The 237500-nt window shown below is 41.4% G+C and overlaps 6 protein-coding genes and 1 long non-coding RNA gene across 9 annotated transcripts; 2 read left to right on the top strand and 5 right to left on the bottom strand.

Moving 5' to 3' along the window:
- Positions 1-613: 613 nt before the first annotated feature.
- On the bottom strand, positions 614-3418 carry rpl15 (ribosomal protein L15). Its single transcript, XM_031279123.2, has 3 exons — positions 3207-3418; positions 2977-3113; positions 614-967 (listed from the first exon to the last, which is right to left on the bottom strand). Exons 1-3 carry the CDS (start codon positions 3376-3378, stop codon positions 662-664), a joined length of 615 nt encoding a protein of 204 aa, XP_031134983.1. The 5' UTR covers positions 3379-3418; the 3' UTR covers positions 614-661.
- A 1952-nt stretch (positions 3419-5370) lies between these two features.
- nkiras1 (NFKB inhibitor interacting Ras-like 1) lies at positions 5371-18015 on the top strand. Of its 2 annotated transcripts, none has more exons than XM_035993256.1 (5): positions 5371-5493; positions 5789-5889; positions 12965-13206; positions 14816-15077; positions 15315-18015. In XM_035993256.1, the coding sequence occupies exons 2-4, from the start codon at positions 5796-5798 to the stop codon at positions 15056-15058; spliced, it is 579 nt and encodes a 192-aa protein (XP_035849149.1). In that variant the 5' UTR covers positions 5371-5493; positions 5789-5795; the 3' UTR covers positions 15059-15077; positions 15315-18015. The 2 variants fall into 2 exon arrangements, with proteins under 2 accessions (XP_035849149.1, XP_035849150.1); XM_035993257.1 differs by having other exon boundaries at positions 5389-5565.
- Positions 18016-20618: 2603 nt separating this feature from the next.
- ube2e1 (ubiquitin-conjugating enzyme E2E 1) lies at positions 20619-54085 on the bottom strand. 2 transcript variants are annotated; one of them, XM_031279217.2, is made up of 6 exons: positions 53985-54085; positions 52547-52720; positions 50864-50914; positions 28672-28804; positions 25032-25179; positions 20619-21241 (listed from the first exon to the last, which is right to left on the bottom strand). In XM_031279217.2, exons 2-6 carry the CDS (start codon positions 52711-52713, stop codon positions 21144-21146), a joined length of 597 nt encoding a protein of 198 aa, XP_031135077.1. In that variant the 5' UTR covers positions 52714-52720; positions 53985-54085; the 3' UTR covers positions 20619-21143. The 2 variants fall into 2 exon arrangements, with proteins under 2 accessions (XP_031135077.1, XP_031135078.1); XM_031279218.2 differs by lacking the exon at positions 53985-54085 and adding an exon at positions 53688-53831.
- Positions 54086-63389: 9304 nt separating this feature from the next.
- On the bottom strand, positions 63390-179751 carry LOC116035864 (ubiquitin-conjugating enzyme E2 E2-like). The gene is made up of 6 exons (XM_031279215.2): positions 179611-179751; positions 176317-176514; positions 162111-162161; positions 85529-85661; positions 74796-74943; positions 63390-64144 (listed from the first exon to the last, which is right to left on the bottom strand). Exons 2-6 carry the CDS (start codon positions 176505-176507, stop codon positions 64047-64049), a joined length of 621 nt encoding a protein of 206 aa, XP_031135075.1. The 5' UTR covers positions 176508-176514; positions 179611-179751; the 3' UTR covers positions 63390-64046.
- On the bottom strand, positions 130888-132960 carry LOC118493304. The gene is made up of 3 exons (XR_004895294.1): positions 132485-132960; positions 131208-131420; positions 130888-131115 (listed from the first exon to the last, which is right to left on the bottom strand). It is a non-coding gene; the product is annotated as an uncharacterized LOC118493304 (long non-coding RNA).
- Positions 179752-181241: 1490 nt separating the features above from the next.
- sf3a3 (splicing factor 3a, subunit 3) lies at positions 181242-197311 on the top strand. The gene is made up of 17 exons (XM_031278851.2): positions 181242-181508; positions 181625-181672; positions 184725-184777; positions 185146-185251; positions 185345-185417; positions 186997-187088; positions 187522-187604; positions 188823-188961; positions 189048-189116; positions 190393-190460; positions 191661-191768; positions 191871-191940; positions 192095-192259; positions 195389-195499; positions 195638-195728; positions 195823-195878; positions 197030-197311. The coding sequence occupies exons 1-17, from the start codon at positions 181413-181415 to the stop codon at positions 197105-197107; spliced, it is 1506 nt and encodes a 501-aa protein (XP_031134711.1). The 5' UTR covers positions 181242-181412; the 3' UTR covers positions 197108-197311.
- A 6771-nt stretch (positions 197312-204082) lies between these two features.
- Positions 204083-234263, bottom strand: si:ch211-30b16.2 (glycoprotein endo-alpha-1,2-mannosidase-like protein). Its single transcript, XM_031278852.2, has 5 exons — positions 234252-234263; positions 225159-226067; positions 224499-224608; positions 209094-209170; positions 204083-205119 (listed from the first exon to the last, which is right to left on the bottom strand). The coding sequence occupies exons 2-5, from the start codon at positions 225679-225681 to the stop codon at positions 204483-204485; spliced, it is 1347 nt and encodes a 448-aa protein (XP_031134712.1). The 5' UTR covers positions 225682-226067; positions 234252-234263; the 3' UTR covers positions 204083-204482.
- Positions 234264-237500: the final 3237 nt, after the last annotated feature.

Raw genomic sequence — 237500 nt, 5'->3', positions numbered from 1 at the left:
TGTAAAAAAAACCTGTTACAAGTCCTGCATTTAAAATCCTACTCAAGTGCAAAAGTATTAGCATCAAAATATACAAAAAATATATACAAGTACCAGAGACTCCGTGGAGTAAAAGTATAAAGTTACAAAGGCGCACAGTCGACGTTATTTACATCGAAATAACTGGTACACAATTCTGTATTCTTCAAACTGTGGAACAGCACCTTGTCATTCATTCAATACTTCATAGTACTTACAGGCCATGCACAGTGCACACCCACACAGGTGGTTCCACTTAAGGGTGATTAGATCTCTAGTCAGGTGGAGCTTTAATAGGAATTCCGAGGTCATTTATCTATATACTAGAACATAATAAATGTGTAATTTGTCCTGCCCTGGCAAATACAAGCAGGACAGTGAGGGAGGGTACTCAGTCAAAGTCCTAGAGCTCCAGTCAGTGAAATCACCTGAAGGGATGTATAGGTGAGCATTATAGCATCCATTACTACAGTCCTTTACCAAAGCTTATTAAAGATAAGATTTATTCACACTGATCTGATGGTATGATCAGTCAAACCCCAGTGGAGCTTTGTTTAATATTCTAACAGCTGAATGAACCAGACCGCAGACAGGATTGTCACCATAAAAAGGACTTTTATTCGTTTAAATGTACAGACGGGCTCTAACGATAGCGGTGCAGCTGCATGGTGTTGCGCCTCTTCCAGGCAGCACGGCGGGAGCCTCCGATGGTCAGGTGGAACTTGTGGCCCTTGCCCAGGCCACGGCTCTTCTTTCCTGCAGATGTCAGGCCACGCATCTCTCTGTGCTTGTGCACAGCCTTTGTGATCCATTGGGTGTCTGGGTTGCGTCTGATGGCCTTGTGGAAGGTGTCGATCAGAATCACCTCAAAGAACTTGTAGGTGGAGTCCTCACCCACCCAGTAGGAGCTAAGCACTCGCAGGCCTCCACAGTGACGGCCAGCACGCTCCTAGGAAGAAAAAATAAATACATATTAAATCAATGTTTCTAACTGGACAATCAAGTCTAATAATTAAACAAAACAATCTAACAGGGTAATATACGGCACCGACTTAAAGCTGCAAAAGCAACTCTGCTTTGGCAGCTCCCAGTGACAGCAAGAAATGCGATTTGAACCCCCCAAAACCCTATAAAAAGATGCCAATAAACTGGAGACAACATGCGCACATTTACCAACCCTGCTGGTATGGGATTACACAAAAAAAGGGCAAACTGACAACAGTAAATCCCTGTTTACCAGAGGAGACCTTCAAGTCCATCTTAATATTTCATGAAAATTCTCTACAATATGTATACATTACAATTCACACCAGCAAGTTCCATTTATGACAACTTTCCATCAGTAGTGACAGTCTGGTTTACCAGATGCAGTGCTGGGATAAAGCCTGACTCTCCCCTTTTGCCATCTATTTACAAGGACACCGCTGCATCCAGGGCTTAGTGCCACCCAAGAAGATAGGGATTGTAGATACATACAACCCAGATCGCCCCCCCCCCCCCCCCCTCCATTAATACTAATCAGTTAAAAACAATATTAAAACTAAATTTAAAGGGTGCGCCTAGTGCAAACTTTCCACTAGCAAGTTGCGTTTTAAGCCCTTTTTCCTGCTATGTTTGTGGACCTCAGCCAAAATCAGCCATCCTACAGAGTAAGAACCTGTCAGAAAACTACATCTAAACTAGCATCTGTTCAGCTTCAATAACTGCCTGCATTGTTCCATCCTGGTACTGTGGGGTTATTGCTAAGCATTAGACTGCAGTGTTCATAAACAATGTGGCTATGAGACAGTAGACCCCAAACCAGTGTAATATTAACAAAAGGCCTATTTCTAATTAAGTGTCCCAGTAATTCTGGTCAGTGCGCCATCGTGCACAGTACCAGGACCCTTACACTGATACATGGATTTCAGCCACCTGTGCTTTTCCTACAGTGACAAGTCAAAATGTTTCTTTGAAAAACACCTGTCAACACCATTCCTTTTGTGTATGAACTGTGGTGAAAATGTCATCAGATCCATATGCAAGTTGTGAGTTTGTCAGGCAGTCACATTATATATTAAAGGCCCTGAACACCATGAAGAGTGTTTTCATTTAACCTGGCTGATTAGACCTCTTCTTACAACTGTGCGGGTGTGTTTAGACTGATTAATTGACATCTTCTTGAGTCTCTTGTTAGCTTGTTGTACCTTTAAGGGCAGGGAAAATTACACTTCTATCATTCTTATTGGTAGGAAAGATTTGTGACTGAATAAATTCCCATCTAAGCTCCGGCCCACCTTCACCCTGAGCAGAAGTCTAATCAGCCAGAACAACTGAAATCACCTGTGTGTGGGTTCAGAGGCATTACAACTTTGTTTTGGTGTCAGCAACCCATTACTAAATCAAATCAGGAATTACATTTCCCAACTCGTTTCCACTAACATTTTTGAAAACGTCACTTGTGAATTGTGAGGCGAGACTTGGACAGCACTCTCCACACATAGGGATTATTTCAAATAATATTCCAATGATTATTTAATAAGTGTGCTGCACTTCCTATATGCAAAATCACAAAGCATTGCCTGCTACAAAATTGAGTGCACCATACTTATCAGTTCTGACCCACAGAGGAGCAGATCCTCTAACTTCAGCCACCCAATGTATTTTTGTGAGTTTGACAGGGCACATGGGAACATGTTGCTACCCATTCATTGTGTTAGCATTTGCAGTCAGAATGGGTAACACATGAATAAATCTATTTCAGGTGCAGTACACACTGTCATCTAAAGCTCATCTGAAGAATCGGCAAACCAGCAAAAAGATAAGTAAAATTTATTTTTATAGCACATTTAAAAACAGCTTGCACTGACCAAAGTGCTGTACATGGGGCATTAACCACAGAATAAAACAAATACACTTACAGTGTACACTAACATGTCTGATTGTTGGCCTTAGAGCCAAAGTCTATCATGAACATACCTCAGCAGTTGACTGCAAACTGCGGGCAAACTTGATCTGGTTGACGCCATGGTGCACTGGCTTGCCATAGGTAGCACCCTTGGGCACAGGGCGTTTACGGCCTCCACGGCGCACGCGGACGCGGTACACAACGTAGCCTGTTTGAATAAAACAAAAAGGCCTGATTAGCAAGGAAAGGCGATGACCGATCACACGTGTGCAGAAGCACAAACTCTGGGCTCAGCACTCACCCTGCTTGGCCTTGTAGCCCAGTCTACGAGCCTTGTCAGGTCTGGTGGGTCTAGGAGCGCGGTGGAGGTTGGACAGCTGACGGTACTGCCAGCAGCGGACACGGAGCAGGAAGCGCATCACATCGGACTGCTTCTTGCGCCACAACTCCTGCATATACTTATATGCTCCCATGTTGACTTATCTGAAGAAAAAAAAACACCAGTGTGCAAGTTAAACATTTGGTATCAACTCATAGCTTGTTTTAAAACATGATGCATATAAGGATTCCACAATACAGGATTCATATTGGATAACATGCAGCCAGCATCTGCAGTTCAATCTATAATAGGCTTACATTCAGTTTAGTGTCCCAAATTATTTTCCAAAAACTGATGGTCTTATTTGAGACAGGTTAAAGGTAGCACAGGTGGTTCAGCAGGTTCATAATTAAGGACATTGTATGGGGAATTTGGGACACTAAACTGCACGTATATCCTAAAACAACCTGAGACAGTCAAGCTGAGCAACATTTATAGAAAACAAATTACAGTTGCAATCGTCTACCATGTGAGCGCCGGTAAGCCAATAATTTGGCTAGCTGCTACCTATTCAGGTTATAAAGTGATGAGCTGTCTTTTAGATAAGTCAATTTCAAACCTGTAACTCTTAAGTCTTAATAGAACATGGTTCAAGACCACTGAGACTCCATACATTCATATACAGTGAGGCCATTCTAACGTTAACCGTTTCCAGACAGCCATGATTTCCCCATTGTCTCCATAACCTCTAAAGCGACGTTAATACACATTAAGACGACCCAGGTGTCTACATGTTAAAGCATACGGTAAAAATGTACAAGTGGTAATAGTACAGAATCTCCATGCTTGTTAGAAAGCTGGCTAGAAATACAGCTAACGTTAGCATGCTAATGTTGGCCGTGTAGCATCTCACTCTGGCTTCACCAGAATGTTGCTAGCATTAACGTTACCCCAGAAATAACAAATTGCATATGTCGTTTTTAAATGGGTTAAAAAGCGAAGACTCTAGCAACTTTATTACACAAATAACAAGACAGCATGGTACCAACACATTAGCTTTACTACTGCGGCCGGCTGTGGCAATGGCTACTAGATCCGACTGCATCTCAGCACCATTAAAACAGGGCAATAATAAGTGTTTCTAACAATGTTTCTCAAAAACTAATCAAGGCGCATGGGATCGTTGTTAATTCGCTAAACTACGTCCTAAGCCAAACAGACCGATGAAAGCATATTCATAATGATTTTAATGGATTACGTTGTGTAGAAATGCATAGAAAAACTCGCTTACATGATGGCGTACCAGCCGGAAAGAGAGAGGGTACGTACCCAGCATGCCTTATGAAAACGACTGTGACGCATTTCCTCTGTTGTGCACATGGGTAATGTAGTCTTCGTTTGTTTCTTAATTTTTTTTTTTCTACACGTAATGATACTTTTGCGGTAATTACGAGAATCAAACACGTGCTCTATTTTAAAATTTCAATTCAAAAGTAATTATACAATATAATGTAATCACCCAGTTTTATATACAGTCTACGAGGTAATCACAGTAGAGTCTAGCCAAAAAACAGACATTTTGTGTATATTGATCTATTAATCCAAACTCTATATATATATATATATATATATATATATATATATATATATATATATATATATATATATATTAATAATAATATTAATAATCATTTTTAATAATCAGACGATTTTTGAGTTAATAATCTTATGCTATATAATTTATTGTGTAATAATATTACATTTACAACATAATATTTACATGCACTATGCATATTTCTAATTATGTTGACACTTACTATTATTGTTGATTTCTGTCATTTTAATTGTGATAGTATAGTTTACACAATATAACAACAGTGGATCAGTGTAAGCACGTGAACAACTATTCAGCCAATACATTATTATAATACACAACTTATGCAGTTACATTATTATTATTATTATTATTATTATTATTATTATTATTATTAGTAGTAGTAGTAGTAGTAGTAGTAGTAGTAGTGGTGGTATTGTTATGAGACCATTATTATAATTATCATTATTATCAATAATAATAATTATTACTTATTTTATTTTTTTGTGGTGTGAACATAGTTTGACTCTGGTTTGAATCATAGGGGTGTGAATTAACTCAGTCACGCATGCGCAGTGACAAAATAAATCTTATCGCTAGCAGAGCAGAATGGATACACTGGCTGTGATGCTACGTTTAAAGACTTGATAGAGGCTAGTTATCGTCCTGATTTAAGTAAGAAGCTTTAGCAGAATGTACCAGTAACGTTAATGAACAGAGTGGGGCTCGTAGCTGGGTCGTTTACTGGTGTATTTACATGGCGCAGTATGAGTTGCTCCGTCTAGCCTGTTAGCTAGCAAGGCTAAACAACAAAACGCTGTCATAGCGAGCCAACGCTCAGGATAGAATCACAGTTGTTTTGCGCGGTTCTAGAGAAGCTCTTGTAGATGATAATGTTATTTTAGCACGTCTAAGATATGCCATATGAGACAATACAATTAATATGGTGTTTTGTGTTCATACATTTTAGGCTCGAAATGGGAAAAGGCTGTAAAGTTGTGGTGTGTGGCCAGGCAGCTGTTGGAAAAACTGCCATACTGGAACAGTTGCTGTACGGAAATCACTCTGTAGGTAAGTACTGCACTGAGAACGACACGAGTCATGAGAAAAATAACATAGCTGCACTATTTTTATTTATATAGTTGTTTACACTGTTTTATATATTATAGTAGTATTCGTACTTTTTTAACATGTTATATTTTTTTACCTAATACATCTTATGTTGATGCTATACATTTTTCGTATAATGCACATATTTTAATTTTCATTCATTCATTTTCTAATTGAATGTCAAGTACTTGAGAGATTGTTTCAAATATTTTTTACTATGAAGCTCAATTTCAAAAATCAAGTTACAAAATTGTTATTACAGTGCTTATTTTTTACAGTATACAAACAAAAATAAGGAATGGAAATAAGGATAAATTAAAAAAAGAAAAAAAAAAAAACAACCAACAAATGAGAGGCCCTAATCCCGCAATAACCCACCCTGGACTGCGATCAGGAAACTGCTTGTCTTGTAAGATAAGATTCCAAAGGTCGCAAATGTTCTCTTTTAAAGTCTTTTAGTTTGTCCTTAAGGAGGAACCGGATCCTGTCAAGGTAGAGTGTGTCCATCATCTCCGTGAGCCATATCTTCAGTGTTGGTCCCTCTTTCTTTTTCCATTATAAGAGGATACAATTCTTTGCAGTGAGAATTCCATATGCCAGGAAGCGCTGTTGCGCCAGTGTCAGTCTCTTTGCTTCATTGGATATCCCTTTAACACTTTTGACATGAAACTAAAGATATCACTCCAGTAACCTTGTATTTTGCAACAGAGAACATAACTATGAAGTAAATCACCAACACGAGTGTCACATTTTTCACACAGAGGAGAGAGCTCAGGGAAGATCCTATAAAGTCTTTCTTTGGAATAATGTAGCCTATATAGGATTTTAAACTGTATTAGACAGTGACGTGCGTTTATGGAGCACTTGTGGATATATGCTAAACACTCGTCCCATAGGTCATTTTGTATGTTCGTACCCAACTCCTTTTCCCAATCTGCTTTAACAGTAGCAGTAGTTGGGCGGCTCATCTCCTGCAACTTATCATATAAACAGGATATATTGTGATCTGACCTCTCTAACTCACCTAGGCAATCATCCAACTTATCTGGCCCTGCTTTCTCAAACTGAGGAAGATGTGTTCTTACTTGAAAGAATCTGAATAAATGGTGTTTGGGTAAACCATTTTTTTGTTGTAGCTGATGAAAAGATGCAAATTATCCTTGTATATATAAATCCCCTACGTTACGAACCGTTGTGTGCTGAGTTTGAGGTACTTTGTGGTGAGACCTACCTGGGAGACTGGGCCAGGCTTTAGTTGTAAAAACCAGGGCCGGAGTGGGGCCACTTTTCAGCCTGGGAGTTTCAGGCCCAAGACTGACCCACTTTTTCCATGGTGGTGGAAATTGGATAAATGAAGCAACAGTTCAGCTCTTACTACCCTGTAGTTTTTATTAATACCATGGTTCAACAAATAATGTAAAGGTTGAATAATAATTCACTTAAGCTGAGAAGTTAACAAAAATATTCCACTATTTCACAAGGATAGGTTGATAAATTAACAAAAGAAGAAAGAAAGAAAGAAATAAAGCATTTGAAATGTATCCCACTCTTTCACAAAGAGGCATATTGAACTAATGTTTAGGCTACAGTTCAATTCACGGTACAGTTACAGTTACATTGCGAATAGCATCTACAGCATCAGTAGCCGCCTAAGCAGTGCACTGGTTTCATGTACTGTCATATACTGCTCTTTCTTACATGAAATAACTTTAATTCATATTGTCTACTCTGGTATCCTCTCTACCTGTCCCTGTAGTCATGGCCTCCTCATTGCAAATTTCGGGCTCATCATTTTCAGCGGGGGACTGGCTTATCTGCTGCTCAGAAGCTACAAAAAAAAGAATTAAGAGGTCATTTTACTGCCTTCACAGATCAAGCTTGAGTTTTGTTATCAATATTTGCAAAGTCTATGAGAACTCCCTCACATGGTACAACCATGCAGAGGCTGCGGTATCAGAATGCGGAACGTGTGTAGCCTACTTTAAGAGAAGATAGACTAATGTGACGAAAGTCAACAACAAAAAAAATCCTCGACTGGCCCAAAAGTGAAGCAGCCCACCTGGAATTCTCCCGATTACCCACCCGGGGCCTGGTAAAAACTGTAGGTATTTTGTGTTAGTTGCACTAGGTTCAGGGCTGCTGTTTTACTTATATTGGTTTTAACGTTGGTCTGATTACAAGATTTCCCCCAGAAAAGTAGTCCGGTGGCGAGTGTCTTTTTTTTGACGAGGGCCTGGCTAACTGATGGCAGCATTAATGTAGAGCCCAATAGTTTTCTGTCTGTGATAACAGAATCATGGACGGAATCGTGAAATTGAGAATTTCAAAAAAGCTATCAGACAGATTTCATAGGGCCCTAAATGAAGTCAGTGCTAAAAGCTAACTGGAGATTTGGAAATATGACTATGTCTTAAGTTTCCAACCGAGCCGCCCAGCTCTAACTAGTTTAAAAAATGTCTTCCCCGCCTGGTCGGGGGAATCTTAGGCCTGGTGGGCTACCAGACTTGCAATACACTGGGGGAAACACTGGATTAGGGAGGTTTTGTTTCTATGTTTGTTTGTAGTTTAGTCATTTTGCTCTTAATTCAAAGAGTCCTCTTTCAGTTATATATGTTTCTTTGTTTTAGGCAGCACCCACAGGCCCTTTTTCCTTTTTGTAGTTTGTGTACCCGATTTTAGTTAAATCACCAAAACTCTCTCACCAATAAAGAACTTCACCGAAAACGCCTTCCCTTTCCCCTTACGAGCTGGGTTGTAACAACATATATATTTCTAACTCCTATGTTGTTTTTCTCATGATTTCTCATTCTAATTTAATTCTTATTTCTATTTGTCCTTATAATTTCTCATAGAGCATATGTAATGAACTGAAATTTCCCCTCGGGAATCAATATGAATGTTTTGATTGATTGATTATACAGACAGGTCAAGCGTGGATTCATATGGGTTCAATGTATGGGGCATTTTGTGGCTCTAATTTAGATCACCTTGATGTGGTTGACGACAGTTTTTCTCAATGTCTCATTGAAATTTATAACGGTTTCTAGGGGTGGGAAAAATAAAATCAAAAATCGTATGTATCCTGATTTTTTTGCGAGGATTTTTAAAATCAATTTTTTCCCTAGAATCAAAATATATATATATATATATATATATATATATATATATATATATATATATATATATATATGATTTACCTTAATATGTTCAGTTTATACGGTACTGCTGATGGCAACTACATCATAACCATTTCCAGCAAAACAGACTGAAAGCAGAAAATGCAGAAGATCCATGTTATGTTCTTCTTTACAAAGTAAATAAATGTCAGACTGACTTCTAAGGAAACTTAGTTTTTAGAAATGTCTCATGATATATTGTCTCTACAAGTGTATAATTCAACTTTGTTTTTTGTTAAAGAAGGAAAAGTAAATCACTATACTCAATACTATGAAAACGCAATACTTCGAGAATCACAACAGGGTTTCCCCCAGCACTTTACAGCTCGTGCGGCCGCCTAAGCTGGGGAACCCTACCGCCTTAACTAGGTCGTCCAAAAAAAAAAAAAAAAAAAGTCCGCTGCACAAAAGGCCGTCAAGTGCATCTCGGACAATAGCGCGGACGCGCTTACACCGCGAGCGGGCACGCGCGCCACACGGCCGAAATGAGAGAAAGAAAAAGAGACGTGGTCCGTCGCTGTCTGGAGGATAACTAGCCAGTTGATATCGCGCATGTGTCTGTGAGAACAATCGCCATTTCACCGTCGCGTGTGCGTCGGAGTTTGTCAACAAATGTGCGGCAGCCGGGGCATGCCCGGGCAGAGACGGGGTGAGTGGACTTACCCGAGTGTTGGCATACGGTGGGCAGAGAACATTTCTATATGTTTCTCTGTCCTGTTTTTCACATCAGTGAGGCTTTCTTCTCTTGTTTCAACGAAGTGAATACATGACGAAGTGACTGGAACTATCCATCACCTCTCGCGCGTGGATTCTCAACATCCCGGCTGTTGCCCGGTGTTTCGGTTTAACGAGAGACCATGTTAACTGGCGACCGTCAGCCAAATGCGTCTGCTGTTGTCGTAGTGACGAGAGCTGTTCAAAACGGGAAGAGAATACGTAGCTGTCCGCGTGAATGCCGTTTTGTTAAGCTGTCATTAAAATGTTAAAACATAACGACGTTTACGTTACCTCTCTGATTTGTCTTGGGAGTCTTGTCTGAGGAAACTTGTCAGTCGCGTTTTGAATGTGGCTTGCTGTTAAGGAAAACAGGAAGACAGCGTTGCTCTTCCTGTTACAATGTTTATAATCTAATACGTTTTATTGAATAGACCTATTAGTCTTCAGAGCTTGTGTTAAGTAAACACATGTCACGTAGAAAACTATTTAGCCCTTTTAAAAGTAGAAAATAAATTAATAAACAACTTGGATTCGAACTCGTGCCATTGTGGGAAAATATAAACGACTTAGCAGTCTAACGCACTGCACCATCACATCGCATTGTTAACTTGTGGGCATGGCATGATATGAACTCAAACGTCACACAGAGTCGCTGAAAATCAGGAGGCTAGATCAAGTTGTGACCATACCCCACTGCATGCAAATAACTGACAAGCTGCTCTTGCTCAGAAATTGTCTTTAGTTTGTTTGATTCCCACAACATGCACATGTCTTGTCTGTTTGTCCATGCACTGTACTATTCTTATGTTACACACTGTACATATCTGTCTATATGGTTCACTCAGTATATCCATATTTATTCTGGTTTTAAATGGCTGTTATTTGTGTTGGAAACCAGTAAAATAACAAAATGGTCTTATGTACATGGATGGTGTGGTCACAACTTGATCTGGCTGCCTCCTGTTTTCAAGATACGATATATGAGGTATTTTAATGCTATACTTACCTGGATTTGTTGTAGAGCCTGTGGCGCACTAAGTTGGTCTGTTGTCTCTTGTTTTTTCCTCCACAATGGCACGAGGTCGAATCCCGTGAAATTTGTTTATTTATTGATTTATTATTTGGTTTATCAGAGATGGACATTTGAGTTTCAATTTTATTTCAATGTGCTTACCATGGACAAACAGACAAGACATGTGCATGTTGGGGGAATCAAACAAACTAAAGACAATTTCTGAGCAAGAGCAGCTTGTCAGTTATTTGCATGCAGTGGGGTATGGTCACAACTTGATCTAGCCTCCTGATTTTCAGCGACTCTGTGTGACGTTTGAGTTCATATCATGCCATTCCCACAAGTTAACAATGCGATGTGATGGTGCAGTGTGTTATACTGCTAAGTCGTTTATATTTTCCCACAATGGCACAAGTTCGAATCCAAGTTGTTTATTAATTTATTTTCTACTTTTAAAAGGGCTAAATAGTTTTCTACGTGACATGTGTTTACTTAACACAAGCTCTGAAGACTAATAGGTCTATTCAATAAAACGTATTAGATTATAAACATTGTAACAGGAAGAGCAACGCTGTCTTCCTGTTTTCCTTAACAGCAAGCTAAACGCTGCTAACAACGCGACTGACAAGTTTCCTCAGACAAGACTCCCAAGACAAATCAGAGAGGTAACGTAAACGTCGTTATGTTTTAACATTTTAATGACAGCTTAACAAAACGGCATTCACGCTGACAGCTACGTATTCTCTTCCCGTTTTGAACAGCTGTCGTCACTACGACAACAGCAGACGCATTTGGCTGACGGTCGCCAGTTAACATGGTCTCTCGTTAAACCGAAACACCGGTCTTTGAGACACAGCTGTTGTCCGTTTGTTTTAATCACTACACGCGGTTCACAACACACAGTTAGCGTAGTTACACACAGTGAAATGACGTGTCATACTTTCATTTCTTTCATTCACACGCATGTGAAGCTATGGGCTGAGCTCTGTTATCTCAGAGCTGTTGGTTTTGGAGAAGAGTTGTCGGGCAAAGTGGACGAGTGCGTGTCATGGAGGATAATGGGAGCAATGCCAGTAAAATTGTTATAGCACTTTTTTTGAAAATAGTTTCATGAGCTTAAAGTGCCCATATTATGAAAAAATCACTTTTTCTGGGATTTGGGGTGTTATGTTGTGTCTCTGGTGCTTCCACACACATACAAACTTTGAAAAAAATCCATCCATGCTGTTTAGAGTGAGATACGGTTTCTGAATGTGTCCTGCCTTCAGTCTCTGGGTGAGCTGTTCAAAATCGGCACGGCTTGTGACCTCACAAGCCGAAATGAGCAGGCTAACCGCAACCATTAGCTCGTAGTTAGCATTAGCGTTAGCATGCTAATGCTAACGCTAGCATGCTAACGCTAGCATGCTACCTCGTTCTCAATAGCAAAGCACTGCTACAACACACACAAGTTCACCATAATCTACAAAAGAACTACTTACATGTGCGCCCTCATTTAGAAGTCTCCCAGCTAATCCTGCCTTGTAACTGACCGAAGTTGTAGAAACAGCCTTTCTTTTACTGTCTATGGAGCTAGCTAGCTGACATGATCTACATCTGAGCTACTGCACATGTGCAAGTGCAATCAAAGATAGTACAGAAGAAGAAGAAGAAAAGAGGTCTCAGTCTGTAGCTAAAACAGAGACCAGCTGAAAAGAGGATCTGCAGCAGTGAGAGAGAGCACTGCAGTACAACAAAAATGTTATGTTTTTTTGTAAACCTATTCTGGTACAACCTTAAAATACAATTATGAACCTGAAAATGAGCATAATATGGCTGCTTTAAAATTGCACATTGCAGCTGTTATTTTGAAAAGCTGGTTATTTATGAATTATTTATTATTATTTAAATGTAATATGTAGTGTAGTGTAGTGTGTAGTACAGAGTCTGCACTACACACTACAGTGTGTAGTGCGTGTGTACTGCACTACAGAGATGTATTAATTATATATTAAAATTTGATATTTAGTGTAATGTGTACTACACTAACACTGATTTGAGCCAGTAGAATTTTGAACCTTTGAACGTTGAACCCTGCCGATGGAAGTGTACCGTCCTTGGTTTTCTGAAGGTGGTGTTGTGTATTTTCCAGGCTCTGAGTCCAGTGAGACCCAGGAGGATGTGTATGTGGCCTCCGTGGAAACAGACCGCGGTGTGAAGGAACAGCTGAGGCTTTATGACACCAAAGGCCTCCACGATGGACAGGACCTCCCCAAACACTACTACTCGGTGGCGGACGGCTTCGTGCTCGTCTACAGCGTCGACAGCTTGGAGTCTTTCAAGAAGGTGGACGTCCTGAAGAAGGAAATAGACAAGTCCAGAGATAAGAAAGAGGTGTGGCTGGGACAAAGTATGCTTTAACCACCATTCATATACAGTAATTAGGCATGGGCTGGTATGGTATTCTGATGGTATGATAACTTTCAGCAACAATCTCACGGTTTCACGGTATTGCGGTGTTGCCATTACAGCTTTGAATGTATTATTTTGAAATGTCTGGGACATTGAACACACTGTATTTTATTTTGAAGCACACTGGCAGGGAGAGGTAGCCTGGATGCCAGCCGAACTTAGCCCCGCCCACAACGTTTGAGGTCGGGAAGTTCGGTCTGGACTTGATCAGTTGTGGAGCAACTATGCTCCAACCAGAGCTGTTCGGACCAATCAAATTGTCAGGGTGGGCTTTATACGATGATGGACAGATGATCAACAGTAACATAATCAACCACGTCACCAAAGAGCGCTTGGGTTGAATTTGTTCACAACAAAGATGGCTGCCGCTGGAGAATTGAGATGTGTAGATTCCGCCATCACGTCTGTTATAGAAGATATCGACAGCGCATTCATTTCAAAAGAGGAACGGAGAACCGCGATCAAGACATTTGTCGATCGGAAAGATGTTTTTGCCGTCCTTCCTACGACACACGTCACATACTCTGTTGCTCTGATTGGTTGTAGGTCTATCGAATGAGTGCAGAGGGATTTTCTTTCCTGGTTCGGTTGAAACATGCCCCATAATCCCAGCCCAATTGAGCAGTGTCAGACTCAGATTCTCACTAGAATCTGAGTATGACCACATCAGGCTAAGGAAGAGGGGTTTCTAAACTGCACTGTCTGTCTCATAAAAAAAATGCAGGAACGGTATGACGAAAATTTTTAGTGGTTTTGAAACTGACTTTTTCAAAACCGCGGTATACCTTGAATCCAGCATCCGGCCCATGCCTACATATAATATGTGCTGTTCTCTGTCGCCTCTGTGCAGAGAATATCAGCTCCGTCCCAAAATGCATTACTGCCTTTTTTTTTTACATATTGGCAAACATCCACACCGTGTAGAACATAATTTATGATATTTGAAATATTCATTGTTACCAACAACTCTTTCTGTAGTTTCAGTTTCAGGCGGTGTCCGTGTTGTGCAGCTGTACGTTGTTCTGTTACCTGAACACATCACAGTGTAGGTAGTGAAAGGTAGTGAACAAGTAGAATTTGCACATAAAGGGGCACGGAAACACTAAATAAAGATATGAGAAGGCTAAGGTTCCCTTTTTGAGAAAATAAAATTAGCTTTAATTCATATGGGTCAACTGCCTTTGCATGTAGCCCCCCCCACCTTATTTATCTTTTTGCGATTAACAATTCAAATTAAAATTTGTAAACATACAGCTCGCAACATGAACACCCCCCCCCACACTTTCCGTCATCACCACCCACCCTGAAAAAAATCAAGATGACACAGTAACTACAATATTGCCGATCATTCAACAACACAGTGACAAATTAGACAATAAACCATAAACCAAATAACCATATGTATAAATGACAACACCATAAACACATATAATATACGTCTCTCCCCAGCACAAAGCTTCTTAGGAGCGTATCTTTTATTTGTTTAGTTTTTTAACATGTTCAAAGTAAACTAAAGGGACCTGTCTGTCAGGTGACGGTGATCGTGCTGGGGAATAAGACGGACCTGCGGGAGCGTCGCCAGGTGGACCAGGAGGCGGCGCAGCAGTGGGCGCGGGGCGAGAAGGTGAAGCTGTGGGAGGTGAGCGTCGCCGAGCGCAACTCGCTCATCGAGCCCTTCACCCAGCTGACCAGCCGCCTCACGCAGCCCCAGAGCAAGTCGGCCTTCCCTCTGCCCGGACGCAAGAGCAAAGGCACGCCGTCCAACGACATCTGAAGCTCTGACCATTCCGGGCTCGACTCGGGTCCGACTTGGGAACAACGAGTCGGACACAACACGGACCGGCTTTTGGGTTAGCAACAAGACTTTGGGTTGCTTCTGTGTAGATCTGACCATTTTACACACATTCATTCAGTTATATATGCAGTGTTAACATCAATCAATCAATCAATCAACATTTATTTATTTCTAGCACCTTACAGCATTCAACAGGTATGCAAAGTGCTTTACAACAAGTAATAAAACAACATAACATACAATAAAAAGAATAAGATTACATAATAAATAACATCATTTCAGTTAGACAAGTTCAAACTTTTGAGAAAATATGCTTATTTTCTTTCTCAGAGTTGTTGATATCTAACTCGTGTGTAGGGATAGTTTGGATCTTTTAAAGTGGGGTTGTATGAGCTGCTTCTCCATAGTCAGTGTATGAGCTACAGTAGAGGACAGTCTGGAGAAACAAGCAGGAGTACCGACACAGAAACTAAGCAATGTGCTGCTGTGGCCCACCTAAAAACAAAAAATCAATATCAGTTTAAGTGGACGCTATATTAAGAATATTTTTAAGGCTTTACCCTTGCCATCTGACAAGTGAAGCCGTTATATTCAGCTCTCTACAAAGCAACCAGACTCCTCTAACAGAATTGGTCGTTTTACCTCGCAGAACACTGGAGTTGCTGGTCTACCGCTGCCTCCATCCGTTTGCTTGTTAATTCTGTTAGTTCCTTAATCATTTTTTAAACACCAAAGTCCACACTTTAAGAAAAATACAACTAACGAGGCAGCGGTAGAGCAGCAACTCCTGTGTCCTGCGAGGTAAAATGACAAAGGAGTGTGGTGGCTTTGAAGAGAGCAAAGTTAACAACTTCACTTCCCCGTCGTAAAGGGCTGTCTGACAGCAAGGTAAAGCAGTGAGAATATTCTAAATGTAGCGTCCACTTAAACTGATAGTGATTTTTTTAGGTGGTCCTTTTTTTTTTTTTTTCAAATACATTTAGCTGCTGCCTCCCCCCGTCCACAGCAGCACATTGCTTAGTTTCCGTGTCAGGAATCCGGTCTGCTTCTCCAAACTGTCCTCTACTGTAGCTAATGCACTGACTATGGAGAAGTTCAAAAGATCCAAACTATCCCTACAAGATCATAGCTGGGGTCAGAACGTGGAAAACCTAGCTTAGCATAAAGATTGAAAGCATTGGGGAAACAGCTAGCCTGGTACTATCAAAGTTCTAAAACTATGCCTGTCAACACCTCTCATTAATTAGTATTTTATATCTCGTTTGCTTAATCTGTACACAAACAGAAATGTAAAATCGTTTTTTTATTCGAGGGGGTAGTGACGTGCTGGAACTACTTCTTGACAAACAGGTTATCCATCCGCTCAGCACCTCAGTACAGTGTGTCCAGCTCTTGCCAGTTATGGTCATTGAGCCCAGGTTTTGGTGTTTGGTTTCTTGTCAGCCAGACTTTTTTTTGCTGAGAAATAAAGATGAGTGGTGGTGGTGGGGTAAGTGAGTAACGTGGTGTAACTATTTCCTAGCGCAGGTGTCGGTACGCGATCTGTGCTGCCCGCACGATCCGATATGCGCATGTTGGATCGTGCGGGCAGCACAGATCGCGTACCCACAGCACGGACTGTTTGCACCTCCCCAGAGTCTTGTCCTTTGGTACCATGGTGCCTTTACGGAACATAAACCTGTGACACCAACTGTTATCTTTGGCAACCTGTGCTATAGCCGCACAGAAGTGCTGGGAAGATGGATAAACTGTTGTTAATCAAGAAATAGTTCCGTGGCCGGTTGGCTCGGTTGGTAGAGCGGGGCGCACATATGCAGGTTTACTCCTCGACGCAGAAGATCCAGGGTTCGAGTCCAACCTGTGCCACTTCCCCCCTCTCTCTCCCCTTTCATATCTCAGCTTTCCTATTGAATAAAGGCAGAAATGCCCCAAAAAGAAAAAAAAAAATCAAGAAATTGTTCAAACATGTAACTTCCCCATATATCACAAATTGTCGTTTTTACATTTCTGTTCATGTTTGGTTCAAAAAATTAGACACAGTGTGTTAATCAGTGAGCTTTAGACTTGTGGTTATGTTATTATGTATTTTTTTGGACAGAGCCAGGCCAGCTGTTTCTCTGCTTTCAGTCTTTATGCTAAGCTAGGCTAACCCCATTCTGACTGCAGCACTTTAACACACAGACATGATCTTGATCTTCTCCATCTCCCTTACAGAAAGAAAGCAACCGAGCATATGTCCCAATGTGTTTACTAATCCAACGAGGATGCATGACGCATTTCATTACTTTCCACGCAAACCAAACATAGGTGTCAACCACAAACCAAATCCACATCTGGAACACCTCTTTTCTGTACAGTGTGGAGTCAATCTGTTTTTTTTTTTTTTGTTTTTTTTTAAACTTAGCACTTTAGTACCAAAGATTTGACACAACCCATCATAGATCTTGTGGTTTTACACTTTTGATGGATACATTTAGATTTTGTTCAAGTCCATCTTACGTTAAAACGTTATGCCCACATGTACATTGAGTCATCGGTCGCTGTAATCATTCCTCTCTTTCCCAAGAGATCCCAATCTAGAGCTAATACAATGAAAGTGAACAAAATCCACAGTCCACTTTTGTCGAATGCAGACTGCTGAAGCCTTATATTTGCTTTGAATGCAATTTTGCTTCAAATAACTGGGTTTTGACCCCTATTTAGGGCTGGGCAATATATTGATATTAAAACCTGATATGAGACTGGATATCTTGTTAGATTTTAGATATCCTAAAATGTCATAGATGGTGTCTTTTCCTGGTTTTAAAGGCTGCATTACAGTAAAGTGATGTCATTTTCTGAACTTAGCAGACTGTTCCAGCTGTAGGGCTGAGTATCGTTCAAAAGTTTACCGATACCTGGAATTCGATAACGGTTTCTGAACGCTACTTTTTTTTTTAAATAAATAAAATAAATTACATTTTACATTACGCTCCTTTACAAAGATGTGACACCCACTGTAGTCAAGCCTCTCAGAATACAAGAACACTCAGGTGAGCTTATTTTCCTGCCTGCCTCCTCGAAGTGTAATTAAACAGCCAATCAGCAGCACTATTAATACCCCGTTTACACGTACATGGTTATTTTGAAAAACAGAGACATTTACCTTCGTTAAACGGAGAATTCGCCTCTGAAAACGAGTCTTTCTAAAACCTCCGGCCAGAGTGGAGATTTTGGAAAACTTCGTTTGCATGTAAACTGAGACAAACGGAGGTTTAGGCAGCCGAGAAGGTGAGGAAGAGAAGAGAAAGGAAGTGATTCGTTGCTGTTGTTGCTATTTTCGGGATTCTGATTGGCTAACGTGGGCTTGAGCTTCTCATTACACTGCCACCTACAGGTTTGGCATGCTCTCGACGGCATTGACGGCATATATACACGGGTACATGTAAACACTTTTCTGAAAACTGACAGCTGTGCACGATGTTATTTTTGAAAACGGAGAGGTTGAAATGTCCGTTTATTAAAATAGCCAGCCACGTGTAAACGTAGCATAGATCTTGGTACGAAGCCCTATCTGTTGTAATATTTGTCTTTATCCACTTCATCAATATATCCACATTATTTATCTAAAATATCTGTCGCAGTATATATATCGATAAAAATATCGTGATGTTTGATTTTCTCCACATCTTACATTGGATTTGCCCTAGGAAGGATGTCCTCATGACCAGTATGGATGATTCCAGCAACCTGTCCCTCTTTCACCATACATGTGGGCTTGTTGTACATAGTCATAGACTTGAGAAATCAGAAACTGTCCTCAAAGCTGTGGCACCACACTCTTCTCAAGTAGCTCATAAATGCTGCAGTCACAGTATTTCCACACAAGAATCTTATGTTATTTGCCACCATTCTCGCATGGCCAGACCCTCCTCCACAGTGCTGTGGAGGAGGGTCTGACTAGTGCACACAGCATTCCGGGATGGGAGAAAAACGTGCTCTGGTTTATTGGCGTTCCTTTAAACCAATCACAATCGTCATGGGCGCCAGACGGAGCCACGGTGCCTCTGCTAAATAGCCTCGGGAAGGAACTTGTTTTGGTGGAACATGAACGTTCAAAAGTAGTTTTGGTCATGTAACAGAAAACTCAGATTGAACAGATAGTCTAGCTAGCTGCAGGTAACCAGTCCTCATAAATCCACCGGAGTTTAGAACGCCAACACAAAGAAAGAGGAAGGTAACAGACATCCGGCCTAAAAGTTTGACATCTGGCGGAATTTCCGGCGACACCTGAACAATCGCGGAAGTGGAACATAGTGGATATAGACTATTTCCCACCTGATGTGAATGCATCATGAATACTTGTCCATTGGCAGGACTCGGCTAGTCTTCATCCAGTCCATCTCATATATTACGTATGGCCTGGCAGCAAAAATAGTCTTGGCCACGCGCAGGGTTCAAAACAAGCACCATTTACCAGCCAAATGCTGGGAAAATGTAGCCTGACAAGCCAGACCCACATCCAGATGTTGGGTCTGGGAACTCACCATTGACAGGGCTCAATCCGAGGGGCGGGATAAACGGTTGTCTTTCAAATTCCCTCTGCACGTAATAGGATAGCGCTACAACCAACCAGAGCAACGAAGAAGGTAGAGGAGCTAGTTGATAGATTAAACTTTTGCCGTATCTGGTCGACAAAACTCCGAACACATCTTCCTTTTTAAGAATGACTTCAGTGCCGTTCTTTGTTCTTTTCTCAAAGAAAAGCTTAACTCCAAGTCTTCCAGAAGGCCGCTGTTCCCAGCAGCAGCAGCCATAAGCCCCGCCCATCGACTCTATACACGATATGGTTGGCCTGACCAGAGTTTGGTTTTTCCAGCTCGCAAGCCAACGGAGAGTTCCTAGACCCCCCTGGCTGCAAATTACATTTGCTGTCGCTAGGGTGCGTCTAGATTTCTAAGCTAGGGAAAATATGCAATTGGTCGGTAGATTTGCTTCACTCACCAGCCAAAAAAAAACAATGGTAGTCCATTGAACGGCTGGTTAAATTTTAACATTTACTAGCCATTTGGCTGGTGGATGAAAAAGTTGATTTTGAACCCTGGCGCTGCCTTTATTTAAGTTGTAAGAGTTCATAATGACTGTCTGGTGTTAGTTGCACTCCTGTCGTCCAGCCTGTATAATCCAGTAGGGCTACTAGTTAAAGCGTAAGTAGGTCTAACAGTAGAAATGTCAGTGCTGAGAGGAAATATTTATTTTTTAACTAATTTATTTTTTCACTTTAATGAGCCACATTCCTTGTCTATTGAAAATCTAAAGGATGGCCTCCTGGCGCTGTTTTCTGTGTCCTTAATGTCTCAAAGTAATAACATTTAATGTGCTGCTAGTGGAACAGTTAGTGAGACTCTGAAATCCTGCAAACTGTAAATTATTCTCTGCTCTATAACTGTCTTAAGATGCACTGAATAAAGTGTAGCTTCATATTTTATCCTCTGTTTTTATTTTGAGTGGTATTTCCTGAAGTTCATACAAATGTTAATGATCAAACACAGTCAGATGCTCAGTTGGTCATGTTTTAATTCTTAAGGGAGAAACAGAACAGCTTTTTATCATGAAAGAACACAAGTCACAACCAATATCCACCCATATCTAAACATGTCTACATGTGCGAAACACCTCTGCAAAGACCAGGAGATTGGAGGGGCAAGCAAACACCAACTGGAACTTAATACATGTGAGAGAATTTACACTGACGTAATTGACGGGGAATCATGCTGTGACACATTTCATCTAGCAGATTAGTATTAATGTCCATCTTCAAGCACAAGCTAAAAATTCAAAAAAGAAAACACTGAATGCATTATTGCCAGATTCGGGTTATAGTTATTGGGCCAGAGATAACTTAAAAAAATACAATAAACAACAAAAACGTTCAGGAGTTAAGACTTCAATTCTGAGATAAAAATCCACACGCCCCTCTGTCTAATCCCGCCTCCCTCCTCTGCTGGGAGCCGAGCGGCCCCATAAAGTCGACACCCCCGCATCCCCCCCCCCCAAGTCGTCCAATCAGCAGCTCCTCTGCCGATTATGTGGCGTAGCGTTTGGTCCACTGTTTGGCTATCCTGTCGTGTTCGGGTCTGTTTGTTGTGTACTGTGTGGCGATGCTTCCAACCAGAGGGTCAGCTGTGAACACAAACAAAGCATGGCGTCATGTTCCACTCTCACATCGGTTCCTGGATTATTGGAGTTGCAGTAGAGATTTCAATACATTTCTTTTGTTCAGGGAAATGAATCGCTCAAAATATTTTAAATGACTTAACACACAGGGCCTCCAATCAGAGGTTCTTTGTTATGGCTGACAATACTTTCTCATAGATATGAAATAGTTTTCCACGTTATTTAGTTTATATTCTGGGTCCATATTCCTAAATAATAGGATAGGTTCACTGTTTTATGGTCTCTGGGCAGATCAAGAGGCTGCCATGTATAGTTTGTGTAGTGTCTGGGGACGTTGGGGGTGGCAATGTGGGTTTTTTCCCCCCCTCTAATTATGATGGGTTAAAATGCAGAAATAGAATTTCACTACATTGTACTGTGTGTATGTGACGAGTAAGCATGACGTTTTGTTTTTTTTTTACATGAAAAATGAAGGTAATTTATCGCATTGTCACAAGCCGACTACAACATACAGTACTCACACCCCCAACCAAGAGAGCCTGGGTCTGTCCCAGGTTTCTCCCTAAAAAGGAGTTTTTCCTTGCCACTAAATGTCACACTAAATGCTTGCTCTTGGGGGAATTACTGGAATTGTTGGGTCTCTGTAAATTATAGTGTGGTCTAGACCTACTCTATCTGTAAAGTGTCTTATATAACTCTTGTTATGATTTGATACTATAAATAAAATTGAATTGAAGGGATAGCTACCACTGGATTAAAACTATGGCAAAGTCCCTGACGATTGACAAAAGTAGATAATCGTTGCCCAGCCATACATACACCACAGGGGTCATTATGGTTTCATCGATCACATAACAACAGGAACTGTGTACTTATACAGCATTTGTGTTGAAGTTACAAACTCATATATACTGCAAAATGAGAGGATGGCTTCTGCTGTTACCTCACAAACCTCAATCTACAGCTTACATGTCAAAAGTGGCTGGAAAGGCTGCCTGTCTTAAAGGTATAGTGTGTAGTTTCTGTCTCCCCCATAGGGAATTCTAAGTAATGACAACAACACTGTCGGCGCGTCCACATGATACAAGCCTTCACCCCCACCCCTCCTCCACGCAGTTTATCCCGTCAAATCAAGGAGCAGACAGGATTTTTTAAAAACCACGATGGACTCTTCAGAAGAGGTCATTATCTTGTCATTTTTATGTCCTCCTCGTCTCCAAAGCTGAACGCTGCTGTTGTTCTTTCGCGACCCCTATTTTCCACCGTGCGCGCAGCGGACCCCGCAAGCAATCACGGCCTTTCAAGTCAATGTTTGATATTCCACCAGCGTCCCAGAAGTGTGCATGAAGCAACTCTCCGCTAAAGATACGCGCCAGGTCTATTTTCACGCGAGCCGCAGGCGTTCAGACCATAGACTGTATATAAGAATGGACCAACCGATCCCGTTGCTCTGGACGGAGACCAGTGAAAGCTGTTAGAAGCACTTTTCCGGTGAGCGCTGAGCGTTACTGTGCAGCCTCCAACTGAGCTTGAAGACGTAAATGTGCCGTGAGCAACGTGTCTGAAAGTTGGAAGTCTTCTGGTAGCTGTGCCAAGAGAAATCTCAATCATTCCCAATCTAGCAGAGACGGAGAGCGTAGGTATATGTAAGGAGATAACATAGGCACAGGCTTATTATTGATTACTAAAATGATAGTTAACATTAGTAATTACGCTTAAACAGCTAATGTGAGACGAAACTGCCTGCGCGTTTCTCCTGTACTATATGGTAATTCCTCTACTATGAGACAGTAAGTCGCGTGGTTATGACACAATCGTTAGCCTATTTTTATAAAAACGTCTGCTACGGAGCCATAACGTGAGGTACAAGGTAATGGAGCCTTTTATACATTGTCGTGTTTCTTTAGAAATAAACAATGGACAAATAGAGTATTTAAACGCTTCAGATGTTAAGTTATTCTCTGTCAAAGTGACGTCAAAATGAATGGCAGTCAATAGGATGCTAACGGGGGGTGATCGCTTTGTAGCATCAAAATGGCGCCATAGGAGGTTCGCAGTCCGAGGAGAGGCTTACCCCCTTGGTTCAGACAGACGGGCACGAAGTTGAACAGCGAGGGCATCCAGTCAATCTACCAACCCCCCCTCAAATATCGTATACGTCTCCTCTACAACACCACGGACGACGAGAGATTCATCTTGGAGGTGGAAAAACATAATAAGAGGCGCTGGATATGGTAAAAATTGTTCGATACCAATACCGAGACCTCGATATCGGGTCCTGAACGCTACTTGTTTTCCATACCAATTTTATAAAATCCATTTTAACATAAATAAATTACAACATCATGGCACAAATCCTTTTTTGGATCTTTTGAATTTTTCAGCTCCTACTGCGTGAGCCGTCTCTGTGTAACGTAGAGTTTTTCCTGTGTGTCTCTACGACGTGTAACGTTAGACAGCCAATCAGCAGCATTATTGGATCTTGGTAGAAGCATGCTGCATGCTTATTGGCTCACTGATGCTGATGAGATTTACGCCTTAGGTATTGGAATTTGATTTTGAATGACGAGACATTTTTCGATACTGCCTAAAAAAAGTATCAAATTCGGTACCCAACCCTAATTACAAGACATCACAGATCCTTTTATCAGGACAACACCAGAAAAGAGAAGGCATGGAGTTTCACTGCTGGAGTGCTTGGAGTGGAAGGTAGATACTAGTTTAATATACACGGGATTGTTCTGTAAAGTACTTGTAGAGACAATAAAATCTGCGAGTCTGGCAGCAAGACGCTCTGCTTCTGAGACGCTCCCGATGTGGTATGGTGGCGTGACGGAGGACGGAAGACGAAAGTCGCCAGACTACACCATTTTGTAAACACAGCCATACTGAGAAATACAGAGAGAGTTGTGTGGAGCTGATGGGCTTCATTAGCTTTGTATCAACTCATTTAGCAATGGCTTGAATGTCACGGACGTTCATTAATATAAAATAGTCACGCACTATAGCTTTAAAAGAATGAAAACATATTCACTAAAGGCTTTTTTTCAGGCAGTCTGAGCACAAATACCACACCACCTTCTGTCTTCAATCTGGATTTAGAAAGAGTGAGAGGAGTTAATCTGCAGATAGAAGACTTTAATGCTCTGTAACATCAGCTGGAGTCAGAGATTTCATGACCTGAATCTTAAAATCCTTAGAGTGAAGTCCTGTAAACCATGCACAGCTGCCTATGTAAGAGTTTTATGGTTTCTAACATCATGATTCCTGGATGGAGACTACTTCCTGCTGATACTACCTTTAAGGAAGAATACTGCACAGTTAACGAGATCAGCTAAAACAAACACTGCAACCAAAAGTTGTTCTGACTCCATATTATGCATTCATTGTTTTATTACTTTGAGTATAGTGCCTGTATTTAAATGGATGCTTTTTCAGACCTTATGTGGCCTTATAAGCAGGGCCACACAAAAATGTAAATATATAAAAGATAAAACCCACAACAGCTAGTCTAAACAAAGCTTTTGTGTGTAAGTGCGTGTGTGCATGCGCGCATGTGTGTGTGCGTGTGGAAGTGATTGCCTTTTTCTTCTTTTTAAATCAACTGTGCCACAAAACTCACAAGTGTCGTGCCACCTTTATATGGCACTTTATGCTACACTGAAATGCGTGCATGTGCACGCGTGTGTGTGTGTGTGTGTGTGTGCGCGTGTGCGTGTGCATGTGTGTAAATGTGTGTGCGTGTGTGTGCGTATGTGTGCGCGTGTGTGTGTTATGTGTGCGTTGCAGCTCTCACCAGGGTTGCAGTCAGTGAGCAGGGAGCAGATGGACAGCAGCACCTTGGAGATGGTGAGGGCAGGACTCCAGTTGTCCTTCAGGATGTCCAGACAGATCACCCCCTGGCTGTTGATGTTGCAGTGGTAGATCCTCGTACGGAACGTCACCTGGACACGGACAGGAGAAAAGATGAGTCTGTGTTCCACACCTTTATACACATTTGTCTTTTCTCACGTACCCTAAACCTCCATAGAAAAAAAAAATACTCTTTAAAATGAAATGACTCTTCTCAGACGAACTTTGTCATCACTCCAGACTAGGGATGTTAATGATGAACCGTTTAACTGTTAACCAACAATTAGAATTTTGACCGATTACTATTACAGATGGAGCCATCTATAATTTCCCATTCCTCCGTGGTGGGGGGCAGGCAGGTCCACGACTGGCCCGTGACTGATAGGCCACAGGTTGTTTTATGCAAAAGTCGCGTCTCGTCTCCAGTTAATGGTATACCGACCTATTCTGTCCATGAAAACTGTTATTCAATAGAAATGCATTTAAAAAAAAAGCAGTACAAAGGGAATGAGTGAAAAATGACTGCGTGTACCTTGGCATCTGAGCAGTGGACTTTATCTGCCTCGGTACACACACAATGTTTTTTACACAAATAACTGAATGTAGCCATAACTTATTTTGTCATAAGGAGTGCAGGGAGTATTAGAAGTAGGGGTGCACGATATTGAAAAAATGTGATATTGCGATATCGATAATGAATATTGCGATATCGATATTAATTTCGATATTTTTAAACATATGTAAAATTACCAATGTTATGGGAAAACGCATGAAAATAGATTTATAACAAATAAAACAAGTTTTCTTACAACACAAGGTTTATTTCAACTGAGTCATATTGGACTGGTCCTAGGGCTGGACGATTTGGCTAAAATCATAATCACGATTAATCGAACAAGTTACCTCAATAACGATTATTTTACATTTGTTTTCTTTTCTTATACTGTAAATATGTTCACGGTTATTTTTTCACATTTTCAATGGGAGTGGCCGTTTGGCCACGAGCGACTGCCAATCAGAGTGAAGGCAGCGTGAGGGCAGCGTGACGTATGTCAGTGGCTCAAGTCGAAGAAAATAATTCAAGATGGCGGACAACGCTTCAGGACTATGGAGGAAATATTTATTCATAATTCAAATTGAAAGTCCAAAGAGAAAACGAAGCAAGATCAAATTAAAAATATTATTATTTTTTTAAATTTTCCATTGATCAAATTAAAATTATTTTTTTTAAATTTTCCATTTGGCTTTTCCATTTGGATTTAATATTTGGCTTTTGAATTTCAATTTAACATTGGCTTTTAATTTGGATTTAATATTTGGCTTTAGATTTCAATTTAACATTGGATTTTCATTTGGATTTAATATTTGGCTTTTGAATTTACATTTAACATTGGCTTTTCATTTGGACTTGACACATGTCAATGTAAATGAGGAGGCGTGGCCCAAAGGCTGGTGGGAGGGTCTGAAACGAAAGGGGTGCAGAGGCCCCTTCTGACCAGCAGGGGGAGCTGACTGCTGGGGAGCTCACTGTTGAGGAGCATCTGTCTGCAGCTTGGCCACCAGGCTGGCTTATCCTCTTATTTCACATGATAGAAACTGATGATGTAGGCTAAACACAAACCACATTTCATGCAACAACAGTGAAGTTTTCATGTAGTTACTATAATTGGGCCCGTGTTAGTGAGGACTAGATTAGGACTGGATTTAAAGCTGATTCTGGTTTCCAACTTTGCCCCAGGTGTGACTGTTTAAAACACGGACGGAGACAACTTCTCTCTTTTGATGTTTTATTTAATTAAGCAACAGTACAAACATGGGTGTGGGTAGCTCTGCTACGTGTGTTTGTGTGTTGTCAGATCTCGAGGACACACACACACACACAATCTCAACCGGGTAGTCATCGTCCGAACTGCGACCTCTCCTTTTTCTTTCTCTCACTTTTTTCTCTGGGTGGTGCGCACAGTGTGAGGTGCATGTCCGCGCTATTCTCCGACACGTACTCACAACAATCACTCCTGATTGACGGCCTTTTGTACAGCCTGTGTACTTTTTTGTTCATTTGATTTCCGATTTTGAAACGATATCCAAATTTGAAAAATGGGCCATTTTAAACCTTGTTAATATTGATGACAATGTGTTCAAATGGAAAACGAGCCATATTTCAGGAAATAAACATGATTCTATTGAGAGACTTCCAGCTGACAGCGGTGTCTGTGAGCATCACCGGCCGGCCGGCAGGGAGGCGATCCCGGCCGCCACCAGCTGGCTGTCCCGTCAGACTGAAGCTTCTGACAACATCGGAGAAAATGTGCAGTTGCCCATCAATGTTTGTGAAACTGCCCATATTCAAACTCTACACAGTTAATTGCTCGCATAAAAAAGTCTCAATAGTGAATTTAGTGGTGAAATTGCAGACAAAAATTTTAAGAAGTTTCCAGTTGTTGGCTGCTGCGGCAAACTCCCGATCTAGATTATAGAATTGATTTCTTTTTTATAATTTCCATCTGCTGTTTCACACACGTTTTCCGTTCCGTATCAGTCAGAAAAAGAAAAAAAATTCTAAATTAGCATCCCTAAACTATAACTCCAAACCCACTGAGCAGCAGTTTATCTATCAGAAACTGGTTTGCTTTTCGTTCACCATCTCAAATACAGTGGAGAACGTGGACATGTAGTGGCAATCACCTTTAAAAGATTACATTTATGCTGAAATGAAGAGAAGTGGCTGAGGATTTAGAAGAGTTATCAGGTCTGTTGTCATTTATACTAGGGCTGCACCATACATCGTTTTGTTTTTTTTTGGTTTTTTTAAATCGTTATCGTGATATCAACAGGCGCGATAAACACATTGCGAAATACACTCAGGGATTTTTTTGTTAGTTGAAAGAAAATATCAGTAGAAAATTCCACTTTAAAATGTAATTTATTCTTTTTTCAGTGCTGCCTTTTATATTTAATGTTCAAAATGTTGGAAATGATTTCCTTTCATTTGTTTTAAATTCAACAAGCAGTTTGTTGTATTTTAACAGAATACTGAAAGCAGCAGAAAGGCACACCTAATAATGTCTTCTATCGTTATCGAGATATTCAACTACGTTACCGAATATGGCACATTTTCCTCATATCGTGCAGCCCTAATTCATTTGGTTTATAGTTTGTCTATTTTTTTGTATGGTTTTGAATATTGTGGCTACTGTGTCATCTTTTCTTGATTTGTGTGTTGTGTTTAAAATAAAAATGATTAATCATAAAAAAGAAAAAGGAAAAAAAGCTATCAGGTCACATTTTATGGAGGTGTCTAGGTTTGGAAACATGCGAGGTCAGAGTCCATTCCTACATTTTTTAAATGCAGTTTGGTTGGGACCGATCCTCCCTAAAAAAGGAGAAAATGATCCCATATATTAGAGAAGCCTGGGGAATTCAGATTGGAAGTAGGAGCTGCAAGTGCAAGGGGGCCCTCTAGTGGAACATTATGAGAACGACACCTCTTTGAAATAGAGCCATCTGTGCCATCGTTGACAGAAAAAATAAAAAAATAAAAAGAAAGAGGCTTTGCTGGTTGCCAACAACCATTCACAGTTCACCTTGGGTGGTTTGAAGGGGTAGTCTGGTGTGAAGGCAATGTCCAGGAAAAACACTCCCCCCTCGTACACGGAGCCTGGGGGGCCCAGGATGGTCGACCTCCACTCATAGATGTTGTCTCCTTTGGGACCGGCACTGTCGGTACACAGACAAGGGAACAGTACATTTTTAAACATTTGGAGGTTACAAAACCAGACAGATCTTGTCACAGATGAAAACATCTTTAGTCGCCCGACTTAACCACAACATTTTAATTACACTGGTTATGTGACTAGGATTCTAATTTTCTAAAAACTCTTTCAGCGGCAACTCCACTGAGCTCTGTTTCTTTTGGATCGAGTCCAAGTCAACTCTCAAATCTTTGAGACATGACTTGCAAGTCAAAAAGCTCAATGCTTAGTATGAAAATAACACAATGGCCAAAAACACACCAAATACTGCACTTCTTTTTTAATGCAGAAGTGGCCATTTTACATACAGTTGCAAGTAATGAATCCAACAGAATCCAATCTGTCTGTGTCAAAAAGTTCAATTAAAACACTCAAAACAAATAATTGTGCAAAAAACTCACGAGTTTCTGTCCGTTTGAAACAACGTAGTGTTTCTAGGGCTGGCTACCCAATACTTTTTAGGCACGGACCGAATTGCCTCCTTAGTATCGAGTATTGAAAAATGTCTCGTCATTCAATGCCTAATTTCAATACCTAAGGAGTAAATCTCAACAGCGTCAGTGAGCCAATCAGCATGCAGCATGCTTCTACCAAGATCTATCTCTAAGGCCCCCCCCCTCCAGAAATATCATTAAAAACCATGCTGTGTATTGTAAATAACATAATGATGTATACTTAAAATATCTGTGTAAGTAGTAAAACAATACAAACCCCAAAAAATGCTTTTTAAGTTTAGAAACATTTTTGAGTCCCCCCTCCCTTGTCTCACAGTGGTTTGGTCCACTGCCTGCTTTACCCACACACAAGTCCGGCGGACCGCGGGAGAGAATGAGAGAACATACTGCTAGTTAGATTGGCTACAGTGACGTTAGGCAGGGAGAGCTGCAAGGTTAGGGTTAGTAAGTTAGTAAGTAGGCAGTTCAAGGCTATTTTATTCACATTAACCTCGGATGAAGTTCTTTTCTCAAATAGAAATTATGCTGAGTAATTAATAAATTAGTCATGACAAAAAAATGTGCTATGTTATGGCGCTGACACACAGAGCCGATAATCGGCCGTTGGACAGTCTGGCAGAGTCAGTGACTCGAGTCTATTCGGTGTGTTCCGTGCCGTCGTCCGTCCGAGGGGCCGTCGTCCTTCATTTTGGCCGATTTGACATGTATAATCGGCGGGGCGGGCACTGCCGGCAGTCGGACTCAAATGACCCATCTGATTGGTGGAGTGGTAACCCGGAAACGGGGAGTGGGATGAGCGTGACTAGAGTCTCTCAAAATCTGATGAAAATCTTTTAAACTGACCTTTGTCGATCTGAAATGAAGACAGATTCAGCAACTGCACGGCCTATTTCTTGCTTAAAATGTTTTGCGGTGAACTATTTTAGTACAATATGAGATTGTATTCTGAACGAAGCCATGACAGTCTGGCTGTGAATTTCCGGAGATACAAGACCCACGTGACGGGTTCGTCCAATGGACTGTAAATGGACTGTTTTTATATAGCGCTTTTCTAGTCTTAACGACTACTTACTTTTACATAGTACAGGAACCATTCACACACATTCATACGCTGTGGCTGCCGTACAAGGTGCCATCTGCTCATCAGATAAACATTCACACACATTTACACTCCGATGCACAGCATCGGGGGCAACTCGGGGTTCAGTGTCTTGCCCAAGGACACTTCGACTTCGACTGGCAGGGCCAGGGATCGAACCACCAACCTTCCGATTGGCAGGCGACCGCTCTACCACTAAGCCACAGCCGCCCATCAGCTGCCAGTTTTCATTTTTGGGCAACAATACAGATTAGAGCCGCCTGCTGTTATGGAGGCGTATTACGTCTCGTTTCTTCGGTGTGTTCCGAGGCACTTTTTCGACCAACTCGGGGAGACTGATCAGTCCAACTGCCTTTTCTGCCAACGGTCGGCCATCTGGTCAGTGTGTATGCAGCTTAAGTGTAATATAATGTAACGTTACCTAGCTTGTTTAATAGCTTGTTGGACAGAAATGCACCCACTACAACTAACATTAACACGGCAATAAGCCTAACGTTATGTGTGAACTGATATTAGGGTTAATATTGAAGATCTACAGTTGTGTTTTGCTCAATATGATGTTAAGTGGCAGATCAGTGGGTTTGCTGCAGTTAAATATAGCTACTGTATATCCTCTGTCCCAGACGAAACCTAATATTTATGTGGGGGACGCAAGATAATTTTATAATTATAATATGACTGTGTGGTGAACCTATGAACCTAACTCATATTTAGACATCTGACGTTGTTGTTGCCCAGATAAAATGACAGAGAAAAGAAAAACAGACATAAGATCCTTTTTCAGTACACCAAAACGCCAAGTAAGTACAATAAGTCCTCATGTCAAGACAATTTGGTAACATCTTTATAAGAATGGGTGCTTATGGAAATACTAACGTCACTATGTCACAGGCAAAGGAGACAGAAAGAACTGAGGAACAGGGAGACCATGGACAGTCAGGTGGAGAGTCTCAGGGAGACCAGGGACAGTCAGGTGGAGAGTCTCAGGTAAGTGTGCTTAGTTCATATTTTTGGAGGTGTGTGCTGTCAGGGTTAGCAGATGAGCTTTACCAGTAGCTCACTAATTTACATTATGATCAGCTAATTTAACAAGTGTACAAAAGCAATGTATTTCTTTTATATGGGGACACTTTTTCAAAATAAGTCATTATGTGTTAAGGTATTTTTGTGGCTTGATTGTAAACTTAAAAATAAATAAATGGTTTTAAAGAAGAATATATTTTGGTCAATTTAGTCAGCTTATTCACTGAATCAAGAGAAACACTGAAAAGAAGGATAATGGGACAGTCTCCGTGCTACACTAATGATAGTATTAAGGCTTTCCTCTGTGTACACATGTCCTCTACCAGTATAATTGTGACTGTATTATTTGTGTCCCCTTCAAAAATTGCTCTTCAGAAATTTTGTTTATTGTCACATGTAACAGTTGGGGGAACTGTTAGATGAGATTTACGCCCATGCTTTCATTCCTTTGACCATCTTCTTGAAAATGTCGGCATTGCGATGTTTGTGCATATCCAAAAACCTGTTGATATCCAAATCTTTCATACCGTTTGAAAGTAGCGGTGTTTCTCCTTTTCTTTTGGGCATGCATCTTTACCGCAGCCCTGCAAACTGTTGGCTGGTTGGTTTGTGTACAGTAACCATAGCAACACACGGAGCTGACTGTAAGCCGTAAACAGGCATGAGGCCGTAAACTGTCCCAAACTGCAGTAAAAAACCCGATTGAGACGCATATTCCGAATGCTCTGTATACATGTCAAAATAATGCGTGTAAAACCTGAATAATACCGTCGGATCCCACATCAGAAAATGCAATATTCGGAGAGCGTAGGTATATGTAAGGAGATAACATAGGCACAGGCTAATTATTGCCAACTAAAATGCTAGTTAACATTAGTAATTAAACTTAAAACAGCTAATGGAAGTCCAAACTGCCTGCGAGCTTCTCCTGTACTATACGGTAATTCCTCTACTATGCGACAGAAAGTCACGTGGTTATGACACAATCGTTAGCCTATTTTTACAAAAACGTCTGCTATGGAGCCGTAACGTGAGGTACAAGGTAATGGAGCCTTTTATACATTGTTGTGTTTCTTTAGAAATAAACAATGGACAAATAGAGTCTTTAAACGCTTCAGTTAGTTAAAGTTATTCGCTGTCAAAGTGGTGCCAAAATGAATGGCAGTCAATGGGATGCTAACGGCGGGTGATGGCTTGTTAGCATCAAAATGGCGCCATAGGAGGTTCGCAGTCCGAGGAGAGGCTTACCCCCTTGGTTCAGACAGACGGGCACGAAGTTGAACAGCGAGGGCATCCAGTCAATCTACCAACCCCCCCTCAAATATCGTATACGTCTCCTCTACAACACCACGGACGACGAGAGATTCATCTTGGAGGTGGAAAAACAGGCTGGCTTCCCCCTTGGTTAGGCAAGGGTTAGGGTTAAGTGCCTTGCAGTCGACAGTGGGGGCTTAAAACACCATTGAGCCTAGTGTATGGTAGGCATTAGTTTAACATCTAGTCTGTTTTCTGACTTTCTTTTACAGTTTATCTTCAATGTACTGAGGCTTTTTTCTGCTGTTGCACTCAACATCTGCTAAACGACTAAAATTACTAAACAAGTACCATCTTTCTAATCGTTTGCAGTCAGAACTCTATTCCATGTCATCTTATTGGTAATTCATTACAACAATAAAGTGCAATCAGCCGTGCGAGTCATTACGCCAACACAAGTGGAAAGTGATAAAAAGAAAAAAACATTTGCCTGTGCAGATAAAGCTGGGGCTGACGACTACAGCCGCTTCACAGGAGCCTTGATTCAACAGCAGCAACACAGTGAGTCAACAGCAGCTTCTGCTAGCGTTTTTAATGCCGTAGATGTTCTCACGCAATTGAGTGCTCGATGAAGCGCTCCAAACTACACTTTTCCTGTTTGCCATTTCATTTTGAAATGACACGTAGGGCTCTTAAAGCATGTTTGTTGGATAAAAAATAAAACACATGCAAAACACCATGTACAGCAATATACTGTATTATAGACATAAGATGAAGAACACACTTTGAATAAACAAACGCTACATTTCTATGTATCTATTATTTAGACGCAGCACTTCCAAGGATAATTCAGTGCACAAATCCAGGTACTCTGCACACTGCTGTGTGATAATCAGCAGCCTCTGCATGCTGTCTGTTCGGACTAACAACAGAAGAGGTAAATGTCAGGCAATAATCTCACTTTCTGAGGCAGACGCCCCACTCTGCCCGCTCTTTATCACGCCAGAGAGGGAGAGCAGAGACAAATCACACACAAAAAGAGGCAAACATGCAGACACACGGTCAGGAATCTAAACCTATGTACGTTAGCCCAGGTGGCTGACTGCTCTCATAGCCTAGCAGCACTGCTAAATGTAAACCATTTATTGTTACTGCCATAAGAACTTCAGCAGTAAAAAAGTGGCAGAGGGCCAAGAGATTACAGTCCTAGTCTCGCATTGCCAGACCTATCTCCACAGCGTCTGGCTACACCGCAGACACATTATGGGATAGGAGAAGAAAACGCTCTGGGTTGTTGGCATTTCTTTTAACCAATCACAATCGTCTTGGGCGGCGCTAAGCTCCGGACCCAGCGACGGTGGCTCTGCTAAATAGTCTCGGGAAGGAACTTGTTTTGGTTTGCAACCCGCAAAAGAAAATGCCACGTACAATATTAAATGAAGTTAACTGTTCACACAATACAGTAACGTGAGCTATTTAAATTGGATACATGGCCTGAATAACCAACTCCGGGCCCTACAGACAAATCATAATTCAAAAACAAAACGCCATCAATTTGGGGTTTCCAGCTTCTCAAATGTGAGGATTCTCTGCTTCATATTACAGTAGATGAGTCTCAGTATCCAACCCTAGAAATATATCGTCGTCAATATAGACTCCTCATTTAATAGGTCCTGGTTCGTGAAAGCCGTGTCAAAGCTCTTATTCCTGCCCTGAGGAGCGAGGATGGAGGAGGGATCTCTGAGGAGCTATGAGCTATACACGAGAGCAGCTGGAGGCCATTGCTAACTCCACCCCTACAGCTGACTGATTCATGTGACGCTTCAGAGGAAAGGACGTCTCATCCCTCTAAAACACATTTCCTCGTTTCCTCTCTCCTCTAATGATTTCCTCTCCCATACTTCCTCGGAGGGACCGACTAAGACGCGAGGAAGGGAAGCAAATGGAGGAAACCTGGATGCAATTTAACAACCTGAGATGTAGCCTATATATTTCTTTTTAAAGAGTGCCCAGAACAAGCTCATAACATTCAGATTTAATGTAATAGCCGCAGTGTGCTATCCAGATGTGAGGAGAAACAACCCCCCCGTATAAAACATACCACATGTTCATTTACACTGGGTTCCCAGCCTTCCTGCAGGGAAGCCCTGACCTGGGATGGGACTGCTGATACACTGCAAACACCACACAACCGAAGAGAGCTCAACAGTGTGGTTCCAGAAGTAAAAATCCCATTCATTTACTCCATGAGGATTGTGATTATCAGCCATGATGTCTAAACCATCCGAGGTAGACTGACCACGAGCTACGAGGCTGTGAACCAGCAGTTTCTGCTCCTGTAGAAGCCACATGTCGGTATGAAATCAACCTTGTTTTATTCGCGATCTTATGGATAAATACTACACTACCCATTATCCTAAGTGTAACAGCCACGTCTCTGATTGGTCCAACTCACTGTTACTCTAAAAATGTTTACCGTACCCGCGAAACCGCCAACAGCTAGAGCGAGCTGCTTCCATTGTAGTCTATGATTGTTTCTGTACACAGTCTTGTACTTTTGCATTTTTTGCCGTTTTCAATTTGTTGTTTTTTTTTGCGCCAAATCAAATGTTTTATGGTCATGATTAGGGATGTCCCGATCAGGTTTTTTTGCCCTCGAGTCCGAGTCATTTGATTTTGAGTATCTACCGATACCGAGTACCGATCCGATACTTCTATAATAATTCAACTTTATAATACCTCCAGACTGCAGACATACTCGCACTTTCCGCTTCAAGCTGCTTCCGTGTTCTACTTTGCCGACATTTAACCAATAGCGTCTCTGCAGTGATGTCATGCCGCACGTGTTGCTGTTTCTGTGTGGAGTCAAAAGGGTCTAACTCTGTGCCACCGCATAACTATAGATGGGTTAAAAAATAATGAGAATATATATACATATATATCCGAGTCCTGATCGGGAGGTAACGTCTGATTCCGATCGAGTCTGAAACCATGTGATCGGGCCCGATTTCCGATCACGTGATCGGATCTGGACATCCCTAGTCATGATTGTTGGTTGGCTTGGTCCCAGACTTAAAAATGCTTTGTATAAGCAATTTTTTGAAACGTCAATAGAACAATTGAACGGGGAAAATCACTTCCAGAACCAGAGCCGTTAAAAAGGTTTGCGGTCACTGTTGAGCTCCATAGATTTTGTATCGTTTCCCAGAGAACCAACCAGACTGAGGATTCTTTCGCCCAACAACAGAGGCGTCTCACATTTACAGACGAGTTGCCGAGAGAGCCAGGGACTTCCTCCCCGCCTGCCTCCGTCGCACACAGAGGCTACCCAGTGCTTTGTGTGTTTGAGGCAGTAATATGCCATGCTATCACTGTTGTCATTTATTTCTATATCGGGGGGGGGGGGGGCTTCTTCTGCCCCCTCTGTGTACACGCGCACTGCAAGAAGAGGGCTGACATTTCAGCCGTTTCATTCTTTCTAACCCTTTAACCTGGAACACAGCGCTTTAGCCAAAAACTGACTCCTGCAGCACAGCAGAGGGGACGAATACATTCAGTTAGCCGACACAGTTCAGCTGCAGCGGCCACAGCGAGTACCAGCATGAGGATCCTAAAAGTAGGGCTGCAACTAACCATTATCTTCATTGTCAATTATTTTCCCAATTAACTGATTAGCTGTTTGGTCTATAAAATTCTGTGCATGTAATTCCAACACCTGTGGACTGTCAAAATTAAAAACTCACAGCAACGGGTAGTTCTGTGACTGGAATCACGACATTACTGAGTCACGTATGAAGTCACAGTGGCTGGTAAAATGCCTCGTCATCGTTCAGACCGTAATTACGGGCAGTTGAATGGGAAACCCGTTCGCGTCAGCCTTGTAATTCTGAGTTGGAGATAAAAGGGGGCTTTTGATAGCCATGATATCTCCCACTAATCAAAAAGAACTACACAATTGTCCACAAACCACTGGCTGAATTTTGTCTTTTTGGTAATCCAGTTTTGACCAAATAAGTACATAAATCCAAACACTAAGGAAATCTACTGTATATTGCTTTCTTGGCAAACATTTGATTTTCAGTTTGACTTTCAGTGTAAAAGCTTCACAAATGATCATGAAGGATTACAATGCATCTCTTCTGTCTCTCAATGTTCTTCCCCCTGTATTCATCACTCCTCATGTTTAAATTCATCTCTCTTTGTGTTGCTTCACGATGCCTTTCTGCTTCCAAACCACAGCTCTGACAGTCTCATGTCTCCTGTGTAAACCTTACTATACACACTGGGCTTCATTTTCAATCACCGTTATCTGCTTTCAATGGTATAGAGATGACAGGGAGAAACACTGTAATAAGCTGCCTGACTGAGACAATATGATGACTCTACTTCACTTGAGTGCCGCGGATAGGAGACTCCACGCTCCCACCCCGCCAATTTACAATTATACAACAGCATTCAGGCTGCAAATCTTCTCTCAGAGCTCTATGAGGACAGTGCAGGATGAACGTCGTAGGGTAGCGTTTGGATTTCAGATTGATGCATTATGTCTTAAAAAAGACTGGATTTATTATCAGGGCTGAGTGAAAAGGATGAAATCATTATGATGACGTTAGACTTCTAATAATAATAGTAGCTGCCAGCGTCTGTTTTACATTATAATCCCATGGAGTAAACAGTGTTTTTTTTTATTTCAAAACGGCACCGCCGACATTTTTTTCTGCAGTACAGAGCGTCTTTTTTGAAGTTAAACTTTTCTGGAAACCCCCCTCCCCCACGTCAAGCGCTTTCATTACAGCTGACCAGTGACAAACAGAGTAGTGAGACCTGTCAAGACGACAAGAAAAAAAAAAATGGAGAAATTGCAGATGGATAGACCTGTGCTGTGTGTCAGAGCACAGCAAGTTATATTGACTCGCTTTGTTTTATCTAACGTTAGCAGCACCGCTCCCTCTCTCTGTTCCTTCTCTAGCTCGCTCAACCGCTTTGTCTTCTCTCGCACCGCTCCACATAGCACTCTTGGATACTGTAGCAGTGGCTGTTGTTATAGCAACAAAAGACGCCCTCGGCTGCTTCTTGGAACTAAAACGCTGCCAGCTTTTTTTTTTTCTTTTTAACTACAAAAGCGCCCTAGTCCACTTTTTCTTGTCAAAAAAGATGCCAAGTGTCATCATGGCCTAAATGCCATATAAACGGTTATATATACGGTTTTGAATTACATCAGGGAAATCTTTACACATGTGAAACAAAACCTGCAACTTTATTTAAAGGCACATTATGCAAGATTAGTACCTTAATATAACAGCTTCGAAGTCATTTTGATGGTAAACAAACTCATAGTAGGGCAAATCATCCTGATAGCAAAGCAGGGGAGGGATGCCGCTGAGAAAACCAGCAATGCAAGTTTGGGAGGTGGCGCCCCATTAAATCGCGCGAGAATCACGAATTGCTTTACTACTATCGGTTCTACGAACATCCGCTACACCCGCTAGAACCTTTTGGACATCGGTGAGCAGCACCAGATATCTATTTCCATTGTCTTTCATTATACGCACAACATCCCAGACGACATACCGCCGGGCTCTCCGTGGATTGTTGTCGGGTCCAGGAGGCGGCGCAGACGGAGGAGGGAGAGGAAGCATATCCGCAGGTCCGGTGTTATGCTAAGGCTAGCATAGCACGCAAGCCACCTTTACCGAGCCTGTATCTCTCCAATGCCAGATCCCTGGTGCATAAAACGGACGACTTGGAATTACAACTCGCTGGAAATAGCTATGTTTGTGACTGCTGTGTTTTGATTATCACTGAAACCTGGCTTCACCCGGGGATACTGGATGCTAGCATGCAGCTAGCAGGTCGCACTCTGCTCCGCTGGGACAGGACTGAGGACTGTAAAGGGTCTTATAGACTAGACGCAGCCCAACTGGCACGTGCAAATGTGATGTCATGGGATCGCCGTGACTATTTATACCCACACTGGTGCTCACGACTTCTCCTGTCTTCTCCTGAACAGAGGTGGCGCTAATGAGCAAAGGCTACAGACGTTGCTCTTTCTACGGACTAGAAGAAGAAGAAAAAGATAAACAACGGCAGAACTGGCTGCAGCATTGCCGTCAATGCTTTGATTTGATTTGATGACCTACTTCGTCGGATCAAGCCTTTCATTCACCATAAAAGAACTCATCTTAACCCAGTAAGTTTACAAGAGAGACTTGCAGTCACTGTGAGAGTCCTGGCATCCGGTTGTTGGCGAACCCGTTCAGGCCTCCCGTTTCCGCTTTGTCGCGCGCTGCTGGAAAAAAAAAAAAGAGCCATGCGCCACCTCTGCTCGCGCGCGCAGGTAGGATATTACGTCATTTTGACGTCACGATGGCGCGCGCCACCTTGGATGCGTCTAGTGTAAAAGACCCTTAAGAGCAGAGGAGGGGCACTCTGTATGTATGTGCATGAGAACTGGTGTAATAACAGGACAATTATAAACACTGTTCCCCTGACCTCAAGTACATGTCTGTAAGATGCCGGCCTTTTTTTCTACCGAGAGAGCTAACAGTAGTGATTGTCACGGCTGTGTATATTCCACCAGACGCCAACGTAAACACGGCGCTCTCTCTCCTGCTGAACACCATAAAGGAACAGCAGCGGACCCACCCCGACGGTGTTCACATAATCACAGGAGACTTTAATAAGAAGACTGTACTCCCGACATTTTATCAACGTGTCAAGTAAACTTGTTTGCGTTCTATTCTGTATGTTGTTGCGCTTGCTTGTTGTTTGTCAGTTTTTACAAAGGATTCATCCATTGTTGATAAGACCAGTCCTACAGGGGGGAGGGGATCAGGCCGTGAGTGCAGAGACGGCTCTGTGTGAGTGGTATTTACGACAGTTATGTTATATACAAGTACTCCTTTAATGTTGAAAGTCCCATCAGCAACACCCAGGCTGTAGTGTTCATTGTAACGTGCTGTAAGAAAGAGAGAATACACTCCATACTGATTTGCTATTCTTAGTCCTGTCCTGAGGGTGGCACTGGAGGATGAGTCATGGGGTCACCAGACTATAAATCAGAAAAAAACAACCTTAATTTCACTGGAAAATAAGCATCATATCAAGTAGTTTATTGACATGTCAAATATTTTTGACTGTATTATTGCATGTCTCATATAGTCTTCTCACTTACAGTTTGGTCGACATAAAGCCCCCAAAAAGTTCCTTAGCCATCATAGAGTTTTGCAAATCATTTAAAACAAAGATTACATTTTTAAAAACTACCACACGGCCGACTCACATCATCCTGTTTCAGGCCTGAATATGCAAACTCTCTGCTTCTGTGGGAATTTCTGAGTCTCAAAGACGGTTAATCTACCAAATTCTGCTTCAGTGTTGCGTAATTGCAGTTTGAAAAACAGTTTCCGGTCTTTTTCGTTTGGCGCACAACTAGGCGGGCCAAAATGTAACTTTAGATGATGCGGGCAGGATCCAAATTTGCGAGGGGCCGGGTTCGGCCCGCGGGCTTTGAGTTTGACACGTGCTCTAAATGATTTATCCCCTTGCCAGCATGAATGTGCACAGCACGTTTCACAGCCATGTCCTAATTTTGAGTTGAACATTTCTTGTGTGAAACTGGAAGTTTTGGCCTGATGGAGGCGCTGCAGGATGTAACGGAAAAGACCACAGCACTATCGGCCTGACTACAGCTGGTTACCGTTTGATGTTAGTTTACTAGTACTATTTAATTAAAATTAAATATAAAAAATGTCTTCAAAAACCTGGCAATGTTCTGTGACTGTTGTTTAAGAGTTTAAAAAGTAAGAAATCTCATTGAAAGACCTGCTTTAGACATGTTAGGCATAAAAATCACAAAAAAGGTTAATTTGGACTAAAATGGCATCTATTCTTTCCCCTGTAAACTATACATGTATTTTCATTTAGCAAAAAAAGCCTCTCAAGTTGTGAAATATAACAAATCATAAAAACAAACCAAAGCAGCCATACAAGAAATTTCCAATATAAAATGATCAAATCTAGCTTCATTTGTATTAAAATCAGGAACTATATGTTCAGAGTATAAAGTAAACAAGATTATGAATCTGACCAGACTTTTGATGCCAACTTTCAGGACAGTCTCGAGACAAACAGATCACCAGTTCTACGCACACATTTCGGTCGGTACCACACAAGTATTGTGGTTTGACACTCAGGCCTATCTGAAGCTGACGGGAGATAAAATGAAAAATCTACTTCCCCTTTCTGTCCAACTAAAGCCTGGCATGCAGAGGGGAAACGTCTTCATTTGTCCTCAGTGCAGCAGTTTAGAGCACATCTTTCAGGGCTTTGTGAAGTAACAACAGTGTACAGGCCAGCCACTTCCTCTCCAGAGAGGAGGCTGTTTATAGCGATGTACCAGCTGCTGAGAAAACCTCAGCACACACAATTGCTAAAGCTACAACAATACAAACAAATCTCCTATCTGACACACATATGTCACACCTAAACACACACACACACACACTCTCCAGGCTAAAGATATCAGTAACTCTCTATAAACACCATATCTGTCCAACCCTACTTAGCACTAATCACCCTGCTGTAGACAGCGTCTAACTTAGCTTGGCTGTCATGAGCCCCCGACCCTGGGAATGTCAGGAATTCGTCTGACACCCAGGGACTACATCTTTAGAGGAGACATGGTGAACGACAAGGCGGAGTAAAAGATAGAGCGTGTGAGTGCGAGTGTCAGGAAGGGAGCCATAAATAAAGTAGCTAAAGGAATAAAACATGGTGAATGAAAGCTACATAGGGGGAGGGGGGTGAGGGGGCGAGGCAGGCCTGTTATGTCTGCAGTTCACACTTCAGTGGAAACAAGGAAGCAGAAAAATAAAAAGAGGGCCTGCAACGGCATTCCCTGTGTGGAGTGTAATTAGATTTTGTGAAATGACAGATTAGAGCCTCATAGTGCACATAAAACAAAAATTTGCTACGAGGGAGGCGCTGGTGATAATGGAAACAGGTCAGGATAAGTCTTTTCTTCATCCGTCAGCGTCCGTTTAAAAGAGCGAGGAGGCCTGAAACAACCTCGAGAGAAGTGAGACAACAACCGACTGACTCATTGATGTGTAATCCATTAAACAGCATCTGCGAGGCGTAGCTGGCCGGCTCCCTTCGTAGCCTAATGAGCAGATTCTGTGCTAAGGGAAGCAGAAAGAAGCTAAATCCACTAAAAAAAATCCCCTTTTTGAACGTGGTGCTGAATAAAGGGATTTTCACCAAGTGGAACAGGACTAAATGAAGAGATGGGGCCTTTCGCCACGCTGCTGGGAAGACGGAGAGATAAATCGTTCATCACACGCGTTTGGAGCCGTTTATCTCAAAACAGAGGCATTTCCTCCTTTTGGTTCATTTGGCCAGGTGAGGACAATGTCTCTTAAACCTAGGCGTGAGCGAATAAACAAAGAGAGATGCCTGAAAACACAGATCTCTGTCAGTGTCCGAGAGAACTACAGCACAACTCACTAAGAACGAACGTGACTTTGTGCCAAATAGAAAAATGATCTGAAAATGCAAGGTACAGAATGCGACACCAACTGTTCCACCATCGACTGTGAATTTATTAAACAAAAGACAACATACTCACTAGAGCTGAAGACTTGGGGCTTGACTGAGATTTGAATTATAAATTAAGACGGGGTGCCATTCTTCTGTATTTTTTTTTTTTTATTATTGTCAACACATTTGACCAAAACCATCCTGTTAATTTTTCTCCATTCTGTCTGTGGCACTCAGCCACAAGCCCACGCTTCCTACAAATATGTAGTTTCACTTTTGAAAAAACTAAAAAAAAAAAAGTCTCGTAATTTCCTATAACAGCTAGGCATTGTAATTTTTTTACATACATTACTTAAAAAAGAATGAGTGTATTTGATGGGAACTATTTTTGGCTACAGATTAATCAAAAATATGTTTTGGCCTGGCAAAATCCCAGGACAATAACAGTGACAGACAAGCCTTGCATAGCCACACACAACAATTAAATACTCAAGGTGTGAGGCTATGCAATGCTTGTCTGTTGCATTGAAAAGACTTGATCTCATCAGGCTATGTTAAGAGAACACCGTTAACAGCTTTAAAAGAAAATGTTCAAATGCAGAGTCCTTTTTAATTGGAGAAAAGGTTGGGGCTATCTTTCTACTGACTTTAATGCCACGGCTCGACTCACTCTATTTGCTTTTAGCAAAAGTTAGTACCTGGTGATAGGACCTGGTACTTTTTTGGTACCAGGTGGAGTTAAAACACTGCAGACCATTGATTTGTCAGAGAGAATCATCACTTGGGACAACCCACCATTTTTAAATAGCCAAGCTACCGTCAATAGCAACCGCTATTCTTTTACTCACTGCACAGAGATTGTTTAAAAATGGCTGCCTGCAAAACCACGCCACGGTCGGCAGTTTCACGATCAGCTAACAAAACGGAATAGAGAAAAATAATGGAAAGCGAGTCGAGCCAAGCCGAGCCGTACCATGCAATGGAAATGCGTTAAAGGGGTGATAGAATGCAAAACCGATTTTACCTTGTCATAGTTGAAAAATGACAGTTTGGTGGGTAAATACATACATAGAACCTCAAAATCCCATTGACACCTCTTTCCTCTGCAAATCTCACAATTTGAAATTGCCTCTGAAAACGGGCAAATCTCAACGAGCCACCGAGGTGACGTCAACTTGGTGGCTCCTCCTCATTTGGCTCTAGTCTATCTTTGTCACGCCCAAACATTTACATAGGCTACACCACTGACCTGAGGTCAGCTAGTCTTCTGAATCTAGGTCGCGCAGATCTCTGATATTCCATTACTAAATTCACTTCTGAGACATTTTTTATGCGAGAAGTCAACTATGTAAAGCTCAAATATGGGCCATTTTACCAAAATTGATGGCTAATTGCAAATTTGGTAAGACAGTGTCGGACTTCACAAGCTCCACAATCTGCCAGGAAAGGTGGCGGCTGTTGGCCGGGTTTGCTGCCTTCCCTGTCGGCCTCTCCCCCTTCACAGACCCGCTGAGCTGGAGGATCTCACACACAAGCTGCACTGTGTACTTTAGAAAGAAAAAAGTTTGGAAGTTTTTTAAGGATATTGAAAATGAACCACGGTTGTAAATGCAGTGTTTCATACTGTACAACGGAATAGCCTACTGGCCCAGAGAAAAGTGTTTAGAACGAGTATATCGGACGAGAGGGAGGACATGTTTGCAGGGGTTGACTCTCCGCGCTTACTAGCTACGAGGTGTGCTGTGATTCTTTGGTGGAGGTTTTGTATGTCCTAAGGGTAACGTTACAACAACACTAGTTGTAATGAAAGTGTCGAAACTGCATTTTGTATCGGCAGTTTTAGCCGCCGCGGCTTGCGCCCAGGCATGTCTGGGCATGTAACAGACAGTGTGTCTGTTTGTGCGTGCGCGCAGCTCTGTGTGTGTGTGTATGTGTGTGTGTGACCTGCTATATCGTCTCCAATGTTTGTGTATGTGGTTCCTCAACCCAGTCAGCGCGCAGCTCATCTAAATATTCATGAGCATACCATATTTGGAAGAAAAGCTGTCATTCCAAATAGAGCCATTATACAGGGATGCATAAGGGCCAAAAAACAAATAGCACCTGGGACATTTTCAGCCCAACCAATGTTACATAATCTATTAGGATACCTTAAGGAACAGTGTGAAATACCCTATATAATTATTCTATCACCCCTTTAAGTCACATGCCTCAAGTTTCAAGTCACAAGTCAGTTGAGATTAGTCCAAGTCAAAGTTCAAGGCATTTTGACCATCGACTGATTTGAAATTTGACTTTTTTGCACTTGCCCAGAAAGACCTAGTCTATATCCACGACGTTCCACTTCCGGGATTGCTCTGGTGCCGCCGGAAATTCCATCGGATGTCCCTCTTTTCGGCCGGATGTCCGTCCCCTTCCTCTTTCTTTATGTTGGCGTTCTAACCTCCGGTGGATTTCTGAGGACTATGGTTAACTGCTCCTCAGATCTCTGCAGGGTAAATCCAGACAGCTAGCTAGACTATCTGTCCAATCTGAGTTTTCTGTTGCACGACTACAACAACTTGTGAACGTACACGTTCCACCAAAACAAGTTCCTTTCCGAGACTATTTTGCCGCGGCACAGAGGCTCTGTCCGGCGCCTAGCGCCGCCCAAGACGATTGTGATTGGTTTAAAGAAATGCCAATAAACCAGAGCACGTTTTTCTCCCATCCCAGAATGCTGTGTGGATTAGCCAGACCCTCCTCCGCAGCGCAGTGGAGGAAGGTCTGGCCATGCGAGACTAAGAAAGACCTAAACACAGCTCTGACCGCCACTGTCTTGTATTGGGACTGTCCCTTAGAGAGAAGACACACCAGCCCGATAATCGGGCGTCGGGCCGTCTGGCGAGGTCCGTGACTCGAGTCTGTTCAGTGTGTCCTGTGCCGTCGGCCGTCCGAGGAGCTGTCGGCCTTCATTTGGGCCGACTCGACATGTTCAGTCGGGGACGGGGCAGTCGGGACTCACCCGGAAATGGGGAGCGGATGAGCCTCTCAAAATCTGACGAAAATCTTTTAAACTAACCTTTGTCAATCTGAAATGAAGACAGATTCAGCAACTGCATGGCCTATTTCTCACTTAAAATGTTTTCAGAAACACGTTTCGGTGAACTATTTTAGTACAATATGAGATTGTATTCTGAACAAGCCGCCATGACAGTCTGGCAGTGAATTTCCGGAGAAAAAAGAACCACGTGACGCGTTCGTCCAATCAGCTGCCGGTCTTCATTTTCTGGTAAATAATCAGACTGTTAATGTAAACAATACAGAGCAGCGCCGCCTGCTGCTATGGAGACGTATTTCGTTTCGCGCACGCTCAAGTTGGCGTCGCCTCAGTTTGTTCCGAGGCATTTTTTGGACCTCGGGACCCGACTGATCAGTCCGACTGGCTGTTCTGCCGACGGTCGGCCCGTCTGGTTGGTGTGTCAGGGCCCTTATGCCCATAAATTAAAATGAGGGACAACAAGTTAATGATAGAATTCTATTCTTCATTCGATTAAAAAATACAGTTAGAGGCGCCCTGGTAGCTCAGCTGGTTGAGCATGCGCCCCATGAACAAAGGCTCAGTCCTTCTGCGGGTTTGATTCTGACCCGCGGCGCCTCTCTCTCTCTCTCTCTCTCTCTCTCTCTCTCTCTCTCTCTCTCTCTCTCTCTCTCTCTCTCTCTCTCTCTCTCTCTCTCTCTCTCTCTCTCTCTCTCTCTCTCTCTCTCTCTCTCTCTCTCTCTCTCTCTCTCTCTCTCTCTCTCATAATTTTATCAGATTAAACTGTTTCGCTTGTAAAATAAGAACTTCAAAATAAACTCTCACGTCAACAATCCTGCATTCTACAAAAAATTTCTCACTGAGCAATCAGAGCTTTCAGCCAGCCTCAGTGTAAGGAGTTAATCCATGATGCCACAGGGGGGTTGGAGGGTATACAGCTACAGTGCACATTGTTGAGATTTATGACTCACACAACATACAGACTGAGGCGTGTTGAACGCAACAGCTCCCGGTGAAGCCTAATGCTCCTCTGTGGTCAGCGTTCATCCTCTAAATACTTGTTTTGGGTCTCGGCTGCGCAACTTGTGGTTTTAAGCTCGCCGTTATGCAATCAGCTCGCATTCGAGGTCTCAACATAATGACATGCAGTTCAGACACACACCTCACTTCAGGATTTTTTCCTGCATAGAGGAATTTTTGGCACCCCCCCAACAAGGTTTTAGCCAGCCCCAAAGGAAAATCACCAGCACCAAAATGACAAGAATTGAAAATAAAAATAGCAATTCAAATCCTCTCTGAATGTGTTTAAGAGCAATTTACCAAACAACCGCTGAACAAGCAGAACATAAACTTGAAATATGAGAGCTAATCTCACTTTTATCTCCAGAGTCAGGCTGTACCAGACTCTCTCTGTGATTTATTCAAATATTTATATTTAGGGCCCGAGCACCGACAGCGGCGAAGGCCCTATTGAAACTGAAGGAATTATTTTCCCGGCAAATGAATTGCCTTTTTGAGGGGCTTAACATATTCAAAAACTCACCAAAATTGGCGGTCGCATCAAGTCTGGTGAAAATTTACGTATTTTAAGGGTTTCGGTAATAGGCGCACAAAAATGGCTCGCTAGCGCCCCTACAAAGTTAAAAAAAATTGAGCCCCTGCATTGCCTTTAACGTAGACTCACAAAAGTTGGTACACATATGTAACATGTCAAGACGTACAGAAAACATCATTGGAGCCATACCCTAAACCCAACAGGAAGTCCACCATTTTGATTTCAAAGTTCGAAATTAGTGCGATTTTAGCCATTTCCACATGTCGTATTTTAACGAACTCCTCCTAGAGATTTAATCCGATCAACTTCAAATTCGGTCTGTGCCATCTTAAGACATTAAAGATGAAAAGTTGTTAAAAGAAAAACTTTTCGTCATAGGGCGTGGCGGCCATTTTGTGCGTTTCGCCATCAAAACAGGAAGTGGGTGTAACTTGAGCGTACACTGTCCAATTGGCTCGAAACGTTTCAGGATTAATAAGAGTCCAACCCTGAGGACATCTAAAGGCGGATATTTACTTAAAGTCATAGCGCCCCCTAGTGGCAACAGGAAGTAGGCTTAAAAGTCAAGGTGCTATACTTTAACAAACTCCTCCTAGAGATTCATCCGACGGACTTCAAATTTGGTCTGTACCATCTCAACACCTTAAAGATGAAAAGTTATTAAAAGAAAAACTTTTCGTCAAACGGTGTGGGCGTGGCATGGCAGCCATTTTGAGTGTTTAGCGATGAACGAGAAAGTGGCTGTAACTACAGTGTACATTGTCATATCTGCTTGAAATTTCACAGAATCAACAAGGGTCCAGGCCTGAGGACATATACAGGCCAATATTGACTTCTGGTCATAGCGCCCCCCGCTGGCAACAGGAAATGCGCCTTATATGACAAACTTCATCTGATTTACATGAAACTTAGAATTTGTGGTCTACATGTGATACTGAGCCGGCCCCATTAATATAACCACGCCCACTTACTCAGGCCATGCCCCCTTTTATAACATTTGAACCGTTTAAGGTAGAGTCTTGTGTGAAGTGTCACTGAACTCAGCAGAGACTTCTTTCTTCATTGGTGATGGTGTGGCCCACCCCCATGATTAAGCCACGCCCCCTTTCATAGCATTTCAACCGTTTAAGGTATACCCTTGTGTGAGGTATCAATGAACTCATGCTGATCCATCTAAGGTAGAGTCTTGTTTGAGGTATCACTGAACTCAGCAGAGAGTTCCTTTTTAATTGGTGATGGCTTGACCCGCCCCCTATGCTTTAGCCACGCCCCCTTTCACAGCTAATGAACTGTATGATGTAGTCTTGTGTGAGGGATCGTTGAATTCAGAAGGGAGTTCCCTTTTCATTGGTGAAGATTTGCGGTGTCTGAGTGCCGCGCAAATGCACAGTCGCAAGGAGCGGCGTCCGCCAGTAACCCCGACGTGCGCAGAGGCGCGAGGGCCCGTCCATCGCTGCTTGCAGCTTTAATGTTTTTTATAACCAGTTATGTTAATTGGGGTTTTATTTTCTCAAGCACAATATACATTTTTGTTAATCAAATTGTCAGAAATGCCAGGTAAATGCATAGATTTCTGCCAAATAAGGTAACACAGACTCATTGCCTTTACTGTACACGGACTGATCATTCTTACTGCCGTGTGCAGTCCAAAGGCCTAGCCTCGTGAGACCGTCCTGATCTCGCGAGCTCCAGTTTTCCACTCGCAGATCAGTCTGGCATCTTGAGATAGAGAAAATTTGGAGCCGTTCGCCAAACGACCGACCAATCAGCGTTGGTTTTGAGGCAGGTTTAGGTGTGACGCAACGAAAAGCCACTGTTCAGTCTAAACAACATGGCGGCTTCCACGGATGAGATGAGCGTAGCTATCGCGCACGTTTTATCCGAATTAGAAAGTATTCCTTCATTGAAAGAAGAGCAAAAAAACGGCACTGGAGGCTTTTCTCGGAGGAAAAGATGTTTTTGCTCTTCTCCCGACTGGTTTCGGCAAGAGTTTGATATATTGTTGATCTGATTGGTTGATTTGGCCCGTCTATCACCAACATAGCTGGTGATAGACAGATGGTTTATCCAATCAGCTAACCAGTATTTTCGCCCCTTCCCAAAAGTTCTCCAACAGAAAGTTCCCAGATGGATATGCCGAGCAAATGCGAAGCAATCCATCTGGCGGAGTCAGGTTACCAAAGGCCCTCTCTGAGCCAGGAAAAACCCTGCACTAGCTTTATTTTACTGCCAACAATCCCAACAGACCTGTTGTCACTTATCACTTCAAGATACCTGAACTGTTAGAAAAAGGCTTCATAAAGTGACATCAAGTCTTCCTGAGCGTTTTTATTTCCTTCCTCTGAACACCTTACACCTGCACAAGGCCACAGTATCCTTATTGTAGCAAGGGTGTGTCAACACAAGACTGCAACAGCTTCACTTCAATGACACAATACAATTCATCCAACCCTGATATGCATACCAAACCAGAATCCAGTATGTGCATCAGACGTGTCATGCAAAACAACTGTGTGGCATTCAGCATGTTAAGTTATGGCACGAGCCTAGTAGTAGCTCTAACACGGGTAGCACATGGTGATAATTAATTTGCATGACACGTGTCCAAACCTGCCAAGCTTGTTTGAAAGACTTGAAAAAATGCTGTTTGGTTAGGTAGATCTGTTTGCTAGGCACGCTAATCGGGACCAGAATGTGTCACGGATCCCTTTGGGCACAGGTTGAGTTGCAGAAACTTAGCAACAAACAACTAGGTCTGAACTATTTCAGGTTAAAATCTAATTGCCTTTTTTTTGGGCTAATATTGTGTTTACTCCAGGCCTGCTTTTGAGGTCTACATTGTTTTTCTGTACCAAGTACATGACTAGAATCAGATAAGGGAGGCAGCTGCTTGTTGTTGAGGTCCTTAGAGTTTACGCCAGTCAGCCAGAGATAAGTCAGCTTTTAAGTAAACGTGACTCATATTTATTATTAGATATTACATTTGTGTAATACTTAACATTACTTAAAACTGTTCAAATATAATCATGACATTTAAAAGTGCCATTATCTTTATTCATAACAGAACAGCTAAATCATTTGATATCAGGCTGATGACCCCTAATGATGAGTTAGCATTTTAAGCAAACGTGCAGAGCTAAAGCTAAGTTAACAGTTAGCTTGACAGACGTAACAGGACACAATGCTTCACAGCTCTGAAACCTGGAGGTCGACATTCAGAGTTTTTAGGGAGATAAGCTTCATACAAAGATAGAAAGATTGACCCGAGGAGATCACCCTGATTGTCAGTTTGGTTTTGAACAGCAAAAACACATGGCCCTTTGTCTATTTTTTTCAAACATCAACGTTATACAGGGTGGTCTGTCTTCTTCGACATTTAGGGACTATGATGATACACAATCCAGGAAATAATTAAGTTGATCATAATGATAAATTCTGCCAGAAAGAAAAGTACTAAACTATGTATAAGAAAAAGTTTACTTAGATTCTTACTGTCTTTGTTTATTATAGGGATGATCGCCAAGACTTGCGAGAATCATTTTATAGAGTCAAAAATGTTAACAATTTGAAAGTGTGTGTGTGTGTGTTTGTGTGTGTGTGTGTGTGTGTGTGTGTGTGTGTGTGTGTGTGTGGGGGGGGGATTTTAACACAGGAATTTTCCACGCGTGTAATGTTTTTTTGTGGAAATATATCAAACACTGAATGACATCTTCCTTTACATTAAATATCTAAATGATCTCAATGCCATTCTTCATTAAGCGCATCAATTTCAAAAGTGGCAGATAACATTTTGAGTGGCAGACAAAATAAATACTTGCCTGTCACAGAGGCAGGCAGTGAAAAAAACATGCATGCGAGGCAGTGAAGCAAAAATATATTTTCCCATTCTGGCATACAGACGGAGACGGGCTTTTCCACCTTTGCATTCAAGACGGCCACATGAAGGACTACTTGCATTCATTTCTCATAATAGACTTAATGTTCCCTTTAAAGGAATATTACCACACTTGCACTGAAACACACACCATCAATGACCCAAGTTTCTAATTACACAATAATCGTTCTCATAATTCACTCACCTGCAGTTTGGTGGTGGATCCAATGTTATGTCTGCCAATTCCTTCTGAATTCTGCAAAAGCAAAGAAAATGTATGCATCAGACGCTAAGCTCTCATCAAATACTGTAAATTAAAACTCACAAGCCTGGATGGAAGGCAGAGGAGGCCTGGTGGATATGGGGAAATATTTCTTTTTTTGGCAGAAATTTCACAAAAGACAACCCACGTCAATTGTGGAAATGGCATACTTTGAACATGCCACTCAACAATAGGGCTGCACGATATGAGGGTCATGTGCGATAACGTTGAACATCACAATAACGATATTACTTGCGATACATACTGTAAACAGATATTAAAGTGTACTCAGTTCTGCTGCTTTCAGTATTCCGTTAAAATACAGCAACTTGCTTGTTGAATTATAGGAGAAATCCGGCGCAAAATGAACCTAGGGGTTAATAACACATGTGTACCGAGTCGATCGTTCTCTGGGATATGTTTTCATGCTAATCGCAAACCGCTTATTATCTTATAACGCTAGTCGTCGGGGCACGGGTAAAGTCAAAACAAATCTCTATTTCTATACCATTAACAAGGTTCAAAATAGCACCACACTTCCACGGTAGCATAATGAGGGTTCACAGACAGTTTATTAAAAAGATAGTTTATAAAGACAGTACCGTTCATGTATACATGCGGGCACCATCTTGGGAAACAGTCACGACCAGTCGAACGACGAATGGCGTACTACCAGTAACATAGCTCAAGGACGGCGCTCGTCGTTCGACTGGTCATGACTGTTATGCTACCGTGGAAGTGTGGTGTTATTTTAAAAAATATTTATTTTATATTTTAAAAAATTCCTTCCTTAGTCATCAAAGAATTTAGCAAAACAATGCATTCTGATTACATTTTCAAAAGTAGGCCTGAATATGCAAACTCGGTTGTGCGGGAAGTTGGCAAATCTGCCAAATTCGGCTTTGAGTAGGATTAGACATCGAGAACCAGTTCCAACTTGGAATAGTTAAAAAAATTACCAATCCAATAGAATCGTGTGTTTTTTTTTGTTTTTTTTGTTTTTTTTTTAAAAATTGGAATAGTTTGGAAAATTGGGCTCAAATCTAATCATCGGTTCCAAATTTACCTTGCGCAAGTTTTGGTTTCCGTAGCGGCCACTACGTACTTTCAGGCGCTTGTTGTGTGGCTTTATTTTACGTTGAAAAGCCCCGTAAAACTGTAAATCACCACTGAATCAAAATAAAGGTTCCTCTTCTCTGTGAAATAAGCATGTGACCCATTTCAACTCCATCTATAAAGAATCGTAATCAAAAGGAAGAATCGGAAATGGAATCAGAATGGTTAATATCACAACAATGCCCACCCTAGCTTTGAGTGGCGCATAATTGCAGTTTGCAAACATTTTCCCGTCTTTTTGGTTTGGCGCACACCTAGGCAAGCCAAAGTTTATTCTGAACCTAAATTGATTTGCGGGCCGGATTAAAATTTGCAAGGGGCTGGATTTGGCCCGCCGGCCTTGAGTTTGACACACGTGCCCTAAAGAGACTGAACATCAGTCCTGGGAATGAGCGGCAGAACATCCAGGGGAAACTGTGGCTGCCGGTAAACTGCTCACGGTAGCCAGTGTAAAATACAGGTGGGCTCCTCCTGCACCACACTCCTGACTGCAGCCATAAGCAAGCCCACCTTTTAGCACTAGTAGAGAGGAGTTTGGAAGTCTTGCTCATGCTGGCTTTGCTTTCTCGTTTCTTCGGGGTGTTTGTGTCCTGCTGCTGCTGCTGCTGCTGCTGATGATGAGTTGACGACGAAGAGGAGGAAGAACTGGTGCTGGCACGGGAATCTTCATCCGACATACCGAGCCTGGGGGAACAAGCAAAAAACACAAGATTTAGAAAAGTTACACAAGCCAAACCACATTTGTCCTCAATCTTTACTACACATCTAACCCCATTTAAAAAAAATTGACATCTAACTGCAGAGATTTAAGGCTTACGGATAAACAATTCCAGCTTGTGCAAGACTTAGAAATCCAGAATCCAGTTTAATACAAAAATATTTCAATAACGTTTCAGTTACTGTCTTTTCTACTTCAAATGCCCGTGGGCAGAAGTGGGTTGTGTGAACTAAATTAGGATTTGATTGAAATGTACAGCCATCTGGTGGTACACCTGTATTCCCAATTAAAAAGAGGATGCTTACAATTCCTCTCCAACCCTCACCATGTTTTAGGAAGTGTCAACTGTCACCAATAAGCGTGGAAACTTTAGATTTTTTTTTTTTTTTTTTTTTTTTTTTTTTTTTTTTTAAATGGGATCTTGCAGACCGTTTTCTACTATGCGTAAACGGTACATATCGTGGCTATAGACTGCAACTATGAATCCCACGGTGCAGTCACTGACTCCATAAACGCTTCCGTCGTTTTTAAACTACCAGGCCTGGACGGACGAGACGTTGACTCGAGTTTAACTGGACCCATCAGTTTAAACCGCCACTGTGTGGATGTTATTGAGGAACTTATTCGCGCTTATCGGCGGAGCATTTTCTTCTTTCACAACGCTGAATTCTGGCCTCAGCTAATGTTTGCAGTCGGCTGTTATTTTTAGCCTTGTCGGGGATGCGACAAAGGAAATCATTTGATTAAATAGTTGGGCTAAAGGCCTACTTGTGCCTGACACCACAGAGCGAGCACACACGAGACCTCTGCTCTCGGTTGAGTCGAAAAGGTCGGGGATGGAAAAGCAGAAATGCACCCGACGGGGCGATGTCGCAGTCGGCAGGGAACCCCAACACTACACCTCAACAATTTCCAGGCGAATCAAACTTTCACCCCAAGAAGTCAGCGAGGTGCTACAGCGCTGTCAAGCCGTTTCTAACGCGTTTAACCCAAAAATACGACATTCAAAACAAAGACACCACGCCGTTCACTTAAAGGCTTTCCTCGCATTTTTAAAGCTATATCCGTCGACATGCAGCTGATCTCAGTGCAGCCAGTCACAGGATGCATCCGACTCCTACATTCTCCTTTAACGGTAACACGGATACATTTACAGTGCTAACACCCTCTAAATGACACTAAGCTGCTACAATATTATGAGCTGTGATACAAATATTTAGTATTTGATACCTTTCTTTGTGTGTGTGCACAGCCTATGTGTGTGTGCCTCCGCCGCCTGGACGCACCAATGTCAACTCACCTACAATGAAGAAAAATTAAACTTCCGGTCATCATTTTAAAAATAAAAGCACGGAGAAGGCAGGCGGCAATAATATATTATTAAGATAAGCTAAACTGTATTGGTTGCATGCAGGAACACTTACGCGTAAGAGTAGCAAAAGTAAGTGCAAGACCAGCTTAGGATATGTAACCGTAAAAAACAGCATCTAATGTAGGCTACACAATTATTGAAAAACATGAATAAAAGGTACTAAATAGGCTACTTCACCAATAGTACAACACCATATCACAATCTGTAGGATCGATCTTGACTTTAAAATTAAAACTAAAAGATTATAAAAAGATTATTTGTGTCCACTTCTCAGATGGTCGATGGGTTTCTTATTTCTTTTTTTATCATTAAATATTTGTATTATTATCTTTAGCTAATATCAGTGATGGAGTACACTGTTCTATACGTTGAAATATTGCTTGAAACTTGTAGACAATTTTGTAATTTTTGAAAATAGCCTAGGCCTACTTTAAAATAAAAATTATTATATTTATCAAGTCTAAAATGATTGTCATGTTCCTTGAAACGCCCATGTTCAATAAAATATCCATGTTGTTACATGATAGTTGTAAATAGATTGAGTAGTGAGCGCGAGTTAAGGTTTGGCGCTTTTATTTTGCAAGGCTCAATCGTCTACTTTCCGGGATTATCGTGAACAATTAACAAGAACTTGACGCTGCCCGCTGGACGCGTACCTCTTCTCGCCGGAAGTGTTGGTCCAGCAGCAGACAGACGGTCATCTACTCTACATTCATTATCATTGCCTAGCAGTATCACCCAGCGTCAGTGTCAAAGGGAAATTGAGATGTAATAGGAAATTAAACAAAAGAGCTCGATAACATTCAGTGGAAACATGGCAGGAGCAGTTGTTCAAGACCAATTATTAGAAAAGAAAGCCATTAACTTACCCGGTCCTCGGACTTTTCTCAAGAATGGCGAATACTTCATTTACATCCCATAACTACCTGCTACTTAACGCTCTGCCTCTTACAACCCTGCGGCAGGTGTCAACGGTTAGCCTCTCCATTCTCTCATATGTTTGGCAAGGACTGCTAATAGAAGCAATGTTTCATCTTTTTGCTCAAAGTAAATAACATTTACAACGCCATTTATCAGCCAGCTAAGTAAGGGAAAAAAGTAGATATAAAATCCATTTGTAGGTCTACAATCATTTCTGTAAGATATTTAGGGTGTGACGTGACAACAAAAACAACGCATAACCTTGTGTAATTGACTAAGCCTACTCACTGCTGGGAAGTAGCCTAATAAAACCGGTTACTGTTAGCCATTAGCCTGAGTTACTACCCAACACTAAAACAGAGCGACCAAGAGTTGCGTGACAGTTTTAAAAGGCCATTTAAAAGGCCATTATACCGCCTGATACAGTGTGTGACATGCGAAATGTGTTGCAGGTTAAATACACATTAAACAAAGTGGTTGCCATGAAAGGTTTAGGCTACACAGCTATAAAGTGGCACTTTTCATAGCATATAGCTAACTATAGCTATAACTCTCTTGGGGTCAAGTGCAGCTTTCTGTACTCTGAACTTTACAGGATATTGTATTAGCTGAGTTCCCTATTTACATACTCAATATATAAAAAAGTTTATTTGCAAAAATAGATAAAAAAAAACAAACATTCTTAAACTGAATAAATCAACAACAGTTTATTTGATTTGATCGAACGAGCAGTTGGGGATTCGGTTCCTTGAACTGACACCTCTGTCCCCCACCATACTTTGGTCCACACGGGGACTTGAACCGGCAACCCTCTAGTTCCTAACTCAACTCCCTACAGACCTACAGACTACAATATACACTCACCTAAAGGATCATTAGAAACACCTGTAAGATTTCTCGTTAATGCAATAATCTAATCAACCAATCACATGGAAGCTGCTTCAATGCATTTAGGGGTGTGGTCCAGGTCTAGACAATCTCCTGAACTCCAAACTGAATGTCAGAATGGGAACGAAAGGTGATCTAAGCAACTTTGAGCGTGGCATGGTTGTTGGTGCCAGACGGGCTGGTTTGAGTATTTCACAATCTGCTCAGTTACTGGGATTTTCACGCACAACCATTTCTAGGGTTTATAAAGAATGTTCTGAAAAAGGAAAAACATCCAGTATGCTGCAGTCCTGTGGGCAAAAATGCCTTGTTGATGCTAGAGGTCAGAGGAGAATGGGCCGACTGATTCCAGCTGATAGAAGATCAACTTTGACTCAAATAACCACTCGTTACAACCGAGATATGCAGCCAAGCATTTGTGAAGCCACAACACACACAACCTTGAGGCGGATGGGCTACACCAGCAGAAGACCTCACCGGGTACCACTCATCTCCACTAAAAGTAGGAAAATGAGGCTACAATTTGCATAAGCGCACCAAAATTGGAAAGTTGAAGACTGTAAAAAGGTTGCCTGGTATGATGAGTTTGCGATTTCTGTTGAGACATTCAGATGGTAGAGTCAGAATTTGGCGTAAACAGAATGAGAACATGGAACAATCATGCCTTGTTACCACTGGGCAGGCTGGTGGTGGTGGTGTAATGGTGTGGGAAATGTTTTCTTGGCACACTTTAGGGCCCTTAGTACCAATTGGGCATCGTTTAATTGCCACAGCCTACCTGAGCATTGTTTCTGACCAGGTCCATCCCTTTATGACCACCATGTACCATCCTCTGATGGCTACTTCCAGCAGGATAATGCACCATGTCACAAAGCTCAAATCATTTCAAATTGGTTTCTTGAACATGACAATGAGTACACTGTACTAAAATGGCCCCCACAGTCACCAGATCTCAACTCAATAGAACATCTTTGGGATGTGGTGGAACGGGAGCTTCGTGTCCTGGATGTGCATCCCACAAATCTCCATCAACTGCAAGATGCTATCCTATCAATATGGGCCAACATTTCTAAAGAATGCTTCCAGCACCTTGTTGAATCAATGCCACAAAGAATTAAGGCAGTTCTGAAGGCGAAAGGGGGTCAAACACGGTATTAGTATGGTGTTCCTAATAATCCTTTAGGTGAGTGAATGTATTGTGCATTGCCCCTGCTAAATGAAGAAATTAATAAATCGATATTTCCTTGAGTGCACAAAAACATGATTTATGAAAATGTGAAACAGTTGAGATATCTAACACCAGTTTGATATTCCTTGGATTGTATACACACACAAAAAAAAATACATAATTTAAGGAAATACATAAAAACAGATATGTAATTTTGCAAATGAACCCTTCATATTTAAATTTGACTACTTATAAACCAACAACATAATAAGTAAGGTAATTGTCCAGGGCTGGATTTATCCTAAGGGATAAAAATGAGCTATGGAGCCCTACTGTCCCATTATTTCCTCCACTCTGTGCATTCTGTATGCATTAGTTAGTAATTAGTTTATGGTAGATTGATTAAGCACACACATTTATTTAGGAATATGCAACATAATGCCTGTAATTTCCATTTATATTGTGTTTTCTGTGGTGCATACAGTGTTAACTCAAAACAGAAATTGATCAAATGATGACAAACACCACAGTTACCCGATTTTCCCAGTTGGAAATCCAGCTTTGCTATTTACCCACCAGAATTTAACTCTGGTCTTTGAAACAGCACTTAGACCTTCATGTTGGAAAATTGAACTCACTGTAACAGTTGAATACATGAAATATCGTCGCTGTCGGGTGAAGACCAAAGGACAAAAACATATATCTCTATATCTGTATATCTGTCTGTGTGTACCAACCGGCAGAGGCAGATGGCTGCCCACAAAGAGCCAGGGTCTGTCCGAGGTTTCTGCCTGTTTAAAAGACGTTTTTCCTTGCCACTGTTGCACCAAATGCTTGCTCTTTGGGGGTAAATTGTGGTAAATTGTTGGGTCTTTGTAAATTATAGACTAGACCTACTCTAACTGTAAAATGTCCTGAAATAACTCCTGTTGTGAATTGAGACTAAAACTAACTAACTAAACTAAAATTGAATTGAAATTGAATTGAAACGTATGTGTATTGTCATTACTGTATACCTGGGGTCTGTCACATGAAAACATATGTGCAAAACTAAATATAAAAAGCATGATAGATTAAAAAAAAAGAAGAAAAAAAAAGAGTCATCAGCCACATGCTGCTTGACAAACTGTTGTGTGACATAATAACCTGGCATTCTGGCAGCAGTAATGACAGCATGTACTGCAAACATAGACCGTCTCCACGCCAATACATTATACCTGCATATACATTCTTTACTTTGGTTTCACAGATCAACGTTGGCCTTTTTCACTCCTATTGATCACGTACCTCTCTCATTGCAACTGTTTCACTATTATCCATGCATCAGTGACTTCTCCTTTTCTGTCAGACTCTTCCTCCTGCAGTGTGTGAAGGAGGAAGGGAGGGAGGGTGGGTGAGGATGAGGACTCCCCCTCCCCCTCACGACGTGTCAGCCATAATTAACCCTGCCACTGTTGCTCCACTTTGCTGGTTTTGCAACGCAGCCAGAGACTGAAAAACCACAGCAGAGCATTGTCTCGTGCACAGAACGGGGCAGACACAGTCGCTGCAAAGAGGGCCATCAACAAGTGTTAGTTAGTTCGGCGGTGCATTCTGTTTTCAGCACACAAAAATGCTGCAATCGCTGACACACCCTGGGTCCACCTACCAGTTAGCCAGTTCATTCTTCTTCTCTGTGTGCTGTCAAAGGGCATTGTGGGAAATTTAGGAATCACTGATTAAAGGTCCCGTATTATTCTCAATTCCAGGTTCATACTCGTATTTTGGGTTTCTACTACAACATATTGACATGCTTTAATGTTCAGAAAACACATTATTTTTTCATACCATCTGTCTGAACATACCTGTATTCCCCCTCTGTGTGAAACCCTCCATTTTAGCGCCTGTCTCTTTAAGCCCCCCCTCCCTAAAAAGCACAGTCTGCTCTGATTGGTTTGCATTTCTTGGTCTTCCACATATGCGCTCTCAGAGTCTCTACACTGTCATTGCAGCCGGGGAATGACTGTAACAGCACTTCCTACCTATATATTTTTAGAGTTTGTTTTTTGTTACCTTTTTTAAGTAAAGTTTTGGACGCTTTTCCCGAATTTGTTGTTGCTTTTTCCGACATCTGTTACCTCTTGACCTTTATGTTGCTTTTTTCCGAGTTTATTTTAGACAATTGTTCTCGATGTTTTTGTCGCTTTTTAAGTTAACACTTTTTCAAGGCATTGTATCCGTGTCACATTCTCATTAGGGGCTGAGACGAGGCATTAGATAATGCCTCGTTTGCATATTTAAACATCACATTTTTAGGAAACTTGTAATACAAAAAATTATTGTCTTAACATAAGTAATCAACTGGGGAAGTTTCATGGTGATATCTATTAGTAAAAATGTTACCCTATTCACCTGTTATGTCTTGCAAAATGTATGGAATCTGAAAATGAGTTTTTCTCAGACTGAGCCAGAAATCTCCACTTCAGCAGCACTTTCAGATAGGTTTGTTCATTTACCATTCATAGTCTGATTCATGTAACATTTTATATCTAAAAACGTTGCAAAAATAGAATTTTGTTTTTATGGCCGTTGACAGTATTTTCTGATTTATGCAGTGATAAAAAGTGATATCCAAAATCCCTTCCGTAAAAACCTTTGATTTTAATATGTCAACAAAATGAAACAAGAATTTTGAACCTGGAGTTATTCAATGTTCACATTTCTGTTCTGGAATTATATGCAAATTAGTGCATATTTAGCAAGAAAATGCCCCATTTGCATATTTAAACATAACATTTCAGAAAACTTGTAATATAAAACGTGATGTCTTAATGTAAGTAATGAACTGTGGAAGATTTGTGGGGATATCTGCTAGTTAACCTTGTGTTGTTTTTTAGACACTGCTTACTGTTTAAATTATGTTTTTGTTGCTTTTTACAACGATTTTGTCGTTGTAAAAAGAGACTTCAGATACAGTATTAGGGGACCACTAAGGTCTATATAAAAGAGACTTCAGATACAGTATTAGGGGACCACTAAGGTCTATACAAAAGAGACTTCAGATACAGTATTAGGGGACCACTAAGGTCTATATAAAAGAGACTTCAGATACAGTATTAGGGGACCACTAAGGTCTATATAAAAGAGACTTCAGATACAGTATTAGGGGACCACTAAGGTCTATACAAAAGAGACTTCAGATACAGTATTAGGGGACCACTAAGGTCTATATAAAAGAGACTTCAGATACAGTATTAGGGGACCACTAAGGTCTATATAAAAGAGACTTCAGATACAGTATTAGGGGACCACTAAGGTCTATATAAAAGAGACTTCAGATACAGTATTAGGGGACCACTAAGGCCTATATAAAAGCATCCAAAAAGCAGCATGTAATAGGACCTTTAATAAACTTTGAATAAAGCAGAGGGTGCGCTCTGTGCAGCAGCGGGGGCGGGACTTCAGGGCTCCGTGGACTGTCTTTGATCACGTCTCCATCTGTCTGCCTTCTGCGGTTTGAACTTTGCTGCGTGGGAGCGGGCTGTCGAAAAGAAGATTAAAGCGGGGCGTGAACCGCTCGCCGGCTGCATGGTCCTGCTCACCTGTAGCAGCAGAACTTTAATGCTAAAAAATCCAGAAGAAATAACCACGCAGCTCTAACCGTGCAATCCACCTGGCCGTGCGACATTTCTGTCGCGCCGCGCTCCACTTTATTCCTATGGGTGACGTCAAGCGACTTTAACGGTACAGATCCATATGTCCGACACGACTGAAGCGTAGTGTCGCGACGTCATACATCCATGGTTGATGCTCCACGCCCTTGACCGGCAGCTGATTGGACGAACGCCTGACGTGGGTTTGGCTTCTCGAGAATTTCAACAGAGTGTCATGGCGGCTCGTTGAGAATACGATCTAGTATTTTACGAAAATAGTTCACTGAAACGTGTTTCTGAAAACATTTTAAATGAGAAATAGGCCATACAGTTACTGAATCTGTCTTCATTTCAGATCAACAAAGGTCAGTTTAAAAGATTTTCGTCTACTTCTACTGGATAGTTGCGTCGCGTTCAACGGATTCATTTGCATAAAGATGGGCATCGGCCAGCTTTTGGACGCGCAGCATTTTTTCAAATGCAGTGCCGCCTTCCCGGAATGCTTTGCGTGCACGTTGAAGTCGCTTGACGTCACCCATAGGAATAGAGGAATCCCAGGAAGGCGGCGCTGCATTTGAAAAAATAGGCTAACGATTGTGTCATAACCACGAGACTTACTGTCTCATAGTAGAGGAATTACCGTATAGTACAGGAGAAGCTCTCAGGCAGTTTGGACTTACATTAGCTGTTTAAGTTTAATTACTAATGTTAACTAGCATTTTAGTTAGCAATAATTAGCCTGTGTCTATGTTATCTCCTTACATATACCTACGCTCTCCGTCTCTGCAAGATTGGGAATGATTGAGATTTCTCTTGGCACAGCTACCAGAAGACTTCCAACTTTCAGACAGGTTGCTCACGTCACATTTACGTCGTCTCTCTCAGTTGGAGGCTGCTCAGTAACGCTCAGCGCTCACCGGAAAAGTGCTTCTAACGGCCTTCACTGGTCTCCGTCCAGAGCAATGGGAGCTGTTGGTCCACTCTTATATACAGTCTATGGGTAGAGCAGGCGCACGTATACTGAGAGGCAGAGGTCCAGGGTTCGAATCCGACCTATGACAATTTCCTGCATGTCTTCCCTCTCTCTCTCTCCCTTTTCTCACCTAGCTGTCCTATCAAATAAAGGCGGAAAAGCCCAAAAAATAATATTTAAAAGTGGATCCGCAGCGTTAATTCGTTGAACGTGACTATCCAATAGAAGTAGAGCACAGGGGAGACTAGGGGAAGTCTCTCGCGGGTCCTTTGTTCTAGACGTCCTACTACAAAAATGCTCAGGGGAGGCGTCGCGACACCACGCTTCAGTCGTGTCGCAAAAGTGGATCTGCAGCGTAAGTAGAACGTTGTGGATATAGACTAGAGCGAGTGAGAGATGTGACCCATGGTCAGATAACCATAGTTCATAAAAATGCAGCCCAGTGATGATACAGACATTTCATACACGGAGGCGTATGTAACAGCAATGACCTGGAGCCGTTTCTCTGAGTCAGCCGTCCCTCTGTGTCTGAGGTGTAGTTCATACACAGAATTGTACAGTAACAATCGGCTTCATGGTCCAAGGTTTTTGTGTCATACGCTTCACTCCATCTCTCTTTCTCTCTCTTAATCAGTCTGTTATTGTTGTTGAAAACAGCTGAAGAAGCATTCTTAGAGATAGGCCTGTTTTTAATATTATAGACTATTTATTTAATGTGTTGCAGCTGTCTTTGCATTTTATTTATTTCGATCACAGTCTGTTTCAATTAAAGTGCTTGTAACATCTCACATGCGGCCTTGACTTTTACAACTTAACATTTATTCCACTTTTAAGAAAATACCGAGATATATATCGTATAGATATGATTTTTGGCCCTAGCTTGGTCCAAAAACTGCTGCTGTGGTGTGGGCTTCGACAGAAACTAATGCAAGTTCTTAGCTCTACTGTATTGCACTAATTCAAGTTACCAAAAAATGTATACGAAAAAAATCACAATAACATCATTTTTAATGTTTTTTTTTAAGTGAGAAGATACAAGTAACCTTTCACAATCTAATCACTACTCTCTGTGGTGAGCCCCGTGACGATTCATTTCTAACAGGAAGTGGTCAGAGAGATGAGCCTGCGCGCGCGCGCGCGCACACACACACACACACACACACACACACACACACACACACACACACACACACACACACACACACACACAGTGTGTTTCACTATCTTTGTGGGGACCCGTCATTGATATAATGCATTCCCTAGCCCCTTACCCTAACCTTAACCATCACAACTAAATGCCTAACCTTAACCCTAACCCCTTACCTTAAACCTAACCCTGCAAGTGCCTTGGGGACCGTCTCACTGTTTTAATTTTTAAATTTTTAGATTTTAACCATTTTACGTTTTAACCCAAACCTAACCATAACCTAATTCTAACCCTAATCCTAAAACCAAGTCTTAACCCTCAAACAGACCTTTAACCTTGTGGGGTCCAGCATTTTGGCCCCACAAAGCTGTCTGGACCCCACAAGTATACTGGACTCCCAGTTTTTGGACCCTACGAATATAGTTAAACAAGAACACACACACACACACACACACACACACACACACACACACACACACACACTAATCACAAGCACACAAGTCGTATTAAAGCAAGAGACTGAGACAGGCTCTGTCACATTACAGCCAGTGTTTAATTGAATATTCAATGAGTATGTATTCTCACAAGGCATCAAATGTACAGCAAACTACCACTATCGTCATACATGGTGATGGGCTCACTCCATGCCAGAACAGAAATAATAACACTACATGACTACATGTCCACTGCATGAACACATATACTGATGCCATGCACTAATATTGACCATGAGCTGTAAAAACCACAGAAAGAAAAAAAACAAAACTAAATGCACTCACTCAGTATGATCATTTTACATGAAGCCATCACATGAAACGGGAATAGTACACGCACGCTTTTTAGATAAGAAGATGACGAGGGGGTGGCCACAATGTTATAAACAATGCAATAACAATAAGAAGAACAACAACGACGAGAACAATAACAGTATTAAAGCTTTTCATGACCATATCAACATTCAGTGTATTGGAAAATACAATCCCAATAGACTCTTTGTATAAAAAAGAAGCTTTTCAAGTCAGCATGGAACAAATAACAGTTCATTTATCTGGGGTGGGGTGGGGAGCAGGGTGGATGACAGGAGCGGGTGTGCTTCCATAGATTTGGGAGGAGGGGAGGTGTCAGCAGTGTTTGTGTGTGTGAGTGTGTGTGTGTGTGTGTTGGTTAGGTCCTGCAGGATTTGGTGCCGGTCTATGTGGCGTAGCGTTTGGTCCACTGTTTGGCTATCCTGTCGTGCTCGGCTCTGTTGGTCAGGTACTGTGTGGCGATGCTTCCAACCAGAGGGTCGGCTGTAACACAAGAACAATGAACTCAGTCAGACTTCATACAAGTATGGATTGATTATTTCCCTTTGCTTAAACATCACATCTGGACCAATTAGTCAGGGGGATGGGACTAGAAGGGGGGCACAGGGTGGCACTGGTAACCCCTGAAATATGATTTGGGCCCCCCCCAATCCATTGGGCTAGACTGTTGTCAATCTGACAATTGTGATTTCCATTGGATCAGAGTACTGTCACTTGGCTGCCTGTTCTGCCAATCTTCCCAGCCCTTGTCACATGACCAATTAATGTTTCAATGGAGACTATCCAAAATTCTGATATAATGGAACCAGCACTGGGATTGTTGGCAAGTGCCTATAGAAGCCTATAGGAAATGTGTATTATATTCGGATATACGGATATACAATTGGTTTAAAATGAAAACAAGTGAAAGTAAGAATGAATGTGATGTTTTATTTAGCAGAATTACATGATGTTGTTTTATCATATCCAATATTTCTTATATTTCTAACCAGACTCCCCTGGCCCTTGAATCACCCCTTCAATTAGTGTCTACAGTATCTCCATATGGATAGGATACAGTTTCTTTTCTTCATATTTTCTAGATTAATCTTCTGTCCTCATCTTAACATAACTTTTATTTGTGTATCAGCTTCATTTCAATCAATTGTTTCGTTAATAAAAATGGGTATCGTTTTTGTTTTTTTCCCGATACCGGTACTCAAACGCTACCTTTAAAACGGTGCCGGTGCCTAAATGGTGCCTAAACCGACACTTAAAAAAAAAGCACAAAACGTCAGTCGGTGACATTAAAGAAGGGCTTGTTTATTAAGGCCATATCAAATTTAAATGATTTATTTAAAATGTAATAACAATAACTTATTTCGCCAGTCAATTGCTGTTAAACGACAAAAAGAACAACCACTAGATGGAAGAAGGGTACTTTACAACAACATTGAATGGACCATGAGCTTACGAGGTGCAATTGAACGCATCATTAAGTCTGTGTCTTTAGCTGCAGACTGTTGTACGTCCTGGTGTTGGAATCCTTTCAAGTAAAATACAGTCACATGCTAGACCATGTTTTTTTAGCCAGCTACTAGCTAACGGTAGGCTAACGTGACCTGCTGCCAAGTGTATTGTTAACTAAGTGTCACATGCAGTGACCTGACGCAGTGTATCAAAGTCTAAAATGGTGTCGAAACCTGCAGCCGACCACCTTGGCTCATCATCATGCATGGGGAATTTTATTACAACCAGTGAAAAACCACAGAGGAGCCATAAGTCAAACAAACGGAGCCCTATCATTCCTGTGGTCTGAAGTGGAGCCTGACGTACAGCGAGGCTGACGTTTATCAACAGCACAGTAAAAAAAAAAATGCGCACGCTGCTGTAAATCAGAGGTGATCATGGTTGGGCTCCTGCAGCAGCTGTGCCGTCCCGTCTGTTGATACACCGCACACGTCCGGTCAGCCAACAGCCACCATTATGAATTCCCACTAAGCTCTTCTATTGATCGTGATGCTGCTCAATCCGTTGTGCCGCTGATCAATTTCTCAGTGAGGTGACATACAGTAGAGGGAAACAAATTCCTGGAGCCTCACACACACTCCGCTCAGCTTCAGATTGTCTCCTGCGGGGCTCGGCCTGCTGACAGTGTGATGAGCTTGGCTGAGCAAGCAGCACAAACGCCCCTCAGCACTAATCCCTGCTAGGGTTTCAATGATGTTTTTTTTTTTTACAGGCTTATACCCATATTTATGGATGAATGGATCCTTACATATCATGGCCTTGTAGCTTCAACCTGGAAGCATCTGATTTCTTTGGCGACAGCTTGAGCCTGGGACAGAAATCCTGTTGGGATTGCTGGTTGGTGAAAGCTTGTGCCCTGAATCATCAAGTCAATGACTGCATTATGTTGTGCTTTCCTTGTTTGACCAATTTGTGTTTCAAAGGTCCAAACTAAGATTGGCCTTTTCAGATCAGGGCCAATTAGAATTGGCATTCCGGGGTGAAGCAGCAGCTACGCTCTGTTCACACATATGAGCTTAAACGGTAACTTTTTTTTTTTCCAACCTGGAAAAAAACCTGGACCTATTTTCCTATGTTTTTGTATCTAAGTGACTGATGGGAACAACAATCTTTGATATTGGTCCAGCATTAAGCAAGATCGCTGCAGTCGGCAGTCAGGGAAACAAGCTACAATGTAAGTTAATAGGGCAATTGTGCAGCTTGTATTTACCTTCACAAAAGTGCTCGTTTTGCCACTGACAGACTCAGATTATTATTCTAAGTGTCTGACAACATTATGGAAAGGATTTCTGAGGAGGTCGACCTTTCTGTTACAGAGTAGGATCCTTTTTTTAAACATAAAAACATCTGTGAAATCGCGTTCGCTAAAGCAACCAGACTCCATATAAATAAACAGTTATTTTAGCATTGTAAAATACACTTCATTCAAAGTTGACACAAACAAAATAAAACTATGAAAAGCCTTTTTTGGTCGTCTTTTGACTTTTCCAACCATCACAACTCTTTTGGTTGAAATAAACACATAGTTTACCGATTTACATGTGAAAATATGTTGGCTCTATACATGCTAAAAGTATTGCTTTTTTAAATGGAGTCTGGTGGGTTTAGCGCTAGCGACCTCAGAGCTGCTTTTTTTTTTAAGATTTGTTTTGGGCATTTCAGCCTTTAATGGAAAGGACAGCTAGATGTGAAAGGGGAGAGAGAGGGGGAAGACATGCAGGAAATCGTCGAGGTCAGACTTGAACCCTGGACCTTCTGCGTCGAATCATACACCTCTCTATATGTGCGCCTGCTCTACCAACTGAGCTAACCCGGCCACCTCGGAGCTGTTTCTGGTTAAACAGAAAGGTCTTAAAGAGATTTTAAAGGTCTGTCTCTGAAGGGATCCTTTCCATAATGTTGTCAGACACTTAGAATAATAATCTGAACCTTTCAGTGGCAAAACGAGCACTTTTGGTGAACCAAACTGACGATGTACATTTGCCCCACAGGGTTACATTGCAGGTCTGTGGCTGCCGGTTACAGCGTTCTCGCTTAATACTGGACCAATTTCAAAGATTGTTGTTCCCATCAGTCACTTACACACAAAAACATAGCATGTTCTCCTTGGCTACTAGCAACTGTGTGGAGGAGGGGTGGGGGTGGTACGCAATCACGGAAGGCTTGTATCGTGTGAACGCGCCAACAGTGTTGTTGTCATTACTTAGAATTCCTCATGGGGGAGACAGAAACTACACACAATAGCTTTAAATAAATCACGGAGAGAGTCCGGTACAGCCTGACAGTAAAACTGAGATTAGCTCTCATATTCAAGTTTATGTTTTGCTTGTTTGGTAAATTGCGCTTAAATACATTCAGAGAGGATTTTAATTGCTATTTTTATTCTCAATTCTTATCATTTTGGTGCTAGTGATTTTCCTTTGGGGCTGGCTAAAACCTCTTTGGGGGAGCCAACAATTCCTCTATGCAGGAAAAACCCTGGGTGCGATCTAGCATCTGACAGAAATTAGCTACTTTTTCATGTGCCAAAAGAGTGGTAAAAGAGTATGCAAAGGCTTAAGCCAGACACTTTATGTGAACGAGGTGTCAGACCATCGAAAACCCTTTTTTTGATCTCAGCCTGATGAAATAGTTTTAGGCCAGTTGGCAACTCCTCAAAGAAAAACAGTTGATCTAAAATGAAAGATGACTTCTTCTACTTGCCCTCGAGTCAGTCAAAAAACCCACTTTGTGAATAGAAAACAAACCATGGTAAGTAAGTTAGCTGGTGCAGCTCATGTGAGCCGAATCCCAACTCTTTCTAGAACCAGTATCGGAATCAGAAAGCAGTTTATTGCCACAGTGGAACTACATGGAATTGGATTTGGTAATTGGGTGCATACAAAAACAAACATTAATACAAATAAACAATAAATATTGAAACAGAGACGAATATATAAGAGAGCGATCCAAAGAGCACCAAAAACAGCCATAAAATGAACACTTCTTACAGAGTAATGTTCTGAAGCCTAATACATGCATTGTGAGGGTAAAGCTTTCACTCTATACTTGCTAATGTCCTCAATTTCTCCACACTTGTTGTCCATCAATGGTAAAGTGACCCAAATATTCTGCTGTTGCAACACAAAGTACCTGTGTACTACTAAAACATCCATAGAAAAAGATAAGATTTTGACAACTTGTACATGCAACTAGTTGTATTAATGAGCTGCAAACGCAAAGACTTCAGTAGGCTTCAAACTAAAATGCTTGCCGGATCATCCAAAAGCATCTGAAACACTTTTCCATTGGCAGATCCATCTTGCAGCCAGCTTTCCAAACATCTGAAGCTCTCTTTTTTCCATTTTTTTTTTTTAACACACTACTTCCATCACTTTTAATGTGTACAATCAAGTGCAACACCATGAATGCCTGTGAGGAGAGACTAACGGTGAGCATTGTTACCCCCATTTGTACAATTCAGCGTGTCAAGTTCACAAAGACACGCCGAAGAGAGAATAGGAAAAGAGAGATCATTGAGGCAGAGGGATGGCTCTGCCAAAGTTTGTTTGAAGCATATTGGGGCCTTTACCAAAGATTGTACAAAAGCAGCAAGGCACCAGTTCCAGGTGGCTTCGGAATGACCAGAGTTTTGTAAACAAAATTACAGAAAACGATGAGGCAAATATTGAGACTGTTGGACCAACAGTGCAATCATAAGAACAGATTATGCTGTGTGAGATGTTCAGAGTAATGTTATGGTAATTTCGGCCCTTTTTATAACACCCTAAGTACATGTTTTTAGCCACTTCAGTTGTACAGAAGGCACACAGGAGCTGCACTAGCTGAGGACAAACTGTTTCTATCTCACATATTCTGATATCAATCCAGATGGTAAAGCCTCGCTTTAAGGCAGGGTGAGGCATCTGTTATTACAGATTTGACAAACTGACACCCCTGAAGCTACTGAGGGTAAAAAAGCAGAAATCTTCATTTATAGAAGAATGGCCAAATATCAGCACATATCAGCCTGAAATATACGATCCAGCCCAGACAGCAGCAGAAATCACAGAGGAGGAATCCCTCTGGCTTTGTTCAAAAATGTAAGATTACTTTTTGGACGTTGCTCGGGGGTTGCGACCGGAAAAGACGGGGAGAAAAAAGGATGACATTGGACAGAGGCCCTGGGCTTGATTTCAGCCCTAGATACACTCTGACATGGCATGTGGCTTAACCTCCCACAAGCCCTCAGGATGCCCCAGGTAGAGATCTGCTTGTGGGATGTGATTATGGGTTAAATGTGGCGTGACGGCAGGGACGGCAGCCCTGGGAGGGTTGATTAACTGTCATTCCATCCTCTCCCCCCCGCTTTAATGAGCTACATGCCAATGATCTCCGCCCGCACGGGAAAGAAAATCTTCAGACGGAAGGCGGTGGAGAGAGGGAAGGAGAGATATTTTTAGGGTATTTCAGATCCAGGGCCCACATTCGGCACTTGAGGCTCGGGTTTAAAAAACTTAAGCAAGCGATGAGAAGTGTAGCGTGAGGACTGATTTTGATGAGGCAAGAGGCGGTAATAGGGAGAGAAAGTATGTGGGTGACAGGTTTTTTTATTTTACTTTTGGTGGGGAAAGGGTGTCAATTAAGTCCCTCTTGTATCATACTTTAAAGGAATGGGCTCATTTCATCTTGCCAACATCTGAAAACATTGTGGAGGAAGAGGAGGAGGAGGAGGAGAGGAAAAGCTATTCTCATTTTCGCCCAAGGAGGGAGATATCTCCGCCGCTACGTTATCAAAAGAGCAATCCTCGCAGAGAGGACACAAGCTATCATCAGAGGGCTTCGCAATCAGCACTATCAGCACACCCCCCCTCCCTCTCTCTTTTCTGTTGCCATCTCATTCCCCACTATTCACATGTGAAATCACTTGTCATTCTTCTGCCAATTTTTCCTACCTTTTTTCTTTTGCTCTGGCACATTTTTCTCCCAGTTCTTTCACTCTGAACCTCATCATTGTGATATTGGACAGAGCTGCTTTTACCACCTCCGCTTGTTCAATTTAATCCTTCAGACCAAGAGACATTAATCGTATTGGCAGCGGAGGACCAGTAGAAGTCGGAAATGACTGGTTTTAACTGGTCCATAAAAGACCCTGTTCCTCCAGTGGTGGTCTTTGCTCTGCTGGTAAACTGGACCATAATGGATCTAATTAGCTTTAAAAAGGTCGATGTCTTCTCCTTGAATGGTGTCAGCTGTTTACAGCGTTGTGTTTAGCCAGCCAGTGCTAGTTTAATATTGATTAAACAGCAATGAAGGGAGGATGAATGCCCAGGCTCACTGTTTACGAGACAATATTGTAAGAGGGTGAATGCTATGAAAATGCTACAAGAAATGTTTCTGATTCTCACGCTCACGAGTGCCATACTGTCATCCTGAGATAGTAATGGTTATTGGAGAGAAGATAATCATCTTTTGCTTTAAAAAAAAGGCCTCATTATGCTTCAAACAAAGTGCTAACAGCATTTGAAACCCTCTTACCACTAGGGGAATCGGGCAGGGCTATGTACAACAATATTCGTAACTTTCAAAAACCAGTGGTGGAGGAAGTACTGAATCTCAGTACTTAAGTAAAAGTACAAATAACCAGAGATATATTTACTTTAGTAAAAGTAAAAGTACAACAATGAAAACCCTACTTAAGTAAAAGTAAAAAGTACCTTGTTTTAAATGTACTTTAAGTATTAAAAGTAAAGGTCCTTGCATAACGATTTCTATTAATTTAAAAAAACAGTATGGGCTGTGGCATTTTAATTAAGTTAGTTTTAGGTTAATTTAATTGTGCTTACCATCTGTGGCCCAGTTTACATTCTGACTTACAATTCTGGTTATCTATCAGGGTGATCTGCATGAAGCTCGACTTTGCCATATTTCCCACGGGACAGTGAATGCTGCACACATTTATTTAGCGAGAACACACAGGCTTGGACAACAAGTACGTGACTTCACAGCTGAGGAGGACCGGGAGTGTTTTTAAGATAAATATACAGGTTGTATATTAACCTTATGTGAACGGATGCTTCACATATGACCAAGCAGAGTATCGGGAGCAGCAGCAGTAACAGGAGCAGTGGTAGTACCGGGAGCGGTACGCGCCTGGCCAATAAATGCTATTGAAGGGCGGGTCTTGGCGTGGCCATAGTGGGATTCGTAATATCGGGAGCTGGACAGCCGCTGCTGAAGGCTTCCCTGCAGACTGCAAACGTGTGACGGTCAGGAAGACGTTTCGGCAGGGGGAAAAACTGATCAGAAAATGTAACGAAAATGTAACGGAACGTTGTAGAAATGTAGTGGAGTAGAAAGTATAGGTAATTGCTGCAAAATGTAACGAAGTAAAAGTCAAAAGTATGCACTATTGATTGTACTTAAGTAAAGTACAAATATGTGAAAAATGTACTTAAGTAATGAAGTATTTGTACTTCTTACATTCCACCACTGTCAAAAACAGACTAACCGTCAATCACGTCCACTTTGTGCAGTGATTGGCCAAGTGTGCAGAGATTTGAAATAATTCAGGATTTGAACTTCTTTCTCCAGCTTTTTTTTTTTCTTTACTCTTCACAAAACTACTGCTTTCACTTGTTATACAGTATGTGCAACTAGGGCTTACTAGGTATTGTTAAAAAATAACGATATTAGTACCAATACCATTACCTTTGAAGTGATACCAATACCAATAGATCATTAATTAATTTGATACCTTTCAGGCCAATCACTTGTCACATTAAATCAAAGAATGCTTGTGTGATTTTTTTTCTAGATCTGGGCACAAACAGGCTCAAATGCAGGTATCATTAGACTGTACTTACACTAGACAGTACTACTGGGTCCTGGGTTATTTCGGTCGATACCTTGAAGGTATTGAGTAGCTGTCCGAAAGTGTGAGCCGTTATCCCCATTTGTACAATTAATTGCGTCAAGAACACAAAGGCACACAAAGCTCTTGGACACACGTTTCCCTTTAGACTGTCAGATGACACATTGTACGACCTAGTTCATTCGAAGCAGACTGAGACCTTAACTCAGGTGTTTTTGAACAAGGTCCTGGCAATGATCTGTGTGGGACTCCATGAATTAAGCCCTGTTGAGACATTACCGAATTTTTTCACGTCCGTCTCATGTCTAAATAAGCCCTCTTATCCGTAAAGCTAGGTTTACGGTAGCTGCTGTGTTCCCGGCGTGAGGCACGCACCCCATAAATTAACATCACAACAGCTGCCGTTTCCGGCGCGTGGTTGTGCTCCTCTGGATTTTTGTAACTACGTGCCCACTGCGTGTGCTGCGCTTTCAGTTCAACATGGTCGGCTGGGAAGAGCAGCTTTGCATGTACAAATAGTGCATTCCATTTACCTCGGAACTCAGAAGCCGGAGCTGGGAATGAGGTCACACCCGAGTTGAATGCGTTCCATTTACGAGTCAGATTTCCATTGTTTTCATTAGCTCTAGCCAGGTTAGCCATTGTTAGCAATGCCAGTTGATAACAACGCATTACGCTGGTTTTTGTGTATACAAACAGTAACGATCGAACGATATCTATTTTTTAGTGCCAATGCCGATACCGATTTTTTTGTTGACTTTCATCAACATCTACAACACAGCCTGGATGATGCATTGCTTGCTGACATATTATAAGACAGATATAATCAGGTCATCACAAAAAAGTCCTTTGTCAACACATTTCAATAATTTAAGAAAACAATAAACCTGAAAAGTAGTCATTGAAATAAAGTGCTTGATTTGTAATTTAAGACTGCCATGGTGCTGGAAACCTGGCAGGCTTTCAGCACCATGGCAGTCTGCTACCATAGAACTCTGCTAGTGGGGGAGGGGCAGTGGATGGTCTGCACGTGAACTGCAGCATCTCCTGCAACACAGAGCTGCCTGTGGACGCCTTTCTGTAAATAATGCGAGAAAAAACTATCGGCGAACGCAGCAGCGGCATTGCTGGCATTGCTAACAATAACCTGGCTAGAGCTACTGAAAACAATGGAAATCTGACTCGTAAATGGAACGCATTCAACTCGGGTGTGACCTCATTCCCAGCTCCGGCTTCTGAGTTCCGAGGTAAATGGAATGCACTATTTGTACATGCAAAGCTGCTCTTCCCAGCCGACCATGTTGAACTGAAAGCGCAGCACACGCAGTGGGCACGTAGTTACAAAAATCCAGAGGAGCACAACCACGCGCCGGAAACGGCAGCTGTTGTGATGTTAATTTATGGGGTAAAAATGCAAATATCGGCCAGATATATCGGCCGGGAGATAAAATCGGTCTATCACTAACAAACAGCATAACAACATGTCCACAGATAGAAGTTGGACAGCGCTGTGTGTTCGACTAATTTAGTGAGACACAAATAAGACAGAAGTGCTAATAAACTGTATATTACTACAGCTTTCACAACTGTTGATGCACAGAGCAGCCATGTTGGATTTTTAGCTCAGGGTACTCGGTGCTTGTCCGAGTTCCGAGCTCAGAAATCCGAGGTTAGGGGGCGTGTTTCGGACTTTGACCATAAATGTCTCCATGCATGCTCGCAGCGTGCGCCATCTACAGAGGCGACACGGTGTCTACAAAAGTGGACCAGGTAACATCTCTGTAATACTTCCAACACAGTCTGAAATGAATGTTGTCACTATAGCCCATATGAGAAGAATTTTAGAGGCTCATACCGATGCCAATAATTGAGTTTAAATATATAAGTGAATGCATACTTTTTTTTACATTTTTTTTAAAGTTTTTAAACATAGACATTTACCTTATATTTTAAATTTTAAATAAATAATTAAAATACATTTTCTGACCAAGACATGTACCCAACAGGACATTTTAAAGCCCTCAAACATATCTTTGGCTTCTGATACATCTGCTATTAAGCTAACATTGCAAATATTTTGTTGACTTAGTCATCCCATTAAAGGCTACAGAAGCAGAAGGTTAATGAGCATAGATAATACGTTATAGTATATTACAGCATAAAGTCTTACATTTGTTATTTTTCAAGTTTGAATAAAGTCGTTATGGAACATTTACGTAATGAAATATCTTCTGAAATCTCAGAAGCCGTTACTTTAACAGATAGATGAAGAGATGAATGTAACACAAAGCAGCAGTGTTTCCATTTATTCTCTCCGATTACTGCTGCTGTTGTGCTGGAAATAGTACGAATTAGGGCTGGGCGATATGGAGAAAATCAAATATCCTGATATTATGACCGAATACCTCGATACGATATTGTCTGATATTGGTGCTTTCACAAAATATTTACACAATGAGATTTGAGATAAATAATCATCAGTAATGTGGATATAATGACTATGTGGGTGAAGGCAAATAATAGAACAGATAGAACAGTCTGGGAAGTTCAGAAAATTACACTTTACTGCAGGGACGTACACAGACATTTCGGGCGGCAGGGGCTCAAGGAAAAAAAAAGGCCTAATAGTTAATAAATAATTATTTATTTGAAATTTAAACCAAACATTAAATGTGTGTGTGTGCACGCGTATATACGTGTGTGTGTGTGTGTGTGTGTGCAAATATATATGTATGTGTGCACGTATGTGTGTGTGTGCGTTGCAGCTCTCACCAGGGTTGCAGTCAGTGAGCAGGGAGCAGATGGACAGCAGCACCTTGGAGATGGTGAGGGCAGGACTCCAGTTGTCCTTCAGGATGTCCAGACAGATCACCCCCTGGCTGTTGATGTTGCAGTGGTAGATCCTCGTACGGAACGTCACCTGGACACGGACAGCCAGAGTAACGGTCAGATCAACATTGGTTTCTAGAGAGAAAACCACGATCACTTTGGTTTCAAGTTGCATATAGCCGCTGTTTTGTGTGGACTATTGATAGTGGGCGGGCATCTTAAAATAGAATTATTATAACAGATTAAAAGTCCAAAACATAGGCGCATCAGTTGGTAGAGATGGCGCCCGTATATAGAGGTTTACTCCTCGATGCAGCGGGCCTGGGTTCGACTCTAACCTCTGGCCCTTTGCTACATGTCATTCCCCCCTCTCTCTCCCCTTTCATGTCTTCAAGCTGAAAATGCACCCCAAAAAAATAAAAGTCCTAAACATTTAGGGTCCTATTTTGTTTAGAATAAACAAACACTCCCCATGTAGCAAATCCAGTTTCAAAAATAAAAATAAAATCTTCCAGCTATACACTATGTTTACGTGCATGCACAAGAATATAGAGTAATCAGATTGAGACTAGAATAGTTTGATTTAACTACACTGGGGTATTCCCATTAGCAGGATTCCTGGGTGAAGGCACACAGAGTGGAACAATAAAGCTGAATGAATGAATGAAAGAAAGAACGGACAAATGAGTCCTGCAAAATCCTGCAAACTGCTGTAGGAAAACACTACTCACTATCTATTTTAAACAACATTTGGGTTCCAAGTGGACCTTTCCACATTAATATGCAGACAGAACCCACTTCTGAGCTATATGTACTATTGTGTTCTGGGGGGTAATGGAGCTTAATGGTTGGAGAAGCTTGGGACTAGAAGGATTGCCAGTTGGAGTCCGGTTTCTTAATTGCATCAAACTGAGTGGTAATGTAAAGTGTGATGTTAAAACAAAACTAGCAATCTTCAAATGATATTCCCTCAAAATATTTCACTTCAGATTTTCTGAGAAATGTTGAGTTAGTTATTAGTATGTGCTTGTTATTCTTAATTTAGACCCCGTAGTTGTGTATCACAATATCTTGATATATGGTTTCATCACGATACGATTCCATTGAAAGACGATAAACTATCATATTGAATTGTCGCCCAGCCCTAATGGCAGTCCACTGTGTTTACCTTCATTTAATTACATGTAAACAACAGCAGGCTCCACTAGGTTTACCAGCTAGTCACCCAGCTGTGTCTGCAGCTTGGTGCTGAACAGAGGCCTGTACTACGAAGCAAGATCAACATGTCCTGGATTTATTTCATTTGGCTTCACCAAACCTAACAACCGCGGTCCTGCACAAGGTGTTACATGACCGTGTTATCAACTTGTACAATCAACCCAGGATTTCCCAATCTAGCGACGAGCGCGTTCACATAAAAGTGGCGCTGTTTGCACCATATGACCAATCGCAAACATGGACAAGTTTACCAGAGCCGCATATTTTACACAAGAAGAGCAAACGGTAATCCTACAGAAATATGAAGAACACAGACATGTGATACAGGCAAAAATACAGACGCTGCTGCTAAACCCAGTAAGGAAAGCTGGCAAAAAATTGCCGACGCTGTAGGTTAAATGCGTAAGTTACAAGGCTTATCAATATCACTCCCCCGATCAGTCAGGCACAACAAGATCTGACCATAATTACACTTGTGCATTCCATACATTTTCGTTGCTGTAGCCTATTCTTTCAGTTGCAACCTTGGCAGCGGTAAGCGATCGTGGAAGCAATTACAAATATAAAAACATAAATCAAACCAATGCGCGCATTGGCAACACACGGCTCAAGAAGCTGAGAAAGATACGCAATTCCCTCCGCTGAAAATCTATATCTTTCATAAAGATACCCATCAGGGAATGTCAACGGGTTTTGTAAGTCTCTAAATGTTCTAGATTTTCTGAGCGCACCTCTCACTATGGCGTTATTATGGAACCCACGCAACTTTGAGGCAAGGCCCGCCCTTCAATAGCATTCACACACTACTATTGGCCAGGCGTCCATGCTAACTCAAGGTAACGTAACGATTTGTTCAGGTGCTATCCCCTGACCAATCGGCTATCCTAACCTTAACTACTCGAGGTCAATGCCTTACCCCAACCAACTGAGATGCTTCGTAGGGCGGGACTTGCCTAGAAGTTACGTGGGATCCATAATAAGCCTCACCTTCCGCGCACCGAGTTCCACCGGATCTTCTGAGAACGGTGACGCCATTATCACTCGAGAATTGATTGGTCAGTAGGCGATGCTTTTATACCAGTTGATCTCTAAACTCGAACATAACCTGCTCCCGAGCAGGTTAGGTGTTCAGCATAAGTAACCATGGCGATGTAACCTGAAGTTACCTCGGTAACCCCAAATCTTGCTTCGTAGTATAGGCCTCAGGTGTCAGTGTCTAGTAGGTTAATCAGAGCTTTTTCACTGAAAACAGCTGACTGCTGCTGAAAACCAGGCTGAGCGTGAACCAAGTATTAAAGTTGCGGGCTATAAAACCAAAACAATGAGCTGAAATACGCTAAAAGGCAACGTAGAGCATATAAACAACTAAATGGCTTTTCTCAGATCTAATGGTTGCAGGTGGTCCACAGTATTGTATTTAAGCTTTTTGAGTGATATTTATTTATTATCTGCCCTAGCTTTTCCAATGTTTCAGACACAGATGTGGTAAAAAAAATAACGGTTCGAAATTATATGGAATTGCATATTTTGTTTTATTGAAAAACAACATTTTCTTGAGGGAGGACCACTAAGCCCCCCGCCAAATATGTGCACCTAAGTCTTCCACAAACCTAGGGGAAACACTTTTTAGACAGACTTCACATTAAAGTGAAGACAGTCCTGTAGAACTCAGCAGAGCCTAAACATCAGCACACGGAGCACAGCATCATTAAGGAGTGACCTTTGACCTCTCTGCTTCCTTAAACAAAGGCTGCTGACCAGGACAGGCAGCCCAGCCGTGCTCACGCTCCATCCCTCTTTCTGCTTGCTTTGTGACGGCAGCCTCTCCTCCCCTTCCTCCCTTTTGTATCTCTTTTATTACTACTCATTAACTTGCCATTCCTCCCTTCACATCTCACATATGAGAAACAAACAACCCTCGCATGCAAGCCCGGCTCTCTCTTGCTCACATTCCACGCTGGTATTACTGCCTGACTCCTGATAGACAGACAGAGCTATAAAGAGCCTGCTTTTCATGACATGAAAGGCTTTCCGGAGATGTGACAAGAAAAGGCAGACGGGAGACGAGGTGATTGATGGCGACTGATGGGGGCAGGTCTCGTGTCTGAGTCGCACCATTTCCTGTTCTTACACCTCCGCTGAGACGGGTTAGCGGTGGCATGCTAATGTTGGCAGCCCAGCAGCGATGAAACAGATCCTTGGCCAGCCTGTGTGGTCTCATTAACAGCCTGTAATCCCATCATGGCGGATGCTAATAGATTATGATGATGCCTCCGCGTAACAAAAGCTGCAGGTCTAATCCTGCATTCCCTCAGTATTATGGATTCATCCCTCAGCCTCTAAACACAACCTGTTTATCCTCATTTTGTATCCCAACAGCTCTTATTCTGAGTAACAACAGCTTTCACAGAAACACTAAATACCTCAATATGAATATCTCAAGCAAATGTCACGGCAATTCAGACAGTAGGGGTGTCACGATTCTCAAAATCCATGATTTCATTAGACTTTCGGTGTTAAGGTCACAATTAGATTTTGGATTGAAACATTTCTGATTTCAGCAGTGACGGCAATGCCACAAAAAGAGCCCCTAGATGTCAGAAGGGTACTTTACAACAAGAGTTTGAGTTTTTTCTAAATGAATCAAGTGCAATTGAAAGCACCATTGGTTTACTGAGATGCACATGAACGCACCATGGAGTCCCGTTGGAGCCTACATGCTTTACCTACACACGACAAACATGTTTACATCCGTTACGTTCACCATCCAATTCATTCAGCTGGAAGGAACATACAGTCTAGTTCACAAAATTGTTACAGGTGATTATTATTACCTAATAACTAATAATTGTATTGTTGTGCCAGATGGTTTGTTAACAGAGAACCATCTCAGAAGCCGTCTTTGGAAACTGTTTGGAAAAGGGCAGGCACTTTCAAAAAAAATACCTGGCAGGTGATTGGATGAACCATCTGTCTATCACATCTGCCATTGTTGTTTTGAACAAACTGTCACAGCCGTCACACACCCACCTAAACCACGCCACAGCTGCCAGTAGCTACTCACCGGACGCTGATTGGTTTGGTTTGCTGCTGTTCAGACACAAACACATTACTTGAAGCCTAGTATCGCATTGCCAGACCTTCCTCCCCAGCGCTGTGGAGGAAGGTCTAGTCCACACAGCAGGCGGAATTTCAGACGGCACCGGAGCAATCCTGGAAGTGGAACGTCGTGGATCTAGACTACTTGAAGCCTGACGAGATTGTGTGATATGTGATCTGCAATTCTCCTGTGATCTTATGATATCGCCTGTCTTTGAGCTATTTCTGTGAATTAAGTATCTTAAAAATCAAGGTACTATTTCATCACATTGATTAAATATTGCCATTATCACTAATTTGCAGAATTGCCCACAATGGTTCAACACAACCAGAGATATTAAAAAGGTATTAAACAATCTCTGACAGTTGACAAATGTGTGTCATCTCACAATGTATGTCATCATATCACCAAGCCCTAGGGTCATACAAGTAAATATTAGAGCTTTTTTATGGTTTGCAGGGTGCAAAGGGTGTAAAAGGGGCACATTTGGCTTAGCTATAATAAAGGATGTTCTTCTTTTGAGATATTTTTTTTGGACATTTTAGGCCTTTATTCTGACAGGACAGCTGAAGACATGAGAGGGAAGAGAGAGGAGGGAATGACATGCAGCAAAGGGCCGCAGGTCAGAGTCAAACCTGGGCCTGCTGCGTCGAGGAGTAAACCTCTATATGTTGGCACCTGCTCTACCAACTGAGCTATCCGGGGGCCCAAAGGATGTTCTTCTATCGTTACCTCAGTTCTGTTAATTTACAATGTCCACATTTAATAGTCATTTTGGGCAAACAGAATGAAAAGCAAATGAACTGATTGTTAGTTTTATGACAAGGCAATCATCCAACATATCTTAATCGAGACAGAATAGAAAGGTTTGGTTTAAAGGAGGGAATGTATTGAGTGGCTGATCATCCACACGTCTAAGCTTGACTTTATGGCTCTTCATGGCACGTTAAGCCGTTTGAAAATGAGAACGATATCATGCAGAGAAAGATAAAGTGTGCAGCGGAATTTAGTTCAAAGCCATGAGGAAATTAGAGTCGCTAGAGCGGGATAATGTTAGTTAGAGAAGTCTAATCTCTCAGCCTGTCACTGGGTGGTTCTGCTGAACCTTAAAGGAACATGCCGACTTATTGGGACTTTAGCTTATTCACCGTATCCCCCAGAGTTAGATAAGTCCATACATACCCTTCTGTGCGTGTCGTAACTCTGTCTGATGCACCCACCGCTAGCCTCACTTAGCCCAGATCCTGGAGGTAACCGGCTCCATCTAGCCTACTACTATTACTCCAACTCTGAGCGAACTCCAGGTGAACTCTGCTCCTCACAACGGGGCTTCTCGTGCTGCGAGCAAATCACTCCGCCCAAGTAGCAGTGCTTCGCCTTCTGAGAATATAGTTCCCAGTTTATATACGGTTAGAAGATGGCTGTGTCTCATGTGACCTTGTTATTTGTTCATGCTGTGACTATACAAATCACAACATATAAATAGGAACATGTTGCCGTTATTTTGTCAATTATTGGGAGCAGTAGGCTAGATGGAGCCGGTTACCTAGCTAGGCTAGGGTTGGGTGAGTCAGACAGACAGAGTTACGACACGCACGGAAATGAGAAGGGTATGTATGGACTTATCTAATTCTGGGGGATACGGTGAATAAGACAAAGTCCCAATAAGTCGCCGTGTTCCTTTAAAATGGACTCATGTCGGAGCAAAATACAAATATACTGAAGCAATGTCCTTGCTTCAGAATATTTGCATTCAACCTCTATCTAAGAGTATCAATGTCAGCCTTAAATGGCCTTATCATCCTAACATTATGTGTGAGCCAGTGTAGTGAGCAGCTGCAGCTGTCGAATTGGTGGCTGTGAGCCGGTGAGCTGCTGGATGGCACAGCTCACAGCCAGACTGGAAAAACAAGGCAGCAGGATGCCAAGAGTTTAGACGGGCTCCGGTTCCCCCTTAATGTGGCCTTGCCAGGAAGAAGGCAGTTTGAGCTGGTCAGGAGGGAATGAGGAGAAAGTTACTCATTGGGAATCATGTTTCGCACCATACTGCAAATTAAAATACCCAAGGCTGTGTCAAAATTCACAATACATTTGGTTTGTTGTAACATTTGATTTTTTAGCATGAAATGGCGAATCAAACCATACATCAAGTTTTATTCCGTATATAGGTGGAGTAAGTTGCGTCTTTTGTTTTTCTCTGTGTAATTGTAATTCCCATTTGCAGAGTCTCTGGTTTACATTCAGGGTTTTTCCTGCATAGAGGAATGTTTGGCTCCCCCAAGGAGGTCTTAGCCAGCCCCAAAGGAAAATCACCAGTGCCAAAATGACAAGAATTGAGAATAAAAATAGCACTTCAAATCCTCTCCGACTGTGTTTAATAGCAATCTACCAAACAACTGTTGAAAAAGCAGAACGAGTAGGAGCACTTATCTCAGTTTACCGTCCAGAGTATGGCTGTGCCGGACTCTCCCGGTGTTTTTAATGGTGGTATTTTAATATGAATATAATTTTTTTAAGCAGTTTTGTTGATTGGGGTTTCATTTACTCAAGCATAATATACATTTTTGTTAATCAAATTGTCAGAAATGACATGCAACTGCATATAGATTTCTGTCAAATAAGGTAAGGCATACTTATTGCCTTTACTGTACACGGACTGATCATGCTTACTGCCGTGCGTAACTTTGAGGAATTTAAATGTTGCAAACCCGTTTTCCTGTTCCACAAAATAAACCCAACTTCTTAAATGTGTCAGTGTTATCATAAACACATTTACCTCCCTTTAGTGGCTGAATGTGTGAGAAGATGAGGGAGAAATGACTCACACCCGACATTATCGTTTACCTAAATTATCACTGTGGAAGCAGCATAACTGGCTGCATATGAGACATACTGTATACCAACCAGTTATTGAGAAAGCATCAGGAAGTCATCCACACAAGTCAACAGCGTCTTTCTTTAAAGCAGAACTGTGGAAAAGGTATGAAGTGTATTTTTTGGTTTGCTTCACACACCTCTTCAGATCCATCCAATCACCACAGTTTCAAGATTAGTGTCACCAATTTAGTATCAAACCCCTTCTGTTTCTGAGTTATGGCGCTGAATAGAAAATGGGATGGACGGACGGACGTACGTACAAATGGACAGATTGACAACCTGGAACCATAATGCCTCTGGCCATGGCTGTTGCCGGCGCAGAGGCATAACAACAAACAGGCATGACGTAATGTTTAGCAGTCTGTGCAATATGCAGTGCTTATATTGTTATAAGAGATGTTGAACATAGATGTGACAGAAAAAAAAAATTGTTTCTGTCTCTGTGTTGCCATTTAAGTATCAGATTTCTGCACTTTTAATCACTTCCTGGAACTGAAGCAGAAAAACACATACAAATGCATTTCTGGTCCACAGCTAAATATCTCCACAGCTATTGGATAGATTACCCTGAAATGTCATGCATTCGGCCAAAAGTATCTTATTGCTTATTGATTGCTGGATTTCCATTACTTAATGAAATGTAATAGTCAATACCAACGGCAGTGAAATTCCACGATTCTCCATAGCCAAATTGATACCGAATCCAAGTCCTACCTACATCAAATATGCCAACATGTTTGCGCTTGTTTTTAAAATGTGATTTTCTATTTTTTATTTCTTATTTCTTATTGTTGTCCATCCCTGTCTGTCTGTTATTTGTTGTATGTTAAAGTGTATTTTTATGTGCTGCCTTCTTGGCCAGGGCTCACTTGTAAAAGAGATTTTAATCTCAATGTGATTTTTTCCCTGGTAAAATAAAGGTTAAAAAAAAAAATTCCACGGTAAAAAAAAAAAACCAACACAATAAATCCCATATACTTCCTTATAAAAAGTATTTCAGGAGTTGAGTTTAGCCAGAAAAAGTGAGCGTCATGCAGCGATGTTAAGTTTAGGAAAGAGATCGTGGTTTGAATTAAAATGCTCACGAGGAACAAACACACCTTTCCTGGGTGAAAGTATTTTGTTATTGCACTTCGTCCAAGTGGTGTAGCCGTAGCTAGCTGTCAGAGATGGTTGCCGTTGTGCACATGCGCAACTCACATCGTGTAAAGACTCACATCGTGTAAGGACTCACATCGTGTAAGGACTCACATCGTGTAAAGACTCACATCGTGTAAGGACACATTGTGTAAGGACTCACATTGTGTAAGGACTCACATTGTGTAAGGACTCACATCGTGTAAAGACTCACATCGGGTCAAGACTCACATCGTGTAAGGACTCACATTGTGTAAAGACTCACATCGTGTAAGGACTCACATCGTGTAAAGACTCATGTTGTGTAAGGACTCACATCGTGTAAAGACTCACATCGTGTAAAGACTCACATCGTGTAAGGACACATTGTGTAAGGACTCACATTGTGTAAAGACTCACATCGTGTAAGGACACATTGTGTAAGGACTCACATTGTGTAAGGACTCACATTGTGTAAGGACTCACATTGTGTATGGCCTCACATCGTGTAAGGACTCACATCATGTAAAGACTCACATCGTGTAAAGACTCACATCGTGTAAGGATTCACATTGTGTAAGGACTCACATCGTGTAAGGACTCACATCGTGTAAAGACTCACATCGTGTAAGGACTCACATCGTGTAAAGACTCACAGCGTGTAAGGAAACATTGTGTAAGGACTCACAGCGTGTAAAGACTCACATCGTGCCTTGACAGGCGCTATTGTTAGTTCTTCTTTGCATTTAGCGGCAGACACTTGTAGGTGTATTTGCTGCCCCAGTCAACTCTCTTTCACTACTCAACCATAATCCAAAGCAAGCCAAGTGCCTCTGCGTACCAAATAGTCCATATTAAAACAGGATAAATATGGCAGATATCCTAAAATATTTTCCTGTTTACTTTTACTACAGGTCTGTAATTAGCTGATGGAGAGGGAGTATTTTAAGACTCGAAACCAACACCCAGGGCAAAATCAGAAGCACGACTCAAACCGAGAGAGGTGGCAACCGCTGTCAGCCAGTCTACTGTGTAAATACTGACACACACTTGCATCCGCAGAACACATACACACACACACACACACACACACACACACACACACACACACACACACACACACAAACACACACAAACACACAAAACCCACAGCCTCGCTGGAGGGAAGCCAAATGTCGCTGAATGCTAACATGTCAGAAGGGGACACAATAACAAGAAACAGTTAAAGGTTTTCTTATTGTCAGCAAATCCCATGTGCAGAGCCGAACCAACAATGAATGCATCTACTATAAAGTATTGTGTGTGTATCAAAGCCTGATTTATCTTCTTCCTCTGTGCCATAGAGCTCCATTGTTGTCTAAAAAACTATTAAAAACATATCAGTGAGTCACACTGTTGCACTGGCTGACATGTTCCTTCATTACCGTGAACACACATACACACACACTGTAGTTTATTTTCACTCAATCCCACGTATACTCCGTCCTGCTGCCACAGATACTCACTGGAGCACCAAATGTGGATTAATCCACTGATGAAAATAGTGCACTATTTGCGGCATTGACCAGCGGTTTCAGGAGCTTACTAAACCTTCTTTGTCTAATATTTATGTCATCTGTAGCAGTACTAAGGTTTGCTCCTGATTTTGATGGACTTTTCCTCTTTTGACCAAAATGTACTAGTTGTAGTCACATTCTAGTGAACTGAACTAAAACTGACGTTTTATTCAAGTTTTCGTTTTATTTAAAATTTTATTTTCATGTCCTCTAAGCCATCTTTGATTTGTGTAGTTACCATGGTTACAGGTGTTGTTCCTAATGACAGGGTTAGTGTAAAAGGCTCAATTTATACCAATCTATATAGAATACAAAAGCCTTACTTGCTGTCATTCATGCTCACTTGACATTATTAAAAGAATTCACAGATTCTGTAGGAACCAATGTGCTTTCATTGTTTTTTTTAGGGTTTATTGACGATAAGAAAATGATAGATTACCACCGGCCTTTTCCCTTTAACATTACACTGTAGGAATATCCCCAAAATAGAAGTATAGGACCATCATTTGTCTTCCGACCAGTTCAGCTCTCTGTGCTGCTGTCACTTGTTACTTTGTCAACATGCTGTAGGTGGACAAGGCTAAAACAAGTCATTCAGTGTGTTTGCATGCACAGCAGTAATCAGGGGCATAACTGGATAGTGATTGGTTTAAAGAAATGGCAATAAACCAGAGCACGTTTTTCTCCCATCCCGGAATGCTGTGTGGACTAGCCATACCTTCCTCGACAGCGCTGTGGAGGAAGGTCTGGCAATGCGAAACTAGCGGGGTGGCATGGTGCTGCATAGCTGCAGGGCAGGCACCACTCACCTTGGGTGGTTTGAAGGGGTAGTCTGGGGTGAAGGCGATGTCCAGGAAAAACACTCCCCCCTCGTACACGGAGCCTGGGGGGCCCAGAATGGTCGACCTCCACTCATAGATGTTGTCTCCTTTGGGACCGGCACTGCAATCATGAAAATGAAAAAAGGAGAAGGAAGAAAATGGGAAATATTTAATCTACCAGCAGGCGTTTAGAGAGGAGGAAAAGACTAAGAGACTCTTATCTTGTAACTACATTTTCTCTGTAGCAGCAAGGAAGTGAGTAAATAAAGGGTGTGATTATCAGTTGTTAAATCAGCCGCACAACGTTCTTATCCATTAGAAGATTATGCAACATTACTACAGTGTATATAACAAAGACTGCATCTGAAAGCCAGGAGAAACGATTAGTATGATCAATGTCATGTGGATGACTGATCTGTCTGGGATCGCACACGCACGCACGCCCACACACGCGCACACGCGCACACACACACACACACACACACACACACACACACACACACACACACACACACACACACACACACACACACACACACACACCTGCAACAAAAGAGGCACTAATCCAATTCCATTTTCTATTGGAATTAGGCCAGATGCCTCTGTCGGTGCCTTGTATTACTTTTACTTTCATCATTTGCACACAGAGAGGAAGAAAGAAAGACAGAGAGAGAGAGAGAGAGAGAGAGAGAGAGAGAGAGAGAGAGAGAGCGCATGTGTGAGGCACATAAATGTAAGATGAGAGTGTGAGTGGAGTTGTTCATGTGAAACAGCGGCCCGTTGTAAAGCACCGGGCTACTGCAGACCTATTTCTTGTCAGCGTGTGTTTGGACACAGAGAGGAATTATGGGATCTGTCCGGGGGAAAGGATGCCGACATGTTCTCCTGGATGGATAAAAATAGTCTGGAGAGCCATAGTGCACTGGGGCCGACGGGGGACAAGAGGGACAATAAATTGCTCTGCTCGGCATGAGGCGGTGGCCTGATGTGACATGGAGGAATCTATGTTTGTGTGTCAAATATCTTTTTAAATGCCAATGTTTGTAGAGCAGCACTCCCAGATTTGGTTATACCACAGTATGGTCGATCTGGATCTTTTATTATCATAACAGCTCTATTTACTCTGACATCTAACCTGTATTACTGCAAACATGCACATGCTCATCCACTTTCAAAGAAACCAAACTTTGAGCCACAACTTCAAAGCATCTATAGACCCATCTCTGAACTGCCTTTTGTGCCCAAAGTCTTGTAAACCTGTTTTAGAAAAGCGCTACATGATTAAGGAGTATTATTAGGGGTGGGAATCACCAGAGCCCCCACGATACGATATCATCGCGATACTTGTGTCACGATACGATATTATTGCGATTTTGAGCATATTGCAATACTCTGCGATATATTGCAATTTATGACCTTTTTTTCAACTTCTAATTTTTCCCAATGTCAAATGATGTCCCCAAAGGGAAACTCTGTCAACATCTGTTTTATCTAAAAAGATAAATGTCTGTTTGTTCTTCTCACTTCAATTTTATTGCTGCAAAATAGAACCAACACATATATAATAATAGATCGATACTTGGCGTCTGTGTATCGATACATATTGCCACGAAAACATATAAGAAGAATAAAACTCTGCGTGAAACACACAGCTTTTATTACAATAACTGTGCTGTTTTTATTTCCTCTATTACGCTTAATATACCCTATGCGACAAACCACCGAATCAAGTTTGTTACAAAAGTCTGGTTTATTTGACTGAATAGCAGCACATAAAAGCAACTGTTGGTAATCCACAAACTACCAGTGTCGGTCATGAAAACCCCCGCTATCAGTCAAATCTAGGGATGCACCGAAATTTCGGCCGCCGAAAACTTTCGGCCGAAAATGGCATTTTCGGTTTTTGGCCGAAAGAGAAATACGGCCGAAAATGAGCTGAAAATATCTCTCTCTGCCCCGCCCCTCAGTGCTCAGATTTCCCTCTCAGCTGATCTAGCCGTTATGATGCTACCCAGCAAAGCCCGATCATGTCAGCGGTGTGGAATTACTTCAAAGTTTCTGATAAGGACATCAAATTTGCGACCTGCAGTGTTGGTTCAGCAGACATTTCAAGAGGGGGTACGGTGCCAAAGAACTCTTCCACGTCAGGTTTGATACACCACCTGACAACACGACATCCAATTCAATATGCAGAGTACTGCATCAAAAATCTGTTACATTTGATTGTTACAGTACTGAATGAAAACTAATAATATATTTAATATTGTGTTTTATATACTGTATATTGTCAAATTTTGGTGTGTTACTTTCAATAAAAGTGTGATCATTTTTATTAGTTTGTAGTTTTTCCAATTCAGATTCATTAAACTCATGAAATCAATTAAAAAGTATAATATTAATACAACATTTTCGGTTTTGGCCCAGAATTTTCATTTTGGTGCATCACTAGTCAAATCCTATTTCAAGGTAGACATTTAAAATCTCTAGGCCTCTTAAGGTTGGCCAGCCGCGGATTTCTTCTCTCCACTGAGTTCCCACAGTTCAGTCTGCAGCATCTGGAAATGTTTAGAGGCTCTGCCAGCACCGCCTCCTTTATTTCTGTTCCTGCAGCCTGGTACAAACCGCTCCGACAGCAGGACAGATTCGGGATCCAGTAGAGAAGGATCTAGATTTTCTACCACCTGCCTAGGCCTGTCAGAATGATGGAGGACACAGACCTCCAACATTCACCTCAGGTTATGCCTTCTTTCCAACTTGCAACTTCACAGAGCCCTATCTTGCGCAGTGTCTTTGCTAGTTTAAGACCGACACAGTTGTCAATTTCCCGTCCAGCGCCCACGTTATTTAAATAGCAAATGCACCTGCGCCCATCTGTGCGCCCATGGGCATGCTGGTCTTACAGGGAGGTGTGTTCAGGTGGAAAGTGATCGCACCATTGACCAACAAAAACCTGGTCTAAAGTCCGTAACGCAGCATTTCATTTCATCCGTTTTTTTAACGGCTGTTTCACCTCGTGGAGTTTAGGTGGCATTGTGCTCGTGCCATATATGATCAGATCAGTTTCTTCTCCTGAACATCTCTCCTTCTTGCTTAGCAAATCCTCCATTATAATAGCAATGCGCCAAGGTCCAAACGTGCCTGGCTTTTAAAGGGAATGGGAGATGACACTGTGATTGGTTTATTGCATGTTACGCCCAAAACACACCTATGAATAATTAAGACACTAAGTACAACTCTTTTGAACCATGCGCCTGGCACACAGACCCTTTTTTTCCACCGTCAAACTGGCAAAAGTGGATTTGTACACGCCCCTAAACGCACCTGCGCCAGGTGCTTCACGCCGTGCGCTTAGATCGGACACGTCTCTGCTGCGAAGAGAAGACACACACCCACCAAACGAGAGGAAACATAACTCAAAACAGTTGCACACCGTTTCACACCATTCCGCGGGGAACATGTTGTTCAACCAGGAAACCATAGCAACACGGTGCACACCGTTTTGAGATTGAACGCGCCCCAGAAAATATATGAACAAAGACAGGAATTGACATCATACTTAAAACCATAGTAAAATAGAGAATGAATCAGAATAAAGTCCCAAAGTGCTAAATAATAGTGGAAAGATAATTAAAAAACAGACAACTTAGTAGAAATATCAATTGTATACATACACAATATCAATTAACTGGAGCTGTCAATCGATTAAAAAATGTAATCTAATTAATTACATACTCTGTGATTAATTAATCGAAATTAATCGCATAGATAATTAACGGTGCCTAAACTGATACTTTTTAAGAAAGTAAAAAAAGAAAAGACAAAAAAAGGGTACTAAACAACAGTCGGTGACATTAAAGAAGGCTTGTTTATTGCTATGGCCATATGGTCAAAATTAAATGATTTAATAATAATGTATAACAATAACTTATTTCACTAGTAAATTGCTGTTGAACGACAAAAACAACCACCAGGTGGGAAAAGGACATTTACAATAACTTCAAATGCACCACGAGGCTGTAGTTTACCAGTTTCATTGAACACACCGTCTGTGTTGTTTTTCCGGGCAGCTGCAGATTGTTACATACCGGTGTTGAATCCTCTACAGTAAAACACAGTCAAACTTTATACCGTTTAGCGTTAGCTGTCAGCATTTTAACCGTGTTTAATCCAGCTACTAGCTAGCGGTAGGCTAACGTTAGTTGCTGTCGAGTATAGTGTTAACTAGCTAGCGGTAGGCTAACGTTAGCTGCTGTCGAGTATAGTGTTAACTAGCGTCACGTGCAGCGGTGTTTGTGTTGCCTATTTCAGAGTATCAGAGAGAAGTGCAGACATATCAGTGGCACCAGATTTCGGTAGCCAGGGTTGGCAGGAAGAAGATTTTTACAAGTAAATGTTCCAATCAATGATCCAGGCAGCACATTCTTGTCTCCCTCCTTCATTTTACAGTCCAATGGTGGCTAGAACGGCTCCGGGTCAAACGTCAATATGGAATGGATTAATCTGCGTTATTTTTTTTAATGCGTTATTTTTTCTAATGCGTTATTTTTTCTCAGATTAATTAATCGAAATTAACATGTTGTTTTGACAGCCCTACAATTAACACAAACAAAAAAACAACAGAACACATGACAAGAAAGGAGAGTAATCAATGTCCTCATTTAGTCCTGGACACACCGTGGCTTTCAATTAGTCACCCTGAAGAAGGCCTGTGTGCCGCAGCGCATTGGTGCGTATTTTTTTTACCTTTTGCTATGCAGTAGCTGCATCAATAAAGGCTTTTTAAAATATTTTCTTTAACAAAAGTGCCTTGGTTTGCACGCTGCTATTTGATCTTCCCTGCACCAAAGAGCACCGTGTTAGACTTTTTTTATATGGCACCACCAAAAAGAAGCGATCCTTTTCTCTTCATACCAAAATTAATTTCGGAGGAAAAAGAGAGCCGTTCTTGATGAAGGCTTAATGGCGATGATGGCTATTTCCCACGGTGTCAATTTCCACACTAAGCCATTAATAATAAACCCGGAGCACTAAGTGAACCATGCCAGAGGAGCTCTATAATTAAGACAAGGCTGCTTCTGTATCCTTTAGCTTCCCTGCAACTGTGATTAGAGCTGGAACAATTCCAAAATGTTGCTGTGCAATTAACTGTCTCAGAAATAATTGCAATTGATTATATAATTGTCTCTTTCAGTCAAGTTTAAAAATATTTATTTATTTAACACTTTTTCAAAACAAATAAAAATTGTGAATGAATCATAGGATGCGTCTTTTGGTTATATATGACTGTCATGTGACCCAGATAATGTAATAGTACAAATACACAGCCAATGAAGTAAACCATGCCTCTTTATTATCATAAAACATTTTTTCTAACTGTATCCCCCCTTGTTATTTTTGTTGTTATGAACATGTATAGAGTCAAGTGCCAAAAACTAACAATTGAAATAATAATAAAAATATATAGTCCAATAATCACTTATATAATTACAATTTGGCATATCTAAACAAAATCGACAACTACCAGTCATACTCCTTAAGACCTTAGCTAATGTTAGCAGGTCATTGCAGTTAAACAAAGAATCCGTGAAAAAATTGACAATTAGACAATTATGTATTAACTTTTACAGGCCTAACTGTGACTTCTTCATACGGCCGGGAACTGACCGCTGAATAATAAAATGTTGAGGCCACAACTGACCACATCAGCTGCAAAAAGTAGATCCGGAACCGGTTTCTTTAATTTCACTGAGGAAGATTGTTTTGCGGAAACAAAAATGAAAAATCTGAATCTGAACTGAACACTTCTTAAATAACCAGAAGCATGCTGTGCTCCACCCAATCCCACAAAAGAAGACATTTATATCATGCTTACAGTTAGTAGTCAGATGCAGCTCTGATTGGCCGAAAGTGTGGAAACTCCAACCATCTGCACATTTTCATCTGTAAAATGGCTCACTCAGTACATAGGGGCTGTCAAACGATTACATTTTCTTAATCGCGATTAATCGTTGAATTTCTATAGTTAATCGCGATTAATCGCACGTTTTATCACATGACTAAAATTGTATTATTTTGCATTTCAGAACTGTTTTTAAGTACATATTAACAATGGAAAGCCATTCTCACCAGTGTATCTTGATTGGGAATCAAATGAATGCAAAGAAAGTGACTGAACTTAATTTTAAGATTTGTATTTGTTTATTATACATTTATCTAGTCACACATTTGAATTTAACAACAACTTAGAATGCACCACGAGGCTGTAAATTACCAGTAATATATAAATTACCATATATATATATATATATATATATATATATGGTATATTATGGTATATATTGGTCAGAATTATTTAATACCAATTTAAGGGTTCCAATGAAAATGTTTGTTTTATGTTGAAAACAAATAGTGGCAAAGCGCCACCTGTTGGCAGCAGAAAAACGTTTGGTTTTAGTAGTTAAATGTGTAAATGAGTAACTTAGAAATGAATATAATTCTGGATTAATGCATGACATAAAAGAGATCCATGGTCGCTACTGTTATGCTACTGTTTAAATAATATTTAAGGTCAGTGAATGGATTAAATAGTCTTTAAATTGTGTTTTGAATGCGCTTGGCCCACGTTTACAATGTCAAGTGCCCCGAATGTGGGAAAAGAACGATACGCATGCCCAGAGCCTTTGGCAATAAAAGTGGATGGCATAAATGTGATGCCAAGTGGGCTTGATTGCCTGTTGCCGCTCTGCAATTCGATTGGTTATTTGCCAAGCACTGTTGTCGTCATTTGGCAAGTACTGTTGTCGTCATTTGGTCGTAGTTGGCAGAAGTTAGTCTTTAAATTGCATGTAAAGAAGTCAAATCAGGTCATTGTATTAGAATGATTTGTTGAGGGGCATAGTAAATCTGCACAAATCATTGCGACAGGTCTTAGTTTTGACAGAGCACAGTCACAGAGTCCAAAACAGAAGAAGCTAGCTTAGCTTAGTTTATTAGCTGCACTGCACCATCAATTTTTATTTAAGCTACTCTGCCAGAGTTTAGACAGGGTTATGGTTTGCTGACAGCTATGGCAATGGTAAAAACACATCTATGAATACATTGTGAGAAACTATTATCCAGTTATTGACCAAGCTACTAACTAACTGGAAAGCCATTGTGATTGACTAGCTCTTGTGTGTTCCCAGTTGGCTATTGGCAAAGATGTGCAGAGGAACTTTGCTTTGCTTCTTTCTAGCGTGCCTGGGGCTTTAGACCACATCAAGCAGATTAGGCAATCAGATTTGAATCTATTTGTAACTAAGGTTAATTCAGACAAATGGGAACCACAGACTTTATTTCTGCATTTAAACTGAAAAAGGTCTTCAGTTGATTTTTTAGGGAAACTATATCAGAAACCTGGAAAATGAACCCATGAATATAATGGATTAAACACCGCTTTGAGTTTGAGGACTACAAACTGTCACTCTCTATGGTGCCTTACTCTGTTGGCATTTGTGTAGTGATGGAATCCTGTAATCCGTCTTTGCTGTGCGGTTTCATTCAAAATATCGTCAGTCTTATTAAAGATGTAATGCAACAGAAAAATACAACAATACTCAAACTCCCAGGAAACTGCCGGCCCTCTGCAACTCTCGGTTCGTTTGAATCAAGGCTGAAGCCTTTTCTTTTTGATTCTGCCTTTTTTAAAATCAAGTATTGGCTCATGTCTTACACTGTAACTTTTATTCTTGTAATTTATATCTGTCTTATTCCATTTTAGCTGCTTTTATTATCTGGGTAATGGTTGTGTTTAACTGCTCTTGAATGTTTTATGTAAAGCACTGTGAATTGCGATGTTGCTGAAATGTGCTATAGAAATAAAGCTGCCTTGCCTTGCCTTGGTAAACTGATTAATCAGGTTTTGTTTACGGTATTAAAACCATAGTTAAAATATGATGTAATCATTGCTAAGGAACAACTTATGGACTGTATCGTTTCATATATCAGACTGCAGGGATGTTTCAGTCCTTTTAAAGGATTTGTATTCACTTAATACTTAGAGGAATCTGTACATTAACTGCTTATAGCTGCACTTTTTTTTTTTTTTTTTTTTTTTTTTTTAAATCTGAGAGTTCTTCTAGGAACTCAAAACACAGATATATATATATATATATATATATATATATATATATATATATATATATATATATATATATATATATATATATATACATACATACATACATACATACATACATACATACATACATACATATATTGTACTACTTTCCTCACTATTGACTGCTGGGCCTCCAACACCTTTAAAGGTCCCATGGCATGAAAATGTCACTTTATGAGTTTTTTTAACATTAATATGAGTTCCCCCAGCCTGCCTATGGTCCCCCAGTGGCTAGAAATGCTGATAGGTGTAAACCGAGCCCTGGGTATCCTGCTCTGCCTTTGAGAAAATGAAAGCTCAGATGGGCCAATCTGGAATCTTCCCTTTATGGCGTCATAAGGAGCAAGGTTACCTCCCCTTTCTCTGCTTTGCCCGCCCAGAGAATTTGCCCCGCCCATGAGAGAGAGACATCATGGCTTTCAAACGAGCAAAGCATGGCATTTGGTCAAGGCCACACCCCCACTCTCCACCTTGCCCTCCCCTCTCTCCTCCTCAATAGCTACAGACACAGAAATGGCACATACTGTCTGACTGGCTGTAATTCTGCACCAAGGCTGAATTTCGGGAAAGAGACTTCAGATACAGTATTAGGGGACCACTAAGGTCTATATAAAAGAGACTTCAGATACAGTATTAGGGGACCACTAAGGCCTATATAAAAGAGACTTCAGATACAGTATTAGGGGACCACTAAGGTCTATATAAAAGAGACTTCAGATACAGTATTAGGGGACCACTAAGGTCTATATAAAAGAGACTTCAGATACAGTATTAGGGGACCACTAAGGCCTATATAAAAGAGACTTCAGATACAGTATTAGGGGACCACTAAGGTCTATATAAAAGAGACTTCAGATACAGTATTAGGGGACCACTAAGGCCTATATAAAAGAGACTTCAGATACAGTATTAGGGGACCACTAAGGCCTATATAAAAGAGACTTCAGATACAGTATTAGGGGACCACTAAGGTCTATATAAAAGAGACTTCAGATACAGTATTAGGGGACCACTAAGGTCTATATAAAAGAGACTTCAGATACAGTATTAGGGGACCACTAAGGTCTATATAAAAGAGACTTCAGATACAGTATTAGGGGACCACTAAGGCCTATATAAAAGAGACTTCAGATACAGTATTAGGGGACCACTAAGGTCTATATAAAAGAGACTTCAGATACAGTATTAGGGGACCACTAAGGCCTATATAAAAGAGACTTCAGATACAGTATTAGGGGACCACTAAGGCCTATATAAAAGAGACTTCAGATACAGTATTAGGGGACCACTAAGGTCTATATAAAAGAGACTTCAGATACAGTATTAGGGGACCACTAAGGTCTATATAAAAGCATCCAAAGAGCACCATGTCATGGGACCTTTAAAACATTGCATGGATCACCAACCCCACCATCTCAGACTATGTTTCACTGTTCCTCCCTCCCACCTCTTTTGTAGCTCTTCCTCAAAACTATTTTTACTCAGGCAGGGCATACACACACACACACACACACACACACACACACACACACACACACACACACACACACACACACACACACACACACACACACACACACAAACAAACAAACAAACAGCAACATAAAAATACAGGACCTTTTTTGAGATTTGAGACTGCTGTGTTTCCTTGCCCAGGGCCACAGGGAAGAAGCTCAGCAAACTGAAAGACTCGGAGCCACTCTGCAGTCTCGCTTCAGCACAGCAATGCTGAATGTGACTAACGTTTGAACTGAGTGGGTGTTTGACAGTTGTGGCTGAGATAGTAGCCATAATGTGACAACTTGTTAGGACATCACAGAGAAACAGCAGAATATTAAGTCACCTGAGGTTGTGTGTCAGATCACCCCTTTAAATCTTCAATTTAGCAGAAAATAAAGTGTGTAGTGAGCTCTGTGCTCTTTCACAGCAGCTCCCTGCAGCACACTGACACACATTCAGACGGACACAATCACAGCCTTGTCCTGCTGCAGCAGCAACTCAAGCTTTGTGGACTGCTGTTTTGAAGCCTCGAGTTTGGCAATCAGGCGGTAGCCATCTTGGTTTTTGTGAAACTGGCGGTCGCCATCTTGGTTTTTGTGAAACTGGACGTGACGATTTTTGGACGAGAGGGTGGAGCTTGCAATGGCGCCGCGCTAAGCTAAAGGCTAATGAGAAAAAGTTGTTGATTTTCAGCGAGTCATCCAGTGGAGATTTACCGGCAGACTTTCGGGTACTGGCACCATTCATCTGCATGTACAACAGAACAGAAAATCGCTAAACTCTCCCTCAAGTTACCGGCTAATGCTAGCACTGGCTAGCTAGCTTAAACATCCCTAAACACGCCCCTAAAACATCCCCTGCTTTATCGTCTATTTTCAAATAAATGGGACCATAATTTACTAAATGCTGTATTGAAGAAGACTTGACATTAGCGATTGAGATCATAAAACTGGTACGAAAATGTTTACCGAGGTAATAAATCAAGCGAGAAGTAGGGTCATTTCTCATAGACTTCTATAGAAACTGACTTCTTTTTGCAACCAGTGGAGTCGCCCCCTGCTGGAAATTAGATAGAATGCAGATTTAAGGTAGCCTGGCTCCGCCCTCCTACTTACTTCCACTCAATTTTCATTTCCCTTCAGTACTCTGACTGGGTTTGCGGTATATTCTTAGGTTTTCTCCGGTCAAATATTTACCGGTCCAATCAGCGAACAGAGGGAGTGTCTGAGAACGATGACGTTGAGGACGTGCACTAGAAAGATGTGAGCGAAGCCATTCGATCCGTTGTGGCAGCAATGCTGCCGAATATCCAGAAGTTAAAGCCCGAGCAAGAACAATCTTTGCTAAGTTGTGTTGGTGGCCATGATGTTGTGGCCCTCCTCCCCACGGAGTTCGGGAAAAGTTTGATTTTCCAGCTCGCTCCGTTAGTGGTGAAGGATTTGGCTAAGGCTAATGCTAGCGGTGCTAATGCTACTATTAGCATTAGCACCGTCAAGGCTATCCTTGACGGTCTCCCCTCTTGTTGCACTTGCGCATGGCATACGTCACGACTAAACATTAGCGATTGGTTATGTCAGATCCAGAGTGGCTCTGGGCAGATCCAATAGTTTTAAGGCCCTGACACACCAGCCAGACGGGCCGACCGTCGGCACAAAAGCCAGTCGGACTGATCAGTCGGGTCCCGAGGTCCAAAAAATGCCTCAGAACACACTGAGGCGTGTTTCTGAAAACATTTTAAGCGAGAAATAGGCCATGCAGTTGCTGAATCTGTCTTCATTTCAGATTGACAAAGGTCAGTTTAAAAGATTTTAGTCCTAGTCCTAGGTGCCTTTGTCGTTCTTATTGATGCAAAGGTCTCCTTTAGCGCTTTAAGTAAACGCGCTTGGTCGGGACTATTGCCGTCCCTTTAGCGCTATAAGTAAACGTGCTTGGTCGGGACTATTGCCGTCCCTTTAGCGCTATAAGTAAACGTGCTTGGTCGGGACTATTGCCGTCCCTTTAGCGCTATAAGTAAACGTGCTTGGTCGGGACTATTGCCATCCCTTTAGCACTATAAGTAAACGCGCTTGGTCGGGACTATTGCCGTCCCTTTAGCACTATAAGTAAACGTGCTTGGTCGGGACTATTGCCGTCCCTTTAGCGCTATAAGTAAACATGCTTGGTCGGGACTATTGCCGTCCCTTTAGCGCTATAAGTAAACGCGCTTGGTCGGGACTATTGCCGTCCCTTTAGCACTATAAGTAAACGCGCTTGGTCGGGACTATTGCCGTCCCTTTAGCACTATAAGTAAACGCGCTTGGTCGGGACTATTGCCGTCCCTTTAGCGCTATAAGTAAACGTGCTTGGTCGGGACTATTGCCATCCCTTTAGCACTATAAGTAAACGCGCTTGGTCGGGACTATTGCCGTCCCTTTAGCACTATAAGTAAACGTGCTTGGTCGGGACTATTGCCGTCCCTTTAGCGCTATAAGTAAACATGCTTGGTCGGGACTATTGCCGTCCCTTTAGCGCTATAAGTAAACGCGCTTGGTTGGGACTATTGCCGTCACTTTAGCACTATAAGTAAACGTGCTTGGTCGGGACTATTGCCGTCCCTTTAGCACTATAAGTAAACGCGCTTGGTCGGGACTATTGCCGTCCCTTTAGCACTATAAGTAAACGCGCTTGGTCGGGACTATTGCCGTCCCTTTAGCACTATAAGTAAACGCGCTTGGTCGGGACTATTGCCGTCCCTTTTGACGCAGTTATGTTAAGGAAAAGGTCGTGGGTGGGTTTACGGTTCTGTGACACGCGGGATGAAAGAAAAGAAACGACTAAAGCAAGCGTGACAAGCGGGACACGAACCCCGCTCTCCTGGGTGAAAGTCCTGTGTTTGACCCATCCACCCCCCCAACCAACCTCCATACGCGAAAATTGGCCCTTACATACTACTCACTAAATCCTATCTAACTGCTGCTCTCCCTGGTGCCTTACACAAACACGCTGAAAGATGCCTTTTTTGTCGCATCAGACGCTGACAGCCACTGTCCAAACGTCCTTATTTTACGAGTTTGGAATGAGAACGGGTTGGTGTAAGACTGCTGTGCTGCATGAATCAACACTTTCAATTCAGTTACACATTTCAACACAGCATGAGGAATGGTCAACATCAGCTGCTAGTCAAACATGATAATCGTTGCACATTGTGACAATTCATGAAGGAGTGTTAAATTTTTTTCCACTGATTACGTTCTTTCTCTTAAATTCTGAAGCCTGTTCCTATTTTAATCAGTCTGGAAATGCACCTACAATTTCATCAATTACTATTATCGACGGTTGAATACGATCACTGCTACACAAAAAAGAGAGTGAGAGAAAAGGAGGGAGGAAGAATGAAAGCAGCCTTGCCCAGCTCTGTCCTGCTTGGGGACAGACATCAGACTCCAGCTCTTTGAAGCCACAATAACAAACATCTCTTTTAAAATCTCTGTGCCTTGTCGAGACCAGCGGTGCCGCATTCCACTGCAACACACCGACACACACTCACATACACAGTGATGCTTACACATCACAGCACAAACAAGCAGGTCAAACAGAGTGCTCAAACACACAGCAGCTAAAAGACAAAGTGATGAGCAAGTGTACTCAGCTTCATCATCTCCTATTCCACTCATCAGCCTCAATCTCCTCAGGCTGACAGCTGACAAGGACCGAGTATACATATGGGACAGGATGATAAAGGGCATTGATCGCTCGTCTTCAAAGATCTCTTCAAGGACACACTACGCTGTCTCCTGATCTTCATCTCTAGTCTGGGATTGAACACTTTGGCTAATAATGGTTTGTTATTGAGAACATGAAATATGATCAGTCATTTTAATGGTAATTGTTTGCCTAATTTTGATAATACCAAAGATCAAAAATCCAATCCTGGTCCAATCAGTCATGTCCACATGTACAGTATATATAAGATGGATACAATCTAGTTCGAATGACTGCAAACTTCATGCACAACTATTTTATTATATTATTAACAATTATACACTGGTTGGCTTTGGGAATTCCTCAAAATGAACTGATTCAGAAGAGACAGTGTGAAAACTATTCTTCTTTCTCCTACCATCATTTTAATCGTCATCCTGGGTTTCAAATGATCTAAAGTAACTGCTGTTCCATGGGCATTTTCATCCTTACACATTTTGGGGAAACACAAAGTCCTTACAATGTTTTTAGTCAGACATGCAGCACGGATTGTTACAGAAATGTCCTATTTTCAGTGGACTTTTCATTTATTTTTTATTACTTAATTTAACATGATCGTAGAAGATGCATCGTTCAGCCCTAGTCCACACTTAGGGCGTTTTCACACATGAAAGTCCGAACCAAGGTCCGGACCAAGGTTCATGTTTTTGTTACATTGTATACATTTGATCCGGTAAGTTTTGGTTTCACACTGCAGTTATGCAAGCGCACTAAAGATCTATACGTGACAAAACTACGTCCTGCCGTCATCACATACGTGAGCTGCGTCTCCAGATACTTATAATCGATTGGTTTGTAGACAGGCTTCCTCGTCCTCTCATATCCTCTCTCTCGGTCTGAGTTTTTTCAGCTGACTGCTGCTCTCCCCTACTGCCGCGGCTCTTTTTGTTTTGTTGTGATGTTGAGAAGCAAGACACTGGAACTTTCTGGAGAATTTATTCAGAGAAAAACGGAAACCTACACTGTACATTTACTACCACTTAACAAATAAACTACTGATGTATTCTCTGCTCTGATAGCCGACAGCTGTCTGCTCTGACACATTCACCGTCACACACTCTCTCATGTAGCCTACACACTAAGCACCAAGCTATTCCTTAAAGGAGCTATTCCCCGGTCTTGTAACACAAGGAGAGCCTGCCAAAGCTTCTTGTATTTGGTCCGAAAGTCCGAATCATCCAAAAAATGCTTTCACACTGTAAACGAACCGGACCATGGTTCAGTTTGGTCTGGACCGAGACCACCTCTTTTGGTCGGACCAAAATTTGGTCTTTTGATCCGGACCGTGGTCCGGGGGAGGTTTCACACCTCTAATTTTGGTTCGGATCAAACTGAAAAGTCCGAAAGTCCGGACCAAATAAGGTATGTGTGAAAACGCCCTTAAATATGGATTGGTATTAAGTTTGATACATTCGTGGTTCCCAGAGAATGTATCCTACAGACTTTGGAGACCCTGTGAATTGGTTGACATTTTTGGATTTGTGGGACAAGTCTTGACAAATATTTGGTGGATAGCCATGAGATAGGGCACAGGTGGACAGGCATTAAATCTGGTACACACATTCATGGTCCCAAGTGGTTGAATTCTTAAAGCTTTGGTGATTACTTTTCATCTAGCGCCACCAAGAGGTCAACATTCCAACCTGTCCAAAACGTTGCTTTATGACCAAACACCAGCACAACAAATGACAGTCCCATCAGCCTCAGCTGTACTTTGTGTTTAGTGCAAATTAGCCAATGTTAGCACGATAACAGTAAACATTATGCCGGCTAACCATCAGCATGTTAGTATTGTCATTGTGAGCATGTTAGCATGCTGATGTTAGCATTAAGATTCTGCTTCAATTCAAATTCAAATGTTTGTATTGATGATAAAAGTCCTTGTTGCCAGTTGCAATCTTCATTTAGGGTCAAGGATTTTTTAAAGTGACAAAATAAGTAAAAATCAAAAGTCTTAAAATTAAAAACAATGATTTCAATACATGTGTCATCTTGAAACATAAAAAAATGTCCTCCAAAAATCAGTTGCATCTTTCAAATATCTCTTAACTACGGAGCCCTAGAGATCTGTAACTTGTGTGCACAAGGTATTTTCTTATCTGCAGAATATCAATAGCTTATGTGCACAAGATATTAAACATTCAGGACTTTGGGGGCTCTGCACACAACAGTTAAACTCATACTGCAGGAAAGGATTTCCACAAGTCATGCAGACATCTTGAGTACAACAATTCCTAGTGAATACTTGTCATTTTTTGAAAGGTTTGGCATGAAAATAGCTTCATCATCAGCTTAAAGCAGCTTCACAAAGCTTAGCAACTATTAATAAAAAAAAAAACCCCGCTGTGGTTTCAACAGTTCCACTTGATTTCAGCTTAGTGCACCAGTCTCTTAAGTAAGCAGTTGCTCTGTGACCTCTGTGCTCAAAGTGGCATCATTTATCATTTTCCTCTGTAGGTCTATCAATGATTGCGTTAGCTAATCAATTCAGCTAATGAGGGTGAATGACAAAGAGGAGCCTCGACTGTCCATCTCTGTAAAGCCACATACACTTACATTTTTAAAGCTCGGGGGTTGTGAGGGATTTAGGGATGGCTGCATACATACATTTGCAAAAACCTTTTCCCTTACCTTATTATGATTTTGTCACCATTGTCAAAATTGTGGTGGCCTGAGAGAAGGAATTATCCAAGTTTTGCTTTACTGTGTATTTTTGTCATTTGCTGTAAACAAAGAAAGCTTGCAATGAAATTGTAATTAACTGTTTGTAGCCTAGAGCTGGGCAATATATAGATATTACAACGATATCGCTATATGAGACTAGATGTCCTCTTAGATTTTGGATATCGTAATATGGCACAAGTGTTGTCTTTTCTACAGTAAAGTGATGTCATTTTCTGAATTTACCAGACTGTTCTCGCAGTAATATTATTTGCCTTTACCCACTTAGTCATTATATCCACATTTTAGGAGGTTTGTTTATCAAAAATGTCATTGTTTGAATATTTTGTGAAAGCACTAATAGTCAACCTTACAATATCGCCGCAATGTCAATATCGAGGTATATGGTCGTGATATTTGATTCTCTCCATATCTCCCAGCACTTTTGCTTTTTATTGTTTTTATTTGGATAAAATTATCAGAAAAATCCTAACTGAAACATTTTTGGGCTGCACAAAATGAGTTTATAATGACTGACTTGAGGTGTAACACCATTTTGTTTAAAGCTGTACTAGTCAATATTGGTATATTAACAATGGGACAAATTACTATGTGAAATGTGAAAAGGGGTCACATCTAGGGACAAACCCACTGAGAATTATTCCTGGACTCAACAGTACTATGGAACTTTTTCACATCTCTTAGCTCATTGGTTTGGTTGTACACTACCTGCTCAGCACCAAACAGCCAAAGTTATTGGTGAACTCAGTGGAGAATTTAGCAGCTAAAAAGAAAGATTTTTTTTCTCAGGAGTGGATGGAGACCAAACCAGAGCTAAAAGGAGAGTGAGTATTGGAGTTGCATTCGTCAGGCCAGAGAAACTATTCCAAATGAGTGCTAATGTTGCCTCATGTATGGTGGATGTGTTTTAGGCAACTGTTTGCTAACATGTTTGCCATGTCAACTTTATAAGGTGTCAGTGTTGGGTATAAAGCCTGTTGCGCTGTCCCAAGTTGCCAAAGGAAACCCCCATTAATGCATGTTTCAGAATATGCACAATCTGAGCATCTTAAGCCATCTGAGGCCTTTGCCTTTCACTTTAGGTCAAGTCAAATCAGTTTTATAATGGGCCACAATAACATATTTGCCTCACAGGGCTTTTACACACGTCACCCTCTACACTGTCTATGCACAAGGTTGCCCTTTATTCCATACTTACAGAAAATAGAACTACGTAGGAACTTTATGGTGCAGTAGTTAGTAACAAACACATTAGTTCTTTTTTTTTAATTGGTTTTCTTTTTCCTAGAACAAGTCTTAACTGTAAGTCTACTGTATGTTGTCTAAACCCAAACTTTCAAATAACATTTGTTCGTCTGGGTGTGAAAAAAAATTCTAACAGAACTCTCAGTGTGTTTGCTTACAGTGTCTTTGTTGCCTTTAACACCTAGCCCACCAACATACTGTTATTGTTGAAGCACCTCAGCTATGTTTCTACGCTCAAGGGCACTGCGCAAATGTCAGTGACTCACCAGGGAGTGTACAGAGAGGCAACAACACACACATCTATTACAAACAGGTAAATAAAAAACATATGGCTCACAGACAGAAAGCCAGTCAGGATAAAGTCCCAGAATCACTGTCAGGAAGCAGGAAATGTAGACATTTTTCATATGTGACTGGAGTGTGACTACAGTTCAAGGGCTGAACTAGGGCTGGGCGATATGGAGAAAATCAAATATCACGATATTTTTGACCAAATACCTCAATATCGCTACCGCAACGATATTGTAGTGTTGACTATGGTGCTTTCACAAAACATTTACACAATGAGATTTTTGATAAATAATCATCAGTAATGTGGATATAATGACTAAGTGGGTAAAGGCAAATAATAGAAAAGTTACAACAGTCTGGTAAGTTCAGAAAATGACATCACTTTACTGTACTGCCTTTAAACGGAAAAGACAACACTTATGCCATATTACGATATCCAAAATCTAAGACGATATCTAGTCTCATATCATGATATCGATATAATATTGATATATAGCCCAGCTCTAGGCTGAACCATTAATCGTTTTCAAATTGAAATCGCAATTTGAAAGAATGAGATTAGCTAATCGTGAAGGCCGCGATTAATCAAATGTGCAATATTTATTTGAATGTTTGGTTTAACCTTTTTTCCCATCTTTTTATTATTAGATTTACGTTTTTTTTATAAGATAAATGCTGGAATGTTACATATCAATTATTGCTGGAAATTCATATTTATGTTCCTCGCATAAAGATATAGAGCAGTTTTGATAGTGTTATAATGTTCCATGACATGTTTTATCTGTTGCACAGATCACTCATCACTTATCTCATCATCATCATCATCATTCGCTGATGATACAACCCTCTTAGTAAAACAGGACATTTTACTCAATAATCCCATTGGGATTAAATGAGGTCCATGTCCCTCCACTCAGCATCTCCTAGCAGGCCAACACTTTTACCCTCTAACAGTGGACTGATAAGATTGTGATCACATACCCCCCTTTGGCATGCACAGCAGAAGTGATTTAGAGATGGGTAGAAATCTATGCACAATGTGTTTAAAAGACAAGCCAGCAAGATGTTGTCAGCCTCAGCTCCTGTTTGCTGCAGTAAAATACAGGACCAAAGAGGAGAGGACAGCGGAGGATGGAACCCGACTGGCAGCATAACCACTGACTTACTTTGCAGCCTGGATCATAGGCATTCCTCTTCAGTACAGGAGGAACATTGCCAGCACCTTCTTTTGTGTAAAACTGAAATACACAAATGAAAAAAGGTATTTGCCAGGCTTGCATTCGTTGGCACCTATGGCATGCTTTGCCTCTGCACTGTACTCCCCATCTGGTGCCGAGCACAGCTCATGTCACTGGTTGAGTGAAGAGGGTCTAAAGGGCCTCAGCATGTTTTGAACAAAGTTCTTGTTGGATTATCCAACAGCGTCTGATACCCCCTTCTCCACTCCTTTCCAAACTTAGAATTGGGGAAACTCAGAGCTGGGGGAGTTTTTGTAACTTTCTGAAACCAACTATCTGACAAGCTTTCCACTTTATGCGGAAATTTGCCAGGTGTGTTGAGGCACGACTGAGTGCAACACCATTAAATGCCTTTGAGGAAGGACTGACCGATCTGTGCCATTATCCCAATTTGTATGATTCATCACTTTTCAAGACAACAAAGACAGGCAAAAGACAGGGTTCTTAGTGACAGTTCAGGGAGGCAGCGTGATGCCGACAGAAGGGAGTGTGTGGCCATTGGAATGCTTTACGTCATTGTGGTATGATGACATTTCGAACAACCTAGTTAGTTTCAAAGATGCTGATCCTTAGTTTTCATGATCGAAACCCCAACCTACATTGGGCAACTAACCGGACAGTGTAATACACCTTAACAGATGCATTTATTCATCATTAATTAACTACAAAGCACTTACTCAGTCATCCAAGGTTCTAGGAATACCTGCCAAATTGTAATATGGAAAACCTAGCATGTCACAGGTATTGATGGACAATCATCAACTAGCAGGTATTTTTTCAGCCATACATCATGGGAGGTTGTTCTATTTCATATAGGCTTCTTTCATATAGGCCCTCTAAGCCACGCTATTGGTTTATCATTTATGATGAGGACTATTTGGGCCCCGCCTACAGACAGCCACGTCCCATTTGCACCAAGCGGAACGATTTCGAATGCTCGGCTCTTGGAAGGCGGCTCCTCCGCAGCAGCGCCGTCGCCATGACAACCAGCATGAAAGGAAGCGCGCCACAGCCTCTGCTGCAGCTGCGTTTTCCCAGGCTTCGAACTCCGCTCCTCCGCCCGGCCCCCCTCCGCAGCGACTGCCGGCTCCACATGACTGGCAGGCCTCTCAGAGCCGGAGGAAGGCGGCCCCCACCTGGTCTAAGCCACCCCCGAGCCCCCCAACAAACAGCGGCGTCGGGGCGCGGGAAACGTCACACATCCACATGTCCACATACAGTTGAGAGATGGAAACACAACGGCCCTTTTAAGGGCCACCCCCACCCATCTAAAGAGCAGTTTCCCCTCAGCCAAGCAGCCCCTGTTCCCATTGAACAGTGCGCTGACAACATGACAGTCGTTCCCCACACAAGCGCACACCAGCCCACCGCTGCACGCGGAGCTCCACCGCTCTCTCACTATGCAGACAGCGAGAGCGAACGCTCATTCACTATAAACGGTGCCGCTCAGTCATCCCTCTCCCCCCGGCCATGCCAGCGGGACGAGGAAGACAATGACCCGGTGACCGCTCCCGCCTCTCACGGCGGTGACCGGCCCTTTCGTCAGAGCCCTCCATGGGCTGGGCGTCACAATCTCACGTCTCGCCCAGCGGCGGAATGGGCTCTGCGCTCCTTGCTGACCATGTCCGTAAACAAACACACAGACATGTGCACGCCTGCTCTCAGAGCACAGCGCAGCATGGATCAGGCTGACACACATGGACTCATGGATGTCAAAGCTGATAACACGGGGCTATACACTTCAGCTCGCCTCCCCCCCCGCCTCGCTTCGTGGGCGTATTGGAGACAACCGTGTCATCCCAGGCAGAGCCAGATGCCATGACAGAGCTAGGGGAGCTACTGTCATGGAGCGCCCATTCCACACGCTGATCATCAGACATGTGTTGGAATGTGTGCGCCACCAAGAATGATTTACATCTGTGGATCTGAAAGACGCATACTTTCACATCCAAATCATTCCCAGACACAGGAGATTCGGTGCTGCACACTGTGGCAGTTCTGCAGCACCTGCAGACATTGGGTTTCGCCATAAACTGGCAGAAAAGCTCATTGGTTCCCACACAATCGATAGTTTATCTGGGCGTAGTGCTAAACTCGATTGTTATGAGGGCCAGGCTGTCAACGCCAAGGCAAGACGCGCTGCTCTGACAGACAGTGTTACTGCAGCAGCGTTCATAAATCGCCAGGGCGGCGTACGTTCGGCCCGGCTATTGGAAATAGCCAGGAGCCTTCTGCTGTGGGCACACAGTCACCTGCTGTCCCTCAAGGCTGTCTACATCCCCGGGATACTAAACCGGGCGGCAGACCTAATGTCGAGGGGAGGGCCCTCTCACAACGAGTGGAAATTGAATCCACTCGCCCTAACCCAATAGCGTGGCTTAGAGGGCGAAGCCTATACGAAATAGAACGATAGTTACGTTATTGTAACTCCAGATTCTATGAGTATAGGCGTAGCCCTCTAAGATCTGGGCCACCTGCTCCAGTTACATTAGCTGAAGAAAAAGCTTATGTTGGGAGCAGAGCTACGGGTCCGCTCTGTTTATATACAGTATTTGCGGACGTAGTTGAAGCCCGAGCGGCACGCTAGGGCAGGAAAGAAAATCTTCACGACTGCGCATGCGCGAAGGGATAAACCCAATAGCGTGACTTAGAGGGCTACGCCTACACTCATAGAATCTGGAGTTACAATAACGTAACTATCGTTTCTTGCAGCTTAGCAGGATTTCAAAGCCTCATTAGCAAACACTAACAGGCATCATCACGTCAGTTCTTTTAATGAAGGGTAGGCTCAAGGTCTCTGGGAAAGATCATTTGCTCCAAAAAGAGGTGAACTGCTTAAATCCCCTTGAGATAAAAGCTCGTTTGAGTCCTTTGTTGCTTAAGCTAAAAGGACTAAGTGTTGGCTTGTGCAGGCCTTTGTCTCTCTTCACTTGGTTCAGCTATATTCACAATGCACAAGTTCAGTGAGAGCAGAGGTGGCAAGAGCCGGCAACAGAAGGTCGACCCTGGTGTAACTCCAACACCCTCTAACCTTTGAATCAGCACTAAACCAATTGCACTTCGCCATTGTCTTAAACATGTTGCCTAGCAACATTACATCCCTGCAGTGACTTGGTGCATGTGTGTGTGTGTGTGTGTGTGTGTGTGCATTTTGTGCTGCAAGAGGAATTTCCATGGAAACAACAACAGCAGTACAAGCAGACACAACAGTGCTTGCAAACTGTTAAGCCAATGGATACAAATAAAGACCAATAAAAGAATGAATTGTCTAACACATTCATCTTTGCCTATGGCTCATTATCTTCAAATGGGTCCTTCAGGGACAAATCAACAAACATTAAGCTAGCAAATCAGCCAACAAGATCATATGAAAGGAACCTAGACACCGATTACTTCCTAAATGTTAGCGACAGCTCATGTTCAGGCATCAAATCTAATATACTCCCTGCTTGCTCATTCTAATGATGCCTCAAATAAGAAGTGAGATTTGCATCAATATAGAGCATTTGGAAATGAATTAGGCCAGTCAGGCTTTGTGCATGATTTGCTTTGATGGCAAGCACTGACTCAGTTACCTCACACTTATCTTTGTAAAACACACTGACATCCTGATGGGACCTTCCTCCTCCACAGCGCTGCAGAGGAGGGTCTGGCTAGTCCACACAGCATTCTGGGATGGGAGAAAAAGTGCTTTGGTTTATTGGCATTTCTTTAAACCAATCACAATCGTCATGGGCGGTACTAAGCACCGGACGGAGCCACGGTGCTGCTGCAAAACAGTCTCAGGAAGGAACTTGTTTTGGTAGAACATGTGTACGTTCAAAAGTAGTTTTAGTCGTGCAACAGAAAACTCAGATTGGACAGATAGTCTAGCTAGCTGTCTGGATTTACCCTGCAGAGATCTGAGGAGCAGTTAACCATAGTCCTCAGAAATCCACCGGAGTTTAAAATGCCAACACAAAGGAAGCCCAAGGCAACGAATATCCGGCCTAAATGAGTGAAATCCGGCGGAATTTCCGTCGGCAACGGAGCAATCCCGGAAGTGGAATGTCGAGGATATAGACTAGGTTAGTGCTAACTTGGTACAGCATGATTAGAGTTAAGAATTAGATGAGATACCAAGGAAAATGTATCTTTTTGTATACCACTGCCACAGAAAATGCCTGTTAGTGATTGGCTGGTAAGTGTCCTTTTAAAACCTTATATCAGAATACCTCAAAAAATTTTCTGGTCAATGGCTTTACCACAGCTTTAAATCAGTGGACAAGGCAACTGTGAGTAAATATTATGGATTGGGGGGGGAATCGTATGTATCATGATTTTTGTTGTTTGTGAAGATTTTGAAGAATGTTTTTTATTAATGATCCACCTAAATATGTTTTGTTTATACGGTACCGCTGACGGCGACTACATCATATCCGTTTTCAGCAACACAATTAGAAATCAGAAAAAGCAGAAAATCCATGTTAAGTTCTTCTTTACAAAGTAAATAAATGTCAGACTGACTGACTGACATGTGATGTCATTCTTCTTAGAAAACTATCAGTTTTTAGAAATGTCTCATGATATATTGTGTATTATTCAACTTTGGTTTTTGTTAAAGAAGGAAAAGAAAATCACAATACTCAATACTATCGAATCACAATACTTCTAGAATCCGAATGAATTGAAATCGCAATACAAATCGAATCAGCACCCATGTATCGTGAAAGAATTGTCCCAGCCCTAGTAAATATAGCAACAGCATGTCATACTATGTTATTGTCTTGTTATTTATTTAACTGTTTGCATAGAATATTATAGTGATTACTATTCTTCTCTCTCTCTCTGTTAAATTTAAACTATTTGCATAGTAAGAAAACATAACACTACTTGTTCCCACAAGATAACATGGAGTCATTGTCTATCTTGAATGGGGCTCGACGACAGAAAATGCGTCTCTCTAACCACATAAAGGGGACGCCATCGAGTCTGACCAGATAGAGGAGACAACATCTAAACTGACAAGATAGACAATTGACGACATCAAATTCTGTTATTGTATTTCACATATAAATAAGCTACTGTTTGAGGCTTACGTTAGTCACTTTCTGTACTTATGCTGTGAGTACTGTAAACTGATTCTACTTGCAAGTGAACAAAACTTTATTATAACTTCAGTTGTTCCGTCTATCCTTTGATAATGTAATTATTCTAACAGTTATCAGTTTACTCGCTAGTAACTCTAACCTAACTATGGGTTAAAAACTGATATTTAAAAAAAAAAAAAAAAAAGTTAAATAAATATGATAGCAGCATGACCTTTGTGGTGTCTCTATCTACAACCAGTGGTCCATTTATGAGGTACCCCTGAACAATGTAATGCAATCAAATACAACAGCCATGTGATAACATCTATCTTTACGAAGCTAATAATGCTCACCGCCATCACTAACTATCACTAACATTAGAGGCATCATGGAAGTAGATTTTATGGCACAACAGTTGTGTTGAATTGCATTAGACTGTTGGTGTACCTAATGAAGTGGACAGATACTTGGCACTATACTGACAGTATATGTTTGTTGTGTTGCCTGTAAACTATATTTGTTTGTCAATGAGAGATTTTTTTTTTTCATTACAGTATACAGGAAACACAAACCATTCTGCTGACTCTGAGGCTGTCTTCATTTTGTTAGCTGGGGTATTTGCTTTAGCTCCAACCCCTCCCTCTCTCCTTCTATATGTGTATCTAGCCTTGCTCTAAAGGCTCTGACACACCAATCCGCGAGACGTAATACGTCTCCATAACAGCAGGCGGCGCTAATCTGTATTGTCGCCCAAAAAATGAAAAAACCGGCAGCTGATTGGACGAACGCGTCACGTGGGTCTGGTTTCTCCCGAATTTCAAAACCGAACTTGATGGCGGCTCTTTCGGAATACGATCTTGTATTTTACGAAAATAGTTCACCGAAACATGTCTTCATTTCAGATCGACAAAGGTCAGTTTAAAAGATTTTAGAAGCCTCAAACCTAGCTAAGTATAAAAAACAAAAGTACCAATAGTTGGCATTGAATGCTTGGTCATTCTTTAATTAAATATTACCGGAGTTTAATTTTGATCATTTCAGACTGTATTTTATTTTATTAAAGTTCTAATACTTAACTAACTAGGCAGTTTTGTTTAGCTTATTTACCTCAACTGAACAGCTTTGGAGTCATTAGAATGGTTATATGACTTTTTTCGGGTTGAATGGTGGTTGTCTCGCTCCCCCCTAGCGCATGTGAGCGGAAAAACCACCCTTGCAACTTTGGTCCGGCGAGCCGGCGGCCTCAGAGTCAGGAACGATTGCGTGATATCAGGTCTCGCGATGCCGTGAATTGCTTCATGGCACTGCACACATACAGGAACCGGCTAGCTATAAGAACAAGGTAGCGATGGAGTTACTCACGCTATCATCATGGCCGAGCCAGCAAAAAAGAAGCAGAAAGCGAGGAAAGCATTGCCGGAGAAACAGAGAAAGAGGAAACGGCAGACTGACCGAGTCAGACACAAGTAAATATCGGACCTGTGTTTTTAGAATGGCGAGAACTGAGACAAACAAAAGCCTGCTAATCCGATGCTGACCTGGCGTTCTTGCTGTTGCACAAGTATCTTTGGGATAATGTTTGTATTTCTTGTTATTGTGACCTCAGGATGTTTGCTATTGTCTGTAAAGGTTTTTATTATGATCGCTGTCTGTTACGGGCTCACTAGCTGTCTACCTCAGTGGACATGGCTCCGTGCGTTCGCCGGCTTCTTTGAAAACAAATGCACATGACCAGAGGGAGAAGACGGGAGGGGGGAGAATCGCCAACGAGTTTTTACAACAGTGTTGCCAAATATCTATTCCGAAGCTGTAGGGGGAGCTCTATAGAGAAACATGCGAGCAAAAAGCGAAAAAACAGCGAAGAAATAGCCAAAACTGCATAGCGCCCCTTTAAGACAGGATCAAATACTGGTTTGATATGTTAATTTGTTAAATAGAAAATGAGTTTTGTAGAAAAACATGTATATATTCTTGAATATAAGATATTAAAAATGTATTGTTTTGGACTCTAGTTGGGTAACATTGCCAATTGCAAATTGTATTACCTATACCTTACCTTAGCCTCGAAAACAATTGTTTGGCAAAAACTGTAACACAAGTTCCACTCACTAGCTTTTTCCAAAGCTTTCAAACACATCTTCACAGCATTCATCAGTGGATGGAGTTTGCTCAGTTGCTCAACGATTAAGATCACGAGAAGTGGTTACAAGCTTTGGAAAGAGCTAGTAAGTGGACCTTGAGTCCAGATTTATTTATGAAACAAAAAGGTAATTGTTCTCTAATACCTTACTTTGAGGAATGTGTATTCCTCGAAGTAAGTAGAAGTAAAGTCATTTTTTTTCATTGAACAAAAGATGCCAAACGTCTCCGATGTTAAATGTGGTCCAAACACAAGCAGCTTTACGAGAACTTTGTTTATTTCAATCAGGAACTATCTGATCAAAAAAATAAGTAAACAAGATGGAGAATCTGACCAGACACCGAAAGCCTAAATTTCGGTACTAGGTGCAATCAAGGGGGTAAGCGAGCATCCGGAATGCGTACCTCCTATGGGGAGACTCTTAGACTAACAAGCCATCACCTTCCGCTAGCATTCCATTGAGTCACATTCATTTAGATGTCACTTTGACAGCGAATAACTTTACATCTGAAGAGTTTAAAGACTCTATTTGTCCATTGTTTATTTCTAAAGAAACACGACAATGTATAAAAGGCTCCATTACTTTGTACCTCACGTTATGGCTCCGTAGCAGACGTTTTTATAAAAATAGGCTAACGATTGTGTTATAACCACGAGACTTACTGTCTCATAGTAGAGGAATTACTGTATAGTACAGGAGAAGCTCGCAGGCAGTTTCTATTTACATTAGCTGTTTAAGTTTAATTACTAACGTTAACTAGCATTTTAGTGATCAATAATTAGCCTGTGCCTATGTTATCTCCTTACATATACCTACGCTCTCCGTCTCTGCTAGATTGGGAATGATTGAGATTTCTCTTGGCACAGCTACCAGAAGACTTCCAACTTTCAGACAGGTTGCTCACGTCACATCTACGTCTTCAAGCTCAGTTTGAGGCTGCGCAGTAACGCTCAACCATCACCGGAAAAGTGCTTCTAATATCCTTCACTGGTCTCCATCGAAGTCTAAGGCGTCGCTGTGTCCATTATTTTACTGCCTATGGGTGCAATGGACACATTTCGGTTAGTACAACAAAAAATAAGGAATCTTGTCATAGACATATTCCAGTTTTGCTTAAAAAAAAAAAAAAAACATCACTGTGTTGACTTCATGAATGACTCCCTGATGCTTTCTCAATAACTAGTTGGTATATGTCTCCCATGCAGCCTATTATGCTGCATCCACAGTGATAATTTAAGTAAATGATAATGTTGGATGCGAGTCATTTCTCCCTCATCTTTTCACACATTCAACCACTTAAGGGAGGAAAATGTGTTTATGATAACCTTTACTGTTGCTGTAGCCATTAATGGCTCCCATCACGGTGAAGAAACGGTAATACATTAACCCTCCTCCACTAGCTGCGAGGAACTACAGCCAATAAAACAGAGAGAGAGAGCGAGAGAGAATGAGAAATGAAAAATAGAAAAGGGGGGAAGACAGCAAAAAGAGAATGGAGTTAGGTTTGGTGGTATTTTGCTTTGTAAAGACGTAAAGCTCAAGGAAAATAATCACACAAAAGACCCCTGAATGTTAAAAAGAATGACTATATCAGGAATAGGTGGATGAATCAGGTTGGGAAAGTGTGCACAACATAAATTACAGCACAGATCATCATCATAATATATCGAGCATTTTCCTTTAATAAAATTAAAGATAAAATTGCAGTCTCATAATTTATGACCACAAAACCCGAAACCCTGTCGCCCTAAAACCTTTTCTTGTCAAAGATCACATGTTTGTCTGTTTTCATCCCGACCAATAAAAGCTTTGGTTCAGAATAAATCCTGTTTTATGGACCAAGCTGTCTGTAAGGACATCAGTTGACTCAGAGCGGAACCAAAGACATCAATAGGACTGAATCTCTTTTTGTTTCTCTAAGTGGCTAGTCATCTGTGTGATACTGTACACCAATCTTATCGTATCACTGCACTGAGGGGTGAAAAGAGGCTGGAAATCAGAATCATTTATAGGAGGGTTTCACATGGTTGTTTGGCTTGGACTTGGTGCACATGCAAAAAGGGCTTTCACACCACTTTCAAATTAAAGTAAAATCTTACTATGCAGACAATAGGGTGTCTCAGAGTAGAAAATCAGCCCTAATTGGCCAAAGAATTCCCACAGTGATGCATATTTGGTCCTTCGTTTAGGCTAAGGATTATGCTTTTGGCAACAAATTAAGCTTTGCGACAGTAACGAACATGTGGGTCTGTTAAAGGTCCCATGGCATGAAAATGTCACTTTATGAGGTTTTTTAACATTAACATGAGTTCCCCCAGCCTGCCTATGGTCTCCCAGTGGCTAGAAATGGTGATAGGTGTAAACCGAGCCCTGGGTATCCTGCTCTGCCTTTGAGAAAATGCAAGCTCAGATGGGCCGATCTGGAAATCTTCCCTTTATGACATAATAAGGGGAAAGGTTACCTCCCCTTTCTCTGCTTTTCCAGCCCAGAGAATTTGGCCCACCCATGAGAAAGACAAAGACATCATGGCTTGCAAACGAGCAAAGCATGGCAGTTGGTCAAGGCCACACACCCCCCTCCTCCTCAATAGCATTTAAAGCTACAGACACAGAAATGGCACATCCTAAAGAAAGCTCATTGTGGGACTGGCTCTAGTGGCTGTAATTCTGCACCAAGGCTGAATTTCAGGAAAGAGACTTCAGATACAGTATTAGGGGACCACTAAGGTCTATATAAAAGAGACTTCAGATACAGTATTAGGGGACCACTAAGGCCTATATAAAAGAGACTTCAGATACAGTATTAGGGGACCACTAAGGTCTATATAAAAGAGACTTCAGATACAGTATTAGGGGACCACTAAGGTCTATATAAAAGAGACTTCAGATACAGTATTAGGGGACCACTAAGGTCTATATAAAAGAGACTTCAGATACAGTATTAGGGGACCACTAAGGTCTATATAAAAGAGACTTCAGATACAGTATTAGGGGACCACTAAGGTCTATATAAAAGAGACTTCAGATACAGTATTAGGGGACCACTAAGGTCTATATAAAAGAGACTTCAGATACAGTATTAGGGGACCACTAAGGTCTATATAAAAGAGACTTCAGATACAGTATTAGGGGACCACTAAGGCCTATATAAAAGAGACTTCAGATACAGTATTAGGGGACCACTAAGGTCTATATAAAAGAGACTTCAGATACAGTATTAGGGGACCACTAAGGTCTATATAAAAGAGACTTCAGATACAGTATTAGGGGACCACTAAGGCCTATATAAAAGCATCCAAAAAGCAGCATGTCATAGGACCTTTAAAACATTATTTGGCAATGGCAAATCAAACTTTGATAGCTCTTACAGCACCTCGAAGAATGTGCTGATTCATTCATTCCCCTAGTAAGCCTGAATTTATGGCAAATCACTATTATTTCAAAGTAAAACAGGTTAATAGTTAGTGTAGTTGGGGACATCTTGCGGAGCCTTCGCGCTGGAAACGACAGCTGTTGTGATGTCCTTTTATTGCGCGCACGCCTCGCGCCGGGGAACACGGCGGCTACCACAAACCTAGCTTTATACTCTGTTAGCACTGTAGCTGTTAGCGCTCCCTGTTCCCTCCACCCTTTGTGATCGTTAATCAGCGCTATGAGCTCCGTATAATCTGATGAAGGGGGTGATTCATCAACAGATCTAAAACTAAGATGGGAAGCTCAGTCTGTGTCTTACAGGATTCTGAACTACTTACACTGGATCTGACATCCACTCCAACAATTCAGGGGAGAATCGGGACAAAAATCTCATTTTTGTATGAACCAACACTGCTGTGATTTACTGTAGCACCATTTGTCCTGTGCAAACTTCGGCTGAATCTGGTTCTAATGAAATCTTCAAAAGCCACAAGTTATTGAAGTCGGTCCTGGGAGAATTTCAGGTCACTCCTCCTGGCCTCAGTTATGGTCCTCAGAAAGAAAAAAAAACACTCATATATAAAAAGCCTCTTTCATCTTTTGTAAAATGTCTTAAGTCAAAGCGCTTTCATCCTCTTAAAAAAAACTGAGGGCATAGAATTCCACACTGGCGAGAGGATGGTGATTTGCTGGTGTGTGTGGGTGTGTGTGTATGTGTGTGTGTGCATGCGTGCGTGTGTGTGTACTGCTTCATCGGAGGAGATGTTTTCAAGGCAGACAAAGATGAAGAGTATTTTCCCAAAGTGGCCAGAGAAGAAGAGGGTTGGACTGTGTATATGCATGGCGATGTGTGTGTGTGTGTGTGTGTGTGTGTGTGTGTGTGTGTGTGTGTGTGTGTGTGCGTATTTGTGTTTGTGTGTGTGTGTGTGTGTGTGTGTGTGTGTGTGCAGGTGGCGGTGTCTCGTCTTGTCGACAGGGAAGAAAATCCAGCGGCTGCATCGCAACAGCCAGCTCTGCAAAGAGGTGACACTTTTGTTTAGAATGAGTTGAGAGCCACCTCCACCTTTCATGCTCCACGCTACAAGCTATCGATGCTTCAACGGAAAATGTCGAGACAGCGCTCGGGGTGCGAGAGCTTACATTTTAAATAGTTCTGGAGAAACCTGAGGAGCGACAGGAAACCCACTGAACACAAATTCAGCTTGTTCTTTCTCTTCAAACAAAATGATATCAAACACTCGGGAGCATTTTTGTGCTGTAGGATGAGGCGATACACTATGTCACTGCCGCGGGCTCTTTTGACCATGCAGTGTGTGACCCAATCCAAGCACTGGCTAGGAGTTTCATCGCACAGATGGGACCAATAAAAACATTTTCTTACCATATAACAATAAAAAAAAATGATGTTCTGTTTAATGTCATGCCATTAACCATATTTTTGCCCCATAAAGTACAACCTCTACCAGTGTCTAGTGTATTAAAGGGGTAGTCCAGTGATTTAGTAATGCACTTCCATATACAGTAACTGGAGAATTTACAAGAGACAGATTTTGGTCAAAATCAAAGCAGCAGAGGCCGAGATATTCCGACTTTTTAGTCAAGCCCTAAACATTCCTAAACTTCCCATAGGGCTGTGCAATTAAACAAATGTTTGACTCCTAACGATCACAAAAACAATGTAAAGTAAATTCTTATTTTGTCTCGTGTTCTGAATGAAAAGTTCAACGGGAAAAGTATTTAGGGAAATTTCACAGTTCAAGGTGTTTTTACGGTTTGTTAAGTTTAATAAATGCAACATCTTTCCAAAAGTCAATGAGGGGTGGTGATGGCGCAGTGGATATGACACATGTCTTTGGTGTGGGAGATGTGGGTTTGATTCCCACTGTGATACATCAACCAATGTGTCCCTGAGCAAGACACCTAATCCCTAGTTGCTCCAGAGGCGTGCATCCTCTGACATATGTAGCAACTGTAAGTTGCTTTGGATCAAAGCATCAGCTGAATGGCATGTATTGTAATCGTGTTAAATAATTGTGATTATGATTTTTTCCATAATCAAGCAGCCCTAACTTCCCATAATGTAACTCTGTCCTTCCTGCCTGTTAAATGCCTGCGTCTTTCAAACTTCATGCCACAAGTTCGTAATGCAGACTTTCAGTTAAAAACGTGGAGTCTCCAGCTCAATATTAGATAACACTGATGACATCAGCATGACATCATTGGGGTTATTTTCTCAGACTTGACAAAGCTCCCTCCAGAGCCACGGAAGACATTCCATTATACAACTGTTTTTTACAGGCTGACTGGTACTCCTTGTGACAAAATGAACTGATTATTAAGGGAAGAGTGCCCCTTAAAAGTTTCCACATGTTCCAGACCTCGGGGGGGGGGGGTTTGAAGCAAACAAACAGTGTGACCAATTAAAATCAAGAACAGGGTGGGCTTTGTGATCTCATTAGGCCAGGCTTAACATGAGCTTGATACTATATTAACCTCCTGAACCTGGAATTTCCCCACATTCTTGACCTCGGAAACAGCAGTTAATGAAACAATCTCCACTCACCACTTACTGGCTTGTCCTAGAGCTGTCAACCGTCTTCATTATCCTGAGCCTCTCTCGTCCATGATTAAAGTGTAAATCAGAGACAGTTGAGGACAACATTTGAAAACAGTCGAGTTGTAACACTTAAGATTGTGTGAGAGAGGACAACTTTGTCAGTGTTTTGATGCATACATTGTCTATGAAGTGTGGACTTTATAGAAGAAAAGTTTGAAGAGGTTTTAAAAAAAACAACAAAAAAAACAAGTTGAGCTGAAAACTATCTAACTACAGCTGTGAAAGTGACTTGAGACACTTTGAAAAGTACTCCCGCTCTGCCACCCCACCTCAACGTTTGTCAGATTCTCTGCTTCATACTGTCCTCTGATTTCATTAATCACCATGCACTCCCTACTTGCACACACTGTGATATACTTCTGATGCCTTGCGAGCACCACTTCGAGTCAAGTGCTATAGCTATTATTATCCATACAAGATGAAGTCTAGGAGGGGATGAAGTCAAATAACGTTTCAATAATATATAAGTATCTTCCTCAGGCCCCTCTGCAAGACCTGGCTCTGCTATTACATGGTTCTCAAAGACACACGCACGCACACGCACACGCACACGCACGCACACACACACACACACACACACACACACACACACACACACACACACACACACACACACACACACACACACACACACACACACACCAAGGTCACAGAGACCTGCCGACTCAGCTCTCTATTGTGAGTGAATGTCCTGAGCTACTCGTTAGCGGCTCTTTCAATATCGTATGCAGAGCTGATGGCAGGCCACTCTCACTAAAATGAGCACATTCTCTGTGGGGACTAAATGAAATGACTGAGGAAAATTGCCAAATTGCTGTGAAAAAGAAACATGTTGAGCAGTCTGAGTGAGCAAACACAGCACTGTCAAAACCGCAGCACTATTACATTAGTATTTAAAACAGCGCGCTGAGCTTGTTGTGAAAAAAAAAAAAAGAAAAAAAAAGAGAGAGGGTGCATCAAAGGAAACACAGGGTGACCTCCCAGGCTAACCCAATAAAGCAATCTCTCAGCGCGCTCCCCATAGTCATCATGGCAACGTTGATTAGGTTGCACTCTGAACATTGATTTTATGTCGCGCTTCTATTGAGATGGGCTCCCATAGACTGCAATCACTCCCAGCCAGAAACATTCAGTCTATCTACGATTCGTCCTCCTGATCGCTCTCACCACCCTGCGCAGACACATCTACTCTGTGCTGCTGAGCATAAAAAAAACATGTCTTTGGGAGACTTTTCTACTGGTCAGATTCCTGATACCAAAGTCAGAGTGTAGAGCCATTTTCAGACATGCAATTTGTCATATTGCTGACTTTATCAAAGATTCTCTATAACTAAAGATACCAATGGTATGAAATGGTACACACGTCCTCCAAGTGTAGTGTAGTCATGCGGACGGATGAAAGTAGAGCTGGGCAATATATCAATATTATATCGATATCGTGATATGAAACTAGATATCGTCTTAGATTTTGGATATTGTAATATGGCATAGATGTTGTCTTTTCCTGGTTTTAAAGGATGCGTTACAGTAAAGTGATGTCATTTTCTGAACTTACCAGACTGTTGTAACTGTTCTATTATTTACCTTTACCCACTTAGACATTATATCCACATTACTGATGATTATTTATCTCAAATCTCAATGTGTAAATATTTTGTGAAACCATCAATACTCAATCCGACAATATCGTCACAATATCGATATCGAGGTATTTGGTCAAGAATATTGTGATATTTGATTTTCTCCATATAACACTAGATGAAAGGATATATTTCTATAGTTATTTATATCCTTTAGCCAACATTAGATATTTACACAGATAGAATACATATCTAGCATTACGAAAATGTATGTTTGTGAACGTCAGTGGACGTTAGCTTGTCAGTGTTGCCAGATCTCGGGACATTTCTGGAAATGATCTGTGATATGTAACATTAAACGAAGAACAACTACAAGCTAAAAGGGAAAGACAACGGGCGAAATCCGAGTCACACTCGGTTGGGCTTTCAACAGATGGAGACAATTACGGGATTGTAAATGATTCAAAACCCTGAATTGGCCCTCAGGTATAATGTAATATGTCCATTTCATTCATACGTTCATGGTTGTACGTCAGTAGCCAACATTAAATTACACCCCCCTTGCATTTAGCACCCGGTTGTTATTACTTTTCAGTTTGTGTTGACCTACTATTTTCTGGTCCCTTGTCCTCCTGTTCTTGTGTAAAGTGTCTGTGGGTTTCATAAAATGTGCTATATTAATCTAAGTTATTATTATGTTGGTTGCTACAACAATCTCTTAATGCTCTGACACAGTGACAGTGATAACGTTACCTGGTTTAGCTCACGAGACATCCAAAGTAGGCTAAGTTACCGTATGCAACACTTGAAATGAGATGCATCGGTAACGTATTCTCTTATTGTAAATAAATGATTTTCTGTCTGAGCAAATCATTCATCGCAACTATATGACCTCCTGGTAACGCTAACTCAGTAATCTACTGTGGGGAATACAGCACCGTAGCAGGTATGGTCCCAAACACTACCACTAATGTCCAAAGGGGTCGCAAAATCAAGACAAGCTGAGAGTTACATATAGTCACTTTCAGTTAAAGCAACACCAAAGATTCTTTTGTACCTTAAAATAATGTTTCCAAAATCGTTTCAGTGGTTCATCAACTCGCAAGTTTGCCAGATCGGGTAACGGATCTGTAGTTCGAATGAGACATAAGAATAATGGTAATGGTAACGCTAACGGACAATTCCAACCTGTAGGGGGACTGAAGAAGAAAAGTGCTTTGGTGTTGCTTTAAGGACCCAAATACTATTTCCACTAGAGGTGTGAATCTTCACTGATCTCCCGATTTGATTACGATTATCATGTCTTCGATTCGATATCTCGATGCATCACGATGCGTCAAATACATTTTTCTATTAAAGCCATATAGGATATTTAATTCATAGCTTTTCAAGCTTCAAAAACAAAACATTCTGCAGTGCTCTAATACTAAATAAATTGGAGACATAAAACTACAGCACTGAGCACATGGCACGTCCTCAATGTGCAAAACATAACAGAATATGTAAACAGAAAGGCTGTTAGGCCTATATTAAATTGTAAATAGATAGATTATCGATGCAGCATCGTCCATGTCCACGATTCCATGCATCGATTATTTGATTCATTTCAACACCTCTAGTTTCCACCACTGGTGGTGACCACAATTCATCTAAGGCGCCAGTCGAATCCTCACGTTGTGTCTCGTTGACTCTGATCTCTTCGCGGAGAAACAGCTGATTGCAGCGCATCTCTCTCTGTCTGTCTGTCTCTCCGTTTAAATACTAGTGGGGGGAGGTGGGGCTTGAAAATATTTGTATCTATAAAAGGAGTGCCCTGCAAGAAAAGGTTTGAGAACCACTGCGTTAATTCGTGGCATCGACATATCATTTTGTATGTTATCGGTGCACTGTCTTCGATCTGAGGTTCGTCACCCCCCCCCGCCCCCCCATCCCACCACCCCCACCCTGCAGTGCCAGCTGCTGGGGATTCATCACCTGAATGAAATCAAAGCCCTGGCAGGAAGCTGATACTCAGTGTGTGTGAGTGTGTGTGTGTGTGTGTGTGTGTGTATGAGAGGCCGTATAGGAAATAATTCATACTTCTGTCTTACACACACTATCATAATTTTGCATATACACCACTATACTCATACACACACACTATTATACTCCTTTTACATGTATGTATGAGAGGGTATAGTAGTGTGTGTGAGAGAGTATAGTAGTGTGTGTGAGAGAGCATAGTAGTGTGTGTGAGAGAGTATAGTAGTGTGTGTGAGAGAGTATAGTAGTGTATGTGAGAGTATAGTAGTGTGTGTGAGAGAGTATAGTAGTGTATGTGAGAGAGTATAGTAGTGTATGTGAGAGAGCATAGTAGTGTGTGTGAGAGAGTATAGTAGTGTATGTGAGAGTATAGTAGTGTGTGTGAGAGAGTATAGTAGTGTATGTGAGAGAGTATAGTAGTGTGTGAGAGAGTATAGTAGTGTATGTGAGAGAGTGTAATAGTGTATGTGAAAGAGTATAGTAGTGTGTATGAGAGAGTATAGTAGTGTATGTGAGAGAGTATAATAGTGTATGTGAGAGAGTATAGTAGTGTATGTGAGAGAGTATAATAGTGTATGTGAGAGTATAGTAGTGTATGTGAGAGAGTATAATAGTGTATGTGAGAGTATAGTAGTGTATGTGAGAGAGTATAATAGTGTATGTGAGAGTATAGTAGTGTATGTGAGAGAGTATAATAGTGTATGTGAGAGAGTATAGTAGTGTGTGTGAGAGAGCATAGTAGTGTATGTGAGAGTATAGTAGTGTATGTGAGAGAGTATAATAGTGTGTGTGAGAGAGTATAGTAGTGTATGTGAGAGAGTATAATAGTGTGTGTGAGAGAGTATAGTAGTGTATGTGAGAGAGTATAATAGTGTGTGTGAGAGAGTATAGTAGTGTATGTGAGAGAGTATAATAGTGTGTGTGAGAGAGTATAGTAGTGTATGTGAGAGAGTATAATAGTGTGTGTGAGAGAGTATAGTAGTGTATGTGAGAGAGTATAATAGTGTATGTGAGAGAGTATAGTAGTGTGTGTGTGAGAGAGCATAGTAGTGTATGTGAGAGTATAGTAGTGTATGTGAGAGAGTATAATAGTGTGTGTGAGAGCGTATAGTAGTGTATGTGAGAGTATAGTAGTGTGTGAGAGAGTATAGTAGCGTGTGTGTGTGTGTGAGAGTATAGTAGTGTGTGTGAGAGTATAATTAAAAAGGAAGTTAGTTTGATCAAACAGGAAGACAGTTTAAATCCTCATTCCCTGATTCGCTGACAGCCTTAAAAACAAGCGTGTATCTGCCCAGAGCACTGCAAGCTAAACTGGAGCTACAAGGCACAATTAAAACAAGCAGTAGAACTTTACGACACTTAAAGGATAACTTTTACAGTTTTTGTTAGGAAGTTTAGCAGGGTAGACATGAATTTTCATTTTATTTACCTTCTTTTGCAAGTCCCGTTTGTTTTTGTGGAAGTTAATGGTAATGAGGAGGACATTACTTTGTTTTTTTTTGTTTTTTACAGTGTGTTCATGACATTATAAGGGAAACTGAGAGCATGGGACCTGACAGCATGGTTTTGCAAAGATTATTTGGTGAGCTTGATTCTTACAGACGGACAATGTTTTCCTTTATTTTGATTTGCCAGCAGTTAGGAGGGAGTGACAGTCGGGAAAGTTTGGGTGCACTAGAGGCTACGTATGCTTGTCTTTGTTCTATTATCAATTCAAATGAAAATTCAAGATCATTAGAAGTGAGACAACGAGCTATGTTTGATTCAAGAGCACCTTCAACTATCAGAAATGGTCTTCCTGGTCGCCCTCAGTACAGCATGCTACATGGTCAAATTACCCACTGTTTATCTCTTGGAATGAGTTGGCAAAGAATAGCTGTATGCTTTGGAATCAGCAGGCGGACACTGTACAGACATAGAGAGCAACTTGAAATTGGACCACTGACCTATACAGAAATGTCTGACGAGGTCTTGACTGACATTACTAGAGAGATCCTTCAAACCACCCCAAATGCAGGGGTTAGGTATGTGTTAGGAGGCCTGCTATCATGCAACATCAGAATACAACGCTGCCGCGTGAGACGCTGCCTGCAACATCTTGATCCAGTTGGACGGGCCTACCGGCGACGCCGCGCAATTCGATGAAGAATTTACAATGTTCAAGCGCCCAATCAGTTATGGTGAGTATTTTTTCTGTTTGGAAATAGTTCTGTCTTCGAATACACAAACTGGTCAAATAATAATTTCATGTTTTTTTAAATACTCTTACTATTGCAATAGTACACTAGAGTATAGAAGTCCATATACCACAGAAAATGTTTGTAGTAACATTAAATACAAATGTTGGAACTACTCTTATGTTTCAGATGGTTGTTTTTTTTCTTAATTAGTTTTGTAGTATTTTTATACCAAAACACCGGAATGCATTTACCACATCATATAATTATACAGTACATAAGGCAAAAGTATTGGATGGAATATTATTCATCCTGAGGAGACCCTTAATGCCCACAACAAATTTCATCCGCCCAATATTTTAATATATTTTATATTAGACTAGGAATGGTCTTACACTGTTGTTTAATGTCATGTTAATATAATGGTGCACCCTTTGTTTTAAACAATTTCTGTAAATGAGTTGACATACAACATACATATACTTTATTTGTCTGGCAATGGACCTTCTCAATGAAACACTTTTTGGAATGCTTTTTGCCATAGGATTTTAGAAATTAATCTACTAACATATGAAGGTTTTTTGACTTGATACACATCAACAGCAGTAAAGAGGGTTAAGGTATTAAATGCCATATCACAGGCTTCAGATATGTTGTAAACCACGAGAGTTGAGAAAAATAACAAATAGGTCAATCAAGTTGGGAACAGATTCTGGTTCTGTAAAAATATTTACCATGGTTGCAGTTCTTTTTTTCATTGTTGACATTTCAATTTTCACACAGGCATATTGATGGGAACCATAAACTGGTGAGGTGGAGGATGGTCTTTCATGGATGTGTTGACGGCTTTAGTCGGACCATCATATACTTGCAGTGCCTCAATAACAACAGAGCATCAAGTGTATTGGAACTATTTTGCACTGGTGTACAGAACTTTGGCCTTCCCTTAAGAATACGCTGTGACCATGGCATGGAGAACACAGCGGTGGCCCGGTATATGCTGGAGAGAAGAGGGTTAAACAGACGCAGTGTCATTACTGGCCGCAGTGTCCACAATCAGAGGATAGAGCGGTTGTGGGCAGAGCTAAATAGAGTTGTGTCGTTTCACTTCAGTAACCTGTTTGCCTTCATGGAAAATGAGGGCATACTGGATTCTACAGATGAACTCCATTTGTTTTGTCTTCACTACATCTACTTGCCAAGAGTTCAGAGAGCGGCTGCAGAATTTCGAAATCAGTGGAACAACCATGGATTATCTACACAGGGAGGACAAACCCCTCTACAACTGTGGCAGAGTGGGGTTCTTAACAGTGCCGGAGCTGGTAACTTGGCAATTGATGACATTTTTACAGGAAATGAGACCTTTGGAATCGATGAAGATAGGCCTCTACATTTAGAGACTGATAACAACATTGTTGTTCCTGTAAATGACTTTAATGTAAATCAAACAGTTATTAACACACTTCAAGAAACAGTAGACCCACTGATTGATGATGGCAACCACGGCATACAATTATTTTCAAGTCTAGTGAATTTTCTTAGTGAACGCTGATACTGAAAATGCAGCCGACACCAAGTGTTAACATGCTATCACAATTTGGGTTGTTTTGTAATGAACTGAATAATGTAACATTAACAACATTTGGATTTTATTTTTTACATTACTGTGCCTTGAACCTTTAAAGAAAAAACAAAGGTGTGCAGGATGTTTGTAAAATACAAACAATTTAGGTTTAAAGGTTCATTTTTGTTTTTTAACCTGGACCTTATTTTCCCATGTATTTGTGACTATGTAACCCTATAGTGCAAATGCGCATAGTCAATTTTGTCCACTAAAACTATTTTGTTTCTGTTTACAATGATAAAATTACTGAATCTGGCAATGGCGATTTCAGGTCTGTTATAATGTACTCTTTAAAGGACAATTCTGGCACAAAACTAACCTAGGGGTTATTAACAGATGTGTACCCACTCTGTCACTCTCTGGGACATGTTTTCATGCTAATCGAATGTTTTTAGCTTGAAAGACGCTAGCGCGGACCACTGATTAGCTTACAACACTAGTATTCAGGGCACAGGGAACGTAAAAACAAATCACTATTTATACCACTGAAAAGGCTCCAAATATCACCAAACTTCAACGGTAGCATAATGAGGGTCCCTAAATGTTAACCGAAGCATTGAGAACTTTGTAAGTGTACAGACAGTTTATTGAAAAGATAAGATGCAGGAGCTCCGTGAAAGGCCTACGAGAGAGAGAGAGCTACCGGTAGTCAATGCCGCAACACATCCTCGTACTTCAGGAAACTGGTGGTGTACCTGCGGACATTGTGAAGCTATGGCCACCGAACAGGAGTGTCGAGTGTGTGTTGCAAGGAGTGGGACCTGTTGCGTCGCGATGCCCAAGAGACACAGTGTTTTGTACAGTCTGAAGATTTCCCATCTCTGGTAAACAGGGCTGGACTTGAAACTCTTTCGGCGACCCAGACCGGAGGGACCAGATGGACAGTTATCCACTGAGTACACTAGACAAGTTATAGTGTGATTATTTCAGATATATTGAGCAAACTCCTTTTGATTTTAGTTTGCATCGCCAGCTGTAAGTCATGACTGGTTTTCAAGACGGCGGCGGCATGTAAAGATGAACGTGAGTGTCTTTGTAATCTATCTTTTTAATAAACTGTCTGTACACTTACAAAGTTCTCAATGCTTCGGTTAACATTTAGGGACCCTCATTATGCTACCGTTGAAGTTTGGTGATATTTTGAGCCTTTTTAGTGGTATAAATAGCAATTTTTTTTTACTTTCCCTGTGCCCTAAATACTAGCGTTGTAAGCTAATCAGCGGTCCGCGCTAGCGTCTTTCAAGCTACAAACTCATTCGATTAGCATGAAAACATGTCCCAGAGAGAGGTACACATCTGTTAATAACCCCTAGGTTCGTTTTACGCCAGAATTGTCCTTTAACAAAAATATTTAGAATAATAATCTGAGCATGTCAGTGACAAAACAAGCAATTACCCAATAACTAACATTGCATCTAGTTTCGCCACTGCCGACTACAGGGATCTTAATAAATACTGGACCAATTTCAAAGATTGTTCTCCCCATCAGTCACTTAGACAAACAAACATAGTAAAATAGGGTACAGGTTAAAAAAAATCTGAACCCTTTCACCTTTAACACTCAAAAGGTGATGTGTTTTTATCAGCAATCGCTATAATTTTTTTTCTTGCTAATTTTTCTGGTAAAAAAACAAACATATATTTTCACTGTGTATTCTTAACCTGTCTATTCCAAACATCCTCAAGAGGGTACTTGGAACTAACCACTCATGATGTTCTGTTATTCCCTACCAAAACCCTGTGTGTTACCAACTGCAAAGTCCATTCTCTCCCTGAAATCCCCATATTTATATCAAAAAGCGGTAGCTTAAGGCAGTTAATGCAGGTGTTGGCCATAGGCAAACAGCGTCTCGGGCTGGAGGAATGATCATGCAGGAAATCGATTGATGGCTGAGGGGAGAAGCCAACTGGAGGGATGACACTTGCACCTGTGGCAAAGGCTAGGATTTTACCTAGCTTTGATGGTCCTTCTTGCTCTGTAAACAACCAAAAAAAAACAAAGAAAACAATGAAATTGTACAGCAATCATCCCAGGAAGTTACAACATAGAAAACACCAAAGCTAAAGACTCAAAGAAAGACAGGAAGAAGTGAGCCATGGAAAGAATGTAATGACAAAAGGAGGGAAAGAAAGACAAATGTAAAGGAAATAGAAAGCATATTGTGAGATGGTGATAGAAAGGGTTTAAGTAGAAAAATAGTAGAATTTAAAGAATCAAAGAATAAATAATATAGGGGGTGGTAAGAACTAGGATGAAATTTTAGCCAAAAATATAAGTCAATGATGTTTGATAATGTTTTGAAAATTCCTAACATAATTTGAAATCCAGTTCAGTTCCAGTTTTGTAAGCTGCCAGTAATTTTTAGAATAATCAGGTGAAAAAGTAAAGTGAATTCACTGTTTCAAGTTTTGTTTTTCTATGTGTAATATGTCTTAATTGTGAAAATATAATTGTTGTACAGCCTACTTTACAAACAGAAATTGCCTGCTGACTGTATGAACTGTTTGAGGCTGTTTTTCTTTGAGTTGGGTTATTCTTGCACAGTTCTGGTAGGCCTAGTTGAAAGGGAACACTCTTAAAAAAATACACTGCTTTCCACTACTACCACTATATACAAAATAAAAAAAGATGCTCAAATGTTTTGATTTTCTTCTATTTGTGCAGAGAAAAACAGCAGAAATATTTCCAAATACAGTTTTTTTGTGTTATTATTAATGTAATAACAATCGCACTAATTTGGTTTATAAACAATAGTGTGACACAGACCTTTCAAGTGCCCCGCAGACTCTGTGGACCACCTGAAACATGAGGATGTCTTGAACAAGTAGGTCTCTGTCTTCAATGCATTTTAATGGCCTGAGGCACCCAGCATTTGCCAGGTAATCTTGCAGTGGTTCTGTGGCGTGTAACAGGTCATCCAAAGATGTACATTCTGACACCTAAAAAAACAACGCACAAAAGAGAGAACGAAACAATACATTTGCAAATATTTCTAGTGTGATTGGCCCAGCTACTTCAGTTCTGTTAGACCAGTGATACCTTGCTTTAACCATTGAGCTGCAGCCATCACACATGGAATGAAATATACACTTAATATTCGCATTTTACAATATATTTAAAGTACAATTACCTTTTTAACCTTCTCATACAGGTCAGCATCAGCAATGTCTTCCAAGACAGGCTTTATTGAGGACTTTTCACCAACTAGGCAAGCATACAGTGTTGGTGCCAAGAATCCTGGAGGAGGACCACCATGAACAAGACTTACAGCAATGGCTCGGCCAGCAATGAAATAGCGATCTTCTCTTAAAGCTGGAGAAAACATAACATTGACAGACAAAACATAGGATAACATGAATAGGACAAAACAAGGGCTGTGATTATAGGAAATATAAAGCAATCAATACTTTGGGACCAAAAATATAGCATTTACCAGAACTGTCCAGACCCAAATTCATTTTGCCATCCTTTCCTTCAAACATCGGTGACTGTATCAAGGCTTCCATAAGCAATCGTAAAGATTCCCTCCTAGGACCACCAAGGTCCACAGCCTCTTCATCTATTCCCAAGTCATCTGAAAACTTGATGCACATCTGGTACGAGGGATTGTAGGACAGTCGTTTGAAGCCACGCATGGCACCATCCAGTACTGAGGACCTATTGATGTTGAATCTGCATTTTTGGTTACTGACAATTTGGGATGCAAGACTGAGGAGTACATCCTGCGCTGATTTAGTGTTAGTGCATTCAGATGTCCTGTTGAAAGAGAAAAAAAAAAATTCTCATGAACAAGAGCATACCTTTTAGAGAAAACCAAAAGCCGCAGCAGTTAACTCAAGGATGGTACTAGTGGAAAATCACTTTTTTTTAAAAAAAATTTTAACTATCACTGCCAACTAATTTCTTAACAATATCCATATAACCACAAGAAAAAGGCAATTAATTAAAAAAAGAGACCAGTTGGGCAGCTTGATCGTACAGCAACATAATGACCCAAACCTTGCCTTTTTCTTGCCATCATATATGTTAGTACTACTTTTTTTTGCAGGGCAATATTGTCGCTTTAGAGGGTTATCTGTACCAGCACTATATAGACAGAAGGTTTCATGAATCAATACAGGTGATGCCTGTAAGAATTTTTTGTAGGGCTGAACGATTTTTACTAAATAATCTACTACGACAAGCAATAAATCATTGTATAGTATGAACAACACAAGATTAGATTAAACAAACTGTTCTTTCCTGGAGGCCAGGCCTGTATGTGATGATGAAATTTGGTGATGCATGAATTTATATGAATGACATCTTTTATTTAACTACTTCAGTCACAGTAGTATATTGAGCACTGACCAAGCCTGGTGTAAACATTCATATGAAAGTCAGAAACTAATCACAAACTAAAGTGCAGATTGCAGAAATATAAAAACAAATATGTGGCTTTACCACACTTAGTAGTATTTAGATTATTTAATTAGTATTTACTGTAATAAACATACGTAAACATGTGGATTGCACTTTTTAAACAGTCTTCTTTACTAGACTATATATATATATATATATATATATATATATATATATATGCATTTTATGTCTGTTAAGAGGCACAAAGGCACTCTAAAACTTGACCCGACAACTGCCTTTTTAGCTCAGGGGACGCTCATACACATAGCTTCAGCTTCTCCGTGTTGCCTGCACCGATTCGGGTCGGATTTTTTTCAATTGAAAGTACACGCATGTTTATAGCGATCAAGATTAATGTAAAAATTGGCCGGAATTCTCCTTTAACTGTACTAATAAAACCGTTGAAACACTGCGGGCATGCTGCTGTGAAAGCTCCCCGAACGTCATTAATCAGTCTGGTTGTTACCCCTCTCAGTGGCAGCTCCTCCACTCCATATTTTTATAACTGAAAAGTGAGCTAACCGCTAATCAGAGCTAATCGTTGCCTACCGAGCCTTGAGTTCTGTGTGCCTGTATTCATTAACTGCATGTATGGACTCGAGCCCGAATAAAACCCTTCATTTTATTAAAATGGCTGTAAAAGTTTTAAACTACAACTCAGAGTTGTTTGAATGACAGAAATGTGCTCAAGGTATGACGTAACGTTAGCGTGCCAAGTTGATGCTTTCTCTGCGGAGTGCAGACTGATTTGCTCTCGCGGGTCATGTGACCAAATTGCAGCCTTTGCGATTAGGAAATTGCGTTTTAACATATCGCGATATTATTGCAAATGCAATTAATCGTTCAGCCCAAAACTTCATTTACTTCAATTTCTGCAGAATAGCATGAAGTTAACTCATAACATCTACTCATTTAACAATGTCATACTACTCAGTCACTTACACATGACTCTCGAGACTGGCCATGATAGCTTGGCTTAATTCCTCGTCATCAGAAGACAAATCTGAGATGGAACCCATGATCGAAAGGTAGGTTGCACAGTCATCATTGCTGGCTGATTGAATCTGGTTAACAGTGGCAACATTTTCCACGTGCTGGTTCGGTGTGGTCATGGTGTCACTGGACCCTTGCTGTGATGTAGAGAGCTGGTTCGGTCTGGTCATGGTGTCACTGGACCCTTGCTGTGATGCAGAGAGCTGGTTCGCTCTGGCTCTCCTTGTGAAAGGATACCTAGAAACCTGCTGTGTTGATGCAAGTTGCGCTCCCCTAGCCCTTGTAGTCATAAAATTGTTGGTCTGATTGGTAGTGGTAGCTGGGTCATTCGCTGATGACGTGTCAACTTCTACACAACTGTCCTCTGAATCGGAACTGTTAAACTAAAAACAAAACAAACACAAAAAAGGAAAAAGGAAATGACAAAAAATGTAATCAAAAAATAAAGGGGCTAAACAAATTGACCAAACCATGAAAACTGTGCGCTCCAAACCGAGCAAAAATCTCCTCTTTACAATTATTATTTGTTTAAAGCTTACAGGAACTGGAAGGATGGTTGATTGTCTAATGTACACAGCCTTTGATCTGAATACTTTGTGAATCATAAAGCCATTCAGTTCCTGTCCTTCGCGCAACTTCGGTGAAACCAATTTGTTTCCACATGGCATCAAAAGTTCAATACTGGGGAAAAAATGGAAAAACAAGAAAAAATTTAATTTCAAAACAATTATGTGTCAATTAACCCATGTATATTCAGAATATTTCAACAATACCCGACATCCTCAGGAATTCTGTCCTTGAATGCTTCCCTAATCTCTGCAATAACCGTCCTGCAGTCCCACATTTTTCTCATTTCAAAGGCACTTAAAATACAGCCACTTTCATGAAGCCTTCTTCTGGTTTTATGCTTGCAAACTTCACTCCATGCTGGATGAGGTAACAATACAACATCCTTGTTGAAGGTAGGGTGATTCTGGGTAGTAGACCTAAAAAATAATGCACAAAGAATGTCATAATTGGCATTGCAATCATTATAATTATAATAATAATAATAATAATAATAATAATAATAATAATAATAATAATAATTATTATTATTATTATTATTATTATTATTGGTAGTAGCAGTAGTCCCGCAATCATATCATCATACTAGACCTTTTTTGATGGTAAAGTGTGTGGGATTAACTGGTGAGGGTGCTGATTTGCAGGTAACAAGGTGGTTTAAAGAGGTGACAAAAAAGCGATCACGGACACAGATTTAAGCTGCGGGACTGTTTCACCGTGAAACGCTCTTTCATACAGATGCAGTTCATTTCTGATCATAAATCTCAAAAGCCTTTTCCAGTGTTCTGCCCTGTAATCACAGACTATCCATTTGCCTCTGCAGACAATGATAACGCGCCACATCCAGCGTCCTCCTCCCAAAGGCGAGAGAAGTGAGCAGATGAGACAGTCCCTAACACATGGCATGCATTTATAGATCCACAGCAGGAAATGCAATTCCTGTCAGTGAGCTACTGTTGGGTAGTTAGACCAAGTAAATGTCACTTTACTAGCTAAAGTATTAATAGCATGGCATATTATACAGGATTTTTTATATTTTGAGTCCACCACAAAAGTTTTAGGATGTGAGTCCAGCGCGGTCCAACGCGAATGCAAAAACAACGTTAAATAGCTAAGCAACTCGTGGTAAATATTACGTTAACTAAAATAATACCGGTAAACTGTTTTACAGCTGTTACGGGTGTATCCATTGTCAATGTCACGCTTTAGCTAGCTAACTAACGTTAGCTAGCTAACGTTAAATGAGTTGAGTTATCAGGTATTCCAAATGGGGGCACACATCAATGTACGGTAGCTAGCTTAATGTTGAAACGAAATTAACGTTAAGGCAATCGCCATGAGAATGTCTACTTTTTAACACGTTCATTGCCTTATTAACGTTACAGCTAACTTAGCTAAGAAGCAGGAAAAATCGGTGGCTTCAATAAAACAATACCCCCGGCTACAGAAATAATTTTACCTTAATAAGTAACGTTAAACTCACCTCTTCCTTGACTTTGAAGTCCATCCACCGAAATACTGCTGAGTTTGATATCGGGGTTGCATCACTTGGCTAGCATTAAGACTAGCTCCTGGCAGAGTACTACTGCTGCCGCTCGTTGATGCACCTGATCCAGGTCTGAAGAGCCGGCGCATTTCATCGTCAACGTTAGCGTTAGAAATAGCCCCTGTGGATGGCTGTCGTTGTTGATCCAACATTTCTGACAATGACGTCACAGCATTTGGAGTATTCAAAAAGTTATTAATGAGTCCAATGGCTTCATTAAGCCGTCCGCTGTCTGCCATCTTGTCATGTCATGTCTCGTCTTGAAAGGGAAGGTGGGCCGTTAACTATTCTTCTTCATGTATAAGCCAATCAGGAACTGAGAATTTAGTACTATTTCCTTTTCAATCAAACTGCCTTCCGTTTCAATCAAACTCTCTCACATAAGCAAGTATTCTCTCTTGCACATACTGTTATTCTCTTACATTTACACAGTAATTATGGTTCTTACATATAATTATTCTTATTCACATAGACTATTAATCTTACTTATATATACTATCATTCTGTTTCACACATACTATTTGTCTCTCTTACATATATTGTCATATCAGGCATATAACAGGGTATTTCTGTTTGTGTAAGAGATAATAGCAATCTGTATAAGAGAGTATGATAGTAAATAAAGGAAAGTTTGACTGTGCATGTAAAAGGTTATGCCAGTTTATGTGCAAGAGTATAATGGTATATATATGAGAGTATAATGGTGTATATGTGAGGTTATGGTGTTGTATGTGAGACCAAGTATGAATTATTTCCTATACGGCCTCTCATATGTGTGTGTGTGTGTGTGTGTGTGTGTGTGTGTGTGTGTGTGTGTGTGTGTGTGTGTGTGTGTGTGTGTGTGTGTGTGAGTGGTGGCTGCTGAGGCCACGGCCTCAGCCTGGCTGTCTGTGCACAGCTCCCTGCCAAAACAGTAATGGAATCTCACCGTAGCCTATCTCTGCATTGGAACTGTTTGTCCTGGTGCCAAGATTTCACTGTTTACCCACACAGGAGCCCTCGGGGGCGGGAGCTGACCCCCTCACCCCTGCAGGGAAGGGGTTACATGTCCTAACAGCGGAGTGGAGACTCAGGAAAGGACCAAAGGATCCACCCAGCGATGATTTACGCTCATCCATTAGCTCTTCTTAAAACAGCATTAATGTTTTTTTTCCCCCTGTTGAACTGCCTTGAAAGTAAAAAGGGAAAACACCCCCTCCACCCCTCCCCATTAGGAGCCCAGCCTTGAAGGTGATAGCTGTTGAAAGCTGACCACAAAAGGGCACATTAAGAATTCAACAGCTCGCACAGCCACATCAGCTGGAAAACCGACTGAGGCATGCATGGAGACAATTAACCCGAGATTTACTGTGTGGAGGATGATCAGGCGAGGTATGGGGAATCTGCCACTTGCCCCTGTGGTCTCCTATGAAACACACTCTTTGATTTAGTGCTAGCTCGGAGGCCTTGCCAGTGCAGTGACTGGTATCATGACGGGAAGGCCAGTAGCGTGAATGGCTCCCACAGGCTCCGTAGTGCTGCATCTGGCGGGCAGGTGACCTACAGTCGGCTTGCCGCAGTAAAAACTGCCTTGAAACCCCAGCTATCTTTGCACTGAGCGCTTAATTAATCGCATCAAGGGCAGACGTGTGTGCAGCGAGGACAGCTGAGGCGACTGAGTGACTGAAAACACTTTTCGGTAAGTTGATGATAAGAGCGACAGATACTGTTCAGATAGACAGCGGAGAGGGATCAGAGCTGCCTGAGGAGAGGGGGATGATTAGGAACACAATGCCTGAGTGATAAAAAATATATATATATAGATAATTTCCCACGCCTGCCGTGGTCTGCTAACTGAAACACATTACGGGTCGGATTTTAAGGCGGCTGTGAAGTGTGTGCTACAGTGGAGTCTGTGGGCGCAGCCTGGCTCTCGCTGCACTATTGATTCAGCAGCACTGCAGTTTAGAGAACGCTGGCTGGGTATGAGAAATGGAAAATAAACAGAGGGAACCAAGTGGGAGCTGTGGGATCTCCATGGGAGCAGACCAACATTCACCAGTTAAAGAAGACAGAATGATGGTTGTAGTCCAAAAACAACCCACTGCTTTCAAATGTTAGAGAAACACTTGAGACTCAAAAGCTGCGATCGAAATTCCCACTTTTAGGTTTCAGTCCTTTTAAATCGGAACTCTTTCACTTTACACTGCCGTTTTAAATCTAATGTAACCCAGGCTCATTCACTCAGTTTAACTACTTTTCAAAAACCAGAAAACAAGTCATTTTCTGACAGGGCATCCACATTGATCTGTCAGAAAATGGACTAAACTCTGAAGCATGTCTTTTAGATGGTTTTGGATTGTTAAAAGGGAACTTTGCAGAGTTATTAATCGATTGTAAAGATAATATACTAGTGATTTAGGGCCTTTTCACACTTGAAAGGCCGAACCAAGGTCTGAACCGAGGTTTATGTTTTTGTTACATTTGGATCCAGTTAGTTTTGGGTTCACGCTGCAGTTATGCAAGCGCACTAATAAATGCCGTGTCTCCCGATACTTGTAATTGATCGGTTTGCAGACGGGCTTCCCCGTCCTCTCGTATCCTCTCTCTGGTATCGCAATTTTTTTAACCATTCAAAAAATGCTTTCACACTAGAAACGAACCGGACCATGATTCAGCTTGATCCGGACCAAGACTACCTCTTATGGTCGGGCCATATTTTGGGCGTTTGGTCCAGACCGTGGAGGTTTCACACCTGTACTTTTGGTACACATCTTTGCATCAAATGCCTTAGATTAACTGGCCACTGATGGTTAGGTCCGGCAGGCAATGCACTGGGTGAAACCCTGGCTTGAATTTTAAAACGGTCATTGTACTGTGGGAAGCCCACATCGTGATCATGATTCATTTTCGATTAATTGTGCAGCCCTAAGCAGAAGTACAGCAAAACATTGCTGAGCTATTAGTGGCACTGCTGCTTTATAGAAAAAATAAGAACACGCTCTACTCTGACTCTAAACACCTAAATATAATCATGAATCTGTCTGTTCAACTGCATTAAACTTTCTGTGCATCCAAACAGAAATGAAACTAAAATGGACAGCCCCAATGTAACATGTTGAATATAAAAATGAAAAACAATGAATGGACATATAAAAGTGTCTGTCTGTATAGCAAACAAGTACGCATATATTTAACAGAAATGAGAGACACATTAATTACCGAGATCGATTCTGAAACAAGGTTTTGAACAACAAAAGGCCAGGGGCAGTGGAACCTGAAGAACCGTTTATGCATTTGTCTTTCAGACATCAATAATTGACCCTTGACCTGCAAAGAGAGGAGACAGAGACAACAACACACCAGGTTTTCCTGAGGCCACACATTTCTGTGGCAGTATCAGCCGTGACGACGCATGATGGTGTCAGTGGAGCAAAGCTCGCCTTATCTTCCCTTCTCTCACAACTGGTTGGTTGAGTTAAGCTGTAACAACACGGGCAGATAAAGAGACGCCCAGGACTGTTTCTGTCAGCTATCTGCCCTATCTCTGTGATGACAGGGGACTCTGGCTACTAACCAAACACACACACACACACACACACACACACACACACACACACACACACACAACTCAGCCGCTCCTCTACAGATCAGAAGAGCTGATGTTCTATTACTCACACTAACTCGGTTTCTCATTATGTTTGCAGCGCGGCGGCTTGGGTGAGAGGGGACGACTGCAGAGCCTTTGGAGGGAGGGAGGAATCTCAGTTTTTCAACCGTGTTTACTAGGGTTGTTGAAATTAATCATTCTGTGGCTGGGTTGGCTCAGCGGGTAGAGCAGGCGCACATATGCTGAGAGGTTAATGCCACAATGCAGAGGTGCAGGGTTTGAATCCGACCTGTGATGATTTCCTGCATGTCCCCCCTCTCTCCCCTTTCTCACCTAGCTGTCCTGTCAAATGAAGGCGGAAAAGCCCAAAAAAATAATAAAAAAAGAAGAAATTAATCATTCCATCGATGCGTCGCGATGTGGAACTGGACGATTCTGCATAGATGCGGTGACAGACCATAATCGATTATTGCCTACTGATGTTGGTTGCTGATTTTCTGCCCTTTTTTGTCTGTTGTCTGCTGTGTTTAGACTCAGCTACCTTCAGGAAATGTCTTTTTTAAGAACAGATACAATAAAAAGGGGAGTTCATATACATCTGACTGCTTGAATTTGTCGATGAAAACCATGTGTAGCAATTTTATAATCATACTGAGGAGGAGAATATTTGACTGTTCGGATATTCGTTCGTTGGGTAGGTATTTGATTTTTTTATTCTGGGAATTGAAAATAGTTGGGTTTTTTGTTTTCTTTTTCCTTCAAAACTTTAATAGCTGAATCTTCAAGAAATAATTAAAAAAATGAAATAAAATGAACCCTGAAAAAATGTACATGCAGGCTGAAATGAATGCAGCGCTGTTCTGTCCATCTCAGCCGAGAACGGAGACATTGTTACCACTGCGCATTTTGTTACATTACAGTCCTTCCAGAGTTTTTTTGTGATTGTTGCGGGCAAAAATCCTTAATTATGCGGCACGTTTTCTTAAAAAATGCGATGGAATATGCGGGATATTTATGCAATTTTATGCGATGAAATTGCGGGAACTTGCAAAAACTAGAAAAATATAGAATATATCACTTTGTCGCACAACTTTCCTTAGAAAAGTTAATATGACAAATCAAATGTAGTGCATCATTGAGCTCCCAAGAGCAGCCATGCAGTTGCCAAAAATGGAGGCCATACACACCATATACACGTTCACATACGTAGCATGATAGTTATTTGTAGTGTGTGGATGCCCACGGTGATGCCAGGGCTCACCGATACTCTACCTCTGGATCCTTTTTGTGCCACATTATTTTAATTATGAACATTTTCACACCAGGGATCTAAAAAAGTTTTTCTCAGTCTGAGGTGTATTATTGCAGCCCTCTGAAACAGCATTTACACAGTCCTGAATAGGGATGGGTTTAAAAAAATAAAATACGATTTTCCGATTTAAATCGACTTTCATTTGAATGATCCAATTTCGATTCATACAATTCAGCATCAATCTTTGTCTGTATCATATGAAACAAGACCTAGAAGGCCTAAGGAATCCATTGGTACCAACTATGTCATGCTAGCTTGTCGGGAAGAGGCTTAAATAACGCTCCAAAGTTAGGCTACCGTATTTTAAAACTTTACTGAATGTAGAGTCTGTAGAGCTGCACTTTATTGTGTGTTCATGTTCAATAAAAAGTACATTAATGTAACTGCTTTGGGGTCAATTCTATATGTAAACATTAATACTTGTAATAATGCAGCAGGTTAGAGGGAACTTTGTACAATTGTAGAATCTCTTTCACATCTCAGCAAAATTGGTTTTGCAACTGAAATATCCCAAATCGGCATTAAATCTTGAACGCAAATGAACCGGTACCCTGTGAATCGGAATCAAATCAATTTGGGAAATCAGTGGCGATACCAAGCCCTGGTCCTGAAAGACTACAGTACACCTCAATCTAGACTGATGGAACTACAAAATATCAAAAACTAATGAAATGGGTGACTCCATTCATTCAGACAGTGGGTGTGTACAGTAGCTGCACTCAGGGAGAAACCATCATATCAGAAGGGGACGACATGTCTGCAAGAGCCCCTTTCATAAAAGTCCAATTATGGCTGGTGGTATCCGTGTAGTCTAAATGGGTAATGCTCAGGAAGTCAAAGTGGGTTTCTATGTATCCGACATGAATGAAGTTTCCTCTTAAAGCATATGAGAGGAAGTGGTACATTTATGTGAGTGCAATATGTTTGAATAGTGTGTGTGTGTGTGTGTGTGTGTGTGTGTGTGTGTGTGTGTGTGTAGATAGACAGAATATGTAACTGCCTCTCTATCTGTAAGAGACTGAGTGGCGCTGTTGGAGGATACTGCAGTCCTTCCTCTACAGAACAGGACGGCATATCTAATGAGAGGCTAATCATTTATCCAACACAGAGACACGATGTGCAAAGCTGATATACGCACACTGATGATGACTTCACAGACACACACACACCCACACACACACACACACATGCGCGCACACACCCACACACACACCACTGCAGAGACAGGCTTAGTCAGCTGTAGCAAACTGCAGACAAATGAATGGAGGAAAGGAATGAGGATGGAGCAGCAGAAACAGGCGAGGAAGCTGTGCTGTAGAATCAGTAATAGCAGTATGTCAATATCTGGGCCTCTCTGAACACAGCCAATACATACGCTTCTTTTGATTATTTCTAGGAGTATGGTAGGGGTTTCAAGCAGGCCACAGACTGAGTTTGAAAAAACAGGCTACAAAAAGAACGTTTGCTGCACAGGGGAGTTTGATGACCGGATGACACGGGAAGAATGCTTTCCCCTCCTTACGACACACAAACAGGACAAGAGCACCCTCCTTTTGTGTTTGATCACAGACTCCAAAAACGCCGCAGTAATATTCTAGACCAGCAGGTAAAAGAACTGTTTTTGTCAAAAGAGGCTGGTGGCTTTGTAGAGAGCTGGGTATTAACAGCTTCAGTTCCCCGTCGTAAAGCAAAGTATAGCCTTGAAAATATTCTAGATATGGCGTGCACTTTAACAGATACTGATGTTTTTTTAAGTGGGCCTTTTTTTAGGTGTCTAAAATACATTTAGCTGCTGCCCCTGTGTCCACAGTCGTACATTGCTTAGCTTCCGTATCGGGACTCATGTCTGCTTCTGAAAACCGTCATCTGTAACGCACTGACTATTATGAAAGAGGATTAGGGCCACATGTGAAAAATATATTTGGGTTCTGAGTTTAAAGTCAGAATTTAAACTCAGAATTCTGAGATAAAGTCTGATTTTTTTTCTTCAGATTTCAGACTTCTTTTTACAATTATCTGACTTTTTTTTCTCAGATTTCTTATTTTAGACTCAGAATTCTGACTTTTAACCCAGAACTCAAATACATTTTCTCACGTGGCCCCACTCCTCTTCCGTAGACTATAGATTACTATTACTACAGAGAGTACCTCATACAACACACTTTAAAATATCCAAACTATCCCATTCATATTAACGCTTTTCTTTGAAATTGATGGTCTTAACTTTGTTGCCTCTGACATACGTAGCCCTTCACCTTTTAACTAGTGTGGAGGGGCAAACAGTATGTCAGTCGTAGGAGCTCATACTGAAAAGATTGGTAAAAGTCATAATACACCTCCACTGACGGAAGAAATTAAATCTTAAATATAATATTATTAAGGGGGAAACCACGTATTCAATAAGTGAGGCGACCATCATCTAGCATCTTCGGCACTGATGATGACCAGATGAGCTTCATCATGTTCGAGCTCAGCAGTAGGGGTGGGCGATATGTATCGTCTACGATAATATCGTCATTGTTGTGTTAACGATGTGCAAATTGACATTATCGAGTATTTAAATAACTTAGAAAAAAACACATCAAAACACGCATTGGAATGCTACACATTCACTAATGTCGACAAAGATGGCGGCGCGCAATTGTGCAGCGGCTACTGGCTCTCCTGTTGGTGTATATTTAACCCTTGTGTTCTCTTCACCATCGTCCATGAACTTGTCATTCTGGGTCAAAATTGAAAAAAGCGCTTTTTGTGTCCATTTTTCTATGCTTTTGGCATTTATTTTTTTTGTGGTTTTGTCCCTCTTTTCAACACTTTTTTTTTATTCATGGTAAATAAACCTAATTTAAATGACATTATAGGATGCTGTTTTGAAATCAAATGCTATGAAATTAAATAAATCAACCAAAATTCAGTGGATGTAATCATTCATTTTACCTGCGAAGAACATGGATGCATGGAAGTATATGTTGTCTGGGTTCCATACAACGTCCATGCATGCTTCCAAGTTATTTTGGGGAAATTTGGTTGTTAAGAAACCCAAATTTCTGATATAAAAACTTTGAAAACGGGTCAAATTTGACCCGAGGACAACACAAGGGTTAATCAAGTACAGCCACACTGAACTAATCAATATAGGACTACGATACAACACAGCCGTTACGAGAGCCTTCCAGGCGCCTCATAACATCCCGGAGGACATAACCAGACCGGGCGCTCCGTGGATTGTCGTTGGCAGCTAGCAGGCCGAGCTAGCTACCGGCAGGATCGAGACAAGAACTCCGGCAAGACCAGAGGAGGAGAACTGGGCATTTTTGTGCATAATGAATGGAGTACCAACAGCAGGATCGTTGCCCAGCACTGCTCACCTTACGGAAGCCCTGTCGGTAATATACAGGCCATCTTATTTACTACGAACACAGCACACTGCCATCTACATAGCCCCCCATCAAACACTTCACAGCAATTATTTGGAGCAGTGCGCCAAAGTCTAGAAAATGATAAAACCTTCTGAGGCTATGTTCAAACTTGGCGTCTTTTATTAAGCTGCCAGTGTCTGTTTTACATTTTAATCCTACGGAGTAAACCGCGATTTCAAAAAAGTCGTGAGCGCTTTTTTAAACGCCACCGGCAACTTCTTTTTTGCAGCTCGGGGCGTCTTTGAAGTTGAAAAAAGTTCAACTTTTCTAGAAAAAAACGCCCTACGTCAAGCGTTTTTTTTGACAGCCGACCAATGACAAGCGGAGTAGCCAGACTTGTTGTTTCCATAACAACAAGAAAAAATGTAGTCGGAGCCCAGCGATACGGTATGACCGGGTACTCCCTGTACAGGGAACTCACTTTGTTTTATCTAATGTTAGCATTAGCACCCCCCTCTCTCTCTCTCTCTGTTCTTTCTCTAGCTCGCTCCACCACTTTGTTTTATCTAACGTTAGCATTAGCACCTCTCTCTCTCTGTTCTTTCTCTAGCTCGCTCCATCTCTTTGTTTTATCTAACGTTAGCACCGCTCCACATAGCGCTATAGCTAGGATACTGTAGCAGTAGCTGTTGTTATAGCAACAAAGGACGCTCTCGGCTGCTTTTTGGAACCAAAACTGGAGCTTTTTCTTATATTACAAAAGCGCTCTAGTCAACTTTTTCTTGTCAAAAAAGACGCCAAGTGTGAACATAGTCTGAGTTCAGAAAATAAGGAAACAAATTCAGTCAGTGGCTGATGTGTGTGGAAAAAAAATCCCCTACTGCTGCACTGCAGGTGGGATAATCACCAGAGGGATAAACTTCTTAGGCTACGTTTACATTGCTATGTTTTGGTTTTTTAGCGTTTGAGTTTTGAGCCAAAAGTGATCTCCGTGCACACAAGTGTTTTTATCTCCAGTAGAAGAACTAATCTCTGTTTAAACTAACACGCCCAAACCTCACATCTCATCAACATTCTGGTATACTGGGCATAAACATGAGGCAGCATGTATGCATGCCTGTTGCTGGTAGTTGCCATGGTAACGTAAGTAGCTTACTCTCAGAGACCGAGATGTCGAGACCGATAAGACCCAATCAGGCGGTAAAATGTTGGCGTCCGTTTGCGGCCGTTGAGACTGCAACACAACCCCGCAGATTCCAAACCAAAACAGGTCAGAAGTGTTTCCTAATGTCTCGAGTTTAGGGGCTCGGAAACGCCAGAGCAGGGGGGAATGAGAGGGGAGAATGTCAGAGCAGGGGAAACGAGAGGGGGAAACGTCAGAGCAGGGGGAATGAGAGGGGGGAACGTCAGAGCAGGGGGAATGAGAGGGGGAAACGTCAGAGCAGGGGGAATGAGAGGGGGAAACGTCAGAGCAGGGGGAATGAGAGGGGGAAACGTCAGAGCAGGGGGAATGAGAGGGGGAAACGTAGCAAAAGATATATGTTTTTAAACCAAAATGTAGCAATGTAAATGTAGCCTAAGGCGACACACTTGACATCTGAATAAGATCTGGGCCTGACGTCTGTTCCAGTCGGGGTCAGTTGGTCTGTCAGTCTTCAGATAAAATCATACAGGATGTGATATGTAGTATTATGATAAAATTATACAGGGTGTGATATGTATCATACAGGATGTGATATGTAGTAATATGATAAAATCATACAGGTTGTGATATGTATCATACAGGATGTGATATGTAGTATTATGATAAAATCATACAGGGTGTGATATGTAGTAATGTGATAAAATCATACAGGGTGTGATATGTAGTAATGTGATAAAATCATACAGGGTGTGATATGTATCACCTAGGATGTGATATGTAGTATTATGATAAAATCATACAGGGTGTGATATGTATCATACAGGATGTGATATGTAGTATTATGATAAAATCATACAGGGTGTGATATGTATCATACAGGGTGTGATATGTAGTAATAAACACACATGACTTGCATACTTTTCAAATAATTCGCTACGTTGATAAAACACATGTAATGTAGGTCAATAGAGGCCAAACGGCGTTGATAAACACGCTAAAAAACAATTATGCGTCTTGATAACACGCCAAAATGGCCTACGAATTGGCGTGTCATACATACGCCACTTAGTGAGATCAGTCTGGTCAGCCAGTGGGAGAGCAAAGCTGGCTGAAGAGATGGAGAATAATTAGTATTTCCATAGTGGCGTCTCCCTGCAGGGGGGCCTCCTCTGTTTCCTCTCTGAAGCAGATGGGTGCCTCTCTCTCTCCGTCACTCTCCGCTCAACTTCCCATATTATTCTTCGTTTTTCAAACGTTTTTGGGGTCCAAATCCCCTGGATTTCTACCCATGTAGCAGGCATCACTGCACAAATCTGAAGTGATTTGACAGATCATGATATCTACAGCGTGTTCAAATCCTTCACAGCAGAACAAATTGGCCCTAAACAGCCCCTTACTGTAGTAAATGCCCCATTAGATGTACAACTCCATAATCCCTGATAGAGTCACTGGAATGAATAGTCCACTTGTGTGTGCTTGTGTGCATCTGTCTGTAAACATCGAGATAGTCTCACTTTAAGTATCCAAGGAGAACTGAGGAAGTCTCTGGGATGAGAGACGAAACGTCTGCAAGAATCTTAACCAAGTCCAGTTGCTCTTACATTGAACCTTCCTTGGAAAATAGAGCTGCAAACACGTATCGATTAGTTGTCAACTATTAAATTAATCACCAACTATCTTGATACTCTGAGTTGTGGACAAAACAAGACATTTGAGGACGTCGTCTTGGGCATTTGGGAAACACTGATCCACATTTTTCACCATTTTATGACATTTTAGAGACCAAACAACTAATCCATTTACCCAGAAAATAATCGGTGTGTGCAGCCCTGTCAAGTTCAAACCATTTGTTTACAACTATTGTCTAAAATATCAGTGTGCACTGTAGCATTACGTTTTCTGCAATTGGAAATAAGGGCCTAGTCCACACCATAAACATCATCACTGAAGTCTGTGTAAGAGTCCACATACTATTGGCCCAATGGTTAAAGCTGGGGAAGCCCTTCAGTCAAGAAGTGAGTCAAAGTTTAAATATCACAGAGTTGTTCTTAAGAAAAATGTAAGAAATATTGCTCATAGTTTTTGACAGCAGCTATCAAGTGACACGCACTAAGTCAACCGTGTGCTTTCAAAGCTAACGGCACTAACAGCATGACTGCTTTCTAATATTACACAGGCGAGGGAGGGTAGAGTGTCTGTTTTGTCAATAACGTCTCCAGAGCTGCAACCTTGAGCTCAAATGAGGATAGATACCTGTGGTAAAACTACCGTGTTGTGGACATATTTCAGCTATTTTAAAACTCATGACATGTGCTTCATGCACTGAGATCAGTGGCGACAAAAGCAGAGAGATACATCGACCTTGGTTCATCATTTCAGACTGTATGGTTATCATATGACAGCGTGTTGTTATTCTAATCCACTCCCGTAACCAGTGAGCGCCTACGCTTGTGGTATTTCTTAGCAGTAAACCACAGCCTCAGCACCGTTCCCCGTGAGCCAAACACACTGAGGTAAATAACTCGTCACCAATAGCAGGGGTTTCCCTGCCATTTGAAGTCTTAGGTGTTTTGGCAGTACCTGAGCTGAATGAATGTGAAATGCGGCAAAAAAGCGCCAAAAACAGTGAAAAAAACATCAAACTAACTAAAAGACTTTTCTCAGATCTAATGATTGTAGTTGGACTTCTTTAGCAAGTTTTGTCTTTACTTTTTTTGAGTGTAATTCATTTATTATCTGCTCTAGCTTTGCCAACATTTTAGACACAGATATGGTAATAATAATGGTCCAATATGATGTCAAATTGCATTTGTTTTTTTTATTGAAAAACGTCACTTTTTTTTAGGAAAAGACCACTAAACCCCTGCCAAATACTCGGACCTAAGTCTTTCACAAACCTAGGGAAAACACTGCAATAGGGGTGTAACAATACATCAATCTGGAATGAGATTATATATATATATATATCTCGATTCAATGATCCAATACTATCGATGCAAAGTAAAAGTGTCGATACATATCTGTAAGATGCTCCTTTATTTTAGATTCCCACTTTATATTTATTCTTTTTACTAAAAACATCTTTGTACATCTCTGTTTATTGAATTTTTAACACAGTAACACATCTTTACATCTTATAATGGTGTGCTTATTTGTAACAAAGGGCCCCCCCTCAAAGAATAACAGCAACAGGATGCTACATAAAAACAAATAAAGAAAAAAAGAAAGAAAGAAAAAGGGATGCAACGAGTACTAGTTTGTTTTATTTTATTAATTAATTTAAATGCTTGAATAGCTCAGCTATAAAACTCATTTAAAAGAAATTTTTGGGGTTGATATAAATCTAACTGTATATAATATAATGTACTAAACAGACATATGATATCTCATATCAATCGCAGGCCCCTGAATTGAATCGAATCAAAACTGTGTCATGTCAGACTTTAAGATAACCGCAAATATCGTATCGTTGTCCAAAGAATCAATATAATATTGTGATACAACTTGGTGATTTAAACCCCTTGTCACCAAGGACCTTACACAAACTGCTTTCTAACAGAGCCCTCATCATTTTATCCAGATTTTAGTCGTCGTGGTGATCACAGTTTAACTGAATGGTCCCTCCTCTCAGTGTCTGTGTATGAACAAATGCAGCTTTTAGTTGGAGCGGTGAGTAGCTGGCTGAACAGCTGGTGTGCCCACTGGCCAGCTGTTTCTCCACGGGATGTTTTTCCTAATAACAAACTGGACCTCCTCCTCCCATTTATCTGACAGGACCACTGTAGTTACAGTAGCTGGCTGGGATGCTGCAGGGCTGGACTGCAGACTTGAACTACAGGCCAGACCACTTCAACCTGACCCCAACATTGCAGAGGAAAGGGACTGGTCCACAGATAAGAAGCCGCATTTATAGCTAAATATAAGTCTTCCAGCTGGTTTGTTTCATATACTGAACTTGGCAGGACTTCTTGCTGGTATTGTGTGCCTCATAAATAAAGGGTCTGCTGATTTCCTCATTAAATGCAGTCTTGTATAAAGTACTTAAAAGCAATACTTGAGTAAAAGTGCAAGTGTCTTACCAGAAAATGACCTTTTAGAATGTTACCTGAGTAAAAGTCTTAAAGACCTCATATTATGGTCATTTTCAGGTTCATAATTGTATTTAGAGGTTATATCAGAATAGGTTTACATGGTTTCATTTTCAAAAAACACCAAATTGTTGTTGTACTTCACATTACTGCAGCTCCTCTTTTCACCCTGTGTGTTGAGCTCTCTGTTTTAGCTACAGAGTGAGACATCTCACTTCTGTTCCATCTTTGTTGGGAGTCGCACATGCTCAGTAGTAGGCCTGCAGCGACGCGTCAATGACGTCTACGTCAAAATTACGCCGACGTCGTATTTTTGCGTCGACGCTTCGCCACACACACATGTGGGAGACCAAAACATTGCAGGAAACAGCAACCTCCTCACAGAATTCCCAACAAAGCCCTGCAAAAAGCCTCATGAAAAGAAAAAGTCCTAAAAAAACAGCTCGCCCTTAATCATCGAAGGTATGGGAATACTTCAAATATAGTCCCAAGTACTAACGTTAGCTAAATTAATTTCATGTTTGTGTAGTGTGTTGTGTAGCCTGCGCACTTAGGTGGTGCTAGCTAACTATCTTAGCTCTCCGTGCAGTTTGTTCGTGCTAGGTTAGTAGTTAACGTTAGCTAGCTACTGGCGCCTAGACAGCTGTGTTTAGCTAACGTTAGTTATCATCTAATGTTGGCTTGAATGGTAGCTAGCTTACGGCTGCAGAACACAGTTATCTATAGTAGCTAACGTTAGCTAACGTGAACGTTAGCTACTAACCTAGCACGAACAAACTGCACAGAGAGCCAAGATGCGTTGGTTAGCCTAGCACCACCAAAGTGCACAGCGGCATTAGCATGTAAACCTACAGAATAGCAGTTAAGAGAGTCAGTTTGATTATGCATCAGGTTTTATGTTGGGACTGTTATGTTGTGTTAAACACTCTCAGGAATGTCTGTACTGTTCACTGCAGTGTTTTTCTTTTTTGCACTACAACTTGATTTTTTTGAACAAGAGAGTTATGTTGGTACTGTAAAAGAGTAAACAGGCTGGCCTTTCATTTTGTATAACAGTAAAATAATTATTTTATTTTGTGTAAAGCAGAAGATTTTTTGCTGTGCAAAATTGTTTAATAAAATATATTAAGAATTTTTTGGTATTTATTTGAGATACATTATGGTTTTTATTAATCGAGCAACAGAAAAATAATCGTTATATTAATCGTCCAATTAGTCATTAGATTAGTCGACTAATCGATAAAATAATCGCCCGATTAATCGTTTAATAAATAATCGTTTACCCCCAGCTCTACTCAGTAGCTAGGTAAGGACTACTAGCCAGTCAGAAGCAGAGTATGAGGGCGTGCCCTGACAGTACATAGGTAAGGACTACTAGCCAGTCAGAAGCAGAGTATGAGGGCCCTGACAGTACATAGGTAAGGACTACTAGCCAGTCAGAAGCAGAGTATGAGGGCGTGCCCTGACAGTACCTAGGTAAGGACTACTAGCCAGTCAGAAGCAGAGTATGAGGGCGTGCCCTGACAGTACCTAGGTAAGGACTACTAGCCAGTCAAAAGCAGAGTATGAGGGCGTGCCCTGACAGTAGCTAGGTAAGGACTACTAGCCAGTCAGAAGCAGAGTATGAGGGCGTGCCCTGACAGTAGCTAGGTAAGGACTACTAGCCACTCAGAAGCAGAGTATGAGGGCGCTAGCAGCTAGGCGAGCATTATAACGTGTTCCAAAGTGACCACGTTTGTCTCTGAAGTAAAGGCTGGACTACAATAGAGCTGTTTGGAGCAGTTTGTGAACAGTGTTTTCTGTTGGAGATGGTAAGTCCCTTTGGGGTGGACTTTGGGCTTTTTCACATTGTAAACCTATAACGTGCACAACAAAGATATATAACACAATAAAGGAAAGAGGAAAAGCCAAAAAGCATATTATGAGCACTTTAAAGTATCTGATATTTAAATATCAAAAGTATTTTTCTAATAATAAATTATATAAATAAAAAAGTATTAGAAGGAAAAGTAAAAAAAAACTGATTATGAACTTCATCAACAAAGAGAAAAACAGAAACAGAAGTATATTTGTTGTGTGAGGAAGAATCTTTCACTCCAACGTACCAAAACATTTTTTTTGCAAATACGGCCACGGTGTGCAACGTTATCTTCGTCACCACCCCATTCACCACTGTCGTCAGCGGCTCTGCTGACATTGGCGGCAGAGCCTGCAGCAGGTGTTTCCATGACGCTCCGTTATTATGCCTCCTCCTCTTCTTCGGCAAACAGGCATTACGTCACCAACTGGAATGGAGCGTGCATAAACTTGCAATCTAGGAGAAATGATTCGCCAAAAGGCTTTTTTGCAGTCTAACAAACTGACTTCTGATATGTTCACATGTACACTCTGCTATTTTGTAGTAACGAGTAACAAAGATGCTTAGGGGAAATGTAGTGGAGTAAAAGTATACATTTTATTTAGGAAATGTAGTCAAGGGAAAGTTGAGAAGAAGAAGTAAAGAAGTATTTGTTGCATTACAATACTAATCAAAGGAATGGGAGTAATCGTCAAAAAACTAAAGGGTCTCTCAGACATTAGTCATGTTCTCTCAGCCTGCATACCTCGGTTGATACACTTAAGTTACAGCCCAATCTTGTTGTAACTAAGACATCTACTGAAAAAAAATAGTTTTCTATTGACACATTTAGCTACTATATATCTGCAACCTTTACATGTAGGAGTTATTTTTAACATAGCGCCGTGACACTGGCATAGCTGATGTGAGCTAAACATTTCCATTAACAGGTAACTCCACAGCGTTTATTCCGATGGATCACTTTATATAAATATGTTGGAGAGCGTCTGCATGTTCCACTGTGGTTTGTGACTTATTTTCATGAATAAAAAGCTGTTTTTGATTTGACTCTTTAATGTTGACATGCAAATGGCACAGTAATACTTTAAATGATACTTGGTGCGCTCAAACGGCTCTGGGAGTGCCGTCGTGCTGATTTGATCACCTTCTAATTGTCTAGTTGACCAATCAGATTGCCTGGTCGGATCTACTTTTTGTATAATGGGGATTCCAGACAAACACAAGAAAACAGACAGACGGGAAGAACTTTGGTCCCAAGGTCAAAACTGGTTTAAAAAGGTTTAGCGACTGGTAGGGACGTAGGGCTGTACCGAATACCATTTTTCAAGCTTCGGTACTTCAACAGCAAATATTTTTCTCCACCGTAGTATTTCTCCAAAAGTGGAATTGGTCTCAACATTTTGCTGCAGGCATTCAAAATAAATGGAAAGACCTGCATTTTTGCCAGACTGTCTGACAAGCGACCGAGCCAGTGTTTGTGAATGAATGTTCAGCCAGCCAGCGCCTTACTGTATTGGCATTATACACGGCCGTAACTAACGTACTGAAAACGACACCAGGCTGCTACAGTATAACCATACAGACTAGGGCTGCAACTAGCGATTATTTTCATAGTCGATTAATCTGTCGATTATTTTCTCGATTAATCGATTAGTTGTTTGATCTATAAAAATGTCAAAACATGGTGAAAAATGTGGATCAGTGTTTTCCAAAGCCTAAGATGACGTCCTCAAATGTCTTGTTTTGTCCAAAACTCAAAGATATTCAGTTTACTGTCACAAAGGAGAGAAGGAACTAGAAGATATTCACATTTAACAAGCTGACGTCAGAGAAATCTTATTTTTTTTTAATAAAAAAATGACTCAAATGATTAATCGATTATCAAAATAGTTGCCGATTAATTTTATAGTTGACAACTAATCGATTCATCGATTCATCGTTGCACCTCTAATACAGACCTCTACACACATCAGACTGCTCGCTTGTAACTCAACTATTCTCCGTTCCTAGCTGAGATAAGACGACATAGCGCTGCTATTATTTAGCCACCGGCTAGCGAATATAACGAATATTCGAATCCCAAAATTGAAAATCAAATACCTACCCATCGAACAAATATTCAAATATTCGGATCCAGCCCAAAGTGATGTAACGATGCATCATGAATCGGTTAATAATCAATACAAATGTATAAAGATTACAACTGGTTGAGATAAAAAAAAATTAAATGAATTTTTATGGCCTAGGGCTTGACAGTAGTTAACATTACACAGCATGTAATGTTAGCCTACTGTTGGCTAGTAAGTTAGCTGGTTTAAACACGGTAAAAATGCTGACAGTTAAACGCTGTAAAGTGTGTCTGTATTTCAAAAGGATCAAACTTTATTCTTAATCGTCACATACACATAGTAAAATGTAGTGCAATTCCATTACTGCATTTAACCCATCCTAAGTATTAGGAGCAGTGGACAGCTATACATACAGCATCCGGGGAGCAACTTGGGGGTCAGTGTCTTGCTCAGGTACACTTTGACAAGTGGCCGGAGGAGCCTGGGATTGATCTTTTGGTTGCGGGGCAACCATTTTACGTCCGGGCCACAAGCCACCCCGGCTTCACTGGAACAGGACTTAATGTAGTGTAGTGGCTTCAAATGACGACCAAAAACTCTTATCTTTTACTGTGAACATTTTACTGTTCAATATGCTGCAGACAAGAAAAGGAACAAACTTAAGCATGATGGACATTTTTGCATCTAGCGTCTCACGTTCATCTCCTCACACAAGCTCGCGAGGGTACACAACAGACAACTTCCGTGTAGGCTACTTCAAAATAAAAGCACTTCCTGTGACGGTTCGTAGTACTACTAAATTACTGTTGAACGAATAAGGTTGTGTGCATTTTTCACGTTAGCTGTAAATCAAGTACTGTAAATAAGTTAAATAGTGAGTTTTAACCACACTATAATTTAACATTTCCTTTAGACTGTTTTAAACTAAACAACATGAATTGCTTATTCAAGTGCTTTAAACAAACATTTCACAACACGTAATGCTGCGTTCAATTCCAGTCCATAAACTCATGGTGCATTCAATGTTACTGATAATCCCCCTTCTGTCCTCTAGTGTTTCTTCTTTTTGTTCATTTAACAGCAACTGACTGGTGAAATAGGTTATTGGTATACGTTATTGTTATCATATTTTAAATAAATAGTTTAAATTTGACCGTATTAAAAAACTCGTGAGAAAATCGTATTGTGAACTTAAAATCGTGAATCGCATCGAATTGTGAATTGAGTTTATCGTTACATCCCTAGCGACTGAAGATCAAAAACACTACAAAGAAGCTCCATTATGGCAGATCATGCTTGGTTCAGTGGGGGGGGGAATTGAGATGAAGAGCAGAAGCCTGTAATGAAAGTGAACAGTGTCTTTTGCCTCAGCTGTGCTGTGGACACACAGAGGACAGTGAGTGCAGCAGCGACTCTGTTCACAGCTGCTGTACACACCAGTAATCGTGTGCGTTACACAAGTTGAACATGATGCCGTGTCTGCCATGAAGAAGTAGATGCATTGTAATTATGCACAAGGATGTTGATGTATAAATGTCTCTAGTAAGTTACAGCGTCATATTACCTTACACATAGAAGAATGATTTAAGTCCGACACGTTTGCTGTTGTTCGATTCGGAGAATAAGGAGAACTGGTACTGGATCTGTGCTTGGTTTTAACAGATGCTCTGATTTTTTAGGTATTGGAATCTGGGGAAAGAAAGGATAAGATCGGTGCAGTCCTAGTGACATATTTGGGAATGTTTTTATGATGGCAAGTGTGTTCTTGGAATGCATTTTATTTCACCACTTTATAAATGGATTGTGTTTTCAGGACTCTCTTAAAAAGAGCGTGTGTTATATCCAGTTATAAGTGATTCCAAATTGCTGATTTAAGTCAAAGAAGTGTCTAACAAAGCCTCTTAATCCATGAAGTCCCCGTTTTGAAAAATAATCTTGAATGGCGTTTGGTGAAAGACGTCTCACAGTCCGTGGATAAAATGTTTTTTTCATTGGTTCTAACATGTCGGCAACACTTTGTTGGCTTTTGGATTTATCATCTCTGTAGTAAAAGCTCCATTTGTATTTATTTTATATTTATTATGGCTGGAAAGGAGCTGACAGGCAGCACAGCGCCGGAGTCAATAACATCCTGCTCTAATTGTTCCTCTGTCAATCACTGAGAGACTACAGACGGCAAAGTGAGAGGAAGGTAATTCATCGTCCATGTCACTGACATTTTGGAATGTTGTCGTGTGGCAGCATTAGACACTTGAGCAGACTAGAAAGCTTTATATATGATACTGATATAGGACTCCTATTCATGACTTTGATGTATTACAGGTCTCTGTAACAGCCACTTAGAAACTGAGGCTACATTTACATTGCTACGTTTTGGTTTAAAGGTCCCATGACATGGTGCTCTTTGGATGCTTTTATATAGACCTCAGTGGTCCACTAATACTGTATCTGAAGTCTCTTTTATATAGACCTTAGTGGTCCCCTAATACTGTATCTGAAGTCTCTTTTATATAGACCTTAGTGGTCCACTAATACTGTATCTGAAGTCTCTTTTATATAGACCTTAGTGGTCCCCTAATACTGTATCTGAAGTCTCTTTTATATAGACCTTAGTGGTCCCCTAATACTGTATCTGAAGTCTCTTTCCCAAAATTCAGCCTTGGTGCAGAATTACAGCCACTAGAGCCAGTCCCACAATGCGCTTTCCTTAGTATGTGCCATTTCTGTGTTTGTAGCTGTTGAGGAGGAGAGAGGGGGGGCAAGGTGGAGAGTGGGGGTGTTGCCTTGACCAACTGCCACTTTGCTCGTTTGAAAGCCATGATGTCTCTCTCTCTCATGGGTGGGCCAAATTCTCTGGGCGGGCAAAGCAGAAAAAGGGGAGGTAACCTTGCTCCTTATGATGTCATAAGGAGCAAGATTCCAGATTTGCTACTTTCACACCTCACATTCACACTGCTCTGGCATTTCAGAGCCCCTAAATTGACCCTTCGCTAAGCCCCACCCTCCTTAGTTACTGTTGCTACGCCTGACAAGCTTTCGTGCCTGGCACGTCTATTACAGTATGTATGCACCGGTGTCAGACATTCCCAAGGAGATAATTAGAAATTTTTGGCGAACAGGTGAAATATCTGAGAGAGCAAGACAAAAGGGACTGCAGTATGCATTCGAGGGATATATCCACAACATAATATGCAACCCATTAGAGAATAATTACATCAAAATTGAAGCTAAAGCCTATAGGTCATGCAATAATGTGAGCCGCCTCATAGGTTGACCATTCAAATGGGAAACACACAAATTGAGGAACAGCTATGTTCATGCACAGCAGGGTAAGTGACATTTGAAAATAATCTAATAATTATAAATCAAACAGCTTATCCATAAATCTTGTGGAATAAACGCAAAACATTAGCTTGAACACTTTGCAATGATAACATTCTCGTGCTTATATTTTTAACGATTAACAAAATGCTGAAATATATTTTAAAGTATGTCAGTGAGCCTCCGTCTTGCCTTTAATCATCTTAAGGATGGGTTAATAACAGATGTGTACCCACTCGATCGCTCTCTGGGACATGTTTTCATGTTAATCTAATGTGTTTGGAGCTTGAAACAAGCTAGCGCGGACCGCTGATTAGCTTACAAGGCTAGTATTCGGGGCACAGGGAAAGTAAAAATAAATCGCTATTTATACCACTAAAAAGGCTCAAAATATCACCACACTTCAACGGTAGCATAATGAGGGTCCCTAGATGTTAACCGAAGCATTGAGAACTTTGTAAGTGTACAGACAGTGTATTAAAAAGATAGTTTAGAAAGACCGTAGCTCCCAAGAAGGATGGCCGCCTGTATACGAGAACGCGACAGGCGACTTTATAATCTATCTTTTTAATAAACTGTCTGTACATTTACAAAGTTCTCAATGCTTCGGTTAACATTTAGGGACCCTCATTATGCTACCGTTGAAGTGTGGTGATATTTTGAGCCTTTTTAGTGGTATAAATAGCAATTTGTTTTTACTTTGCCTCGAATACTAGCGTTGTAAGCTAATCAGCGGTCCGCTAGCTTGTTTCAAGCTCCAAACACATTCGATTAGCATGAAAACGATGGAGTGGCTACACATCTGTTATTTAACACATAGGTTTGTTTTGTCCTTTGTCCAAATACATGCATTATGAACAAAGAACCGTCATTATTTCCAAGCAATGCTGTGCTGAGCTAGCTAGCTAACATTAGCGTGTTCTTGCCTTGGAGCAAACGTATGTGTTTTTGTTAATACTGTCGACATTTAGCTAGTTGTGAATGGGGCCTCCCACACTGCTTGATCCAGCCTACTTGGGTTTTAGGTTTCGGGAAGGGAAAAAATTCCATCACCCCGTCCAAACTTTTAGGATACCGGGTATCGGATTTGCACAACGCTTCGGCGTACGGTGTTTCCCTCGCTCGAAAGCTTGACAGACCTCCCGCGCCTAGTTACGGTTGCTAAGCCACGATTGGCCTTGTTTTCGGGCGTGGCTTAGCGAAGGGTCAATTGGAGACATTTGGAAACACTTCTGACCCGTTTTGGTTTGGAATATGCGGGGTTGTGTTGCAGTCTCAACAGCCGGAAACGGAGACCTTTGGCAACACCGACACTGACGCCAACGTTTCTTCGCCGCCCGATTGGGTCCAATTGGTCATGGCGTCTCATTCTCTGAGAATAAGCTACTAACATTACCATGGCAACTACCAGCAACAGCGGAGTATACACCTGCCTCCTGTTTACCCCGGCAAGTGCATGCCCAGTGTACGAGAATGTTGATGAGATATGCGGTTAGTTTAAACGGAGATTAGTTCGAGCTTAAAACACTTGTATGCACGGAGATCGCTTTTGGCTCAGAACTCCGCCTAAAAACAAAAAAGTAGCAATGTAAATGTAGCCTGATGCTTCCCACAAAACATAAAGTTATGAGAGAGATGCATGAGGAGAATCACCTCACCAACAACAACATCAACAACAATGAAACATCTTTTCTGGCTTTTACTTAAACAGAAGTTCTCTGTTAATCCTGGAGAGAGAAAAAGCAGCATGAAGAAAGCTTGACTCAAAGTCAAACTACTTTCCACTGTCCAGCTGGCAAGACCAGAAAACATCTCCAGCCCTTTCTTGCAATAACCAGATGGGACTTTTGGACAAAAATGAATAATTCATTGGATTTTTCTTTCATACAAAAAGAGATTATAAATGTATATATATTATAAATATACTGAAACAAAATATGAACTATCAGGACTTATGAATACTGATTTTTTTTCCTGTAACCCTGCCTCGTAACAGTTTTTTCTTTACATTACATGCTTTTGATAATCACCCTCCTTTGGGGCAGCACTTCAGAGATCCCGCCTCTTCTCTGAACCCAAAAGCTTCACACATACTAGTGGTTAGCTCATTGACCACCTGACTGGGGGGTGGGTGTGGCCTGCCTGCGTCATAGGGCTCGAAGCAGAAGGGAAACAGGGACTTGGGTGGTCAGTATGGGGACATGTGGAGGCAGACAGACTCCATGGAAAGTTCAGCGTTTCCTGAGTTAATTGACGTTTTCCTTTCTCTGAAAGTATGTCCGCATGTATACTAAATGAACTGTCAACCGAGTGACAAAGGGAAAGGAGCCGGGCTGGCCAACAGCAGCAGCGAGACTGAGAGGCCAATGCACACAGCGCTGCAGAGGAAGGTCTGGCTAGTCCACACAGCATTCCCGGATGGGAGAAAATCGTGCTCTGGTTTAATGAAGCTCAGCGTAAATTCTTTCAGGAAGACTTGTATGCAGCTGCATTGTCATCAGCTGAATGTGGGCGTTTAGTCTTTCAGTTAAACCAACCAGATTTGCCACAATCTCCGTGAGCTATCACGCTGTTGCATTCAAACTTAAACTAAATCTCTTCTACTCTCTGCTGCTGCCAGTTGTCATTTCAGGCTAAAACGATGGACAGAGATCCCTGCAGAGATCTGAGGAGCAGTTAACCATAGTCCTCAGAAATCCACCGGAGGTTAGAACACCAACACAAAGAAAGCAGAAGGTGACGGACATCCGGCTTAAAATGACGGCCATCCAGCGTAATTTGTCAGAAAAATCAGCTACTATTTTGATGGTCAATTAATTGTTAAAGTCATTTATCGAGCAAAAATAGGAACTATTTGCTTTCCCTTTTTATAAATGATAGTATATTGAATATTTTGGGGTTTTGGACTGTAAGTCGGACAAAACAAGACATATGAAGATGTCTACCTTGGACTCTCGGTAAATGTGATGTGCATTTTTCTCTATTTTCTGACAATTTATACACAATCAACCAATTAGTATAGAAATAAACTGTAGATTAATCGATTTTTGGGCTTTTCTTTAGCCTTTGTTTAGTACAGCCTAAGATTTTGACAGGAAAGGGGGGGGAAGAGAGAGAAGGGGGACTACATGCAGCAAAGGGCCACGGGTCGGAGTCGAACCCGGGCCACTTTGGTAAGGACTGAGCCTTTCGTATATAAGAGCGCACGCTCAAGCAGGTGAGCCACCAGGTTTGGTGTCAGAGTGATAACAGAATGTTACTCCTGTCCACAGTTATTGTTGACTCTGAAACAACAATGAGACTATTCGAGACACTTAAAGAACTCCACTGAACAGCAGAATGATGAAACTCTGAGGATTAGTGTCTCTTTAAGGAAACTGTACTACACCTACTCAGTGGTGGGAACACTGGGATACATCACTGCCTTTGAAAGACTTATTTGCCAAGTCATGAGTGTATGACTCACGACCAGCGGTGGAAGAAGTATTCAGATCCTTTTTGCTTAAAGCAGCCATATTATGCTCATTTTCAGGTTCATAATTGTATTTTAAGGTTGTACCAGAATAGGTTTACATGGTTTAATTTTCGAAAAACACCATATTTTTGTTGTACTGCACCGCTCTCTCTCACTGCTGCAGATCCTCTTTTCAGCTGGTCTCTGTTTTAGCTACAGACTGAGACCTCTTTTCTTCTTCTTCTTCTGTACTATCTTTGATTGCACTTGCACATGCGCAGTAGCTCAGATGTAGATCATGTCAGCTAGCTAGCTCCATAGACAGTAAAAGAAAGGCTGTTTCTACAACTTCGGTCAGTTACAAGGCAGGATTAGCTGGGAGACTTCTAAATGAGAGCGCACATGTAAGTAGTTCTTTTGTAGATTATGGTGAACTTGTGTGTGTTGTAGCAGTGCTTTGCTATTGAGAACGAGGTAGCATGCTAGCATTAGCGTTAGCATGCTACCACTGTCACACTAAATGCTTGCTCTTGGGGGAATTACTGGAATTGTCCGGTATGTCGGGTAAATTATAGAGTGTGGTCTAGACCTCTGTAAAGTGTCTTGAGATAACTTTTGTTATGATTTGATACTATAAATAACATTTAATTGAAATAAATTAAAGTACCTCAAAATTTGTACTTAAGTACAGTACTTGAGTAAATGTACTCCGTTACATTCCACCACTGCTCACGACCAGAGAAAGTGGGTGTCTACCTCAGGTCAGACTGGTGTTATGGAACGCTCAGGGCTGAATCTGCAGCAAATGACAGATTAATAAAATTGCTGGGCTGTTTTTTGCCTGTTTTGACGCGTCGATCGCCGTCCCTTGAGAAAGTGAATCAGCGCTCCACGGCAGACAATGAAAACCGAGTTGGGTTTGAGTCAATCATATCTACAACTCAATAGACAGGGATGGATTTACATTTCTCTCATCCAACCCATTCCGCAGCAACACTTTCTTCTGCCTTATTGCTTTCATTTCTTAAGATCTTCAGGGATATACCTCTGGAACACACAAAGTCTAGCTGCGATTAAGAAGGAAGGAGAGAGAGAGAGAGAGAGAGAGAGCGAGAGAGCGAGAGAGCGAGAGAGCGAGAGAGAGAGAGAGCGAGAGAGAGAGAATGGCCAATTCCCCCTTGGAATCCACACATTGTTTCCCCTCAGCCGATGGGGGATTCTTATCAAAATGCTGCCAGGACTATCATGAAAGGATATGGTAATTATTACACACACACACACACACACACACACACACACACACACACGAAGGCCAACCAAGCACCGGACTGATATAATGTGTCTGGTGTGAGGGCTATTTACATACCCTTCCAGAGTGCTTGTCACATTCAATTAATTACTCTCTGGCAGGGTGACAAAGATGATTAAAAAGAATGATGAAAAATATTTCCTCATACGGCTCCAAAGAAAACTAGTTTACTAGTCCTTTTAAAAAGCCAATCGATATGTAAACAAGGCATACTGTCTTAGTTCAAGTTAAAGGGGTTTTATTTTCCTCCCTGAGAGGGACTACACTAGGTCCAGCAGGATGTCGCACATCACTCCCACTTTATCCATGTTACATTGGCTTCCTTTCAAGTTCAGGATCCAATTTAAAGTTCTTGTTCTGACTTATAAAGCTTTGCATGGTCATGCACCTGTTTATATCTCTGACCTGCTCCATCCTTACATTACTAACAGGTCCCTCAGGTCTTCTGACCAGGGATTACTGGTGATCCCACGCACTCCTTTAAAAACTAAAAGGTGACCGTTCCTTTGAAGCGGTGGCTCCGACTCTGTGGAACGCCCTTCCTATTGTCTAAGGCGTCCAGTATACTCACCGTACCCGACCTGTCATGCGCCAGTTTGACGTCATGGGAGCGCCGTAACTATTTATACTCGCGCGTGGTGGTCGCGACACTAGTTGCAGTCTTCTCCTGAACAGAGGTGGCGCTAATGAGGAAAGGCTACCGACTTTGCTATTTCTACGGACCGGAAGAAGAAGAAAAAGGTAAACAACGGCAGAACTGGCAGCAGCATTGACGTCAATGCTTCGATTTGATTGGATGAGCTACTTGTTGGGATCAAGCCTTTCATTCACCATAAAATAACTCATCTTAACCCAGTAAGTTTACAAGAGAGACTTAAAGCAGTTACACACCGGGCCGATAATCGGCCATCGGACAGTCTGGCGAGGTCAGTGACTCGAGTCTGTTCGGTGTGTTCCGTGCCGTTGTCCGCTGGAGGAGCTGTCAGCCTTCATTTTGGCCGACCTGACGTGTTCAGTCGGAGACAGGGCAGTCGGGACTCACCTGGAAATGGCAAGCGGGATGACCATGACTAAGCCTCTCAAAATCTGACGAAAATCTTTTAAACTGACCTTTGTTGATCTGAAATGAAGACAGATTCAGCAACTGCATGGCCTATTTCTCGTTTAAAATGTTTTCAGAAACACATATCGGTGAACTATTTTAGTACAATATGAGATTGTATTCTGAATGAGTAGCCAGTAATGGCCGTTCGAAAAATCCAAAATCCGGAAGCAGCAGCCAGATCCATGTGACGCGTTTGTCCAATCAGCTGCCGGTTTTAATTTTTTGGGCGACAATACAGATTAGCGCCGCCTGCTGTTATGGAGACGTATTACGTCTCGTCTCTTTAGTGTGTTCCGAGGCAATTTTTTGACCGACTCGGGGAGACTGATTAGTCCGACTGCCTTTTCTGCCGATGGTCAGCCGTCTGGTTGGTCTGTAACTTCCTTTACAGTCACTCTGAGAGTCCTGGCTTCCGGTTGCCCTCAAACTCGTCCACACTTCCTGTTTCCGCTTTGTCGTGCACCGCTGAAAAAAAATAAGAGTGGTCGTGCACTTTAAATCCTGGCGCACCAGCGAGATCTCCGTCATTTTGACGTCACATTGGCGCCAGAGGACTTTACATTCTGCAGTCTCGGTTGATGCTTTTAAAAAAAGAGTTTAAACTCGCTTTTGTCTCATGTTTGTAACTTTGGGTTTTTAAGTTGTTTTAATCTTTTATTTCCATTGGTATTTTATTTCTCTTTTGCTTGCTCATTTACTGTTTGGGTCTTACTGTACGCTAACCATTTTTATCATGTGCAGCACTTAGTGAATTTGTCTGTAAAAGGTGCTATATCAAATAAACTTATTATTATTATTATTATTATTATTATTATTATTATTATTATTATTACACAACCATTCCTTTTCCTGAGGAAAGGCAATGCAGAAAAGGAGTCAGAGAGGATGTTTGTAGGAGCAGCTGTGATCATGAGCTGTGCTTTATTCTGGCAGGGGGGGGGGGGGGAAGAAAGGAGCTGAAGCCTGTTGGGTAATGAGCTGCATCACAGCGTCCGCTCACAACCCCTCACATCTGATGTCTTTCAGCGAACACAGCCTATTTAACACTGTCGGATCAATTAGTAGGTGAGGAAAAGGGCCGGGGAGACGTGGAGCCTTTTGTTCAGACAGACAGACAGACAGACAGACAGACAGACAGACAGACAGACAGACAGACAGACAGACAGACAGACAGACAGTGCGTGAGGAGGTACAGTACAATTTAAAAGGGAATTTATCTCGTAGGAAGGTTTTTAATGCTGACAGAGTGCTTATCGTACAACACAACGGGCTGAATCGGGATCGTTGTGGTGAAACGTATAGGGTAAATCAAACACCGGGGGATGTGACAGCCTTGGTGGGGATTCAGGAGCAGTTAGAGTGAGGCAAATACCCCAAGGGGCATATGAATACAGGAATCTACATTTCAAGTAGCGCCGCACCCCCCCCCCCACCCCGAGCTCATATCTCCTGCCTGCCGCTGAAATACACTGGAGCGGCCTGAGTATAATTTTTCACATATGACTGAGGTCTCCCGACTGTAGCCAAGCGCCTTTCATTCTTTCACGAGGGCTCCTTTCAGCGTGGACATTCTTCAAGGAAGCCTCCCTTTACACAAAAATGTCATTTTCTATACAAACGTCTGTCTGTGAAATTTCTTTTCCCCCCTCTGCTGTTTGGCCCTTTGTCAGGAAACATAAAGGCTTGCTTCGGCCAGATTAGCCTCGTCTTTGAGATCGGAGAGCCGACAAACAGAACTGCAGCGTGCCAAGGAGATCGCTCCGATTGTGATAGATATAGTACCTAATAATAATATCAGGTGTTCTGTCACTGCTAAAAAATACACTGTGGCTGTGCATTAACACTGCAAGCAGAGTGGTTGAGGAATTGTTCTATTGTGACAGGTGAGAGGCTCAACCTCCATTCATGGAGCTGTCTGCAGATACAAACTTTTCAAAAGGGGGGGAATGGCTTTCACGATGTTACATCGTTTTGATGAGTTAACATAGTGAGCCAGCAGGTGCTGAACATGTAGCATTTGTTTTTCAAAAATTACAAAAGAAGAGAAACAAATCTTTCAGTAAACCATAAAAACAATAGATGTTCACTTGAGGTGTATTCTTACGGTCTTCCCAAAAATAAAGCTTTGAATTAGAGCTGTGCGATATGGAGAAAATCAAATATCGGTTTCATTAACTACTAATAATCGGTATTGGCCTTGAAAAACCATAAAAAGATCAGGTATCAGGATTGGTACTGGAAGAGAAAACGCCGGGTCGGTGTGTCCCAACTCTTTTGCATCGGGTAGAAATATTTGGAGCGACTAAACCCAGCTGTGGCCTACATGCCTGAGAGCTTCCATGCATCAATGACTTTCCCGGCTTTCTCAGCCCCACAGGAAATGCCTGGACTTCAGGAACTTGCTGCGTGCGCTGCTCACCGTTACCTCCACCTCTAACGCTGCTCCCAAAAGTCAAGTCAGTTTGAGAAGAATACCAAATGCTGACTCTACAAAACCCCGCACACAATGAAAGCTCTTACTCAGATCTCGATTGGCATGAGCGTAACGCTGTCTTTCACCACGCTTGGGAGGAAAATAAAACCATGCAAACCGGTGGTGCCACGGCACAGTGCCTATCCCACCCTCGGGGAAGCGTGAGCAAACACAACGCTGTTGATACAGTGATCCTAATGGTAAACACTGTCAATCAGGTCAATGGCACAGATATAATTATATTTTATTTTTCCTTTTATTCATGCTTCAGACTGCCTACAAGGTCCATTTATTAGGCTTCAGCCTGAGCAAACAGTGGTGCAAATACAGCACAATAATCTACCTATGCTTTTCATGTGACTCATTGAGCCGGCACAATCCAGTCACACAGCTCACACACACACACACACACACACACAAAAGTGCCTCAGGTGTCGGGGGAGAATAGCCCTTTTAAAAACACACAATTAACAGGCTCCTACCTGCAATTTGGCGGCGGGTCCAAGGTTATCTCTGCAAGCTCTTTCTGGATTCTGAAACAGGAGAGAGAAGATCTGTGTTATATATAATCACAGTCTTACACACACACACACACACACACACACACACACCTATAATGTAAACTCAATCTGTAAGTGTAAGTGTATATACACTGAATACCTCATTGGTTTTCTAATGAGCTCCTGAACACAGGAATGAGTCCTGTCATGCAAGATCAATACAATATTTGCATTTTCTTTTTCTTTTCTATTTTTTTTTAAAAACCACACTATCATGAATTGATAATGATGTCAAAAGGGCATGTCGGATAAAGGAATGATATGTATCACATCATTAATTTAGCAGCTGATCGTGGTCCTGTCTCAGCCCTCATGCTTTCAGGGAGCTGTTTGGAACATTTCCACACTGGGCAGGCACATAAAAAAGGGTTTAATGAATAGACCATAGCGAGGTCAGATTTCTCCCTGGTTAAGTGTTCATTTCAGAAGAGATTTATGGAGAAAACCCAACTCCAAATAGAAAACCCAGCTCCAAAATCAAGATTTTGACAATTCTATTGCTGAAGTGCCTGACTTTGAACTGCCCCCAAATTGCCAAATATGGGTCCCCATTGAATTTGGAAGGTGATTCACATACTACAGCTCCTCCCGGTCCCACTGATGCCCAGCATGTCCAGCATGTCCTTGATGATTTGCCAACAAGGATCCGGCGGCCAGGTGTTATACTTTCCGGTCACTCAGTCAGCTGTGAATGCTGCTGTTATCCTCTCTCCATGCAGAGAGTGCCATCTCTACCTTATTTACAGATGATGATGAAGCTTACACTCTAAATGGTTCAACTTTTGACTTTTTTACAGTGGTTTGATGGATGTACTGTACGTTTCCATGCTTTTTCCACAACTTTCCGTAGACTGCGAGTACAAGTGCTTCTATGACCTTAAATATTTCTTTTCTTCTTGGTTTGTTAAGAAGCAAGGGTTTTTTCTACCGTTATAAGGCTTAGGCGCAGCACCCAAGCCCTTTTGGGCACCCTCTAAGCCGAATGAATGTAAAATCAACGTGAGCATCAAAACTAACTAACTAACTAACTAACTAACTAACTAACTAACTTTGAGGGTTCAACAATGAGGGTTGCCCGATGGCCAGGGACAAGTTAAACGCCACTTTGGGCAAGTAAATGTGACAACCTACTTGCGTCATTGTATCTTAATCATTTAATTTGAATTTGCTGTTTTGATGCTTTCAATGTTTTACTTTTTTTGTCGTTTTTGTTTCCATTTGGTGCTTTTTTATGGGATTTTTAATGTTTTTTTTTATTAAGTTTGACATTTATTTTCCGATATTTTTGGACGTTTTTATAGGGGCCAGTTAGCCTAAAAAATCTGGACGCACCCTAGCGACAGCAAATGTAATTTGCAGCCAGGGGGGTCTAGGAACTCTCCGTTGGCTTGCGAGCTGGAAAAAACAAACTCTGGTCAGGCCAATCACATCGTGTATAGAGTCGGTGGGCGGGGCTTATGGCTGCTGCTGCTGGGAACAGCAGTCTTCAGGAAGACTTGGAGTTAAGCTTTTCTTTGAGAAAAGAACAAAGAACGGCACTGAAGTCATTCTTAAAAAAGGAAGATGTGTTCGGAGTTTTGCCGACCAGATACGGCAAAAGTTTAATCTATCAACTAGCTCCTCTACCTTCTTCGTTGCTCTGGTTGGTTGTAGAGCTATCCTATTACGTGCAGAGGGAATTTGAAAGACAACAGTTTATCCCGCCGCTCGCATTGAGCCCTGTCAATGGTGAGTTCCCAGACCCAACATCTGGATGTGGGTCTGGCTTGTCAGACTAGGGGCCAGTACAAATTGACGTTGGGCAAGTAGAATTTTTTTTACCTGCCTGACCAGACAAGTGAAAAAAAACCTTAGCGTTGAACCCTGGACTTTTCTCAGATCTAATGATTGCAGTTGGTCCCAAGTGGACTTCTTAAATAAATAAATACTACTCAAAAAGACAAAACTTGCTAATTATCTGCTTTAGCTTCTCCAATGTTTTAGACAAAGATATGGTCAAAATAAATGTCCAAAATTATGTAAAATTGCATTTCTTTTTGATTGAGAAACGAGAAACGAAAGAGAAAAAAGATTTTTTTTTTTCCCCCTCTTTCTGTTGCGGTTTGAATGAATACAACAAAAAGCATTGAAATATGTGAAAGGCTTGCATCTTGTATTCCCCAATTTTCTCTCTTTGGATGCCATGCTATTCAGAAGGACTTAATAATAATAATAATAATAATAATAATAATAATACATTTTATTCATGGGCGCCTTTCATAGCACTCAAGGTCACCTTACAGTTAAAATAAGCAAAAATACAGTTAAAAGGGTAAATATAATTAAATTAAAACAAACATTTAAAAGATTGAGATGGAAAATTAAAATTATAGCTGCAAGCAGCGATGAACGGGCCCTCGCCTTATTGCAGTCGGGGGTGCTGGCAGACGCAACATCACATGTAGACCACACATTCTAAGTTTCATGTAAATCGGAATAACTTTTGCCAAGATACAACTGTTCATGGTTTAACAGCCACCTACAGGAAGTTATTCCTCCATAACTTGTGCATTGTTTTAGCTATCAAAATTCTTTTGATAGCTTTTAGTCACGAGGGTCCACCGAATCTATATCCAAGTTTTCGTGCAGATTGGACTCACGGCCCAGGAGGAGTTAGACAAAGTATGTTTCCCATATATCGCGATGTGGCTAATTAATAAAAACATTTTTAACAGCACCATCTAATGGCCGATTCACTCTAGATTTGGTATGGATGCTCAAACCCCTATGCTGAACAACTGTGTCATGTTTGGTGTCGATCGGAATAAATTTTGGTAAGATACGCAACTTCCTGTTTTGACAGCCCCCTACAGGAAGTTGGTCCTCTGTAACTTGCGCATTGTGTTAGCTATCAAAATTCTTTTGATATTTTTTTGTCATGAGGGTCCACCGAGTCTCCGTGTACATTTTTGTGCAGATGGGACTCACGCTCTAGGAGGAGTTAAAAAAAGTAGGTTTCGCTCAAAGCGAATTTGCTAATTAATTAAAAAAATGAAAACAGCGCCATCTAAACGCCGATTGACGCCATATTTGGCACACAGCCTCATTGGCACATGAGGAACAACTGTCTTAAGTTTTGTGTTCATCGGAATAGCCGTGTGCAAGATACAACCGTTCCTGTTTCGACACCCACCTACAGGAAGTTGGTCCTCTGTAACTTGTGCATTGTTTTAGCTATTAAAATTCTTTTGATAGCTTTTTGTCAGGAGGGTCCTCCAAGTCTATATGCCAGTTTTCGTGCCGATCGGACTCATGCCCCAGGAGTAGTTAGACAGAGTAGGTTTCCCATATATCAATATTTTGCTGATTAATTAAAAAAAATTAAAACAGCGCCATCTAATGGTCGACTGACGCCAAGTTTGGCACAGATGCTACACCGGCCATGACGAACAACCTTGTCAAGTTTCGGGGCAATCGAAATAATTGTTGCCAAGATAACGCAAATTCCTGTTTAGACAGGAAATTGCTGTAACTTGCGCATTTTTTCAACTATCAAAATTCTCTGGATAACTTTTCGTCATGAGGGTCAACAGATACTACCTGCAAAGATTCAAGAAGATTGAAATCACGGCCTAGGACGAGTTCGAAAGAATGTAAAACACATGAAAAATGAATAATTAAAAATGGCCGCCTTCCGGTTGGGCGGAGCTAATGAAGATAATGGGAAATATGTCCGCAATGATTACAGCAATATGGGTATTAAATCTGGTGAAGATCGGAGCAACTATGTCCAAGTTAAGGCCTTCCAGGCATTAGGGGGCGCTATTGAGCCCGCTTACAGGTTTGGGGCAAATGGCTGTACATTCTCGCAAAGCTCCCAGGTGTTTATGTGGGCGCCAATTTTTGTGAGTTTTCGTGCATCCTAAAGTCCTCAAACAAGTGTTCGTAAAATGAAGATTTTTACACGAAAACCAATATTTCGGAAATTATAAAATTTTGTAATTTTTTCTAAAAATAGCACCATGGACTTGAAGATGAGACCTATGTTCCCTCAAAAGTTGGTATATTAACTTATTACTTTTGTCCAATTTACGCACGTTAGGGGGCGCTATGGAGCCCCCTGGCAACGCCCGAGCCCAATCACTACAGAACTTTGCAATTTTCACCAGTTGTGACATGTGTGCAAATTTTTGTGAGTTTTCGTGCATGCTAACCCCCTCAAAAACGCGACGAGGGATTGGTAAAAATAATAATCTTATGAAAAACAATAGGTTCCTTTGCACTTTCGTGCTCGGGCCCTAATAAAGCAATCTATCCATTATTTTGATGGAGAGTGTATCCTGTGGGGTAGGCCTTTTGGAAAAGGTGGGTTTGAGGGAGGTTTGAAAGGTGGGTAGAGACTCTATGGTTCGGATGGATAGCGGGAGGGAGTTCCAAAGGCGAGGAGCAGAATGGCTGAAGGCTCTAAACCCCATTGTGGACAGGCGGGCGGAAGGAGTGGAGAGCAGTGAGGAAGAGGAGGATCGGAGTGTTCGGGATGGAGTGTAGGGCTGAAGGAGAGGTATGGAGGAGCGAGATTATGGAGGGCTTTGAAGACTTTGCATTGATGAATCTGGCAGCCGACTTATGAGTGGCACTCTCAAGCGTCGCCATCATCACCGCGGTGGCAGAGTTCAACCAAACATATTTAACACCGACGGTGGAGGCAGAGAGATGTTTGGGTTAATCGCAGCCGGCAGAGACCCCCCACCCCCCTCCCCCCCTCCGACAGGCGAAGATAGTCAGTGAGTATGTGGAAGTTATTCACTCTCAAATCACTCGTATGAAATTAGTTATGACACAAGCTTTGAAAAACTAACATTAACATAACGCTTCTGCCCAACCTCCACAGTGTGGATGTGAAAGTGCTGTATGGAGGAGTTAATTAAACACAGCAGGAATGACTTGCTAGCTCAAGATTTAAATCATCAAAGCATTAGGGAAAGCTACTGAATGAAAACTATTCCAGCATACATACTTGAGTAGTTTTTTTTAGGCACACGTTTTTTGACCGAACATGGTTTTATTTCAGTTAGCCTAATAGCTAACTGAGATAAGATCCATATCAATGCAAGTCAAACCAGCAATTAGGCTAACTGAAATAAAACCATGCCAATCTCTAGGTATGGTGAAGGGTATGTGATGATGTGGGGCTATTTTAATTCCAAAGGCCAAGGGAACTTTATCAGGATGCATAGTATCCCTGATCCATGAAATAACTGGCCTTTAAAAATAAAAATCTGCCTGCCTCTATGGGAATTTAACATAGGGGTATGTATAATTATGGCCCCTGTATTTTAAGGAAGAACATTTATTTATTTACAATACATTATTCATTCACAAAAAAAATTGGTGTCCTTAAAAGGTCAGATTTTTCCTCATTTTTTAATTAAGGCATTAAGATCAATTTCCAAAAGATTATTTTTTTATTCCTCTTTTTAGTCAACTTGACCATGGGTATGAATACTTATGAGCAGCACTGTATATAATAAACGATCCTTACTTGGCGTCTGTGTATCGATACGGTATTATTTATTATTATTATTAATATTATTATTACTACCCTAATACCCAGCCCTATACTTGAGCCAGCCCTAAACTGTAAGAGTTTAAGTTTTAATCTGTAACTGCTATTGTGTTATTTAGACAAGGCATCAACCAGTTGAGAAAACAATCTCACCGCAGAACCCACTTAGTAGCTGTTCTGGAGCTTTCGATCATATGCCAAGATCTTCATCAGTAGATGGAGTTTGACCAGTTCTTATCGAATTGTATGTACAATTTTCTTTTCTTCAGAGTAAGCACTTCTTGGCCATGTTGGCTCACTTAAAAGCAACTGGGCAAACTCTCCTGATGAAGATCATGAGATATGAGCAAAAGCCCCAGAACAGGTACTAAATGAAGGTACTAATAGATTGTCTGCTCAACGGCTGTTTCACAGGTTACGAATGAACTTTAAAACTGAATAAATGAAATGTGTAGATTTGAAACGTGGTGTATTTATCTAAATAACGCCCACTGGAACATCTGTCATTTTTTCAGGGACATGAGGACCCACTAGCTGGAGCGCCCGGTCACCCCATAAGGTCAATGGTATATGACCTTTATATAGCCCTTCTAGTCTTAAGCTTGAGTTAGGGTTCTGTGTTGAATCTTCACCGTAGGTACCTACGTAGGTAGGCATAGATACGGACCCTATGCCATAGCCTGATGTGCACCTCCCCAGAAATGTAACTACATGTCGCGGCGATGCAGACCACAACAACTGATTGGTCCGTTTGGCCGTGGCTTGATAGTGTTGCATTTCCCCCGACTCATTTCCTGGTTCTCCTTCTCCATAAACAACATGAAATCAAGGAGAGGGTTAACTTTTCCTGCTCCAGATTTCCCACCGTGGTCAGAAAGAACAGGGGAGACACTTTGTTTCTCTCGCTATGACTCTGGAGTCGGTACTCACTCCGAAGCTAATCCCCCTCACTCACTCGCTCTACCACACGCTCCCCACGCGTATCGGCTCTGCTATTCTCTTAATATTATCTCCCAAGAGATACCGTAGAACAAAGCAGACACAACAGCGCACACGTATAAATCCTCACAATTGAGTAGGCCACTTACATAAGCTACGGAATAGGCTCTGCAGACTATGTTCAACCATAAATGAGCCTTTAGCGAACACTCAAAGTGCTTTACATCCAGAGCATGTGAGCAGAGCATGTGAGCAGAGCAGAGCGCGAGTCAGCAGGGAGCTTTATGCCTTTATAGAGTTTAAAAAAGAAGAAGATACAATTTCTTTTGAAAGATAAACTTTGGTCTTCAAGATTAAATCTGATATTTGTTGCTGCCAAATCGGTTTGTCTGGGGGCGGTGTACAGTTATGTTGAAGCCTGATCATCAGATCTGGCTGAGCTGGTGGTGTCCCAATTACAAAAGGGCACATAAAGTGTGCTGCATCCTCACAATCTCACAAGTCTGGACTCTGGAAATGCAGCTTGCCAAGTGCAAACTCCCAAGTATGCAAGCTCAAACACTGCACATTCTCATATTATATTGAGAAACAAAAACATTCCATTTCTTTTCCTTTTCCATTCCCCTTGCATCTTGTCTTCACATCGCTTCCATGCCATAGCTCAAAATGTTCAAGGGTGCTATAAAACAAAATAATAATAATAATAATTGACTGCTCATATTGATCAGCGGTTTGTTAGCCGGGACAAAAACAATTTGCTATTGAAAGGGAGAGGAGAAAGACAAGAGGTCGATGTTGACATGATATACTGTTTCAGCATCAGCATGGCAACGAATGGATGTGCAATAGTCACACGGCAAAGCCATGTGGGGCTCATTTACATTACACTACAACTCTTTTGCTGCTTGAGGGGAGAGGTATGTGTCAAACGTGTTCAAACGCTATTTACTGTACACTGGAGAGAAACTCGGCCGTATGTAATGGCTCTGCAGAATGGAAGAGTCGTAGGCGATTAGGGATAATAACAGGTGGACTGCCATGCTGCATCATTTCTTTGTGAGGAAAGCTAAAATCTTTTTCATGTCAATCAGGTGTAATTATCAAGGCAAGGGTCTGAAACATAAAACAAAATTGCATTAGAAGTAAGATCGTAATAATTACAATAAACAAAATAATTTCTCTAATTTCCCCTACTGGCTCCCTATTTTGAGATAGAATATGTTGACTTCTGTATAAAAGTACTCCTGGAATGGACTGTACATCATAGGTTGGTTGGATGGTGATACATAATGCATAACTAAAAGCAGTTACACACAGAGCCGATAATCGGCCGTTGAACAGTCTGGCGAGGTCGGTGACTCGAGTCTGTTCGGTGTGTTCTGTGCCGTCGTCCGTTGGAGGAGCTGTCGACCTTCATTTGGGCCGACCTGACATGCTCAGTCAGAGACAGGGCAGTCGGGACTCACCCGGAAATGGCAAGCGGGATGACCATGACTAAGCCTCTCAAAATCTGACGGAAATCTTTTAAACTGACCTTTGTTGATCTCAAATGAAGACAGATTCAGCAACTGCATGGCCTATTTCTCGCTTAAAATGTTTTCAGAAACACGTATCGGTGAACTATTTTAGTACAATATGAGATTGTATTCTGAATGAGTAGCCAGTAATGGCCGTTCCAAAAATCCAGAAGCAGCAGCCAGATCCATGTGACGCGTTCGTCCAATCAGCTGCCGGTTTTCATTTTTTGGGCGACAATACAGATTAGCGGCGCCTGCTGTTATGGAGACGTATTACGTCTCGTCGCTTCGGTGTGTTCCGAGGCAATTTTTGACCAACTCGGGGAGACTGATCAGTCCAACGGCCTTTTCTGCCGACTGTCAGCCGTCTGGTTGGTCTGTAACTGCCTTAAGAGTATCCAAGGGGAGGATTTTCCTTTAAACTCTCCCGGTGAGAAAAGGACTGCACACAACTCACTTGGAGAAGGAGGAAAAAAAGACACATATTTGCAAAGGAGCCTGTAATACAATCTCCACGGTCATGGAGTCATTCTCAGCTCGAGTGCGTGCCGTGTAATTTTATCTGCAGTATTTCCTGAGGTGGCACATTTTGAAGGCTGAAGCTGGGGACCTGTTAGGGAGAGTGGTGCAGTGAACAAGTCTGGGGAATCCAAAGGGGGGGAAGCACTGATTATATTGTGAATTCCTCATGCTTTCGTGCATGGCCTTTTTAACCAAACACTTGCTTTCTCTAATGTTCCACAGCTCATTGCATTTGGAAATCCCTTGAGACACTGCAAGCGCTAAACTATTACATTCTGCAAGCCTCAACAAATGCAAATAAGTCAATATCATCGGAGCCTAGTTTTTATGATGGAAAACACCGGCTTTTGGTTTGGGTGTGGAGCAGCCGATGATTTATTACAGGAACTAGCACTGAAGAGCGACTAAATAACCCCGCGCCTGTCAACCTTACTACAAAATTGTAACCCTCGAGGTCTTTATTTTTTATGTTGTAGCCATCACTGGCGATAAGAAGTCATCTCTGTATTTATTTCACAACAGTCTGCTGTGTCCACAGGATTTTTTTCCCCAGGAAATATCTGGTGCAAGCGCAAATGCAGAGGCTTGCATTAAAGTAAACCCCAGAGAGTTCTGACACAAAGAGACAGTTACCAGACTCGGCTACTGTATATGCTGGCCAAAATGAGTAGATGGTTTAGATTTAGTTTTATGCCACTGAGAAAATACTGTCCATTCTATATTTTGGATGGCAGGGACAGAAGGACTCTTTCCACATATGACCCTTAAGAAGTCAGTATGCTTCAACCAACCATGATTGATTGAAGAACCAACTTCAATCAAACCTGCCTGCCCACACCTTTCCAATGTCAGAATTGGAGGGCTGTGTCAGGACATTTTTGTTAATCTCCGAAGCTGATAAAGCGACAATCACCCCCACTTCACACAGAGATTGGCCAGGTGTGGGAAAGAAGGCAGGGTTTGACCTTTTCTGTCAATATCTCTTTTTCCAATCGCAACTACTTGTCACTTTTCGTATACAAACGTGTGATTTTATTGGCCGGCCGATATTTGCGTTTTTACGTGTGTATTGGCCGATACGCGGCTGCTGCGTTCGCCAATAGTTTTTTACCGGCATTATTTACAGACAGGCGTCCACAGGCAGCTCTGTGCTGCTGGAGACGCTGCAGTTCACGTGCAGACCATCCACTGCCCCTCCCCCACTAGCACCATGGCAGTCTTAAATTACAAATCAAGCACTTTATTTCAATGGCTACTATTCTGGTTTATTGTTTTCTTAAATTATTGAAATGTGTTGACAAAGGACATTTTGTGATGACCTGATTATATCTGTCTTAACATATGTCAGCAAGCAATGCATCATCAAGGCTGTGTTGTAGATGTTGATGAAAGCCTTTTACCCTTGCACAGTTAATCATATGCAGTGCACCCATCCATATGATGCACACTGCACACATAATTTGGGTGATATGAATGTAAGATGATTGCAGAAGTGACCCTGATTGTGTTTATGTTTATTATTTTTAAAGAAATGGCAGAGCAGATTCTGAAAACAAATCCAGTGTGGCAGGGTTTACATTTTTATGATGTAAATTGAGGGAGCAAAAGCAGTATTGGCTCCAAATATCGGCTCAAGAAAATTGGCAGCCCGTATCGGTCATCGGCTAAGGCTGATGGAAACAAATCGGCATCGGCACTAAAAAATCCATATCGGTCGATCCCTACTAGAAACACTAAGAAAGTCTGTGTGGAAAGTTGTCCGACAGTGTGCGCAGTTATCTCTATTTGAATGATTATTATGTCTCTGTGATGGCAGGCTTTTCAACCCGCCTTTTATTAGTCTATTAACACTTTTTCAAGCATACCCTTCCCTTTAGTGCCTGGTCGCACATGGCAACATTTTTAAACCCAATTTAATTCATTTCAAAAGAAATGGGTGCGATCAGTGGATTAGTTTGCAGTGGCGAAGTAAATCCGCATGGAGTGTTCAGCTATGACACACAAATTTGCTCTGTTAACGAATTACACATGTCTTGAGAGTACTGACCTTTATGTTCCCAGTAACTGCTGAGGGAGCCAGTATACTCCATATGTTTGTTGGATGGTCAAGTAGCTTCGGAAACCCCCTGCCTTCCACCCCACACACACCTGTCCGACATCAGATTAGGGTGGGGCTGTATCCAACCATTTCTATAACTTTCCAAAAAAAAACGACAATCCGAGATTCACACCTACTTCAAGTCGTGAGCTGTGTGGAGGTTGCAAAGGAGCCAGGGTTGAAATTTCTCTCTCAAGCTCCCTTTTTCCGTTCTTTACGCAACTATTTCCGTCCCTTTTAAGTGTGAACAACCGAGTGCAACACTATGAATGTCTTCCGACATAAACCGTCTGGCCTGAAGTGTGTGTCCTTGTCCCCATATTTAAATGATATTGCATCGCCCCCTTTTCTCTATGATGGCTTGCTTTTCACTCTGCCTTCCAGCGTGACACCACTTCTTTAATAGTATAACACAGCCCTTAACTGACTGTCCAGATAGAAGACAGTACATCACTAAGCTTCCAGCAAAGACATATTAAATCCTGCATTCTGCTGGACCACGTTATGGTTTGACTGGGCACTTACAGTACAGGTTTTCATGCTCCTTTGGTTGCATTCAAGTGGCTCCACCCACCCTTCAAGGTTTGATTAATACACTCCATGCATTTGTATGCTTGAAAATTAAGATAAGTCGAATTGTGCACTTTTATTTTGGCGACAGTGCTTCTAGCACTTCTAGCAGGCATGTTCTACCACCAACTGTGTCTGCAGCTGCCAATAACAACCTTTCCCACTGGCCAAACAAACCCCCACTAACATCTGGCTTTGGACTGCAGTGGGACGGGTTACAATTAAAATGACATTCCCAGGACAAATGACTCTGCAGTAGTCTGCAGGGATGGAAACACGACACCCGGGTGGACACGCTCATTTTTGATCCTTTTCTGGCACGGTGATATGCCGTTTGTCGCCTCCGTCGGTGACTTCCGTGACTCTTTGTCATCTCAGTCACAAATTCCGTCGTCTCCTGTCAAGCATCGCTTAGTCTACATCGACTGCGATTCATTTACGGGATTGCTCCAGTGCCACCGGATATTCTGCCGGATGTCCCTCATTTTCGGCCGGATGTCCGTCTCCTTCCTCTTTCTTTGTGTCGGCGTTCTAAACTCCGGTGGATTTCTGAGGACTATGGTTAACTGCTCCTCAGATCTCTGCAGGTTAAATCCAGACAGCTAGCTAGACTATCTGTCCAATCTGAGTTTTCTGTTGCACGACTAAAACTACTTTTGAACGTACACATGTTCCACCAAAACAAGTTCCTTCCCAAGGCTATTTTGCAGAGTCATCGTTATTGCCGCCCAAGATGATTGTGATTGGTTTAAAGAAATGCCAATGAACCAGAGCACGTTTTTCTCTCCTCCCAGAATGCTGTGTGGACTAGCCAGACCTTCTTCCGCAACGCTGTGGAGGAAGGTCTGGCAATGCGAGACAAGGCAGCGCTTGATCATCATTTCAAATTAGTCGGGTCTGAGTTTTTAAAGAGAGACTGAATAAGAAACAGATATTAACATTTTCACAAGCCTCCATGTTGCTTAGTGTTTACTACTACTTGACACACAAGGAGAGAAAAAATTAAAAGGCATACTCTCTCCTCTACTGGCATTGGGAAATGATTCTATTGCATAATTTGTGTGCATATACATGATAATTTAGGTGGATAAAGGGTATAAGTGGCACAGTGTATAAGAGAATAACAATGTCTCTCTCAACAGCTCTGGTATCAGCATCAACACATGAGCTGAACTGGCTGTGCTGCTTGCCAAGATTGTTACCCTATCAGATAACAACTGCTGTTGTCCCGTGCCATCACCCCATGATGTCCAATGCCAACCTGCCACCAACTGGTTCTAAACTGAATCAGTGCTGTGTTCACTGAGAACTGGGCAAAAACGCCAGGGGTGAGTTTAAAGTGAAAAATAATAATAATTTATGATAATGTATTGTCTTTATTGATCCCCGTGGGGAAAAAGTCCGGCACTGGCTCTTTCTGGTTGAACTGATGTGTTTAATCCTAACAGTGAACATCATTTTCCAGCAGCCTTTAAGATCTGATCAGATAAGTGGGAGGATCAAGTCAATATGTTGACTGAAAAACCCAACAGAGGCAATGACGTGTGAACACAACCCACTTTCAGACAGCTATCAACACATAATGGAGCACATTTTAAACCTCACTTTCAGTGCTCTCTGAGCTCAAAGAGGGTGCGTTAGACTGTGATCCTACGCTGCTGTAGTAACTAATACGAAGACTTAAAAACAAGAGGTTCGATAAACAAAAAAAGAACAATTCCTTGCAACGATTTAGTGGCTAGGGTTGAACTCTGTACTTTTTTGGATACTGACCGAATTACGTCAGTACTACCGAGGACCGATTCATGTTAAATCAAACGGTGCCAAATTTCAGTACCCGAGAGCGCGTACGCATGAGCATATCTGTCCTCTCTGCATGTTGGCAGAGAGCAGGGCTCTCCTCTGATACACACACACACAGCTGTGGTGCGAGAGAAAACTCAGATTGGACAGATAGTCTAGCTCGCTGTCTGGATTTACCCTGCAGAGATCTGAGGAGCAGTCAAAAATAGTACTCATTAAACCGAATATGAAATTCCAAAACAAAGAAAGCGGAAGGAAATGGAAAACACATGCATCTGGTGGAATTTCCTGCAGCACAGGAGCAATCCCGGAAGTGGTACATCGAGGATATAGACTAGGGTTAGGGTAACCCTAACCAACTAACAATTAATCAGTGGTGGAAGAAGTATTCAGATCCTTTACTTATTTACCAGACTGAAAAAATACTCTGTTACAGTAAAAGTCCAGCATTGAAAATGTTACTTAAGTAAAAGTATGTAAGTATCATCAGGAAAATGTCCTGAAAGAATTAAAAGTACAAGTACTCAATCTCCTCCCATTGTAGAAAGTGTAAAGGATCCAACCAGTTGTGTGTGTAATGGTCTAATCATTTCAGCTGGACTTGTAGGCCGTTATATTGTTGACTAGTTTCATTCAGAATAAAACATCAGATTTTATAAACTCCATGTGTTTTGTGTGCAAACATCTTAACGTGTAAAGTAACTAAAGCTGTCAGATGAATGAATGTAGTGGAGTAAAAAGTACAATATTTATTTCTGAAATGTAGCAGAGTAGAAGTAGAAAGTGGCATGAAAAGAAAAGACTCAGGTAAAGTACAAGTACCTCAACATTTGTACTTAAGTACAGTGCTTGAGTAAATGTACTTCGTTACATCCCACCACTGCAATTGATCAATTTATCATTTCGGCACTTAGCCTCGTCCACAGAAGATTACAGCCTGCCCTGCTTGGATTGACAGACGATCTCTGGATAAACCCGGACACAACACAGCAGTGAGCGCCCAGCGCCGGAGAAGGAGAAATAAATCCACAACATAAGAAAGTGACAGATGACCACTTGACTAGTTAAGCTGAGCCATCAGGACAGAGTGAAGCACACACGCTCAGCGAAGGACACGCGGTGCAGCAACCCTACCTCTTGGCGCTGGTGGAGAGCTTGGCGGCCGTCTTGCTGGAGATTTTGGCCTCCTTCTTCTTGGGCTGGGTCTGGTCGCGCTGCTCGGGCCCCGGCTGCTCCGGGGGAGCCGCCTCCCTCTGCTCGGCGTCCGAGCTTCCCCCACTGGTGTTGGGGCTGTCGTCCGGCCTCGGCTGCACCTCACTGGACATGCTGACACTGCACACACACACACACACACACGCAGTGTTATGCATACTGAATACACAAAGAAGGCTCCTTGAAAACTGAGCATAGGCCTGTAACAATTATTGCATAATTGTCTAATTGTCAATTATTTTACAAAATTGCGGTTTCTTAGCTAACATTAGCTAAGGTCTTAAAGACCTCATATTATGCTCATTTTCAGGTTCATAATTGTATTTAGAGGTTATATCAAAATAGGTTTCATGGTTCATGGTTTAATTTTCATAAAACACCATATTTTTGTTGTACTGCTCATTGCTGCAGCTCCTCTTTTCACCCTGTGTGTTGAGCTCTCTGTTTTAGCTACAGAGTGAGACATCTCACTTCTGTTCCATCTTTGTTGGGAGTCACACATGCTCAGTAGCTAGGTAAGGACTACTAGCCAGTCAGAAGCAGAGTATGAGGGCGTGCCCTGACAGTACCTAGGTAGGACAACTAGCTAGTCAGAAGCAGAGTATGAGGGCGTGCCCTGACAGTAGCTAGGTAAGGACTACTAGCCAGTCAGAAGCAGAGTATGAGGGCGTGCCCTGACAGTACCTAGGTAAGGACTACTAGCCAGTCAGAAGCAGAGTATGAGGGTGTCCCCTGACAGTTCCTAGGTAAGGACTACTAGCCAGTCAGAAGCAGAGTATGAGGGTGTCCCCTGACAGTAGCTAGGTAAGGACTACTAGCCAGTCAGAAGCAGAGTATGAGGGCGCTAGCAGCTAGGCGAGCATTATAACGTGTTCCAAAGTGACCACGTTTGTCTCTGAAGTAAAGGCTGGACTACAATAGAGCTGTTTGGAGCATTTTGTGAACAGTGTTTTCTGTTGGAGATGGTAAGTCCCTTTGGGGTGGACTTTGGGCTTTTTACCTTTGTAAACCTATAACGTGCACAAACAAGATATATAACACAATAAAGGAAAGAGGAAAAGTCAAAAAGCATAATATGAGCACTTTAAGGCATATGACTGGTAGTTGTTGATTTTGTTTAGATATGCCAAATTGTAATTATATAAGTGATTATTGGTTGGACTATATATTTTTATTATTATTTCAATTGTTAGTTGTTGGCACATGACTGTATACATGTTCATAGCAACAAATATGACAGGTGGGGGGGGGGGGCAGTTAAAAAAAATGTTCATTAACATGATGAAGATCACGTAGTACTGCTTTCCATTTTATTCAATAAATAGCACCACCAACATCACCCTAATTATATAAGCCTACTCTGATTTAAAAGACAGCAGGAGTTTTGAAAACCTGAGCCTGGATTAATGGACATTTTTCACTAATTTTCAGTTTGCAGACATTTTACGCATCAAATCAAACAAGATGTTTTTATTATTATTAATCGATAGCCTAATTAAAATAATCGTTAATTGCAGCCCTAGGTCATTCCTCCTTTAGAAGATATACTATATACTATATTATACTGTATCCTCCCAACAGAGCTACACATCTTTTTACTCATCCTCAGAATGGGTCAAGTTGATACACGCCTTCAATCTCAATAATAACAGACACCTACAAGGCCATGTTCACTGAATCCAGTTCCTCCATCACTATAGGTGTGTGTGTGTGTGTGTGTGTGTGTGTGTGTGTGTGTGTGTGTGTGTGTGTGTGTGTGTGTGTGTGTGTGTGTGTATTTGTACTTCAAGGTGAAGGCCTCTATTTACATTCCCAGGTCCGCTATGAAAAATGAATGATACGGATGAATGAGTGTGAGGGCATTTTTTGCTGCATGCTGTTGAGCTGATATGAATATCCAATTGGACAGAAGTAAGGACAGGTTGTTCAATAAACATGACAGCGGCTTTGGCAAGCTGACTCGACTTCTGACATTTGACAAACAGCCACTGCAAACAGTCTATATGATGCAATTAACTGCATTTGGTGGTGATCTGATATAGATTATATAAATTGGGTTAGGATGATACAGAGGGCCCTCATTTCAAAGGTTATAAGATGTACATGGTCTGGTGAATCGAATCATCTCAGGGTAAGCTGTTGTTTTTCTGTGGGAAATGGTGTGTTTCCAGTTGTCAGGTGAGGACAAACACACTGTAAAGTAAAAGTTGCAGACAGAGCAGTAAATCAGATGTGTGTGCAGATGTGTTTTCCCCCCTTCAGGTGTGAAACTGTCAAAACAGCTCAACCATAACTATCAACCTAGGGGAAGCTTCCCACATCGTGTGTAGGGTAGGCCTACAGAAAATCACACCCTAGACAACCCACAGCCCCAATGCATTCTGTTCCCTTCATTGAGGAGACCAACATGTCAAATTCACTTCAAACATTTGGCAGCTAGCTAAATGTAGCCTCGCATTTAGGCAAACACGTCGTAATGTTTTATTTTACTTTAAACATTTACTAAATGTACGTTAAGTATGTTGTAGTAAACAAGCCAGCTCTTTTAAAAAATGACATTTCTACTTTTACATTTCGTCGCACTGTCTGTTAAACCCACGTAACGTTATTTAAGTGGGAAAGGTTTTGGGACTGCCCGGCGAGCTATTACAGAAGTTACATTTTATTGGACTTAAGTGCTGTTTGGTGCAATGGGTGTACACCGAATGAAACAGTGGCTGTTAACGATTTTTAAAATCTCCTTTACGACATCCCCGTGGATTATATATACACGGTTAAAGAGGAGTAGATTTGAAATGATTGATATTTTGCACGGAGTTCGGGGAGACATTCTCGCTATTCAGCACCATGCAGAAAACGCACGTAACGTTATCGGGCTAATGTTATGGAGCCCCCCAGCACTCGCCGCCCGGGTCCCCTGGCTTACTGGCTATCTGCGAGGAGTGAACAGCAAGGCAGCCTCGTTATGAGACATCTTGATGTAGATAGAACGAGATGAAGCTCTACAGCACACTTATCCCATATCTAGCCTATCCAGTGTCGGAGCTCGCACTGACCACTACCAAATCTGCTCCAGCACAAAAGACAGAATGGATGTCCCCCCCCCCCCTCTTTTCCCCAACCACCACCACCGCCCCCTCCCTCTAGAAGATAACGTAATAAACCTTTATTCTGTTTGTGGAGTTGATTATTTAGAGAAGAATATGGGCGGCTCACCTTTATAAGCAGGCTGGACGCACGGCGGCAACAGAAATGTGTTGTATTGTCCACTGTATAATCCGTAACACTGGTTGTCCGCTGCTTTCCGCCCGTTGCTTTGACTGACTGCGAGAGAATGTGGCAAACCGCGACTGTCAAGTTATCTGTAATTACACGCATCGTTTCCGGTTTTAGGTGACAAAATAAAAGCCTAAATGAGCATGTTCTCCCGTTTGTAGTTCAAGAGAAACGAGTGAGTTAACACATTGCAATAACGTCAGACTGCATTTTAGAAATAAAATATAGGAAAGTAATATTATTTTTAATCTAAGAAGGATTTCTCACTTTTACCAAGCTATTTACATATTTACATAATGGCTATATATATATATATATATATATATATATATATATATATATATATATATATATATAATATATATAATTAATATTAATAATATAATAATTTGACATCTTATATTATCCTAATAATTATTGCACTGTTCAATCCCTGCACTGTTAACTTTTGCACTACCACCATTGCACACACTTCACATGGTCAGTCCATACCAGACCTTTGTAATCACTTCACAAATTGCTAACTCTTTACATTTCTGTGAGTGATTTTTATGTATGTGAGATATGTGTGTATGTGTGTTTGTTGTGTTATGGTTGTCTAAGCTACTGGATGCCTACATTTCCCTTGGGATGAATAAAGTATCTATCTATCTATCTATCTATCTATCCTATCTTGAATAATAGCCTATGCTGTTTGTTGTACAGGAAGTCAGTTCACCAAATAACACAACATTTGCCATTTTGAATAGAAAACTTAACATTTACACTGCTCTTCTCCCTTTGGTCGATTTTGTTCAGTCGTTGCTCTTGAAGAGACAAGAACTATATTTGGACTCTAAAAATGCCTATTTGCTCACGAAATTTAAGAAAGATGTGTACCAATAAATATTTAAACAATCTAATCGTTTTGCCACAAAATACCACATTATTCTACAACCTAGTAGCATACTGACGTTTATCATCAAATGTCTAACAGGCCTAAAATCTTTTAAGTTTAGGCAGAGAATCCTCAGTCCCGATTTTTTCTTTTGTTTGCCGCAGCTTGACAACTCAGCCCGCCTGCGTGGCGCTCCCACGCGAGTCCGTGCAAACTGTGTGCTCTCCGAAGCGTTATAAGCTTTGATGATACTAGACGACAAAGGAAGTGCAAAATAGAGGAATACAGGCCGCCAATCCATCTTGTTTGAAAAGTGTGCATCAAGATTTCAGAACCAATTTCCGAGATGTTAATAATTTAACAGTCTCTGTACTCCGATGTACGGAGCCCTATTACAGCATTGGAGTTGTTAATGATGCCTGTGCTTTGGTTACCTGCTACTGTAGGGAGGCAAGGGCCCATTTTTCAATTCATCAAAAACATTGGGTCTGGTTAATAGGCTACAGTTGAAATGAACAGTAAAAAATAATTTTAAGTGACTATAAATAGATAACTAAACGACCACTACCACTATTCCCTCTAAATTGTGCAATTATTTGAACATCTGTAGCGCATATTTCTTGTAAACGTATTCATTGAAAATTTAGAAATACTACTGTCCATGGCTCTGGGTCGACCAAATCACCCCTGCGGAACCTTTGAATTGGTCAATGTTTCTCTACGCCGAGTACAGTGACGGACATTAGCTCCTCAACATGCGCCATTGAAAACAAACGTAGCAGATACGGCGGGGGGACCGAGTTTTTTTATGCTAACTAGTTAGCTGTATCTTGTCTTTATTAAACGTGCGACACATTTATTTACAATGGAGAGTATTTTAGAGCAACAGCGTCGCTATCACGAAGAGAAAGAGAGGCTCATGGATGCTAAAACTAAAGAAATGTTACACAAGAAGTCCACGGTAAGCTATCCGCTCTGTGCTAGCATTAGCACTATTGCCAATCAATACTGCAAACATGGGAAACGTCTTCAAGTTAACTTGTGTTTTCAAATGTATATTGTTTGTTTTTCTGACAGCTGCGGGAACAGATCAATTCTGACCATCGAACAAGAGCAATGTTGGATGTAAGTGAAGCAAGAATTTAGATTTCTTCTGAACGCCTAGCACCGGCTGGCTAACGTTGGTATCTCCTATAACTGTTAGACAGCGTTAGTTAAGTTAGACTTTACATTTCGAATACATAACGGTACAAGTGATCCGGGTATTAAAATAGTTACATCTCAACGTATGTAATTATCGGTTAATTCCTTCACTTCACCAAAATATGAACTGCACATGACACTTAAACAGCTGCAAATTAGGATATAAAAAATAATAATTTGAAAATGTAACATTTCAGTGTTTTCCATAGTTTTATAAAAGACTTAGGTGTACATATTTGGCAGAGGGTTTAGGGTTGGTCCCTCAACAAAAAAAAAAAAATTTAATAAAAAAAAAGAAGAGGCAGTATGACATAATTTTGGAGCATTATTATTATCATGCCTGTGTCTAAAATAGAGGTGTTGAAATGAATCAAATAATCGATGCATCGAATCGTGGACATGGATGATGCTGCATCGATAATCGGCCGGGCCATAATCGATTATTTCTGTTTACAGTTTAATGTAGGCCTAACAACCTTTCTGTTTACATATTCTGGTATGTTTTGCACATTCAGGAAGTGCCGTGTGCTCAGTGCTGTAGTTTTATGTATCCAATTTATTTAGTATTCGAACACTGCAGAATGTTTGGTTTTTGAAGCTTGAAAAGCTATGAATTAAATATCCTATATGGCTTTAATAGAAAAATGGATTTGATGCATCGAGATATCGAATCACTGACATGATAATCGTCATCGAATCGGGAGATCATGAAGATTCACACCTCTAGTGTAAAACGTTTAAAAAAAGCTTGAGCAGATAATAAATAACACACCACTCAAAAAGCTTAACGTCAAAGACGTCCACTGTGGACCGACTCCAATCATTAGATCTGAGAAAGTATTTTAGTTAGTGTTGATGCTCACATTGATTTCACATTCATTCGGCTCAGGTGCTGCACCTAACCCTAGGCAGTGTTTCCTCTATGTTGATTTTGTAGTAGCGGCCCACCATGGCAGAATGTCTGCCACCGCGGTATCAGAAATAGGGCTGTACAAAAATGTAGTCGCGGTTGCCTTTTAGTAGAACTATTCAGAGGTTATTGGGCCCGTCTAGTTTAACTCCACATACTGTTGTGTTGATGGAGTTTATTGTCAAAACGTTCGCTTTCTTCTGAGCGACTATTAAACGAACAGCTCCGCCAAAAACGTCATTGCGGTGTGTCCGTTCTAAGTGTAGACCTGTAGATGTTAAGTGCCCTATAGTTCCTCAAAAAATACAGTTCAATCACAACTGAAAATATGCCGCATTGTGTGTGAATAGAGGTGAATACATATATTAGTTTGTGTTGCAGCGAAGTGTCAGTTCCGTTTCATACGTAACATTTAGGGGGGGGGGCAGACCTGCCCCCACTGCTAAAAAAAAATCCTAAAGGAAATACTGCTAGGGCTGGGCGATATGGAGACAAATAAAATATCACGATATTCTTGACCAAATATCAATATCGACATTGCGACGATATTGTGGTGTTGACTATTGGTGCTTTCACAAAATATTTTTCAACAATGAGATTTTAGATAAATAATCGTCAATAATGTGGTGAACAGGTGGCCGGGTCGGCTCAGTGGGTAGAGCAGGCGCACGTGTACTGAGAGGTTTATGTCTCGACGCAGAGGTCCAGGGTTAGAATCCGACTTGTGACAACTTCCTGCATGTCTTCCCCCTCTCTCTCCCCTTTCTCACCTAGCTGTCCTGACAAAAATTGATGGTGGAAAAGCCCCCCAAAAAATCTTTAAAAAAATAATAATAATGTGGTAAACAGTGTCAAGTGAAATTATAGAGAAAAAATATTTTGTTTTTAGCTATATACTGACTATGTTTACATGCATGCACAAAAATAGTGGAATGTTAAAACAAATTCGCAAACAGAATTTCTAAGAAAATTGAGTTAGTACGTGCTGGTTATTATCAGTTTAGACAATGTAATAATATATCACGATATCGCGATATATGATATATCATCACGACATGATTCCATATAAAGACGATAAGTTATCATATTGAATTCATGCCCAGCCCTCCCTAAACCTTATAAGATAGTGAAAGCCCTTCTCGCACTGCATTTAATATCTAAGTGGCTATGCCACTTGTCAGGCAACCATTGTAAATAAGAACCTGTTCTTAATGACTTGCCTGTAAAAAATAAAGGTGGAAAAAAGAACACCCAGACAATTCACAAGTGCTCTTAAAGGCTGTTTTATGCTTCTGTGTCAACTCCACGCCATAGCTACGCCGTCGTGACCCTTTCAGAGTTCGGCGTCAGGGGTTGCTTTGCATCGCGGTGCATTTCACCGCCATAACGCTAGGGGGTGATAAGTCTGAGGTTATCTGCGAGGTGTCTGCCAGCCAGTTTAGGTTATGTTAGCAAGCAAACTTTAGCACAACTGCCCACAAAGTACTGCTTGCTGGCGAAGTGCTAATTTCAAAACGTTACTGACATATAGACACTTTACAAACGGATAACCCCGTCATTGTAACCAAAAATATGTCTGAGTTTATTTACAAAGCTGATGTCAGTGAACTAGCATGGTGCTACTCCCCACAGTAGGCTGCTGGAAACACCCACTATCAACACACAGGACCAGTTGACCATTCGCAGTCCTTGAAACACCGACTATCAACACACAGGACTAGTTGACCAATCACAGTCCTTGTGGTCTGTGATGTTACACATTTTTGGAGGTGCACGTCGAGCTGCGGCGGAGGGCTCGGAGGGGGGTTTGCGGCGACGCAGAGGGGTCTGCGGGGGTACGCCGTCGATTCGATGCAGAAGCATAAATCAGCCTTAAGTCAGACGTTGCAGGTAAACGGCAAGGCGCTGTTACATAGGACAGTTGGGTGTGACATTTTTCCATGTAAAAGAGAGGAGAGCCGGCCTGAGTCCAGTCATTTGAATTCAAACAGCCATGATGTTCAAAGCTCAACACGACAGCAAGGGCACTCTGACAGTCTGTCCATTGTTTGTTTCTTTTGACAGAGGTATATGGAAGTGAGCTCAAATGTCAGAGACTCCTATGAAGACAAAGATGGGTAAGTGACTAACCTGCCATGGTCTTTCTCTAACTTACAGATTATGTTACTTTGAGTTGTTAAACATGATACCTGTTGTCTATAAATGTTTTGTTTTCATTTTCTTTTTATCAAGCTGGAAATTCAATGTTGAATTTTTTTTCAATAAAAGAATGTTAGAAATTATTTTGTTTTAAATTCAACAAGCAATTTGTTGTATTGTAGAAGAATACTGAAAGCAGCAGAAATGCAGAACTGAGTACACTTTATCGCAAGTAGTATCTTTTATCAATGTTATTGCATATTTTCCTCCCATCCGGCAGCCCTAGTAGTTACACATAGTCACTTGTTGTAGCCTTGAACAGTGCCATCTTTTTCCTTATTAACAGAATGAGAAAGGATGAACTCGCTGCAATCTCGGGACCCAATGAGTTTGCGGAGTTCTACAACAGACTGAAACAGATAAAGGAGTTTCACAGAAAGCACCCAAATGAGGTAATTACCTCCTACTTGTAAATAGTCAGATGAGACTATGTAAAGCTTTTGACATGGGATACTAACAGCATTGCTATCGTGTGTTTCTTGTAGATTTCCATCCCCATGTCTGTAGAGTTTGAGGAGCTGATGAAGGCCAGAGACAACCCCAGCGAGGAGGCTCAGAGTAGGTCTAAACCCACCAGAAACATTTGTTACGCTTTCATCTTCATCGGCTCTGTCTCACAACAGGAGTTGAACCTATCTGGTCTATCTTTTTCACCAAACCTTACACTTACACTGTAGCAAACAACAACCAGGTAGGGTCTGCCACAGTGAGGACATTTTCCCACCAGTCAGTAAATGAGTGACAACACCAGTGTTACCGATTACACCGCAAACGCATCACAGTGGTGCTTTCTCCACTCTTTTCAAAGAGACAATTTGCGCATCCAACAATACTCGCACTCTGCTCTTGCTCTAGCATCACCATTTATTAAGGAAAACTAACATTTCGGACCCTCGGGCAACCGCCGGGTTGAAACAGGAGGCGGAAGCGCTGCCCGCTTCCCTTTGGTGCCCGTGTTAACCGTAGACTGTATATAAATATGATGTTAACCAGTTGGGCTGTTCAGCCCATAGATTCTTGCGGTCTAGTATCTGGTCTATTTTCTCTGTGAGCCACAAGTGAATCTGGCAAGAAAACACACAGATAATCTATCAAAACTATATTAATGTAGTATAAATGATATAAATCATCTGACTCTGCAGTTTTGCCCTTCACTTTGACACCAAATCCTCCTGCTATTGTCTGTCTTGTGCAACCAGGATAGAAGAAATTCAGAACAATTCATTAGCTGCAATAAACTTATGCTTAAAAGTGCCGGAGTCCAATTTCCTATATGTGTTCACACCTACTAGGCCATAAAACTGATTTTGATTTTAACTTACCTGCTACTGATTATGAACCCTGTCATGTAGCCTATATGGAGGTCTAGGGTGACAGCATAATATAAAATCCTTGAATTCATTTTTTTTCCCATTTAAGTGCAAACCATGAATGACAAAATTAAAATGTCTTATTTTGTTTCTAGTGAAAACTAAAATGTTCATAACACAGTTCTCCCATTCCTCTTTAGTAGTGCAGTGCCCGTTGAAAATGTTGTTTGGAACGGGCCGATTGCTTGGCCTGTGGTATTGCTGCTTGGAGAATTCTTCAAAACCAAATTGTACCCCAAACCACTTGATATGCAACTCCACAGTATAGCCTACTACTGACTTACAGTGTAGTCTACTTCTACATCAGAGGAAGACATTGTACTACTACATTTACCTGACAGAGAATGTTGCAGATTCTGATTGTAATCACAAAATATCACAATGAAAATATGGAGTAATCAGACATTAGCCTCATGGACTCATGGCAGTGTGCTACCCACCAGGGCCGATAATCGCTCCATTCCTAATTTTGGTCATAATATAATAGCAGGAGAGGCAATATTAGTATCCTAAAACTGGAAAGTGGCAGTTGTTTAACTCTGCAAAGGGCAGTGAATGTGCTTGTGTAGATCATGGATGTGTAATAAAAGCAGTCACATGGTCAGCGAGGCTGCGGATGTCGTCAGTGACATCATTTGTCTTAAACGATACGAGCCTCGACATGTGCTTCACGGAAAACTTCCGGGATTTCTCGGCACGCGCTTCGAAGCCTCGGCACAGAACCTAACATCGCTAGCTAACGCACTGCTCTGATTTGTGTTCCCCAGACCTGGTGGAGTTCTCTGATGAGGAAGGATACGGCCGCTACCTCGACCTCCACGACTGCTACCTCAAGTTCATCAACCTGAAGGGAGCCGAGGTAGGGCTGCACACTTTATCAACATTTTAATTGAGATTACGATTTTGGCTCCTAACGATCACAAAAACAGAGTAATCGAGAAAAACGATTATGTACATTGCGTTTTTTTTTTGTTTTTTTTTTTAAGTATTAAAGGGAAATTGCGCAGTATATGGTGCTTTCACTGTTGATTTGTTTAGCTGTTTCACTGTTTTTTGTTTTTTTTTACTTCAATTAACGCAACATCTTTCCAAAAGTCAATGGGTAATCATGTTAAATAATCAGTGTTCAATATTGACCAAAAATACTAGTGATTATGATTTATTTTTTTCTTCCCATAATCGAGCAGCCTTAAGATGAGGTTATGATCCCTCAAAGTCTTCATAATTCCTTCTGTATCTCCAAACTGAAGTAGCGTTTCTTTTTAACCGCGGTCTGTACTCTTTCCCCGCAGAAACTCGAGTATATCTCGTACCTGTCTTCATTCGACCAGCTTTTTGACATCCCCAAGGACAGGAAGAACGCTGAATACAAAAAGTAGGTTCATCATGCATACTCCCATCAGACGTGACTGGTAACACCTGTATGGGACCGGAAGTAGATCATATGTCTCACTGTAAAGACGACACAATTAACTTAATCTTAACCTAATATAGTATCATGGATAGGCCTGTAACAATGATTACATAATTGTCTAATCGCAATTTCTTTACATAATTGCGGTTTCTTTGTTTAAACGCAGCTAACTGCTAACATTAGCTAAGGTCCTAAGGGGTATGACTGTCTGGTACTTGTTGATTTTGTTAAGCTATGGCAAATTGTAATTATATAAGTGATTATTGGTCGCACTGTTGAGCTAAGGCTATGCTAGCGGCGGCTGTCACCTGTTGCCATAGCAACTCCAAACATCCTGGGTTGTAGCTTGTCTCAAGCTGGTTTCACGCCAGAGAAATTAAACGGGCTTGTGTCGCCTCATTGGGCAAAACGTTACATTATCTGGGTCACACAACAGTGATATAACTAGGCCTGTAACAATTATTACATAATTGTCTAAATGTCAATTTTTTCACATAATCGCGGTTTCTTTGTTTTACCGCAGTGAACTGCTAACATTAGCTAAGGTCTTAAGGAGTATGAGTAGTAGAGAGGTAGTTGTTGATTTTGTTTAGATATGCCAAATTGTAATTATATAAGTGACTATTGGTCTGACTGTTGATTTAAAGCTATGTTAGTTGTTGGCACGTGACCCTATACACGTTCATAGCAACAAAAATAACAAGGGAGGGTACAGTTAAAATGTTTTATGATAATAAAGAGGCGTGGTGTACTTAATATAAGCCATAAGCTGTGTATTTGTACTATTATATTATCTGAGTCAGATGACAGTAATGTAAAATTTGTTTTAAAAAGTAATTAATACATAAATCTTTTGAAATATAACTGAAAGAGACAATATCGTTAATCGCAATTATTTCTGAGACAACTAATTGTACAGCAACATTTGGAGTTTTGTTCCAGCTCTAGATATAATCAAAAGACATATCTTAGATAAATATTTTAAATTTTGACTGAAAGAGACATTATATTTTGTTAATCGCAATTTCTTGTGGTACAATGAATTGCACAGCATTATTTGGAATTGTTCCAGCTCTAATCATGGACCTCTTGAGTATATCCTAAACGATGTGTGGATGTGGATCATGTGTGCGTGCACTGTGCTGTTGGACTAACGCCGTGCGGTGGCTGTCTGTGCAGGTATCTGGAGATGCTGCTGGAGTATCTGCAGGACTACACGGACCGGGTCAAACCTCTGCTGGACCAGAACGAGCTCTACGGCAAAGTGCTGTCAGACTTTGAAAAGAAATGGGAGAACGGGACCTTTCCAGGCTGGCCCGTAAGTTCTCCTCTTCATATGCGGTGATGGTCCGAGTTCTGGTTGTACAGCTCATCTGACCTGTGTCTTTTGTTTTTTATTTGTAGAAAGAGACGAGTAGTGCTTTGACACACGCTGGCGCTCATCTGGACCTCTCTGCTTTTTCTTCCTGGGAGGTAAGACATCAAGTGCTCATATCTTAAAAATGTATCTTTTGTCTCCCCCACACTTTTTTTTTATGACATTTTGCATGGACATACAATTGCCATAACAATTGGCAGTTAGAGTGATCCATACAAACCAATTCCCTTTTTTTTAGGGAAACAAATACTAGAAAAAAAAAAACATGAGACATAAAACACTGCATATAGTAACTAACTGAAAGCAGGTAAGTAGCAAGAGTCAGTGACGAAAGAGCACTTTCTTGATATGTATTTATCAAAAAGGATGAAGATAGTACAAAAAAAGGAATTGTTATATAAAAATACCTACTGCAAATTAAAAAGGGAAAAAAGAACATGACACAGAAGACAATACAACACCACTCAGTGATGAAGAACAAGGAAAAAAGAGCCTCAGCAACATAAAACCAGGACAAAAGCACTTACAGCTTAACAGGAGGTAAAAGGTCGGTCTGGAATAACAGCGCCGCGTAGTTTCTCGACCAGGCGATAAAAACAGCCCCCATGTTGCTGCAGAATTAGTTGGAGGAACCTAAAACTAAGAAGATTTTAGGAAATGGAGAACATCTCTTAAAGCGTAACTCTCGCCAAAATGCAACCTAGGGTATTTTTGTGAATGTACCCGAGTCAAACCTTCGTTTAAAAGCACTGCTAACGTGAGTTGCTCAAAACCTTTTTTAGTAAACTCTGGGTACACAAACAATGTTGTCAATGCTTTCGTTAAGGTGTAGAGCCCCTGGTGATACTTGAGCAAAGTCTCATGTTGTGTCGAGCCTTCTTAGTGTTTTAAAATTAGTGATTTTGAGGCTAGTATAAAAGTGCCCCTAGCACTCCCAAAAGACCATTTGACCGAAAAATGAGAATACGGTCAATCTTAAAAGTGATGCTTCCGTCCTAAATATGCTTTTAAACAAAAGTTTGACTCTGGAAGACCCTAGGTTGCATTTTGGCGAGAGTTATGCTTTAACCAGTGAAAGGAGGAGGGAGTAGAGGGTGACTTCCATTTTAGTAAAAGTAGTCCTCTTGCTAAAAGAGTGATAAAGGCCAGAATGTCTTTCATAGAGGATAGTGAAGGTGAGGGTGAGACACCAAATAAAACACTGAGTGGGTCAGGTGCTACCTTTTCCTCTAGTAATTTGAGATCATTGTAATGTGTGAATGTTAATAATCTCTACCCAGTAGGGCCCCACGGCGGACGGAAATGTGTCTTTTTACAAGGGTTGCTTATTCATACTGCTGCTGATGTGCTTTTTCTTGTTCCTTCCCACAGGAGTTGGCTTCCTTGGGTCTGGACAGATTGAAGTCTGCCCTCATGGCGTTGGGACTGAAATGTGGAGGGTGAGTATGACGTTTGCATGCTGAAAAAATAACACTAAGGATGTACTATATCCAAAACGTCTGAAGAACCTAGAACCAAACATCACATACCCTTCACCATACCTAGGGATTAACATGGTTTTATTTCAGTTAGCCTAATAGCTGGTTTGATTTGCATTGAGAGATGATTTTATGGAAAGTACCCCATGCCAATCTCTAGGTATGGTGAAGGGTATGTGATGATGTGGGGCTATTTTAATTCCAAAGGCCAAGGGAACTTTATCAGGATGCATAGTATCCTGGATCCATGAAATAACTGGCCTTTAAAAATAAAAATCTGCCTTCCTCTATGGGAATTTAATATAGCGGTGTACTGACTTATGCCCCCTGTATTTTAAGGAAGAACATTTATTTATTTACGATACATTATTCATTCACAAAGAAAATTGGTGTCCTTAAAGGTTGGATTTTTCCTATTTTTTTAATTAAGGCATTAAGATCAATTTCCAAAAGATGATTTTTTTTTTTATTCCTCTTTTTAGTCAACTTTAGCATGGGTTCATAAACTTATGAGCACCACTGTATGTACAGCATTCATTTAGACTGCAAGCCAGTCCATGGGATGGGAATGCATATTCTTATTTATGAATGAATAGCTATTAGTGCACATTCTGCACTGTGACCAAGTAGAGCGCATGTGATGCCGTTACGTAGGGCTGAACGATATGAGGAAAATATGCGATAATGTTGAATATCACGATAACAATATTACTTGCGATAAATAGATATTAAAGTGTACTCAGTTCTGCATTTCTGCTGCTTTCAGTATTCTGCTAAAATACAACAAATTTATTGTTGAATTTAAAACAAATGAAAGGAAAGCATTTCCAACATTCTTTTATTGCACATAACATCGCATTATAAAAGGCAGCACTAATAAAGAATGAGTTCCATTTTAATGTGCAGTTTTCTGCTGATATTTTCTTCCAACTAACACAAAAAGTTTGTATATGTGTCTTTCACGATATGTGGCAGCCTTACTTGATGTTTATTGCACCAGTTGATAAAGAAAGATATACTGTGCAGCCCTAGCGTTAGGACGACTGACTGTGTGTGTGTGTGTGTGTGTGTGTGTGTGTGTGTGTGTGTGTGTGTGTGTGTGTGTGTGTGTGTGTGTGTGTGTGTGTGTGTGTGTGTGTGTGTGTTCTGTGTGTTTGACAGGACTCTGGAGGAGAGAGCTCAGAGGCTCTTCAGCACAAAAGGCAAGTCCCTGGAATCCCTAGACCCGTCTCTGTTTGCCAAGAACCCGAAAGCCAAAGGCCCTAAAAAGTAAGTGGGTGTAAAAAATGAATCAATCTAATGCTAATCTAGTGTCCTATGATAGTGTTCCTTAATATAATTCATAACGATTTCCATCCATCACTCCTACAGAGACACAGAGCGTAACAAGGAAATTGGCTTCCTGGAAGCTCAAGTCTATGAATATGTGGAGATCCTCGGGGTGAGTGAATATACCTGAAGGGTAACGCTGCTGTTGAATTCCCGAATAAAGACTTCATCCAACATTTTGAGAGAAGTGTTAGCTAGCTTATCGCTGGGGCAGGGTAACGTAAAAAAGTGTTGAGAAGGCATTTTTCGATGCTCGGCGGTTACAGGAGCAGAGGCAGCTGACTCACGAGAACGTCCAGAGGAAACAGGCCCGGACCGGGGAGGAGCGCGAGGAAGAGGACGAGGAGCAGCTCAGCGAGAGTGAGAGCGAAGACGACGACAACGAGATCATTTACAATCCCAAGAACCTGCCGCTGGGCTGGGATGGCAAGGTGAGGCCACACCCCCGTACCAAACAGCACAATACACGTCAAATGACTTTTAAAGCTATAGTGCGCGACTGTTTTATATTAATAACTCTCCGTTCCATTCAAGCCATTGCCAAATGAGGTGATACAAAGCTAGTCTATATCGACGACGCTCCACTTCGGGGATTTTTTCGGTGCCACTGGAAATTCTACCGGATGTCCCCTTTTTCGGCCCGATGTCTGTTACCTTTCTCTTTCTTTGTGTTGGCGTTCTAACCTCCGGTGGATTTATGAGGACTATGGTTAACTGCTCCTCAGATCTTTTCTGTTGCACGACTAAAACTACTTTTGAACGTACACATGTTCCACCAAAACAAGGTCCTTGCCGAGACTATTTAGCAGAGGCACCGTGGCTCCGTCCAGCGCTTAGCGCCACCCAAGATGATTGTGATTGGTTTAAAGAAATGCCAATGAACCACAGCATGTTTTTCTCTCCTCCCAGAATGCTGTGTGGACTAGCCAGACCTTCCTCGGCAGCTCTGTGGAGGAAGGTCTGGCAATGCGAGACAAGGCAGCGCTTGATCATCATTTCAAATTAGTCGGGTCTGAGTTTTTAAAGAGAGACTGAATAAGAAACAGATATTAACATTTTCACAAGCCTCCATGTTGCTTAGTGTTTACTACTACTTGACACACAAGGAGAGAAAAAATTAAAAGGCATACTCTCTCCTCTACTGGCATTGGGAAATGACTCTATTGCATAATTTGTGTGCATATACATGATAATTTAGGTGGATAAAGGGTATAAGTGGCACAGTGTATAAGAGAATAACAATGTCTCTCTCAACAGCTCTGGTATCAGCATCAACACATGAGCTGAACTGGCTGTGCTGCTTGCCAAGATTGTTACCCTATCAGATAACAACTGCTGTTGTCCCGTGCCATCACCCCATGATGTCCAATGCCAACCTGCCACCAACTGGTTCTAAACTGAAAATTCTCTCTGTATTTCTTAGTATGGCTATGTTTACAAAATGGTGTAGTCTGGCGACTTTCGTGTGTAGCAGCTCGAGTGATGTGTCTTACGTCACCGCTGAGAAAGGAAATGGCAGTTTCAGCTATGTAGACGAAAAGGTCTGCTGCAGCAGGTGAAGGCATGGCTGGAAACCCGAAGAAGGGCCCACGAAATGTTTTAGTCATCAATATCAATGCTAGTATGAAGTTGATGCGCCGTTTTGTTGTCATTTCTTAGAATTCCTCATGGGGGAGACAGAAACTACGCACTAACTACGTTTTGCTTTAAATCATTGAAATTAAAATGGTGGGTAATAAAACATGGAATTATAATGGAAATTAAGAGAGTCTTAAAGAGCTCATATTATGCTAATTTTCAGGTTCATAATTGTATTTAGAGGTTGTGCATTTTTCAAAAAACACCATATATTTGTTGTACTGCACATTGCTGCAGCTCCTCTTTTCACCCTGTGTGTTGAGCTCTCTGTTTTAGCTACCCTCTCACTTCTGTTCCATCTTTGTTGGGAGTCACACATGCTCAGTAGCTAGGTAAGGACTACTAGCCAGTCAGAAGCAGAGTATGAGGGCGTGCCCTGACAGTACCTAGGTAAGGACTACTAGCCAGTCAGAAGCAGAGTATGAGGGCGGGCCCTGACAGTACCTAGGTAAGGACTACTAGCCAGTCAGAAGCAGAGTAGGGCGAGCCCTGACAAGCGTGATCTAAAACAAACCCGCTTCAGCCGGTAACCATGGCTACGGCTCAGCTGTACGTGTTCAGACCCGAGTCTGATCCCAAAACACAGGCTGCCACTATTTGACAAGAAAATGCAAAGATAAATGTCCTAAAAAAATTTACAATTAGTTAGCATTTAGTTTCTTCTGTGCAGTTGCAGTATCAAAAATGAAGGATTTATTTTGTACATATAGCAGCAATAGATGCGTTGTTGGACGACTTTCGGACCTCTTGCCTTGTACGGCTTCATCATATTGCACTTTGTGGTGACGTCACTAGTACCTGTACTGGGTTTTCATCAATATCCATTTGGTTTATTCCCGAACTACCGCGCTCGCTCGACGAGTGAAACACGTGACTAAAAGGTGTTTTGTCATCGGCTGAGGGTGAAGCCCTGAACTTTGTGAGAGCTGTCCTTTCAAAATAAAGGCTGAAAATGCCCAAAAAATAAATTAAAAAAATCAAAGTCATTTAAAAATTAAATTGCAAACAGGGTGAATCGAGATCGCGATTTTATAACAATTTATCGTGCAGGCCTACCCTGGTCCAAACCTTTATTCACACTGGAACTGCAAGATTGAATTCAAACAAAAGCTCTGCTTTTATGTGCCAGGGCTCAACGCTAACTTTTTTCCCAAGGAGGACATGTGCTCCTAAGTAGAAAAATGTAGGAGCGCATGAAGAATTTTAGGGGCGCAATAATAATAATGTATCAAATAATTTGTATTTCTTTCATAAAAGGAATACAAGGAGACATTTCCAATCAAAGGGATTTCATTTATTTGAATAGAACAAGTATATACCTATACCCTATACTAGGTTTTTGATTATTTCTGCTTCAAACTGTATTTATTAAATAATGATGTAATAATTGATACTTTAAACTGTACAAGGTTCATTTATTGTCATTGTACAACAAGTGTCCCACTAAATCTAGACAGACCTTTGGAGAATTCACTCCAGTCAGCTAAAAGAGTGACTTACATAACTGCTATTACTGTTGGTGCACAGTGATACTTGTAGCAACAATAATACATATTTTAACACGTGTTATAAATACAAAACGTTATGAAGTGTAATGTTCTCAATTTTAAAATACATTTTCTACTGATCAGTACACTGAATATACAGTAGTGGTGTAATAGACCACTCCCACGGTTCAGCATGCATGTGAAACTGAAAATACATGTTCAATACAGTTTTACTGTCGCTGTCAAACCGCCTACACATGATCAGAGGTAAAACTGCGAGGTAGGGCGCAGAGCACAGAGACAAACTGTGGCGCAGGTATACGTCGTTGCGATGCGAGTGAAACGGTCTCACTGTAGAGCCCTTTGTGCTGCATATTTTTACCTACATGTCTCAGTGGGTCTCTAGTATTCTGACTGCTGTTTTATTCCCTCTAGCCAATTCCATACTGGCTCTATAAACTACACGGGCTGAACATCAACTACAACTGTGAGATCTGTGGGAACTACACTTACAGGGGACCCAAAGCCTTCCAGAGGCACTTTGCCGTAAGTTGTTTTCTGTCGTGGATTCACTGCAACAGAGGAAGTCGTACAAAATCCAGTGAAATCTGCATGTCTTTAAACAGATTTTTCTGTCAAATTTATAGAACAAAAGAAATGAAGTGTGTGTTTGTCTTGTTGTAGGAGTGGAGGCATGCTCACGGCATGCGCTGTCTGGGGATCCCCAACACGGCTCACTTTGCCAACGTCACACAGATTGAGGACGCCGTCTCCTGTAAGAGTCTTTGCTCGTTATGAGCGTATGTATTTTGAAGAGTTTTTGGAAGTTGCTTTCAATAACCCTCTTGTGTTTTGTTTTGTTACTCCAGTGTGGGCCAAGCTGAAGTCCCAAAAGGCATTAGAGCGGTGGCAGCCAGACACAGAGGTGAGTCCACACGGATGGAATCGGGACAACTGGTCGGGAAAACAATGCGTCCTAGGCTACGTTTACATTGCTATGTTTTGGTTTTTAAGCGTTTTAGTTTTGAGCCAAAAGTGATCTCCGTGCACACTTGTGTTTTTATCTCCAGTAGAACTAATCTCTGTTTAAACTAACACGCCCAAACCTCACATCTCATCAACATTCTGGTATACTGGGCATAAACAGGAGGCAGCGTGGAGACTCCAGTAGTTGCCACGGTAACGTTGGTAGCTTAGTCTCGGAGAGCGAGACGTCGTGACCACTAATACCCAATCAGGAGGAGAAACGTTGCCGTAGGTGTCTCCAAAGGTCTCCGTTTGCGGCCGTTGAGACTGCAACACAACCCCGCAGATTCCAAACCAAAACGCTTCAGAAGTGTTTCCAAATGTCTCCCGTTTAGGGGCTCGGAAACGCCAGAGCAGGGGGAATGAGAGGGGGAAACATCAGAGCAGGGGGAATGAGAGGGGGAAACGTCAGAGCAGGGGGAATGAGAGGGGGAAATGCAGCAAAGGATATTTGTTTTTAACCCAAAACGTAGCAATGTAAATGTAGCCCTAGTTATAATTAGGGGTGGGAATCATCGGGTCCCTCATGGCTCCCAATACCGATATCACAATAAAGCATAATATCACAATAAAGCAATTCTGCGATAATCAATATATTGCTAGACAATCCAATAATGAGACATCACGATATCGGTCGAACTATGAATACAAAATGCCTGTGAAAAAAGGTTAAGTGCAGGTTTTCTCTCTTTATTCACTGCAACTCCAAACTGTTAGAAAACAGCACAAACCTGCAGAACAAGTTTTTTAGTGGGTCCAGGCTTTAGACTTAAACATGTCTGTTATTTTACTGCTGTCCACCTTCCTGTTGAAAACCTCTTCGGCTAGTTAACTTCTGTTCATTCATGTGTTGAGCTTTACCTCGGAGAGCCATGAAGTAGCCACGCTGGGAGCAGGGAAATCTATTTAGAGGACTTATTTTATTCATTAAAATATCGATATATATCGATTCTCCTATCGCACGAAGAAGCACAACAATATATTGCCGTATGGATAGTTTGTCCCACCCCTAGTTCTAAAATAAGGCTCATTCCATGACTTGTTTTACAGGAAGAGTACGAGGACTCGAGTGGCAATGTGGTCAACAAGAAGACCTACGAGGATCTGAAGAGACAAGGCTTGCTGTAGATTGAGGAGAATATGACGAGTCACAAAAATGTAACGTCTAATGAGCATCCTTTAAGATTTGCTATATTTTTTATCACCCATGTTTCTTTTTATGTGTAAGTAGTAATGTTTTACAGACTGCATCCCACCCCCGTCCCTCCCTTTGATAACTTTGTAATGTGGCAACCATTGATCCTTATAATAAACTTTTGTCACCGTGCTGTTTGTCTGAATCTCCCGAGTGTTAAATCTCAGTGTTCAGCTCTTCTGGAGAGTCTGCCCTCTAGAACAGGATTTCTCAAAGAGTGGTCCGTGGACCTCCGGTGTTCCTTGAGTAGATTTGGTAAAATATCATTTTTAATTTGAAAATTTTAAACCATGTTTCTCATAGTGTCTGCCAGCAACTCAAAAGCCCAACAGTGAGGAGCAATGATGTGTTTGTATAGTCATTATTAAGTAAACTAATGTAAATTCAAACATTATTTAATTTTTTACTATTTACTGTTTTGCTGTGTTGTCAGACTTCAGCAAAAAAAAAAAAAAAGTTTAACCTTTATTTATCCAGGTAAGTTGATTGAGAACAATTTCTCATTTGCAACAACAACCTGCCACATTCACATAGTTCCACATGCATACCTGGAAGCTGCCCAGTACAACCACAGTCTGATCTGCTGTGAAAGAGCAGCACTTGTTCCCTCCCTCATTACCACCACCTTAATCCCAACCGCTCCAGTGGAGCTGCTCAATGGCACCTCAATGGTGAAGGAGGGACAAGTGTTGTTCTTTCACTTTCCCCACCCTGATTTTTATCTGGCCGGTCTGGGGATTGAACCCAAGCTTGCTTCTCTAACCTCTAGTCCACCACTGCCAACCACTTTACAACACTGCCTCGAATTCACGTAACAAATGATCAGCGTGATATTTGAAGGAAATACAGAGGAATAAAGTTTACGGTTACTGTCAACTGACAAGGTGGACCAATGGCTTCCCTGAGTCACAGCATAAGCAGCACCATTCTCCCTCATTCAGACGGCAACCGAGGCAATGAGTGAGTAAGCTATTTGTAAAAACTGTCCTTTAATTTAGCTGTCATTTGTAAAATTCTGTTGAAGTAGGAGGCCTTTTTTTTTAAGATTATTTTTTTTGGTAGCTGAAGTCTTGAAAGGGAGGAGAGAGAGGGGGATGACATGCAGCAAATGGCCACAGGTCGGAATCAAACCCGTGGCCGCGGAGTCAAGGACTGTGTCTCTGTACATGGGGTGCACGCTCAACCAGGCTCCCCAGGCCTTTTGTTTTTGGGAATTTTTGCAGTTAGTGGTCCTCGGTCTGTAAAAGTTTAAGGAGCTAGAAGGTTTTCTGGCCATGTTCAGACTTTACAGCGTCTTTGCAGAGACAGACTTCTGGCACTGTGCTTTGATTTATTGTTGCAATTGACCTGAAAGCATATTTTATCCCTCTTTATGTAGGCTAGTTTGTGATTTTTATGGTGGTGTTAAACACTTGAGCAATAAATTAAGACATTTCTTTTAATGAGCAAACCTGCTGTTGCCATAGAGCCTTTTTGCCAAATTCTGACTATATAAAGTGCAACAAAGATTTGACAGACCCTAAAACTAGAAGTCACAATACAATCATACTGCAGAAAACAATTCCTTTGCAAGGATGACCTGCGTACAGAGAGTTTGATACCTGGTATTGTTAACGGTAGGACGTCATGTGAAGGTGCTGAATAATTGATTCAGATAAGATAAAATAAACTTTATTGTTCCTGCAGGGAACTTTGTCACAGGTAGCAAAGCTCTGGTGCCAAGATTGTAAAGCGAGTCTGTGACGATGACTCTCCAAACGACAGGAGACAAGGTTTTAGTTTAACAGTTGTTTATACTGTATAACAAATGTTCCATCTTTTATTATTTTAAAACCAACTTTTTCAGAAAAAGTTTACCAACCTATGTACCACTTCTTTTAAGCTTTACATTCATATCATAGTATATGTTCTAAGTTATGCATAGTCAGGCACATGGTCTCCTACAGTCATTGTTCAAAATCTCTTTCAACACAACATTAAATGCAATTTAACTCATCTAAGCCTGCAGATGGTGCTGCTTTACCGTGATTTTCTAGTAGAAACACAGGATAGATTGTTCATGCTTAGCACTAGAGACTGCCATGTACTGTGAGAAGAAAAAGAATAACCGAGAGAGAAAGGGAAGAGACAAGGCCTTGATTTCATCTGCCTGCTGCTGTATCCTGTCTGATGTAACAGTGCTGCTGATCTTCAGATACTTCTCATTATGCAACTACACTGCTGCTGGAGCCATAGCTGTCAATCACTGTTTATTATTCAGACACGCCACATCATTAGCATCTTTTAAATCCCTTCTTTAAACTTTCTTTTTATAGGAAAGCGTTTAGGATATTTAATATGCTGTTGGGTTTTATCATCCTGCCCTGCCTTGCCCAAAACTGTGTATACGTGCATATACATGTATGTACGTGTGTGTGTGTGTGTGTGTGTGTGTGTGTGTGTATGTATGTATGTATGTATATGTATATATGTGTATATATATATTTTTTTTTTATTTATTTATTTATTTTCTATAATACCTGGGGGTTTTTTTTGTACCGCCAGCTGGTCACGTGATGACCATTCACATTACAGTTAAGTTCAGCTGAGAAAAGGTGACTGTGAGCCGGGTACAGAGCACCGTGAGGAGATAGTTGTTTCAGCGTCCGTTAAAGCTTAGATCGGGCCCAAAAAAATCAAGCCCAACCCTACCTGAGCCTGTGCACGTTGTGTCAGAGCCCGGCCCGGCCCGACACATTACCTGGAATTATGAGCCCGAGCCCGATTTAAACCCGACAATTTTTTAATATGTGGGCCGTTATAACTGACGTTCTCAACTACAATTCTGAGTTGTTTGAACTACAGAAATCTGTTTAGAATTATCTTAATGAATAATGCAACACGGACGAAGCATGTAAACGGTGTGTTTTGTTTATTCAGAATGGAATGGATCGCAAATGGATCCCATTGAAGAAACGTAAAAAAACAACAACTCAACCCTAGCTCCCTCAGCTGAATAGTGTTGGTAACAGATCAAGGCAGCAAGATAATCAAAGCCCTGGAACCATATCGGAGACTTTCTTGTCTCGATCACCTAATTAATACAACATGGCATCATGACTTTGCGTAAACATACACGCCACTTTCCTAAAGCCAAATGGCGTGTTATCTGTACGCATTTTGAGCTATCCACGTGTATGTCTACGTTGTATACACACCACATTGCCACGTGCCGTGCTATCGCGAGAACGTCACACGCGTGTAAAAAAAAAAAAAAAAAAAAAGAAATGGTTGGGTTCAGGGAAAGAACATTGGGAAAGGCTTTAGTAACACTAAAAAAACGACAAAAACACGACGGTGACCAACGTCACGCTTAGGGAAACAATAAATGGTTGGGTTTAGGAAAAGAACATTGGGGAAGGAGTTATTAAAAAAAACGGTTGATAAACGCCACACGCGGGACGCAAACCCGGCCCTCCTGGGTAAAAGTCCTGTGTTTTACCCATCTGCGGACCTCCGTCCTTTCATACTACTCGCTACACAGATAATTCACATGTAATGTAGGTCAATGGAGGCCTAACAGCGTTGATAAACACACTAAAAAACGATTTATGCGTCTTTATAACACGCAAAAACGGCATACGAATTGGCGTGTCATACATACGGCACTTTGTGAGATCAGTCTGAATTAATACTGTCCTTCGCCACGGTCTGCATGCTGACGCACTGGCCGACGTTCCGTCAGATATAGGCCAGACCATATCTGCTGCTAAAGGACTCGTGAGATATCTGAAATAATCTGGCCTGGTTGCACAATTATCGAAGACAGTGCTACAGATGGGGGAGACACGATTTAGCACAGTTTACCTCACACTCAAGTCAGTGCAGGACATACTAACACCCAGAGCTACGGGAGAAGCTGGAGAGACATAGCTTTCTCCTCACCAAATTAGGTTAATAAAGTAATGATTAAAAAACACAAATGCTTGATAAAGGGCCCGGCCGGGTCGGGGTCGGGCCGTTGTTAAGTTTAGCAGACAAAAGGTGAGCATCATGCAGCGACGACAGTTAAATCCAGGCGTCAAAACGACTAGGTAAGATTAGAAAAAATATTGTGGATTGGGTTAAAAAAAAAATGTGTTTTCCCCTTAACTTATTCAGGCTCACAAACTCGGCTTCCCTGCTTAAAAGCCCTGTGTTTTATGACCCAATCATCCATCCCTGCCTCCTCCCTACGCAGATCTTGGCGGCAGTCAATATGCTGCATACAGTAATAGATCTGTGGAATACATACGTATTACAGTGCATTGCTTTTCATAGCTATACAGGTTGTACAAATGGCTCATGAGCTCAGCCTGCTTGTAGTAGTGGTCATGGTATTTTATTATCCCTGGTCTCAGAGAGGCATTTAAGTCTCTCACAGGGACCTACATCCTGTTAAGAGGCTTTTCAAAGGAAAACTGCTGGGAGAAACACTTTGTACTTTGTGCATTTTCAAATTCCAAACTGTAGATTAGCAATGATTAGCTGCTCCGAGGGCCTGCCATTTGTAAGTGGGCTGCCAGCAGCCTGGTACTAGCATGTCATTTTCATGGGCAAAGGCTTTATGTGGGCAGAAGCATTAAAGCGTGGCATTAAAGTGTCCTGAGGGATCAGCGTCGCTCCAGTGATTTCTCATTCACATGAGGGCTGAAGCCAGGCTACAGGGACACTGGTTGGTTCAGCACGCCTCGTGTGTTCCACTTCCAACTGCCTGGCACGGAGGCACTTACTTAGGCTTCACTGGTAAATTACACAGGAGCATGTCAGCCCTCGTCATCTACCTAAGGTCAGGTCTGCACACTGAAAGCTGCTCCAGAGTTTAGTCAGATACATTCTGATGAGAACTGCTTGAAATGTCTACGTGTAGGCGGGGTGTTACCAAGCATGCTTGATGCAGTTTATTTGAACTCTTGAACCTTTTTCCTTTTCTTTTAGTTCAGATCATTGAAATACTTGCATGAAATGCCCGAAGATACAGACCTCAGTCCTTTTATTACTCGATAATAATGTCTTGTGATGTCACTTGTGCTTATTATGATATTTTCTCTATTGATGTATAAGGTACCAGCAATATTTGGGAAGATGTCTATCTATGAATGCATTTTATTTTTTGGTCGGCATTCCTTATACAGAAATTTACATCCATCTATTATAGATTTCCTTGCGGTGATATATTATTGTTACCATGTAGAGTGTTGTATTTTAGCGTAAGCTCTATCTATAGTAATGGAAATGTGAATGAATGTTATATAATATTGCCTTATTTCATGTGGAGTAGGTGATTAGTGCAGACAAACAGTCACCTCCTACAAAAGTTGGCTTCTCAGTAAGTAACACCATTCACTTGATTAAGGTTTAGGACCAAAACGTTGCCAGCTATTACATTTATTTTTGAGTGTTAGACAGTGTGCGGGAGTCTCTTTGCAACTTTTTCTTCCCGAGGCTATTTTGCAGAGGCACCGTCATTGCGTCCGGTGCTTAGCGCCGCCCATGACGATTGTGATTGGTTTAATTGGTTGCGAAACTAGCTTTGCTCTAATTCAATGTCCTGTGCCTACCATGCCATGCCTACCATCCTGAAACCCCCTTTCGTCCTTCCCTCTCTCATTACAAGAACTACATGAAGGATAATAAAAGCTGCGGAGCCTTATCGAGACATATCCCTAACCAGTGTTGTATTCAAGTCACCAACTATTGAGTTGGAGTCAAGGGGTTAATCACCATTACCTGAGTCATGATAACCCACCAAAGTAGGGTTAGTCACTATTACCTGAGTTCGAGCCTGAGTCAAGTCATGATTCCAGATAATAGCGACTTGAGTCAGACTCGAGTCCATCACTGCCTATTACACATAAAAGTAGTCAGAAACTTCATCAAACTTCCGAGTCCTATTTCATGAATGCTCGAGTCTGATTTCATAAATCCTCGCGTCCAAGTCATCAGTGAGCATGTCTAAGTCGAGTCACAAGTTCAGACAATAGCGACTCGAGTCGGACAAGTCCGAGTCCATCCCTGCCCCTCACTGAATCTCAGTCCCTGGATTCCTTGCAGTGACACCACCTGGCCTGTTATCAATCCCCATTTGACCCTTTTTCTATTCCATTGGTTCAACCCCCTTTTCATGCCACCCCTCGACCACTCTCATCCCTCCGTCTGCAGTCGTCGCCCTCCCCCTCCACATACACACTTTACTTGTCGTTCCAATAACCAATACTAACTTGTATAATGGCTTGGTCTTTGTCAGCGAATAAGCTAATAATTCCCGTTTATTACACTTGGGATTTTGGCAACATTGATAAAAAGTAGTCAGATGGGGAAATTATTTGTTGTTGCAATGTCACAGTGTTCCCAGACCTCAGCTTTGGTTAGTAAAATGCTATTATAACTAACAGCAGTGATGGCCAAAACTGTGAAAAAAAGACCAAAGTTGCAATAAACCCGAATTATCATTTAAGCTTAAAGGTTTGTACAGATTTCCTCTGCTTCTGAATCCTTTGTCCGACTAAAAAAACTCAATCAATTGTTCAATCAAGTACTTGAGAGTCCGTGTGTCTTTTGTTTTTGAACCCCGATTGCACAGTGTGGACTAAGATAAACCAATTACAAAAATGTTACAAAGGACCCTAACCCACTAGCACCTATAATTAAGACCAGCTGTAGAAGCTTTCAGCAGCTTCTACTTCTGCCTCATCTTTTCTATTCAGCACACACACTAATTATTTCATCATCTGTAAACAAATTCAATTTATATATTAGACTCTGTTTGAAGTAATTGACTGGAATACCACATTCCTGCAACCCAGGGCTTTGTGCAGACTTCTTTGATCATCTCTAACTTTTCTTTGTAGTTAGTTTTCTTGTGCAGTGACGCTACTGATTCACCACAGTAAACAGACACACATTTTAATTCGTCTTTAAAGAATTACAGGAAAAAACTGTCTTTCATCATAAGAAAATAAGAAAAAAGACCCTACAGAGCAGAGTTACTGTACATGGACGCAATTTCTTGATTCCGCAAACCGAGTTGTAATCGGGTAACGATGATGATCTGTCCATCATTGTGACATTGTAGCTTCAACATATTAGTGACATTATTAACCTGTACAAAAAAAATGCAAGTGATTAATAGCTGTAAGGGTAGAGTGAACATTTAGAGAAAATCTCATCGGAAGTGCTCAGAGTTGGGGAAAAACTGGTAGGTTGTGGAACATAAAGGGGCATCAGGGATCTGACTTAATGTCATTTCTGGGCATGCTCAGGGCATCTACCAGGGAAACAAAGCCATGTTCACATCAGCCATTTGTCCTTCTCCTTGTTGAAGTTCTCGGCCCACTGGCGCGTAAGCTCTAAGTAGTGGTCTGGTTGGTTGGGTCGGTAGTCAAGGTACAAACGGGCCACTGTTTTCTTGGGTACAGCCTTCTCTATCTGCGTGCCTTCGTGCCATTGGTTAAAGGAAGTAATGGTGACGATTTCTGGTCTGACGGACAACGCTGCCTGCAAGGATGTGTCGTAGTAACGTCCGTTCACCCGGTTCCTGGTGTTATGGTTGTTCCATGGCCGGACAGCTGTGTCCACGTACCCTGGACCAACACTGGGAATAAATAGCAGATTGTTTGCATCGCAGAAGGCCTTGATGGCTTTCCAGTTCTGGTGAGATGAGCCAAAGGAGAAGCCGTTGGAGGCAAAGTAGGTGTATATGCCATCAAAGCCGCTAGCTAGGATGTCATGTTTGTTGCGCTCTTCCACAATGAGGGCGACGAAAACGCCGTCGTAAGGCGTGCCTCTGATGCTGTGGGAGCCTTTAGTCTTCAGAAGCTCCGCCCAGGACTCTGGTGGTGTCAGGTAGGAGTCATAGACATAAAACAGAGGCAGGACTCGCCCTGTGCTGGATCGGAATCTGTAGAAGGCGCCATGCTTTCCATACCTAAGAAAAATAAGAGGGAGAATTTCAAGCTGTTACAATAGGCATGGATTGGTGACAAGGATAATCGGTGGCTTGCTTTGCTTTGTTGTGTGCGGCTACGGGGTCTTTGTAGTTTTTTACCACCACTAGGAGTCACCAAAGTCAGAAAGTTAGGAATGTCCAAATCCTACACAAAGGGGCTTTAACACTATTAGGGGAGGGAACTGCAACTTAGTAGTCAGGAAACATGAACATTTGCCTTTATAGACATCCAGTAGACACAGAGCAACATAAGCATTCATTTGAAGTTGTGTCTCTAGTGACATGACAAATGTATTCACTCTCTTTTTAGCCCTGTTTTGGTCTCCACCAACTTCTGAGCAAAATACCTGTTCCAGCTAACTTTGACTACTGTTTAGAGCTTTGCAGATAATGTACAGGGGGTTTAACAGAGTTTGTTTTCTAAAAACTGGAAACGAGGTTGATAAGACAAAATCAAAACCAAAACAATTAGCATAAAGATGCTAAATAGCTTCACAGAGCTAAGGGTAGTCTGGATTGCTGACTGTTCATTTACTGGATAGTTCGGGTGCTGCTAGATGTCCCTCACCTTCCGCTTTTTTGTGTTGCCGTTCTAAACTCCATTTGCCTCAGGAAACAACAACCAGAACCTCCGAACTAGCAAGCTACGCGGTAAAAATGGCAAGTTTTGAAGAAAAGTTGGATCGCGCAACAAGGCAGGTCTGCTTGGTTCTTTCGGGAAATGATTGTAAAGATTTACAAAGAATATGTTTACGGCATTTACTTTCTAACTTGGATGTTTTGGGACCGATTTGCAATGGACAAAGTACACACGGAGAAAGAGTACACTGCTAAGAGCTAATGAGGTTTAACCATGTATCAGCTAATTTAAATAACTCACGTTACTGTATTGTGTCAACAGTTAACTTCATTTAATATTGTATGTGGCGTTTTCTTTTGCGGGGTGCAAATGTTCCACTAAAACAAGTTCCTTCCTTAGACTATTTTGTAGAGCCACAGTCGCTGCGTCAGGAGTTTAGCGCCCAATATGATTTTAATTGGTTTAAAGAAATGCCAACAACCCACAGCGTTTTTTTTCTCCTATGTATATGTGGAGGAGCCAGACTTTACTCCGTAGCGCTGTGGAGCTAGGTCTGGCAATGCGAGGCTGAACTGAGGGGAACTGCAGTCGGGGGATAATCCTCTGTGGGTTCACCACTATGAGCACAGGGCTCTCAAGTTTTGAAGACAGGCAAGAGTGACATTCTATTCGCATGTTGACTAATGATGCGGGGGGTCTGGGGGTCCCCCCCACAACATTTTGAGCATTAAATACTTCATTTCCTGCATTCTGGTGAATTTGTATGCACTTATTTCTACCTTTTTCTGAATCAGTTTATGCTGGAAATATCTTTATGTAAAGGGAAACAGATTACAATCCAAATATAAAAACATAATGGAATATATTGCAATAAGGCTCTCAGGCATTCTGTATTGTTTTCATCTATTTATTCTCCTGTAGATCGACTTTTCTAATTATATCTGAGTCACCACACACGTCGCCTAGGCATAATTTACTCTTCCCTTCTCTTTTGCATCTTTTGTTGAGGAAGTAACCTCCTTAAATATACAATTATTCACCTTAATGATACATTAATTCATTTTAATTTATTAATAAACCTCTGGACTGTAATATTGTTAAGTTTGAGCAAGATTTCTGCTCATGTTCAAAACCTTGTGCACATTCAAAATATATCTGTGTTCTCTGAGATTTGGAGGAGTCGTGATATTTTGAGAAAAATAAAGTTATAATAGTCACTATATTTGAGAAAATAATCCACCTGCACCATAGTCTGCTGTGCATTACGTGATTGCTCTGCTGATATGGTAGATCTCAGACCGTCTGACAGACTCAGAGCCCCGTTTTTTTTAATTGGTTGTTGCGTTAAATCTTACCCAGATACAATAGTGCTATTTTCTGATTGGCTATTGTGTAGCCCTTTCTTTTTTTTGATTGGCTGATAAGTGACAGGCTCAACTAAGAACTCCAGGGGAGATGCGCTTGATTCCTGCCGGTTCCATAGCGAGAGAAGCGCGCCAGAGAAATTTTGGGCGCTGCGGCATATTAAATATATTATAAATAGTTTTTCCGCGTGAAAAATACAATGTGTGGCGGGAGTGCGTGACAAAAGACCGAAATGAGTGACTGTCACGCTCAATGCGTGACACTTGAGAGCCCTGTGAGCAACACCTTTCACATTACACTTTGGTCAGTTAAATCAGCTTTAAGGTCTTAGGCAGTCTGGCTAATTAGATATTAACTGCAGTAAAAGGCTGCAGGCTCCGGCCACTTTTCCTTTTTTAAATGAGGACAACAATGACAACAAGTTAAGTTAACAGACTACATGCTAGTGATGGAAAGCTTAGACATACAGTTGAATTGCCTCGTGCATCAGTGTGACCCAGAGTCAATAGGTTAGCCAGGCTAGAGGCCTACAGGCAACCAAACTTCTTATCAGTGGACTTGTTTGATTAGACCTATACTACTGTTTTAAACTGAACTTTAGTTTTCTATATTGTTTGGTTTGCCTTACTTTTGCGCTATTTAAACTTTATTTATTGTATAAATTACTTATCTTTCATCTTTTGTACATATTGCACCGTGGGTCGGAGAGAAACTTCTCTTCGATTCCTCTGTACAGTAGCCTATGTCTGGCACGTATTGCAGAATTAACAATAAGGTTGCCTTGATTTGAACTTAATGATGCAAAAATGCCACATGTAGCACATTTTACACAACTAAAGTTTCACCGTTTGGGTCAGACATTCAAAAGATATTTATGCTTTACTGAAACCATCATCTCTTTTTCTGTCACTCCAATTTTTGTTTCATTTTCAACCTGATCTCACAGAATTCGGTGAAATGAACATGGCCCCTTAACTCAAAATCTGTGGCAGTTTCAAGGAATAGCAAAAAATTCCGTAATGGGCCCACAGAAGAAATCCGTGAAATGAACATGGCCCCTTAAGTTAAGGAAAAGGTTGTGGGTGGGTTTACGTTTCCATGACACGCGGGACAACAACAGGACGGTTGGGTTTAGGAAAAGAAGAACGGGACGGTTGGGTTTAGGAAACGTGACACGAGGGACACAATCCCCGGTCTCCTGGGTTAAAGTCCTGTGTTGTTAACCCATCCACCACCCCAACCAACCATCCTATGCGGATTTTCGGTCTTTTATACTACTCGCTACCGTAGTCGCTCTTAATGCCACGTCATCTTCTCATTGACTTTACATTGGCATTGTTTTCCGTGGTGGCCACATGGAATGTTCACACATTCCGTGCCACCACCACGTAATGCGGTGTTAACAGTTCGTGATCATTTCACATAATTCTGTGAGACCAGGCTGTTCATTTTATGCAGATGGTCAGCACAGTGGGTTTCTGAAAACGTTGGCAGCAATTTAAAGTCCATAAATCTCTAGGCAGGGCTTTGATATGACTCCAGTCTTGTATGGCATGTCTTTATTCTTGTTCCTAGTCACAGTGTGAGATCATGGGCTTCTTTCTTTTATCAGACTACCACTGAATATCGTATTAGATCTGATTAGCCTCACAGCCCATGTCTCTCTCTTAAAGCTATAACATATATAACACCTTGCTTGAGTTATGGAAAAAGCTGAATGCCATCAAATGGTATTAGACAGACAAAGAGTCAGGTTCCCTTTGACACACATTCAGACTGGTCCAAGACAAAGCAAAAGCTACCTTCTGATCCATTAACAGCAGGATCACAGAGGAGACATCTATATTTAACAACCTGTTCCTCATCTTCCCTTCTCAGGCTTCCATGTTTTACCACATCGCTAGACTTCTAACGTCAGATATGAAAAGCAGAGCTCCAGTCTCTGGGCAGTGAAAAGAATACACATCTGTCACAGAGGAAAGTGGAAGCACAGAGAAAAACAACGTACTTGTCAATAATGTATTTGATGTTGTCATGCACGCTCTGGTCCGTCCGTCCTTTGTATGGCTGTATGTGGAAGGCCACCTGTGCAAAAACACATATTTGAACACCCATGTTAATCAAAAGATCATAAAAACACGACAACCTGAAACAAATAAGGGGTTATGCAGTGAATTTTAAACTGAGCACACCGTTGTTCATTATTCCAGTGTATTATTTTTTTTTGATGGACAGCCAGTACAAACGCAACATTGAATTAGTCTGAACTCACTAATTATTTGGCCGCGCTGCCTGTGAATCACAGTGTTGATTGAAGTGTCATTTTGTGCCTACTCTGGAGGTTCTTGTAACACAGTGGTTGCATGTTTCTAACGACCAATCCAAGCAAGTCTAGTGTCAGCTGGAGGAAAAAATTAATGTGTTGCATCGTAAGGTTTTAATAAGGAGCTGTCTTTGCAGTGTTTCATAGGTAGCTGCTGCTCTATTTACAGTAAAGTGTGATTTATTGTCCTGCGGAGGCTCCACGCAGAGCTTTCGCTGTAGCCAACGTAAGTGGCCTGAAGTTTATGCTTGTGGGTTCGTGTGTGCGTTGATCTCTTTAAGAGAATAGCAGGGCCGGCATGTGTGTGTGTAGGGGAGTGTGTGGTAGAGCGAGTAAGAGAGAGTGACAGTGATTATCTTCAGAATGAGTAGTGACTCTAGAGCAGGGGTCACCAACCTTTTTGTAACTGAGAGCTACTTCATGGGTACTGAGTCATACGAAGGGCTACCAGTTTGATACACTCTTCTGAAATAACAAATTTGCTCAGTTTGCCTTTAGTTATATATGATTATTAATGATTAATGATAGTCATCTATGTGAAGACACTGATCACGTTAATGATTTCTCATTATCAATAATTATCAACAATGACTTAACAAGGTGGGAAACAGATAATATCAATATTCAATTTTCATTTTTAGAACAGGCCTGAGGGCTACTCATGTGGTCCTTGGGGGCTACCTGGCGCCCACGGGCACCGTGTTGGTGACCCCTGCTCTAGAGTCATAGTGAGAGAAACAAAGTGTCTCCCCTGTTCTCTCTGACTACGGTGGGAAGTCTGGAGCAGGAGAAGTTAACCCTCTCCTTGATTTCATGTTGTTGATGGAGAAGGAGAACCAGGAAATGAGTCGGGAAAAATGCAACGTTACCAAGCCACGGCCGAGCGGACCAAACAAATGCCTCTGAAAGTAAGCCAGGAAAAGGACGTGTCCCCATCAAGACAAGTCTTAATGGAAACTAAGGGCCCTATTTTAACGATCTATGCGCAGGGCGTGAAGAGCATGTCGCAGGTGCGTTTAGGGGTATGTACGAATCCACTTTCGCTAGTTTAACGGCGGAAAAAAGGCTCCGGGCGCATGGTTCAAAAGAGTTGTACTTAGTGTCTTAATTATTCATAGGTGTATTTTGGGCATAACATGCAATAAACCAATCAGAGTGTCATCTCCCATTCCCTTTAAAAGCCAGGCGCGTTTGGACCATTGCTATTATGAAGGAGGATTTTCTAAGCAGGAAGGAGATATTTTCAGGAGAAGAAACTGCTTGTGCGTGAAGTGATCATATCATAATACTATTTCACATTGTAATATTTTTTAAGCTTTTGCATGTTTGTGTGCTGCTGCGCATCCATGTGTGTAACAAGCATAGTGTACACGCGCTGTGCACGAGCCTAGGCACATTTTACTAATTTGCTGTTAAAATAACAATGAAATGCTGCGTTATTGACTTTAGACCAGGTTTTTGTTGGTCAATGGTGCGATCACTTCCCGCTGCCTCAAGATAGCAATACGCCCAGAATGCACCTGAACACACCTCCCTGTAAGACCAGAACGCCCATGGGTGCAAAGATGGGCACAGGTGCATTTGCTATTTAAACAATGTGGGCGCTGGACGGGAAATTGACAACTGCGTCGGTCTTAAACTAGCAAAGACACTTGGGTCGGGCTTTATGCTGCGCCGGGTGCAAGATAGGGCCCAAAGACTGAGACAAGTCCAAGTTAAAAAGTGGCCAGGAGACTAGTACTACTGGGAGCAGGGAAATCTATTTAGAGTGCATTCATTAAAAATGTATATTTTGAACCTGCATATCGATTATTGTATTGCACGATGGACATATATTACAAGGTATATGTTGACGATACGATGATATATATCTGTATCGATAATTTTGTCCAGGCCCTACTGGAGACTGGACTCTGGTATTACAACCATGATACACAAAGTGACAATCTCTGGAAGTAAAGTCTATTAAAAAAAGGAGTTTTCTTTGAACTAGCTTTTTAAAGTGCCTCTATTTTAGACCATGTTCCAGATGGACACCCTGAATTGTGAATGCAACGTCCAGGTCCTGGTTAGTGGCCGTTGCTTGTCGTTACTCACAGCTATATTTGGAATCCAGATGGAGGACAACTTTCCCATAGCCATGCACAGGGTTATTGCCTTCACTACACTGTTAGCCAGATGCCTTTTTCTCCTCAAATGGAAACACGTCTCCCCTCCGAGCCATAGTAGACTGCATTGCACCAAACTTGAGAAAATAAAATTCTCTTTAGAAGGCTAAAAACTTCTGACAGCTGGGGACACTTTTTTTTAAATTTAGATTACATAGCTGGCTGTTCTGCCTGATGACTTTACAAGCGATAGCTGATTACACCCCCCCCTCCCTTTTCCACACACACACACACACACACACACACACACACACACACACACATACACACATACACACACACACACACACACACACATACACACACACACACACACACACACACACACATACACACAAACACACACACACGCACACGCACACACACACACACACACTGGGAAACCGTGTAATCTGGTTAAGGTGACGTGGGAAGTGGATGGGTGGGTAAATTGGCAAACTGCCCCGTCTGATGATAAGAGTTAATTTTTCTGTTTGTACGCAACGTAACGAGATAAAAACAAAAAAAGTAAAAGAATACATTGCTATCTGGATCCTCATTCTTCTTTGTTTCTACATGGGTGTGATTGACAGCATTTGGACAACAAACGGTGCTGAAGAAGACATGATTGACAGCTCTTGAACTACAAATGGTCATGAATGGTTGAAATGCTATCAGACATATATGTCCATGTGGAATAAATGAAGAATTGGGGACAAGAGAGATAGCAGTGTGCTGATGCTTTCCTTTTCTTTTGTGCTGATAAGCCTAACCTACTGTGTGTGTGTGTGTGTGTGTGTGTGTGTGTGTGTGTGTGTGTGTGTGTGTGTGTGTGTGTGTACACCTGCAGCAGTAAAAAGAAAACACACCCTTCTGTGCTTTTGTGAACCTTATGTTTCCTGCTGCTCAGTGGTGTGTGAAGACTGCAGGACGGACTCATTTGACTTTTTTATTTATCTATCTAACCGTTGCTTCTTCAGAGGAGTATTATTGAAGGATGAAGGCTTTGTTCCAGGCCTGAGATATGATGTCAGCATGACAGCATACACTGACAACACTGCTGAGCAGTTAACAAAAGACTTTAAATCTATCACAACACATTGCTGCAAGTGCTTAAAGACAGTGAAATGACACATCCAAATGAAATGATATTCAGGATTTAATTTTTTTTTCTTAGAACATTATTATCTTCAAGAGAAAATGATCATGAAAGGTAAAGACAAAAATGTAAGGAAAATTGAATTGGAGAGACTGATGCTATTTAAAACTTGGGATGCAGAGGTATGGAGCCAACCATTAAAGTTAATGTTGGATTGTTTGTATTTTGGTGTTGATTTATGTATTTTATTTTAAATTTTTTTAGATACTGAAAGGCGGTAGAACAATTTTTGTTGTGTTTTATTTATGTATACTTAATATGTTTGTAGGTATATGCATATATTATTATTTTTGGTGTAATGAAATATTTAAAAAAGTTCAGAAAAGAAAAAAAACACATTTTACAAGTTCCAATTTTGTCTCTTGCTATCCAATAGGAATCAAGGAAAACCCAAGGCACTGTTTTAAGAATTTAAAAAAAAAAAATTCTAAATGCCAGATGTATTAAATCTGGCACATTCTCAATAGAACCAGATTAAAAACAACTTCAACACATTTCGTCATCCAGCCTTTCTTCAGGAAGTAACCCCATTCTTTAGCTAGATGTATTGAAGGCATTTTACATTCTTTCTTAAGATGATTGCCGTGGGTACCGTCTCTTTGTTTCACAAAGACTAGTTCCAAGAAGCTCCAGTTCTTCGGTTACTAGAAATAAATACTAATATTCATAATAAATTGAAAAACAAGGTTTTCATATCTTTTTATAATTGATTTGATAATTTTTGGCCATTTTTTAGGCCTTTATTTGACAGGACAGCTGAAGATATGACAGGGGAAAGAGAGGGGGAATGACATGCAGCAAAGGGCCGCAGGTCATGGCGAACCTGGGCCCGCTGCGTCAGGGAGTAAACCTCTATATATGGGCACACGCTCTACCAACTGAGCTATCCGGGCGCCCGGGCTTAAATATCTTTATAGCAGTTCAGTGCAGCTCTTATTTCGTTTGTGCCTTTTCCTTTGCATGATGCAGATTGACTGACTCTACAGATGGTATAAAAATAATCTCCCATTGGAGAGGCATCTTTGTCCAAGGGCCATCAGTCATGAAAGAGAAAAAAAATGGAAGGCAAACAGTGTCCCTTTCCCTGAGTATAACGATAGGAGACAGAATGGCAGGAGCTAAGTTCAGCCCGCAGGATGCTGAGGATTTCTTAAAAAAAAAGTGAAGCTGAGAGAGGGGAGGAGGAGAGAACAAGAGGAGCAGATGCTCAGCATCCCCACAGGCCCGGCCCGTGTTGTCTCATCTGTAGTCTATATCCTCAACGTACCACTTCCGAGATTGTTTCGGTGCCGCAGGAAATTCCGCCGGATGCATGTCCTTTCGGCCGTATGTCCGTCCCCTTCCTCTTTCTTTGTGTTGGCGTTCTTAAATAAGAACAAACACCCTTTTATTTTTATTCACGATTTATGTATGTTCAAAACGATATTTTTTTTTTTTTAGCCTATGGATAAAAAATGTAAAACAAAAGGTGGGATTGGTGAAAGGCTCGTCAGTTGTCAGTACAAAAAAGGCTTGTCCGTCCAGGGCGGGCACAGCTGACTCTAAAGCCCGCCCATAATGCCGGGACTGCATGCAATGCTGGGAAGCTGGGCGTTCCATCTGTGAAAACAACACATATATGGACAGGTACTTTTTGCATCAAAAACAAACGCCAAAGGTGCCTGACCAAGCGTCGCTTTCTGACACGATGGGAGTCAGAATGTGTTGCGTTGACAGGTAGTCTCGCTTTTTTTAGTCGTGCAACAGAAAACTCCGATTGGACAGATAGTCTACCTGCCTTACCCTGCAGAGATCTGAGGAGCAGTTAACCTTAGTCCTCAGAAATCCACCGGAGGTTAGAACGCCAACACAAACCAAGCCCAAGGCAACGGACATCTGTCCTAAATGAAGGAAAACCCGGAATTTCCGTCTGCAACGGAGCAATCCTGGAAGTAGAACGTTGAGTATATAGACTACACGGGATTAAAATCACAGACAACCTCCGCAATTATTACAAATTACTAGAGGCCCCCATGTAATACTAGTCCTGCGTTGTTGTACAAAAGGCCGTCTATCTATCTATCTATAAGAAATAACATTGTAAAAGCCATCATACATGATGTATGATTGATTTTACAATGTTATTTCTTTGCAGAACCACACACACACAAACATATACAAAGCTACCCACGCCCATGTTTGTTCTGCTGCTTATTGTCATTAAAGCATCAAAAGAGAGAATAAGCTACTGTGAAGTTTAAATACAGTCCTATTCTAGCCCTCACTAAGGCCCTGTTTACATGAATACGCTCGCGGGTGAAAACGACAAAATATTTTATCAGATGTGCCTTTCGTTTAGATGGCGTCGGCATTTTTGGGGCTTAAAAACGCAAAAAAGTGAAACCACCCTCCAGAGTGGAAATCTTAAAAACGCTCCACCGTCATGTTCCCGTCTAAAGGGTAAAAATGCATTGTGTGAGTGTGTGTGTGTGCCGAGTGCGTGTGTGTGTGTGTGTGTGTGTGTGCTGCGTGTGTGTCTGTGTGTGCATTCTTTGGAGCAATAACTCCACCTCCTCGTCTGTCCAGACAAAATTGTCAGCTTTTGTTGTTCACTTTGCGCTCCTAGGGAGAGGAGAGGGAGAGAGGAGGAGGAAAGTTCTACGCAGGCGCGTGGACTTTGTGGATCGCATTTCACACACTTTTGCGTCACCATATGCACGCAGATTTTCCCCCCCATAACGCTTGTCTAAACGCGGAATAAAAAGTGAGAACGCAACGCCACTTTTGCGTTTTCTCTAGAGATTGTTTCCATCTAAACATAGCCTAACACATGTACAGTAAATAGGACTTCAGAAGGCCTTTCAAACTACAGAAATAATTCAAATTCCAAAGAGTACTCTGTTTTTTGGATGTATGTGATCCGGAAGGAATTTTAGTTCATATGCAGCAGAGATTTTTTTTCAGAAGAACTAAATAAAAAAGAACCCCTAAAACTGGAGGTATGAGTTGGACAGAGGACACGGTGTTGTGTTTTTTGGCAGCAGCTAAGAGCTGAGTGATTGATGCCCTCTGTCATGCAGGAACAACTATGGTACGCTTGTCAGCTTCAGTCACAAAGAAGGGGAAAAAAAGGTCTACTGCAGCTCCGCGGCAAACAGTAAAGCATTGACAAAGCTGTCGAGCCACAAACACTAAGCGCCTCCGACGCCCACTCCATCTTTCAAAAGAGGCTGCAAGGTCTTCCTAAACAGTTTCCATGGTAACACTGCAGTGTTTGGTGCCCAGGCTCGACTGTTGGTAAATCATGAAAGGCCAGCGAGGTAAGACGCGGCTGCTCAATCTGTTCCTGTTTGGGCTGAATAAATAAATGGCTCTGTTTGCTCAGATCCCCCCCCCCGATGCCGACACACTCTCTTTTTTTTTGGAAATTATCTATTTTACGGTGTTTTTCAAAGATTCTGGAAAAAAATTTGTTTTATACTAGAATTTCCAAACATTTAGTTGTGAACAACATCCTCTACAACCATCATTATGGCTTTCGGAAGAAACACTCCACAGATCGAGCACTTTTGCAGCTTGTCAACAATATTTCTTCAGCTTTACGATGATACTTGATACTTTTATACTTAACATTGCACATTAAATGCAGGACTTTTACTTGTAACAGAGTATTTTTTTACAGTGTGGTATAAGTACTTTTACAGGATGTGAATAATTCTTCCACCACTGATTATTACTAATGGCTGCACTACTGTACTTCATACTATGTTTGTGCAAATAAACTAAACTGAAACTAAAACTCTCATATTTACATTCTCAGCCTCGGGTGTATGAACTGACAGGCCTCCTGAAGATTTCACCACCGTTTGGCTTCTCTTCAGATGACAAACGCCAATCTGGAGCGCTGTTATATCATCATGTTGGCGTATGCTACATTACATCAGCTACTTATGCAAACTGAGATGATAAATTCAAAAGTGCAGATGCAAAATATCTTATGAAAGAAAGAAACGAGTCTGTGCAAGGCAACTTGGCTTCTTGAGGTCTGCAAATGGCAGTGTACCCAGAATAACCTGAAATAATCTGCATATGTGTGCACATAACTCATCCATGTTTAACAAAAAAAACTGAAGACACCGCGTGCACAGCAGTGCATCTCTGCTGGGTGCCAGCAGGTGCAGGGTAAACAGAAAAAATCAAAGTATCAGCGCAAACCAGGATACTAGGACTGACAGTTTTATTAACAGAATACATCTTAAACAAAAAGCAGCAAGCTACACCTTTCACATGTTGCTCCGTCAGTCTCACTCTGTGCTTCATCAGGTATGCCTTTAAATCCTCTTTATCAACCATAATAGGCAATAGCAACTATAATTCTTCCATACAGAATTATAAATATTACATTTCTATTTCCATACAACAGAGTATGAGTAGATCCAGAATGCATACAGTACATTTCCATAAGATACCATCAATACTAAGTATTACCACTGTTCATGCTATAATTGCTATAATTATTATGAATCATATTTCTCTATTGTCTGTCTCTGTTTCCCAACCGGCAGCGGCAGACGCCCGCCCACCTAGAGTCAGGGTCTAGCCGAGATTTCTGCCTAAAAGAGAGTGTTTCCTCGCCACTGTTGCACTAAATGCTTGCTCTTGGGGGAATTAATGGAACTGTTGGGTCTTAGTAAATTATAGAGTGTGGTCTAGACCTACTCTATCTGTAAAGTAACTCATGTTATGATTTGATACTATAAATAAAATTGAATTGAATTGAACTACCACGGCGCCTGAAATGAGCCGGCTCACAGTCACCTATTGGCGGTGGTAGCCTCGACGTTCCACGGATTGCTCCGTTGCTGACGAACTTCCAGAGCACGTTTTTCTCCCATCCAGGAATGCTGTGTGGATTAGACAGACCTTCCTCTGCAGTGCTGTGGAGGAAGGTCTGGTAATGCGAGACTCTGTAGCGGCTAAATACAACCAGCAACTGCTGCTCGGATTTTATCATTTTATGGCACTATGTGTTCATGTTACAGCGCTTTACTTAGTTTTAAAATACTTCTATTTTAGGAATATAATCTATGGTCTATAGCTATAGCCACGGAGCTAGCCACAATTTCAGCTCAGGCTTAAAGGAACTTTTTCACCGTAACCCCAAGAGTTAGACAAGTCGATTCACACCCTTCTCATCTCCGTGCGTGTTGTAACGCTGTCTGACAGCTCCAGCGGCATCAGGCCATCACAGTACATGCAGGTGAATGGTTCCAGTAATCATACTGCTCCCAAAATAACGCCAACATGTTCCTATTTACATGTTGTGATTTGTATAGTCACAGCGTGTACAAATAACAACGTAACATGAGACACAGCCATCTTCTAACCGTAAACAAACCGGGAACTATATTCTCAGGCGGAAGAATATAGTACTTGGGTGGAATGATTTGCTTTGCAGCAAACCTGTCTGAGAATATAGTTCCCGGTTTGTTTACGGTTAGAAGATGGCTGTGTCTCATGTTACGTTGTTATTTGTACACGCTGTGACTATACAAATCACAACATGTAAATAGGAATATGTTGGCGTTATTTTGTCACTTATTGGGAGCAGTAGGATTGCTGGAACCATTCACCTGCATGTACTGTGATGGGCTGCTGTCCCAGGAGCCGTCAGACAGCCTTACAACACGCACGAAGATGAGAAGGGTATGTATGGACTTGTCTAACTCTTGGGGTTACGGTGAATAAGACAAATTTCCAATAAGTCGGCGTGTTCCTTTAACAACTTAAAGTGCCTTCGGACACTAAAACGCTCCACAGAGCTGAGAGGAACTGCACAGTTGGGCAATAATTCTTTGTGGGTGTGTCACTACAAACAACACCTTTCACAGTACACAATCATTTGACCCACTGCTCATATGACAATATTGATTGGTGCCCAGGGGCGGACTGGGACAAAAATTCAGCCTGGCACTGTAGTCACACCAGCCCACATTACCATGCAGCCCCACCCACGGACACGTGCATTCACTAATTACATTTCTGTACAAATGGTGAAATAATATAAGCAGTACCTTATGTAACAGATTTTTAAACATTTAATAAGTAACTGGCAAACAATGATTACTACTTTTTAAAGAGCCTATGTTTATAACAAATGTACACATACTGTCTGTCTGTTTATGCTGTTTGTATGCTGTTACTGTCATTCTCTACAGTACATTTCTCTCTGTTGACACTGTACATATTCTCCGTCTGGTTCTCCATCTTTTCATCCGTTTTAACTCTCTAACTGCAATTTTAATATGTTTTTATGGCTGTCTGTGATTGTACTTCAGGGTTTTTCCTTGCTCATAATTGGCCTTTGGGTGAACACGTGAAGCAGTGGGGTCTGGTGTCCCCCAGGAAATTTTGAGGGTAAAGGACTTCAATTCCTGCATTCTGATACATTTTTGGGCACCAATTTATGGTAAAAATGTCTATATTTATGGCAAGGAAATCACAAAATTCTGATGGCAGGTAACAATTTAAAATACTAAATATAATAGAATATTATTATATTCAGTAGTCCAGTAAGGGGGCTTTCACATCTGGGACATGGGCCGGATAGGACAACACTTGACCCCAAGGTCCAGTTGTTTAAAATAGCATGAACACGGCTTTATGGTCACTGTTTTTCCCCAAAGAGCACGTTTTGCTCCCAAGTTGAAAAGTGTAGGATTGACTTACAGAGGCTACTGCTTTTACTGCTAAATAAATAACACAATCATGTTATGGATACAAAACGTTGTGAAGTGTAATGTTTTCTACATTCTATTGATCAAAAATAATCAGTGATGTTGAATATAGCCTACACTGTAATGGACCACCACAGTTCATGCATACATGTAATTGCAGAGTTTAACCTACATAGTGTAAAACGTGACACTACCTGAATGGGGCACAGCAGAAAGACGGAGCAGAGCGACGCTGCTTGTTCAGGGTTTTCATGTGTACTCCTATAGGCCTACACTTCGCATCAGGTGTTAAAACCAACTGCACCAAAACACTGAACGCGACAACAAGACTTTTTTAACTGGTAATGAAACTGTCAATTGAATACTGATGCCATCAGATGGCCGCGCGGACAGACAGCAGTCGGAGTTCCGGCAGAGCTCTGCGCCCGTCAGCAGCGGCTTCTCGCTGTGCAGCCGGTCCCCCAGAGCAGCATGATCACCAGGAGGGTCCGGTACAGCCTGAACCCTGCAAACGGAGATCCCATTTGAAGGTGACGTGCTTGATTTTGACTGAATGTCCAATTTGAGTAACTTCTGATTGGGTCGGTTGGCCCATCTCGGGACCAGGCCGGCCGACTGGCCAAATGCTTAATATTTATTATTATTAATATTATTACTATTATTATTATAACCATAGTGAAATCGCGATAAAAACCCTACCTATGCGCTGTCGGCCTGTAAAAACAATTTATTTGTATATAAAAAAAAGAAATCTGACCGGCCCACATAAAAAAAAAATGGTCTGGCCTCTCTGGCATTTGCCAGAATTGTCAGATGGCCAATCCGCCCCTGTTGGTGCAGCTTTAATGCTTTTATTCAAGACTTGATGGTAAAAAGAATTGCATACATTCCTTAGCAAGAGCACATGTCACTGTGTGTTGACTATAAGAGGAAGAAAGGCTCAATCAGTTCATTAAAACATTCAAATCCCTGCAATACTTTCATCATTAAAACAAGAAAGTTTCCGTGTTATAGTGAGAGCTTTTGTCATTAGAACAGGGATCTTCAACAGGAGGTCCAGGACCCTTAGGGGGTCCGCAGAGTCAATGCAGGGGGGACACCAAATAATTGTTAATTTTTTAAAGTAAAAAAAAAAAAAAATGAAAAAGTCTTAACATGAATCCAGCATATTATCAGCAAATATAAATTCTCACTGCTTACTGGCCTATAGGTAAGGTATAGTCACTATAAGGTAGCCATCCACAGATACATTATAATCCTAAGGATTCACTGTGCCACATGTATGTTTAACATTAAAACATGATTTATAAAATCATGCCAACAATTATTAGGCTATTTAATAGCTTAGGATTCTATGCAAAAAAGGTATGTATAAAGACTTTAGGCCACCCACACGTTATTGTAGATCCCTGCATTAAAACATACTACTTTTCTGATCTGGGACAGTTTTCATTTCTCTCTTCTTGTTTGCTGCTAGCTTCCTGACATCATCCTTTCCCTGGCTGAACAGGGTCAATCTATGCTTCATTAGTGAGGATGGAGCGCTGCAGGGGATTTTAGATCAGCCTGGGTCCTCCTGTCTGTCATATGTGTTGCTCTCAACTGATATCTGTGACACCAGCGGTCTGCTTCGGATTAGATCTGTACGATATGAGGAACATATGCAATAACCTTGTTGGATATCGCGATAAAGATATTACTTGCGATAAAAACCACAGATATTTAAGTGTTTTTACATTTTAAGTGCAGTTTTTTTACTGATGTTTTTCTTTCAACTAACACAAAAAATCTCAGTGTCTTTCGCGATTGTTTATTGTGCCACACACACACACACACACACACACACACACACACACACACACACACACACACACACACACACACGACTGCTCACAAACAGACTTCAGCCTGTATTTTGTCAACGCTCTGAAATACTGGAGCTTTAGCCCTCGGGTCAGCTGGGAGAGACACACAGTGTTGTGTAAGTGTGACTGAGACACACAGAGAGACCCAGTTCCTGCTCTAAGACTTCCATATAAGGAGCATGGAACTGAGGGACAACTCTTCTGTCCTCTTAATGCTGAATCTACAGTCTGTGCTCGGCTTGTTTTGCCACTGCTGTGCCAAGCACCTTCAGCATCTTATGGCTGTATGCTCTCTGACCCCCTCCCCCCCCAGTGCTAAAGTACAACTGACTTCGTTAGATGGAGTGGAGAACTGAAGAAGACATATCTACTCTGAAGCACTTTTTAAAAAAATGGCTTTTGGCTCAGATAGCAAGACGTCTAATAGCATCTCTCTACAACCTCCATATCACTGTAAATGTCAGCGCATCAACATTGAAGATGCCACTTGGGTAGGTACCCGTTTCTTCACTGTCAGGAGCCTCAGTGGACCACAATGCAATGCAGCTGCAAGACATGCTGCATTTAGAATAAAGGGCATGAAACACTTTTTCTCAAGTGGATAAAAAAAATGCAGTTTTAAAGGTAAAATATGTAAATTGTCCGCACTAAAATGTGTAAAAAAAACCGACTAGACCCATGTTATATATTTTTGTTGAGTTGTGCACTTACATTATCGCAAATGTTTCCAACAATGTTCAAACCAAGAGAAATCTGTCATTTTATTCAAGGTAATGGTCCGTAATCCTGTACACATTGTGAGTACATTGTTTTCTGTGAGCTATGCAACTCATCTAATAATAACAATGTGTAAATGTGCACAGGAGCAGCAGCCGACAGCAGCTCTGTTCTGCTCTGTGCTCTGTTCACAGTCCTCATTGTCTCATTAATTATACCTTATTTCACCAACAACCCATCCACTATTAACCCTCTGAGGACGAAAAACACACCGGCGCGGCCAAGCAATGTTTGACAAAACTCCTACTCAAGAAGCAATATTACAAAATTTCATTTCAGACATTTATTTACTATTTTAATCATATATAACCTAAGACTTTGGTAAACTCATTTCAAGCACCGAAACAATTCATAAGTTAAGGTTTGTTTTCAAAAGAGATTTGAGGACTTTCAAAAAGCCAACTTCAATGTTTCAGCTTTAGCACCAAATTATCTCTTTACACATCGCTCTAGGAAACATTTGGGCCTCACTTTACAGAAAGCTGAGTTTGTTCTGAACATTTTGATATGAAACACACGGGGATCACTTATATGCAAATACCTTAAAAAGGTACATTTAAGCAGATGTGTGAAAATGCCCTCAGAACTCAGAGGGTTTTAATCAGAATGTTCATTTTTTTGACTCGATCCGTAGATAAACTGGTTGCTATGGACGCTGAGTATCACTAAACCCACGTACGGAGCTAGCATGTTGTTTGAATCATGTGTGTTAACATGGACATGAATATTGCGGTTATGAAGCTTATCCCGTTTTGATCATATTCGGTTGATATTATATGATGTTTACATGGCACACAGAGAAATCATGTTATTCATATCTCCGTACAGGCTCGCTGACAGCTGTCTGCTCTGAGAGCACCCCCCCCCCTCTCTCTTTCTCTCTCTCTCTCTCTCTCTCTCTCTTACAAAACGCTTCAGTCAAATATTTTCATGATCTGGTCATTATGATGTGATAAAAGTACGCTGGGAGCACACTCTCATACACATTAAATATTATAAGAACAGCTGATATCTGGCGCAGTACACTGGTTTTCGTCAGAAATTGAATTTTTGTACAGTTTTAACACACATTGTTAAGACACATTTTTTTAGATTGTGTTCATTTTTAACTCTATATTTTAAGGACCTGTCACACAAGCATTTATAAGCAACATTTTATCTGTGCAAAAATCTTTTACTGCAAGTTCAACTTTGGTGAATGTAATAATAATACTCAAATGTGCATTGTTGACCAAATGTCTTAACTGTGCTGACTTTTGAGGGAACTAAGAGCCGGAGACACTAAATCCACGTCTACATACAGTATACCCATGCTGTGCTGGAGTATTAACTGCTCCACAAAACCAAATGGTTTACAGACATGGAACAGCAATGGAACAGGGGTCAATGGATGGAGCCCCAAAATAACATGTCACACACAATAAAAAAAAGAAACACGGTTGAGATTATCATGAGATTATAGATGTTTAAATTATTTTTCCACTATTATTTAGCACTTTAGGACTTTATTCTGTCTCATATATTGTAACTACAGTATGTTGTCATTCATTTTTCTTTTTTACTGGTTTAGAGTATGATATCACTTCCTCTCTTTGTCCTATATATTTATTGTTTGTGTCTCATTCCTGGTTAGTCACCCTGAAGAAGGCCTGTGTGCCGCAGCGCGTTGATGCATATTTTTTACTCTTTGCTATGCATATGCATTAATAAAGGCTTTTTCAAAAACGTTTTCTTTAACAAGAGTGCCTTGGTTTGCACGCTGTTCTGATGCTATTTGATCTTCCCTGCACCAGAGAGCACCGTGTTAGACTTTTTCATCCACCAGCAAAAAGAAGTGCTCCTTTTCTCTGTCTTTCCACAAGGTTAAGATTATGTTGTTCTCAGCTTTAACATTGAACTAGTCTCACATTGCTAGACCTTCCTCCACAGCGCTGCGGAGGAGGGTCTGACTACTGCACACAGCATTCCTGGATGGGAGAAAAACGTGCTCTGGTTTATCGGCATTTCTTTAAACCAATCACAATCGTCATGGGCGGCGCTAAGTGCTGGACAGAGCCACGGTGCCTCTGCAACGTAGCCTCGGGAAGGAACTTGTTTTGGTGGAACATGTTTACGTTCAAAAGTAGTTTTAGTCGTGCAACAGAAAACTCAGATTGGACAGATAGTCTAGCTAGCTGTCTGGATTTACCCTGCAGAGATCTGAGGAGCAGTTAACCATAGTCCTCACAAATCCACCAGAGTTTAGAACGCCAACACAAAGAAAGAGGAAGGGTATGGACATCCGCCTGAATTGTCAGCGGCACCGGAACAATCCCAGAAGTGGAACTCGGTGGATATAGGCTAACATCGAACCATCCCTGGCAAGTCATTCATTCAGTGAATCAGAATCTGAAAGGTAAAAACATACCGGTTGTCTCACCAGTTACCTTGATGCTGTGCCTGTGGGCGGCGTCCATGACGACAGGAACCAGGTCCTCGGTGGGCTCGCCGTGGTCGTCTGCCACCCCGGGGGGGTACCAGGACAACACCAGCACCCCTACGACACCACAGCATGGGGAGGAAGTCTGCTCTGAGTACAGTCAGCCCTCAGGTAGGCTGGGCAATATATCAATATCTTATCGACATCCATATACATTATGAGACTAGATTGCGTCTTAGATTTTGGATATCGTAATATGATATAAGTGTTGTCTTTTCCTGGTTTAAATTCTGCATTGCAGTAAATGTCATTTTCTGAACTTACCAGACTGTTCTACATGTTCTACTATTTGCCTTTACCAGTGGTGAAAGACGTATTCAGATCCTTTACTTAAGTAAACGTACCAATACCACACTGTCAAAGTCCTGCATTGAAAATGTTACCTAAGTAAAAGTATCATCAGGAAAATGTACTTCAAGTATTAAAGTAAAAGTACTCTAAGCAGAAAAATCATCCCATTGTAGAAAGTGTAAAGGATCCAAACAGTTGTGTGTTTAATGGTCTAATCATTTCAGCTGGACTTGTAGGCTGTTATATTGTTGGCTAGACGGACATCGATGTATCAATGTCAAATCTACGCCTATGAATGCAGTGTTGCAAGAGTTACCTGCTGCAGCCGCCTCAATCTGGGCCATGTGTGCCTCCAGCACCGCCGGGTCCCTGGAGCTGTAGGCTCCCAGCTCCGGGTAGAAACTCGAGGCGATATCCTCCGGAGGTGTGTGCCTTCCCTGGGCATGACTGGCTGCGATCTTGGGGTCCCAGTGAGGCACGAGCACATGATCCCAATGGATGTACTTGTTGTCCATGCTGGGAGAGCCGTACCACAGGTAGTAGAAGATGTGAACATCGTAGAATATGCTGTATTCACGGTCCGATCTGGTGAAAACCACTTTAGTGTCACTGCTGCTGCTGCCGCCCGTGTGGAACTGGCCCGGCGACACCTGCGCCACGTCTCTCCCATCCAGCCGCCTCCGGTCCGACTTCTCCCCGGGGAAATCTATGCCTATGCCGGGGGCTAGGTCCGAGAAGCCGTCGCTGGGCTTGAGCGTCCTGAGCCCCATCATGGCCCCGAAAATAAACAGCGTGAAGAGGAACAGCGCCACGAGAGCTTTCCTGCGGAGCCGAGTCATTGTCGCTGTCCGCGGTGCTGAAGACAGACACGCAGTGACGGCTTCCTCTGAATCAGCGCTGGGAAGGATCCTTTGGGAACGTGATAGGCTGCCCTATTTAAAAACGTAATAGCAGTGTAGTTATTTCAATTGCTTTATCGAAGTAATGTAACGTAGCGCATTTCATTACTTTCGATTGCTTTTCTAAAATTTGGAACGACAGCTTGAGAGGCAATTGAACTGTGTGACGGGCGGCGCTGCGAATCCAAACAGAAACGAAATCGAAAGCATCAGAACGGCATCAAACTTTACAAAACGGCTGTGGCTGGAAATGGCAAAAGAAGACAATGTGGGCATGAAAAACATGCACGGCAACAACATGAATATTATTCAACATATAGCCTAGCCTAGCTAATTCCCCCGACACTGCTCTTAACGCCAGTTGCAGCCCATCAGGGCACTCATCGGGTTTCAGCAGGAATCAGGCAGGTCAAATATTAAAAGCGTTCAGACGGTCACAGCGGCGGCTGGCTGGCGGGTCATCGAGCTTGTTCAAACGCCACACGACAAGCAAAGCAGTCTCATTTCACTTCCATCATCCCCGCCGTCCTGAAGGCATCCTGCACTACGACGCTCCAACAAATCGCCTCCTGTTCGCCTTCGCGCAGCCGTGACGACGATGATGAGCACGTCGGCTTTTATTTGTCTCCATCCTTTCCCCTTCCAGAGAAAATGAGTGGAACATCGATTTCATCAGTCAACAGTTCCCCTCAGTGTCTCTACAGGAAACAGAAGCCAGGCTGGTCACAGCCGAGGCTTTCTTCTTTTAAAGCAAACAAAGCAAGTCTGGTTACCTTTGTATTCCACCCAATGGTCGTCTGCTTCTCTTCTCTTCTTTCCTCTTCCTGTCATCCCATCTTTTATAACAGCGGATCACATGTGCTTCTGTTCTGTTGCTAGAACCAGCCCTGTATCAGAGAAACACTGTCTGTTTTTTAACTGAATGTTCAGGCTAGACGAGAGAATAACACATTTGTTTCTGTGCCGCGAGCTGGAGGGGAGGTGGGATTAACCCCCAACCAGAAAGACATGTATGAGGGGTGATTAGTGACACAAGAGAAGCCGGAGGTGGAGTCTCGCGCCTCTCAAAAGCTGACAAAAATCTTTCTTAACTGACCGTTGTCGATCTGAAATGAAGACAGATTCAGCAGATGCATAGACAATTTCTCGCGTAAAATGTTTTCAGAAATACATTTCGGAATTTTCGTTAAAAGGAGGACATTTCCGAGTCGCCATGTTGGTCTATTTTGAAATCCGGAAGTAGACAGCCCCAGGTGATGCGTTCGTCTAATCAGGTGCAGCCATCGCGGTTGTAGGAGGGTGGTTTTCTTTGCTGGTCAGTGGTCAATAGTCTACAGGTATATGGAAGACGTTCCACTTCCGGGAATACTCCGGTACCGCCGGAATTTGCGCCGGAATTTGCGGCCGGATGTCCGTCCCCTTCCTCTTTCTTTGTGTTGCCGTTTGTGGATTCATGAGGACTATGGTTAACTGCTCCTCAGATCTCTGCAGGGTAAATCCAGACAGCTAGCTAGACTATCTGTCCAATCAGAGTTTTCTCAAACAACTTTGGAACGTACACATGCTCCACCAAAATTAGTTCCTTACTGAGGATATTTTGCAGAGGCACCGTGGCTCCATCTGGCGCTTAGCACCGCCCAAGACAATTGTGATTGGTTTAAAGAAATGCCAATAAATCAGAGCACGTTTTTCTCCCATCCCGGAATGCTGTGTGGACTAGTCAGACCCTCCTCCGCAGCGCTGTGGAGGAAGGTCTGGACATGCGAGACTAGTGGTCAGTGAAGAGAAACTGATAACTACCAGTGGTGAGCCCACTAGCGTGTAATGCTGGGAAGCGGGGCGATCCCTGCCATGAAAACAACGCGTATATGGACACGTTCCATGAGTGTCTCTGTTGGGATTCATCTCTCTTAACGTAATGAAGAAGCGTTTCTGTGTGGTCTGCAGAAATCATACCATATGGTGGTACCACTTCATTTTGCAGGTCTCTAATTTTCACAATTATTTTTGCATTTTTGTGTTGTTTCTTTGTCACATTCCCGGTGTGTTACGGCCTCAAAGTAAGATATTGCTTTCATAAAACGCTTACCAAGTATGGCAATATGGAAGTCAGAGTCACATTCCAATTTAACTAGAATTTTTTTAATATATGTGACGATACAATGCCTCAAACTTTTGCTTGTTAATGCACTTGTGTTAATCCTACTGTGGCACTAATCACCCCTCATACAGACTTGTTGATTTTTGGTGTAAACTGTGATGCCGTTTGCCTCACAGAGCTGTGAGTGAACTCCAGCAATGACATAACATGACAGCACACATCCTGACAGAATTTCTGTCAAACACTTTACTATGAAAATAATGATATCCCATTGTATCAATAGTCACTATTACGTAATAGTAACTGAAGCTCAATCTCTGTTTATGCGTCAAAACATACCTTTAATCCTTAGCTGATCATTTCTGCTCTGCAGACCCGTTAACATCATCAATAATAACTTGTCTTTATTTCTGAAAGGGGTGTTTGTTTGGTGATCTAATGGCAGTATATCCATATATTTGCTATATGTGATGCATGAATCTTTCTTTGGATTATGTATGAATCAGTATGATGTTATTGTGGTCTCGGGTAGTCTCAGAGAATACATGCTTGAGATGACATCTAGTGGCAAAGATGAAACAGTGCATTTATCCCCTTCATGCTTGTGGGTGTAGCTATTATTAGTCCCTGTGCACTAAGGCTGCCTGTTATCGTTCATCAGTCTTTAAGAGTAGATTATCATCCCTGGATGGACTGCATGTCCATGTGTCGCCCATGGATGGTGTCGCTATACTTGGAAGAGAATAAATGACACAGGGGAGACCCCATGTTGCTTTGACAGGGACGTTTTTGCATAAAGAAATAACACTTGGCAAATGGATAATTTTCAATTTCAAATTCAATTTTAAACCAGTGACAAAGGTCATTTTTTGTGAGCAACTTTTTAAAAGGTTTTTCACAGAATTCTCACACACACACATAATATAATAAAGTGAGAAAAAGATTAGGAGGAAAAAATATTAGATTATGTACATATATACAGACAGTTTATCTTTAGGTCTTAATCATTTATAGACAAAATCAATATTTCTAGAACTTATAGATTGTGAAAAGAGGATGCCCAGTGTTAAACATACTGTAGCCTAAATACTGTGTCAGAATCAACATTTTCAGTCAGGCTGCAGTCAGGCCAGAAACAGTATTTTGGTGTCTTGAAAGAATAAAGAGTGAGTCATCATTCATCAGCACGGTGTTTGATAATATCATTTTATGTATTACTGTGGTAGAGCTGCTCAATTATGGGAAAAAAAAAACAAATACTATTTAGGTCAATATTGAAATCAGTTATTTAACACTATTACTCATTGACTTTTGGAAAAATGTTGCATTTATTGAACTTAAAAAACAGTGAAAACACCTTGAACTGTGAAACTTCCCTTCATCCTTTTCCCGTTGGACTTTTTGAATTCCCCTTCAGTACACTTGACAAAATAAGAGTTTACTTGCAAAATGTAATGTGCGTGTAATGTGCGTTATGGTTTTTCTCCATAAAATTTGAATAATTGCACAGCCCCATACTGTAGTAGGTGATTGTAACTGTCTGACGTGAAGGGATTATCTAGCCATACTCTCTATAGCTGCTACAGTACATGCAATTTGTTTTAAATATATATTTTTTATATTTTATAAATATGAGAAGAGCTTTCTGATTGATGTGATGACAGTGGTCAATTCAATTTGCATGGCTAATTAGCCATGTACAAGTAATCAATTTCACGCTAAATCTTTCAAAGGCACTTTACAGTAATGGCCTTAGGCCTTCATCCACAACAGCATTTTCCTACAATGTGAAGGATCTATACTGTCATGATATCGTTATGCATTACATAGCAGAAATGTCACCAAAGATTGGGGCAGTGTCTGATGTTTGCCTTTTCCTTTCAACAATTCCAATACACCTGTAGTAAATTGGGTCTGTGCTAATTAGGCAGCAAAACCCAACAGCATTGTGAGGTCATAATTCTAACATAACAAACATAACAAAATGTATTTTGGATTTTGTACGTCTACATTAGTGTATGTACTTTGGTTGAGGTTTCTACCACACCCTCACATGTATTTTTGTATTTCTTCAATGTAATAATTTTTTTGATGTTCTGTGAAACAAATAAACTAAACTAAACTAAACTAACATCAAACTTTGATTGACATCATTTTATGCATGGCCCTGTCACCATATTCTTTTAACCACAAAGTTATTTGCATCAAACTCCAAGAATGGATTCTATCGGCTTTTTATCAGTCCTTTCAGGATTTCGCAACAATTCACGCAAATTCAACCAATCACCGTGAATTTGGTGCGACTCGCAAGTTTGATCAATCACCGCAACTTTTCCGCAAATTTGACCAGTAACTGGAGTTTTCCCGCGACTTCAACCAATCCCAGCAGTCCCACGTGCCAGACTTTACGTCAGTAAGTGACTCTGAGAGCCAATGACCAAGCTGGAGTAAGAACAGGTTGACGTAACACACATACGTCGCCAAATTCATTTCCTTGTTTCTGATATGAAGACAAGATGTGTGTGACCATGGATGTAACTCGAACATCTCACATTTACCAACAAAACGTACAGCGAAAGACATTTCAGACCGTCCTGCCAACCTGTATACATTTTAACATCAATGTACGCGGTAACGATTTCACTCTAAAGTCGCTGATTAAAGCTGCTGCTGTTTCAATCCTGTCGGCTCTCTGCAGCGGGCGGGGCTGCTGCTCAGTTCCCCCCACGACTGACGCGCACACACGCACACACACACACACACACACACATACACACACACAAAAACACAAAAACACAAAAACACACGGTGGATGCAGGAAAAACGGAGATGAGACGTAGGCTACAGGATGACCTAAATTGAGGACAGCTATATGCTCGTTATTGTGAGTGCAATTATAAGTTAAAGTCCAATAAGTTCTTTATCAAACCGTATGAATGTGCTTTTTATTTTTAAAGAACTATAAAAAAAAAAATCACAACTTTTTTTTGCAACTTTCAACTTCATTGCAACAAAAATATAAAAGACATCGCGACTTTTATCGCAATTTTTTACAAAAGCTCCTGCAAAATCAGGCATTTTAGTCCGCAACAATCTCAAAAAAAGGCCGCGAAATCCTGGAGGGACTGTTTTATACACAATGCCTAGAAAAAGTTTTTAAAAAAAGCATTCACCCTCCTTGGAACGTCCTGCTGGAGACTGGAGACACTGTATTCTATATTTTTCTTATTGTCACCCAAAACTAAAAGACAAATACCAACAACAAATTGTGTGTATCAAAGCCTAATACATCTTGAACACACACTGTAGTTTATTTTGACTCAATCCCACGTACACTCTGTCCTGCTGCCACTAAATACTCACTGGAGCTCCAAAGTTGGATTAATCCACCGCTGAAAATAGTCCCCAACAAGTGCACTTTTGTTTGAGTGACATTTGTTAAAACTAGGCTAGGGTAGGCAAGTAAGACAGTATTGACAGATGGACACATTGTTGGTTTTGGTCTTTTTAGTGGGATTTGTTGACAGTATTTTTTTTTTTTTTTTTTTTAAGATCAATTTTTTATTGTTTTTTTTTTATATTTTTAAACATACAGAACAAACACAATTGAACAAGAGTTGGAAAAAAATGTGATTCGCTGTAGCTTCTGTGGCGGTGGAAGTGTCACTGAAATAGCTTATTTGTGTGACTTCCTGTTGTGTTCTTTAACCCCCCCCCCAATGTAGCCCAAGTAGACTTTATGTTTCATTAACTGTTTTCCTTCAGATCGTTTATAGATCTCAACATTTCCGACCGCACATGAAGGCAGCTTCATTTCCCGGAGAAAGAGAGAAAGAAAAGAGACGGTGCGACTGAGCTTTGTTGTTGCACATAAACTTCTGGGCAGTTCAGTGTGTTTGGTGTTTTAAAACGTTCCTGTGGCAGCGATAGAGGCAGTGATGTTTCCTGTTTCCTGTACGGGACTCTCACACCGCCTCAGACACACAGTTTCTGATCACTGGTTACATGATTGGAAGTCTCACATTGCTTCCTCACTTCCTCCACAGCGCTGTGGAGGAGGGTCTGGCTAGTCTACACAGCATTCTGGGATGGGAGAAAAATGTGTTCTGGTTTATTGGCATTTCTTTAAACCAATCACAATCGTCTTGGGCGGTGCTAAGCACCGGATGGAGCCACGGTGCCTCTTCAAAATAGCCTCGGGAAGGAACTTGTTTTGGTAGAACGTGTACGTTCAAAAGTAGTTTTAGTCGTGCAACAGAAAACTCAGATTGGACAGATAGTCTAGCTAGCTGTCTGGATTTACCCTGCAGAGATCTGAGGAGCAGTTAACTCTCTGAGGACGAAAGACGCACCAGCGCGTCCAAACGATGTTTGACAAAACTCCTACTAAAAAAGCCATATTACAAAATTTCATTTCAGACATTTATTTACTATTTTAATCATATATAACCTAAAGACTTTGGTTAACTCTTTTCAAGCACCGAAAAAATTCGTACAACGCATCATAAGTTAAGGTTTGTTTTCAAAAGAGATTTCAAGAGAGATTGGGGAACCCCAAATAAACTACTAACAGCTTTTTGGAGGGGGCCCGATAACAATAAACATACAACAGAGAATATACAGACACAAATCCAGTCACAATAAACTCAACACAGACTAATACCACACAATACTACGGAAGAGGATTGTGAAACTAATGTATTTGAGTTCTGAGTTTAAAGTCAGAGTTCTGACTTTATTCTCTGAATTCTGAATTCTTTTTTTCAAAGTAAAAAAAAAAAAGAGGCAGAATTCTGACTCTAAACTCAGAACTCAATAAAATTTTTCACATGTGGCCCTAATCCTCTTCCGTAGAATACAGACACTAAAAAACAAATAAAAAAATTAATAAAGATTAAAAAAAAAAATAAAAATCAAGTCACAATAAACTCAATTCAGACAAATACCACAAAATACTGATGATCCCAGTACAAATATAACACTAAAGAAAGATTTTTCTTAAAGATGGAGACAGAATGCGACAGTTTGAGTGTTTCAGATCTGCGGCCATCTACACTCAGGCTTGTACAGTTCAGCCTTGGGTTTTTTTTTGCCAGTGATTATTTTTTTTTCCTTTGTGTCATAAGTGTGCTGGGGGCGACAGATCCTTTGATAAAGAAGGCTTCAGCCATTCAGTCATTGTTGCCTGCCCGGCCCTGAGGGGGCCCCTCAGCGGCCTTAGAGGCTTGTTGTGGGACGGATATCTGTCACAACATTAGAACACCTTATAGATTGGTTATTGATCAGGTTTATTGATTGATTTCCCTCTGGAGGAGGGGTGAAAGGTGAACTGACAGGCTTCCCGTGGGGTTGCTGCTTATCCCCCCCCCCTGCAACACACAGGAGTCATTCAAGTGTGTTTTAAACCGTACATCATTACATTCGCAACAAAAATACTGTCGCCCTAATGGTCCTTTAATTTTTTATTAATAACAATAATGATTATAATAATAACTTTATTTATATAGCACCTTTCATACAATTAAATGCAGCTCAAAGTGCTTAACAGTGTGGTATTAAAACAAAATACAATAATGAAAGAAAAAATATGTTGACAACATACCCAAGAGAAGTTCATAAGAAGAGAATAATAATAATAATAATGGGCCTTTTTTTATTAATAATAAAAAAGGCCCAGAGCTAAAAATAGAAAAAGTAGCAGTGGCAGTAGAAAAAAAAGCTAAAAACAAACACATTAACTAAACTTGAGCCTGAATAGGTAGGTCTTTAGTAGCAGAGCTGGTGTTTCTGATATAACTGGGCAGGGTGTTCCACAGTCTTGGAGCGTAGAAGCTGAAAGCAGATTTTCCACTGGGATACTTTGGAACAGTTAAAATGGATTTTCTGAGGGCTCTTGTTGGCTTATAAGGAATCAAAAGATCTGCAATGTATGAAGGAACTTATCATTAAGAGCTTTATACAGTATGTTAATACAAGAACCTTAAAATCAATTCTAATAGAGATGGGTAGCCAGTGTAGGGCAGCTAAAACAGGAGTAATGTGCTCTCTTCTCCTAGTTTTAGTTAAGAGTTTTGCAGCAGCGTTCTGAACCAGCTGAAGTTTTTGGGTATGCCAGTGAGGAGTGCTTTGCAATAGTCCAACCCGCTAGTAATAAAAGCATGAATCAATTTGTCAAGAATGACTTTGGCCACATTTCTTAGTTTAAAGATAGAACATGTAATATTTCTGCCTTAAAAGGTCTATAAATAAGTGTACGTATACCTAGTTGTGTACCCAAATGCTTCCAACAATGTTCAAACCCAAAGAAATCTGACATTTTCGTCAATGACACGGAGCCTGTCGTTTGGTCCCCTGTCAATGGTGTCGTATAACTCTTGATCCCTCTAGCTACGGTCATTGTAAATCATACTTTGTCACAGAATTATAGCCAGTAATACAGCATTTATTCTGCCACACAGCATCATGTTTTCATTGATTACATGCCACTTTGCAACACAGTAATACATTAGAGACCTAATTTATTGATATGATGTTTCAGTATCGGTTCAGTTTGCCACAATGTGCTACCTTGACAAGTGGCTCATGATAGTTCTTACTGTCTAAACCGTACGGTAACGTTAAATGGTTACAACAGCGTTCAACACGTTCATAAAGTTATTTTTGGTATGATTGTTTTGACCACAGTTAACAGTGTTAGGCTAAACCATGATTAAATTTGCCACGTAACGTTAGCTGTATGGGTAGTCGACTAACCTAATGCTAAGTTAGACAGCTAGCGTACTGTGGTCGGTCTGCCTCACTCCCAGCCACTAGAGTTGCCACCTTTCATGCAGAAAAATAAAGGACGGCAAAGATATTTTTCTTAAAACAACATTGATTTCATATGGACTTGTGGCTTCTACAGGAACGGTATGCACTATTATATTTTGAAATACGGGACGATTCCGTATTTTAAGGAACGGGTGGCAAACCTACCCGCCACTTAGATACTTCAGTTGGGAGTAGAGCTGACATACGCTAACAACGCTAACAGCAATAACAAGAAAGTTCTGCCCTGGAGGTCCATATCAGACCCAACGGATTAGTGCCCGCTTCTGACCGAAATCAAGCCACCATAGCGGCCACCTCAGCGCTTTTGTGAGATTGTGGTTTTAGCTGCTGGCTAATGCTAGCTCGCTTGCCTGCTAACCGGTCAGCTACCAACACAAATAGAATCAAAGTAATTATGAGGGAAACACTGTGGTTATTTCCTTAGAATGACATGAACATTATTAAAGGTACAATACAACTTTAATGCGGAAAATCCGCCGGATTTCACTCATTTAAGCCGGATATCCGTTGCCTTGGGCTTTCTTTGTGTTGGCGTTCTAACCTCTGGTGGATTTGTGAGGACTATGGTTAACTGCTCCTCAGATCTCTGCAGGGTAAATCCAGACAGCTAGCTAGACTATCTGTCCAATCTGAGTTTTCTGTTGCACGACTAAAACTACTTTTAAACGTACACATGTTCCACCAAAACAAGTTCCTTCCTAAGACTATTTTGCCGCGGCGGCTTTTCTCCAGTGCTTAGCACCGCCCAAAACGATTGTGATTGGTTTAAAGAAATGCCAATAAACCAGAGCACGTTTTCCTCCCATCCCTGAATTCTGTGTGGAGTAGCCAGACTCTCCTCCGCGCTTTGGAGGAGGGTCTGGCAAAGTGAGACTAGGATAGAGAGACCCCTATTGGGACCCCAAGCACCAGAAAATTACACATTGTATGTTTAAGAACTTCCTCGCTGTCTTTTACTGAGGGGCAACTTTCAATCTCAGTGAGTGACATAACAGCCTGTGTGTGTGTGTGTGTGTGTGTGTGTGTGTGTGTGTGTGTGTGTGTGTGTGTGTGTATTGATCCAGCGATGGCTGTTGAACAAGCACGTGCCAAGGCTTTGTTCCCACAACAAGCCCCTCTGGGTGACCCTGGGTGGCCTGTTTTGTTGTGCAGCAGCCGGTGGGCCTTTCCATTTCCATGGTGACTTTCAGAGGGCCTCTGGCTGGACTATTAGACTTACACATGAATGGACGTGGTTTCCAACATTATTTTATTGAACAAATTGAACATTGAATTGAATATAAAAGGCTCCACAAAAAGAAGAATGACAGTTACAATTTTCTTTACATTTTAAAGTGCAGTTTGCAACAGATGTTTTCTTTCAACTAACACATTAAAATCTCAGAGTGTCTTTCGCCATGTGTCGCAGCCTTTCATGATGTGTTTATTGCACCAGTTTATATATCGCGATGACGATAAAAAAAGGATATATTGTGCAGCCCTACTTTGGATGGAATTCAACAATTCCTCTTCCTACCTTTACACTTGAATATTAAGATTGGAACTCCTCCTGAAATACACACACACACACGCACACACGCACACACACACACACACACACACACACACACACACACACACACACACACACACACACACACACACACACACACACACACACACACACACACACACTTGTTCACAGCTGTGGCTCATTATCACTGCACATATGTAATGTGTGTGTGTGTGTGTGTGTGTGTGTGTGTGTGTGTGTTTGTGTGTCATAACAGGAAGTTCCATGACTCAGCAGTGATGAGAGCAGGTTTGCGGTGCTGTCCAGCTGCTTGAAAGCTACTAATTACTTATTAATGTGTGAGTGAATGACTCCAACGGGCCACCGTATCTCTTTTCACAAACTGTAACAGGTGGATGTGACTCACCTCAGCAGAGACAATGCAAGAAGCTGCATTTCATCTGCAACAAATATGACTCATCCTGAAAGAACCACACCATCCGGTGTCTGAATATCACCTGTTAGTTTGTATAATTACTCTGGAGGAGGCTACATAAACGCAGCACTAATGTACACATGCTGCTCATCCAGAGAACATTCAGGACCAGGGTTTCCTTTAAGATGACCAAACGTAAGTCTAACACTTCATTACATTGTACACTGGTAGTTTGTTAGATGTCAGAAAATGATGATAGCCGGAAGAGAATTTGAATCACTAAGTAGCCAGAGAGATCCCCTTATTTTTCTGTTCATTCGTTAACGCCTTCATTTAAAAAGCCATTAGAGTACATTTTAAGTGGTACGTGACTTCTTACTGTAATTTATACATTCGTTTCAAGTATTTCACTAATTCATTCATTATCAATTATCAATTTAAGGTGTTCTTGGGCCATTTAAGCTGTTCTGAAAAGGCCCAAACTAAAACCCTTAAAAACACTTTAACTTCAAAAAGTCCTTGAATACCAAATTTAGCAGACCTTAATTGATATTTGACTTTCCCCTAAATTTACACAAGAAATATGTTGTTATAGTTATATGTTTCATCAGTTTAAGATGTTAGTCAATGATTAAGTGGTTAATATAAAAAAACTAGGGCTCTCGAATGATTCATTTTTTTTAATCGTGATTAATTGCTGAATTTCTAAGTGACTTTATGAACTTGATTTTAAGATTTGTATTTGTTTATTATTTATTTATTTACTGTAAACAAAAGAAAAATGTGTGAATCTAGTCACACATTTGAATCTAGAGTCAATATAGTGTTTAGTAACTCCTAAATAATGTTGATTACTCACTGACGTCCAGTGATCACCGGTTAATGAGACAGCGTTTGCA

This window comes from Sander lucioperca, chromosome 16, assembly GCF_008315115.2.
Source record: "Sander lucioperca isolate FBNREF2018 chromosome 16, SLUC_FBN_1.2, whole genome shotgun sequence".
NCBI classification, from domain to species: Eukaryota; Metazoa; Chordata; class Actinopteri; order Perciformes; family Percidae; genus Sander; species Sander lucioperca.
Note: the sequence above shows the minus strand (reverse complement) of the source record. Positions and strands in the feature narration are given on the sequence as shown.

Excerpts from the sequence above, each read along its gene's own strand:
- rpl15 (XM_031279123.2), bottom strand. The coding sequence starts at position 3,378 with ATGGGAGCATATAAGTATATGCAGGAGTTGTGGCGCAAGAAGCAGTCC. Across the intron at positions 3,114-3,206 it reads GGGCTACAAGGCCAAGCAGG|GCTACGTTGTGTACCGCGTC; the intron begins GTGAGTGCTGAG and ends TTATTCAAACAG. Across the intron at positions 968-2,976 it reads GTTTGCAGTCAACTGCTGAG|GAGCGTGCTGGCCGTCACTG; the intron begins GTATGTTCATGA and ends TTTTCTTCCTAG.
- nkiras1 (XM_035993256.1), top strand. The coding sequence starts at position 5,796 with ATGGGAAAAGGCTGTAAAGTTGTGGTGTGTGGCCAGGCAGCTGTTGGA. Across the intron at positions 5,890-12,964 it reads GTACGGAAATCACTCTGTAG|GCTCTGAGTCCAGTGAGACC; the intron begins GTAAGTACTGCA and ends TGTATTTTCCAG. Across the intron at positions 13,207-14,815 it reads AGTCCAGAGATAAGAAAGAG|GTGACGGTGATCGTGCTGGG; the intron begins GTGTGGCTGGGA and ends CCTGTCTGTCAG.
- ube2e1 (XM_031279217.2), bottom strand. The coding sequence starts at position 52,713 with ATGTCGGATGAAGATTCCCGTGCCAGCACCAGTTCTTCCTCCTCTTCG. Across the intron at positions 28,805-50,863 it reads GATCCACCACCAAACTGCAG|TGCCGGTCCCAAAGGAGACA; the intron begins GTGAGTGAATTA and ends GTGTACCGACAG. Across the intron at positions 25,180-28,671 it reads ACCCCTTCAAACCACCCAAG|GTGACGTTCCGTACGAGGAT; the intron begins GTGAACTGTGAA and ends GTCCGTGTCCAG.
- LOC116035864 (XM_031279215.2), bottom strand. The coding sequence starts at position 176,507 with ATGTCCAGTGAGGTGCAGCCGAGGCCGGACGACAGCCCCAACACCAGT. Across the intron at positions 74,944-85,528 it reads ACCCCTTCAAACCACCCAAG|GTGACGTTCCGTACGAGGAT; the intron begins GTGAGTGGTGCC and ends GTCCGTGTCCAG. Across the intron at positions 64,145-74,795 it reads GCTCACTGACTGCAACCCTG|CCGACCCTCTGGTTGGAAGC; the intron begins GTGAGAGCTGCA and ends CTTGTGTTACAG.
- sf3a3 (XM_031278851.2), top strand. The coding sequence starts at position 181,413 with ATGGAGAGTATTTTAGAGCAACAGCGTCGCTATCACGAAGAGAAAGAG. Across the intron at positions 188,962-189,047 it reads GGACCTTTCCAGGCTGGCCC|AAAGAGACGAGTAGTGCTTT; the intron begins GTAAGTTCTCCT and ends TTTTATTTGTAG. Across the intron at positions 191,941-192,094 it reads AATATGTGGAGATCCTCGGG|GAGCAGAGGCAGCTGACTCA; the intron begins GTGAGTGAATAT and ends CGGCGGTTACAG.
- si:ch211-30b16.2 (XM_031278852.2), bottom strand. The coding sequence starts at position 225,681 with ATGACTCGGCTCCGCAGGAAAGCTCTCGTGGCGCTGTTCCTCTTCACG. Across the intron at positions 209,171-224,498 it reads CCCACAGGCACAGCATCAAG|GTGGCCTTCCACATACAGCC; the intron begins GTAACTGGTGAG and ends GTTTTTGCACAG. Across the intron at positions 205,120-209,093 it reads ATCAAATACATTATTGACAA|GTATGGAAAGCATGGCGCCT; the intron begins GTACGTTGTTTT and ends TATTTTTCTTAG.